The sequence below is a fragment of the Panthera leo genome, chromosome B1 (assembly GCF_018350215.1).
Source record: "Panthera leo isolate Ple1 chromosome B1, P.leo_Ple1_pat1.1, whole genome shotgun sequence".
Lineage (NCBI taxonomy): Eukaryota > Metazoa > Chordata > Mammalia > Carnivora > Felidae > Panthera > Panthera leo.
The window spans coordinates 453,329-740,894 of record NC_056682.1 but is presented as its reverse complement, the minus strand read 5'-3'; the positions used below and the strand labels follow the sequence as shown (position 1 = coordinate 740,894).

Sequence of the window (287,566 nt, the reverse complement as noted above, 5' to 3'; positions counted from 1 at the left end):
TTTTTTTTTTGCTACTGAGTTGTAGTAACTCCTTATACATTTTTTCTTTTTTTTTTTTTGCTACTGCGTTGTAGTAACTCCTTATACATTTTCTTTCTTTTTTTTTTTTTTGCTACTGCGTTGTAGTAACTCCTTATACATTTTCTTTCTTTTTTTTTTTTTTGCTACTGAGTTGTAGTAACTCCTTATACATTTTTTCTTTTTTTTTTTTGCTACTGCGTTGTAGTAACTCCTTATACATTTTCTTTCTTTTTTTTTTTTGCTACTGAGTTGTAGTAACTCCTTATACATTTTCTTTTTTTTTTTTTGCTGAGTTGTAGTAACTCCTTATACATTTTCTTTCTTTTTTTTTTTTTGCTACTGCGTTGTAGTAACTCCTTATACATTTTCTTTCTTTTTTTTTTTTTGCTACTGAGTTGTAGTAACTCCTTACACATTTTTTCTTTTTTTTTTTTTTGCTACTGCGTTGTAGTAACTCCTTATACATTTTCTTTCTTTTTTTTTTTTTTTGCTACTGCGTTGTAGTAACTCCTTATACATTTTCTTTCTTTTTTTTTTTTTGCTACTGAGTTGTAGTAACTCCTTATACATTTTTTCTTTTTTTTTTTTTGCTACTGCGTTGTAGTAACTCCTTATACATTTTCTTTCTTTTTTTTTTTTTTTGCTACTGCGTTGTAGTAACTCCTTATACATTTTCTTTCTTTTTTTTTTTTTTTGCTACTGAGTTGTAGTAACTCCTTATACATTTTCTTTCTCTTTTTTTTGCTGAGTTGTAGTAACTCCTTATACATTTTCTTTCTTTTTTTTTTTTGCTACTGCGTTGTAGTAACTCCTTATACATTTTCTTTCTTTTTTTTTTTTTGCTACTGCGTTGTAGTAACTCCTTATACATTTTCTTTCTTTTTTTTTTTTTGCTGAGTTGTAGTAACTCCTTATACATTTTCTTTCTTTTTTTTTTTGCTACTGCGTTGTAGTAACTCCTTATACATTTTCTTTCTTTTTTTTTTTTTGCTACTGAGTTGTAGTAACTCCTTATACATTTTCTTTCTTTTTTTTTTGCTACTGAGTTGTAGTAAGTCCTTATACATTTTCGAAGTTACCTCTTTACCAGATCCTCTGTGCAAGTTCTGTTGACGGTCTCCTCTGCTGTGGGGAGGAATTTTAATTCCGTGTGGTCTCACTTGTTTGTTTTTCTCTGTTGTGTGCTTTTGCTGTCCTCTCCAAAAAGTAACTGCCAGGACCCATGTCAAGGAGGCTTTTCCCTATTTTCTTCTGGTGGTTTTGTAGTTTAACATCTTACATTTAGTTCAAGTCAAATCAACTTTTTTGTGAATGGTGTGAGATAGGGAATCCGTTTTACTACCCAGTTTTCCCCGCACCCTTTATTGAAGAGACGGTCATGTGCCCACTGTTCATTTCTGACTCCTTCGTTGTAAATTAAGTGACCATACGTGTGCGGGGTTATTCCTGGGCTCCCTGTCCTGCCCACTGAGCGAGGTGTCTCTTTTGTGCCAGTACCACATGGTTCATATAACCCCACCTTTGCCGTAAAGTGTGATGCCTGCACTTTGTCCTTTCTCAAGACTGATTCTGCACGAACCTTGGGACTGTTTTCCACCTCGATGAAAAATGCCACTGGACTGTTCAGAAGGATCGCATTGCGTCTAGGGATGACTCTGGGAAGTGTGGACACAATAACAACCTTAACTCTTCCAGTTGACTAGCACGAGAGATCTTTCCACCGACTTGTGTCTGCTTCGGTTTCTTTCATCAGTGTCTTGCCGATCTGCTACCGCCTTGGCTAAATTTCTTCCGAAGCATTTGTTACTTTTGATACTATTGTAAATGAGATTGGGTTTTTTTTCCCAATTTTTTTAAAAGCAGGATTCATGCCCAGTGCAGAACCCAATGCGTGACTTGAGACAGACCCAAACTGAGATCTAGAGTCAGACATTTAGCCGACTGAGCCCCCCAGATGCCCCTGAGGTTGTTTATATTTCCTTCTCTGATACTTTGTTCTTAGTATACAGAAATGCAATTGATATTTGCATGTTGATTTTGTATCCTGCCACTTTACTAAATTGGTTTAACAGTTTTTTGTGTGTAAACTTTATTCCAAATATAAGCTCATCTGCAAATAGGGATAATGTTTTAAATCTCTTCCTCTGTGATTTGCATGCTGTTTATTCCTTTCCTCGCCCGACAGCTGTGGCCAGGACGTCCGGTACCGTGGTGAATAGTGGTGGTGAGGCCCCCGTCTTGTTCCTGACCTGAAAGGAGCAGATTTCCACCTCTCACTGAGCGTGATGTTGGTGGGGCCTTTATTATGCTGAGGTGGTTTTCTTGTATACTCAATTTATTGTGTCTTTATCAGGAAAAGATGTTGGATTTTGTCACATGCTTTTTCTGCACCTATTGAGATGATCACATGACTTTTACGTCTCGTCGTATTCCTGTGGGGCATCGATCCCGTGTACTGCTTTGTGGGTGTGGAGCCATTGTTGCATCCCAGAGACGGATCCCTCTTGCCCATGGTGTATGATCCTTTTAACGTGCTGCTGAGTCAGTCTGCTAGTATTGTATTGAGGGTTTTTGCATCTGTGTTCGTCAGGAACGCCGGCCCGTAGCTTTCTTACAGTGTCCTTATGTGGCTTTCGTGTCTGAGAAATGCTGGCCTCGTACAATGAGTTTGGAAGCGTTCCCTTCTCTTCCGTTGTTTGGAAGAGGTTGGGGAGGACCGGCCCTCAGGGGCCAGCCTGTAGATTGGGTCTGGGAGGCCGGTGCGGCGCTGGGGTGGGCCAGGAGCCGAGGTCTGGGGAGTTCAAAGCCTGGGTTCATGGTCGTTGGCCTGTTGCCGGACCCAGCGGGCCTGGGTTCGGGGGAGCCCAGAAGGAGCCTGGGGCTGCGGGACCCAGCCAGTGCCGGGAGCCTGCGTTTGCTGGAGTCCACGGGTGCCTGGTGCCACAGGAGCCCCCGTGGGCCAAAGGAGCCAGTGGCATCGTGGTGGGGGGGAGGCCTGGGTTCACGGAAGCCCACTGGGCCACAGGAGTCAGCCTGGCGCTGGGTCCCCGCTGAGATCGAGCACCCACTCCCGTAATCGTAAAACTCAGTACCCGCACAGTGGCTGGCGTGGGAGAAGGTCCCCGCGGGTCCACAGGAATGCACGGAGTCTGTTCCCAGGGAGCCCCTGCTTAAGCCAAAGCTGCAGGTGGGCTTGCCGAGAGGGCCTGAGAGACCCCTAAGTGCTTGAGAGAGAGAGAGAGCGGGCCCCTCTGTCAACACAGCTGTGCTTGGCGATAAACCAGGGCTTAATCTAAAAAGGACCGGTCATGTCTACGTAATGAAATTTGACTGCTAAGGAAATAAGCAGTGAGCAGCAAGAAGGCAAACGTCACGGATTTCTGTCCTGTGTGTTCTTAGATTGTGGTCTGGTGGTCAGACACGCGCATTTAGAGCACATCCAGCCTGCAAGCCTGCAAGCATCCTGCCTCTGAGTTGTCCACAGGTGGAGAATTTCTTCTAAAGCACTAATGTTGGATGGGGGGGGGGGGGGGAGGGCGATGCTTGAATCTCATGAAAAACAGTTTCCCCAAAAGGAAGCAGGTCTTGGACTTAGAGAACTCATGTCCTTACGGGAATCACTTAAAACAAATCACTACCAGGCACCTGGGTGGCTCAGTGGGTTAAGCATCCAACTCTTGATTTGGACTCAGGTCATGATTTCACGGTTCATGGGCTCGAGCCCCACCACACTGGGCTCTGTGCTGACAGCTCAGAGCCTGCTTGGGGGTCTCTCTCTCTCTCTCTCTCCCTCTCTTCCCCTCCGCTGCTCGTGCTCTGTCTCTCTGGTTTATTCCGCAAGGGGGTGAGTTAGATTCTACCCACGGGACTCACAGATGGAAGAGACCGTCAGAGGGGAAGGACGTTACGCAAGTGACAGTGTCAGGGCCACTGCTGGGGTCGGCAGTCCGGGGCTGCTGGTGACCCCCTGGTCCAGCAGCAGATTGCATGACGAGGTGGAACAGCCTGGTGCCTTTGGGAGCGATCTGAGGGAGGCTGAGGGGTATTTCCTGGAGCAAAGGAGCCAGAATCTACTGCTGGAGGCGCAGCATGCCCGGGAGCTGGTCCCAGAACACTCAGTCACGTGTCTGTTCCAGAGCCCAGCTAGGGCATTGTCCATTTGTTTGTTTATTTAATAAACACACATAAGGCCCCTACCTGGTGGCAGGCCCTGGAGACAGAGGCGAGCCTGACCCGCACCACCTGCAGGCTGACGGCGGAGGGCAGACAAGAGTCAGAACTTACAGCACACACCATGGTGCATGCACAGCTCCCTTGAGAAGGACATGTGGCGAAGGCACATGGAGTAGGTGGGGAAGAGTAAGAGGCACTCACGGGGCAGCCTCTGGAGGGGGATCAGTCTTCGGGAGAGCAAGGAGCCCCCTGGTGTCAGGGCAGAACTGCTGGGAAGTCGAGTCTGTTCAGCAGGGCTGGGCAGTGCTAAGGCTGGCAGCTGGAAGAGGGACATCGTGGGGCGGGAGGACTAAATATTCAAGCGACAGGAAAGCAACTGCGTAGAGCAGCCAGAAAATCACGCAGAAATGTGTCTGATAGCAAAGTCATAGAAGCCCCAACCACACAGGACTGTTTTGGTCTCACCAAGAAGTTGATGAGTAGGTGACCTCTTATGCTGGTTTAGCTCCTCAGCAATGCCACTGGGGGACCCAAACCCTTCATGGATTTCTCTTCCTCTATCTTTAGTATGTTGGCTCTTGCTTAATGCTTCATGGTCACAGGGTGGTTGCTGTACTTCCTGCCATCACATCTGCATCCCAGACAAGAAAAATGAGGAAGAACGGTTGATCCAGGCACACCCACCCTCTTTTATCAGGAACACCTACATCCAACTGGTCTTTTGGTTCTGTTAGGGAAAAATCTGTTATATGACAGCGACAGGACTGATAAGGGAATTGCAGTCCCTGCCTAAAGACTTCCCTTCTGGGTTCCTGTTCCCACCCTGCTTGCCTCAGGCGCTAAATTACTCCTAATGAGAAATGCGGAAGTAACAGACTATAAATTGTCCCCTCTGTAGATGCTCTGGGCTCAGATCTCTGGAGAATGATCTCTTCTGGGCCCACCCATGTAAATAAACCTCCTTCCTTCCAAGATCTCCAAGTGCCGCTTGGTTCTTCTGCCGGGTGATCCAGACCAGTTTCTGTAACAGTTCCACTGGCCATACCTGGGTCACATGGCCACCCTTAGAGGCAAAAGGGATCAGAATGTGCCACACTACAATATGTCACTTTGATATAGGAATTATAAGCTAAAGACAATGACAAAAAAGCAGACACAGGAAGAGCTCTCTGTCCTCTCCCTGTCTCCCTAAGAGCAGAGCATACATTTCCTTTGTCCAAGTGTCCCCCTCTTCGATACCAGAAAGAGGAAAACAGCCCTAATCACTGGAGGTGGTACCAAGATGAGTCACATAAAGAAACTCTCCTAAACTCTCCTTAACTACCATTAGTTTCCCGCATGTTTTTGTTAGCCATCTTCCCATAATTTATCAGCCTGAGAAGTCCAAGCCTCCTTTCCATTGTCTGGTCACTTCTCCACAATGTATTGGCCTTTGTTAAGATGGTACTTAAGTCCCTGAGTCTAACTCATTCTTTGAGGTTTCCCCTTCTTTGCTGTGGAGCCCCCAGGCATATAAAAATATTAACATTAACAAAAATTGTATGCCTCTTCTGCTGTTAATCTGTCTTTTGTTGGTTTAATTTGCAGGCCCCAGGTACATTACTAAGAGGGTAGAGGAAAAGCTTTTCTTCCCCCTGCAGCTGCAAGGGAAGCTGGGAACATTGAGAACAGGTCACTGTGACTTTCTTAAACCAGTTACTATCTACTAGTTAGGTCTGGGCGCAGTGCTGCTCCCATTTCTAACAAAAGGGGGGGGTGTTGTTTCAAGAAAGAGAGGCAGTAGAGGTGCTTGGGCAGCTCAGTCCATTGGGCGGCTGACTTCAGTTCAGGTCGTGATCTCACAGCTCATGAGTTCGAGCCCCTCGGCAGGCTGTGTGCTGACAGCTCAGAGCATGGATCCCGCTTTGGATTCGGTGTCTCCCTCTCTCTGCCCCTTCCCTGCTCGTGCTCGGTCTCTCTCTGTCTCGCAATAATAAATAAACGTTAAGAAAAAAAATTTTTTTTTTAAAGAGGGGAAGTAGGGTATCAGGAAGGCACTGAGGACCATTTGCCGGCTATGACGTCATGCCAGGAAAATCCTATGCAGCCTCGCCGTTTTATAGAAATCTAGGAAGAACAGAAACCTAGCTCACAATTCACAAACGTTAAGCCTGCTCGTCTCTCAACTACACTTGGCTCGGCATGCAGGGCCCTTGCCCGGGCAGAGGTTTGCGGGCCAGGCTGCGCGTCCGCGTCGGGACCCACAGACTCGCGCGGCTCCGAGAACCCCGCCCTCAGGCAGCGGCTCCTTGCTGTTTCACCTGCAAGGATCCGGGAGTTCCCTGCTTCACTCCACTGGCCCCAAATTGTGCGAGAGCCACCCACCAGACGGATAAGCGGCGTCCCCTCCGGAAGGACGAATCTGTAACTGACCAGACCCTCACATCCAGACGCTGAGCCGATCACAATAAGCTGAGGCGGTAACGAGGCCTCTCGGGGAGCGAGCGTGCGCTTACAGGTGTGCATGCGACTTGCATCAAGCTTGTTAGGATCGGTGCTGCCCACTATGATTACCATTAAGTTCTCCGTTGCTACCGACTTAGTTGCCGGAGCCTGGATTCCCGGGTTCCTCTCCAGCCGCCCGGGTGCCCGTGCGCACGCCGGCCCCTCTCCAGACTCCCGGGTGCCCGTGTGCATGCCGCCCCCTCTCCAGCCGTGGTCCTGCCGGTGCGCACGCCGCCCCCTCTCCAGCCTCCTGCGTGCCAGGGCGCACGCCGCCCCCCTCTCCTGCCGTGGTCATGCCGGTGCGCACGCCGCCCCCTCTCCAGCCTCCCGGGTGCCCGTGCGCACATCGCCCCCTCTCCAGCCGTGGTCCTGCCCGTGCGCACCCCGCCCCCTCTCCAGCTGTGGTTGTGCCGGTGCCCACGCCGCCCCCTCTCCAGCCTCCCGGGTGCCTGTGCTCACACCGCCCCCTCTGCAGCCTCCCGGGTGCCCGTGCGCACGCCGTCCCCTCTCCAGCTGTCACCTCCTCTCCTTGAAGGTGAGTGCGTTGAGGAAGACCTCGCCCACACACCGTGAAACCCGAAGACGGGAAAGTGGGGAAGAACGTCTCGGTGTGATGGTGGGCACTCCGCCTGCCTCCCTCCCTCTGCTCGGCGCCAACTCTGACAGGCGAGACAGGGCGGCTCAGGGCCCGGGTCCCAGGCCGGCACACCGTTCAGGCAGTCACATGTCTGTGCTGCATCAGGGAAACCTGAAGCAGCGGAGGGGCGTGCTTCCCAAACTGGGGCAGCTCCGTGGGAGCCCGCCCTGCATCTCCGACCCCTGCTGCCTTCTTCCCTCCCACTGCCGTCTGGCTCCCCGCGACCCTGAACAGAGCAGGTGTCCCCAGAACTGTTTCCTCCTTGCATCTTGAGCTGAGATGTGATTTTTTTCCTGCTCGTTTGGGACTGTCAGAGTGGGATGTCACCTCGAGTGCTTGCAGGGGAGAGAGCCTGAGACAGACGCACAGACACCCACTCTTGTAGAAATGCTCCTTTTTAGACAGGTTGCTCTGGCAATCCACATGTCAACTTCTGGGAGTTTCTGAAGCCTTAGGCCGTGCTGAGCCCAAACCCCAAACGCACTTGGAAGCAGTGAGAAGCAGGTGGCTGTGGGACAAAGCCCCAAAGGCTGCTTTCTTCCTTCTCCCCACTTCCTTCCCCAGAGGAACCCCAAAACCACATGTGGCCCTGGGGCCAGGGTGGTTCCTGAGGGCCCTGGTGGGACCCATTCTGTCACCCGATTCCTCCTGGGTGCAGGCCACAGAGCTGGTGAAACCTGAGAGAAAGAGCCTTTGTCCATTGCTTCCCCCGCTCTGTGGCTGGTTAGTGGGACGGCGCATGCGGAGGGCTCTAAAGGCACGGGCTCTTTCCTCTCTTTCCTCGCGGGGGAGAACTGCTCATTGCACCTGTGGCCTGCCGGCGGCCAGCTAGGAGCTCGCTGTGTCCAGCCCCGTGTCCGTCCCCATGCTGATTTCACTGCTGGGAGCACAGGTTCCTCCTCAAGCCCTGCGTCCTCCCTCCTGCACACAGTGAGCACCTGTGGCCTGCCTGGCACCTTGCTGGGCACTGTCAGTGAGTCAAAAACAAATGTGCTTCAGAAGCTGCCAGCCCAGCACGCCTCCACTCGGTATACGTGGCGTGTACGTAATTAATATCACAGAGAGTAGAAGACGAGCTGTCTCACTCACCTGGGCAGCCCCCACAGGACACCATAGACCGGGGCTTCTCACGGTTCTGGAGGCCGGACGTGCAAGATGGAGGTGCTGGCAGGTCCAAGGTTGCGAGGTGGTGCGAGGCCTCCTCCTGCTTGGTAGACGGTCTTCTCCCTGTGTCCTCGCTGTGAGGAGCGGCCATCCCAGTGGGTGTTAGGCGAGCATCTTTCATGTGCTAATTGGCTCTTTGTGTGTCTTCTTTGCAGAGATGTCTGTTCAAGTTCTTTGCCCATTTTTGATCAGGTTGGTTGTTTTTTTTGTTGAGTTTTAGGAGTTCCCTATAGATTCTGAGTATTAATCCCTTATAAGATACACATTTGCAAATATTTTCTCCCATTCTATGGGTTGCCTTCTTCCTCTGTTGATAGTGTCTTTTGATACACAAAATTGTTCAATGTGCATGAAGTCTGTTTTTTGTTGTTGTTCCCTGTAACTTTGGTGCCCTATCCAAGAATAAATGTCAAATCTGGTGTCATGAAGTTTTTGCCCTATGTTCCCTTCTAAGAGTTTTATAGTTTTGGATCTTACAGTTAGGTCGTAGATCTGTTTGGAGTTAATTTTTGTCTATGGTGTCAGGTGAGGGGCTAACCTCATTCTTTTGCATGTGGACATCCAGCATCCCCCACGCCATTTGTTGACAAGACTGTCCTTTCCCCTTTGAATGTCCCCAACACCCGTGTCAAAAGTCAGTTGACTGTATATGTGAGGGTTTATTTCTGGGCGCTCTCTCCTGTTCCGTTGACTTAGAGGTCAGTTTCACACTGTTTCAGTCACTGTAGTTTTGTAGTAGGTTTTGAAATCAGGGGCTCTCATACAACCAGCTCTTTTATTTTCAGGATTGTTTGGCCACTTGGGTTCCTTGATTTCCTGTATGGGTTTTAGGATGCATTGTTCTATTTCTGCAAAAAAGTATCATTGGGATTTTGATAAAATTTTATTTTTTATTTTTATTTTCTTTAATGTTTATTTTTGAACGAGAGAGACACACACACACAGGGTGTGAGTGGGATAGGGGCAGAGAGAGAAACAGACACAAAATCCCAAGCAGGCTCCAGGGTCAGAGCTGTCAGCACAGAACCTGATGTGGGGCTTGAACTCATGAACTGAGAGATCGTGACCTGAGCCTGAGGTCAGACGATTGACCGACTGAGCTACCCAAGTGCCCCTTGACAAAATTTTAGATAACATTGTTCTTAGGGTTGTAAAATGTCCTATAAATGTACTTTTCTTTTGGCAGATGTTAGCACTCTGATCGTGGGATTCATCCATGTTGATATGTGTGTCCTACTTTGCTCACTCGGATGCGATACAAAGTTACACGAATGCATCCTCCTTCTCCCACTGATGGATGTGCCAGTTTTCATTTCTCAGACAACACTGCATGAGCATTTTTAACCATGTCTCCTGGTGCCGGAGTGAGTTTTTCTAAAGTATAAACCCCAGTGCAATTGCGAGGTCATAGGGTGTGCACATCGTCACCTTTACGAGACAGTATCAGTCGGCACCTGTTCACAGTCCCACCAGCAAGTCCAATATCCACATTGATCTCCATCGCCTGCTGTGTGTCTCAGGATTTCTTATCTCAACACTGTTAACATTTTCAGTGGGCTAATTTCTTGGGGGGCGTCGCGGGCCTCCCCCCACTAGATGCCAGTTGCACCTCCCACTCATGACAGTCAAAACTGACTCCAGACATCGCTGAATGTCCCCTGAGGGGCAATGCCACCCCACTTGAGAACAACCAAAGATCTTAACTTTTGTCAACTTGTGTTGATGATGTCACTCACCTCCCTTTTCCTCTCTCCAGGCGCCAGTGAGATGGAGTGCCGCCGTGGCCTTTGGCCACCATGTTTCCTCTTCTGTGAATTTCCTGTTCACAACTTTTGCCCATTTTTGTACTGGGTTTTTCGGTTTATTCTTACCAATTTATATATCTTTAAGTATTCTGGATGCTTGTTTTTTTGCTACTCATTCTAATGGTCTTTCTGTAGCAAAACAATGTTCGTAAATTTATCCTTACAAAGATGGGAAATATAAAACATATTGAGTTGATAAAGCATCGTCTAGTTTTAAACAGAGGAGCTTTAAGAATCTTTGGTCAATTTCATTGCTCAGTTTCTTTTAGTCTTAAGTAGGAAGAGACGGTTTTTTTCAGAATTTCTTTCTGGTTTGGCATTTACTTTTCACTCGAGTTGTGCTGCTAATTAGGAATCAATTTGGCCAAAATCAGTCATAGCTTGAGAAAAATTATCTCACGGATGTTTTTCTCTGAAAACACTAGCTAGTGAAAGTTATTAATTAACTCAAAGTGTTACACATTTTTCTGTAAGGATTTTGGTGGGGTTTTTTAACTGAATTTCTTTTATTCCTTTCAACAGAGATTTACTGAGGATGGGGATCTGTTCCAGGGAGGACGCCATAGACGTGATCAAGTTGAACAAAAAACAGTCTCCACTTGAACAGTTAATAACTCGTTGGAATTAACGAGTTAATTGGGGCCGGGACAAAAAACTATAACATCAGGCTTGAACAGCTTGTTAAAGAAACACCACCCCCCTTGCAGCCAGACTCCAGTGTTTACGCAATGAACCATTTCTCTCGCAAGGATGGAGTTGTGTCTATGCCTCTCGGAAGTCCCTGCTCCATGGAGGGAATCACGGTGTGTGTCCTCCGGATGCAGAGATGCGTCCTCTCATTGTAAAGCTGTGGGAAGTATCCAGAAGCAGGGAGCCGCCGCCCCGGCCCTTAAAGAAGAGGTGGGTGTCCCGGGAAGAGGGAGGGTGGGCGTTGGGGGGCTCCCCACAGATTGTGGGTGTTTGCTCACAGAAGCAGTCGCGGCACTGACCCGGGGGGAAGGCCCATGTGGAAGCCACACTGGGAATCACCGCCTGGGCCCGTCCCCCCTGAAGTGGCCCGGCAGCCTGTCCCCGAGGGCCCCATAAACTCAGCCGGCACGGCACGTATGAAAATAGCAAGTCTCGTGTGGTTTTTAGGAGAACTGCAAAGAAATGTGTTTCTCTTAATCACCCACAAATTAAAACCCAAGGCGCCAATTTGTTATCTGATGAAGACAGAGCTACAGCTGCTGGGTGTTGGAGGGTCCCTTTAGAGGAAGCCTGATCTGCACATGCTCTGTCTGTCTCTCCGTGTGTCTATCTCTCTGTCTCTGTCTCTCTCTATCTCTGCATCTGCGTCTCTCTCTCTGTCTCTGTCTTTCCATGTGTGTGTCTGTCTCTCCGTGTGTCTTTCTGTGCTGTATCTCTCCTACCCTCCTTTCCTCCCTCCCTCAGGGTCCTGGGTGCTGGCATGGAGTTTACTCTGCCCTGGACATTGGGAGTAGCTGAGTGAGGTGTCTCTCCAGTGAATTCCAGGGGCAGGATCAGGTGTCCGAGGTGCCACACAGGGGGGCCAGATCGGCAGGCACCGAGCCTGGAAGGGCCAGACGCAGCCCCCAGTGCAAGACCCCCCCCCACCCCCACCCCGGGCGGCCGGACCCCAGCCCCCGCTCCCCAGCCGCACACGGTCTCGCAGCTGATTCAGAAACAGGATAAGCAAGGAGCGAACACTGAAGGGAATCTGGCGAGGTTTTACAGGGGAAGGGGCTGTGAAACTAGTATTTTGGTTTTGTTTTCCTTTTCAAGGAAAGCTACCCAGTGGGATCTGGGTTTGGTCTTGACTCCTATGAGAGACGCAGGTGAACGCCTCCTCCCCTCACCCCTTCCCGCGTCCGCAGTGAATCTGCCACCAGCATAATGGTGGGGGGACGTGCTGGGCTCTGCCCACGCAGGCTGGTCACAGTGAATGTGCGGCTTCGGGACCAGAGGCCTCTGGGCACCATGAGTCCCCCGGGGGCCCGGGCAGCCAGCATCTGTGGCCGGAGCAGTGGACGAACAAATGTGGTCGGTCCACACGGCCGTCAGGAAGGCAGTCCTGACAGGCTGCGGCCCGGACGAACGGGCCGCGGGCGGTGCCTGGAGGGTCCGATCCGCGGAGGACGGGGTGGGCAGGTGGGTGCAGGGGTGGGAGGTGTCCAGTGTGGACAGAGCTTCAGTTAGGGCTGACGGAAGGTTCTGGAGGTGATGGTGGTGAAGGTCGCACAACATCATGAATGTGCTTCATGCCGCCGTACCGCGCCCTCAGAAATGGCTCAATGTTAGTAGTTTAGCAGAACGCATGTGGGAGGCCGTTGCAGGACTAGGACCAGGAGCATAAATCCGGCCTCGTTGGCTTCCCGCCCAGTGTCCCTGACTGGAAGCCACGTCTCCCAGAGACCAGCCTGGAAGCTGAAAAGTCCGGGTGCTTCCCCGAAGTTCCTGCCTGACTCGTCCCCAGGGACCCAGAGCAGTGGGGACAAGGTAGGTGCCCTCGTAGCCTGTGTCACACCCGGAGGGGATAGTCTGCAGGGCAGATGGGCAGATGGGACCAGAGAGCCATGTCCCCTACTCATCTGCAGAGACCCACACTCCAGGGAGGCGACTGAGCCCAGGTCCGGATGGCCGGGTGCCGAACCGAGCAGGAGGTCCCCACACAGACAGTGGGGGCCCGTCGCCTGCCCCCCCCGAGTGTGCCCATGACCCGTGTAGCCCTGCCTGTCACCTGCCCCCCTCAGGACCCGTGTAGCCCTGAGTGTTGCTGAGAAGACCTCAGCCCCCAGCTGGGGATCCGTGAGCATTGGGCCAGGACGTGGGGCCCTGGCTATGGCAGCTCACGGGAAGGGAAGGGGCCTTGCCAGGATCCCACCAGGGACCTCAGCCTGCACCATGGGGCCCTGGAGCCGTTGTCCGCCCTACCCTGCCTGCTGCCCCCAGAACAGAGGATCTCGGCTCCCGGTCAGGGGGTCGCCCCAAAGGGCCGTTCCAGGCCGGCAACTGCCTGGCAGTGAGCTTGGCCTCCTTCAGGGCCTACCTCCCCGCCTCACCTGCTGGCTTTTGGGAGGTGATGTGGGGTTAGAGGACCCGAGTCTGGGGAGGGCAGGACGCTGCCTGGAACCTGTGCTCTCCAGGTGCCCACACCCTCCGCTGCTCTGTCTCCTGGGCTCTTTGCTCAACCCTGCACGGAGGGGGGGCCCCCCGACTCTCTTCCCCCTGGGACCCCAGGGCGCTCTGCCAAGGACAGAGCTGAGGAGGGAGTGTCAGGTCAGGGAACGGCCAGTGAGATGGCCTCCAGGGGCTTTTCCAGAGCTCATTAGAGACGTTTGAGAAAGACAGGCGACTCTGCACCGCATCCTGCCCTCCTCCCGCAGCCCTGGGCACCTGCTTGTTCTCTGCAGGGCCTGGCCTGGCCTGTGGGGGCGGGGGGAGGCGTCACTGCCTCTGCCCACCTTCTGGGAGGCCCTGGGGGCGACCAGAGCCACAGCTCCCCCGGCCACACGCTGTCTCGTAGCCGTGGCCACACGAAGGGACACCTGATGACGTGCTCTGCAGAGGGCAGGGGCCTGGCTGCCCCGGGCCTCGCCGTCTGGTTCCCACTGCCCCGGGCCAAGGCAGATGTGGTGGGGCAGGGCATGGTTTGCCGTGAAAGTCTTCCTGTTCGCTAGCAGTTTGGTTTTAAGCAAGTTAGTGAACTTTTCTAAAACTGACTTTCTCTGTGTGAAGAAAGCGGGGGCTCCTATACCCTGCCTCAGAAGGGTGTGATGGAAATAAATGAAATCACTCAGTGCGAAGGCCAGGCCCGTGGAAGGGAGGAGGGGAGCAGGAACGACCACTTATCCTCACATGCTGTGGACGAGGCCCTCACGTTGTTCTAGATGAGTCTCCTTCGTCCGAGGCTCAGAGAGGTCGAGTGAATTGCCTAAGGGCACGCAGCAAGGAGAGAGCAAATGTGGATGCAGGCCTGGGCCTGTGTTGTCTGTTCTGGTCTGCCTGGTACCACGACCTTGACTGGCCCCTGGTGTCCAACAATGCGTGTGTCCCTGTCCAGCGGGAGCCCCGTAACATACGAGTGTGGTCCCCCAAGGAGACCAGGTGTCTCCAGGCTGAGTGCTTAGGAACTAGTGAGCTGAATTCCTCTTACCTCCTCTGGACTGGATCTGAGGCCTCGTTTTGGCCTGTCCCGGAGGATCATGTATCGCCCTCGGGAAGGACCACAGGAGCCGAACGGCGCTACTTCTGCTCCGGACGATCTCCCAGCAAGACCGGGACCGCCGTGTGAACGAAGGTTTGTCTTTGCCTCAGATGTTGGCTCCTCGGCTCGGAGGCCGGGAGTCTGGGATGACGGTGCCGGCGGGCTCCGCTCCTGGTAAGGACCCCGTCCTGGCTTGGGAACGGCACCTTCCCTCCGAGTCCTCATGTGGCGGGCAGAGAAGCGTCTCCCCTGGTCTTGCGAGGGCCCTGCTCCCATCGCAGCCCGACCCTCACGCCCTCACCTGACCCCAGTCACCCTGAAGGCCCTCCCAACAGCACCCCCTTGGGGTTAGGGCTCCATCGTGTGTCTGGGGGGCCCACACGTCGGTCCCTAACGGCTGGCCAATGTAGAAAGTGGGACGGAACAGAACACCTTCCAGGACTTAAAGCTGAGTCCGACGCCACCCCTCGAGGTGGGCCCGGCCTGGAGGGTCCCCAGGCAGGGCAGCCGACCCCTCAGGGCCACGACTCGGCTGTGCCCACCGAGTGTCATGTCTGACCCCGTGACGCTGCTCAGAGCGGCACCTTCTCAGCCCCCAACAGGTCGTCCAGTGACAGTTTCGTCCTTGCGTCTGAGCAGAAGTTCTGTGTACTTCCTCGCGCACACGCCATCCAGTGGCGTTCAGAAGCGCCCCGCGCCCTGCCCGCGCACGCAGCGGGGGACCCGGAGTCGCCCGGAAGGAGGGCACGAGGTCTCCGGAGAAGTGACTGAGGTCCTTCTCTAAACTGTGCTGAAGTCCTGGACGCCTGGCTCTCAGAAGATGGGCTTTTCTAAAACGTCACAGTTTCTCACCAGAAGCAGACGGAATTACAGGCAGTTCGTGCGGCGAACTTGAGCCGCGCGTCTGCTCAGATTCCCTGGGACGACGTCAAACCCAGACCAGCCTGCTTTCCCCGGGAAATCTCTCCGGGAAGGCCGAGGTGGGTGGGGGGGGGCTGTGGAGGTGGTTTTGCACGCCTCCAAGATCTGTGTGCAGGGGCGGGGGGTGGCGTGGAAGTCTTGTTGGCACTAAACCTGCACCCCTGATGGGCCGAGCACAGACGTTCCTAAACAACGTGACTGACGGCTATGGCGTGGAAAAGTCTGCGTCAGTTTTCTTGTTCAAGGGCATTTTTGGCCCCAGGCGACATCCCTGTGGCCTGACTGGAAACACAGGGAGACATAGCCTGTCCCGGGGTGAAGAGAAGACATAAGTCAGTGAGTCTGGAAACTGGAGGAAGGGGCCTAAGGCGATGCACGGCTCAGAGGCGGGTTTTACGCACATCTGTCCCCCGAGTGTCCCCTGGGCTAAGGGAGACGTGTGAGCGCCATGATCTGTTCTGCAGCGCGTGTTGGCTCATTCACTCAAAGTCCGCACCTCGAAGGCTCCCCTGGAACCACCGCGTTGTGCAAACACTGCCTGACGATTTGAAAACGCTTGTTGCCCCCAGAGAAAGCCCGTGGCTCCGAGACTTTAGCATCGGCCGCGCTGTCTGCTCACAGCCCCTGGCAGCCTCTCCTCTACCTGTGGGTCTGCGGACGCCCACCGGGAGTGGGCCCCCTGTGGTCCTCCGGGCCCCGGCGGCGCACCTGCGTAACATTTTCAAGTTTCCGGTGGTCGGTTCCTCATCCCTTCCCAGGCCGAGTGACGCTCCAGGGCGCACATGCAACCTGAGAGGAGGGACGCGGGCCCGCCGCCACTTGGGGCCTTTAGGAGTGATGCTGCTGGAGCGTTCACGCTCTGCTGTGTGGACCCCGCTGTCGCTTCTCCCGCCGCGCCTACACCGGGACGGACGCGCACACCTGTGGGTCACGGGGCCATTTTATGTTTAACTATTTGGGGAACTGCTAGACTACTCCCCCAAGCGGCGGCACCATCCTATTATTTTTTTAAATTTCGTATTATAAATTTAAAAACCCTTTTTTTTAACATTTATTTATTTTTGAGAGAGAGAGTGCGAGCAGGGGAGGGGCAGAGAGGGAGGGAGACACGGAATCGGAAGCAGGCTCCGGGCTCTGAGTTGTCTGCACAGAGCCCGACGCGGGGCTCGGACTCACAGACTGGGAGATCGTGACCTGAGCTGAAGTCAGACGCTCAACCCACTGAGCACCCCTCCACCCCCGCCCTGCACCCCGTGGCAGCACGATCCTACGTTCTCGTCAGCAATGTGTGCCCCTTGTTTTTCCGTCTCAAGGGCGCCAACCTCCGGGTGTGTCTGACACTCCATGAGGTCTGAGTCCTTGGTTACAGCCGTCCTAGCACCTTGGAGGGACATCTCAGTGTGATTCTGCTTCGCATTTACCTGGTGGCTGCTGAACTTGAACATCTTTTCGTGTCTTATTGTCCATTTGTATGTCTTCTTTGAGGACATGTTTATTCAAATCCTTTGCTAATTTATGACAGCGTTTTGTGGGTTTTTTTTGCCTTTTTATTATCAGGTTAAAAGAGTTCTTTATATACTTTGGACACCAGTTCTACCTTAGATCTTGCAAATGATTTGCAGTATTTTCACCCACTTGCAAATATTTTCTCCCATTCTTCTTGGGTTGTCTTACTTTGTTGACACCACTTGCAACAAAAAGTTTTAATTTCAGTGTGGTCTAATTTATCTATTTTTTCTTTTGTCGCTGGGCTTTTGATGTTGACTCCAAGAAACCATCACTGACCAAAGGTCATGAAGACTTACACCTGTTTTCTCCTAAGAATTTTACGCTTAGGTCCATGGTTCACATTTAGTTAGTTTTGTGCGTAGTGTAAGGAACAGGCCCCAACGCGGTTGTTCCTTACGGGAATATCGCACTGTCCCAGCACCACTGGTGTGAAAGACTGCCCTTTGCCCTTGGACTTGTCCTGGGACCCTTGTCAAAAATCACCTCACCAGACAGAAGAGTCAGGCTGCGGAAGTTTCCTCGTACTGTAGTCTGGCGAGCATTTTTGTAATGGTGGAAGGGTGATGGGTTTTGTCGGGATTATTTTCTGCATCCATTGAGATGCCCGTGTGGGTTTTGTCCTTTATTCTATTCATCACACGGTGGATTCCATTGATTGCTGTTAAGCCAAATGTACACGGCTGGGTAAATCCTGTTTATGCATGTTGTATCGTCTGCCTCCGTGCGGCTTTCCTCTGTGCTGGTGAGCAGATGGAGATTCCGTGTCTGTGTTCCTAGGGGACATCAGGCTGCACTTTTCTCCTCCCCAGGGGTCCGTGCCTGGCTTTGGTGTCAGGGTGGTGAAGAGCTGGGAAGCATCCACACCTCTGACTCGTTGGTAGAGTTTGGGAGGTGTTGACGCCAATACCTCTTAGATGTTCTCGGGAAGTCACAGAGCAGCTCTGTGGCCTAGATGCTCATAGAAAGTTTGCATTATTAATATTTCTACTTGTTTTATATCTTTTCAGAGTTCCTCTTTCCTCTTGAGTCTGTTTCAGTGTTTGTGTTTTCCTAGGGTTTATCCACTTCAGTGAACTTTGCTGATAGCGCTCAATTCTAATCTTCTATTATATTTATGAGGTCATTATTTTTATAAGACATCCCCCCTTGTTCCCGATTTGCTAATTTAATCGTTTTCTTTTTTCCTTAGACTCGTGAGAGGATTGTCATTTTATCTATTTTTTCAAAGAAATATTTTGGTTTTGTTGGTTTCTCTATTCTCTGATTCATTTTTCTGCTTTAATCTGAATTATTTCCTTCCTTCTGCTGGATTTGGGCGTGCTCTTCTTTTTCTAGTTTCTCAGGGTGAGAAGTTATTGATTTGAGGTCTTTTTTAAATATAGGCATTTGTAGCTATGATTTTCCCTCTGAGTGCTGCTTTAACCACATACCGTAAATGTTAGCATGCTCGCTAATCTCAAGGGTTTCTAATTTCCCTTGGGATATACTCTTTGATCCAGGATGTGTTGTTTAATGTACATATTTGTGAATTTCACAAATTTCCTTCCATTATTTATTTCATATTTAGTTCCACTGTATGCAGACTGCATACTCTGTATCGTTTCCAGCCTTCTAAATGTACTGGAGTGTGTTTCATGGCACCTGACACAGCACCAGAGTACGTCTCGGTGTACTTGCCCACGTCTTCTGTTGGGTGGAGCATTCCCTGGACATCGGTTAGGTCTAGTGGGTTTGAAGTAGGGTTCCCTTGTGCTTGCTTCGGCAGCACATATACTAAAATTGAAGTAGGGTTCCCTGATGATCTCTGGCCTGCCCGTCCCATTAATTATTGACATTGGGTATTGAAGTCTGTAACAGCTGTTGTTAAATTGTCTATTTCCCCTTCAATTCTGTCAGTTTCATGCACTTGGGGTCCCACTCTTCAGTGCATAGAAATTTAAAATTGTTATGTCTTCTTTATGAATTGACCCTTTTATTATTATAAAATGGCCCATTTTGTCTCTAGTAACATTTCATGATTTATTTATTTATTTATTTACTTACTTACTTATGTATTTATTTTTGTATTAGAACAAAGTAATTTTTCTTTTCTTGAGGTATAATTGACACAAAATATCAGTTAACAACATGGTGATTTAATATTTGTGTACGTCACAAAATAATTATTAGCACAGTGAGTCTACCTCTTGTCTCCGCCACACAAAATGATTACAATATTATAGACTACATTCCCCATGCTATACATTACATCCCCATGACTTATTTATTTTATATTAGAATTTTGTATGACTTGATCTCTCTCACTCATTTAACTGCCCCCAACCACTCTCTGACAACCACCAATCTGTTTTGTCCCTAATAGTATGGGTTTGGTTTTGTTTCTTTGTTTCGTTCTGTAGATCACACCTGTAAGTGAACCCATGCGATCTTTGTCTTTCTCTGTCTGACTTATTCTACTTAGCAAAATAGGCTCATGCATGTTGTTGCACACAGCAGATTTCATTATTTTTTAGGACTAATATTCCATTGAATACTAAACCACATCTTTTTTATCCATTCATCTACCAAGGGAAACAGTTTACTTCTAAATCTTTACTATCGTAAATAAAGTGGCAATAAACATAAGGGTGCATATATTTTTTCCAAATTAGCGTTTTCATTTTCTTTGGATAGATAACCAGTAAAGGAATTGCTGAATCATATGATAGTTCTATTTTTAATTTTTTGAGGAACTTTCCTACTATTTTCCATAGTGGCTGTACCAATATATATTCCCACTAACAGTATGCAAAGTGTTCCTTTTTTTCCATGTCCTAGCCAATACTTGTTATTTCTTGTCTTTTTGATAATAGACATTCTGACAGGTGTAGGGTGATACCTCACTGCAATTTTGATTTGTGTTTCCCTAGTGCAAATGACTAGTGATGTTGAGCATCTTTTCATTTGCATGTTGACCATCTGTATATATTCTTATGAAAAATGTCTATTTAGATTCTTTGCCCATATTTTTAAAATTTTTAGTTCAAGTTTATTGTTTTATTTTATTATGTATTTTTAAATTTGCATCCCAGTTAGCACATGGTGCAACAATGATTTCAGGAGGAGATTCCTTAATGCCCCTTACCCATTTAGCCCATCCCCCCTCCCATAATCCCTCCAGTAACCCTCTGTTTGTTCTCCATATTTAAGAGTCTTACGTTTTGTCCCCATCCCTGTTTTTATATGATTTTTGCTTCTCTTCCCTTATGTTTTTCTGTTCTGTGTCTTAAATTCCTCATATGAGTGAAGTCATATGATATTTGTCTTTCTCTGACTGACTAATTTCACTTAGCATAATACTCTCTAGTTTCATCCACATAGTTGCAAATGGCAAGATTTCTTTCTTTTTGTTTGCTGAGCAACACTCCATTGTATATATATGCCACATCTTCTTTATCCATTCATCCATCGATGGACATTTGGGCTCTTTCATACTTTGGCTGTTGTTGATAGTACTGCTATAAACATTAGGGTGAACGTGCTCTTTCAAAACAGCACTGCTGTGTCCCTTGGATGAATACCTAGTAGTGCAATTACTGGGTCATAGGGTAGTTCTATTTTTAATTTTTTGAGGAACTTCCATACTGTTTTCCAGAGTGGCTGCACCAGTTGGCATTCCCACCAGAGGTGCAAAAGAGATCCTCTCTCTCCACCTCCTCGTCCATATCTGTTGTGCCTGAGTTGTTAATGTGAGCCATTCTGACAGGTGTGAGGTGATATCTCATTGTGGTTTTGATTTTTATTTCCCTGATGATGAGTGATGTTGAGCATTTTTTCATGTGTCGGTTGGCCATCTGGATGTCTTCTTTGGAGAAGTGTCTATTCATGTCTTTTGCCCATTTCTTCACTGGATTATTTGGCTTTTGGGTGTTGAGTTTGATAAGTCCTTTATAGATTTTGGATACTAACCCTTTATGTGATATGTCATTTGCAAATATCTTCTCCCATTCCATCAGTTGCCTTTTAGTTTTGCTGATTGTTTCCTTCACTGAGCAGAAATTTTTATTTTGATGAGGTTCCAATAGTTCATTTTTGCTTTTATTTCTCTTGACTCCAGAGATGTATTGAGTAAGAAGTTGCTGCAGCCAAGGTCAAAGAGGTTGTTGCCTGCTTTCTCCTCTAGGGTTTTGATGGCTTCCTGTCTTATGTTTAGGTCTTTCATCCATTTTGAGTTTATTTTTGTGTATCGTGTAAGGAAGTGGTCCAGGTTCATTTTTCTGCATGCCTCTATCTAGATTTCCCAGCACCATTTGCTGAAGAGACTGTCTTTATTCCATTGGATATTCTTTCCTGCTTTGTCAAAAATTAGTTGGCCATATGTTTGTGGGTCCATTTCTGGGTTCTCTATTCTGATCCACTGACCTGAGTGTCTGTTTTTGTGCCAGTACCATACTGTCTTGATGATACAGCCTTGTAATACATCTTGAAGTCCAGGATTGTGATGTCTCCAGCTTCAGTTTTCTTTTTCAGGATTGCTTTGGCTATTCGGGGTCTTTTCTGGTTCCATACAAATTTTAAGATTGTTCTAGCTCTGTGAAGAATGCTGGTGTTATTTTGATAGGGATTGCATTGAATATGTAGATTGCTTTGGGTAGTATTGACACTTAACAAGATTTGTTCTTCCTATCCAGGAGAATGGAATATTTTTCCATTTTTTTGTGTCTTCTTCAGTTTCTTTCATAAGCTTTCTATAGTTTTCAGTGTATAGATTTTAAACCTCTTTGGTGTATGGGTTTATTCCTAGATACTTTATGGTTCTTGTTGTAATTGCAAATGGGATTGATTCCTTGATTTCTGTTTCTGTTGCTTCATTATTGGTCTATAGGAATATAACCGATTTCTGTGCATTGATTTTATATCCTGTGACTTTGCTGAATTCATGGGTCAGTTCTAGAAGTTTTTGGGTGGAATCTTTTGGATTTTCCATATAGTATCATGTCATCTGCAAAGAGTGAAAGTTTGACTTCCTCCTTGCTAATTTGGATGCCTTTCATTCCTTTGTGTTGTCTGATTGCTGAGGCTAAGACTTCCAATATTATGTTGAATAACAGTGGTGAGAGTGGACATCCCTGTTGTGTTCCTGACCTTAGGGGGAAAGCGCTCAGTTTTTCCCCATTGAGGATGATATAAGCGGTGGGTCTTTTCATATATGACTTTTATGATCTCAAGGTATGATCCTTCTATCCCTACTTTCTTGAGGGTTTTTATCAAGAAAGGATGCTTTGTCAAATGCTTTCTCTACATCTCTTGAGAGGATCATATGGTTCTTGTCCTTTCTTTTATTGATGTGATGAATCACATTGATTGTTTTGCAGATCTTGAACCAGCCCTGCATCCCAGGTATAAATCCCACTTGGTCATGGTGAATGTACTGTTGGATCCAGTTGGTTAGTATCTTGTTGAGGATTTTTGCATCCATGTTCATCATGGAAATTGGTCTACAGTTCTCCTTTTTAGTGGGGTCTCTGTCTGGTTTTGGAATCGAGGTAATGCTGGCTTCATAGAAAGAGTTTGGAAGTGTTCCTTCTGTTTCTGTTTTTTGGAACACCTTCAAGAGAATAGGTGTTAACTCTTCCTTAAATGTTTGGTAGAATTCCCCTGGAAAGCCATCTGGCCCTGGACTCTTGTTTTTTTTGGCAGATTTTTGATTACTAATTTGATTTCCTTACTGGTTATGGGTTTGTTCAAATGTTCTATTTCTTCCTGTTTCTGTTTTGGTAATGTATATGTTTCTAGGAATTTGTCCATTTCTTCCAGATTGCCCATTTTATTGGCATATAATTGCTCATAACATTCTCTTATTATTGTTTGTATTTGTGCTGGGTTGATTTTGATCTCTCCTCTTTTGTTCTTAATTTTATGTGTTTAGGTCCTTTCCTTTTTCTTTTTGATCAAAATGGCCAGGGGTTTATCAATTTTGTTACTTCTTTCAAAGAACCAGCTTCTGGTTTCATTGATATGTTCTACTGTTTTTTGGATTCAATATCATTGATTTCTGTTATAATCTTTATTATTTCCTATTTTCTGCTGGTTTTTTTAATTGATTTGCTGTTCTTTTCCAGCTCTTTAAGGTGTAAGGTTAGGTTGTGTATCTGAGTCCTTTCTTCCTTCTTTAGGGAGGCCTAGATTGCTATATACTTCCCTCTAATGACCACCTTTGCTGCATCCCAGAGCTTTTCATTGGCTTCCATGCACTTTTTAATTTCTTCTTTAACTTCTTGGTTAGCCCATTCATTCTTTAGTAGGATGGTATTAAGTCTCCAAGTATTATTTTTCCAAATTTTTTCTTGTGGTTGATTTCAAGTTTCATTGTGTTGTGATCTGAAAATATGCACGGTATGATCTCAATCTTTTTGTACTTGTTGAGGGCTGATTAGTGTCGTAGTATATGATCTATTCTGGAGAATGTTCCATGTGCACTGGAGAAGAATGTGTATTATGCTGCTTTAGGATGAAATGTTCTGAATATATCTGTTAAGTCCATCCGGTCCAGTGTGTGATTCAAAGCCATTGTTTCCTTGTTGATTTTCTGTTTAGATGATCTGTGCATTGTTGTAAGTGGAGTCTTGAAGTCCTCTACTATCAAGATATTATCAATGAGTTTCTTCATGTTTGTGATTAATTGATTTATATATTTGGGAAATACACATTTAGAGCATGAATATTTGCAATTGTTAGATCTTCTTGGTGGATACACCCCTTAATTATGTTATAATGCCCTTCTTCATCTCTGGTTACAATCTTTATTTTAAAATCTAGACTGTCTGGTATAAGTATGGTTACTCCAGCTTTCTTTTGTTGACCATTAGCATGATAGATGGTTCTCCATCCCCTTCCTTTCAGTCTGAAGGTGTCTTTAGGTCTAAAATGGGTCTCTTGTAAACAGAGTATAGACGGGTCTTGTTTTCTTATGCATTGTTACCCTATGTCTTTTGATTAGAGCATTTAGTCCATTGACATTCAGAGTGAATAATGAAAGATATGAATTTATTGCCATTATGTTGCCTGTACAGTTGGAGTTTCTGGTAGTCTTCTCTGGTCCTTTCTAGCCTTTTTTGCTTTTGATCTTTTTGGGGGTTTTTGTTGTTTTTTTTTGTCTTTTCTCCCCTCAGAGAGACCCCTTAAAATTTCTTGCAAAGCTGGTTTAGTGGTCACAAACTCCTTTAATTTTTGTTTGTCTGGGAAACTTTTTATTTCTCTTTCTATTTTGAATGACAGCCTTGCTGGATAAAGAATTCTTGGCTGCATATTTTTCTGATTCAGCCCATTGGATATATCCTGCCACTCCTTTCTGGCCTGCCCAGTTTCTGTGGATAGGTCTGCCGTGAACCTGGTCTGTCTTCCCTTGTAGATTAAGGACTTTTTTTCCCTTACTGATTTTATAATTCTTTCCTTGTCTGTGTATTTTGTGAATTTTGCCATGATATGCCTTGTTGATGTTCAGTTTTTGTTGAATCTAATGGGAGTTCTCTGTGTTTCCTGGATTTTGATGTCTGTGTCTTTCCCCAGCATAGGAAAATTTTTCTCTAGGATTTGTTTACATAAACGTTCTACCCATTTTTCTCTCTCTTCATCTTCTGGGACCCCTATGATTCTGATTTTGTTACTTTTTAATTAGTCACTGAGTTCTCGAATTCTTAAATCATGCTGTTTTGCCTTAGTCTCCCTTTTTTTTTCTACTTCATTATACTCCATAAGTTTGTCCTCTATATCACTGATTCACTGCTCTGTTTCATCCATCCTTGCCACCATGGCATCCATTTGAGATTGCAGCTCAGTTATGGTATTTTTTATTTCATCCCGTCTAGCTTTTACTTCTTTTATCGCCACAGAAAGGGATTCTAATCTATACTTTCAACCCCATCTACTATTCTTATTATCATGATTTTAAATTCTGGTTCAGACATCTTGCTTGTATCTGTGTTGGTTAAGCCCCTGGCTGTCATTTCTTCTTGTTCTTTCTTTTGGGGTGAATTCTTTCATTTAGTCATTTTGAAGAGAGAAAAGGAATTAATAAAGTAAAAACAATAAAAATTTAAGAAAAAGAAAAAAAAGAAAAAAGAAAAAGGACATTTGAAAATTTTAAAAAATGAATACAATAAAATAGAATAAAATGAAATGATGAAAGTGGAATAGAATTTTAAAAATTTATGAAAAGGTAAAAAAAATAGAAAAATTAAAGAAAAATCTTTTTAATAAAAGTGGAAAATAAAAATATTTTTTTCTCTTTCTGTATTCAAGAAAAACAAAAGAAAAAGAAAAAAATTGAATAGACAGACCAGTGAACAGAATGAAGTATGATTGAAATTATATCCAGTTTCTCCTAAAAATTGAACTATCAAGCACTTTATAGTCCATAAACTAAGCAAGCAGAGATACTTGTGGTGTTCCTGAAGAGTAAGGTTGGCCCAGTTGGGCGGGGTTTATTTAGCGTAACATCTCCGTTCTCCACTAGATGGTGCTGCTTAGCTTACTGGGGTGGACCGTTCTGCCAAGTGTAGGTATGTACGTGCATGCACGTGAGGGTTGAAAATGACGTCACCCAACTACCCAGTCTCTAGTATCAGAACTCTGTGCTCTCCCCCACCAGCAATCAAGCACTCCTCCTTTGTCTCCAGCTTCTGTCCACTCACTGCTTCTACACTGTCCCTGACCAAGCCATCAGGCTGCCAGGCAGCACCTCCCTCCTGAGTTTTATCTCAGATGTGGCTGTGTTTCCCAACCCCTCACTTCTGAAGGACTGTGTCTTTGACCCGTTCTGACCCTCTGGGGGAGGGTCTGGCTGAGCAATGGCTGGGTGCCGGCCTGCCCCCAGGAACATTCGCGAGTCTGTGCCACTGCTGACGCCGACACTAGCCGGGTGCCGGCCTGCCCCAGAAGAAGTTCACACGATTGTGTAGCAGCAGCATTTCAGGGATTGCAGGAAATCACAACATTCATCTGGAGCCAGTCTTTCCCTTAACGTCCTTGTTCCAGCACCAGCAAATGTGTTGTTCTCCAGGGTCTGCTGGGACCTTTGCCTGTGGGATGGCCACACAGCCTCTACCAACAGTCCTCCCAGCAGGGGAACTGCCTCTCCCCATGTGGCCTGAGGATCCCTGGACCTCACTCTACTCCTGGGGATTTGCCTTTGCCACCAGAGCACTGCCAGGTATCGAGATGCAGAGTTTCAGACTCTGCTCTCCTCCTGTGTGTAGAGTCTTACTGGAATTTAAACCCTCTCCTTTCTCCTTTCTCCCTTTTTAGTTCAGTCTCCATGGCTGTTTCCACTCTCCCCTTTCTCTCTGGCTGTTTTTCGGGAGTGGCGGGTGCTTTTCCTGTACCCTCCCCCCATTTCTCTGTCCTCTCTCCACAGAAACACCTGCCTACCCTCTGCAACCTCTCTCTCCCCCAGTTCACCTCTCTGTGCCGTGTACCTGCCGAGTTCTGTGGTTCAGGTTGTGCAGAGTGTTGTGTTAATCTTCCACTCAGTTTTTGAGGTGTGCAGGATGGTTTACTGTTGATCTGGCTGCATTTCAGGGACAAGAGATGCAAAAAAACTTCCATGCTGTTCCGCCATCTTGGCCCCTCAACTTTTTCTGTTTTAAAGTCTATTTTCTCCTGATGTTAGTATGGTGTCCTCATCTCTCTCGTGGCTGTGGTTCACATGGCCATCTTTTCCCGCTCCACACTGGCCTCCTGTGGACAGCGTGTGTGTGTGGACGTGCGTATGTAGACCCAGTGTGTGCGGTGTAGATCCGTGTCTATGTGTATACGCTTCCCTTTACCCAGTCTGACCACCTCTGAGTCCTGAGGAGCCATTCCAGTGATTCACAGACAGTGTCACGGTTGGTGTAGTTGGATCCACGTTTGCCATTACGCTCTGTTCTCCCTGCGTCCCGCTCCTCTGTCCATCCTGCACCACCTTCCATGCTCAGTGGCTCTTTCCCGGCACGAACGTTTCCATTCCTTTCAGACTTTTTTACCGTACTATTGAGTTGTTTTCTTAGTGGTTGTCCTGGGGCCTACAAGATACATGTTAACACCAGGATCTACTTCAGATGTGTACTGAGTACCCATGAGATACAGAAATGTCACCCTGCACAGCAGCTCTCGTGACTGCATTTTCATGCTGTCACTGTTGGCTTCACCAGTCTGTGTCTCAAATACAGTGACACATTGTCATAATTATCATTTTATATAATCTTAACCTCTTAAAGAAGCTGAGGGAAGAGAGAGCGGGTATGTATTTACAAAGTTTGCTAAATTCAAGTTCTCATTCGCCATCTGACCCTTCGCCCCTTCCTGTGGGCGGGGGCACCTCTGTCACCCCGTTTCTCCACTGCCTGCCTCCTCGGTGCTGTTTTCAAATGTATTACATTTCTCTATGATACAACCAAATAATACAATTGTACACATATTGTCTTATGCAATTATTCTTAAATCAGTTAAGAGAAGAAAGGGGGAGAAACAAGCCTGTACCATCTTTTTTAAAAAATTTTTAACATTTACTTATTTTTGAGAGAGAGACGGAGTGCAGGCGGGAAAGGGGCAGAGAGGGAGACACAGAATCCAAAGCAGGCTCCAGCCTCTGAGTTGTCACCATGGAGCCTGACGTGGGGCTCGAACTCACGAACTGTGAGATCATGGCCTGAGCCGAAGTTGGACACTTTAACCGACTGAGTCACCCAGGTGCCCCAAGCTGGTAACATCTTTTCTAATTATAGATGCAGTAGCCTCTGTTTTACCACATGACTTTGAATTACTATCTGGAGCCTCTTCCTTCCAGCCCGAAGAGCCTCCTAGTGTATCTTGTAAAGCGATTCTGCCAGCGACAGGATCTGTTTATCTTCATTCGCGGCATTTCTGAAGGACCGTTTTGCTGGATGTGAGATCCCTGACTGACGGCTTTACCTTCAGCACGTGGGGTGTGTCCTTCCATGGCCTTCTGGTCTCCTTTGTCCGCTAACCCAGCTCTTAGCCCTGTTGGGGTGTGTCGGCGGCCTTGGGAGGGGAACGGGACGGCTTCCGAGTCCAGATCAAGTGCAGCCTGGTGCTTGGGGCTGCTTCCTGCCAAACAGAGACAGAGGAAACACGGACACAGTCTGAGGAAGACGAGGAGGTGACGAACCCTCTAGCGTGTCCCAGCCCGTGGCAGGGTTACCCCAGCCTCGCAGGCTCAGAGGAGGCTGAGGGCTGGCGTTGGTGCCCAGGGAATTTTGGCCGCTTGACTTCGGCCAGAAGGCAGAAGTCCTGCAGTGGTGGTGCTGTCCCCAGAGGCAGGTGCCTTCATTAAAGGCCCCGCAGGAAGTGGGGACCCGCCAGCACTGGGGAAGGTCCCTGAACGGGAGAGCCCGGAGTGTCTCCTGACAGGCCTTTTAGCCTCAGTTCCTAAAATAGATGCTCGTCCTACCCTTCCTCAGGCCTAGGCCTCATCCTCCCAAATACGAAAATCAAGCGCTACCCAGATCTGTGCCGCCAGACGCTGTTGGATGTAGAGAAACCGTCGTTAATCATCATGTCCTTAGTGTAGCTACACTTGGCTAGTTATTTCCTTCATTGGTACCCTTACGTGTGACATTTAGGACGTATGAATGTACCCACGCAGAGAAAAAATTACCAGAAACACGACGTGCACGTCGTGGACTTCCTTCCTGTGCACGTTCCTGGACGTGATGTAGAACTAATACCAGCAGAGCCTCTCGCAGGTCCCTGGTAACTCCTGACCGTTTACATCTTTGAGAAAACAACATTCTACAGTCATCTGGACCATCTGAACTTGGTCATTAAAGAGGATAATTTTCTTAGTTTCTCTGTATTGCATGGGACTGCAGCATCCTCGTGGAAGAGGAAGACTAAGGATTGACAGAAAACAGGAGTTGGAAATCTGTAACAAGATGAAACGTAATTTTCTGTCTCATGCAAGCTGTTACCACACAGATAACAATGGGCGCCTGTCTGTCGTTTCTCTTAATTCACACCCGAGTCGACCCCAAAGCAGCAGATGATATGTTCTCTTGCTGTGTGGACCGCAACACTGACACAGCATTCCCAGGACACGCGCGTCTGGCTGGCTGCGTTACCATGGAAATCATGGGGACCACTTTTTGAGCACAGCCTTTTGCAGGAATGGCATCATCCTACCCAATGCTTGTAGAGGTTAAGAGCCGCCCCGGATGCTGTTGGAGTACTTGGTCCTGTCATCATCCTCACTTTGTGGTGGAGGAAATGAAGTTTAGCAGGACTGACCTTAGGGTCCCTTCTGCCCAAGTGGTCAGCACCTGTCTGTGGATCAGTAAATGTGGAGTTAAAGCCGAGACAGTTCATATTCCCTAACCAGCTATTTCTGGGAGTCCCAGGCAGATCTAACATCGACACAGTAGGATGATGACGGACAAAGGTAGCAGTGAATTGACTTACAGAGCTGACCTCGGCTGTTTCAGGTCAAAATCGACATTGTCTTCCTTTTACTGAAATTATTCTGTGTAATGAGTAACTTTCTTAGGAAAGACCCAGGAGCCCAACACTCAGCGATGCAGGGACTTACGGACAGCTAAAATCTGCCGTCCTTCTGCCCAAAGTGGTGTGAATGCAGGTGCGGCTGTAGTCCTTCTGACTAGAAGAAAGCCCACAGCTCAGACCTGCCCTTTGTCCATCTCCCGATACGTGTGATCCACAGACGCCTGTCTCATGCAGGCGAGGCACTCTACCGGCTGCGTGGGCTTCCTCCACCCGACTTCCACCCAACCTGAAGGATGCCCTTTTCAGATTAACCAATCTCAACGTCTAAACACCCCTTCCTACTTTTTATTTAGTCCCATATGAAGTCCAAAAGGAAAATAAATTCCAGCCCTTACCGGAAAGCACTTGGAATATGGAAGGGGACACACGCGGCCATCAGTGCTGTCGGCAGGTTACCGCCAGCAACGTGACAAATCTGGTAAGACGCTGCCTGAGTAGCCTTGCATCATTTCCACTAATGCAAAGGGGGCTTTGGCAAAACTGGAGCCACGTGACCAAGCACGCGAATGTTAACACGATCCCAGACCGGAGGAAGTTAAGTGTCTGCGGGCATACGAAGCCTGACCAGATGGCCCCCTTTGGCTTTAAAACAAGGGGGTGAGTGCTGCTCTTTATTTCTGAAAGGTGTGGTCCCAAATCTCAAAGCAACTGAGTTTCAAAAGGATCTGACCGTTCTGCACACCCATCCCCCAGCCAGCTGAGAAGCCACGTGCAGGACGCAGGTGAAGACAGGCCCACTGCACTGTGGCGGCAAAAGGGCAGGTGGAGACGGCGGAAGGCGAGGCATGGGGTCGCCCCAGAGAAACGTACGACCGTCCACATGTTCTCAACAGCAAGCAGCCTGTGGTTTGCAGGTGATTCGGGGACAGAAAGGCGCCGGTGTTCAGACGCCGACTGAGCGGCCTAGAAAGGTGTGCACCGACTTTGGCTCAGCTGCCCCTGTTGCCTTCCTGCCTTCTGTCTGTGCTGTGATGACACTGTTCCTTCTGGACACACTGCTGGAGAGAGCCGGGCCTGTCCTCTCCCCCAGGGACACACCTCTGACAGCCACCACTGCCCCCACTCGCCTGCACTGCTTCAAGAACTTGATGAATATTTAAGGAATAAATGACCAGTCGGGGCGCCTGAGTGGCTCAGTCGGTTAAGTGTCTGACTTCGGCTCAGGTCATGATCTCTCGGTTTGTGAGCTCGAGCCCTGCTTAGGGCTCTGTGCTGACAGCTCGAAGCGTGGAGCCTCCTTCGGGTTCTGTGTCTCCCTCTCTCTCTGCCCCTCCCCCACTTGCTCTCTCTTGCTCTCTCTCTCTCTCAAAAATAAACATTTTTTCAAAATTTAAAGAATAAATGACCCATAAACCAACTCAGCATAGATTTAAAAATTTTCTAGCCAATTTGGGACTTAGATCACATGTCAGAGAACAAAGGCAGAGAGAAACGAAGGAGGGCCTTGCTGATCTCCTCAGTCAGATCAGCTTTGACCAGGATTTCATCACTCACTTCACTCTCCCGTTCCTTAGATCGAGTCTTGTGAATTTTTCATTTCTCCTTAAAAACACGTGGTTGTGTCTGCATATGTGAAATTCAACCAAGCAGACTTAAATTTTCTCACACAAGATGACCAATGCAATTAAAATACACTTGGGCGCGGTATTTCGGCCGTGTGTGCGCCCACGCTTTTGGGCCACACACTCCATTTACGGTCATGTCGTTTTAAGTAAGTGTTGGCAATTACACGAAAATAAGTCTTTTTACTTAGGAGAGTGATCGTTAGTGGAAGATGTAACAGATCTGCAAAGATTTTAGTCGTCCTGGGAAGCAGGCCCCGAATGGCTGAGCCGCGTCTTCCAAATGCTGTCATTTTGCCTTCTGTCGGCGCTCACCCTCCATCTTCAAAGTCAGCATTAAATTGTGCCACTTGTGTGTCATCAGTTCTGTTCTCAGTCGCCTTTGAGTCTCTCTGCTTAGAATAGGAAGCTCGTACTTGACGTTGACTGGAAAGACCCAGTCTGGCTTCTCTGATCGACCAACACTGATCTCGATGCCTCTGCTCCTGCCTCTACTGATGGTAAGAAACGGAGTTCAGAGAGAAAATAATGATAAAACATAAGCTTTTCTTCCCTGTTTTTTAAGAGTGAATTTCTGTGTGCTGCAGAGAAATCACCCATTTCGTACATCTGTTGGGATTGGTGATGGAAATGGATCGGGAAAGTTTCATTCCTGTGAATTCAGTCATTTGGTGGAAGTTCATGGGTGTAGACTGGCCTGACCTCGGATCATGGCTGCAGTGAGCTAGAATCCTTCACACCCTGGATAGCAAGCATCACCCAGGCTGCTTTGAGGAGCTTGGAGGGAAGCTCAAGCTTGGAGGGCTCTCGAGTGCCCACCTGTCCTCCAGGACGCAGACCCTGGGGTCCTGTGGGCTGTGTGTTGTGTACAAAGATGCCTGGGGGCCTTATACACGACAGAGACTGAGCCCCCACGGTTCTGGAGGCTGGAAGACCAGCATCAGGGCACGCCGGCAGGTCCGGTGTCTGGTGAGGACAGCGTCCTCATTCGTCTTCCTGGGAGTCTTATTGCTGCCTCCCCATGCAGTGTGGGTGGGGGATGGCCAACGCTCAGGACCTCATCTCCCCCCAACATCACTCAGGGAGTTACTTTGTGGGGACACAGACATTGGGTCCATAGCAGCCTTGAACAAGTCAGTGCACTCTACTTTCCATAACTGTGACATGGGGACGGGACCAGAGGGTCTCTAGGAGAGTCCCTTCTGTGTCATTCCTGCCAGGACTCTGTTTCTTCAGGGATAGCAGATGCCAGGAATCCCACCAGGTCTATTGCTTCCAGAAGTGACAGGACATCATCAGTTAAAACGTAAGGACATTAATAAAACCCGCTGTGTGTAGACATCTTCATGACAAGACCGTTGTCTAACACGTGTGCCGGTCTGCACCCCTGTCACCTGTGGTCACCTTTGGAAAAGCCCTAAGGCCCTGTGACCACAATTTTCCATGTTTTGCCGATGGGAACATTGAGCAGCCGATTTGAACATCCGTGTTTCCTTCCTTTGGATGGACTGACGGAGCACGTGGTGGAATGTGAAACCTAGAAGCAGAGCCCCCAGTGCCCCGGTCTCTCTTCTGGGTCTCAGGCCCCGAGCTCCGACCTCCCCTGTAGGGAGGTGCTGATGTGGGCCTCACCTGCGGTGACTTTCCTGTGGGGCTGTCTGTGGTGAGAAGACGGTGTCCTGGGAATAACATGTCTGGGGAGAGCCCACGTTCCCCCCAGGGGGTGTTTGGCACCCGAGATGTGAACGGTAATTACCCGCCCTGGTCCTGGCGGCAGAACCCACCGCGGCTGCATGTCAGGTGCGGTTCGTTCCATGGGTCTTGTCTCCAAGACGGACTGGTCTCTAGCGCTCACATGCCTGAGTCCTAGAAGAAAAAATTCACGTGAAATAAACAGCCATTAACACATGGTTTCACTAGGCCCACAGAAAACAAATTGTTTGTCTCCCAAGCTAATGTGGGTCTGCGGATGTCACTCTGTCAGACCTCCGTCTTCTCAAAAGTCACTTTGGGACACCTTCTTTATGTCTCCGATCTGAGATTTTTCTCATGTCTTTTTGAACCAAACAAAATGTCTTTTGGAACAGTGGTAGCAATGTCTACGATCTTGCAATTAGGCAAATGCTCGCTGAAATGTCTCCAAATCAGAAGAGAGGGCGCCAGTGGCTCTTCCAATTAGGGCACCCAAAAGGATGTAAAAACTAATGTCTGGAACCTGAATGTGGACACAATGACACTGACTGTTCCAAGGTGAAGTAGCCCATTAACCTCCTTTACAAACATTCATTTGAAGACGAAATAGATGAAATTGGCCTCACGGAAGCCAGCGCCCACAGTCTGAGTTCCGGACCACAAGCAGGAACAGCCAAATGTGTTCGTAACTGCAGGCCCTTTATTTAGGAAGTGACAGCCACACTTAGCACTTATTCTGTTGCCCAGAAAAGAGATGTTACAGTATTTTGGTAACGGGGTAATTTTTGGAGAAAAGTTTTATATTATTTTTAAAGCATTTTTCAAACAGATGCTAGTTCTAGAAAAAACACAAATCAAGTAGAAATGAGACAGTTTCTGTTTTGTTGACAAGGCAGTGACCTATTAATTTGCCGTCTGTAGACAAACGTGATGCCAATCACTTATTACAGTCCATTAGAAACCAAGTCATTAGTTACACTGAACAAGCACAGGGCACCTGGTGGCTCAGTCGGTCGAGCATCAGCTCTTGATCTTGGCTTAGGTCATGATCTCCAAGTTCGTGGGATCGAGTCCCAGATGGGGCTCTGTGCTGACCGTACAGAGCATGCTTGGGATTCTCTCTCTCCAACTTCCTCCCTGCCCCTCCCTTACTTACTACACGCACTCTCTCTTTCTCTTTCAAAATAAATAAGCAAACATTTAAAAAATTTAAACTGATCAAGCACAGATGAGTGTCACTAAGATTATCTCCTTGATGTGCTCACATTCACTTGCTAATAGTTTATGTGTCCTGGAGAACTTGCAGCTCTACAGCCAAGGGGCTCATAAAATAGAGCTCGAAAGGCACCCCTCCTCCCCCATGACCTCCGGCCACTACTGTCACTGACAAGTGTTACATAAAATGAGGGCACTGTGCTGGTTTCTTTGCTCCATCCAAGGGGCTGCAATGAACCTTCACGAGCCTGTGAAGAAAGCCACGTTGTCCCCACTGACAGTTAAGTCTCAGTGACCCTGACGGCAAGGTGCTAGTGAGTCATGGAAGAGAGGGGCAAGTCAGGTCTTCTGATGCATGCGGGGCTCCTGCCAACCCCATCAGCCACTGAAATCTGCCCATCGGGGGTCTCTCATCAAGTCCCTCCGCTGAGACTTTCCTAGACCGTTAGTTTCCACATCTTTAGGGACAGATGAAGACCATCCTCCACACAAGCTATTCAGACACCTTCTTCATGTGCCTTTATGCTGTTGTATTTTCCCCCAGAAAGTCAGACACCTTCTTCATGTGCCTTTATGCTATAGGATTTTTCCCCAGAAAGTTGAATGAGGTTAGTATTTTACTGATTTTAAAAAGAATTGGCTTTCCTTGCGTACCGTTTGACTTAAACAAGAAACAGAAGTAAGCTCTGACTGTTACAAACAAAAAAGGGACTTAGTGAAAAGATACAGGGAGCCTGAACCAGAACCACAGCCCAGGGAGGCCAACAGAGTTACTGGGAAGTACCCCACGGCCCCCCTGTGAGACCAGGACACAGGGCGACCACTCTCTGGTCCCCAGAGGGGCGGCAGATTCAGAGTCCCAGCAGGGCTAGGTCACTTGCAGCTCTGTGCACCACCCCCATCATTGGACTGCAGTGTGGGAATTGCCCGATGGAGGTAGAAGGATGGGGGGTTGCACGTGCAGAAATTCCCAAAGAATCAATTCAAAAAACCCCCCAAAACAAAAACTCCTGCAACTAATAAATGATTGCAGTAAGACTGCAGGATGCAAAGTTTATGTACAAAAGTTAATTGCTTTCTTACATACCAGCCACAAGCCAGTAGGATTTGAAAGTAAAAACACAGTGCCATTCATTCATATTTTCACTCTCCAAATTAAATATTTAGGTATGAATTTAATGAAATGTGTGCCAGATCTATGTGAGGAAAACTATAAAATTCTGATGAAATCAAAGAAAAATACGTGGAGAGGCAATTCATGTACGTGGTTGGAAGGACTCCATATTGTAAAATGTCGCTTCTTCACAACTAGATCTGCAGAGTCAATGCAATCCCAGTCAAATCCTGTTATTTTGTGGGTATCAATGAACTAATTTTAAACCTTGCATGGACAGGCAAAGGAGCCAGAATAGCCAACACAGTGTCGAGGAGGAAAACGTACTTAAGTAAGTGACACTGCCAGACTGGAGTACTTCCCAGAGCAGTAGAGTAACCACGACCACGTGGCATCAACAGAAGAGCAGACAAGCGTATTAGTGGAGCAGAATAAGGGTCCAGGAACAGACCTACGCAAATACAGTCCACTGATCTTTGACAAAGAAGCAAATGCAGTCCGATAAAGGATGGCCATTTCAGCAAACAGTGCTGGAAGAAGTGGACATTCACGTGCACGCCAATCACTCTGGACAAGAACCTCACACCCTTTACGAACGTTAGCTCAGATCCGAGACCTAAGTGGAAAATGCAAAACCACAAAACTCCCAGAAGAGAACATAGGAGAACCAAGCTGCCTTTGGGTTTGACAGTCCTTTCTTAGATATGACACTGAAAGCATGATCCATGAAAGGAAAATGGACAAGTTCATTAAGATGAAAACCTGTGCTCTGTGAGAGCTAGTGTTAAGAGAATGAAAAGACAAGCTACAGACTGGGATAAAATCTTTGCAAAACACCTCTCTGATAAAGGACTTGTATCCAAAATATACAAAGAACTCTCAAAACTCAACAATAAGAAATCAAACAGCCAAATTAAAACTGGACAAAAGATCTGAACGGACACCTCACCATAGAAACTAGACAGCAGATAAGCATATGAAAAGATGTCCCACTCGTATGTCACTAAGAAATTGCAGACTGAAAGCATGAGCTACCACCGTGCACCTATTAGAACGGCTAAAATACAAAACGTTGACAACATTGAATGTTGATGAGGATGTAGAGTAACAGGATATACACAACAGAACACTACTTGGCATCGAGAAAGAATGAAATCCTGCCGTTTGCAGCAACGTGGACGGAACAGGAGGGTGTCATGCTGAGTGAAATAAGTCAGTCAGAGAAGGACAGACACCATATGTTTTCACTCATATGTGGATCTTGAGAAACTTAGCAGAAGACCACGGGGGAAGGGTAAAAAATAGTTACCAACAGAGAGGGAGGGAGGCAAACCCTCAGAGACTCTTAAATGCAGAGAACACACTGAGGGTTGATGAGGGGTAGGGGAGACGGGAAAGTGGGTGATGGGCACTGAGGAGGGCACCTGCGGGGACGAGCACTGGGTGTTGTATGAAAGTGATGAGCCACGGGAATCTACCCCAAAAACCAAGAGCACACTTCACACCCTGTATGTTCGCCAATTTGACAGTAAATCGTATTAAAAGTAAATAAAAAAGAAACGTGCCATCAAGTCATGAAAGGACACGGAGGAAGCTTGCATGCGTATAAACTAAGTGAATCTGAAAAGGCTGCACATGGTATAATGCCACCTTCTGGAAAAGGAGAAACTCTGGAAACCGGTTGACCAGAGTTTGGAGGAAGGGGGGTGAGTAGGTGGAGCACCAGGGACTTTTCGGGCAGTGTCACTACTCTGCATGACGCCATAATCATGGCTATGTGTCATTATACATTTCCCCAAAGCCACAGAATGCACAGCACCAAGAAGGAAGCCTGGACTACTGTCAATAACAATGCATTAGTGCTGGTTCACCCACTGTAACAAGTCCCCACACTAATAAAATGTGTACGTAATAGGGAAACTGAGAAGGGAGAGGTATGTGGGAACTTTCTGACCAAGTTTTCTGAAAACCTAAAACTGCTCAAAAAAAAGTACTGTTTCTAAATGCAATAAACAAAACTGCATACATAGAATATGATCCAAATGGTATGTTTAAACATGGAAAAATATGCTACAGTGTTCATTATGGTTGCTGATAAATGGTGTTTATGGGTTGTTTTGATTTTCTTCTTTATGTTTTATGCATTTCTTATTTTTAGGCAATGAGAATATGATTCTTTAGTAATTAAAGAACAATAAAAGTAGCTCATTTTGTTTAAATAGGATACATGTAACTAAAATCTAAATTTAAGAAAAGGGGGAAAGATAAATAAGTAGGATCCACAGTCCCACAAGTGTAACTATACCTTGGGGACAGTGGCGAAGAATGTTTGAAATTGTTACTGTCCCAGAAAATCCAGGGACAGTGCTTCCTGTTATTACACGGACCACTCACATCCATCGTTAAGGAACTGACACTAACGTGAGGACAAATGTTGGACAAACCTGTGTGTCTCTAGCTAGTTCGAGGCGGTCAAAGGTATCCAGGTCGTTGAGAAAAGGATCTGCAGCAAATTCTGACTCCACTAAACCCCTAGCTCATGACCTTGAATAAATCCCTTCTCCTCTTGGAGCCTCAAGTAAAACGAGGGGTTTGGATTGGCTGAGTGGTTTTCAAACTGTTTTCTGGCCATACGACCCTATGTTTAAATGAAGTTTAATTACACAGAAAACCAACCTGGAAAACAGATAATAGAGGTGTGGTGTTCCTGGCACCTTGCAGCCCCTAATAGGGCACACGTAGAACAAAATCGAGTACGCTTCTGTCCTACAAAGTCTAAATCTACTTTAAGCTGTAACATGACACACGGAAGAACGTCTCTGCCCTAGGTCAGTCCGTTGGCTTTGGCACCTGGCCAACCACATACGGTTTTGAAAAGTTAAACTCTCTTCATACTCACTAGGTATTAAGAGTCACAGCTGGAACAGGAGATAAAATGATAACTAGGATCAAAGCAGAGGGACTGGGTCCTAACCAACCACTGCTGCGGTGTTCTGATATTGGACAAAGGGCTTCGGCACTCTCTCTGTGATGAGGACGTGATACCCCAGCTGCTAACCCACAAGTCAGATGACGGGGGGAGGGAGCAGAATCTGTGAATGGTACTGGGTACATTCAGCAATGATGCTGGGTACATCAGAGGGAAGTGAAGAAGTCCTTCAAGTGTGGTGTCAGGTCTGATGTGGCCATCATAACATCTGGATAGATGTACTGGCTTTATTTATAACCCGAAACGCACCATGCAAGACACTTCACCCATGAGTTTAAACTGAAGCCTTACGGATCGTGGAAGAGAAACATCATGGAAAGCTGCTTCCTGCAAAGGATTCTATCTGAGATCAAGACTGTCTGGCACAAAAGCCAAAAATAAAATATTTACCGTTCCTGAAAGGTAATGTCCTTTATGACATATTTGTGAAAGTCCCTCCACTGAAAGGGAGACAGCTCTGATTTCTTTCCTTTCCGCGGAAACGACCGACTAAGGAGGCGCCTCGGTGGCTCAGTCGGGTAAGCGTCCAACTTTGGCTCGGGTCATGATCTGGCAGTTTGTGAGTTCGAGCCCCACATCGGGCTCTGTGCTGTCAGCGCAGAGCCTGCTTTGGGTCCTCTGTCCCCCTCTCTTTCTGCCCCTCCCCTGCTTCTGCTCTCTCTCAAAAAAAAAAAATAAGTAAATAAAAACACTGAACAATAAAGAAATGCCCGACTAGGACTTGTGCTCATGGGAAGGTGCAGTAGCTGTACTTCTCTCCGTTCTTCCCACAAGTGCCAGGAAACCCCACACTGTGTGTCAGGGAAACAAGTGAAGACTCTGAAAGACCGGCTAGGGCTATGACAAGGGTCTTCCTGTTGTCTCGGGGACCTCGGCCTTGGAACTGAGGAAGCCAGAAGCCTGGACACACCAAGAATTCGGCAACAGGAGCCCCGGCAGAGCTGCTCTCTTGACCCAAGGACCAGGGAGGGGGAGCCCAGAAAGACAGAGCTTGAGGCAGAAGCTGCCAGTCACCTACGGAAAGGGCCGCGGCCACAACCCTGCCCCCCGCCCAGCCAAAGACGGGGAAGGACACCTGCAGGTGACAGAATCCACGGACCTCCAAGACTGACAGAGAAACAGAGAAGACCCAAGTGACGGATACCAGGATGGAAGGGGGGTTCCATCCTGCACACATCCAGACGACAGGTAGCAGGAGAACACTGTGAGCACCTCTAGACACAGACATTCGACAGCTTCGAGAAACGGACCAATTCTTCAAAACACAGAATACCACACCTCAGCCAGTATGATAGAAGCATTTGAGTAGCCCTATCCGCTATTAAGGTAAATTGAAATCATAATTTAAAATCTCCCCCAAAAGAAGTCTCCAGGCTCAGATGGTTTCACTGGAGAATTCTACAAAATGTTTATAGAAGAATTAACACCAATCCCACGCAACGTTTCAGAAAATAGAAGAGGGAATTCTTCCTAATTCATTATATGAAGATAGTATTATCCTGGTGCAAAAATCAGACAAACAGTGCATAAAAAGAAAACTACACACCTACAGCCATGGATATAGGTGAAAATGTTTAAAATTGTTGCTAGTTTAGTTTATTTAAATTCCATTTAGTTACCATACAGTGTAATATTAGTTTCAGATATACAGTGTGCAACTCAACACTTCCATACAACGTGCCCATCACAACAGGAGCATCCTTCACCCCCATCGCCTCCCCCCCCAACCTCCCCTCTGGTGACCCTCAGTGTGTTCTGTATAGTTGAGAGTCTGTTTCTTGGTTTGTCTCTCCTTTTGCCCTTTGTTTTGTTTTGTTTTGTTTTGTTTTGTTTTGTTTCTTAACTTCCACGTATGAGTGAAATCATATGGTATTTGTCTTTCTCTGACTGACTTCACTTAGCATAATTCTCTCTAGCTCCATCCACATTGTTGCAAATATCAAGATTTCATTCTTTTTATGGCTGAGTAATATTCCATTGCATATATCTACACACATCGTCTTTATCCATTCATCAGTCTATGGACATTTGGGCTCTTTCCATAATTTGGCTATTGTTGATAACACGGCTATAAACACAGGGGTGCATATATCCTTTTGAATTAGTGTTTTGTATTCATTGGGTAAATACCTAGTAGTGCAATTGCTAGGTCATAGAGTTCTACTTTTTTTTTAAGTTTATTTATTTTTGAAAGAGAGAGGATGCACAAGAGGGGGGGGGGGGGCAGAGAGGAGAGACAGAATCCCAAGCAGGCTCTGTGCCATCAGCGCAAAGCCCGTTGCAGGGCTGAAACTCACAAACTGTGAGATCATGACCTGGGCCAAGATTAAGAGTCGGATGCTTAACCAACTACACCACCCAGGTGCCCCTAGGGTAGTTCCATTCTTAACTTTTTGAGGAACTTCCATATTGTTCTCCAGAGTAGCTATATCAGTTTGCATTCCCACCAGCAGGGGGTTCTCCTATCTCTACATCCTCGCCTTGATTTTAGTCATTCTGACAAGTGTGAGATGGTATCTCATTGTGGTTTTGATTTGCATTTCCCTGATGACGGATGTTGAGCATCTTTTCATGTGTCTGTTAGCCATCTGGATGTCTTCTTTGGGAAAATGACTATTCATGTCTAATGCCCATTTTTAACTGGATTATTTGTTTTTGGGGTGTTGAATTTGATAAGTTCTTTAGATTTTGGATACTAACCCTTTATCAGAGATGTCATTTGCAAATATTGTCTCCCATTCCATAGGCTGCCTTTTAGTTTTGTTAATTGTTTCCTTTGCTGTGCAGAAGCTTTTTATCTTGATGAGGTCCCAGTGTTCATTTTTGCTTTTGTTTCCTTTGTCTCAGGAGACATATCTGGTAAGAAGTTGCTACCACTGATGTTAAAGAGGTTACTGCCTGCTTTTTCCTGCAGGATTTTGATGGCTTCCTGTCTGACATTAAGGTCTTTCATCCATTTTGAGTTTATTTTTGTGTATGGTGTAAGAAAGTGGTCCAGGTTCATTCTTCTGCACGTCGCTGTCCAGTTTTCCCAGCACCACTTGCTGAAGAGACTGTCTTTATTCCATGGGATATTCTTTCCTGCTTTGTCAAAGATTAGTTGGCCATACATTTGTGGGTCCATTTCTGGGTTCTCTATTCTGTTCCATTGATCTGAGTGTCTGTTCTTGTGCCAGTCCCATACCGTCTTGATGATGACGGCTTTGTAGTATAGCTTGAAGTCTGGGATTGTGATGCTTCCTGCTTTGGTTTTCTTTTTCAAGATTGCTTTGGCTATTCGGGGACTTTTCTGGTTCCATACAAATTTTAGGATTGTTTGTTCTAGCTCTGTGAAGAATGCTGTTAGAATTTTGATAGGGATTACATTAATTCTGTAGATTGCTTTGGTTAGTGTAGGCATCTTAAAAATATTTGTTCTTTCAATCCATGATCATGGGATGTCTTCCCATTTCTTTGTGTCATTTTTTAAATTTCTTTAATTGTTTTTTAAATTTTTTTTATTTTTTAGTGAGAGAGCGAGAGAGCATGCACATATGGGGGAGGGGCAAAGGGAGAGAGAGGGAGGGAGGGAGAAGGGGGGGAGAGAGAGAGAGAGAGAGAGAGAGAGAGAGAGAGAGAGAGACAATCTTAAGCAGGCCCCATGCTCACCATGGAGCTCGAGCCCACGAACCTGGGATCATGACCCAAGCCAAAATCAAGAGTTGGATGCTCAACCAACTGAGCCACCCAGATGCCCCCTTTCATCATTGTTTTATGGTTTTCAGAGTATAGGTCTTTCACCTCTTTGGTTGGGTTTATTCCTAGATATTTTGTTATTTATGGTACAATTGTAAATGGGGTTGTTTTCTTCATTTCTCTTTCTGCTGTTTCATTATTGGTATATAGAAATGCAATAGATTTCTATATGTTGATTTTAAATCTTGTGACTTTGCTGAATTCATTTATCAGGAATAAATTGTGTATGTTTGTATGCATGTATGTATATTTGTATGTATTTTTTAGAGAGGGAGAGCAGAGAGAGGTGGAGGGAGAGAGGATCCCTAGCAGGCTCCATGCTATCAGTGCGGAGCCCAACACGGGGCTCAAACTCATGAACCCTGAGATCATGACTTGAGCCAAAATCAGGAGTCAGAGGCCTAACTGACTAAGCCACCCAGGTGCCCCAGACTTCATCAGAATTTTTAAACTTTTGCTACGTGAACGGTCTTGCTAAGAAGATGGGAAAACAAGCTACAACGTGGAAGAAAATATTCCCAAATCATGTTTCCAACAGAAGACTGGTGTCCAGAATATAGACAGGAAGCTGGCAGTTCAACAGGACAAATGAGTAGAACGGAAGAGAACTTCAGCAGAGGATCTACACATGTGCCCCCTTGTTAGCCGCGAGGGAACACAAGTTACAACCACAGTGAGAGATTCCGTGTCGGAATAGCTAAGATAAACACCAGTGACAACCCCAGGGGCTGGGAGGATCAGGAGTCATCCTTCCACAGCTGGCGGGAACGTGAGGGGCGCAGACTCTGGAGAAACCAAACGTGCGGCTCCCCTGCACTCGAGCACCTGCCTGCCTTCGCATTCTTCCCAGAAAAACGACGACTCCTGTGCTCACACAAACCCGCATGCGAATACTTACAGCGGCTTTATGCACAGATCCCATCCTGGGAACTGCGCTGGAATCCTGAAGAAGGTAAAGGGCCAAACACACACAAACATTCCTCGGAATCCCGCTCGCGGGACGGGGATTGAACACGATCCAGGCCACAGCCCAGATGAGTCTCCGGGCAATCGTGCTGAGTGAGTCACATTAGTCCCCAGAGGTTACAGAAAATGTGATTCTATTTATATAACATTCTTGAAATGATGAAACTGCGGAAGGGGAAGCCAGATGAGTCATCGTCAGGGCTGAGAAGGGTGTGGGGATACGAGGGCCACATGGAGGACACTTTGGTGGCAGACGTTCTGTGTCTGGGCCGTGGGCGTGTTCACGACCTCGTCAAGGCTGGACCACGCTCAATGAAGCACACACTGGACCATCTGTGTTACTTCTTTTTTTATTATTCTTAAATTTAAAAAATCTTTATTTGAGAGAGAGAGTGTGTGCACACGCACACACGAGTGAGGGAGGGGCAGAAAGAGAGGGAGAGAGAGAATCCCAAGCAGGGTCCGGGCTGTCAGCATGGAGCCCAACGTGGGGCTCAAACTCATGAACCATGAGATCACTGCCTGAGCCAAAATCAAGAGTCGGATACTTAACCAACTGAGCCACCCAGGCGCCCCTGTATTATTTCTAACCACTGCATGTGAATCTACAATCACCTCCAAAATTAAAACTTTAATTAAGACGCTAAATGGCCAGATCTCTATTTATGAAAACGTGTCTCACCTAATTCTGAAAGCAAGTAGGTCTACTGGAAACATCACCTACACTTCCTCTCTAGAATGTTATGTATATTTCTTTACTCTGAAGACCTTAAGGTGCTTTAGGGGTCATCACTGGGAACATCAGTTCTGATGCCATTTTTAAAATAATAAGTAATAATGACAATAATCCTGAGCTTTGTGCTGCGTCGGAACTCACATAAACGAGGCAGCCATATCCCCGGTGCCACGGAAGCTAGAAGATGCAGCAATCCATCTCTCCGTGGGCTCGTGTTTGTCACGGTGAACTGTAATGGATGGATGCATCTTTAAAACCCACACGCCATCCTCACCTGGAATGTGCCAGAAGGCAAAGCCATCTCAGAGGAGAGACACTGTCCCCAAGTGCACAAAGGGCCGTCACAGAAAAGAGCCGCCTTCTTGCTGCAAATGGGGGGCGGGGGGGGGAGAGGCAGGGGGGCGTGGTTCACAGGAATGGAGATGTTTTCTTCTCCAAACAAGAAAGCTTGGCACAGCTAGAGCAGCAGCGGGGGACATGAGCTCACAGCGAGCAAGGCCAGGGCGATGGCGCTCTCACAGCCCCGCTGTCCCCGCTCCCCGGCCTACGCCTGTGCTTCTGGAAACCTCAGCAGCCAGGGCACTACTGTCCGTGACCACGCTGAGAGCCCCAAGGGCAAGATCCGTGTCTGTCTGTGGGTCCGCCTCAGGCTCCTACACTGGGTGTGTAACTGGGCAAATGTTATTTCTGCCCCCGAGAGTCCTATGCAACACCCAAGTCATGGCCTCATGAGCACAGCTCCCCCCACCTGCTGGCCGGCTCCTCTCCCCTTTTTCCCGAAAGAGACAGGCATTGTCCACGGGAGCATCTCTGAGCTGGTCTCGGGGGTCTGTCCCCCACCCTTAGTTCTCCACCACCCTCCCCAAGCGGCGCTCAGAGACACGCGCCTTCCATCCAGCAAACACTGTCTTGCTGTTAGGGTGCACCCATGACGCCGTGTGGCAGTCAGGATGGCGAGGTCCGAGGGGCTGCTACACCAGGCCCCCAGTGCAGAGAGGTGGACAGTGTCCCGTGTGGCCCTGCAAGGAGACAGCGGGTGCGACCCCAGTGTTCTGCGTGTGCGGGTTCTGTTTGTCACGGGCGGATAACGCCCCACGTTCCTCATAGGATCAGGGGACGCGTCCAACGAGCTGACGCAGGTAAGGGTGTTTGGGACGAGACCCAGAGGGCAGGTGGGTTGTTGCGGTGCAGCCGGAGGACTCCACACGCACAGACCCTCGCCCGTGGGCTCTCGAGGTGACACAGTACAGAGGTAGCCACAGGCCACGCCGGAGGCCTCGTGCCGTGGTCGGAGAAAGCACCTGGCAGGACGGGGCACTGGGCGGCGATGCAGACAAGGGCCGAGCAGGGGCTGGACGTGTCGCTGCCGTCTTTCCGCTGTGCCAGGGCGGCGATCTCGTTACGAACGCTGGTGTCCATTGCCTTTCCGAGGAGAGGCTTCCAGAAGGCTCGTGTGACCGTGCTGGTAGACGATCGATTCAGGGCTGGACTTCATCCAGCTCTCCGTTCGCACCCCATCAGGCTTTGGTCAGAGCCCCCGTCAGGCACCTTGAGGGGAAACCAGCCAAACTCAGAGCCGGGCTGTTCAGACTGTGGGTCTTGCCTGGCGTTTCTGAAATACTAGACCGAACAGATGATACGAAAGCACAAGCACAGCTTGTGGTAGTTACGCCGGGTCTTGACGTGGGATGGTTTTCGTGGCGCGCTTCGCGACCAAGAGGGTTCGAAGCCACTGCTCCAGGCTCTGAGTGTTTATTTAGAGCGGTGTCTCTGCGGCTGGTGTTGGGAAACTGCCCGCCCGAGGGCCCATCCAGAGCTCCCGACGCCCTTGGAGCTGCGACAGGGATCAGGGTCACAGGGCTCCCCACCACTGAGGTCTCGAGCGGGTTCCCCGTCAGGGTCCCCGACCTTCCCAGTCCTCCTGTCCCTGCTCTCCTGGGTCCCGGGGGACAGCCCTCCTTCCATCCACAGGTGATGGAGAGGCTGTGGGGCTTTGAGTAGAAACCTCGTGCCTCATGATGCAGCCTGGGGGGTGGGGGGCGAGGACAAAGTGCTTGTGGGGTGAAGTGGTCTGGATGCTCAACAAAAACCTGTCCTGTCGGTCTCTGCAGCTACAGCTTAAGTAAATGCCACCGCTTGTTCACCTGTGCATGGAGGGCTCCATCTAAGCCCTCCCCCTTCCTGCCCTCCCACGCCGCCTCCTGCCGAGCCCTGCCTCTGTCTCTTTGTCTCTGTGTGTCTTGCTGTGACCCCCTCAGAGCCCGGGGCAGGGCAGGGGACCTTCACCTCCGTAAGTGTCCCTGTGAGCCTGCCACGCGGCCCCTCCCGATGCCTCTGTGAACCTGCAGGGAGGGGGCCTCAGAGCACGTTCTCTCCTGCCTCATTCCCTCTGGGGGCACTGGGGGTGCCGTGTCTCCTTCCCTCAGAGCCAAGGTCGCAGAGGAGGCTCGCCAACTCGCAAGCCCCCCAGACAGCCTGGCCCTGTCCTCCCACAGGGCGCACTCTGCTGCTTTTTCTTCTTTACTGCATTTGCTCACTCAGTCGTTCAACAGACGCTCACCAGTCCACGCTGTGACACGCGTCCCGCTCTGGAGGACGCCACACGCTGGGGGAGTGGGCGCTCCTACGTGGACTCCGGTGGGATGTGGTGGTTGGGGAGGTGGGCGCAGACTCAGTCCCACAGGAGTGACTCCGGAAGACCCCAACCCCAGGCAGATGCTGGCAACCGTCAGGATGCGGTCTCCTCAATTCCCAGCCTCTTGAGCAGGGCTCACGGTGACACCGATGGTCCCCAAGCCCCCTCACTTTGCTAGGAATATGTGGCCCCTCTGGTTTTCCTGGACCCTCTCGGGGTCCCTGGCTGGGTCAGAAAGTTAAACGACAAACTCCCAGATCTCCCAGATCAACGGGAGAGAAGCGCCCAAATCTTATTCAGTTTGGACGTGTGCACGAGGACGGTCGGGGGGGGACGCGGCCCCGTAGGAGAGGCCTTCAGACAAACACACACTAAATCCGGGAACAAGTTATGAGCGGGGTTGGGGCTCAGCCTGGTCAGTGGTCGGTGGTCAGCCAGGAGGATGAGGGCCAGGTCAGCAAGGTGAGGCTCAGAGGTTTCTGGCCCCCATTTCCCCGTCTCCCTCCCCCTGGTCCAAGCTGGCACTTCCCTGGGGGTCATGACTGGTTTCCAGGCGGTGAGAGGCACTTCCCGCCTCTGTTTCCTCAAACTCCTCTAGCTTCCGACACTCGGTGTCCCAGGCGCCACGTCCTGAGCCCCTCAACCTCTCTGCCCCCTTCGCCACGTTCCACTTCCCCGTGTCCACTGACAAACGGCCAGCACAGGTGCCCCGTGGGGGTTTGCTGCCCTGGAAGGAGGAGGGCCCACGGGAGAGGAGGGAAGGCAGGCGGGGAGAGCTGGTTCGGGGGCGGGCACGACGGTACAGATACATTTTGAAACATGAAAACAGAGAAAGAAGCATTTCTGGCCGCAAACAAGAGGTGCGTGGGTGATAGGAGAGGTGGTGCTGGCGGACGAGGCTGCCCGTAACCCGCCGGGGCCTTTCTGCAGCAGGTGGGTGGAGACCACCGGCCGTCTGCGGAGAGGAGGCAGGCCCACCAGCGGGGGGTGTCCTCCCCAGAAGCCCCGCGAAGGACGTGGGCTGCGCCAGGTCAGAGGTGCGTGGGCTGTGCTGTTGGGAGGGGCCGCGGGTGCTCGGCGGGGGGACACTCCCTCCGTCCGTCGCTCTCCTTTGTGGTCCCGCGGGGGACAGGTGCAGTGAGGGCGACGTTGGCAGGACACTGACTTGCTGCCAGATGCGACCGACCCGGCCCCACGACCTCCAGCAATTCCCCAGGTGCGACCCCCGCCAACGTGAAAACTTCCACGAGGTAGAAAGCAACGTGGCCCCACGCGTTACTCGTTTCTTAAGTAGAAGTTTGGGAAGTAACGACCACGATCCCGCATGGGCACTGGCCGCCGCCTCCGATTCCGGGGCGATGCCGAGCTGTTTCACACGTGCAAACCCAACCACGTGCTGCCACTTAAAGCACGACTGTGCGTGTCACGCTCCTTCAGGTAAGACTTCTGAAAGCCCGAGGGGGAGCCCCAGGTTTATGATGAAAGATGGCTTCCTTATTGTCAGTGTCTGCTCCCCGCTATTTTAGCGGCTTCCCTCGGTTTGCTCCGCGAGGCTGAAGAACATGTGGCGTTTCGTGGTGTTTTCACGTGGACACCTCGCCTGCTGCTCTCCTGGGAGGGAGCGGAGAGGCCGTCTGCAGGGCGGGGTGTGGGCGAGCGGCGTGGACGCCCGTCTGCGAGCTGGTGGCCTGCACGCGCCCTTGACGGCTGGGCCCCAGATGCCTCCCCCGCCCCGTTAGGACTGCTGCATTCTCCCTGTTTGCCCCACACTTGCCAACGGAAACCTGGGGCGCCCCTCCACAAAGCCGAGCCCTGGGGCCAGCTGGCGGCCCCCCTTCTCCTTGGAGTCACCCCAGGTGGTGGCCGCACCGCCTTCCTGGCGTCGTCCTCCCTCTGCTCGGAGCACATCCTGCGGCGTCGGAGGAAGGGCTTGTGTGACCCTGTCCCTCATCCCCAGACCCGCTGTCCAGATGCACGTTGTCCTCTGGCTCCCCGAGTTCCCACGTGCTGTGAGTGAAGACGACGTGGCACCTGTCGCCTGGGTCCCCACATTCGCGGGGCTGTGTGCCTCTGAGCTTGTGGCCGGCCGTTCTGCAACTTGGGTGTGGTTTCTGTGAGGTCCCCTCTGACTTCTGGGTTCTCTCCGTATTTCCCCCATGGCGGGTGCTGGACTGTCTGGGTGGATTCTGTTTCTTTTGTCTTTTCTCTCAAATTCTTCACGTATGTGTTTTTATGTCCAGGACATGTGAGCACTTCTTACGTCCAACGCTTGTGCTGAGTCGTTGACTCCTGCTGGACCTTAACTCCCAGAGGTCTGCGAATGCAGTTTCGGTCTCTCCATTTGGTGAGACAGCTGCCGTTTCTGAGAACATTCTGGGTTTCTTTCTGCCCTCCGTGGACTCTGCCTCCTCCAGGTGTCTGGGTTCTGACTCGTGTTTGGACCTGTCCGGACCTCTGTCCTTTGTCCTTTGTCCTTTCACACGGACTTTCCCGGCTCCTGCCAGGGCCCCTGCAAGCCTCAGCGGGCTCCCCAGTGGGGCCAGGCTGGTGGGGAGGCCACTTAGGACCAGGGTCTGTCCCCATTGGTCTCCCCATGTGACAGCGTCCCTCGGCCGAGGACCAGCCCCCTGTATGCTGTCCCAAGTGTGTCACACGCATCCCCTTGGTTCAGGAGGTGGTATTGCCCGTGCAACCCCGACACTTTCCATCCTTAGTTCCTTTTCAATGACGGCTTTCACTGTTGTTCCTTATTCGCGGTTTCCCAAATTCACCTGGTTTACGGAAGTCCCGTGTTTCCTGCCAGAAGCTTTCTTCACCTTTGTCCCGTTCTTGGCTCACCGTGGACACTTAAGACCAAGGCAGCGAGAGCCATTTGCAGGGCCTGGGGACTCACTTGCCAGCGGCCCTTCCCACGGAGTGATCCAGGTGACCCGATGCCCTTGTTGGAGACAATGTGTTTGGGATCTTCCCTCCGGGCCGGTTCTTCTCTGGCCCCACCTCAGGGGGGTCTCAGCACTCAGCAGGTGCCGCCCCTCACCCCACCCGCGGCCCCTGGGGTCTCTAGGTTTCGGCCAGGGGCCCGGACTGACCTGGCTGCAGGGGCCAGGGGGCATCTCTGCACCCTTGTCAGGAAGCTCTCGTCTTCGTGCTGCCCCTTAACCTGTTTGTGCCCGCCCTTCCTGACCCAGCTCGCTCCACCCTCCACCCTGTCCCTCGGGCAGGATAATCTGTCCTTCCCCCAAATCAGAGACTCAGCACCTAAAACGTGGGAGCAAAAAAGACTTGAGAGACAGTTTGGTCCCGTGGCCTTTAATGCAGACCCCACCCCAAAACTTGCCAGCGACCTCATGTTGGTGCGATGTGAGTCCCGTCCCGAGACGGAGGACAGATGTGAAGAACGAAAAGGTGAGGGAGACGGGCCGTGCTGGCTGGGTCTGGAGGGGGAGGGACCCCTGCCAAGATGTGTGTCTCGGGAAGACAGGCGGAGAGGGCAGGGGAAGCAGGAGAGCGTGATGGCTAGTTTTTATTGGTGCCGTAAATATAATTTCCTCCTCAGATCTTGGGAGCGGATTCGGAAGAGCTTTACTTGGCCCTTCGTCTACGGGCCCTTCTCTTGTTACTGTTACTGTGTCCTCAGGGCTTACTCCTGTGCGCTCACAGACAGCCCGTAAACTCCCACTGGTTGCGTCTCAGGGCCTGGCGGGTGTAGCCCCTGCTCCTCTGACCCCCTCCGGACAGGGCCGACTGCTGTGGTGACCGCCACGCTCCGTTCCCCGATGGCCTCTCACGCTGGCTCACACCGAGCAATCCCATCCCGTGACAGGTGAGGGGAGGCGCACGATAAAACGCACTCGGCTACTCGGGTCAAAATACTGGGGACGCGGCAGAGACGCCTCACTTAGTATCTGGAACATTCTCTCCCCTCCGATGGAGATACAGCACAGAGAGGGCATGGGTAACGGTCATTTACAGCAAGATGTAAAAATTGCCAAGACCGTCTTGTGTGTTTTCTCTCTCCCCTTTCGTGATTTAAATAAACCAAGCTGTGGGAACGCAGCAGGCCAGGCTGTGGCACACTGATGGCTCCCCCAGGGACAGCTCATCGGTCCCGTTGTTCTGTGCATGGAGGTGGCCAAGGGTCTTGTCCAGCACGAGGGGTCCAGGACTCACGGAACACTCAGCTCTTGGACAGGGGTCGGTTCCTAGCAGTTGTGGGACTGGAGTCCCTGGCTCGTCACCAGCTGTCCCCCAGGGCCACTCTGCTCCTTGAGGACACCTGTGTCCCGTGTCACATGCCCCCCACTGCTACAGCCAGTAACGTATGCATCGTCCTCCTCATGCCCTTGGCCTCTGACCTCCCTTCTGCCCCCACCTGGGGACCCTCTGCTCTCAGGCTCTGTGAGACCAAGCCCACCTGGACCATCTCCCTGCCACCATGTAACCACGGAGCACCACAGGGGGCACAGGGGACATCCTGACTCCCTCTTGTCACCGAAGCCATTACCATCCCTGAGCAGAGGAACAAGAGGGGAAGTGTGACTGCCCACAGCACGGGAGCTGCCATGCTCTCCCAGGACGGGCAGGGACCAGGCCCTGACCTTGCCTCCTGCCTTGCTGAACCCTGGAAATGCCGCCCTCGGGTCGGCCCCCTTGCAGTAACCATAATGAGGGAAGGACACGAGGGAAGGACAGGAGGGGGCAGGAGTGAGCAGCGCCCCCACCGCGGGTTTTATGCTGCCGTGAACACCAGCATCTCTGTCCTCCATCACTTCGGGGTGTCAGTGGCTCGTGTGAAGTGCCTGGTTGTTTCAATTGCATACCGTGCTGCCTCACCAAATTGTCCTATCGCTTGAGGCACTTTTTCAGCTGGTTCTTCCAGACTCTCCAGATTAGGAAAAGAAAATCGTCCTAGTTTTGTTATTGCCATTTTTGGTGGTAAAACGCACAAAACATAAAAGGTACGTACGATTAGTGGCATTTCATACATTCACTACACCGTGCACACATCACCCCATCTACTTCCAGGACTCTCGTGGCCCCGAGAGGAAGCCCTGAACCCATGAATCAGTGTCTCCCCGTCCCCAGCCCCTGGTAACCAGCAGTCTGCTTTCTGTCTCTGTGGCTCTGCCTGCTCTGCACGCTCCATAAAGTGGAATATTACGTGTCTTCCATGTCTGGTTTCTCTCCCCTCTCATCATATGTGTAAGGTTCCTCTGTGTGGAAGTCGTACCTTGTTCCTTCTGGGGTGAAACAATATTGCGCTGAATGTTGTACTGCCTTCTGTGTGTCCTGTCATCAGCTGATGGACATTTAGGTTGTCTCCACCCTCTGACTATCGCAAACGGTGCGGTCGTGAATGTCCGTGTGCAAGTTTCTCTGAACGCCAGTTCTCAGTTCTCTGGGGAATGCACTCCAAAGTGGAACTTGGGGCCACCTGGCAGTGGTACATTCACTCACTGAGGGGTCATCCAAACTTTCCCACGGCAGGAGCTCACGTTTCCACTGGCAGTGGACGAGCATCCCTGGTTTGCCACGGCCTCGCCAACGCTTGTTACTTGCCTTTCTCAGAGAGCGAAGCCACCATACTGGGTTTGGGGCAGAATCTGGAGTGGTCTGGATCCGCGCGTCCCTGATGCCGAGTGATGCTGAGCAAATGTTCACATAATTGTTGGCCACCTGAGTGTCCTCTTTGGAGAGATGTCTGTTCAGATTGTTTACTTGGGTTGTTTGTCCTTTTGCTGTTGAGTAGTAAGAACTTTCTTTTTTTTTTTTTATTTTTTTTTTATTTTTGGGACAGAGAGAGACAGAGCATGAACGGGGGAGGGGCAGAGAGAGAGGGAGACACAGAATCGGAAACAGGCTCCAGGCTCCGAGCCATCAGCCCAGAGCCTGACGCGGGGCTCGAACTCACGGACCGTGAGATCGTGACCTGGCTGAAGTCAGACGCTTAACCGACTGCGCCACCCAGGCGCCCCAAGTAGTAAGAACTTTCATGTCTTCCAGATCCTAGACATAGTCTGTCAGATACGTAGTTTGCAAACATTTTCTCTGATTCTGTAGGTTGTCTGTCCTTTCACCACTCTGGTTCTGTCCTTTAATGCGTTGAGTGTTTTATTTCAGTGAGGTCTAATTCATCTACTGTTTGTTGTTGTTTGTGTTTGGATGTCACATCTAAGACCTTTACCAAATCCAAGGTCATGAAGATTTAGTCCTGTGTTTTCTTCTAAGAGTTTTATGGCTTTAGCTCTTTAGTTTTTGACTCATTTTTAAAATTTGATTTATTTAGAGAGAGTAAGCACAAGTGGGGGAGGGACAGAGAGAGGGAGAGAGAGGAGACAGAATCCCAAGCAGGCTCCACGCTGTCAGCAAAGAACCTTATGCAAGACTCTATCCCCAGAATTGTGAGATCATGACCTGAGCCAAAGTCAAGGGTTGGATGCTTAACCGACTGAGCCCCCCGGTGCCCCGAGAAAACTTCTGTTTATAAAGAGAATTTCCATTCATATAGGTTGTCACCTGCCTTACCCTGGACTCTGGACAACCCTTCTCGATGGGGAGACTCTGGCTGAAATCTGCCTGACAAACCCAGCTGAACACCCTTGTTCTCCTGCTGTTCTTGGTCACCTTCCCATAGCTGCCTCGGTTTCCTTTCTTTTGGCCCAAGGTGGTGCGTAAGCCCACGCTGTGATGACTGCTCTGGGTTACTCATCATGTGCGTGTGAACATGCGTGTTAACAGACTTCTTTTTTTCTTGCCACTCTGTCTCTTGCCAGCCTGACTTAAGGGTCCTCAGAAGGCAAGTTGAGTAGAGGGAAAAGACCTTTTTTCTGTGACTGAGATCTACGCACCGCATAGCGGTGCACGAGTCCCGTGGCGCATGCCATGTGCAAGCTGCCCAGCTCCCGGCGTCGGGGTGCGTGCAGGTCGGTGCCAGGGATCCTGCTCATGCCAGCATCGCTGTGTGATTGCCGCATTGCTCCCCACACAGGGGGGGGGGGGTTGGTCTTTGAAAACCCTAGTGAAACAAATCTGTCTTATTTGCAAAGTACTATATCTTATGTGAAGGAAAGTAGCTTTAAAAATGAAATCCCTGGGCACCTGGGTGGCTCCGTCAGTTAAGCGGCCAACTTCAGCTCAGGTCATGATCTCACAGTTGGTGGGTTCGAGCTCCACGTCGGGCTCTGTGCTGACAGCTCGGAGCCTGGAGCCTGCTTCAGAGTCTGTGTCTCCCTCTCTCTCTGCCCCTCCCCTGCTCCCTCTGTCTCTCTCTTTCTCTCTCTCTCTCTCAAAAATAAATAAACATTTAAAAAATGAAATAAGATAAAAATTGAGTCCCAAAGTATCGAGACTAAGGAGAGTATCTGCACTTCTCAGGGTCCCAGACTTGAGCGCACGTGCACAGCTATCACCTAGAGACTCTGGAGTTGCCGTAGGAAATCTTAGATGTTTTTCTGTCCCTGTTCACGGACTTATTCCAGGCCTTTAGCATAGCATGTAATATAAGACGGGCACTTAATACCAGCTGAACAGTCTGCCAGTCCAGGTAGGGTAAAATGATAGGGACCAAAGGGACAGATTTTTGAGATGAGTGAGATCCACGGGGCGTCGGACATTGTGATGCCCGTGTGCTGTGAGAAGAAGCAGATTGCGGGAGAGGAGGGAGAAAACCCTGTGTTCAAGAGGAAGTGTGCAGTGCTCCCGTCAACCTCCCTCCCTTCCTGAGTGAGGAAGGGATCTTCTCAGAAGGTCCTCTGTGCCCCAAATCGCCTACAGAACAAGTCACAGTCCAGTGAAATTAGAGAAAAGGAGAACCGGGTAGAAGATAGGATTGAAAATAGGTGTGTGTGGCCTTCCCAGAGGAGATGGCAAGGTCATTCGTCAGGGGCGGGGCTCAAGGAGAGAGGGGGGCATTCGTGGAGTGTGTCGGGTGTGGGGGAGGCGGGTGGAAGAAATGGTAGAATGGAAGAATCGTCTGCAGTGGGCAGCGTGAGTTAGCAACAGAGAGAACCACCGCTGGGTACGGTCCTCCCACGCAATGGTGGCCGCGGCACTGGAAGATGCCGGCGGGCCGGGGCCTGGCAGAAAGAGAGGGGTCACAGGAGTGTGGGGGTGCAGGAGCCCACGGGCAATCAGTGGGGCACGGACTTTGAAGGAAAACCTGACACGGGACCTTGTACGTGGCACCTCACTCGTGGAGGTGGGAGCCCAGGATGTGACTCCACTGGGGACGGCTTGCACACTCACAGCGCTCACACACTCACAGCACCCAGGGCATCCAAACATGGCATAGGGACGGCTTGCACACTCACAGCGCCTGGCCGTCCACACGTCCTGTGGGAGAGCGGAAGACTGAGGTCGGGAGGAGCAGCTGGGGCTCTGTTCCGTGTTTTCCCGACCTCAGATGTGCTTCCTCTCAGGAAAAGATCCTGAGACCTCACTGGACCAGGCCTTAAACCCAAATTCTGTTCCCCTTAATCCTCATCAACTTTAATTTGTGTAGTTGCGACCTAGTGATAAATTTATTTTTAATAAAGTTGTAAAGTTGAAAAAAAATGTGTCGTTAGGTTTTGGTGGGGAGTTTCCAGACAACGGTTTTTTTCTCTCATCCTTGAGGCTTCCTGTCCCCTCCCAGCCACCACCAGAGCCATCTAAGCTGCCAGCAGTTCCCCACAGTGGCTTTCTGGGGACACTCCAGCTTACAGCCAGCCGTGGCACTGAGCAGGACCGCTCTTGCTGCCCCGGGCAGCCTGTGGTACCAGTGAGGCAGCGGGACGCACCTGCCACCAGCAAGGTGACAGACACCTGCCTCCATGTCCTGGGATGGCCTCATGTGTGACCCCTCCCTCTGAGTGCAGAAGGTCCACTAACTGGTGTGGAAACAGCCGGGACGCACCGCGGGAGGACCGGCAGGGGCTGCTGACTCAGAGCCTGCTGTCCCAGGGCCGTCAGCCGGCTCACCTGCCTCTGGAAGAAGGTCACGGGCAGGCACAGGAGCGGGGCCTCCGCCGGGGGGAGGGGGAGGAAGGTCCGTGTCCTGACGGAGGCTGTGGGCGCCGTGAAGTCGGGCCTGGGCAGGCCTGGAGCGTCGTCCTCAGAACTGGTTTGGGGAACGTGTTTGGCTTTCTGTGGTTGGTCCTAAGAGGGAAGCGGGGACAAAATCGGGGAAGCTGTCAGTTACTGATCAAGTTCTGGCTGTGGGGACAGCTGTCCCAGCATGATTGTTGGGCTTCCTGGATGGGTTGCTAGAGACAGAGGTCTGACTTCCTAGAGACACGTCTGGCTTCAGCAGGCTGGGCCCGCAGGGCTGGTGACCTCTGAGGACAGGGCTGGGCGCCCAGGGCTGGTGATCTCTGAGGACAAGCTGGGCCCCCAGGGCTGGTGACCTCGGAGGACAGGCTGGGTCCCCAGGGCTGGTGACCTCTGAGGACGGGCTGGGACCCCAGGGCTGGTGACCTCTGAGGATAGGGCTGGGCCCCCAGGGCTAGTGACCTCTGAGGACAGGCTGGGCCCCCAGGGCTGGTGACCTCTGAGGACAGGCTGGGCCCCCAGGGCTGGTGACCTCTGAGGACAGGCTGGGCCCCCAGGGCTGGTGACCTCTGAGGACAGAGCTGGGCCCCCAGGGCTGGTGACCTCTGAGGACAGGCTGGGCCCCCAGGGCTGGTGACCTCTGAGGATAGGGCTGGGCCCCCAGGGCTGGTGACCTTGAAAGATGGGGTAGGCCTCTGGGCTGTGACCTCTGAGGACAGGACTGGGCGCCCAGGGCTGGTGACCTCTGAGGACAAGCTGGGCCCCCAGGGCTGGTGACCTCTGAGGACAGGCTGGGTCCCCAGGGCTGGTGACCTCTGAGGACGGGCTGGGCCCCCAGGGCTGGTGACCTCAGAGGACAGGGCTGGGCCCCCAGGGCTGGTGTCCTCTGAGGACAGAGCTGGGCCCCCAGGGCTGGTGACCTCCGAGGACAGGGCTGGACCCCCAGGGCTGGTGACCTTGAAAGATGGGGTAGGCCTCTGGGCTGTGACCTCTGAGGACAGGACTGGGCACCCAGGGCTGGTGACCTCTGAGGACAAGCTGGGCCCCCAGGGCTGGTGACCTCTGAGGACAGGCTGGGTCCCCAGGGCTGGTGACCTCTGAGGACGGGCTGGGCCCCCAGGGCTGGTGACCTCAGAGGACAGGGCTGGGCCCCCAGGGCTGGTGTCCTCTGAGGACAGAGCTGGGCCCCCAGGGCTGGTGACCTCTGAGGACAGGCTGGGCCCCCAGGGCTGGTGACCTCAGAGGATAGGGCTGGTCCCCCAGGGCTGGTGACCTCTGAGGATGGGCTGGGCCCCCAAGGCTAGTGACCTCTGAGGACAGGCTGGGCCCCCAGGGCTGGTGACCTCTGAGGACAGGCTGGGTCCGCAGGGCTGGTGACCTCTGAGGACAGGCTGGGCCCCCAGGGCTGGTGACCTCCGAGGACAGGGCTGGGCCCCCAGGGCTGATGACCTTGAAAGATGGGCTAGGCCTCTGGGCTGTGACCTCTGAAGACAGGGCTGGGCCCCCAGGGCTGGTGACCTCTGAGGACAGGGCTGGGCCCCCAGGGCTGATGACCTTGAAAGATGGGCTAGGCCTCTGGGCTGTGACCTCTGAAGACAGGACTGGGCCCCCAGGGCTGGTGACCTCTGAGGACAGGCTGGGCCCCCAGGGCTGGTGACCTCAGAGGATAGGGCTGGTCCCCCAGGGCTGGTGACCTCTGAGGATGGGCTGGGCCCCCAAGGCTAGTGACCTCTGAGGACAGGCTGGGCCCCCAGGGCTGGTGACCTCAGAGGACAGGCTGGGCCCCCAGGGCTGGTGACCTCTGAGGACAGGCTGGGCCCTCAGGGCTGGTGACCTCTGAGGATGGGCTGGGTCCCCTGAGCTGGTCACCTTGGAGGATGGGCTGGACCCCCAGGGCTGGTGACCTCTGAGGACAGGGCTGGGTGACCTCTAAGAATGGTCTGGGCCCTCAGGGCTCATGACCTCAGAGGATGGGCTTGGCCCCCAGCTGATGATGTCATCCAAAACTGGGTTCTCCTCTTGGTGGATATCCAGCCAAAGAGAATAGGAAAAGGAGGGTTTTACTTGCAACCAGTAAAGGGGAACCCGGGGATCTTTCCAGAAGCAGCATCCCCCCAACAACAGACCTGGGGAAGCTATAAGCCAAGGGGCACACATACCCACAGAGAGGCTTGCTCAATGGGGAGTTCAGCGCCGAACTGGGGCAGAAGTCATTCTAAGGTGACTGCGTCCAGGTCAAAGTCAAGAGCCGCTGCTGGTGGGGGATCTGACTACTCAGAGGGGGTTAGATCTAGATCCTGCAGAGATCAGCAAGCTATGTGAGAGGCCAGTTGGCCCTTCTGAATACGGTTAGGTGTCTCCTGGCCTCATGGTGGCTGTTTGTTCTTAGACTTTCACAAGATGTCCAGGGGCCTGAAATGACTTTTGTTGTGTTAGGAAAGCTGTGTCTATCTTTTTCCGGGGATCCCCCCAACTCTTTCTGCCTACGGTGACGGTGGGGGATGGACTGGCCCCCCAGGGCTAACTGGGGCGGGGGGGATTCTCCCCAGCCCCCAAGGGCTGCGCAGTTCTACATCCTGTTCTCTTCCATGGTTCCCCGCCAGCCCCATGAGGTAAACTTTGTGGCCAGGGGGCCTCGAATCTGCAAAAGGACGTGCATGTGACCATGACGGTGCTGGAGGGAAAATGAAAATCAGGCCTGTTTGGAGTTCGCCGCATCCCAAACACTGCCTTTATGAATGAGAAATTCACCCACAGGTTTATAAAGTAACCCCAATCGCCTTACAGACCAAACAGCCCTCTTTCCTGTGCTCTGCAGGGAGGGCATTCCAGGAGTTTTTGCTGAGCGGTGGTGGAGGTGGGGGGGGGGGGGTCCAAGCAAACCTTAATCTCCAGAGCTTTGCACTTCAGTGCTGTCTGAGGGTCCACATTCTGTGTCCTTCTAGAGAGGTGTCTTGTTTATGGGTAAGCCAAAGCATTTCTGAATGAAAAATAGTAATGTTTTCACACCAAATTAGCCATTCAAATGGTAATTTGAAAACCTCCCCAAAATTTGACCATGGATTTTTTTTTACTCACTCTGAGGCTACAAGTGTGTTTTCTGAAGGCTCAGAACTCGCTGTGTGATGGGGTCACTCGACTCAATGTGACAGATAACGAGGGAGACACACAGGCGGGCAGGTGCCCCCAAGGAGGTGGGTGGCAGCTGGCAGGAGTGAGGAGGGGAGGGCAGGGCCATCAGGGACCTCAGACCAGCTCGCCCATCAGAGGGTTTCAGTCCGGAAGGGTGAGATCCTGTCTCCATTGAAGGAAATGTAATTATTACCAAAGTCTTTGATGCCTGGATTCCCCAGACAAATAACCGTAGGGGGGATGCGGGGGGGGGGGGGGGGGAGGTTAGAGAGAGGAAGTCATTTTGTGTTCAGATGGAAATCCTGCCTGGGAACAAGATCCAGGGCCGGGGTCCCCTCTGGCTGGACAGAGTCCTTGTCCTAGACCCTCCGGGACACAAGCCTCTCAGACGCGAAGCCTGTTTCCAAGCTCTGAGAAATAGCTCGTTTAGAGACAAGAACAGAGATTTAGGGAAGGCAATCAGGCCCAGTAGTCTTTCTAGAACAAGAACACAGCAAAGATGAATGTATTAAGGGCTAACAGTCCACCGCTGTCTGGTGCCCCGGCGAAAGCTGTGTTTATTTTCAAATGGGGACTTCCGTGCCACACCCAGATGTTTCTCTTTTACCGCAATAGGTAGGTAAACTGGGCCTCTGAGAGGTCAAATATTGTTTTTCACTTCCTTTCCTCATGTGAAAATCAAGAACTCTTGCTAACATGTCTATGTTGTAAAGCCCTGGTTGTACTTTGAGACACGGATCTTCTGCCAACCGCGGTCAGTAAACGGTCGTGACAAAAATGCCTTCTGGTTTTCCTCCTTCTTGGGCCATGGCTCCTGTCACAGAAGAAGAATAATAATAAATTATGTTTTTTATTTACTTTTTTCTAATTTTTTTTAATGTCGATTTTTGAGAGAGAGAGAGAGAGAGAGAGAGAGAGAGAGCACATGAATAGGGGAGGGGCAGAAAGAGAGGGAGACCCAGAATCCAAAGCAGGCTTCAGGCTCCGAGCTGTCAGCACAGAGCCCAACACAGGGCTTGAACCCACGAGCCGTGAGATCATGACCTGAGCTGAAGTTGGACACTTAACCATCTGAGCCACCCAGGTGCCGCATTAGTTTTTTTTATTTTTATTTTTTTAAATTTATTTATTTTGAGAGAGAGAGAGAGAGTGGGGGAGGGCAGAGAGGGGGGAGGGGCTGAGAGAGAGACATCGGGAGGGAGAATCCCAAGCGAACTCCAAGCTGACACAGCACAGAGCCCGATGTAGGGCTCAAACCCATAAACCGTGAGATCATGACCTGCGCGGAAATGGAGAGTTGGACACTTAACCAACTTTCACCGTAATTCCTGCCTATTTTAAAATCTGTGGGCACCCAGCGGGCACCCATTTGAAATCGTGGTTTTCGCTGCACTCATCATGTGGAATTACGGGCTCATCTATCTAGCGGGGTCAGCGCTAGGGACGTGTCTGCTCTGAAGATGCCCCTATAACTGGCCTGCCTTCCCTTCAGGTGGACCTTGATGTGGTTTAACCTCAGGACTGAATTAACTACAAAATCCACCGGGCAAATACATGCAGAACCAAGAGACAGGGAGACAGACAGGGAGGGAGAGACAGGGAGGGAAAGACATAGGGAGTGACAGGGAGGGAGAGACAGAGGAAGAGACAGGGAGAGACAGGGAGAGAGAAACAGAGGAAGAGACAGGGAGGGAGAGACACAGGGAGAAAGAGGGAGAGACAGGGAAGGAGAGACAGGGAGAGAGACAGGGAGGAAGAGATAGAGGGAGAGACAAGGAGGGAGAGACAGGGAGAGACGGAGAGGGGAGGCAGGGAGGGAGGGCTGCTGAGGTAGGGTCAGTCACCCACTAGTAAGATGCTCCTGAGTAAGGAGCCCCCTCCTGGAAGGGGTCTGCATGGCCTTGGCCAAGGGGCCCACGTGCCGCCCGATGTGGGCAGAAGGTAATCGACAGGAGCTCCTGGCTCTGGAAGAAGGAAGGACACACAAGGGCCCGGCTCAAGTCCGCCTGTTGGGGGTGGGAAGGGGGCTGGAAACCCCTGGACCCAGGGGGCCCTGAGGTGGGGGTCTGTGCAGGTACAGGGGCCATGGGGGAGGGATCGGAGCAGGTAGGGCCTGGGGGGGGGTGGCATTATGGTTTAAAACCGCAGCGCCCTGTTGGTCGTGCATTTCAAGTGCTGAGTCGCTGGGCATGATTGCTGAGCTATTGCAGATTGGATAATTGCAAAAGTCTCGTTACTCTGTGCTTTTCACTATTTACCAATTGTGAACGTGTGTTATTCTTGTAAGCAGAAAAGATACATATTTTTTTAAAAGTATTGAATATTTGCACATGAGTATAGCAAATATATTGCTGTTAAATTGAATGAGAAGGAACAGGCAAATTGTGTAAGAAGACTTTTAAAAATACAGTTTAGGGGCACCTGGTGGCTCAGTCCATTTAGCGACTGACTCCTGGTTTCCGTTCAGGTCAGGATCTCATGGTTTGTTGGATCGAGCCCCACGTCGGGCTCTGTGCTGACAGGCAGAGCCTGCTTGAGAGTCTCTCTCTCTCTCTCTCTCTCTCTCTCTCTGCCCCTCCCCCCATAAATAAATGAACAAATAGTACAGTTATAAAAAGAAGAACAAACCAAAGAAGAGAAGGCAAAGAGGGGAAGGAAAAGGAGAGTGTGGCATCATGACATGGTCCAGGCTCGGGGTGGGGGGGGGTGTGGGCCGTGAGTGTCCCCCACCGCGAACACCTCCCTTCCTGGGACTGTGGGCCCAGGGCTTTCTGAGCTGACCTCCCCCCGCCACCCGGTCAGTGCTTCACTCCTCTGGGTTTGGAGTTTGCACAGGGGGGAGGGGGGGAGTCAGCAGTCCTCTGTCGAAGGCTGTAATTACTGTCCTGGTGTTTTTCTTCTTTAAAAAAATTTTTTTTTACATTTAACATCTTTAAAAAGTGACAGATCCGATGGTGAGTTGGGATTTACTCAAGGGTCAACGAAAGCTAATTATTCCCTCAAGTTCTTTGCTGGAGACCATCGGGCCTACCTGGTTCTCCTGCATAGGGCCTTGTGAGCACAGTGTAGACGGGCGGGTTTCCTGCACTTCCAGTGTGTGTGTGTGTGTGTGTGTGTGTGTGCGCGCGCACATGCACCCGTGCATGTATGTGATGTGTGTGCGTGTGTGAGTCGAAATGGGCAGCCGGCCCTGTGTGCTGACACCCTGCCAGTGAGCCGGGCACCCAGTTGCCCCAAGACCGGACACTCCCCCAGCCCTGCCCCCAGGGGAGTCCTTACGGAAAGTTAACTGAAGGAGTTCAGGACACAGCACCCCAAAGTTGACGCTTGAGTCTATTGATTACTTTGAGCAGAGGACGATGGAGAACCAGCAGGTGCCTGGAGGGGCTTTCTGTGAATGCTCCCCATCTGCCTGCACACAGACCCCCCCCGGCCCCCCTCTGCCCCCCCCCCCACCCCCAAGGAAGCTCTTGGTACCAATCCCTGGAGTCTGCCCACTGGGAGGATGGATGCTTGTCACAGGCCCCACCCCACACTGTTACACATGGCCACACCTCCCAAATGCCCCTCCCACGGCCCACATCCCCTGCAGTCATTACTCTGCCCGGGAGAAGGGGCAGGGGCCTCAGAACAGCAGTGTTCCCCGTTCAGGAACTCACACACATGATCTCCTGTTGTGTTTGTTTCTTGGGTCCAGCTCTGGAACCCAGGAGGGCAGAGGGGGGGACCCTGGAACCCAGGAGGGCACGGGTGGGGGGGGCTTCCTCCTCTACAACCCCCCGAGACCCTGAGACCCCCAGGGAACTGGCCAGCCGCAACTCTAACCCCTTCCCCCTAGGCAGCCTGGCCAGCATCTGTGTACTGGCTCAGGAGCAGGCGTTACTGCCCTGGTAGCGACAGTGGCCGCTTTCTGTCCTCCAAGTGTCATCCCCCCAGCCCTCCCACCCCCTGCAGCCTTCCTGCTGGAGCAACCCCAGGGCCCCTGATGCAGAAGCAGCCTTCCCGGGGTTCCAGTGGCCCAGTGGCAGGGGTCCGCGGGGACGGAGATCCGTGGGGACAGGGGTCGGGGGACGGGGTCCGCGGGGACGGAGATCCGTGGGGACAGGGGTCGGGGGACGGGGTCCGTGGGGACAGGGGTCCGTGGGGACGGGGATCCGTGGAGACGGGGTCAGGGGACGGGGGTCCATGGGGACAGGGATCCGCGGGGACAGGGGTCCGTGGGGACAGGGGTCTGTGGGGAGGGGGGTCCGCGGGGACAGGGGGCATGCATGGGGTCCAGGGCGCGGGGTCCACGGGGACAGGTCTGTGGGGACAGGGGTCCGTAGGGACGGGAGTCCGCGGGGACGGGGGTCGGGGGTCCACGGGGGACGGCCCTTGGCCGAGGCCGTCCCAGCTCCATCTCTGGGTCATCCTCCTCTGGGCTTGGCTGCGGGCCTTCAGGGAGACTGTCTGCAGGTTCTCTGCACTAACTGCGCCCCAGGCATGACTTGAAGGTCCCCGAGGTGCCACATGATATCACACCTGTCACTGCTCAGGCCTTACTTACCTGTGAGGGCGGGCCAGGCACAGAGAGGTGACGTGACTCAACGTCACAGAGGAGCAGCTGGGGAAGCCGTCCCTGGGTCGGCCGCTTGGGCTGGCCTCTGCTCTCCTGTCCCTGATAACAGGTTCTTTAAAAATGCATGTTTAGGGAGCCCTGTGGGGGCTCTGTCAGTTAAACATCCGACTCTTGGTTTCAGCTCAGGTCACGATCTCACAGTTCATGAGCTCAAGCCCTGCTAGGGTCTGTGCTGACTGCTTAGAGCCTGCCTGGGTTTCTCTCTCAGTCTCTCTCCTTTCTCCACACCCCTCCTCAAAACAAATAAACATTGAAAAATGCATATTTATGAGTTTCTGTTTCCATATTTCAAAAACGTAGAGATATAACTATTTAAATATAGAAAGCCTTTTAAAATGACTGTAATTTAAAAAGGAATAAATACCGCCCTTGTTAACTAAGACACAGGAGTGACTCAGACGAGACATCAGATACAAACTGCTTTAAAAATGAAGGATGGGTGGAGGGTGAGGGTGCTTCGTGGCCTTCTTGCCACTGTCTTGGATGATTGCACTCTTACCACCCCCTCGGGAGAAGCGGGGACTAAAAGGTGCTGGCCTTGGGTCTGGTGACGGCGGAGGGGCACTGGGTGGTTGGCTGACCCTCCAAGGTGGCCCTCAGTCAGGGACCAGCCTGCAGGGAGGGGCTCGGAGGCAGGGTGGGGCTCACTGTTTCTGTGCCTTCACACTTAGTTTCAGGGTGTGAGGGGTGAATGCTGTTCTAATAAAGGCTGTGTCCCCACCCTTGGCACCTCTGTTTAAGAAAGGTTATTCTGACATGAGGGCTAACGGCGGAAAGGGGCTCCATCTGGCGACCAGTGGGTGGGGCCCAGTGGGTGGGGTGTGCACCCCAGAGCAGGTGGGGCGTGGAGGGACACCACTACGCGGAAGCATCAGGGGCTGGGGGTTCTTCCAGACGGGTTTCATGCTGAAGGCGGGCCAGGCGATCGGACTCACCTGGGGGGCGGTGAGGAGCCGAGTCAGACACAGAGCTGGGGGCTCCCTGAGACTGGGCGACACAGGCCCCACAGGGCCGGCACTGTGGTCGGACAGTGAGGGTCAGGGCGAGCCTCCCTGGAGTTTGGTCAAGGGTAGCATTTCTGTCGCCTCACACAGGGCTTGTTAAGTGACCGAGTTCTGACTCAGGTCACAGAAGCAGGTGTTTTGCCATTTGTGTTGACCCAGAGCCCGCACCTGAGACCCAGAAACTGTGTTCCTGGGGGCTTTACAAGCGAGTGGGAGGTAGAGGAATCATGCTCAGGCTACAGATGGAAATCCAAGGCTCAGAGAGGGTAAGTAACTCTCCCAAAGCCTCACAGCAAATGCACGTCGCATCTCGATGCGTCAGCAAGCCTTCCAGATTCCTCTTTCCTCCTCGGTTTCTTTCCTGTGAGGCGTTCCCATTCCTACCCCACAGCGAGTTGTAGTGCAAAGGATGAAATGGCAAAATTTGCCAAGGGATTTTTTAATCTGAAAAACAGAACAGTACCAGAACAGAAAACACATTTCACATGAATATGTACATGACTATTCATAATATATATGGTATACATTCGGTTTAATTGCAGGAATGTGAGTCTTTATGTATCATTATGTATGTGTTTGGATGCAGTCGCTGAGGTTATTGTAGGGTTTTTTTATGTGAAAAATAGGAAATAAATTAGAACAAATCAATTATTTGAGTTTGTTGTAAATTCCCTGTCTGTTGCAATGTGTGAACTGTTTATAGTTCACAAAGTAGATTTCTTTTTTTATTTTTTAAATTAAAAAAAAATTTTTTTTAATGTTTTATTTATTTTTGAGACAGAGAGAGAAAGAGCATGAACGGGGGAGGGGCAGAGAGAGAGGGAGACACAGAATCGGAAGCAGGCTCCAGGCTCCGAGCCATCAGCCCAGAGCCCGACGCGGGGCTCGAACTCACGGACCGCGAGATCGTGACCTGAGCCGAAGTCGGACGCCCAACCGACTGAGCCACCCAGGCACCCCATTTTTTAAATTTTTTAAATGCTTATTTATATTTGAGAGAGAGAGAGAGCACAAGCAGAGGAGGGGCAGAGAGAGGGGAGACACAGAATCCGAAGGGCTCCAGGCTCTGAGCTGTCAGCACAGAGCCTGATGTGGGGCTTGAACTAACGAACTGTGAGATCATGACCTGAGCCGAGGTCAGACGCTTAACCGACTGAGCTACCCAGGCCCCCCTCACAAAGTAGATTTCTTAAAAAATCAAAAGAGCAAATACTTTTTGAACACTTTGCATAATTCATAGCAGATAAATAACACACGAGGCCCACACATGGTGTGTGACATATACAAATCTATGGTAACAACTTCTATAACTATATAAACCAAAGTGGAGTTTCCTCACTCTGCCCCCAGGCTTACTCCCCACGCATGACCAGCATGCATTTTGGTGAAACTCTCTCAGGTCTTGTTTTTTCTAAGTAGAGCTAGATTTCTAATCCAGGTCAATGGGCTTCAAATGCTGTGTTCCTTCCATTAAATGAGATAATGTGTATAAAATACAACCGCACGCCTCGTGTGCAGTAAGCACTCAGTAAATAGTAGCTGCAGTTTCCAGCATTATTTCTATGTGTGCTGCTGAGCTGAGAGAATGAGTGGATCGATTCGTGAATATTTATTTGGCCCACAGTTTGTTCTTGGCACTATGCTAGGAATGCACACGTGTGAGGGGTACCTGAGAAGCTCCGGAGAAGGTGTGATGGGTATAGAACGTTGTGTGGCTCTGTACCCACAGTGAAGGATCTGGAGCTCAGGCCGTTGGACACTGCCTCTGTGGCTCCCAGGCCGTGTGAGGAGTGAGTCCCAGACAGGAAACGCAGCTCACCTCCCTGGGAACTGTGGTCTCCAAGTCGGGAGGCGGGGGGAGGCATGCACGCTCTCCTGAGGCAGTTGCTTTAGTTTTCAAGTAATTTTGCTAGAAAGTTCTATGTGGTACCATAGGCCGTACTTTCATTTGAAATTAATTCTGCCAGGGTAAAATCTCACTAAGTTGAGCCTTCAGGCAGAAATGGCAGACTCGACCTTTAATAAGTAAAAAGTGTTTCTCCACTAGTGAATTTTCAGGGGCTCTAGGAGCCAGCAAGGGCAATTCAGGCTAAAGTAGCTTCCTCCGAAGGGCGGTGGGGCTCATGGAAGGTTTTTTAACCATGTCTTTCTGGACACAGAAACAAATTGTTATGTGTAAGGTTGTCTTTGTGACACCGAATCGTGTGCAGTGCACCACGTGTGAACTTTAATTGCACCAGTTAATTTTATAAAAATCCTAAATGAGTGACTAAGTGATGGCAGGTCAGAGGCCTAGAGCACGTGGCGAGTGCTTCTCAGATTCCCAGAGGCCAGGGGCACCTGGGGGGCTCAGTCCGTTAGGCGTCAGACTCTCGGTTTGGCTCAGGTCATGATCTCTTGGTTTTGTGGGTTTGAGCCCCACATTGGGCTCTGTGCTGACAATGTGGAGCCTGCTTGGGGATTCTCTCTCTCTCTCTCTCTCTCTCTACTCCTCCCTTGCTCACACTGTCTCCGTCTCTCTCAAAAATAGATAAATAAAACTTTTTAAAAAGTATATAAAAAAAAGAATTCCAGAACCCTGAAGCCCCAAACAGGCTTCTCTCTGTTCCCGCCTGCATCAGGCTCATGCTGGGGCTGCTGCGTTTCACCTCCTCCGGTCCTAGATGTCCTTCCCTGCCGTGCTCTCCTAGAAATGACACGAATGCTGTTTAAAATAAACTGGAATTTAGCATTTTTTATTTAGCAAGTCTGGCCTTCTTTTCCAGACTGTCCTGGATTCGCAGGGGGTTACGGCTTAACTTAGAGTGAAGATTTTCAAAGCAAAGAAATGTGGCTCTAGCGCCGAAAGGAAGCCCCTGGTCTGAGCACAGTCCCCTCTTGCATGAATATAAGGATCTGGGTTATTTGTTGAAGTGTTCTGACTTGGTTTTCCACGTTTTGTTTGTAGCGTCCTTGAAAGGACTGTGTTTGGATCCTGGCTTTGTTTTGTAACCTCTGCTTTGTGGTGTTTGACTTTTATCAGTGTTTGTGCTTGGAGTGTGTTTATTTTGACAGGACCCCATGGGACCTGGGGTATAGACTGACAGTGTGTTCACAGTTCATACCGTAAGCATTGCCACATTGTCTATGCATATTGCATTCTTCAGCCTTTCCAGTCCAAAGGCCGAGCTGGTTGGACCTGGTTTGAAGAAGCGTGTGTGTGTGTGTGTGTGTGTGTGTGTGTGTGTGTAAAATTTTAACATTCTTATTTGGTCAAGGAAGCAAGAGTTCCTAAATTTAATACCTACTGGTTAATCTGTAGTGGTCTGTTGTGTTACATGATTGAAATATTTGCGTGTGGTGGGTCTAGAGATCTTTCGGGGTGGGTGTGGGTAGGTGCGAGTCTGTGTGTGACTATTTACCTCATGATCCTCGAGACTTATGGAGTATGTGAGGATTTGTGGGTTACCAGATGGTCTTGCTTTCCAGGTAGCTGGCTGCTATTTAAAATTTGGCTTATGCTGCTCAGCAACTGGGTCCCTTCAACACTAACCCTAACCCTTACCCCAACCCTAACATTAAAACTAACTCTTACCCCATCCCTACCCCTAACCCTAACATTAAACCTCACCTCAACCCAAACACTAACCCTTACACAACCCTGACCCTTACCCCAACACTGACCCTAATGTTAACCATGACCCTGACCCTAATCCTAACCCTAAACCCTAATTCTTATCCCAACCCTGACCCTGACCCCAAACCCAACCATAACCCTGGCCCTGACCCTTACCCCAACCCTGACCCCAACCCTTACCCCAAACCTGACCCTGACCCTAACCCCAACCCTAATCCTAACCCTTACCCCGACCCTGACCCTAACCCTGACCCTGACCCTAACCACTAACCATCACCGTAACCCTGATCCTGACCCTAGCCACTAACCCTGACCCTACCCTAACCACTAACCCCACAGGGGCCAGCATGCCTGTCTCCAGTGGGTCTGTTCTCAGGGCTCCTGCAGACCTTCCCCAAAGACAGATTCAGACCCTCTTTTCATTTAAAAGAATGCTGCGAATCACTTCTGAAAGAGCCAAAAGATGCCCTTGATTATATTATTATTTTTAGAGTAGTAAAGTTACAAAGCTTAAGATCGTGTTTACGGTTCTGGATTCCTTTTATGAAATATATTTGTAAATTATTCAAGGAATATATGAATGTATATTTAGTGTGAAAACACAAGCAATATAGAAGTATATAGAGTAAAAAGTTTCTCTATACAAGTTACTTTGCTGGGTAGGAGGGTATGCATATTAATATTTTATTTATTTATTTATTTATTTATTTATTTATTTATTTAATTTATTTTTTACTTAGGCTCCACACCCAGTGTGGAGCCCAACACAGTGCTTGAACTCATGACCTTGAGATCAAGACCTGAGCTGAGACCAAGAGGCAGTGCTTAACCAACTGAGCCACCTAGGTGCCCCATTAAACTTTTGAGAGCTATTAGCAAATAGATCAAACTTGCCTTCTAAAATTTTGTACTGTCACTGCTGCCAGCAGCCCATGAGGGTTTCCCTACACTGTTCCCAACACTACATATGTCTTTATAAATGTTTGTTACACCCACTTTGATGGGTGGGTATCTTTTTAATTAAGTTTTTAATTTTAATTCCAGTATAATTAACATAGTGTTGTTAGTTTCAGGCTTATAATATTGAAATTGAATAACTGTGTACATTACTCAGTGCTCATCACGACAGGTGCATCCTTTGTCCGCATCACCTGTCTCCCCATCCCCACCCACCTGCTCTCTGGTGACCAGCAGTGTGTTCTCTGGAGTTAAGAATCTGTTTCTTGGTTTGTCTCTTTTCTTTGTTTTGTTTCTTAAATTCCACATATGAGTGAGATCATAAGGTAACTGTCTTTCTCTGATGACTTATTTAGCATCATACTCTCTAGCTCGTTGACAGCTGGACATCTCAATTTGCACTTCTGTGATTGCAATGGAGTTGAGTATATTTTATTGTTTGACTCTTTGCAGAGACAGGAAATAAAAGTCATTTTGTACTTTGAGATGTGTGAAGTGTCTCTCCGATTTCTGACTTTATGGGAGGGGCAAGGACTCCTCAGCTTCAGATGGGTCCTCTGACTCTCCAGGTTGGGGTCCAGGCGGGGGGTTCTGTCACACTCCTTATGACTGTGACTGTGACCTATCTTAGCTTAGAAAAAGTGTTACTTTTTAGACTGTCAAGATGCCTGTAAAAGTACCTTCAGGTGGTTGTCTGTAACCTGCACCCTGTCTGGCACATCCACACCTCTTGTTTGTCAATAGTCAGGAAACCCTGAAAATCATTTACACATTCTTTTGCCCCAGAACTGCAGCACTGACTAGTCAGGCTTCGTGAACGCGAGGGGCCAGTGTTGACGCAGGTCGGCTGAGGCCCAGAGCGCCGCTCCAAGGCCTGTGCGGGTTCCAAAGTGGCTAGGGGCTGTTTGACTCTGACCAGGCTACTAGACGTCTAGCTGACTCTGCTGCCTTTTTCCGGACCTCTCCCACCACGGATCCCTCTAAAGCCGCCCCCTCCTGTACCCTCCCGCGCCTGCACACAGCGGTCTGCTTCAGTTGGCTCTCAGACCCGGCTAGCCTGGCCGCGCGCACCTGCGGCCGCGCGCACCTGCCGGAGCCGGAATGGGGTGGGTGCGGGGGCAGGCAGGTCACTTGAGCCGCCGGGTGGGCCTGCGCGCGTGCCGAATCCTGGGCGCGGCCGCGCACCGGGGCACCTGTGACCCCGGGGCTCCTAAGTCGACAGCAGTCGCCCGGGGGCCGAGTCCTCCCGCAGGGGTCACTGCCGCGCGCGCGCCGCCTTTCCTTTTGGGGGCGGAAGCCCGGCGGGCAGAGGGCAGTGGGCATGCGCACTGCGCCCGCCCCGCGTCCGGCGGCCGTTGCCTTGGTGACCGCGGGCCGGCCGCCGGGGCCCCGCCCCCGCGCCGCCGCCCGGCGGACCTGGCCGCGCCCCACGGCCGGGGTGAGGGGTCTGACTGGGTTGGGGTTCCGGGGACTAGGGGGTGGGCTCGGGGTGAAGGGGAGGCCCGGAGTGGGGGGTCCTAGGGTAAGGGGGGTCAACTCGGGGTGAGGGGTCGGCCCGGGGTGGGAGACGGGGTAGGGGTGAGGAGTGCGGGCTGTGAGGGGGGCCGAGATCAGGGGTGCGGGGAGGGGTGAGGAGGCCAGCCTGGGGTGGGGGACGGTCTGGCCAGGGGTGAGGGGGCCGGGGTGAAGGGGTCCCGGGTTGAGGGAGGACCCGGGTTGAGAAGGGACCGTGAGGGCTGGGGGGAGCCGGGATGAAACAGGGTGGTGAGGGGTCCCCGAAGTAAGAATGTCAACCCGGGGTGGGGGTGGGGGGTCGGACGAGGGTGGGAGTTAAGCGGGAGCGGCCCCAGATGAGTGGGGGCCAGGAGGAATGACCCCGGGATGAAGCTGGTCGTTTTGGGGGCGCCCGAGGTGAAGACCTCCGGGGGACGTAGGCTGCGAGGGGCGGGGTCTTGCGGAGGGGGCGGGGAGGGGGCGGGACCCTCGCTGGACTGAGGGGGAGCTAGGTCCTGGGGGTCTGAGCCCGGCCCCCGGGGGCGGGGCCCTCGGCCGGGGTGGGGGCGGTGACCTCCGGTTGGGGGGCTTTAAGGAGGGGTTGGAGGCCGGCGGGGGTAGGCGGGTAGCGGCCTGGTCAGGGGTGGGGGCGCCTGGTTGGGTGCGGGGAGCCCGGTGCCCAGTGGACCTGGGCCTGGCCCGGGGTGGGGGCGGGGGCTCAGGCGGCCCGGGGAGGGACGGGTCCCCGCGGGGTGGGCCGGGCCCCGCCGCCCGGCCCCGCCCTGCCCCACTCGCCGCGTCCCGGTCGTGCAGGAGCCGCAGCCCGAACGTCCGCGCGCTGCGGGCCGGCCGACGAGGGGCGCGCGTCGACGCACGCACCGCGGAGCCGCCTCGGAGCATGTGGAAGCTGAGCCGGAGCCGGGTGCTGCTGGACGAGCCCCCCGAAGACGAGGACGGCCTGCAAGGGGGGCCGCCGCCCGCCGCCGCCTCCGCGGCCTCCGCGCAGGTAGGGGAGGAGGCGGGGCGGGGGGGGGGCGGCGGTGCGCGCGGGAGGCCGGAGCCGTGCGGAGCGAGAGCCGTGCGGCCCGTTCGGATCTGGGGCTCGTCCGGGGGCCCCGGTGCTGTGGTGCTCGCCGCCCGCCCACCCCCACCCCAGGGCAACACCCGGGCGGGAGGGCGCGGGGCGCGCACACCCCGGAGCACCCCGGTCCCGGCGCGCTGGCCTTCCTGCAGAGTGGAGGCTGCAGTCGCCGCGCTGGGCGGTGGGGGGCGGTGGGGGCCTGCCCCGGGGTCGCGGCGAAGTGGGTATTTCCTTCTCTTCAACCTTTGCCTGCCTGGAGGAAGAGGGCAGGTGTCCTTCATGCAGAAGATCGAAAGCCGCTGGCCTTACGAGTTCGGAGATATGCTTGGAATGTTTAGAATTTTTTAATTAAAAGGATCCCAGGTGGGGCCTGTGTGTGTGACACATGTGTTCCCCTCCCCCCCCTTTCCAGTGCATAGTTCTCTTCCTTGTCTCATGAAATTTAGGTCAGAAATTCAGCTTTTTTTTTTTTGTTTTAATGACGTAGTCCTAAAATTTGTTGTTGTTGTTGTTGTTAAATGTTTGGAAACTCCTGCTGCTGTTAAAGCTGTTGTGGAAGTTCACGACATTCTGTATCTGTCTTCTGAGGACCTGGGAACGTTCTCGGGACTGTGTCTTCCTGGCCTGCGACCTGAAGGGGCTCGTGCCGGCGGCTGCTGGTGTCAGATGCCCGCCCCCGCCCGGAGAGGGTCTCATGCAGCACCTGGCTCGCTTCCTAGTTAGCTGCTCTCGCATCATTTACTTTCTGGTCATGGAGCACCCGCCCTCCGTCTGACTTTTTTCATTTCAAACTTTTACGGTTGCTCTAAGCAGCAACCCTCCTGAACATAATGATGAGAATTTACATGTTGCTTTAAGTGGCAGCAGAATTAGTTTATACTGGAAATAATTATTGCTGTATCGTTCTTTCTGGAGGAACTCAAAAACTTTAAGCTGACCATGCTATGTTCTCTGCTCCCATTTCTCTTAATGAATCGTAAAACCCCTTTTCTTTCTTCTTGCAGAATTGTCACCTTAGCTAACAGTGTATTTTTTTTTCTATTTCAGTAAACTTTATTCTTTAGGTACCCAGCAAAATTGAGTGGAAAAGACAGAGCTGGCATATACTCCCTGTCTCCACACACGCTCAGCCCTCCCCCACTCTCCGGTCCCTTTTGTTACAGTCAGTATCCAGCGCTGACGCCTGCGTGATCTGGTGATCTCGGAGTCCATGCTGTGCATTGGAGTTCACTCTGGCTGGGGTGCGTCCGATGGGTTTTGACGAATGTAACATGAAATACATCCGCCATTAGAGTACCGTGCACACTACCCTGAAAACCTCCCTGGTCTACTTATTCATCCCTCCCTTACAACCGCTGATCTTTTCTGTTGTGTCCGTGGCTTTGTCTTTTCCAGAACGTCATACAGTTAGAATCCTCCAGGGCGGAGCCTTTTCACACTGGCTTCTCTTATGTAGCCAAATGTGTTCAAGGCTCGTCCATGTCTGTTCGTGGCTTGGGAGCACATTTCTTTTTAGCCCTAGGTGATTTTCGTTGTGTGCTTGTATCGTTTATCTCTACCTACTGAAGGGTGCGCTGGTCACTTCCAACTTTGGGCGGTTATGAATAAAGATGCTTTGCTATAAATGCCTTGGTGCATGTTTTTGTGTGGATATAAAGTTTTACTTGGTTAAATACTGAAGAGTGGGATTGCTGTGTCGTAGGGTAAGACGTCCAGTTTTGTAAGAAACCACCAAACTGTCCTCCAGAGTGGCTGTGACACCCTGCATCACCTACAGCGGGAGAGGGACAGCTTCCGTCGCTCCGCGTCCTCGTTCGCCAGCACTTGGTGTGCTCAGTGCTCTGGGTTTGGGCTGTCTTCACAGGTGTGGGTGGCGTCTCCTTGTCTGAATTTGCGTTTCCCTGATGACACGGGGTGTGGTGCGTCTTGTCACGTGCCTTTGTCCACCGTACATCTTTGGTGAGGTGTCCGGTCTTCTGCCCCATTTCTTCACTGGGTTACTTGTTTCTTCCCGTTGGTGTTGAAGAGTTCTTTGTGTATTTTGGATAATGGTCCTTTATCAGAGATGTCTTTCTCCAGTATTTTCTCCTAGTCTGTGGTTTGTCGTCCTCTCTGGCCGATGTCTTTCACAGAGCAGAAATGTTTTATTTTATTTCATTGTGTTTAGAAGTTTTTGGTTTTAACGTAGTCCAGGTTGTCAGTTATTTTTCTCATGGATTGTGTCTTTCATGTAGCATCTCAGAAGTCACGGCCACACCCAGAGTCACCTGGGTCTTGTCCCGTGTCCTCTTCTAGGGGTGAGAGGTGACTGGGCTGTTGCGTTACTTTATCAAGTGTATGTGTGGTTTGATGTGTGGAAACTCTGCTCTAGAAAACAGAGCCGTGTTTACTCGTGATGGGTTAGTCCCACTCCACAGTTAGTTCCTGCAGGAGGGTTTGTCCCAAAGCCAGCTCTTCTTAGAATGAAATGTGAAAATTGAAGGCCAGTCTACTGTAGAACTTCTGCCTCCAAACATGGGAATTCCCAGGCAGGAGGGACTGGGGGATCGTGGCGGGGGGGGAGGAGGGGGGCCCGTTGGTGGCCTGGGGTCGGTGGCACGGGCCGGGGATTGTGGACGGGGCGTCTCCCGAGCAGGAAGCTGGTGCAAGCTCTTCCCGGCTGCTGGGTGGCAGAGTGCCGGCTAGGAGTGCTGGCCTCACTCTAGAAGGTGTTAGCATTCCTCTCTGGAAAATCAGGTCATGCGGCTATAATCCGCGTTTTGTGTAAAAAGAAAACAATAGCTTAATGTTAAGTTTTAATAAGTTTGAGATTTGAGGCCTTCAAAATCAGTCCTTGGAGTCGAGTAAAGCCTGTTAGTTTTTACACCGTAGAAAAAAACTTTGAGCAGCTCTTTGCGCCTTGGCCTTTGTTGTCCTGAACACAGGCTGTTTTGCATTAGAATACAGTTAAGGTTTATAAAGCGAGTTCTTCAGTGCAGTCACTTAATAAGGAGAGACGAGTTTCTTTTTTTAATAATGTATTTTTTTTAACTTACATCCAAGTTAGCATATTGTGCAATAATGATTTCAGGAGTAGAATCCAGTGAGTGTCCCCTGCATATAGCACCCAGTGCTCATCCTGGCAAGAAGGAGAGACAAGCTTTGATGAGTCTAATGTTTATTTTTAAAAGCCTGCTATGCATATAGGGAGAGATTTCTGCACATTCCACGTTGGCTCTTCTTCCCACCTTCCCACAGGAAGTATCGTCACTTTTTTTTGTATGGCTATCCACGAGAAATATTTATGCACACACACAAACACATTTCCTACCGTAAACATCTTTCTGCATCTTCAATTGTTCCCTCAGTAATGTGTGTCTCAGGGAGCACTTCCTGTTTAGGTGCAGTGGCTGAAAACAATCTCATTTTTAAGGCTGCATTTTTTTCTTAGAGAGTGCATCAGCGGGGCAGAGGGGAAGAGAGAGAGAGAGAGGGAGGGAGGGAGGGAGGGAGGGAGGGAGGGAGAATCAATCCTAAGCAGGCTCCATGCCCAGAGTCGGGGCTTGACATGGGGCTCGATCTCAGGACCCTGGGATCATGACCTGAGCTGAAATCGAGAGTCGGACGCTTGACTGACCAAGCCACCCAGGCGCTCCTTATTGGACCTCTCCTGACGGACATGGAGGCTGAGCCTTTTCCGAAATCCCTGCCTGTCAGTTTTATGCAGTAGCAGAGGAGGGGCTCGGAGCGATACTACACTGTGGGAGTTTAGACCATTCTTGGGTTGCTTTGAGCTGGGCTGCAAAGCGATTTAGCTAGCTTTAAGTTAATGCCTTTATTTTATTTTAAAGGTTTTACTTTTAAAAAGTGTTTATTTTGGAGAGCAAGAGAGCAAGCGACCAAGCAGGGGAGGGGCAGAGAGAGAGGGGGACGGAGGATCTGAAGCAGGCTCCAGGCTCTGTGCTGACAGCAGAGATCCCGATGTAGGACTCAAACTCACGAACTGTGAGATCATGACCTGGGCCGAAGTCAGATGCTTAACCACCTAGACCGCCCAGTCGCCCCTGGCTATGTTGACTCTTAAGAAAGCAGTCCTCTGTAGATGACCTTTAGGAGGTGATTTCTAGTCCCTTTCTGTTACAACACGCAGCATGAGTCATTTCACGTGTCTGAGGTTACATTTCTAAAAGTGGGGCTACTGAGTCCGGGGGCATATACTTCTGTGATTTGATGGCTGTCTCTAAACTGCTCTCCCAAAGAGGCCGCACGGATGCATGTCGGCCGTGCGTGACCCAGCCTGTCACGAGAGGCGTGTCAGTACGGTATAGTGCAGTGTTTGCAAAGTTTTAGACCTGATGGGTGAAAAGTGGTATCTTTTTTTTTAAGTTTATTTATTTTGAAAGAGAGAAAGCGAGAGAGCGAGAGCGTGAGCAGGGGAGGAACAGAGAGTGGGGGAGAAAGGGAGAATCGCAAGCAGGCCGTGCACTGTCAGCGTGGACTCATGAACTGTGAGGTCGTGACGTGAACCGAGGATCCGACACTTAACTGACTGAGCCACCCGGGAGCCTGGAAAAGTGGTGTCTTAATTGGGTTTTAATATTTTTCTCATGGATAATATTAAAAAGCTTTTCATATGTTTACAAGCCTGAATAAGAGAGAACTTACTTAGCTTGTGAGAACTTCCTCACCAGTCCTGCCACCACATCATCAGATATGTTAAGCTATAGTCAGAGTAATTGCATTTCCGTGGAAATGTAGCCTGTTATTTCAGATTTGGACCCTGGTTTCTGACGTACTTTGCTTGAGTCTTCCTCTGCCGTTTGTTCGCCAGGTGACCTTGTACGAGCTACCTAACCTAGCCAAGCTCCAGTTTTGTTTTTCAACTGAAAAATTGGGACAAGGGTGCAGTAACACCAGCATTTGTCATCTGTCGTGTTAAGGCCTTGACAGGGGTAGTGCGAACGTTTGCCAGATGGAGAGGCCAGTCACAGCAGGAAGGTGATCTGGAAAGGCCATATAGCTGGTGGGTGGTGACAGAGATTCTCCATGCGGGGACTCCTGGCTGGCCGAGTCGGTTAAGCATCCTACTCCTGATTTCAGCTCAGGTCATGATCTCACAGTTCATGGGTTCTGGGATCGAGCCTCATGTCGGGCTCTGTGCTGACAGTGCAGAGCCTGCTTGAGATTCTCTCTCTCCCTCTCTCCCTGCCCCTGCCCTGCTTTCTCTCTCTCTGAAAATAAATAAATATTAAGAAAAAAAAAAAAAAAGACTCTTCTTGACTAAGCCTCAGTCAGGCTCATCTGAGCCCTGTCTCCAGGTCTGAGAACATTTGTTAGCACTCAGATGGGCTTGTGCACGTCAATTCAGCTGGTGGGGCGCAGCTTGACAGGGTGGGAAGGTGTGATTCTACATGCCAGGACAGCTGGCTTTGTGCTCACGATGGAGGCTTGTTGCATTTTACTTATTGTCTCCTAGAGCCCTCTAGAATCTAGACAGCACCTCCTCAGAGAAAGGACTTCATGTCTGCTGCTGTGTCCCTAATGCCAACAAGAGTGCCGGGCACCTAGCTGGTGTCGTCAGTCAGTACTTGTGAAATGAACGGTGTGGGCACAGGGTTTTCAAGGGACACCGCCACTGACAAATGCTGCTCAGAGAATGAAGTCGGGAGGGAATCCGAGAATAGGATGTGTGCTCACTGGACGTGGAAGGAGAAATAGGAGTCGCCCAGCCTCAGAAAATCTGATTCATTTTTATTTTTTTAATTTTTTTTAATGTTTATTTATCTTAGAGAGAGACAGAGCAAGAGCAGGGGAGGGGCAGAGACAGAGGGAGACACAGAATCCAAAAGACAGGCTCCGAGTTGTCAGCACAGAGCCTGATGTGGGGCTCGAACCCACGAACCATGAGATCATGACCTGAGCTCAAGTCGGCTGCTTAACAGACTGAGCCACCCAGGCGCCCCTGATTCATTTTTAGATACAGATTCATTTTGGGGGAAGCAGGTACTTCTTCGTAGGGTTGACATATTGGACACTCATATGAGCTAACTTTTGTCAAGTACAAGTAACTGAGAATTATGTGTGGGAAGGGGAAGAAAAGGCAGAGTTAGAAAAGAAGGAAGAGAAGAAAGATTGTAGGTAAAGCAGTCCCTCTCCCTGGATTCATTTGGTTAGCTCATTTTTTTAAATTTTTTTGAAGTTTATTTATTTTTGAGGTAGAGAGTGTGCACACAAGAGTGGGGGAAGGGCAGAGAAAGAGGGAGAGAGAGAATCCCAAGAGGTCTCTGCTCTGTGAGTGCAGAGCTCCATGTGGGACTCGAACCCAGAACCCACGAACTGTGAGATCATGACCTGAGCGGAAATCCAGAGGTGGGCGCTCAACTTACTGAAACACCCAGGTGCCCCTGAGTTAACCCATCTTAAAAAAAGAGTTGAGGATTCTTTCACTTTGGTGCTGCCTTAACAGAAATATAATGCAAAACTTTTCTAGTAACCATGTTAAAAAAGTTTTAAAAAAAGGTGAAATCAATTTCGGTGTAATTTTCAAAATTTGGTGTGTCTAAAATATTGATTGTATCAATATGTAAACAATATAAAAATTTGTGAATGAGATTTTTCTTTCCCATACTAAGTCTTTGAAATCTGATACGCATTTTATACTTACCAGCATGTTCAATTTGGATGCTAACTTTTCATCAGAAATACTTGATAAATATTTAGATACTATAAAATTCTAAGTTGAAAAAGTAAACCATTTATCCAGGTTGTTCCAAACACACTGAAAAGTTTTCCAATAGCTGAGTTGAGTATCTGTTTTTAAGCTGACATTTAGGGGCATCTGTGTCACTCAATTGATAAAACATCCTACTCTTGATTTCAGTTCAGTTTATGGGATCGAGCCCCACACAATGCAGAGCCTGCTTGGGATTCTCTCTCTCTCTCTCTCTCTCTCTCTCTCTCTCACTCTCCCCCCCTCATTCCCCCTCTCACTCTGCCCCTCCCCTGTGTTCATGCTTTCTCTCTCTCTCAAAATAAACAAACATGACAAAAAACAGACCTTTGGATACTTACAAATGCAGTTCCTCAGCTGTGCTAGCCTGTGTCCGTCCTCCGCACCCTCACTGTGTTTAGCTGGGGTTTTGAAGGCACAGTGCAGCTCCAGAACTCTCCCAGATTCAGGTGGGCTCATCCGAGAGGGTCTGTGGGTTCTTGTGCGTGCCTGGCCTGCCCGGCACGGGATGAGGCCCACGGCCCTGTCCTTCGGCACAGTGAGCGAGGTGAGGACAGAGCCGTGCATGCTCGGTGTCTGTCTCTCCCCGGCCCCAGCACACTGCTGCATAATGTTCACCCGGAGATGCTAAGGTTAAGAATTTAGATGAAAATTGTTACTCCAGGAGTTTAATATCCTGATTGATAAGTTTACTTTCACTGGTTTTTACTAGAGCCTAAGGCAGCATGACTCGGAATATCCTGGAAAAATCGCCACTCCTTGTCACGTTTGCGTCGGACGGTGCGGGTTTCCGTGACAGACCGGAAGTCACTGAACAGAGTCCCGCTTACGTCTCCTGCTCTGAGGGCATCTCGCCTCACTGAGCCCTTCCTTGGTAGGTGACCCCACAAGGCCAGTGGTGAGGTATTTATCCTGCCTTTATTGGGTCATCTGGTGGGAAGCATGGCCTTCTTTGCCTTATGTGTGGGGTTGGGGTTTGGGGCTTGGGTGTACGAATAGGGGCTCATCAGCCCCGGTTATAGGATTAAAAGCCAAAGACCAAATGAAACTCAGGAGGGCCTTCACCTGTTATTTGAAAACCAATCAAGATCCAGACCAGGGACAGCGACGAGCGTTTCGTAGACTGTTGTTTCCCTGTCTGGTCATGCATCCCACACCGAGGGAGTTCTTCTTGGTCTGAGAGCTGTGGATGGTCAGATAACAGAGTTTCTTCTCCCAGAAGTCTAGTCTGAGGAAAGACTGGCTCTTCTCACTTCTGTGTATCTCGGAAATGGAGGAGGGACCCCAGCAGGCAGGGTAGGAGGGGAGCAGGCAGCACCTGTCCCGTGGGGCCCTGATGTGGGCTTTTCACCTTGCGCGACGGTAACAGGTGTCTGTTAAGGGAAGAAAACTAACGGAGCAGACGGGAGTGCGTCATTCTGTGCAGAATTCTTTTTTTTTTTTTTTTTTTAATTTTTTTTTTTCAACATTTATTTATTTTTGGGACAGAGAGAGACAGAGCATGAACGGGGGAGGGGCAGAGAGAGAGGGAGACACAGAATCGGAAACAGGCTCCAGGCTCTAAGCCATCAGCCCAGAGCCTGACGCGGGCCTCGAACTCACGGACCGTGAGATCGTGACCTGAGCTGAAGTCAGACACTCAACCGACTGAGCCACCCAGGCGCCCCGCCCTCAGGTTCATTTTTACTGAATGACGCTTTAAGTCTTTTTTTTTTAATTTTTTTTCAACGTTTTTTTTTTTTTTTTTTTTTTTTTTTTTTTTTTTTGGGACAGAGAGAGACAGAGCATGAACGGGGGAGGGGCAGAGAGAGAGGGAGACACAGAATCGGAAACAGGCTCCAGGCTCCGAGCTCTCAGCACAGAGCCTGACGCGGGGCTCAAACTCACGGACCGTGAGATCGTGACCTGGCTGAAGTCGGACGCCCAACCGACTGCGCCACCCAGGCGCCCCTCTGTGCAGAATTCTTATCGTCCGAACTGAGTGGCTGATATGAATTGGTTCTACTGTTTGAAAGATACTTTGAATCCTCTTGTGGGTGCTTGCTGTGATGTGTAGTAAGTGGGGTTCCTTCCTCAGTAGGGGTGGTTTCTAAAGTAACTGACCCTGTCTCGGTTCCCACCGTGTGCCGGACACTGCGGTGAGCACTTAACATGTGTCACTGCAGATCCTCACAGTGGCCCTGAGAAGTGGGCACACGCAGCCCTTGTTATTTGCAGACTCCCCTCCTCACCGAACTGTATTCGGGACCCCAGCGCCAGTCCTGGCTGTCACGGTCGTGTCCTGCGCACACGCAGAGGCTGACCGGGCGCTGCTCTGCCTTCTTGGTCCAGCTCTCGCACTGCTAACAGGTGTCCTTTCTGCAGTCTTTTTGGTGCCTCGTTTTAGTGTTTTTTTTTATTGGTGAGTTTGCTTGGCCCTAAAGTGCCGTCTGATGTTCCTGAGGGCAAGAGGGCCGTGATGTGCCTTACAGAGAAAACACATGTGAAGTAAGCTTTTGCCCAGGCGTGGGTTACCGTGTGTGGGCTGTTAGCTCAGTGGTAATGAGTCAAGATATGTTAAATAAGAGGTCTTTATACAGAAACACATAAAACAAGGTTATGTAGTGATTGATCGATGGCGATGTGGCCAGAGGCTCACAGAAACCTGGCCCTGCATTTCCCCCAAGAACAGGGATTTAGTAGCTGCTAACTCAGTGTTCAGGACCACTTTTACCGCAGCCCTACCTCAAATGATGACAATCCACAACATTTTACGTTTGAGGAAACTCGTGTGGAGTTATGTAGTCACTAACAGGAATTTGAGTGCTGATTCCTCTGTGTGTGTGTGTGTATATAGATATTTGTGTCCATGTATATGTATACGCATATGCATATATATACATGTATATATATATTTTTTGAGTAGGTTCCATGCTCAACATGGGGCTTGAACTCATGACCCTGAGATTCAGAGTTGCTTGCTGTACAGACTGAGCCTGCCAGGCACCCCAAGTTTATATTTTTTTGCTACACTGTTTCTCTTACCTTATTAGGATATCATAAACTCGTGATATCCTTTTTCGTTTTGCAAATATTGATATATTTTTTCCCTTCCCCTCTCCCAAATATTGGTATTTTATATAAAGAAAAATTTTAGGACTTCAGAGATCAGTGCCTAGGAACGGGTGAAATTGTGTTCTGGCTCAAATTCCAACGTGGCAAACCTCATAGTACAGTTTTGCTTTTTGCTGTCCTGATGTTTTGTAATAACGAGTGTACTGATAGAAGTGTTGTGTGGGGGTAAGCAGCCCTCTCTGGTGGAACGTGCTGGAACAGGGTGGGAAGAGAACTGTCGTAGACACCCACACTCTTCTGCATCCGCCCCTCTCCTCGCTTCGTTACTCACTGCGTTGTTTGAGTGGGAGGGTAGGAGTTCCTCTGGCCTGAGGGAACTGACCGAGGCCCCCCAGTGCCCGTTAGTTGGCACGGGAGGTGTGTACGAGGGAGGGAGGGGGGGAGGGCTGCGAAGCCTCGTGCAGGAGTTTAGACAAACAGTCACGACACTTTACAAAGAATACATGTCTCCGCAGGAGGGAGTGCGGGCGGGCGGGGTGCGGATGAAACAGGAAGGATCCCAGCGCAGCTGTTCAGAAGTGAAATCAGAGCCCGAATTTCAGATTGAAGGGGAGTGAGCTGGTCAGTGAGCCTGTGCCTTGGGAGGTGAGGGTCAAGGGCTGAAGGGCAGCTGGAGGGAGCAGGACAGAGCTGTCACCTGTGGCTTTGGGGGCGGTAGGGGGCACGTCTGACCTGAGACTGGAGAGTCTGGCAGGTGACGCGACGAGGGGCAGAGGCCCAGTGCTCATCTTCGGCCCCACTCTGGGAAGTCCGCGGCAGCGGCTCCGTTCAGAAGTCCGAGTTCCGTCGGTCCGTAAGTTGGAGCCAGGGAAAAGGGAGGGGGTAGCGAGGTGTGTTGACAAAGTCCCCGTCCAAGAGTGGGCAGGCAGATCTGGGTCCCAGGTGTCTCTAGAATTTTGTGACCTGAAGCAAATAGTCATTCTGTGTCCCGAACCCTCCCTTACTGTAAAGGGCACATAGGAAATGGTTTAAGCTTGTCCGTGGGCAAGATGGTCTGGGTCACTTCTCAGCTTTGCCCTTGCGGCAGACGGACAGCCATTGAACATGTAAACGAATGAGTGTGGGCGTTCCAGTGAAACTTTATGTATAAAAACCTGGGTTGGTCTGCGGGCCATTGTTTGCTAACCTCTATTTATATTTTATTGATGTGCAGTCGATATAAAATATTACACTAGTGTCTTGTGTACCATACACTGATTCAACATTTCTGTGCCTTGGGAAGTGACCCCCACTGTGAATCGAGCTCCCAGCTGTCACCGTGCGGAGTTGTTACAGTGTTACTGGCTGTATCCCCTGTGCTGTCCTCTTAATTAATCTGTAACTGGAAGTCTGTACCTTTTATGCCTTCCCCTGTTTTGCTCATGCCCCCCCACTCCCCCCCCACCGCCCCCCCGCAACCACCAGATAGTTCTTTGTATCTAGGAGTCTATTTTTGTTTTGTTTGTTCTTTTTTTTTTTTTTTTTTTTAGATTCCACATAGAGGTAAAACCATATGGCATTTGTTCTCTATCTGACTTACCTCACTCAGTGTAATATGCTATAGTTCATCCATGTTGTTGGAACTGGTGAGATTTCATTCTTTTTTTTAAAAATAGCTGAATAATATTCCTGTGTATGTGTGTGTACATGCACGGTGTCTCCTTTATGTGTTCATCAACCAGTGGACACTTGGGCTGCTTCTGTAGCTTGACTATTGTGAGTAATGATGCAGTGAGGATACAGGTGCACGTGTCTTACTCTATTTACACTTAAGTAAGCTTATTCGCTCTTAGTCATTATTAGGGATAGAACTCAGGAACAAGCACAGGGAAGAGGTGCGCGGGCAGGGTGTGTGTATGTTGCAGGGGCGGTGGGGGGCGGGGGTCCAGAGCTACCTTGCCCCCTGTGGACAGGCCGGCCTCCTAGCACAGGAATGTGGTCACCACCCTGGAGTCTCCCAGAGCCCTGTCATTTAGGAGATTTTATGGAAGTTCTGTTGCTGGGGCCTGATCAATTAAATCACTGGCCAGTTTCCAGGGCTCTCCTACCCAGAGGTCAGGGGAAGGGAAGGGGGGGCTGCAAGTGCTGCAGGGGTTGGCTTTTCTGGTGGCCAGCCCCGCACCGGGGCTCCCTGGCCCCCTCTCCGGTCCTGCATCGGCATACAAAACGCTATAAAATTCCCAGGAAGCTTTGTGCCAGGAAACTGGGACAGAGACCAAATATTTTTTAGTCTACCACACCCAATATTTGATGTGTTATAAATACGCATGGATTTCAAATTAGACATTTTATCAAGATAGGTAAATGATTTCTTTAAGAACTTTGAAAGTGATAAAATCTCTGTATTTCTTTTTGTTTTTTCCTTCTTGCTTTTATGCTTAGAAAGGCATTTCCTTCCTTGAAATCAGGTTTCTTCCAGTTCCTTTATGGCTTCATTTAAAAGGAGTAAGTCTTTCACCTCTGCGGACTTCATTTTCCTGTCTGTTGTATAAATAAGGATTGAACTCCCCCCCCCCCCCCAAATAGATTACCGGTTGTTTTAAATCCATTAAAAATTTGTTCTTTCACCCTCTTTTCATGCCACTTACTCTCTACTGAAACTGATGAGGTCTTTTGGGGGTGAAGTGGGGTCTGTGGGGTCCGGAGCCAACGGCCAAGAAAGAATTCTCAAAGATGTTTTTGGTGCAGAAAGTGATTTTATGGAAGCCCAGGGGCAGGACCTGTGGGCAGGAAGAGCCGCCCTGGGACCCTGAGGAGAGACTGGTTATATACCCTGGGGCTGGGAGAGGTGAGGTCCAGGGGAGGTTTCCAGTGAGACTTTTCCCGGATACTGGAGGCCTGGCCGTAGTCAGGCTAAGGTTTTTCCCTCCAGCAAAGCATTAGCATTAGGACAGGAGGGAGTCCTGGAGGAACTCTGCTCTGCCTCCAGTGTCTGTCAGTGGGCTGCAGGTCATGAGGACATTTCCTTCTACCTGCCACTTCCTTCTGCCTTTGTTCCCACGTCACATTGAGTGAGAGTTCCTGTTTCTGCACATCTTTGTCAGCACTTGGTGCTGTGAGAGTGTTTTGCGTTTTGGCCATTGTGACGGCTGTATAATGGTGTCTCGCTGTCATTTCAGTTCCTTGATGACGTATGATATTGATCTTTTCCTGCGTTCACTCGCCATCTGTATATCTTTAGTTAATGCTTAGTTTTTTTACTGAAATCAACGTACCACGTATACCCCCTGCTTTGGATGAGCATAGACGGCTTCCCTAAGACCGGATGCCAGCTACAGCCACGTTCCACGTTACCGTGTTTGCTCACGGAAGTGGAGAACAGGGGCTCCTGCGTGGCTCAGTGGGTTAAGCATCTGCCTCGATTTCAGCTCAGGTCATGATCTCACGTTTCTTGGGATCAGGCCCCATGTCGGGCTCCGTGCTGAGCGTGGAGCCTGCTTGGAATTCATCCTCTCTCTGTCTCTGTCTCTGTCTCTGTCTCTGTGTCTCCGTCTGCCCCTCTCCCCTGCTCATGCTTTCTCTTTCAAATAAATAAACAAAAAAAAAGTGGAAAACAGACCTGTTTTTGTATGACAAATAGGAATTCACCCCTTCGGTTTTAGTCTGTTTATTTTCTTTGATGAGATGTTTGTGTAAGTCTTTTGGACCCATTTTTAAATTCGGTTTTCATTTTCTTACTGTTGAGTTGTAAGAATTCTTTATATATTTTGGACAATGGTCCAAATCAGGTTTGTCTTTTGCAAATATTTGGGGGTATGGGTTTTCCTCTCATCCTCTTGAATTTTTATCTTTGTTCTTGTCTTCCACACCCCTGAGGGCTGTGCCCTAGCGCGGCACCGACAGGAGCTCACTGTGTCTGGGGGGCCTTGGGGGAAAGTAGCTCACTTGGATCCGAGCCTTCAGAGGCCTGGATGACTTGGGACCTACAGCAGATCCCGTCCTCCGCCCCATGAGGAGAGCACCCTGCCAGACAAGTGGAGTAATGCAAGAAGAGAGGCGACTTCTAGGCATTTGCCATTCCAGTGATGATTTTATAACCCTCATTTATTCAAGTCTTCTTTTGAATATAGTTTACGAAGGCAACACGTAACTTTTTTTTCTGAATATTGCTAATGTTTTTGTCCTTGTGAATGGTTTTTTTTCTATTGTCTTTAACTGTAATAAAGCAATTTTTTTTATATTTAGCCATTTCCTTAGGTCTAATGGCTCATTTGATGCTTTGCCATTTTCTTGTTCTCTAGCCTAAATAATAATAAATATAATTTCCTTTCCAGTAGTTTTAACTCGTTTCTGTTTTATGCCTTGTATTGATTAGAACTTACAGAACGTTACTGAGTAATTGTGCTGGAGAGCTGCTGTGTGTTCTTGCTGACTGTGGTGGGCTTTGCCGGCTTGTTTGTTTTGATGGGACTTTAAACATGCTAATATACACAACATTTTATACTGGTTGTATTCAGAGAGACTTCATAGTATTACAGACACAATTTTGTTGTTTGTTGTTTGTTGTTTTGCTGTCCCAGAGATCGATAGATGAGCATTTAAAAGTCCTAGCTCAGAAAGATACTGGAAGTCAGTGTGAAGAAGGGAAGGGACTGTGATTAGTCAGAGGCCTTGCTGCCTGTCCCAGGCAATGTGGACTCAGGAGGCCCTACTAACGTCCTGCTCCGTGAGGCCCTGAAACCTGACCGAATCCCCGGTATTTATGAGCTTCACTCAGAGTTAGTAGCTAAAGCATAATAAATTCTGAATTGTAAAACTCTTCCTTTTATAGCTTTTTCTTTTTGGGTAAATTCCATCAAAGTTCAGTTCCTTCATCTTACCAAACGAGAAACTTAATTTTAAGGTAGCTCTTCAGGGGCTTCTGGGTTGTGCACTCGGGAAGCGTCTGACTCTTGATCTCGACTCATGTCATGAGCTCACAGTCTGAGGGTTCAGGCCCCACGCTGAGCTCTGCATTGATGGTGTAGAGCCTGCTTGGGATTTGGTCTCCTCTCTGCCCCTCACCCGCTTGTGCTCTCTTTCTCTCTCTCCAAATAAATAAACTTAAAAAAATTTTTTTTAAGGTAGCTCTTCCTCCTCAGGAACAAATACTATCCTGCCCATTGGTGTGAACCCTGGAGGGAGAGGGGATCAGGCTATGAGGGCGCATTACATTGGCTCACGTAGCATGTGTTCCCAGGTGCTGGTGGGGCCTCCTCTAGTAGAACTGGGAAGAGAAAACTTACATTTCTCATTGTGTTTGGGGGCAGCCAGACTCCCTATGCCCGAGTTACCCGGGAAAGAATTGAACTTGGAACGGAGTTGACCGGGGAGGGAGGAGGAGAGGGCTTGAGGTTCTGTTTCGCTGATGTGGCCTGTCAGTCATGGGCTGGCTTGGTTCTTGGTGCTGCCGCACGTACAGGTGACATGTTATCCTGGAGTCAACAGGTTTCTCAGAGGCATCCTGATCTCTGGACCGGGACGGAGAAGTTTGATCTAGAGCAACGCTGAGGACAGCACCCTCCAGTTCCTCTAGCGTGCTGGTTGTATGTGATTTACAGAAGCATTGAGGGTGGAGGTCTCCTATGGCTCCTGTGTGGTGGAGAGAAGCATGGAGGCCCACCTCTCCTGCTGTCTTCACTTTCTTGATTGTGTCCTTTGAGGCACAGTTTTTAAAAATTAGCATGAGCTCCAGTTTATCTCTTGTTTTCCTTTGTTGTTCATGGTCTTGATATCTTCGCTCAGAATCCTTTTGCAAATCCAACCTCAAAGATTTAACCCCTGTGTTTTCTTTTAAGAGTTTTATAGTTTTAGTTCCTACATTTAGATCTTTGATCCATTTTGAATTAATATTTGTATATGGTGTGAGGTAAGGGTCCAATTTCATTTTTTTGCTTGTGGCTATGTATTATTCACAGCATCATTTGTTGAAAAAGACTATTCTTTTCTTATTTCATGGTCTTAGCTCCCTTCAAAAAAACCAGTCGACCTTAGATGTATGGGTTCGTTTCTGGATTCTCTTCCATTCATCTATTTATTTATTCATGTGCCAGTGCCGCACTGTCTTGATTACCATTGCTTTGTAGTGAGTTCTTTTTAAAAATGTTTTTTTTATTTGAATGTCATTGACACATAATGTTATGTTAGTTTCAGGTGTATGACATTGTAGTTCAACTTCTTTATATATTCTGCACTCACCACAAGTGTATCTGCTCTCTGTCACCGTATAGCACTGTTACACCACCACTGACTGTATTCCCTCTGGTGTGTCTTTCATCCCCAGGACTTCCTCATCCTATACCTGGAAGCCTGTACCTCCCACTCCTCTTCATCCACTTTGCCTGTCACACTGTCCCTTTCCCTCTGGCACCTGTCAGTTTGTTCTTTGTGTGGGTGCTTTGTGGTAAGTTTTTTTGTGAGTGCTTCTACTTTTTTTTTTTTTTAAACATTGTTTTGACCATTTGGAATCTCTTGTGATTCCATATAAGTTTTAGAATAGCCTTATCATTTTCTACAAAGAAGTCAGGTAGGATTGTGATAAAGGATTGGATTGAACCTATAGCTCAGTTTGGGGACATTGCTATCTTGACAATGTTATGTCTTGTGATCCATGAACATGGTATGATTTTCCATTTATTCAAATATTTTAAAACTTTATTTTAGTAATATTTTGTAGTTTTCAGGAAATAAATTTTCATCTTTTATAAAATTTATTTCTAAGTATTCCTTTTGATGTGTTTTTAAATGGGATGATTTTCTTAATTTCTTTTTTTGATCATTGCTGGTGTATAGGAACACAACTGAGTTTTGTATATTGATCATGTGTTCTCTCAACTTGTTGAATTCTTTTATTAGTTGTAATAGGTTTTTGGTGGATTCCTTATGATTTTCTACGTAAAAGATGATGTTATTGCAAAGAGAGCTAGTTGTACCTCTTCCTTTCCAACCTGGATGCTTTTTATTTTATTTTTTCCTGTTGCCATGTTGGCTCCTTCAACACAGTCTTAAATCGGAGCGGCACGATTGGCATCCTTGTTCGTTCTTGAGCTCAGGGGAAAAGCTTTTAATATTTAACTGTTTAGTATGATATTACCTGTGGGTTTTTCTTAGGTGCCTATTGTCAAATTGAGGAAGTCCTTTTTAAAAAAGAAAAAAAACAAACACTTAAAATTTATTGCTGCCATACTTAGAGACTACGGTGAGTTTTATTGTAATTATGTATGCAAATTGTACTTAAACTTGAATGGACTGCTTCCAGTTTATGTGTTTAACATTAGATAGTAGGTCAGAATAACAGACTTTGTGCTAATAATACATTAAAATGGGTCTTAAAAACACTTAAAAATAATTTATTCTTAGACAATTTTTAAAATTTATTTTTCTGAGAGAGAAAATGAGAGTGTGTGTGAGTAGAGGAGGGGCAAAGAGAGAGAATCCCAAGCAGGCTCCACACTGTCAGCACAGAGCCCAGTACGGGTCTCAATCCCAGGAACTGCGAGATCGTGACCTGAGCTGAGATCAAGAGCTGCCCAGTCTTAAAATAATTTCTGATTAGAAAAGTTACATGTGTTTTAGGTAGGGCATTTATATAAAATATATACACACATATATAAGGAAAAAAGTAGAAATAGTCTATAGCCCTCTACCAGGGGAGAGCTGTTACTAGTTTGTTGAATATTTTTATCATGAAAGGGTGTTTATTTTGTCCAATGTTTTTTCTTCTCTATTGAGATGATTATGTAATTTTTGTTATTTATTTTCATGAAATGATTTTATTATATTATTGATTTTCAAATGTTGAACCAACCTTGCATTCCTGGGATAATTCCCACTGAGCTATGGTGCACAATGCTTTTTAATTTTTGCTGGATTTAGTTTGCTAGTATTCTGTTGATGATTTTTTTCTTTATACTTGTACGAGATATTGGTCTATTTCCTTTTCTTATGATGTATTTGTATGGTTTTGGTATAAGGGTAATATTTCTGTTAGAAAATGAGTTAGAATGGGAATGCAAGCTGGTGCAGCCACTCTGGAAAACAGTATGGAGGTTCCTCAAAAAACTAAAAATAGAACTACCCTATGACCCAGCAATTGCACTACTAGGCATTTATCCAAGGAATACAGGTGTGCTGTTTCGAAGGGACACATGCACCCCCATGTTTATAGCAGCACTATCAACAATAGCCAAAGTATGGAAAGAGCCTGAACGCCCATCGATGGATGAATGGATAAGGAAGATGTGGTAGATACATACAATGAGTATTACTTGGCAATCAAAAAGAATGAAATCTTGCCATTTGCAACTATGTGGATGGAACTGGAGGGTATTATGCTAAGTGAAATTAGTCAGAGAAAGACAAAAATCATATGACTTTACTCATATGAGGACTTTAAGAGACAAAACAGATGAACATAAGGGAAGGGAAACAAAAATAATATAAAAACAGGGAGGGGGACAAAACAGAAGAGACTCCTAAATATGGAGAACAAACTGAGGGTTACTGGAGGGGTTGTGGGAGGGGGAATGGGCCAAATGGGGAAGGGGCACTAAGGAATCTACTCCTGAAATCATTGTTGCACTAAATGCTAACTAATTTGGATGTAAATTTAAAAAAAATAAAAAATAAAAAAAAAAAAGAAAATGAGTTAGGAAGTGTTTCTTCCTCTTACATACTTTGGAAGAATTTGTGAATAAATGATATTTATTCTTTTAAGTGTTTGGTAGGATTCGGTGGTGAAGACATCTGAGCCTGTGCCTTTCTTTTAGGATAGCTTCTGGATTGTTGATTCAGTCTGTCCGATTGTTTCAGGTCTATTCAGATTTTTTGTTTTCTCGAGTCCATTTTGGTAGTGTGTCTATGTAGGAAGTTGATTTGTGCTATGTAATTTGTTGACGTACAGTTGTTCAGAGTTCTTTATTCTCGTTTTTTAAGGTTTTTTTTAAAAAAATACTCATTTTGAGAGAGTGCACAAGAGACTGTGAATGGGGGAGGGGCGGAGACAGAGAGGGAGAGAGAGAATCCTAAGCAGGCTCTGCGCTGTCAGCACAGAGCTTGACTCAGGGCTTGAACTCACAAACCCTGAGATCATGACCTGAGCTAAAATCAAGCCTCAACTTAACTGACTGAGCCCACCCAAGCATCCCTATTATCCTTATTTTTGTAAAGTCAATAATAATGTCTCCTCTTTCATTACTGATTCTAGTAATTTGAGTCTCCTCTCTTTTTCCTTTGGTCAGTCTAAAGATTTGTCAATTTTGTTGATCTTTTGAAAGAGCCAGCTTTTGTTTTTGTTAACTGTTATTTTCTTCTCTCTGATTGGTTTCTGCTTTCATCTTTTTTATTTCTTTCCTTCTGCTTTGTGTTAGGTTATTTGTTTTTCCAGTGTTAAGGTGGAAGTTTAGATTATTGATTTGAAATTCTTGTTCTTTATATAGACATTTAAAGGTAAACATTTTCCTGTAAGCACTGCTTAACCGAATCCCATGAGTTTGGGTAGGTTGTGTCTTGTCTGTAATTTATTTCGAACTATTTTTGGTTTCCCTTTTCAGTCCCTGTTTGACTTGGTGGTTGTTTAGGAATGTGTTGTTTAATTTCCAGTATTTGTGAGTTTTCTTGCTGTTGATTTCTGAACTCATACCACTGTTGTCAGAGAACCTACTCAGAAGGAGTTCATCCTGTTAACAAATATAAGGAGGTTTGTTCTGGGTCTGGTGTACATTCCCTCCTGTACCTTGCTCTTTTGCGCACTTCAGAGTGTGCTCTGTTGTTGGAGTGTTTTTGTTGCTCCTGTGGCTTATTGTATGTGTAGGGGTGTTCGTGTTTGATAGTGGCACACCTTTCATTGTTGGCTTGTCTCATTCTCCCTTTATTTCTGTCTGGTTTTGCTTCCTTTTTATTTTACTTTTTTTTTTTTTAATTTTTTTTAATGTTTATTTATTTTTGAGACAGAGAGGGACAGAGCATGAACGGGGGAGGGGCAGAGAGAGAGGGAGACACAGAATCCGGAACAGGCTCCAGGCTCTGAGCTGTCAGCACAGAGCCCGACGCGGGGCTCGAACTCACGGACCGCGAGATCATGACCTGAGCCGAAGTTGGCCGCTTAACCGACTGAGCCACCCAGGCGCCCCATTCTTTTTATTTTACTTTTAAAAATATGTTTTATTTTATTTTTGAGAGAGAGACAGAGTACAAGCAGGGGAGGGGCAGAGAGAGAGGGAGACACAGAATCCGGAGCAGGCTCCAGGCTCCGAGCTGTCAGCACAGAGCCCGACGCGAGGCTCAAACCCACAAACTGAGATCATGACCTGAACTAAAGTCAGATGCTTAACTGACTGAGCCACCCAGGCGCCCCTATTTTTTTAAACTTTAAGTTTATTTATTTATTTTGACACACACACACACACACACACACACACACACACAAAGCAAGAATCCCAAGCAGGCTCTGCACTGTCAGCATACAGCCCGACACTAGGTTTGAACTCCTAAACCATGAGATCATGACCTGAACCGAAATACAGTCAGACGCCCAACTGACTGAGCTACCCAGGCGCCCCCGTTTTTCCTTTTGCATTTTGTTGTTAGTATGAGTCTGTATGTCTTTAATTGTCATATCCATTTGTCATTGTGAAATTTCTCTTTATCTTTAGCAACTTTTGAAGTTTTAATGTTTATCTTATTCACTGATGGAACTGCTCCAGCTTTGTGTGTGTGTGTGTGTGTGTGTGTGTGTGTGTGTGTGTGTGGTTGCTTGTTTCTATGATCTCTCTTCCTTTTACTTTCAGTCTCCTGTATCTTTGAATTTAGGGTATGTTTCCTGTAGGCACCCTTTAGTAGGATCAGATTTTATAATTCAGTATGGCAGTCTCTGCCTTTGACTGATTATTTAATCCACTTACATGTAATAGTATCGCTGTGGTGGGGTTTACATCTGACATTTTGCTTTTTGTTTTCTGTGTCCCAGGTTTTTTTGCTTCTCTATTTCTCTTCTGTTCCCTTTTGTGTTGTGTGTATTTTCTCATGTAACATTTTAGTTTATCACTTACTGCCTGTAGTAATTAGTCCAGTACACTTTTCTTCCCACCCACTTCCTTTATGCCATTACTGGCAAATACATTACACATGCATTATATTTATAGGTGTTGTGGGCCCAACATTGTATTATATACATATTGTATTATATACTTTAAGTTAATTATAAGAAGGCAAAAAAGGAGACCGTATACTGTGTTTTATATGAAATGACCTCATCTCCTTACCATGTTCTTTGTGTTCCCTGCGGATCTGCTCACTGTTACTTGCTTTTAGCCCAAGGGGCTTCCTGTAGTGCTTCTTGTAAGGCAACACATTCTTTCAAACTTGTTTATCTAGGGAAGTCTTGATTTCATCTTTCTTTCTGAAAGATAGCTTTAATGGGTAAGGCTTTTTGTTTGACAGCAGTTGTTTGCTGGTGCTTTGGATGTGATACTCCACGGCCTCCTCGCCTGCACTGTTGTCTTGGGAGACTCAGCTTTCAGTCTTCCTAGGGCTTCCTTGGTAAGTGACTAATCATTTTCTCTTGTAGTTTTCAAGATTCTCTCCTTGTCTTTGTGTGGTGTAGTAAAAAATGTATGTGGTCCTTGCTCCTGATACCTAGCGCGGAAGCTCTAAAATCCTTGAGATTTCCTGAATGTGAAGAGCGTTTGTTTTGCTAACACAATGACTGAAGATGAGGATTCGTCACCAGAAGGACCAGGCCTGTGACGAGAGGCTTGAGATTTCCAGAAGGGAGAAGACTGAACGTTGAAATGTAGCTTCTGGCCAGTGATTTAGTCAGTCATGCTGCAGCATGAAACTCCAATAAAAACTTTGCACACGAGACTTAGTGGAGCTTTGTGGCTGGTGAGCACACAGAGGTGCAGGGGGTGGGGGGTGAAGAGCGGGCCGGCCCTGGAGGAGGGCGCCGAGGCCCTGCACGGCCTCCCCTGTGTGTCTCTTCATTCGGCCGTTGCCCGGCTGACACCTGTAGTCTTCGGTCTGGAGGTTTCCTTAGTTCTGTGAAGTTTTCTTTCAGTTCTGGTACCGGAACGGATCATGGGAGCCCTGCATTTCTCTCTCTTCCATCCGAAGTGGGGGTGTCCCGGGACGCCTGCAGTCCGGCTGCGGGCAGGTCAGTCCTGCAGGACAGAGACCACTCCTGGTGCTTCATGTCGGGACGGTGTCCCGTGAACCGGCGGCGGGTGGGTTTTGGTGTGTGTGTGTGTTTGCGGGTGTGTGTTCACCCCATTTGTACTTCGTTAAGCTTTCCGGACATACTGGTTTTCGGTTTTCAGTGAAGCCAGGTAACGTTCTGTCGACTGTCCCTTCTCCTGGCGCTTTTGGTTGGGCGTGTGCCGCTGCCTCGTTTTTCTTCATTCTCGTTGTCCCTGGTTGTTGGCTTCGTAATCGATCTGTGCTGATCCTTCTTTGGGTTGGGGGGGGGGTCTTTAGTCTCCAAATTAAGACCTGCTGAAACCTGCCAGTAAGTTTTTATTTCATTTATTGTACTTCCTGGTCTTCATGGTCACGTCTGTGTCTTTACTGATGTCTTTACTGCGTCTTTACTTTTATCTATCTATGTATCTGTTCTTTTATTACTCAGAGATCTGTATTGATTAAGGGATTTTCTTTATATTGAACCATTTGTTTAAAAAAAAAAGAGTGGCATTCCATACAATTAACCTCCACACTCAAAACGTGGTTTCTGAGAGAAATGCCAATTGTCATGTCAGTCCCTGAAATTGATTTTAAAAGTGAAGAATTCAGCTTTCTAATTGTAATTGGTATCCCTTCCAAGTGAGATCCAACAGCCTGGTTTAACAAAAACCCCACGTAAACAAAATCTAGATAGAAGAGGGGGGGAATGAAATATGATCATTATCTTGGGGGTGCACACACAGGTCAGAAAACACGTGATGATAAATGACTCCTGTTTGATTGTTTTCATTACTTTTAAGAAGAGAGCATGGAAATAAAACCTTTATTTTCAGTTATTACCCCCCAAGAAATAAGACCAGGTTAGGTCCAGTTTTAGCTCTTGACACAAGGTGAACTAGGAGGCAGATTTACATCCGTCAGGTACAACTAATGGACCAACTTTTTCAAGTTCAGACTGCCTTGAAATCTTGCAGCCTACGGGATATCGCTCTGTTCTAGCCTACGGGGTATCTAGAAAGCCAGCAATGGCTGATGCTGAGCAGAGCTTGTGAATTGTTTTTAATAGGAGGTCAGCCCCTTTGGATAGAGAGTCTTTTGCTTCCAGAGCTGCAAATGCTGCCGCTGGCTCACAGCCAGCTCTCCGAGTCCCGCTCCCCCCCACCCCTGCCGCCGGCCGGTTACTGAAGCCGACGAGTGCCGACCACAGGTGCGCGTGGATTCCCACGGAGCAGTAATGTGTCCGGTGCCTGCTGGACGGGAGGGCACCTGTGCCCAGGAGGCCGCGCCAGGCCGCTCTGTGCCACAGACAGGCGTGCGTGCTGTTCGGTGTGAGATCGCCGAAGCCCTCCACGTGCTCTGATTAACACGTTTGTTTCCATCAGCATTCAAGACTCCATGCAGTTACGGTTTGTGTAGACTGAACGTTAACTCGTCATTTAGGAAGGTTAATTTTCATTTCCACGAAATACTTTGTTAGGCGGCTGGGTGTGGGAAGTTCAAATGCCCTCTTCGCCGCTCCAGATTCTCCTTGCTCTAAATAAGTAGTCACCACTGTCAGTTTACCGTTTGGTTTTCAAACAGATATTGTGAAGGACATAAGGTAGAAATTTCTAGGGATGGGAAATGATTAAAAATGCCACTTAAAATCAGTTCTGAGTGGGTTTATTATTATTAACTTTGGGTTGCAGAATGTGCCCAAGCAAAGAACACAAGCTCACTTGTCCGAGTGACTGTCTCGCCGCCGTCCTCGCTGGTTTTTGGCACATTGATTGGTCTGAAATGTAAATGCTAGCGTGTGAAGACGTGGGTTGACTGAGGGTGTGTGCCGGCCACACTTACAGGATTGACAGGTCGCGTGCGGCTTACCCACCTCTTCCTGACAGTCTGTGGGTATTAAGTGCAGATGGTTTTACGGTGCTGGACTGAGTGTGCTGGTCCCGAGTCTCCGCAGTGCCCCCGACTTCCCTTCTCTGAGCATCTTGTAGACTTGATCCTCGCACTCACTCGGTAAACAAATTGATTAGGGACACTGCCTTCTGTCACTGTTTCCTGGCCTCAGGACTCTTAATTAGCACGTCACTGCTGCGTCCCAAGGTTAAAGAGACAAAGAAGACTAAAGAGAGAAAGGAACACGTTACCCCAAATGCAGCCAAATGCAGCGTCTCAGCTTTTCAGAGAAACCTGAGGAGCCCCTGTGGGCGCTGCCCCATCAGCCGAGCCATCCCCTCCTGGCAGGGATCACAACTGGGTCACAACCCGGGGCGGAATAGGAGAGCTATTTAAATGACAGCAGCTCAGCCGGCACCGAGAGCCTTTGTTCTTCCACCCGCATGGATACAGTGAACTTGCGGAGCTGACCTGAGGTGGCGAGGCCGAGACCCAGGTCTCCCAGGCGGCTCCCAGGTCACCATCTCTGGACACCATGTGTCCAGAGACTGGCTTTTCCTTTGTTGTGCCCATTTTTCTACTTGGCTGTTTTTCGTTTTATAAAATTCATGTTGAAGGCTGGATTTTTTAAAGTTTTTATCTTAATCCGGTGTAGTTAACACGCAGTGTAATGTTAGTTTCAGGTGTGCAATACAGTGACCTTGCACGTCCACACCACACCCGGTGCCCTCACCACAAGTGTACCCTTTGTCCTCAACACCTGCTTCCCTCCCCCCACCCCCTCCCCTCTGGTGACCACCCATGTGTTCTCTGCAGTCGAGAGTCTCTTTTTTGGTTTGTCTCTCTCTTTCTCCTTTGCTGGTTTGTTTCCCAGATTCCACATCTGAGTGAAATCGTAAGTTGTCTTTCTCTCACTGATTTCTTTCACTTAGGCATTATCCTCTTCAGCTCCATCCACATCGTTGTTAATTCTTCTTAATGGCTGAGTGACATTCCGGTGTGTGTGTGTGCACGTGTGTCATCAGGCGATGGCCACTTGGGCTGCTTCCATAGTTTTTCTGTTGTAGATAATGCTGCTGTAAACAGCCAGGTGCGCGTATCCCTTTGAATTAGCACTTTTGCATTCTTTGGGCAAGAACCTAGTGCAGTTGCTGAATATCAGGTGGTTCTATTTTTAACTTTTTGAGGACCCTCAATATTGTGGCTGCACCAGGATGCATTCCTACCAACAGTGCGAGAGGGTTCTTTTCTCTCCACATCCTCGCTAACACTGGTTTCCTGTGTTGCTAATTTATTAGCCATTCTGACAGGTGTGAGGTGATCTCTCACTGTAGTTTTGATTTGCGTTTCCCTGATGATGAGTGACGTCAAGCATCTTTTCGTGTGTCTGTTGGCTTTCTGTACCTCGTCTTTGGAAAATTCTCTGTTCATGTCTTCTTATAGTTTAATTGCTTTTCTGGATATCAAGTTTGAGAAGTTCTTTTTTTGTATTTACTTATTTATTTATTTATTGAGAGCAAGTGCGTGAGCAAGCTGAGGAGGGGCAGAGACAGAGAGAGGGAGAGAGAAATCCCAGGCAGGCTCTGCACTGTCAGCACAGGGCCTGATGCAGGGCTCAAACTCACTAACAGTGAGATAATGACCTGAGCCGACATCAAGACCTGGACACTTAACCGACTGAGCCACCCAGGCACCCTTGATAAATTTTTTATGCAGGTTGGGTACTAACTCCTTTTTGGCTACATCATTTGCAAAGCTGCCTTTAGTTTTGTTGTTTCCTTCACTGTGCAAAAGCTTTTTATTTTGATAGAGTCCCAGTAGTTTACTTTTGCTTTTGTTTCCCTTGCCTACAGAGACGTGTCTCATAAAGTTACTGTGGCCATTGTCAAAGAGGTAGCTGCCTGTGTTCTTGTCTAGGATTTTGATAGTTTCCTGCCTCATATTTAGGACTTTCATTCATTTTGAATTTATTTTTGTGTATGGTGTTAAGAAAGTGGTCCAGTTTTTCATTCTTCTGCATGCCACCCTCCAGTTTTCCTAGCACCATTTGTTGAAGAGACGGTCTTTTTTTCCATCAGAAATTCTTTCCTGCTTTGTCGAAGATGAGTTGGCCATATAGTTGTGGGTCCATTTCTGGGTTTTCTATTCTGTTGTATTGATGTACTTCCTATTTCTGTGCCAGTACCATACTGTTTCTATCGCTATAGCTTTGTAATATAACTTGAAGTTGAATGGTGATGCCTCCAGCTTTACTTTTCTTTTTCAAGATTTCTTCGGCTATTTGCGGTCTTTTGTGGTTCCAGACACATTTTAGGATTGTTTGTTCTAGCTCTGTGAAGAATGCTGTTGGTATTTTGATAGGGATTGCATTAATTCTGTAGATTGTTCTGGGTAGTATTGACATTTTAACAATATTTGTCCTTCCTATCCATGAGCATGGGATGTCCTTGTATTTCTTTGTGTCTTATTCAGTTTCTTTTATCAGTGTTTTATAGTTTCCAGAGTACAGATCTTTTACCTCTTTGGTTAGGTTTATTTCTGGGTATCTTACTATCTTTGGTGCATTTGTAAGTGGAATTATTTTCCTAATTTATGTTTTTGCTGCCTTATTATTGGTACATAGAAATGCAACAGATTTCTTTATGTTGATTTTGTATCCTGCCACTTTACTGAATTTATTTTATCAGTTGTAGCCATTTTTTGGTGGAGTCTTTCGGATTTTCTCCATAGAGTATCCTGTCATCTGCAAATAGTGAAAGTTTACTTCTTCCTTGTCAATCTGGATGCCCGTTATTTTTCTCTGTTGTCTGAGTGCCAGGCTGGGAGAGGTCACTGGATGTTATCATTATATATGCCAACCGTTCCTAGTGTTTTTCTTGTTTTTTATTTTTCCAATTAAAAAAGACCTATAAAGTTACAAGTGAAAGAAGCAGTTCCCAACTCGTTCCCTCTCCACCATAATTTTTGCTCTTCAGAATTTATCACTTTTAATGTTTTAAGCTATCCCTCAAGACACTGGATTCCCCGCTTCCGAGTGCAGTGCTCACTCTGCAGTATATGGGCTAGGAGTTCTGTAGAGAGTGCATGCTGTGTGTGTGAACGGTGCCCTCCCTGTTGGGGCGATTTAGAGCGGAGCACTTGCAGGACGAGCTCCTCCGCATGAGAGACGCTTTCCACGGTCGGAGAGTGGCTCTTATTTCTTGTTGTGGTTTTTTGCTTTCACATGTCACCTGTGGCACAAAATTCTAGACGCAGTTATTGTCCCTTAGGACGTCTCCCTCCGGCCTCCACTGCTGCCCAGAGGCGTGCTGACAACATGGGCTCTTGCCACCCTCCTGGAACCGGTCTTTCTCAGCAGGTGTAAACGTGCGTGCTGTCCTTTGTCCCCACGTGTGTGCGTGTGGGCTTGAGAAGAGGTTTTGTTCTGTGCCGGGGGCACTGCTGCGGCTGGCGTTCCCCACCATCGTCTCGTGTTTCCTCGTGAAACTCGCATCTGGACGCAACAGCGTTTACATTTGTTCTGTCCTAAACCTTTCTCTCTTGCACGTGGTTCTTCTCCCATTTGACTTCGTATCTCTTCAGTAATGTCTGGTCTCCCTTTCGTGTCCTCATCTGCATTTTGATTTGCCCTGCCTGCCCACCGGCCCCAACCCCTGCCCTGTCTTCCCTGCTTTCCTGGTGAGCTGTGTTTACCTACGGACCAGGAGGACAGGCCACGTGGAGGGCTCTGCCTGTCTTTCACTTCCTGGGCCGCCTGAGTGTCGCTGTGTGGGGGGCACCGTGTGCCCTCTTTCCTGCCCCTTCCCACAGGTGGGAGGGGCTGAGAGGGGTTGCTGCGATGGGAGCCTGTGCCAGTCTGCTTATCTGGCAGGAGTTCAGATGTGATACAAGGTGAATTACTTCCTCTTCTGTGCAGCTAGGATGGGGTCAGGTCATAATCCCCGGAGAGAACTGAGAAAACAGTGACTCAGTTACTTGCTGCCTTTGTGGCTCAGAGGAGGAACACCGACTTACCAGGTCTTAGGACGGCAGCTCAAGACATATACGTTTTTGGTGGATTATATGTTCACTAGTGCTATGGGCTGTGTCTGTGTCCCCCTCGATTTCATTCGGTGAAACCTAACCCCCACGGTGACAGTTCAGAAGGGGGGCTTTGTGAGGAGAGGAGGTCGTGAGGGTGCAGCCTCCGTGATGGGGTTAGGGTCCTTACAGAGGAGACCCCACGGCGCTCTTGGCCCTTCCTCCTCCACACGGGGACACAGGGAAGACACTGTCTGTGCACCAGGAGGAGGTGGACCCTCACCCGACCCCAGATCTGCCCGTCCGGCCTCCAGCACTGGGAGGATTAAGTGTTGGGTGAGCCGCTCCGTCTGTGGTCTGTTACAACTGCCCAAACTAAGACACTCAAAGGGTGAACAAGGAGTCTCTTTTTAATTTGCCAGCCAACCAGTTCTTTCCTTGCTGTGCTGTTGGCATAGAAGATACACGTCTCAAAGACAGGCGTAAACACATAAAAACTTTAATACCCCATGCAGGGATGGCTCCATCAGGACATGTACGTGAACACGTACAGGTAACTGTATAAAGACTAGACATGGCTGCACCTGCACGCACAGGGGCACCACCCGGTAGGGAGTGGGGACTGTTGGCATTCTGCCTTTGTGATTCGTGTGCACATGCTGCTGGCAGTGTCGTGGTCGCGCCCGTGGGCCCTTCTAGCTGGGTGCAGACGCACCCTGCTGTCTCACTGAGCCCTCTGCTGACGGGCATGCGGTTTGGACCCCCTTTGGGACTACAGAGTGTGTTTTCTTGTTCGCTGGCCTTGTCCACACAAAGATGCGCTTTCCTCTGAATCCCAGGCTTCCGTCTTCGCTTCCACCCACGTGAACGGTTCCGAGCTGGCGTGGATGCTCGGGGTCTGTGAAAGAAGAGACGTGCACACACGTCTCATGGTCCTGAGTTCCTGTGTGTGTCCCGTCCGTGGGCACGGCCACGGGACTGTGCACCTCAGAGTGAGTGGCCGCGTGCGGCTCCTGCGCCCTGTGGTTACAAGTGCCTTTGACCCGCAGGCCCCCAGGGAGCACCTGTGCAGGACACGGTCGCTTACTGTGCTGGTCTCGGGACTGTGTGTGCCACTCACGCTTCACCCCAGCCTGACCGAGGGCCGTCAGCGGGCGCCCCTGGTGTCTCAGAAGACCGGCTCTCCAGCAGGGCGGCCGGTGGCCCCTTGTTTCGGGCGGAGGGCCGGCCCATCTCACTCTTACCCACCTCAAGGACCCCGGTTAGCCACACGCCCTCAGTGGAGGGAGGGATGCTTGTCACCATTGCCTTTGCGTCTGCGTGTACCCAAGACGTCTCTGTCATCCGGTCCTCCAGGTGGGACAGTGGGGACAAGCAGGGCTTGGGAACCGGGCTGCCCCTGTCGGCTTCACACTGGCCCAGTGCCTCCCTCTGCCAGGAAGGCCAGGTCTCTGCCTCCCTGGCGAGGCCTCCGAGCTTCTCTCCAGGCCAGCGGAGTCAGACCACGTTGCTCTAAGGTATTTTCAGCGTGCGCTTCCTGTGGGCTGCTGAGTATCCCGGTCAGAATTGTCCCTGTGGCCCAACAGCTCTACAGAGCCGGGGATATGGATTCACAGTTTGACCTAGAGGCCTGAACTGGGTGGTGAAAGCATTTTCTCCAGGATTACCAGTGTGTCAGTAACCTCTGGGTGTGTAAACGTAAGATTATTGTGAGTTCTCAAGTTTAGAATGGTTTAGAAAAAGTCTTTGAAAATGACACCATAATTGGAACCCTTGGCCTGGCTGTGGCTCTCCATGTTCCTTGAGACACGGCAGCCCGTGCCCATTCCCGCGTGGGCCGCTCGTAGCTTGGGAGCGAGGCTGTAGAGCAGGTGTCGTCTCCACGGCTTTCAGGCAGAGTGAGGACACGCTGGCTGATGCTGATGCCAAGGAGAGGCTCTGGGGAGGTTCCCGTGGCCCTGCCGCCAACACACACGACACGCCGTCACCTCCCTTCCCTGGGTGCAGAGTGCGACCCGGGAGCCCCGCATGCGATCCACCGTGGCTGGGAACGTGGTTCTCCGGTTCTTCTGCGTAGACACCAGGAGATGCGTTTAGCGTGCGAGCGATTCTGGGCATCAGAGCACTTGTGGGTTCATATACGTAAGTCTCTCGCACCAGGTCACACACCGCACACCTGGTGACTTACACACTGACCTTGAACTCTCACCATATAATTACTGACAACAGTGATCTCCTAATAAAATATTGGCATGCCTGACCCAACGATTTTTAACTTTCTCCCCTAAAAATCCCCTGTGAACTCAAATACCTTGAAAAAGTACACACATTTAATTGCTTTTTTTAAAGTATTGACATTACGCAGGACATGGACGGAACCGGTGCCCACAGGTTACGTGGCATGTGTGGGACTTAACCAGTGTGCTGTGTCGTATTCTTCTTTGGGGTCCCTGCATTAGTTCCTGTTTTTCAGAGGTATTTTGGTATAATATTCCCTTTGTCCTCTCCAATGAAATGGTGTGGCTCATCCGTCACCATTCAGGGTTCTGTTGTTTTTTTTTTAGGTTTATTTATTTTGAGAGAGTGTTTGCACATGCGAGCAGGGGAGGGACAGAGAGACAGAGAGAGAGAAAATCCCAAGCAGGCTCTGCACTGTCAGCACAGACCCTGACTCGGGGCTTCATGCCATGAACTGTGAGATGATGACCTGAGCTGAGATCAAGAGTCAGACACTTAGCTGACTGAGCCCCCCAGACGCCCCCATCACCATTCAGTGTTGGTGTAGTTTTTCCTGTTGTGGTAAAATCTGTGTATTGGTACATTTTGGACCAAGAGTTGCAGCAGGCCCCTGGAGACAGTAGCTGCTGCTTTCTAGTACCGTGAACAGGTGCTTCTGGGGTTGCTCATGATGCCAGGAATTAAAGAGTTTGCCCTTGCTACCTTGGGGTAACTAAAGCACTTCAGCCTAGCATTTTATTGCCTGAGGAGCAACCGAAGACAATGCAGATGACTCTCTATTTGGTTTTCAAGTAATTTGGGGACATCTTGTTGGAGATAATGAAGTGTGAGACTGAAGTTTGAAGGATGGCGTGGATAAGGGTCTGTATCCTGATCCAAGGAGGTGAAGTTTGCAGGTTCCCTTGTTTTATTTCTCATTTTATGGACGTGTCGCTGCAGACAGCCCCGCTGAGCACCAGACGTGCAGCACGGCGGCTGGAATTCTGGGCACAGCGACATCGTGTCACCTACATGAGAAGGAAAGATGTTTTTTCTTTTCATAGAACTTTCAGGATGTACGGACGGTTTCCAGTGTATCACAGACTCGGCCGTGTCCCCATGTCGTACGTTGCACCTCAGTACTTCCTTATCTTCTAGCTGGGAGTTTGTACCACTTGATCCCTTCCTCCAATTCCGCACCCCCTCACTGTGCCTCCAGTATCCACAAATCTGTTCGCTTTTTTCTTGAGTTTGTTTTTAAGACGCCATTAACAAGTGAGATCCCAGTATTTGTGTTTCTCTGATTTTTCGGTTGGTACAATCCCTTCGAGGTCCATCCATGTTGTCACAAACAGCGGGACTTCCTTCTCGTTTTATGGCTGAATGCTATTCCCTTGTGTGTGTACTACGTTTCCTTCATGCGCCAGTGGAAACTCAGGCTATTTCCTTATCTTGGCTCTTGTGAATAATGCTCATGCTGCTCTGAAAACGGGGTGCGGGTGCCCCTTCAGTGTCGGTTTTGCCTCCTTGGAGTGAAATGCTGGATCACATGGTACTTCCATTTTCAGTCGTTTGAGAAACCTCTGCACAGTTTTCCACAGTGGCTGCACCCAGGTACCTTCCCACCAGTGGTTTCTCCCCATCCTCGCCAGCACCTGCAGTTTCTAGTTTTTGAGTCCCGACATTGTGACAGAAGTGCCCCGTATCTCCCTGGTGACGGGTGACGTGGAGCACCTTAGTGTATACGTGGCCTTGGAAAAGTTCCTATTCAGACCTTTTCCCCATTTTAAAATAGGATTATTGTTTTGTTGTTATTAAGGTAGAGTTCTTTATATATTTCGGATATTACCACCTTATCAGCTACATGGTTTGCACATTTTTTCCTTATTCTGCAGGCTGGGGTGTTTTTTTGTTTGTTTTTTTTTTTCATTTTGCTGGTCATTTGTTCTGTGCAGACTCTGGTTTGGTCCCAGTTGTGTAGTCTTGCTTTCATTGCTTCTGCCTTCCTTAGGTGTCACACTCAAAAGGCATCACCACGACCCACGTCAAGGGGCTTTGTCCTGTTCTCTTCTAGGACTTCTGTGATTTTCCAGTCTCTTTTTCTTTCCTTCAAAACATTTTTAAATGTTTATTTTTGAGAGAGAGAGAGACACACACACAGCGTGAGCAGGGGAGGGGCACAGAGAGAGGGAGACACAGAATCTGGAGCAGGCTCCAGGCTCTGAGTTGTCAGCACAGAGCCTGACACAGGGCTCGAACCCATGAACTGTGATCATGAGCTGAGCTGAAGTTGGATGCTTAACCAGCTGGGCCACCCAGGTGCCCCGTATGGTTTTCCAGTCTTCAATTTAAGTCTTTAATGCATTTCTAGCTAATTTTTGTGAGTGCTACAAGACAGTGGGCCAGTTTTCCCGAAAACTTTTACTGAGGAAACTTGTCTTTTCTACACTGAATGTTAATGGCTGTCATTAGGTACCAGGTGACTGTGTATAAGGGTTTATTTCTGGGCTGTTGGTTCTGTTCCCTGTGTGTCCTTGTGTCTTTGCCAGTGCCATGGGGTTTTATTATGCCAGCTTCGTAATCCAGGAGCGTGGAGCTTCCCACTTTTTCTTTCTTAGTGGTTTGGCTATCTGGGGTCTTTTGTGGTTCTGTACACATTTTTAGGATTGTTTGTCAAAAAAAAATACCATTGGAATCATTCAGGGATCACACTGAGTGTGTAGTCAGCTTTGGGAAGTATGGAGATTTGGGCAGTATCGCTGGAGTCCGTGAACAGAGGATACTCTCTCTCTATTTCTGTCCTCTTCACTTTTCTTTCGCCAGTGTCTTGTAGTTTTCAGTGTAGAGCTCTTTCACCGGTTGATTAAATTTATTGTTAAGTAGTTTATTGTTTCTGATGCTGTTGTAAAGGGGAGCATTTTATTTCCTTTTTAGAAAATTCACTGTTAACATAAAGAAAGGTTACTGAATTCTGAATGTTAATTTGCACGCTGCAGATGCACTGAAGTCGTGGATTAGACCTGACAGTGGTTTGCTGGAGTCTGTGGGGTTTTCTGTATATAAAATCATGTATTCTGCAAACAGAGACAGTTTCACATAATCCTTTCCAGTTCTGACGCCCCTTCCTCCTTTTCCTTGTCCAGTTGCCCTAGCTAGGACATCCGTTGCTAGGTTGAACAGGGGTGAGCATCCTTGTTTCGTTTTTCATCTGAGAGAAGCTTTCAGCCTTTCACCATTGAGTGCGATGTTAGCTGTGGGCTTGTCATTTATTACCTTTACTCAGTTGTTCTGTTCCTTCTATACCGAATTTGTTGAGTTTTTAATCATGAGTGGGTGTTGCATTTTGTTAAATACTTTTTTTGCATCTACTGAGGTAAGAGTGTTTCCTTTGATTCTTTCATTTATGAAGGGGACTGTGTTTATCAACTTGCATATTTGAACCATTCTCACATCCCAGGGATAAATCTCACTTGACCACGGCGAGGGATTCTTACAACGTGCTGTGAAGTTGGGTCTGCTAGTATTTTATTGAGAATTTTTGCATCTATATTCATCAGGGGTACTGGCCCATATTTTTTTTTTTTTTTTTTTTTTTTTTTTTTTTTGCTTGAAGTGTCCTTTTCTGGCTTTGCTGTTAGGATAATGCGGGCCTTCCTTGTAAATGAGTTTGGGAGTGTTCCCTCCTCTTTTAGTTTCTGGAACAGTTTGAGAAGGATTAGTGTTAATTCTTTTAAAGTGTTCGGTAGAGTCACCAGTGAAGCCCACTGGTCCAGGGCTTTCCTTCCTTGGGAGACTTTTGATTACGGATTCAGTCTCCTTCGTAATAATGGTTTGTGCAGATTTTCTATTTCTTCCTACTTCAGTCTTGGTAGGTTGTATGTTTCTAAGAATTTATCCATTTTTTCGAGGTCATTTAGTTTGCTGGTGTATGTTGTTCATAGCTTCTTACCATCCTGTGGTCATGAGCTATCGGCTGTCATGTCTTCTGTCTTTTACATAAAATTTTGTTCACGTGGCTCCTGTTTTCCTTGGTGAGTCTAGCTAAAGATTTGTCGGTTTTATGTTCTGTCTTTCGCTTATTTCTCCTCTAAGCTTTACCGTTTCCTTCATTCCGCCAGCTTTGGGCTCAGTTTGTTCTTCTTTTTCTAGCACCTCGAGACACAGTGTTGGCTGGTTTCTTGCAGTCTTTCTTGTTTCTGTACGAGCTTCCTCTTAGCACAGCTTTTGCTACATGCCCCGGGTTTCTGTATGTTGTTTTCCATTTCTGTTTGTCTCAAGATTTTTGTTTCAGTTGCTCCTTTGATCCATTGGCTGTTCAGAAGAATGGTTTTCAATTTCCAGGTGTTCCTGAGTTTCTCGCTTTCCTCCTTTAATGTTGTCTAGTTTTCTACCACTGTGGTCAGAGCTCAGTCTGTGGCACGGGCGTCAGGCCCACAGAGCCGAGTGCCCAGCCGGCCGCGGCTGCACACGGTTCCACCCGCCCCACCGAACTCACCGCCGGCTCCTCTGCTTTGTGGGCCTGCTGCCATCTATCATCTGTCCGTGTAGTTCCATGTGACTTCTGCCTCTTCCAGTGTCACCTGTCCGCAGAGACCCCCATCCTCACTGCCTGAACCCAGGTCTTCAACAGATCTGTGAACTAACGAGGATTTGATGTCCCACAGAATGAGCCCACGAACTCTGACCTTCCTGGGAAAAGAAGCTTTTGGCTTCTGGGGAGGGTGAGGAACGGCCGGGGCACACGGTAGAAAGACTGAAAAGTTACAAATGGAGATTTATTAACGTGCAGAAGTTGATACAGAGTCGACAGGGAAGCTGAGAACAAAGAGGACCCCGGGGCCGGACAGCACTGCTGTCCGTCCCCCCCCCCCCACCCCCCCCCGCCTGGTGACCGCAGCACGGGAGGACGTAGCCGTCTCCCCAGCTCATCTGCACGCTCTGAAAAGGCCTCCTCATCGAGAACAGTTCTCCCATGGGGCGGCCCTGACCAGCTCGCACCCAGGATTGGGCTGGACCCTCTCGGGGCTGCTGGGCCGTCGGGTCACCCAGCAGGTTCGTTAACGAGCCATTTTCTCTGTTCTCAGATACTGTCGGAAGCCGTGGCCATCATGCAGCCTCTTGGTCCAGTGTCCACAGTCACTTTATGTTACATATTTAACATGTCAAAGTATCCGAAAGCTCGGTCTGCCCCCTAGGAGTCCCCCTCTGTTCCCCTCCACTCCCTCACAAACAAGAGAAATCCAGGCCCAGCTCGGTGAGTTCATGCACAAGGCACCTGCTCAGGGGACCTGCCTTTTCCTCCATTCCGTATTAACACAGACCTTTGAGTCTGAGGTGCCAGGCATTGACTGAGACACATCTGGACTGGGACAGACTCAGTAAAGTGACCTCCTCTCCAACCCCCCCCCCCCCCCCAGCCTGGTACGGCTGTCCCAACATAGGACTGTTGGCCAGCCTGTTCCGGAGCGTGGGGGAGTGACCCTGGCGGCCTGGACATGCTGGTGGCGGGTGCCGTGTGTGTGACCTCTGTGGTCACTTACAGCCAGGGGGAACTGCCCGTGTGCAGACACGGCGGAGGAAGGCAGGCCATGCTGGTTTCTTTTCTAACTTCAAGCTCCATCGTTACTATTTACTACCTCAGATTTTATCTTTTTCTAACCTCTTACTAGGTTCAGGGAGCAAGTTTCCGAGGCTGGAAGGAAGTGACTTCTCTGTTTAATAAAGACGATGAACAGCAACTGCTTGAAAGATGTAAATCCCCCAAGTCCAAAGGGTAAGTCTCCGTGGGTTCAAGTGCTATGGTCTCCAGGGAGGCAGGTGCCGCAGGTGACGTTACCTCAAAACTGTGGTCCGTCCCTCCGTCTCGCAGGCAGATAGGAGGGTTTCCTTCCCCAGGGAGTAGACAGAAGTGGGTTGTACTAGTTTTGACATTCAGGAGACAAAACGAGTAAAATGTTTTTCTGGGAGAAGGTCACAAGGGTGGCTAGAAGGACCTTTTGAGAGGTTATGGAAAAGTGGAAGAAGGCGTTTTCTCAGACGAGCTCTTGAACTCAGAATTGTAAGTGGAACGCGTTAGCCTTCCAGGGCCTGTAGCCGTGCTGGAGATATTCTGGCTTTAAAAAATCAAGGGAAAAAAGTTAAAAATGCAAAGGACTGGTGAACTGTAAAAGATTTTGGAAAATTGAATATATTTAAACTGACACATTGACGTTTACTGTAACTGAAATTCTAAAAAGTGTATTTAAACACGAAAATACCAAATTCAGCGACAGCTGAGTGGTATTGCCAATGGCATGTCTGACTGGAGGGGAGTTTCTGGAAGCCGGACCGCAGACCAGGTGCTCAGTTGAGGCCCAAGGACGCCTGGGTGGCACCGTGGCCGTGACCTCTCCGCACGCTCCCATGGCTGGACTGTGTGCACGGGCCCCTCGGTCCAGTCCGGCTGTGGGACCAGCCCCCAACGCACACATCCTGGTGCTCTGCGCCGCCCCCCCACCCCCCACCCCCCCACCCCCCCCCCGCCGCAGCGTCCTGTCTTCACGGGGCATGGTTTCCACGAGTTCCCTACTCAGCGCTTCAGCCAAGCCTGCTAAGTGTGATAAGCCTGCTGAAGACCGATTTGATAAGAGGAATGTCCATCCCTGTGTTTCTGAATTTGACCCCTCGTTTCTTGCACTCAAAACACTCGAGTGTCTCCCTGGGAGCCGGCTCTCTGCCTGTGTGCCGCCTGGCACGTCTTCTTAAAATACGGCCTTTGGTTTCTCTGACGTGTAGGGACTAAGTTTTCTTTTCTTTCAAGTTTGACACTGTAGGTTTGTGTTCACCTTCTAAATGACTTAAAGTTTTCACCAAAGAATGTTCTGTGCATACAGCAGACCCTCCTTGAGGCCCTGAGGGCCGCGGCCACCGACACTTGCCCTCTTGTCTCCCGCAGAGCTAACTTACGGCTGAGGGAAGAGCTGAAGACAGAGAAGAAATCGGGATTTTGGGACAATTTGGGTTTAAAACAGAACATACAGTCAAAGAAGCCAGATGAGATCGAAGGCTGGGAGCCTCCCCGACTTGCTCTGGAGGACGTGAGCGCTGGGCCAGGCGACCCCGCGAGCGGCCGCCCGTCCGGGCCGGGCTGGGAGGAGGGCGCTGGCGGCTGCAGCAAATACACCAGCCTGGCCAGCTCGGGGAACAGCTCGCGCTGGAGCCTCCGGTCGGCCGGGAAGCTGGTTGGCATCCGACGGCAGAGCCGAGGCCACCTGACCGACGACTGGGAGGAGCTGGAGTGACCTGCGGGCACGCCGCCCCCCGGAGGGGCCCGCGCAGCCCCTCTGGTGGCGTGCGGGCTCTCGGTCTGGTGATTCCCGGTGTGTCTGTTTGCGTCGGGGCGTCCGGGCCTTTCGTGTGGACGGCAGGGGCTCTCCTCTGCGTGCCCACATTTGGACTGTCCCCCTCTGCGGGCTTGGCGGGGGCCCCCAGAGGGGGTGTGTGCGTCCGAGGCGGCCCCACGACAGCCCCCACAGCTTGGCGTCCGGCCGCGGAGCCGCCTCGCGCGGTCTTCATCATGTCCCCCGCCCCCCGCATGTGGCATCCGTGCGCCTCTGTGACTCTCGAGACCGTAGCAGCCGCGCCGTCCTCCCGTCAGCAGGAGTCTGTCATCCGGGCGCCAGACCAGTCTTCCCGAGGTCACGTTCAGTTGCATTTAACCCGGTTAACCCAGCAAGTTGAACTTCCTCTCATTTTAGATACCGGGAAAGCAGAGGCTACGTTTGGTCAAGCGTGAAATGCCACCACGTGCACACGTCTTGGTCTTGTGCCCTGGGAGGAGGGGTCGCGTGTGCGTGCTGGGTGGTGGCTGTGGTCTCGACCCGCGTGCGCCCTGGCTGGTGACCAAGCGTGCCTCTCACTGGTCCTGAACTTCATGGCTTGATCTTCACATTCTCTGATTGCAGGTTAAGGAACCATAACGTGTGGATCCGTTTAGCCACTGAGTTTAGACACTCTTGTGTCTGGCAAATCCGGACTTGCTGATGGAGTTTAAACTGTATAAAACACTGCAAGTGCCTCTCTGTGATGTCCAGGTGTTGGGTGTTCGAAGGGAGGCCACACAGGTCTCCACGGCAGGTGGCACTCCAGTCTGTCTTAGGTAACGTGGTTTGAAAGAAAAGGCATAGGGGTTGTTTGGGTTAAAAACAAAAACCTCCAGTTACACTGTGCATACCTCTCGTGAAAAACACTGTCCTCCTCCGTGCTGCTCGTTTAACCTTCCTGGGGGTCACCGCGCGGGCCTGACGGCAGGACTCCCAAGGGGGAACAGTGTCCGTCTGTCCTCTATCCGTGTAGCTGTCTTTCTCCCGTCTTGTGCTAACTGAACAAGGAGCTTACCTGACCAAGTCTGGAAAGGGGGGCACGTTTTAGCGGTGTTTAGTCCAGTTTGTGTCAGAACCTCGAAATGCCGGGGGTTTCGCGTTACAGGGAAAGCTTGTTTCCTCAGGTAAATGGGTCAGTAGCTAGGCCGCCACCCCGCGTCCCCTCCAGCTATGCCCACGGTGGCGGGTTTATGCAAGGATTCTGCAGCGGGAGCCAGAGGCCCGGGGAAATAAACACTGTGTCCGAGGCTCTGCGAAGCTGCCTCGTTTGGGGGGGGGGGGGGGGGGGTCCCGGCCGGCAGGTGTGAGTCGCACCCTGTGGGCCGCTGCAGAGTCATGTGGGGATGCTAAGTGCCTGTCACTCACCGCTGTGGAAGTCTGTGACGTGGGGTTGGCAACCTCCTCCTTCATAATACTGTTTCTCAAATCTGAAGACAAAGCCAGATGGGAAGTGGAGCGTGCACTGTAAAGCATTTTTCCTGTCTGCAAAGATTAATGTAAAAATAAACTCTTCTGCTGCCTCTGACGACATGAAAATAAGTATGTTTGTGGTTTTTAATATATTTATTGACGTGCTTTGGGAGAAAAGTATTTTTCCTTGCTAAGAATTTACCAAAGCAACTTTGTGGTTCACAGGTTAAAGAGAATGTGGTTTTGATGTGGGGTTTTGTTTGCAGCCTGTGAACACGCACCTTCACTGTGTAAAGAGCAAGTGTTCTGTGCTGCTCCTACTGTTGCTGGTTTTTTTAAAGGAAAGTGAGTGGCTTCAAAGAAAGTTAGAATCCATTCTTAATGCTGAGGTTTTTTAAAAAAGAAAATCAACTTCCTCTTTCATTATTAGTTTGCATGACTATTGGCGTCTACTCCAAGGTAAATGCTCCGGTGACTTTAACCACTATAAAGCTAATGGCACTTTTCTGGATACCTTAAACCTCATTTTAAAATGCAAACAGTACGTGTAGACTTTTTCATAAATAAATGCCAGTTTCAACCTAAGTTTCCAAGATGTATCTTTTGCCTATCTGCCTTTTTCCGCCCTCGGTCTGTCAGGAGCCAGGTCGCAGCACCTGTGCGTGGGGGAGGGGTGTGCGTGCTCTGGGGCTTAAAGATAAAAGCGTCGTAATAAGCAGTCTTTCCCTTCATGTAGCTAAGCATCAGGAACACATCCGCAACAGTTTTACTTAATCACCTGTTTTTCAGAGAGAGTGGGGTGCGGGGTGGGGGGCCAGAGAAAGGGAGACACAGAATCTGAAGCAGGTTCCAGACTGAGCTGTCAGCACAGAGCCTGATATGGGGCTCAAACCCACGAACCGTGAGATCATGCCCTGAGTGGGACACCCAGCTGACTGAGCCACCCAGGTGCCCCAGCACCTTTATCTTTTAAAAAGATGACCATCCCTTAGACATAAGTCTTTGAGAAGGTGGCCCGTGTCAGAGGAGACAGGTACGTACCTCAAGAGCTGGGGAAGCACGTGGACAGACATCCGTGGGTCTCAGGGAGCAGGCACTTTGGGGGAGGCACGGGGGTGGGGGGGGGGGGGGGGCACTGATTTCCTTCCCTATCCATGGGTGTCCTGAGTGGCGGTTGCGGCCTCTGGAGTTTCCCTTCCTTGTCTCAGTGGAGAGCCAGTCCGTGTCCCATCACCCTGGTCGTCCACACCCTGCCTCACCCGTGGGGCCACGTCCCAGCTGCCCCCCAAACCTGCCTGCAGTGCGGGGGTCCCCGTGCATCCTGGGAGCTTCCTCTGCCCGCTCTCTTCTCCTGCTTACTCCTGGTTTCCTGGTTTTTCTGCTTATTCCTCAGTGGGTCTTTCTTTGCCTGTATAAAAGACCAGCAGGTGGCGCACTATTCAGTAAGCCACGAAGATTAATTGGCTAAGACCGCTTTTCTAATGATGGGATACTTTTCCATCAATGTTCACCACCGTCCCTCGGGTGAGGAGCTGAACCCCGGGGTGGGTTCTGTTGCAAAAGCAGTGCAAACCTCTGATGAGGCGGCGTCAGACATTCCCTGAGCGATCCAGTGGGCTCCTAGGGGCCGGGGAGCTGTCCCCGTCCACGCGTGGGTTGGCTGGCCGCGGAGGACTCGTCTGCTGTCAGGCTGGCCGTGGGCAGGTCCTTGCTGGTTCTAGACGTCGGTTCCCTGGAGCTGGGCTCCCACAGGATCCATTCACGGGCCCAGCCTGGGCCACACTGAGGCATTGTATCCTCAGTACAAGGGGTTCACGGGGGCTCCCACCTGGCCACGGCTCAGGTCCCAGGAGGGCTGGTCACAAGATGCTGGGCTCCCGGCCCAGCTAATTTATAAATTAGGCACAGTGATGGTCATAACAACACGCTGTGGGAGGAGTCACGGGAGTGTCGTCTTTCTCAAAACACCCCCACTGTGCCGTGCTGACTCTGCTTTCTGTGACGACCAGACAGGGCAGTCGCAGTGAGGGCAGTGACGCGGCCTCAGGCCACGAATGGCCATCTGGTTGGCAGAACACAGGAGTGAAACGGTCATTTCTTTGCTCCTGGGAGTGTGGCTGCAGAGGCTATGACCTTGGGGTGACCGCCGGGCCGGCTTGGACACTGACTTCCATCGAGGGCCCTTGTAGTAACTGCCGTCAGGTGCCTGTGCAATCGGAGCCCCTCGGCGGGCGTCGGGAGCGCCTGGGCATCCCGGTGTCCCTCTACAGGGCACTTGGCAGGCCCTCCTAAACCCTCAGAGCTGCCCTATCTCGTCGCCTCGTGCTGGCAGCTCCATTGTGCTTTGGTCGCACCAAGCTGGCCCTGGGAGCACAGGCTCTGGTTCCAGCACTGTGGTGGGGTCAGCAGCAGCAAGGCCTTCCTCCGGCACGTTGTGTCCAGATCAGGTCTGCACCGTGTGCGGGTGGAACAAAGTCACAGTGGGCACAAGTGGCTGTGACCAGCCAGCTGCCCAGGCCCAGGGGTCGAAGCAGTGAGGTTGCGTGCGCTTGTATCTAGAGGTGAAAATATAGGCTCGTCAGGTGCGTCATCTGCCAGTAAGACTTTCAGTTCAAACCCTTTCTCTTCCGAGTATTCTTGGACTTTCTCAATAAAGCATTGGTGGCACCTTTCTGTAAGTAAGACGGCGGTCACCCACACAGCCCGGTTACGTCCTTGGTTTTGAAGGCCTGCCCTACACCATCCGCCCCGCTGTGAACGCAGTTCCGTGCACATCTCCTTCCGGGGGAGCCGGGCTCCACCACCGCCGAGGACCTGCTGGGACGGAATCCGTTCTCCTCAACGGGCACCTTTGGCTCTGCTGCAAGCCTCCCCCACCTCCGGGTCTGCATCCTGGCCTCTCACCCACGGTCTCTGATTGAACCAGCACCACGTTCCTCCTCCACGGATCGAAGGCCATTCATGCGGCCATCTCGGGGACTTCCACTCTGGGCTCTTCCCTTTTCATGTAAAAAGGAAGCACTTTCTGTGACAGGCCATCTGACAGCCCGGCCAGCTACCAAGTCACTTTTCAACATTTAGAGAGCGATTCATTTAAGCATTTAGATGTAAACTACAGACATCATGACATTTCAATCCTAAATGCTGTCAGTATACACATCTAAAAATGATATTCCCCTGAACCACCACTGTATCACAGGCACAACAAAATTATTCAAGTAGAGTTTTCCATGTGGCTGAAAAATGTCTTTTTAGCTTCTTTTTCCTCAAAACCAGGATATGGTGTATGAATCGTATCTGGCTTGGTAAAAACTCATAAATGTTAGACATGGTAAGTTAGGGTTAAGTTTCCCCAAGCAGTGGAGGCAGGTCTTCCATGCTGGAGGCTGTGTCCCTTTCCACCATCCTGGGTGGGCGCCATCATCAGGACGTACCCATGCAGGGGTCGGACACTCAGAGTCGTTCTCTGCTGTCGGCCAGGCTGCCTCCCACCTGTAGTCTGGTGGTGGGTCTCCAGAGGTTCCGATCATGTCGCCAGGCCCTTATAACCTCCGTCTGTTGGCCCGGATTCTCAGGTCCACCTCGGTAGCAGCCGTGCTGCGCAAGAAGGATGTCCATTTGGATGGATAAACGTATGCAATTAGAAATGGTCTTAACGTGGTTTCCCAGAATTGCAGAGGAGATATTTTCATTTGGTGATAAAGGCTGTGTATAATTTCAGCTTTCCAAACAACTCATTATTACTGATCTCTTTGGGATTACTTCTATTGACTGTGATTTCCTTACTAAGTCAAGATCAGTGTTAGAGTTTTAGGAAAATATTTATAGGATTTTAAAAAGTGCAAAGTTTATTTTCAAGAAAGCTGAACAAGTCTGGAAGTGGAAGGGGAATACCATTCACTCCAATGGAGTTTGGAGAAGTGGGTTCCCCCCACCCCCCAATCACTAGAATTTCAGAATTCTCCTCCCTGGAGACTTCAGAACTGGTCAGTAGGGTAAATGGAGAGACACCAAGAATTTCTGTTCTGAAAGAAATCTCCAAGCTCAACACATGAAAGCACATGAAGCCAACTTTCCCAGGAACCAGAGGAGAAACCATCCCTGTGGAGGCACTCAACTCGATGCTCCAGGAGGGCACCACGTCCTCCTGTCTCCCTCACTTTATGTTTGGGAGCTTATGTGTCTTCAAAAGTAACATAAAAATATTGGGAAAATGTATCCAAATATGAATAATTACCTCAAGTAGAATTATGGGTAGCATTTAAAATTTTCTGTGGATTGGCTTTTTAAGAAAGCTTTTTACAGTGGACATATACTTTTTGAAATACCTGTTACCTGTTTTTTTTATTGCAAAAGTAAAATGGAAAATATCAAACATACTTTTCTGTAAGTAATGGGTTGGCAAACTACTGCCTACTAGCTAAATTTGGCCCACCACCTGTTTTTGCATGGCCCACAGGAATTATTTTTACATTTTTAAATGGTGAAAACACTTAAAAGAATCCTATATCACAACACATGGAAAGTCTATGAAATGCATGTTTCTGTGTCCACAAAGTCTGGCACGTGGCACAGTCACTCGTGGGGAGGCTGCCTGCATCGCGGTGTCGCAGCCAAGCCCTTGGGGGTAAGGCAGCATGTAGCCCACAAAGCCCAGAATGTCTACACAAGTCTGCTAAGCCTGGGTATAAAGTCCTGTGTGTACCCACCCATTCGACCAGTGATGACCCCATTTTGTTTTATCAAGGTGCCCCTGACTGACCAAAGACATTAAAGTCAATCACAGACATCCTATAATTTTATCATCTTCATGTTGTTTAAATAAAGAAAACAGTTGAGAATTCATCAAGAAGATCGATAATCACACCTGCAGCAAACAGTGATAGAATTGAAGGAGGACATTGGAAACTCCAGGGTACAGTGCAAAAAACATCAATCCCTCCACTTTCAGTAAGGGATAAAATCCACTGAGTGGTAAATCAATTTACCATACACGTTAACAGAGAGAAGGGAAAAACATGATCATTTCAACCAATGGAGAAAAGCCACTTGGTAAAAAAAAAAAAAAAAAAAAAAAAATACTCAACTAAGATAGAATTCTGCCTGATCTTACAAAGGGACATTAAAAAAGCCCACAACTAACATCCTCCTTATTGACAAAAGACCAAGAGCTTTTCCTCTAAGATCCAGAGTGAGACAAGGACCCTCTCTCACCACTCCTTCTCCACATAGCACTGAAAGTCTTTGCCACGGCACTTAGACAAGAAATAAAAGGCATCCTAATTGGAGGAAGACGCAAAATTATGTTTATAGATAACATGATCTTATTTGTAGAAAACCCTAAAGATTCTTCCAAGACAAAAAAAAAAAAATGAAGAAAACCAAAAACCACCAAAAAGTGTAATAAACAAGCTCAGGAAAGTTGAAGGATAAAAAATCAGTATCAAAACAACAGATGCATCTATTTATACACACTAACAATGAGAAATCACAAAAGGCAATTAAGAATATTTCATTTATAAAAGGAACAAAGAATAAAATACTTAAGAATAAACGCAATGGCAGAGGCTAAGTATTGTACACCGAAAACTACAAAACGTGGCTTAAAGAAATTAGAGGAGACACAGATACATAGACCCCCCTGTGCTTGTGGGTGTGAGACTTCATATTAAGATGGTAGCACCACCAGATTGATCTATAGATTAAATGCAATCTCATCAAAATCCCATGGCATTTTTTTGCAGAAACAAAAAAGATGGTAAAATTTACATGGAATCTCAAGGGATCCCAAGTAGCCAAAACAATCCTGAAAAAGAACAAAGTTGGAGGACACACACATCCTGATTTCAAAACGCACTATGAAAGGGCACCTGGGTGGCTCGGTTGAGTGTCCAACTCTTGATTTCAGCTCAGGTTATGATTCCAGGATCTTGGGTTGTGGGATTGGACCTCATGTCAGGCTCTGGGCTGAGCACGGAGCCTGCTTGGGATTCTTCCCTCCCTCTTGGGAGGGAGAGAGTAGGAGAGAGAGGGGCTCCCTCTGCCCCTCCCCTACTTGTATGCACTCTCTCTCTGTAAAATGCTACAGTAATGAAAATAGTTTGGTCCTGGCATAAGAACACATTTAGACCAATAGAGACCAATGAGTAGAACAGAGAGCCTGGGAAGAAACCCTCACACCATGATTTTAGACAAGGGTGCCAACACCATACAGGGACAGAAAGGGCAGTGTTTTCAACAAATGGTGCTCGGAAAACCGGATGTCCACACATGAAAGAATGAAGTCAGGCTCTTACCTTCCACCATACCTTTCACCAAATGCCTAAACACAAAAGCTAAATAAAACTAAAAGCCCTGGGCAAAAGCAGGGAGAGAGTTTCATGACCTTGGATTTGTCAGTGATCTCTACAGAGATGAAAAGGTCAGCCAACAACAGGAGAAAGAGAGAAATGGGCTCCATTAAATTGCCAAGTGTAAGCATCAAAGACATAACCATGAGAAGACAACCCGCACAGTGGGGCAGGATCTTCAAGTCACAGACCTGTAAGGAGTATCTAGAATATAGGTAGAACTCCTCCAACTAGACAACAAAAATACAACTTCACTAAAACGTGGGCAGAGGACTTGAATAGCCCTCTCTCCAAACACGACACACACATGCCAGCGGACACATGGAAAGGTGCTCAACATCACTCTTCATCAGGGACATGCGAATCCAAACCACCAAGACACCTCATGCCCGTTAGGGTGGTTACTGTACAGGAACGAACACCAACCTCAGAAGGTGACAAGTGTGGGAAGAATATGGAGAAGCCGGACCGCTTTGGCATTGTTGGCAGGGTATGAAATGGTACAGTGTCTGGGGAACACAGTACAGCACTTCCTCAAAACAGGATTAACACAATTAGCAACTGATCCAGCAGTTCTGTTTCTGGGTATTTATCCAAAGGAGTCAAAATAGAATCTTAAACTTTTTTTTAATATTACATATTTTTGAGAGAGACAGAGGATGAGCGGGGGAGGGGCAGAGAAAGAGGAAGACACAAAATCTGAAGCAGGAACCAGGCTCTGAGCTGTCGGCACAGAGCCTGACGTGGGGCTTGAACCCACAAACCATGAGATCATGACCTGAACAGAAGTCGGACGCTCAACTGAGCCACCCAGGGCGCCCTTTTTTTTTTTTAATTTACACCCAAATTAGATAGCATATAGTGCAACAATGATTTCAGGAGTAGATTCCTTAGTGCCCCTTACCCATTTAGTCCAGCCCCGCTCCCACAATCCCTCCAGTAACCCTCAGTTTGTTTTCCATATTTAGGAGTCTCTTCTGTTTTGTCCCCCTCCCTGTTTTTATATTATTTTTGTTTCCCTTCCCGTATGTTCATCTGTTTTGTCTCTTAAAGTCCTCATATGAGTGAAGTCATATGATTTTTGTCTTTCTCTAATTTCACTTAGCATAATACCCTCCAGTTCCATCCACATAGTTGCAAATGGCAAGATTTCATTCTTTTTAATTGCCAAGTAATACTCCATTGTATATATATATACCACACATCTCTTTATCCATTCATCCATCAATGGATGCTTGGGCTCTTTCCATACTTTGGCTGTTGTTGATAGTGCTGCTATAAACGTTGGGGTGAATGTGTCCCTTCGAAACAGCACATCTGTATCCCTTGGATAAATACCTAGTAGTGCAACTGCTGGGTCGTAGGGTAGTTCTATTTTTAGTTTTTTGAGGAAACTCCATACTGTTTTCCAGAGTGGCTGCACCAGCTTGCATTCCCACCAACAATGCAAAAGAGATCCTCTCTCTCCGCATCCTCGCCCATATCTGTTGTGCCTGAGTTGTTAATGTTAGTCATTCTGACAGGTGTCAGATGGTATCTCCTTGTGGTTTTGATTTGTATTTCCCTGATGACGAGTCATGTTGAGCATTTTTTCATGTGTCGGTTGGCCATCTGGATGTCTTCTTTGGAGAAGTGTCTATTCATGTATTTTGCCCATTTCTTCCTTGGATTATTTGTTCTCTGGATGCTGAGTTTGATAAGTTCTTTGTAGATTTTGGATACTAACCCTTTATCTGATATGTCATTTGCAAATATCTTTTCCCATTCTGTCGGTTGCCTTTTAGTTTTGCTGATTGTTTCTTTCGCTGTGCAGAAGCTTTTTATTTTGATGAGGTCCCAGTAGTTCATTTTTGCTTTTGTTTCCCTTGCCTCTGGAGACGTGTTGAGTAAGGAGTTGCTGTGGCCAAGATCAAAGAGGTTTTTGCCTGCTGTCTCCTTGAGGATTTTGATGGCTCCCTGTCTGACATTGAGGTCTTTCATCCATTTTGAGTTTATTTTTGTGTATGGTGTAAGGAAGTGGTCCAGGTTCATTCTTCTGCATGTCACTGTCCAGTGTTCCCAGCACCACTTGCTGAAGATACCATCTTTATTCCATTGGATATTCTTTCCTGCTTTGTCAAAGGTTAGTTGGCCATACGCTTGTGGGTCCATTTCTGGGTTCTCTATTCTGTTCCATTGATCTGAGTGTCTGTTCTTGTGCCAGTCCCATACTGTCTTGATGATGACGGCTTTGTAGTATAGCTTGAAGTCTGGGATTGTGATGCCTCCTGCTTTGGTTTTCTTTTTCAAGATTGCTTTGGCTATTTGGGGACTTTTCTGGTTCCATACAAATTTCAGGATTATTTGTTCTAGCTCTGTGAAAAATGCTGGTGTTACTTTGATGGGATTGCACTGAATATGTAGATTGCTTTGGGTAGTATCGACCCTTTAACGGTATTTGTTCTTCCTATCCAGGAGCATGGAATCTTTTTCCATTTTTTTGTGCCTTCAATTTCTTTCATAAGCTTTCTATAGTTTTCAGCGTATGGATTTTTCACCTCTTTGGTTGGATTTATTCCTAGGTATTTTATGGTTTTTTGTGCAACTGTAAATGGGATTCCTTGATTTCTCTGTCACTCCATTGTTGGCATATAGGAATGCAACTGATTTCTGTGCATTGATTTTATATCCTGCAACTTTGCTGAATTCATGAATCAATTCTAGCAGTTTTTTGGTGGAATCTTTTGGGTTTTCCATATACAGTATCATGTCATCTGCAAAGAGTGAAAGTTTGACCTCCTCATGGCCAATTTGGATGCCCAGGTGCCCCATTCTTGAGGACATATTTACACACCCATGTTCACAGCAGTCAAAAAGTGTAAGCCACCAAGTGTCTGTCCACAGATGAACAAAACGACAGGATATTATTTAGCTTTAAAGAGTCAGGAAACTCTCACACCTACTACAACACAGATGGACCTTGAGGACATTATTTTAAGTGAAAAAGGCAGTCACAAAGGGACAGATGCTGTGTGAACCCAGGTATTGTATGTATCCAGGGTAGGTCATCCACGGAGACAGTAGATGGCAGTGCCAGGGGCTTGGGACCAGAAGTCAGCGTTTAATGGGGACAGAGTTTCAGTCTGGGAAGGTGGAAAGTTCTGGAAGGGGACAGTGGTGGTGGCTGTTCAATCTGAATGTACTTAATGCCCATGGACACTTACCAGTGGTTAAGATTATGAATTTTGTGTGTACTTTACCATAATTAAAGTTTTAAAAATGACACTGGAATTTTTTGCATAAAGAGTAGAAAGGTGGTTGTATTTACCCGCGCAAATTCCTCAAAATGACTACCAAATAAAAGTGATTTTTTTCTTATTCCAAAAAAACAAAACACAACATGACGTGGCAGGTCGTATCCCAAACAGAAGAGCAGTGTTGGTCGGAGGAGTCCAGGTGCCTGGAGAGCTGCCTCCTGGCTCCTCTCTGGCCGAGGGCCACAAGCCAGTTCTTGGCTGCAGCACTTGCTGCAGGCCTGACCCTGGGTGAGAGGACAGGACAGCGAGGGACACACGGCGGGGTCACCCACCTCTTCCAACGCGGGTGGTCTGTGGGACAACACCTGCTGCCACGCCACCCTCGGGGCTCCAGAGACATCCACTCAGGTCAGTCACGGGGACACTGGTGTCTACATGCCAGGAACCTGTGCAGGACAACAGACGGGCAAGGCTGCACTGAGAACCGGGTGGAAACGGACACTGTCAGCCCGGAGGGTGCTGGCAGGCGGGCGCCCAGGGCGGGTAGGTCCTGGCGGCCTTCCTCGTGTCTGTGCACACCCTCTGGTGGGTCACTGCGCAGTGTCTGATGGCATGCAAGGTGGGGAGGAGGGAGGAGGAGGGGTGGAGCATGATTTGCACACACAGTTCATGAAGGAAGTGATGTGATGTTTCATAAACCATGAGCGCTTTTGGGTTTTTGTTTTTTTACAAATTTTTAAAATTTATTCATTTTTTGAGAGAGTGCATGAGTGAGGAGGGGCAGAAAGAGGAAGACACAGAATCCGAAGGGCTCCAGGCTCTGAGCTGTCAGCACAGAACCGACGTGGGGCTTGAACTCACGAACTGTAAGATGATGACCTGAGCCGAAGTCAGATGCTCAACCGACTGAGCCACCCAGGCGCCCCGACCTTCTGCCTCTTCAAACTGGTTTTCAGAGGGCAGCACCCATCACTGGCAGTGACTGTGGAGAAAGCATTCTGGCCGTTGCTGAAGCGCAGGCTCCTCGGGAGAGGAGCTCCAAGCACACACGCAGAACCGGGCAGCCTTATCCTCTGACAGGGAGCAGGTTTTCCGACAGGGAAGCTTCTCAGGAACCACGACTCACATGGAGTTCTACCCAATGTTTAAAGGAGAATTAACATGAGTCCTCCACACACCCTTCCACCAAAGGGTAGCTGGACCACTTCCAGGGCAAGGTCATTCTCGGAAGCCGTCTTCACCCTGGTGCCCAAACCAGGCAGCACGACAACGTGCAGACTGAGGCCTCTTACAAAAAACCCTGCACCTGACGCCGGAAGACCCAAACCCACAACCATGTACGCAGGGCCTCAGGTCACAGTGCAAGGGTGGTGCAACCTGCAGAGATCAAGGGATGTGGGCGCCTGGCGGGCTCAGCTGGTGCCCCACGCTGAGGGTAGGGATTAAAGATAAAATCTTAAATTAGCCAATGTGATACCCAAATAGGATGAAGGATGAAACCACATGATCTCAACAGATGCAGAAAAAACACTTGACAGAGTCCAATACTCATAATTTAAAAACTCCCCAAAAAGTAGAACTGGAAGCCTCACCCTCAACCTGATAGAGGCGTCTGCAGAAAGCACACAGCTGACCTCGCAGCCACCCTCACGAGAGAGACGACAGATATCTACACCCTGCTGTTAACCTGGCAGTTCCAGTCCGTATTCCCCGCTGCCGAGGATGGGGACGCGTGTCGCCGCTCGTAAGGAATCTACACAACTGCTCTGGGCCGAGTCAGGGGTTCAGCAAGGTCAGAGGACACAAGCGAACACATGTTTTACACAGGTGTCTGCACAGCAGGACAATGGCAGCATTCATGCACGGCACACGTCAGACGCAGTCAGATCCTCGAATACGGTCTCACAGCAGACCTACTTCTCAGGACCAAGGCCTCAACAGTCAACAGTGCCACCTGCTGAACTGTGACAGGGACCACCTCAGTCCTCTGTGTCCACACCAGGTGAGAAACATCTTTCTGTGCCTTGAGACGGGCAAAGTGGGGCTGCGTCTGGATGGGCTTCCTGGGCTGGCAGTGCCCACAGGGCTCACCTCATGCACACCCCGTCTCGGGACCAAAGGCACATGAGACTGACTGCAGGGTCTCCAGCTGTCCATGACCTCATGTCTCACCGTCCCATGCTCTGGAAGACTCTCCACAGACCGGAATTCCCAAGTACCTGCATTCCAGGGTGTGGATTTACGACCACTCTGCGTCTCGCCCCATCCTGGAGGATGGATCTGTGCCTCCACGTGGCTGTTGCTGCCTTAGTCCGCGGCCTCAACTCCGTGTCTTCCTGGACACGGCTGAGATTGCCACTAGCTCGGGCCGGGCTCATGTACGCACCTGGGCCTCGCGCATCCCAGGTCTGGGTCTGACTGTGTCCCCTGTGCAGAGACAGGCTGTGCTCCTGTCCCTGCGACACCATCACCATTGTTTGGGGAAAAGAGCCCAAACTTCAATATCCTCTTTAGAAGAAATTAATACAAAAGGCAACAGGCAAAAGGTACACGTTAGGTAACTGACCAAAAGCAGAAGCGAATGGCCGACAAAGAAAAGGAAATGTCGCCACGCCTCGTCCTTCCCTTAGGAAAAGCGCCGAGGGAACAGGACATGGGGGTGGCCGTCCTTAGGGACTCAACACCGTTGTCTCCGGTTGTGACAACTTCTGTTCACAGGACAGTCTGAAAACATCCTTCGACACGTTTGTCTTGAGGAGGTACCAGCTGCACAGCCTGTGGGCCCTGACAACAAAGACCGGTCTGGATGGTGCTGAGCAACCAATGAAAACCATGCTTTCAAAATGCTGTTGAGAAAACGGTTGCTCATAAAGTGAAAACGGTAAACGGAGGCTTACGCTCCATGAGAAGCTCTCACACAAGACACAGACATCCTGGGCTCCACGGCCATTCCGCGGGAAGCGACTGTGCACCGCGTACAAGCTGTGCCCCCAGCATCAGGGCAATACAGGACAGGACACCGAAGGTGCAGAATCTTTACTTACAAGCACGCAAAACTGCAAACCATTCCAATACACTTGGCAGGAACAAACACTAAAGGACAAAGTAGAAATGATTCCGCAGGGGGGTGGGCGGGTGGTCCCTGACACTACCGAAAGATCGGAATCCACGATGTGTTTCTCTCCAACAGCGGGTGGGGGTGGCAACATCCTTTCTGGCAAGAGACAGCAGGCCCCTCCAGGGGCAGGATTATGGGGGATTTTTATATTCTTTTTTAACACCTTTATTTTCAAAATTATCTAAAATAGACGTGCATTATTTTAAAAATAAGGCAATCTTTTTTAAAAGTTTAAATAAATGATATCAAAATCACTCACACTTTTCCAGAAAGATGCAAAACAGAAGCTCCATCGGTAGACAGACAAGATTTATTACTCTGTCTGTAAAAGGAGCTCCAGTACAGGGCAGTCGAGGCCGAGGGCTGTCCCTCCTCCTCCTTGCCGTGGCGCATGCTCCGTGGCCGGCTGCTGCCCGTGGTTCACCAGGAGCACCCCACCACCGCCTCTGCCGGCCACGAAGCTGTGCAGAGTTCACAGCCCGACCACCGAACACAGAGACACCACACGTCTCCCGAGGTTCAATGCGCAGAGGGTTCACTTGGACACAGCCAGTGCAGTTAACACACACGAAGAAAAATAAATACTCTGCACCCGGTATCTACAAGGCTCACTTACTCTGTCCCCTGCCTCTCATGACTACGAAATCAGGAAACTATCATTGGACAGTTAGGAAGAACAGCATTAGCTGTTAGTGTCAGCTCAGCACACAGTGTGGTGCTAAAAATCCAGAATCTGACTGAACCGTACTTATAAATCTGCAAAGTTGCCAATTTTAGTAGACTTGAACGAAAAGGACTTTCTAGAGGAGAGAGTAGAAATGCTTTTGCTTGGGTGCCCTGACCCCCTTTGAAACTGAAACCAGCCCCACAGCCCTGGCCACACGGGGGAGCGTTCTCCACGTCGTCCTCGTCCTCATGTCCCTATCCTCACCGCTGGCTGCTGCCTGGTGTGGGTGCCACCCGGTGTTGATGCCCCTCCCGCAGCGACGGCACCTTCAGAACCGGAACAGGTCGATGAAGTGCTGTGGAGACACAGGCATGAAGCAGCTGTCGGGGTCGGCGGCCGTGCAGGGGTGCCCCGAGTCCTGCGGGGGGAGGGAGAGGCGTCAGCACCCAGCAGCTGCCCCGTCACAACACGTGGGAAGTACACGGGCCACGGCAGTTTGTCAGAAGAGATAGGGGCCGGGGGTTTCTGCCTCCCTGGCCTGGCGCCACACGCTGTGTTCCCCCACAGCCGCTCTGCTCCCACCCTGCCCCGTGGGGTCAGGCCCACGCCCATCAGCTCGCAGGCGGCGTGCAGCTGGGGACCAGGGTCACACCTAACAGGACAGAGGACTAAGGACACAGGCTTTCTGTGGACTGAGAGCCCAGGCCGATGGGAGCCCTCGGCCACGCCAGGGCAGCACCTGCGCGGGAGGTCTAAGGACTAGTCTACGATTTCCTCTCCGGCTGAGCCTGCCGCTCGAGCGCTGGCCTGCAGGGTCTTCCCTGAACCCTGGTGGGGCCGGAGCGGGCAGGAGCCCACCGCTGGCCGCAGGCCCCACGCATGCTGGGAGCCCAGGCCAGCCGGTCGGTGGGGAGCATGCATGGGACGCGACACAGGCCTGGTCTAGCACGGAGGTACCTTGAACAACAAAGCAAGGCGGCAGTCCTTCGAGATCGTGGAGAAAGAACCGGGAGGAGTGCGGGCAGGGGCGGGAGAGAAAGGAAAACCAGCATTAGAGCGAGCGAGAGAGTGGGCTGCACTGAACACTGGCTCTGATAACAGGTGTTTGAGTGTTAACGGGAACCATCGGGTGATTAGACCAGGCCACACACGTATCGTTAAAGCGAGCGTGGGTGGCAGCACCGAGGACCCCCTGACTTGAAGATGGTCCTGTGGCAGCGACAAAGATGCCCGTTTCCACATCCACCTCCACTGACCACTCGGTGCCCAAGCTCTTCGGGACTGTTCACTAGAACACGCAAAGCAGAGCTGGTGTTTCCACGTACGTTTTGTACTGAAAGGTTTACAACAGGTTTAGGAAAGCCCTTTGTTCCTTCCCTCACAGCTGAGCGCCTGCTGCTGAATCAAGTGAACTAGATCCCACAGGTGCCAGGAGCCTCGTGGCCACCCGCCCACCACCACACAGTGGAAGGAGGAAGGAGACCACCACCCGCCCGGCACGTGTGGGCCTGGCTGCAGGGACCCGGGGCTGGATACCAGCGTATGGTCACTGCATCGTGGAGGCAGAGTGCACGAGGCGGCCCGGGAACCTCCTGCACACAGGCCAGCCGGCTGTAATCACTCCCACCCCCACCCAGAGCCCCAGACCTGCAGTGTCATCAACACTGGCCTCTACTCGATCTGATCTCTGGTGGCAGACACCCCAAGACAGGTGACATGGTCCCAGGCAGTACCTGGACTCTGTCTGGCTCCCAACAGCCCCCCCCCGCAACCTGACACCACTCTCCCTGGAGCTCCGGGGGGGGGGGGGGGGGGTCCAGACACTCAGCTGCAGAACAGGCAGGAGGAAGGAGCAGGGCCCCCAGTGTAGGCACTGAGCAAGGGGCCCTGAGACCAGATCGCATGCAGGGACCCGCTCCAACGGCATCAGGGGACACACCGTGGTGGGTTGGCATCAGTGCTGGGACTGCAGACAGAGGTCAGTCTGGTCCTGTCAGGTGAGCCCCCAACACCTCTCTGTCCACAAGGACCTGCCGTGTGTGACACGCGGCCCCCATCACACTATTGTCTGTGCCCTTCGACTGGTGACCCAGGCCCCTCTGCCCCCACCTGGAGCCCCACTCATCCTCTGACAGACATGAGACTGAGGGAGGGACGGGCCTGCTCACAGACGCTCTGCTCTTGAACTGTGTTCTAGAGAACATGTTCTACAGGACAGCCACTGCAAGACCCATGACGTGTTCTGTCTTTTCCGTTCTGAGAAGGAAGTCCTGCTAAAGTGTGAGCCAGCGAGTCAGAAACACGATCGCACGTAACTGGAGCAAGGAGGCATCAGGAAGGATCCGTGACGCTGCCCACCTTTCACAGAGTAAATAAACCTCCATTAAAATAATACAGCAAACAACATCATTACATTCACTGCCACGGATAACCTGAAAACCCAGAAGTGCCACTACTGTAAATATAACGTGAAATGAGAAAAATCTCAAGCAGTCCTCTCTTTTCCGACAACCTAGGGCTTGCCATATGGTCCACCTAACAAATCACAGGTAGAAGTGAACAGATAGGGCTGGATCGGCCAGGTAGAAGCGGATGGCGGGAGAGCGCGAGAGGGCCATGCCGCACACGGGACGCGCACCGGGTCACCCTCAGCAGGGTCTGCTCCGCCCTCCCGTGGAAGTCTCACAACATAAACACACAGTCCCAGATGCAGAGTATCAGCAGGTGAGGAAGACGAGGGGCTGCCCAGGGCAGGTGTGCACGTGCTCACCTCCGCCTGGAGGGCCCAGGAGAGCCCCGGGTCTGCGTGGCGGGAGGTGACAGGGTGCCGGGCGCCCAGCACACTGGGTACTCGGGTTCAAGTGTGAGTCAGGAAACTCTGGTCCAGTTTCCCTCAGGTAAGTCGGGAAACCCCCTGTGTGTCTGGAAGGCTATGCCCTCCCTGCTGTGGGGGCTGGGCCTGGAGGGGGAGCCTGTGGAGGCACCTCCAAGGGGTCCCGGGACAGCTCCGAACGGGATCCACACAGGTGTACAAAGGACAGTTCACCCCTGCCCTCCAGTTGTGGGCCGGTAGGGCATCCAGAACCGCAGGCAGGAGATGCGGCAGGAACCCGGCACCGGCCCAGGACCAGGTGCCATGGGCCCCACCAACCCGGGGACACATCCTGCCAGCGAGTGCCCAGCAAAGGCAGAAACGCGTTCTGATTCAGACTCCAAGTTGTACGTTTTACTTCCGTGACTCGGTCCCCCTGCCGGGACGCTGAGGAAACTCCCATCTTCTTACTGTTGGGCCTACAGTGGACAGCCGTGTCCAGGATGCAGCCGCCCAGCCGCCTCACCTTCCAGAAGAGGATGCTGCAGTGCCGGCAGAAGTGCAGGGTGTCCCCGTACTGCTCCCGGGTTGGGTAGTGCTTCTCCAGCACAAAGTACATGAGCTTCCACTCCACGTGGCCCTTCTCCGAAACGATCAGGTGTCTACAAAACTGGACACACACAACTCTGTTCAGCACGTGGCTTTCACAGACGGTATCAGGTGCAGCTTGATTTCACAAGGCAGCAGAGTCCACGACACAGTTACCTGAAATCCAACTCACCTGGATCAAATCAGATGGGACCAGGACAGGGCAGCATCCCCACCCAGGAGACCTGTGCCCTCCTGGGGCTCTGCCACCGTCACAGAGACGGCGCCCAAGGCAAGTCCCACCTGCCGCCTCCATCCTGGAGAACCTTCTCTCTCCTTCCCTGGCTTGTCCCCCTGCTCCCTCCAAAGAATCCAACACCCCTCATCTATGCTGACCATAGAACCCCAGTCTTTCCTCGCAGCTGAAATTCATCCTGACTTCTCTGATTCTCCGACAGCAAATCCACCTTGACCATTTTCTCTGGGGTCACAGAGGCCTCCAACTAAACCCAATGGCCCTTTGCTTAGCTGACGGCCCAGGACCTCCAGCGCCAGGCCTGGTGGGTCCCTTACACCCTGGACTCCGTCTGGTCCCCAGGGCAGGTGGCCCGCTCACTTCCCTGTGCCACTCCAGCCCCAGCTCCTCCTCCAGGAGCTGTGCCGCCCTCCTGGCCTCGGACGCATCCTCACGCTCTCCTGAACGTTCTTCCAGAGGACCAACGATCTCCCAGAAACTGCACTCTGCTCCCAGTGCTCTCGTGGATCCTCTCAGCCCGCTGGGGAAACCCCGGGACACGGCGTGGCTGCAGCACCCTCACGCACACCACAACCTGCCCTTTCTCAAGGACACCCGCCACCCTGTCCTCCGAGAGCACACATCCAAGGCTCTGTCTACTGCCCTCATCTGTCCCCACAGCAGCCACACCCGCCTCTGACAGGTGGCCTGGTTCCTGACCGTCCCACCTGCCCCTCACGTGCGTGAGACTCCAGCTCCGGTCCCGGAGGCACGACAGCAAACCGGAACGGCCAGCAGGTCGCCGGTTCTCAGAACTGGGTCTGAAGGCACGGGCTGCGGGGAGGGGAGCGCAGAGAGCCGTGTACAGCTGCCGGGCACAGGCTCGGGTTCAGGGGGCACAGCACCTACAGGGCATGCGGCGCGGCGGAGGCCGGCGGGCAAGGAACAGATGCCCTGGTGCCGACCGGGGACCCGAAAGCCCTGCCTCGCTCTGCCATCTGTGCTGGGTCACATCTGCCGTCACGGACCCTCCCCAACGTGGAAAATGAACTTCACAAGCTCCCGAGGAGAAATCACGGGGTCCTGCACAAGCTCTGAGGGGCCCCCACACTCACCTGCTTCTCCGCAAAGTGGTACTGACACAGCCGCTTCCACAGCTGCCGGTCCTCACTGAGCGCAGACAGGGTCGGGGTCACTTGGCCCAGTGTCACGATGTCCCAGCCATCGGAGAATCTGTACAGGATGTTGTTGAGCATGTGCAGTGGGAGGTCGCTGAGCGTGAGGCCGTCGTTCACCTGCTGGAAGGGACACGGACGGCGGTTCACTGCGCGCAGCACGAGAGGGCGCCAGGCCACAAGGAAGCCCAGCAGCCGAGCCTGAGCAGAAGCTCCGACCAACGCAGCCCAAATGCCACCGTCCCTCCCTCCTGGCAGTGGAGTCCTGTGCTGCCCCAGGCCCCGGGGGTCACACCCTCCCCCTGCGCAAGATTCACGTCTTCCACGTGACATGGACGTGGCCGGCGGCCAGGGGGTCCTGAGCAGGGAGGGGGGCGGCGGGGAGCCACTGGCTGATCGCAGAGGCCCCGGCAGCTCTGGGTATCCAGTTTCTAATGTAGAAGCTATGCCCCTCCCCGCTCCCTCCCGAGGGTGCAGCTCCAGGGGATGGGGTGGAGCCTGTGCACATCCCATGGGGGGAGTGGAGGGGAGGTGGGGGAGGGGACCCGGATGGAGAGAGAGGCGACAGAGGGAGGGAGGCAGGCACCCTGTCAGCACCCCCACCTCCCGGCAAGAACCCCTCGCTAGCACACGGGGAGCGCAGTGAGGGTTAAACAAGGGCGCAGAGTCCTGTGGGCTCGGGGACGCGTGCACACCCGTGCACACTCCTGACGTGGCTGAGTGGCTGAGAGGCTGAGAGACTGTCCTCGTCCCTGGCGGTCAGCCCCAGGGACGGCCGGCTCCCTCTGGTTTCTGTTCTCTTGGGCAGTCCAGTTCCCTAGGCACAGTCGGTGCCTGTGGGGGGAGCACTCCTCGAGCTTGGTCCCCGAATCCCCCGGCAGGTGCGGAGAGGGGCCAGGCCGCGCGCTCTCGGTCCACGTCGTCGCTGTGTCACTGCCCAGCAGCAGCCCCGATACAGGTGCATCGTGGCACTTTGCGGGGGCTGTGAGGAGGCTTCCCATGCCTCCGGGCGTGGTGACAGCTCAGGGCACATCTCTGAGGATGTTTCCCCTCGTCGGACCCCTAGCCACCAGCCTGGGAGACGTCACCGGGCAGTGCTGCACAGGCGTGTCCCGTGTTCCTGCCATCGCACTGACAAACGTGTCCCCGCCTCCGCTGGACAGCACGGCGCCCGCAGACACGAGCTGTCAGTGCTGCTGGCACACGGCAGAGGGCGCACGCGCGGGCCCACACACACGCTCCGTGGGCACTACAGCAGGAACGTGACGGCTCCTTCTGCTCCTGTGCTCCTCCTTCCTCCTCCCCAGAGGAACCTGCGCATCACACCGGAGCTCATGAACACCCGCTGCCCTCACAAGGCGCAGGAAACGCCCTGATTGGCGAGGCCGGACGGTCCAGTGTGACTGAACCAGACGGCACCACAGAAAACACCAGCGTGGTTCATCACGACTTCTGACGGCGCAAACGTGAGGCGGCACAAAGCCCCGGCTGGACCGTCAGTTGGAAGCCGAAGCTGTGGTGCCTTCCACTCAGCTGCCCCCCCCCCCCCCACTGCTGAGCCATTTCCTGTTGAGCTCAGCAAGCAGGTCCCCAGGCGGGCAGGAACGCTGCTCCTCCCCTCCTGCTCTGGCCCTCCTGGCACATCACAGGCACCCGCTCCCACTCCTGTGGAAGCACACCCACCTTCGCTGCAGGCCCTCGAGCTGCCCTGGCTCCCACAGGACCCAGTGAGGACCCGCCTCCGCCCTCGACTTTCTCCCCTCACAGCAGGGCCCCCTGTCGTTGCCCTGGGGGAGTTTCTGCCACCTTTCAGCAGCAGCAGCAGCAGCAGCAACAGCAAGGGGTCTGCTCCCCGCAGGCAGGACCCCAGACTCAGGCACCATGACTCTCACACCCACGAGCTGGACTGACGTGCGGTCACGCACTGTCCCCTGCAGTCTCGCCCAGGCTGCCTGGGCTCCCAGCACACAATGACCGCCTGATGCAGATGCCCACAACCTGGCCACACAGTTCTGGGAGGCCAGGAGCCTGCATTTAAGGGTCACCATGCGGACTTCTTTCCTGGAACTTGGAAGAGGAGGCCACCGCTGCCACCAGGGACACGGGACGCGGTGTCCGAGGCCGGCGGGGCTCAGCTCCAGGCGGTGCTCTTGGACCCACACCGTCCATGCCCCGGGCGCATGCTCGGCTGCCCTGCTCCACTGGCGTCTACACAAGCGTCCTCTGAATAATTGAAGGTGGAGCTCAAGGCTCACTGGCCTGTGGCCTCAGCCTGGCGCCCTGAGGAGCTCCTGCCTCCGAGTTCCTGTAACCTTCCCACCCGTGAGCCTCCCCGCACTGCCTGCTGTGAGGGTACAAAGCCCAGGTCACGCGGGCAGAGAGGGAGTCCATGGCGCAATATCAGATATCAGGACCGGCGTGGACATGACCGTGTCACTTGACACACCCGTCTTTCCGTTTCCTCCCTGGTGTGAGTGACTGCAGGGACCATGCCCCAGGAAAGCCAGCTCTGAGCGCAGAGCGGGGCCCAGGTCAGGAGACAGTCCCCGCCACTGCCCTCCCTTGGGGCCTCCTCCAAGCTGCCGTGAACGACAGGAGGACCCACCAGGAGGCGGGTGCCTTCTCGGTCCTGCTAGCAGCCAAGGCCTCTGCCTGCCTTCCCCTCGTGATGCAACGTGCGCCAGCCCAACCGTGTGCTTGTCTGCCCTCCCGTGGGGGCTGCTGTCACCGCACACTTCTCTCTCCACACTCCCTCCATGGGGGTCCTGCCCTCAGACTCCTGCTGGCCGCCCTCCCCCAGCTCCCTAGTTCAGGCGGTACCTCCAGGCTGTCTGGCCACGCACGCGAGAGACAAGTGGGACACAGGTGTGAGGTCTGGCCACTTGTGCAAGGCTTCCACACGGCGTGCGTGTCCCTCTCACAGGCGGACTTTCCAGTCACAGCTCTCAGCCGCGGGGGGGACACCACATCCGCTGCACAGATGATGCTTCTGTCAAGTCTGTTGAGTGCTTACCAACACTGAACGTAAGAGAATCTGTTGTAACTTCAAGCCATAGTTAGGGAACCTCTACTCTTTCCGTAAATCCCATATTCAGATGGCAAATAAGTGGCCCGTAGTTAAGGTTTTCCAGATCACTTCTGAAAGCAGCTGCCTTCGTGTGGAGCCTCAGGCGCACTGACGGGAGGGGACCTCACCCCATCAGAAGGGCAATCTGGAGAATCCATCACCTGCTGGGCACCGCAGGCCATTCTGTCCACTCTTTCCCTTACAGAATCCTGGACGTGAATAGAATACCACCTGCAACACTGACTTAGTCAGCTGGGCGAACACTTTCAGTTCCTGGAATAAGCCCTTTCCGGACAAGTGACGGGATCTGCACCCTCTTCTGCCCAAGCGCGTTCTTGCAGAGCTCCAAGCAGATGCATGTGACAACAGGGACAGCAGGCTCGTGGGGCAAACGCGGACCCTGGAGAAGCAGCACTGTGTGCACAGGAGTCGCTGGCAGTACAAGGCAGGTGGACTCACGGGGTGTTATTCTAGCCCCAAACCCCTAACTTCCTTTAGAGGCAAGTTAACGCACGGCCTCACGATCCATCCTCAGTGATGGCCACCCCCACGGTCTTCTCAAAGGCAATGGAAGCCATCACGGGGCCATCTGGCCCGTATCATCTTCAAGCAGTAATTACAAACACACAAAGAAAAAACCCCTCCAAAAGCTGTACCAGCCGCTCGGGCCCTGTGGTCACCAGGAAGCATCCTGTGACGCGGACTCCCCGCACGCGGCTGTCGGGCCCACGAGCCCCTACCTTAGTCATCTGAAGGTTCTGCAGCTGCTGCTGCCAGGCAAGAACGGTCTCCAGACGGCACACCCAGATGTTGCTGTTCCCCACCAGCACGGACTTCCCGACCCCGCGGACAAGGATGCACAGGGTGGAGCTCAGGTCCTGGAGAAGATCCTTGATGAGGCGGGGGTTCTGGTGGTCGTCGAGCACTGGGTAGGACAAAACACAAGACTGTGGATCTGTACAAGTCAACCCCTCGTCCACCGACAGCATTCACAGACGCGCCACAGAGTGGAGCACTGCTCTGCCCCAACACGGGCGAACCCACAGGGTGGTGTCCCATAATGGGGAGGGAGGGGGGGCATCGCGAAGGGACAGACCGCATGTAGAGCCCGTTCTGAGACAAGGCGGGGTGGGCACCAGGGAGGGGTCAGAGTCCACGGGGATGTTCCGGAGGCAGATGGAGGGGTGGTCACACAACCATGGGAATGTGCTTGAAAATGATTATGGTGGTGAATTTAGGTCATGTATATTCAACCAAAACAAAACACGATGACCTAATTTCACCACAACCCCAAACTGGCATCACTTTTGAGATACCAGAAACATGATAAAATTTAGAAAAACATGAAAATATTGCCTAATAGTAGAATTATGGTTGAGTCTATAATTTCGCCTTTAAAATTGGCAGCCTCTATTTCCTTTATACTCATCATAAAGAGAATTGATATTTAAAAATGCCTTACACATAAAATCCTAAATTTACACGGGAGCATAAACTCATGGTGTGAAATTTAAACTCCATTTATTATTAGCCAGTAATTACTCAAGACAAGCGTTAAATTAAAAATAAAGCTCCAGGCTTGTTTGATGCCTAAACGTTTACAACCTTGGTCATGGAAACATAAAGCAAGCACGACATGTACCTGGTTACTTGTGACAAAGTGAACTCTCTCTCTAGAAATTGGGGATTCCCTGTGACCAGGTGAACTCTCTCTCTAGAAATCGGGGATCGCCCCTGACAAGGTGAACTCTCTCTCTCTAGAAATCAGGGATTGCCCCTGACAAGGAGAACTCTCTCTCTCTAGAACTCAAGGATTCCCCCTGACAAGGTGAACTCTCTTTCTAGAAATTGGGGATTCCCCCTGACAAAGTGAACTCTCTCTCTCTAGAACTTGGGGATCCCCCCTAACAAGGTGAACTCTCTAGAAATTGGGGATTCCCTGTGACAAGGTGAACTCTCTCTCTAGAAATCGGGGATCGCCCCTGACAAGGTGAACTCTCTCTCTCTAGAACTTGGGGATTCCCCCTGACAAGGTGAACACTCTCTCTCTACAACTCGGGGATTTCCCCCTGACAAGGTGAACACTCTCTCTCTAGGACTTGGGGATTTCCCCCTGACAAGGTGAACACTCTAGAACTCAGAGATTCCCCCTGACAAGGTGAACTCTCTCTCTAGAAATTGGGGATTCCCCGTGACAAGGTGAACTCTCTCTCTCTAGAAATTGGGGATTCCCCTTGACAAGGTGAACTCTCTAAAACTCGGGGATCCCTCCTGACAAGGTGAACATTCTCTCTAGAAATTGGAGATCCTTCCTGACAAGGTCAACTCTCTAGAACTCGGGGACTCCCCCTGACAAGGTGAACTCTCTCTCTCTAGTTATTGGGGATTCCCTGTGATAAGGTGAACTCTCTCTCTAAAACTCGGGCATCCCCATGACTAGATGACCTCTCTCTCTAGAACTCGGGGATTCCTGTGACAAGGTGACCTCTCTCTCTAGAAATCGGGGATCCCCCTGACAAGGTGAACTCTCTCTCTAGAACTCGGGGATTCCCCGTGACAAGGTGACCTCTCTCTCTAGAACTCGGGGATTCCCCCTGACAAGGTGACCTCTCTCTCTAGAAATCGGGATCCCCCTGACAAGGTGAACTCTCTCTCTCTCTAGAAATTGGGGATTCCCCTTGACAAGGTGAACTCTCTAAAACTCGGGGATCCCTCCTGACAAGGTGAACACTCTCTCTAGAAATCGGAGATCCCTCCTGACAAGGTCAACTCTCTAGAACTCGGGGACTCCCCCTGACAAGGTGAACTCTCTCTCTAGTAATTGGGGATTCCCTGTGACAAGGTGAACTCTCTAAAACTCGGGGATCCCCGTGACTAGATGACCTCTCTCTCTAGAACTCGGGGATTCCCTGTGACAAGGTGACCTCTCTCTCTAGAAATCGGGGATCCCCCTGACAAGGTGAACTCTCTCTCTAGAACTCAGGGATTCCCTGTGACAAGGTGAACTCTCTCTCTAAAACTCGGGGATCCCCGTGACTAGATGACCTCTCTCTCTAGAACTCGGGGATTCCCTGTGACAAGGTGAACTCTCTCTCTAGAAATCGGGGATCCCCCTGACAAGGTGAACTCTCTCTCTAGAACTCAGGGATTCCCTGTGACAAGGTGAACTCTCTCTCTAAAACTCGGGGATCCCCGTGACTAGATGACCTCTCTCTCTAGAACTCGGGGATTCCCTGTGACAAGGTGAACTCTCTCTCTAGAAATTGGGGATCGCCCCTGGCAAGGTGAACTCTCTCTCTAGAAATTGGGGATTCCCCTTGACAAGGTGAACTCTCTAAAACTCGGGGATCCCCGTGACTAGATGACCTCTCTCTCTAGAACTCGGGGATTCCCTGTGACAAGGTGACCTCTCTCTCTAGAAATCGGGGATCCCCCTGACAAGGTGAACTCTCTCTCTAGAACTCAGGGATTCCCTGTGACAAGGTGAACTCTCTCTCTAAAACTCGGGGATCCCCGTGACTAGATGACCTCTCTCTCTAAAACTCGGGGATCCCCGTGACTAGATGACCTCTCTCTCTAGAATTTAGGGATTCCCCATGACTAGATGACCTGTCTCTAGAACTCGGGGATTCCCAATGACAAGGTGACTTCTCTCTCTAGAACTCGGGGATTCCCTGTGACAAGGTGAACTCTACCTCTAGAAATCGGAGATCCCCCCCGACAAGGTGAACTCTCTAGAAATCAGGGATCCCCCTGACAAGGTGACCTCTCTCTCTAGAACTCGGGGATGCCCCGTGACAAGAGGAATTCTCTTTCTAGAACTCGGGGTAACTATCTTCCGTCTTAGGCTCCTTTGTGTGCACAGCAACCTTCAGGAAAGGAAACCACAGGAACAGAAGGGTGGAACCACAGAGCCGAGTGTAGAGTCGGGTCTAGGAACTACCGCGTCATTGGACAGTGCGGTTCCTGACCACACTGGCGAGTAATAAAGAGGAAGCCCGTGCCGTCTCCTTCTCTAGGTTATTAAGCGCATCGGTCAGCGGCTCACCCTTCTGGACGATTTTGTCCAAAATGCTGAAGTAATTCTTCTGGGCGACGCCGCTCAGCGAGGTCAGCTGGGATTTCGCGATGAGCTGCAGGAGCTGCAACGGGAAAGGATGCGCACCAGCTGATGGGGAGGCAGGAGCCGCGCTGGCCCCTGGCCTGTCACCGTCCTCAGAGCAGCGATTTCCGAGGGTGGACGCGGACTCGAGGGGCGGATCCAAGGCGATTTTCACCTCAGGCCAGTCTCCTGAATGCGTCCTCACGGTGTGCCGGGCCGCACCTTTGGCCGCCACCAGCCCTCTCCCCTTTACGCGCTCTCTCCCTTTCATTCTTCCTCATCTGCCCGCTCCTGTCCCTCCGTCCATACCCGCGTCTCTCTGGCCCCTGGCCCGCCCACTGCCACCTCCCATGACAGCCCCTTCCGATTCCGGCACCGCCACGGGGGTCTGCCTGCACAGTCTCACTCCCACCGGCGGGGGCGCCACAGGCTCTCCACGCCCCCCTCCGACTCTGTTCTGAGAGACGCGCGCTCCCTCCTGCAGGGCCTGTCCGGCAGGGCCCCCGCTCCTGCCGGCCCACAAACGGGATTCTCTGGGGGCCACAGCCAGGCCTCCCCGTCGCCGGCACGAGTGTCTGCTGGTGGCCCCCACACCTGCCCCCGACCCGCGGTCGGAACATGTCTGTTCCCGGCTTCCTGCACCGTCTCTGCCCAATCTCGGCTGCTTTCCGCAAGCGTGACGCCGCCTCCGAGTGCGTGAACACCCGCCTCCTGTCTCCCGGAACGTGGATTTTCCACCCTCCCTCCCGTTCACCGTGCCGGTGTCCAGAGGGAGAAAAGGCATCCAGGGAGGCCGCGAAAGAGCAAACCAGGCGTTACAAGGATGACGACCACGTGATCATCTTCGGGGGCAAATCATCCTCCCATCTCTAACATGCTTACACATGTGTGCTCCGCTGCCATGATCACAGACACACACACACACACGTCAGGGCGGGGCCTACAGGTCCTAGCCGATCAAACCAGACGTGTCTGAGACGATCCAGCCCCTCGGCTCCTGCTCCTGATCTGATCACTGCTGAGCATCTTCCTAGTTTGAAAGTCCTCACAGCCAGCACCGTGGGGCTGAACAACACCCGCTTGCTCCTGAGTTTAGAACCACATTAGAATTCGGGCCAACTGGGAGGAAGGGATGGGCTCTGTTCCAGGAAGTGCTGCACCAGTGACAGGTCTCCAGCCACCGCGGCCTCCCAGACCTCGCGCCACGGCCCTGCAGACAACCTGCCCGTGTGGCATCGCTAATAAACACAGGTTCCCGCTGCCACAACACGGGGCCTCGGAGACACAGACCAGCCATGCAGACACACGTCTCTTCTGCTCCCCAGAGCACAGAGGGAGGAGGAGGGGAGCACCCCAGCCCAGCAGTCTGTCCATGTCCCTAAATGCCACTGTGAGGTTTCCAAGTCAGCCAGACTCCCGGGGTGCGTGATGAAGGGCTCCAGGGGCAGTTTGATGGGGTGCGGCCACAGACGCGAAGGAGGCTCGCAAAGGGAGTGCCGCCCACTCTTCACTTTTACACAGAGAAATAACAGTTATTTTTATCTCTACACAGTATCAACTGAGACAACTCCTGTAAGTGAAGTGTCTCCGGGGTCCTCAGCAACCTCAGAGCAGAGAACACGCTGAGGCCAAGCTGGAGGCCTCCTGCCCTCATGAGCGCTCCTTCCCTGTGGGGACCAGGGTCCATGGGGCTGCGTCTTCCCAAGCACCCCCCCCCCCCACCACCACCACGGTTTTCCACTGTCGTGTAAAATATCCACATGAGACAGACCGGGCCATCACTCACAGGGGCTGGAGGATGGACGGACACCTGCCAAAGACCAGCACATGGGCCTGTGCAAACCCAAGGAAAACCAGAGCAGCCATGGTAACGGGTGACAAGTGACACTTCAGGCTGGAATGGTAATTAGGGGTGTCCGGGGGGCTCGGTCAGTTAAGCGTCCGACCCTTAGTTTTGGCTCAGGTCACGATCTCACGGTGAGTTCGAGCCCCTCATCACGCTCTGCACTGGCAGGGTGAAGCCTTCTTGGGATTCTCTCTCTCTGCACGTCTCCCGCTCATGTTCTGCCTCTCAAAATAAAACTTAAAATGGTAATTAAGATAAAAGGGCAAAAGACACAATTTACAAAGAAAATATGATGAAACAGCCTTTATTTAGTTAGATATACAAAGAAAATCTGTTGCAAATTTAATGAAAGTTTGGTGGGTTTTTTTTTTTTTAATGTTTATTATTTTTGAGAGAGAGACAGAGAGACAGACAGCAAGCAGGGGAGGGGGCAGAGAGAGAGGGAGACACAGAATCAGAAGCAGGCTCCAGGCTCTGAGCTGTCAGCACAGACCACAACCCACAGACCACAAGATCATGACCTGAGCTGAAGTCGGCCGTACAACCGACTGAGCCACCCAGGCGCCCCAATGAAAGTTTGTTACGGAGATTTGTATGTATCTCTTCAAATTTGAAAATTCAAAATGAAAAAGATTTGGAAGGATTAACATAACCACCAAATCTTGTTTAAATACAAGCCGAGAAAAATTACATCCTTCAAATAGAGAATGTGGATTTTTCTCATGGGTCAAGAGAACCCTTACAAAAATCAATTACGAAAATGGCCACAAAGGAAAATGCAACACATTTCAAAGCCACAGAGCACTTAGGGGTCCAACTCTGTCAGAATGTAACAAAACTAAAACTGAATTCAGCTAAATAAAGCGCCAGGGTGCACTCCTGATTAACCATGGCTCCGAGAGAAAGCTCAAGGCTCCACACATACAGGTATTTCTGAATGATCACAAGAGCACAGGGAGGTGCAGAAAGAGCAACAAAAAGGGCCAGTAAGTTTCCTGTTTAAACGAAGTCTATTACAGACTTTTACGTGGGACACTCTTCACGGGCACAGCTAGGCCACTGCTCCACCAGCACGTTCACAATCACTGGAAAGAGAGTGATGACCACAGACGCTGTCTGTGGGGCCTGACGTCACTGGCCTCTTACCACACCCTGGGGCGGGGGGGCATGACTGGGACCGTCCACAGAGATCAGGAAAGTGACATCACAGGGAGCAGAGCCAGGACCTGTGCACAGGCATCTTTCCAACCCAGGCCGTTGCCCCCAACTGCCAGGTTCAAACAGCCCTCAGTGACTTAGAATTTCATGATCTGATTTTTAGAAGTCTTCTCACTTTCACAGCATTTAACAATATAGGAGCATGGCCGAAACTCTGTGAGAGCAGAGAGTTCTCACCAGATGTCACAGGCAGGAGCAGAACCGTCACCCTAACCCTGGATGCGACAGAGCAGTCTGTGCAGAATCCCAGGGAGGGCGTCTGGCAGACGCGGCCAAGGCCTGGGACCCCGTCCCTCTGCTCAAGGGCCAATGGGCATCACAGTTGACACAGGCTGCATTAAAACCAAGCCTCCCATTTGGGAACCGGCTTGAGCAGATGGTTTGTGAGTCAGGATTTCTACTGCTTGCATTATCCCTTTTCTCCACTTTCCTTGGACTAATATCCCATGGACTCTCATCTTACTCACAGATTTCTCGAACCGGCAGAAAGACAGACTGCTATTTCATCTATGTTATTATACTGTTACACAATTTATAATCTTCCTCATTAAAGGGAGCCTTGGCGGCTCTGATTCTCACACAGGTCATCTCACTGACAGGATCAGCGTGTGGACAGTTGAAGATTAAAGCCGAGGCCGCAGCCCATAGACCCAGGAGAACGACACTGCGGATTTCTAGGTGACGTGCATTCACTGGGAGGACTGTCTAAAGAACCAAGGCCTACGTTCCCAGTGCACTCCCATGACCATCAGTTTATGCTACATCGCTTTAAAATGTCAGAGCTACAAGGTCGAATTTAATTTTACTGAGAACAAAATGTCAAGCTAGTTGACGAGCGCTTCCTTCGACTGAAAGCGGGTGTCTCACAGGTGAAAGCAGGTGTCTCACAGAATACCGATATAAAACAGGAGTTTCTCAAAGTTATATGCTTTCTGATACTGTTTTAGCAATATACAATTTTAAACAAAAGACACAAACAATAAAACTACTTGCCAACAGTAAGAGAAGGATAAACAGGAAGGGTGTTGGGGACACAGCAGTGAGCAAAGCAGACCAAGTCCCCAAGCTCCTGGGGCTCCAGATGGGGACCTGGGCGGTGATGACTGAGGCTCAGAGGCTCTGAAGCAATGACCAGACGGGCACACACAGGCTGCCCACGCAGGAGCCAGACGCTGACCGGAGGGCAGGGACCAGCCACACTGAACTGGCCGGAAATGTGGCTTCACCACCAGAGAGCACAAGTGTTTACTGCACAGTGTGAATGGAATCTGCTTTACAAGAGTCTCTGAAATGCTGGTTTGGCGGGTTTCCAAATGTGTGCTTAATTTTCTTAAGTAGAATTCTCAAAATCCCACTAAATCTAAGTCTTTATCTTAAAGAAGGTAAGCTCATAAAACTGACCAGAAATGCATCTACCTATACATGATTTACAAATGGGATAAATGGAAACTGAGCTGGATTATGGACCAGGTATTAAGAACCGTTCACTCATCAGGGGTCAAATGTAAGCTGCATCTTGACTTGTCCTTATTTCTTCATCAATAAGGAAACTTCTCAGGCCATATTATGAAATAATAGCTGTGGACAGTCACTTAATGAGAGAAAAATTACTAGTAAGTGAAAACATTTCAGTTTGCATTGATTTTCTGGGAGTGAAGAAATTTAATAGCTCAATAAATTATGGTAAGGCTCTTTAGTAACAGGCCAGGACAATTTTCACAAACTATTAAAACAAGAAGAAGGTGTTTGTGGATTAGAGCCAGGATGTCAGAGCAGTCTGCCATCACCGATAACCAACCGGCCTGACACTGGCATACGGCAGCACCCTCATGACGAGAGAGCAGACAGTGGTGACGAAGGACCATGGTTTCTCAAGTATGCAAACAGCTGGGCGGTGCGGGAGGCGTGAGTGCTGGTGCACACGGGCGTCAGCCCAGAGTAGGAAGTGCTGTCCTGCTCCCCAGCTGCGTGGACAGTAAAGTCAAGACCTGCCCTGGTGCAGGAGGAGGGGGCCAACCCCGTCCCGCACTTGGAGCCCTACGATACGCAGCCCATACCCGCTCACAGGTCTCCCTGGGGGCCCCACCAGCACGCGGGTGCAGAAGGGATGCTCAGCTCAGCCTCTGTTCCACGTCAGCCACAGGCGTTGGACACACACAGCACCTAAAGTTAATTTTTCTTCTCCTTCATAAAGTTGAGTGAATGAAGCTCAGATAAACAACACTTACTCCTCAAAATCAGACTGAAATTTTGAAAAATTATTAAAGTAATCTAGATATGAAAACATTTCAATTTTTTTAAATTTTTTTTAATGTTTATTTATTATCGAGAGACAGAGAGAGACAGAGCATGAGCATGGGAGGGGCACAGAGAGGAGGAGACATGGAATCTGAAGCAGGCTCCAGGCTCTGAGCTGTTAGCACAGAGCCCGACGCCGGGCTCGAACTCACAGACCACGAACGAGATCATGACCTGAGCCGAAGTCGGACGCTTAACCGACTGAACCACCCAGGCACCCCTACATTTCAAATATTTCTTCACAGATAATCCCAAGAATGGCTTACCCCCGTTACCTACAGGACTGGAGAGGACAACTGAGTCTGAATTTGTTTTTTAGAGGATACTGAATTTTCATTCCTGCCAAGGTGAGAATGAAGGCTATACCCCCACTCCAACTGCTTACTTTCACTTTGGCAACAGAAACAGTCCATAATTGAACACAAAACTAACTTTTATTCAGAAGACGTGTAATAATTATTCATTAGTCTCAATTTAAATTTGCTAATTTGAGGGAAACAAAGGGATCTCATAGAATATCAAGAAGTACCAACTCTGAATTTCTTTTACAAATTTTCAAGGAAACCATCACTGAATGCCACTGGAAACCTAAGGAAACAATGAAGCATTTCACATCTGGTTTATTTTAACCACACTGAGGAGGACTGACTGCTCAGCATCAATTAAGGGAGATCACCCGACTGACAACTCCAAGACAATCCTCTTAGCTGCTGATGTAGGAAGCATTGCTACAAACATTTAAAGCAGCACAGAAACATCAAGCAGTGGCTCCTGCGGGCAAAGCTGACTGCATCAGTGCAGGTCATGAAGCCCCACGAACCCCTCTCTGGGGCACACACACCCCATGAACGCCTTGGGGCACATGCACTCCTTGAGCCCCTCTCTGGGGCGCACACACGCACCCCGCGAGCCCCTCCCTGGGGCGCACGCACCCGCTGGGCAACAAGGAAAGCGCCTCCCGGCCAAGCGTGTGGAAGCCCTGCATCTCCACGGAGAAGGTGGCAGCTAGCAGAATGGAGCTGGTGGGGTTGGTGGGAGCAGGGGAGGCGGGGGGAAGGGGGGGGGGGGTCCTGGGGTGAAAACCCAGACCTCAACTGGGAGAGGGCAGGAGAGCTGGCGTGGGCAGAAAAGGTGCCGGAGGGCCAGTTCTGTGCCTTTGCTTTTACTGGAAGGTGGGCATAAGCGAGGGGTCTTTGGAGGGGGATGTGAAGGGCAGGGGGGCAGGTGAGAAGGCAAGGATTCTCGCTGGGCAATGATGGAGCCGGGAGGCCCTGCGGGCAGGAGGAGCCACTGAGGCTGGGAGCACTGCCCCTGGGGGCCTCCCCCACCACCTCCCCAGGTCACCAGGTGCCTATGACACTGCCCCCGGGGGCAACAAGGACACGCCCAGTACTGCCAACTGCATGAAACCACGGCAGTTGGCAGTGGACAGTACGTTTTAATTTTATACGTATGCATTTTTTTTATGTGTTAGGGAGAAAATTCAGTTTCACAGGTTTACTGTTTAGGATGAGGCTAAAGTAGGTATTTTCATTTTCAGAAAGATGACGGACGTGTGAAGAAAGGTTCTTGAGCAGATAAGAGTGCAGCATACAGAGAAAAAAGTTCATGAGGGGTTTGAGCAACGGAAATGCAGGCATCTGACCGCAGTCCACGGACCCTCCCCCGTCACGGCACCTGGCCCAGTTCTGGAAATGTCTGAGCCTGACCACACAGAGCCCTTTTCTCCCCCACCACCCCCCGTCTCTGCCTGGCTGCCAATTTCCAGTACCCCAGCACAAGTGAACTCTCTGGTCGGGGGCGGCGGAGGGGGTGGGTGTTAAGAATGGCTAGGACGAAACAACACAGCAGGATCCGAACTTTGGGAGACCACCATGAGGGGACACCTGGGTGGCCCAGTCGGTTAAGCGTCCGACTTCAGCTCAGGTCATGATCTCGCAGTTCGTGGGTTCGAGCCCCGCATCTATCTGGCTCTGTGCTGACAGCTCAGAGCCTGGAGTCTGCTTCAGATTCTGTGTCTCCCTCTCTCTGCCCTTCTTCCACTCATACTCTCTCAAAAATAAATAAATATTAAAAAAAAAAAAAAAAAAAGGGAGAGAGAGAGAGAGAGAGACAAAGAGTACCATGGGGAAATACCTACAGGAAAACAGACCCTTGTGCAGACGTATGGTTTTCCTGGACCCTGGATTCTTGCCACCGTGACAGGGCTGGGTCACATGCCAGCACCTCACCTGGAGAAGAGGTGAGCAGCAGCCATGCTCCCATGGCCAGTGTGTACACCTGGGTGACAACTCAGAACACACTCTGGCCCTGGTGCTGGAAACTCCCGGCCTTGGGGCCCCATGTGCTGGTCACTCTCGATGCCCTGGCCATCTGTGACCACGGCCAAACCAAGCAGGTACCATTACCTCAGGTGTCAAGTTATTTAATCCCCAACATTCTTGCCCTTGCACTCGCGCTTTTAATTTCCTAAGAGCTGTTACTAGGGAAATATTTCCAATGTGTCACAGCCCTATTTAAAAACCCAAAATTAACAGCATCACAAACCATCGCTTACACTTTGCCTACAACATTACAGGTGATACGTGCTCTTTTTGAGCCAAGACAGAAACTCCTTCTACGAGTAACAATCCACACTCAAGGCCTCTGTGGAGATCTACTCTGATGAACCCCTTTCTCCTACCAGCTTGCTGCCTGTTGTCACACTTACGACAAACACCAAGTACAAAACGCATGTGACATCATCAGGTCAGAGTCTCACGAAAGACCTGCTCTTCCCTCTGTCCCTCTGACTGCAATGACCCCAACAGACCAGACTGCCCGGTGCGTGTGGCCCGTGAACCCACAGTGCAGGGCGGCCCAGAAGAAAGCACGTGGGACACGGGGCACCCAAAACCCCCGTTATTTCTGTTTTCTCCTCAATGCCTCCCCGTGCTCTCTGCTGCCATCTGCACCACTGCCAGACGTGCTTAGACACCTGTACACCCGTCACCTCAAAAACCAGGCAATAAAGTGTCATCAAAATGGCTTTTGAAACAGAAGACTTACCTTGACCACGTAATTGAACCTCCGAATATCCTGAATTGCACTGGAGAAGTCTAAGCGATTAAAAGCCTCTCCCAAAGTACAATAGCCGTGCCTCTGGAAACAGACACAGAACAGCTGAAATCCATAATTAGTCAATTAGTCAAAATCAACTCAGTTAATGTGAATGAGTCAGTGCAAATTTTTTTTGAACTTCGGCAAAGGGCATTCGTTTTTACGATTTATTCCATATTCGGATGAACGTGGAGCGAAACAGGAATGCTCAGTGGAAGCCATTTATACTCAAGACGTGACACGCTGCCATTTTATACCACTGTTGACACAAATATTACATATCTTGTTGATTTCTCCTGTTGGAACACGTGGGGGGCTGAAGTCACAATGCAATGTGTATCATGAAGCACCTACATCTGCCGGGCTGTCGTGAAGACCGGAGGGTTACAGAGGCCCGGGTTGAGGCGCCCAATCCCCCCGCAGCTCCAGAAGGCGTTCGGCCACACAGGACAGAGGACAAGGCCCAGGGCTGAGGGCACTACGTGTAATTTCCAAGTGGGGGCAGGGGATACGGGGCACCGAAACCCAGGAGCTGATCATCAGACCCACACGGCCCAGAGTACAAGGAAACAGGTGAAATACGGAATCGTTTTCAGTACTGAAAGCAGTGCCATGTAGCTCAGCTGTCTGCCCTTCACGACGCACCTGACACTCTACAGTCTGTACAGACCCGAACCGTGGGTTTCAGGAGTCAGTTCCACTCGATCTTCCGTGTCTCAAGTACCGAGAGTATAGATTTTTTCAATTCACAGTTGTGGGGTTAGATGAGCTGCTGATAACCCTAGAAACACGAGGTGGCACCCTCTCCCTCTCATCCTAACGAGGCAGGAAGGGGCTGGCAGAGCAGGATCTGATGGAAGATGCCCCGCAAAGGAGGATTTGGTTTTGCGCCCGAACCCCAAGCCCAGTCCTACTGTGTGCAGAACCCCAAGCCCAGTCCTACTGTGTGCAGAACCCCAAGCCCACTCCTACTGTGTGCAGAACCCCAAGCCCAGTCCTACTGTGTGCAGAACCCCAAGCCCAGTCCTACTGTGTGCAGAACCCCAAGCCTACTCCTACTGTGTGCAGAACCCCAAGCCCACTCCTACTGTGTGCAGAACCCCAAGCCCACTCCTACTGTGTGCAGAACCCCAAGCACAGTCCTACTGTGTGCAGAACCCCAAGCACAGTCCTACTGTGTGCAGAACCCCAAGCACAGTCCTATTATGTTCACACACAATACTTGTTATTAAGGAACACAATACTCGTTGTTAAGGAGTATCTGCTACAGGCACAATATTTTCCTGGGAGTTGTGCAGGAAGCAAAGAGTAATTATAGATTATAATCTGAAATCAATCACTGCTGATACTTCCACGTTAATTCCTTTGTCTTCTCAATCAACACAGCTCTAAATGCCTATATGGCCTCAGACGCCTTTCCAGGTAGCCACCATGTCACAACAGCCTCTTCTATTCTGAGGAATTAAATCTGATTCACAGACTGCAGAACACAGTTTGGACCACGTGAGCCCACCCACCCGTGTGGGGGCCCAGAACCACACGCGGAGCCACAAACAGGCTGTGGGGCAGCCACAGCTGGCGCTAAATGTACAGATGCACGCCGCCGTGCAGGGAGAGGGGTTGGCTGTGAGTCACGACCCCACACCCTCCTGAGATGGCCTGTGTCCCTGCCACACCTCTGCAGACTCATGACAAACTCCCCCTGTTGTTTACGGATCCCAAACGGATGTGTGTTCTGTAGTCAGTGCGGTAATACGGAGCAAACGAAAAATTAAACAGCCTTTCAGAAGCTCACGCTACTCAGATTCTGCCATAGGCTCTTCTGATGGTGTCTCACTCAGAGTGGGTGTGAGCTGAGCACTGTCTCAGACCACATGTGACAGTATGAACCAGCACCCGATAGGGCCAATGGATCTTCTGTTTCAGAAGCCAACCTGGAAGCCTATCGGGAGCCGGGCTAGTTTCAGAACATCCACTAATAACACCTCTGGAACATTTAACTTAAATATATACTAAACATCTGCTCCCTAAATTATTCTCCCACCAGCGGCAGGATAAGGCAAATGCGGATTCTGAGAACGCAAAAGGAAGGAGGCTTCCCTGGATACTAAACAGACAAAACGGAAGCACAGTTGAAGTCAACTGTTTATGGCTCAAGGAAAAGCTGCAGCCAACTAGAGCACAGGAGGGACGTGGCTCACCCTGCTCCCGAAGCTCAGACTTGACCACAATGTCCTGCTCGTACTCGACGGGGCGGTGCGCACCAAGGCTCCCACCAGCCACGGCACACGACAACAAGGATACACATCCCACCAGTACCACAGGTTCTCATCAACAGTTTCTGGGGAGTCACGGGGAAAAACGTCAAACTGTCTGAAGGTCCACACTTGTTCCGAAACAGCCCTTCTGCTGATTCAGATCTGTACTGGCACTAACCACACACCGCATGTGCACAGGTACATACGTGTGTGCACGCACACGCGAATCACCGCTTCAAAGATCCTATGTTTTCACCTACTAGAATGTGAACTGTAGATTCATACTGGAAAAGAAATTGTTTATTTAATAGGACATTATGTATTCAACAGAAACAATACCAAATATACTCTTACTTAAAACAGAATACTTACTTCTCTCGTGCTTTCTTTATGGACATAGATCCATTTCTCACGATAAAAACCTAGAATAAAAATTAACTTTGTTTTTAAAACCTGGCAAATCATTCAAAGTGAAGATTTTTAAGGAACTTCCAACAATTGCACATGCTAACAAAATTATGTGACTCATCACATAGATAAGAGATGCTTTCACCTGGTTAAACGTAAACAGAACTACTTTGTTTCCTAACATCAGTGTAAGAGATGCTGAAACACCTTTACATGAAAAATTATTTAAGACAGCACCACGTCTTAGTAACTTAGAAGAAAATAGCATCTTAACAACGGCAGTAATACCAAAACTTAAGACTATAAAAATGTGATTGTTAATTCTTATGTCTCCTAATAAAAATTCTTCTTTTATTGCCTTTTTCATATACCTCAAATCCCAGAGCTTCAAGGACCATGATGATGCTGGTATCTATAAGACCCTATCTTGGTCAGTAGCCTGATTACCCCCAAACTGTTCTCATGCCTCCCTCTGTGCTGCAGAGCAGAGCGGCGTCTGTCAGCCTGTCACGTAGGTGAGGTACTGCCACCAGGCTCCCAGATCCATCCCCCCCGCCCCCAGCCTACACACTTCTGGGTGTTCCTGATCCACCTCTGCCTGGGGTCTCCTGGACACAAGCCCACACTCAAGACATCCTGCGGTCTGGCCTCCTTGTGTGGGAGCGAGCTGGTGCACTGAACCACGAACATGCTCAGGCATTCAGACGTATGAGCTGTTCTGTGGGCTTTGTTAGCTTTTGTTGTTGCAAAGCTTACTAAAGAAATGGTTAAGCTGTGAACAGTCTGATGACTAAGTGGGCAACACTGGATATAGTGGTCATTTGCATATCACCTCTTATTTCTTAAGACAGCACTGTCAAAACGATGTAGTATATCAGTAATAGTAAACATGTAAAAAGTCATAAAATTATTAATAAAAGTGATCTTACATTGAGTATTTGTATCGTTTCTAAAATGATCCTTTTTCCTCTTTTTGGATGTGTATTCCTGCTCTTCATTACTGAATATTTCTTCATCGTCACTATTTAAGATACTGAAATAAAGACACATTTTATTAGACACTTTTACAGGGATTATCTTCATTTGACTTTTCTTTTATTAAAAAAAAAGATAATATTGGCTTGCAATTCAGGAGACCAAAATAAAGATTGTGTTAAATTCTGAAAGCAACCAGTAACTTTCAAAAGCAGCATATCACAGGTTTGAAATTACAAGGCTAATGCCTCGTGTATTTTTTGATTTGAGAAATCTGAGACTTCTCCTGGTTCTTTTGAAAATGTGCTACCAGGAAGGACCAAATATGTTTCAGACTCCCTCTGGCTCAACCAAGGTGGTTTCAGACTTCAGAGCACTTTACTACAACACAGAGATCATAAACGCTCTGGAGAAATGGTAACGGGGGAACATGATGGCCAGCACTGACGTGATTTGCCATTTCCCTGCTCTGGTGTTGAGGACACACACTCAACATGTCTGTTGGCCTCCCACATGTTCCAAGACTTCCCCAGAACCACTACCGCACAGGAGCATTTTCTTAGCATCAACCAAATAACGCTGTTAGGGCACCTAACTGAAGCCAGGGGAATGAAAATGTTCCTTTCTCCACTTCAAATACATCTAATTAAGAGCTTCCCAATTTTTCTTTTCTTTTTGGCTAAAACACGGAAACAAAATTTAAAGAGGTAACCTAACAACCTGAACACACTTTCTTTCAAAAGATAATTTATAGTTATAAAAATAACATAAAATAGCTTAAAACGCCTCAAGAGTAAAGACGCACACAATTTTTATTTTCAACACACTGGCGTTGGGTTGATTTGGTCTGCAATCAGGGAAAGGCTGGCTGGCGGAGGTCCCGGCCCAATGCCCAAGCTGAGGACTAATACCACTGCTTCCCCAGCTCGCTCAACAAGAAGGCTGCATGAGGCTCCTTTCACTAACCAGCTGCATGTGCCAAGGGAATCCATTCATCACAGTCAAAACAGACTTAAACCTCACTGCGGATAGTTGTAAATCATCAAGATGAGCACAAGTGTGTTTACAAAAACATGTAAAAGCTTTCCATTCAGCGCGGGCGTTAAATAACACCAACTCGTCGAAGCTGGTTGGTCCTTGTGTCGCATCTTTGATCTTACACTGGCTGGTTGTCATTGATTCAGATCCTGAACACAGAAGCTTTCAAAGCTGTGCAGCTTGGCTTTTCTAACTACAATCTCGACCGCACCAAGGAAAAGCATACAGCTGCTCTTCTCCACAAAGTATGCCCCAGGAACGACAGAGGCAGCACAGGGGGAGCAGAGGAGGCAGGCCTGGGTGGCACCCCAGACTCTGCCCTGGAGGGTGGCCCCCAGATCCTCCTACACCTGTAGGGAGGAATGGTCCCCTTTCATTCGTGGGACACATGGGCAGGACTGGTTGCATGAGCCATGTCCTTCCAGCAGGTGGACCACAGGTGGTGTGGACTGGGGCCCCTGGGCTCCCCACACTGGAGTACACAGAACACGGAGTCAACCTGCTTGGCTGTGTGGGCAGTGAAGGAGCCCAGCAGACCTCGGTCAGGCCCCCGGGATCTGCACCAGACACGGCACCACCCCGCCACGTCTCACACCTAGTAGGACAGCTACTATAAACCAACCCAGAAAGTAACAAGTGTTGACAAGGACACAGAGAAACCAGAGCCTGCTGTGCTGGTGGGAATGAAAAAGGGCAGCCTCTTTAGAAAACACATATTCGCAGCGATTCCTCGAGAAAGTAAGCACAGATTCACGGGACGGCCCAGCAGTCCCACTGCACAGCGTGTGCCTGAACGATGTGAGTCTCCAGGACATGTCTGCACGCCCACACTCACGGCGGCTGGAAGATGAAAGCACCTCACGCCTGTGCACAGGCAGATGGACAAGCCAAACGAAACATGGTCCACACACACAGTGCAGCATTATTCGGCTTAAAGCAGAAGGAAATCCTGGCACACCCTAGATGGTGGGTGAGCCCTGAGGACGTCAGAGGAGGTGAAGGAGGCTGGTCATAAAAGGACAAACCCCGAGTGATTCCGAGTCTCTGAGGGACACAGGGCCATGGAACGCGCAGAGTCAGAAAGCAGAGTGCACCTGCTGGGCTGGGGAGGGGGTGGGGATTCACTTACTAGGAACCCAGCCTCTATCCTTGAGGGTGAGCAGGGAGGGAGTAGGGACAGCTGCAAAGCCACAGGAACACGAGGCCACCACACATCGACCCTCTCTTCACCTACTGCTCAGCCCCCTCACCCACCTCCGATTAAACGGTGTAAACCCCAGTGGGACATGATCTCAGGAGCAAGCAGGCCAGGACGATACCCAGTCCCACTGTGACTGGCGTCCTCACGGAGGAGCTCCGGCCAGCCACCTGGCACGTCCCCGTGTGCACACCGCTGCCGGCGGCCCCTGCTGCTCCCATCGCCTGGACAAGTCATTCGTCCAACCCAGCAGCCCATCTGGAACTGTATCTGCGTCACCAGCTCCCTGCCCCTTCTGATTCGCCCAGTCTTCCCCCCACCAGCACGCTACAGACCTACAGCGATTGACCACGCGCACCGCCCCCTCCCCCCCCACCCAGTGTGCCGCACATCTCCAGTGTGCACCCATTTGCCTCCCGCCAAGGGTGCTGCAGATCTCCGGTGTTCACCCCATCTTCCCTGATCATGCTACAGATCTCCTGTGCGCACCCCGTCTTCCTCCCAGCACACGACAGATCTCTGGTGTGCACCCAGTCTTCCCCCCAGAGCACCACAAATCTCCCGTGAGCACCCGGTCTTCCCTCCAGTGCACCACAGATCTCCGGTGTGTGCCCTGTTTTCCCTTGAGTACAATACAGACTTACAGAATTCAAGGTGACGTGTACCTTTTCTCATTCCTAGGACTTTCCTTAGGAACTGTAGCACCTGCTCTGATCCCACTGCCTGAAATGAGAACCTTATATAAACCAGGTGTGTCCACTATTGCACTGGGTTGATTAGAGGCCCTCCAGAACATGTCCAAGTGCTGACCCCGGCCTCTGCGGTTGTGACCCTAACTGTCCTCATGAAGGTTCTGTGCCCCTTGCTCCAGCTCTTCTTCCTCTAGTGAGAACATTCGTTTGCTTGATGTTGTTCAAGAGACCCCTTAACCTAACCTCATTTTTGAAAACCACCTGGGTGTTTTCCATTCCCGTCTTCCATGTCGCGGTGTTCTTCTGCAACCGCTCCCCTGGTGTGGAGTCCCTCCGTTCCTGTACTCTTCAGCTCTGACTGGTTCTTGTTTTATATTTTTGGCCTCTGCTGAAGGTCTCACCGAGTTCATCCACCCTTCTCTCCAGCTGAGTGAGCACATTTACGGCTGTTACCTTCAACTCTTCATCAGACACACTGCTTACCACTGTTTCATTTAGTCCTTTCACCAAGGTTTTGTCTTGTTCCTTCTTTTGGAACATATTCCTCACTCTCCCCCTTTTGCTTGACTTTGTGTTTTCCTGAATTAGGCTCATTGTCCTAAACTTGAGGGAAAGGTTCTGTGTATGATCACCCCCTGGGTAGACTAGGTGTCTGGTGATGCTGGCTGACTGGACGGAGCTCTGGCCGGTGTGAGCTAGGGTCACGGGGCCCTCTAAGCAGGGGCTCCCTGGCAGCATGGCCAGAAATGGCAGTGGGCTGTGACAGCCCTGAGGCTCCCCGTGCAGCAGGGACTCTGGCAGGATGGCTGAAGTGGGCGTCAACCAGGGTGCCCCAGGCTGTGTACAGCCGGCAGGGTACCCCGGCAGAGCGGCCAGGGTCGGGGGAGTGCAGATGGAGGGCCCTGGGGACTGCAAGAGCAGAAGTGGGCACTGGCTGGGGTGGTCCCTGGGCTCTCCACACAGAGGGCATCGTGACAAGACAGGTGAAGGTGCTGTGGGTGCAGGCTGGTGCTTGGTGCAGGGGGTGCCCCAGTAGGGGGTCTGGAGCCAAAGCGAGCATCAGCTGGGGGGCCCTGGAGCAGCCCAGCCAGCATCAGAAGCCAAAGTGATGCGGGTCTGGAGCCTCCTGGCGCACACTGTGCAGGAGGAGGGCTGCTGGTGTGGGCTAGTGGCCAGTGAGGACTTCTGGACCCAACCCCCACCCACACTCTCCAGGTCGGGGGAACATAAACCATAGGACTCACAGCTCCTCAGACCCAGAGAGTTCCAGCAGCTCGCCACTGTTGGGTGAAATTTTAAGGATGGCTCTTTTATAAACTAGCTCATCTTTTAAACTGCACCTTTTTTCTGAGCTCAAAACAGACAAATGTGCTACAGGTCCCTCAGCACTGTCCCTGCCCACTACGGCCCACAGCCTGGGGGTGGGGTCCCTTCCCTGTACAGTCTCTATCTTCCGTGGTGCAGAAGTTGTTCAGTCAGCCCTCAGCTCTTCCTCAGCAGGAATTGCTGGGTTAAGAGCGGTGGGTGTCTCCCTATGTCGCCATCGTGGCCCAGGACCAATCCCGATCACAACCTAATTTGGAAAAAGGATCCCTGGTGATGTATTCAGGTGAAGGACCCCGAGATAAAGATCATCCTGGATTAACCACGTGGGCCCTAAATCCAATGGCTGGTGCCCTCATAAGAAGAGGAGAGGCCACAGGGAGACAGACAGGGACAAGGCTGTGTGACAGTGGAGACAGCAGCTGGAGTGATGTGGCCACAAGCCAAGAGATGTCAAGATTGCTGCCAAATGCTACAACCTGGAGAGCCCCGCCCCCCCCCCCCAAAGCCTGTAGACACCTGCACTTTGGACTTCTGGCTTCCAAAACCATTAAAATCTCTGTTGTCTTGTCTTAGGCTGCTGATTTCACGGTTATGGCAGCCACAGAAAATGAGGGCAGTTACCAATCTTTTAAAATTAGTTCAGGTTGATATTAACCTTGAAAACACATATGTGCTATCAATTCTACTATTAAATACAGAAGACACTGGGAGAGAAAAACTCTGCAGACACTGCCTCATGAGAAACATTTTATAAACCAAAGCAAACATCACATACAAAATGTGGCCATTTTTACCCAAGCAAAACACAGTGAAGCCCTCGTGCACAGTCACTAATACATGGTCCCCAAGTGGGCCTCCTTTGGCATCTCTTTCAGAATCCCAGCAGGAACTGGACGGCATGTCAGCTCCTGTCCCCGATGTACCACACTCTGCTCTAACAGCTGCTAATTACTGTTTTCCCTTACACATCGATTCATCAGAGGTTGCCTATTAAACTCAGCTTTTTATCCACACATTTTCCAAAACAGATCAAGGGTTATAGTATCTTCTCCTGCTAGCCAAACACCCACATTTACTCATCTATCTATTTAAAGTCACTTTATTACATCAGATTATTAGTCTGTCTTACAAAAAGAGATTTTAAAAGAAAAAGTTCAATTTATTTAAGAAATGATGAAAAGCTGGGGCGCCTGGGTGGCTCAGTCGGTTAAGCCTCTGACTCTTGATTTCAGCTCAGGTCATGATCTCACGGTTTGTGAGTTCAAGCCCCACGTCAGGCTCTGCGCTGACAGCTCAAAGCCTGCTTGGGATTCACACTTTCTCCCTCTCTCTGCCCCTCCTCTGCTCAGGCGCTCTCTTTCTCTCAAAATAAATAAATAAACATTTAAAAAAACAAAAAGAAATGATGAAAAACTGTTTTCAGTTTTTAGCAACAATATTGCTAAATCTCGCACCCAACACCCTCAAGGACTGTTGAGGAAGGCGTGTTCCGTGGAGCACACTGGGCAAGCGGGAGCCTTTCAGCCTCACGGTTCGCCCAGCAAGGACAAGCCCCAGCCTGCACACACCACGTGCTCTTGCGAAGGAAACACGGTCTCTCAGAAGTTCAGAGTGGAGCTCCCTGAGCAGGGTGCTCAGGCAGTCCAGCTCCCGCGGCTGCAATGTGGGTGGGGCAGTGCCCTCTGGCCCTGACACCTGCACACAGCGCTGACCATCACCTCCTGCCTGCTGTCCACCTGACAGACAGACTCACCAACACTGGTGGTGATATCCATACAGCTACGAACCCGATCAATTCCTCTCCACTTAAGTTCAGAACGTGTGTCCTTAACACATGATGCAGAGATGACAGCAATTCTGTGCCAAGGGAGCACATCCCTGGAACAGGTTCAGGAGACAAACTCAGTGAGCCACACACCTATTATCTAGGTAAACCGACTCTCAGGGTCAAGGCCACAGTGAAATTTATGAACGTGCACCAACACAGGAAATAGTGGGCCCAGAAGCTTAGTGAGGAATCCACTACAGAATCCAGTACAGAGTGGATTGTTAGAGACCAACAGGACCAGAGAGGCAGAGGCAAACAGCTGTTGAGCAAATTAGATGTATTTATGTGTAGAACTACAGCACAGCGTGTATGGTTATCTCAGTGTAGACAGAGAACCACCACGAAAAGTGTGGCAGAGGGGACAGGGAGCGGGGACAGAGGTCAGTAGCTAACTGCAGTTATCAGTTACCGTAGGAGCCAACAGTCAGCATTCAGAACAGAAGGAACCAAGGGTACAATATAAAGGTGTTACTGTAAAGGTGAAAATGAGGGGGAAAAACCTTCCCCAATACTGAAAGAGTAAAGGCGACACTAGATGACAGGCTCTTTATTGTGTGTGTAGGGAAGACTGTACACAGGCACCGAGATACACACACAGTTACATCGGAAACACTGAGAACTTAAACCAGACAGCAGGAAGTGTGCAGGGCGCAGCCATCAGAAGGACGAGAGCTCTGGATCGGCCCACAGAACAAAATCAAATGCAAATACTGAATACGAGAAACACATCTATGAAAAGATGGTGAAAAACAGAATTTATGGGTCCCAAGAAAAACAACTGTCAAGGGAAATTATAGCATTAAATACAGATATTGATAAAAAAAAAAAAACTTAATGAGAGTAAATAATTGGAACGTACAATTCAAAAAGCTAGGAAAAGAATTACTAAAGATAAAAGCAAATACCAGTAAGTAGAAACAATGGTGGCACTAAAAAATAAATCCAAAGCTAGTTCTCTAGAGAAGACAATCAGCAAGATATACCACAAGATAGCTTATCAGAAAAATAAGAGTACAAATACTTAAATTACAGAATGAGAAGAAAATTACAAATGCAAACAGAAAATTTTAAAACCTGTGAAGGACTATTTTATAAAACACTGTAAATTAGTTACAAGAAATAAAACTGATATATTTTTTTATTGGTGTCTTACTAAACTTATATTTTTAAAAAACTATCAGATTTTTTTCCCTTAGAAGTAGGGCAGGTAATTATATGGGGCGCCTGGGTGGCTCAGTAGGTTAAGCGTCCGACTTCGCCTCAGGTCACGATCTCGCGGTATGTGAGCTCGAGCCCCGCATCGGGCTCTGTGCTGACTGCTCAGAGCCTGGAGCCTGTTTCAGATTCTGTGTCTCCCTCTCTCTCTGACCCTCCCCCGTTCATGCTCTGTCTGTCTCAAAAATAAATAAACGTTAAAAAAAAAATTAAAAAAAAAAAAAGAAGTAGGGCAGGTAATTATAAAGTCTACTTAAGCAGCAGCAGCAAGGAAGAAAAAGAAGACAATTGTGAACAAGAATAGTAACAAGGGAGAGCATCTCATCCTGATACTAAAACCCATCATAAAACCTCATGAAAACTGCCTCTGGTCTAGTTCAAGATGGCAACACAGGAGGACTCTGAACTCAATGCCTCCCTTGGATATATCGAATCTGTGACACAGAGAACAATTTCCCCGGGGGGGGGGGGGGGGGGGGGGGGGGGGGAAAGCTGAGTAACTCTCAACACATGGAATGAACAAGAAAAAACCTATATGGAAGCAGGTGGGGGAGGCTGAGATACGTCACTGTAAACCCCACCCCCAGCACAGGGACACACAATGAGGAGGGAACTCACAACCCTAAGCCTGTCCTGAGGAGCAAAGGATTTGAAACTGACACTGGGAACCCCAATTTTTACAGCCTGCACCTGAGAGACAAGCCCTCAAAATGTCTAGCTTTGAATGCCAACAGGGCTCAATCCATGGACACAAGGTTGTAGCTAACAGAGGAATGGCTCTCAAAGAGCTCCAACGTGCAGACTCTCCCACCCTGGGGCCCAGCACAGGCGCAGCTGGCTAGAAAGTGCCCAGACTTTCTGTGAACGAGGCTCATGTGCTTTTTTATAAGGCACTGCCCTGGGGGGGGCAGGGACATAACACACATCTCGAGGCCTACTGATCCACTCTCCAGAGACAGAAGCTGGCAGGCGACATCTCTGTGCTCTCCTGCCTCACGTTAGGTCTGGAAAGGAGCCTGTACACTCATCAGACATGCTATTTGCTGTGCTCCCGCCCCAGAGGCACCCCTAGATCTTCTGGCTCTGGGTAGCCAGCATGGCTCAAGCTGGGGGCTCACAGGACCAGATATACTTGCCTACTCTACAAACTGCTGCCCAAGGGGCTGGCCTCCCATCGATCAGAATCAATGTGCTGGTTGAGATCCTCCCCTTTGGGACAATGACTGGTCTTGACACACTCAACTACTGGGAGCCATTAAGAATAAAGCAGGCTGGCTGCCTGCACAATCACAAAGATGTGAGAGGTGATCAAGACTGAGGGCAGGGTTGACCGAGAAGCTGCAACTCCTACATAAGACCAACCCTTCCAGCCTGGGAGAGGTGGCGGTTTCCTCTAATGCATAAAACTCACACAGAGAGTCCAGCAAAATGAAGAAACAGAGTTATATGTTTGAAACCAAAGAACAAGATAAAACCTAAGGAAATCTTAGTACCACAAAGATAAGTAACTTACCTGATACAAGAGTTCAAAATAATGGTCATAAAGATTCTCCCTGAGCTTGGAGGAAAAATGAAGAAAGAATCTCAAGAAAGAAACAGAAATATACAAAAGTACTTAGAAATCCAGAGCTAAAGAACACAATAACTGAATGGAAAAATACAGCAGACTAAAGGAAAGCAGAAGAAAGAATGAGTGAACTCTGAAGACAGGGCAATAGAACTCCCCCAATCAGAGAAGCAAAAAAGGTAAAAGAATGAAAAAGAATTAAGAGAGCTTAAGGGAAGTGGACCAACATTCTCATTACAGGGAGAACAGAGAGAAAAAGGGCAAAAAAGTTAAGGAAACAATGGCTAGGGGTACCAGGCAGCTCAGTTGGTTAAATGTCCAACTCGATCTCAGCTCAGGTCTTGATCTCAGGGTCATGAGTTCAAGCCCCACATTGGGATCCGTGCTAGGCGTGGAGCCTACTTAAAAAAAAAAGAAAAAGAAACAATGGCTGAAAACCTCCTTACTCTGGGAACAGAAACAGACATCCAGACCCAGGAAGCCCAGAGAGTTCCAGTAAGATGAATTCAAAGAGATCCATACTAAGACACATTGTAATTCAACTGTCAAAACTTAAGGACAGGGCAAGAATTTTAAAAACAGCAAGAGAAAAACAACTGGTTGTATATAAGAAAACCCTGTAAGACTCCCACAGACTTTTCAGTGGAAACTTCGCAGGCTGGAAGGAGGGGCATGATGTATTCAAAGTGCTGGAAGAAAAAAACGCCAACTGAGATTACCGTACCCTGCACAGCTGTCTTGTAGAACTGAGGCCAGATGGTTTCCTAGGCAAGCAGGACTTACAGGAGCTCATCACACTAGATGAGCCTTACAAGAAGTGCCTGAGGGACTTCTTCAAAATAGGGGGAGGGGGAGAGGGGGAGAGGGAGAGGGAGACACAAAGGAATGATTCCAAACTCCGTTTTAGAGGTTAGCAGTGCTTTCATACCAAATTGGACATGAACAGCATGAGAGAAGAAACTTACAGGTTCATATCCCTGATGAATATAGATGCAAAACCCGTAATCAAATATTAGCAAAGCAAATCAACATAACATTAGAAGCATTATACACTATGATCAAATGGGTTTATTCCAGGGATTCAAAGACGGTTCAACATCTGCACATCAATGTGATATACTACATTAACAAAAGGAAGAATAAAAATCATATTATCAACATAACAGATGCACAAAAATCATTTGACAAAATTCGACAAACATTTAGGACAAAAACTCTCAGAAGGGTACAGATGAACCTACCTCAACATAATAAAGGCCATATATGACAAGCCCACAGCTAACATCATACTCAATGAAGAGCTGAAAGCTTCTCCTCTAAGACCAGGAGCAAGACAAGGATAGCCACCACTTCTGCCACTTTTAGTCAACATTAGACTGGAAGTCCTTTCTAATTTTGCAAGAAAAGAAATAGAAAGCATTCAAATTGTAAAGAAAGAAGTAAAACCATCATTATTTCCTGGTAACATGATCTTATACATAGAAAACCCTGAAGACTCCATCAAAATACCATTAGAATAAATGAGGTCAGAAAAATGTAGGATACAAATATATAAAAATCTATGTTTTCTAACACTAATAAGGAACTCTCAAGAAGATAAATTTAAAAATTCAGTAAACAGCTTCATTTACAATTAATTGTGCCAAAAAGAATAAAATACCTAGACATAAATTTAACCTAGGAGATTAAAGACTTGTACACAGAAAACCACAAGACATTGATGAAATAAGCTGGAGATGACATATAAATGGAAAGATATTCCATGTTCATGGACAGGTACAATTAATATTGTTAAAATGTCCATACCTGAAAGCAATCTACAGAATTAATATAATCCCTATAGAAATTCCAATGACATTTCTCAAAGAAATAAACAATCCTAACATTTATATATAACCACAAAAGACCCCAAATATCCAAACCAATCTTAAGAAGTACAAAGCTGGAAGCATCATGCTCCCTGATTTCATACTATGTTATAAAACTATACTAATCAGAACAAAATAGTATAAGTAAATAAAGATGGTCATGGGTCAATGGAACAGAACAGAGTGTAGAAAAAACCCACACATACATGGTCAATAAATTTAAGACAAAGGAGCCAAGAATATCCAATGGGGAAAGGACAGTCCCTTCAGTAAATGGTGCTGGGAAAACTGGACAGCAACATGCAAGGAGGAGGAAGCTGGACCACTTTCTCACCCCATTCACAAAAATTAACCCAAAACGGATTGAAGAATCAAATATAAGACCTGAAACTATAAAACTTCTAGAAGAAAACAACAGGCAGTAAACTCCTTGACAGTCATCTTGGAAATGATTTTTTTGGGTTTGACACCAAAAAGCAAAAGTAAACCAGTGGGTCATATCAAAACAAAAAGCTTCTGCAGAGAAAACCATCAACAAAATAAAAAGACAACCTTCCAAATGGGAGAAAATATTTGCAAATCATGTATCTGATAAGAGGTTAATATAAAAAAGCGTCTTTAAAAACTCATTCAGTAAAAGAAAAGAAAAAAGAAAAAAAGAGAAAAGAAAGAAAGAAAAAGAAAAAAAGGCCAAACAATCCAATTTAAAAAGGAGCAGAGAATGGGGATGGACATTCTTCCAAAGAAGACACACAGATGCCAACAGACATATTACAAGGTGCTCAGTACAGCAGTAATCGGGGAAATTCCGCTCAAAACCACAATCAGAGACCACCGCACATCTGTCAGATCGTCTAGTATCAAAAAGGCAAATAGCAAGTGTTGGCGAGGACCTGGAGAAAAGAGAGCCTTCATGCACTGTTGGTGGAGGTGCGAACTGGCGCAGCCACTGTGGAAAACAGTGTGGACACTTCTCAAAATATTAAAAATAGATAACCCTATGATCCAGCAGTTCCACTTCTGGTTTTGTTTCCAAGAAAACACCAATTTGAAGAGACGTGTGCACCCGTATATTCAGTGCAGCATTACTTACAACAGCCAAGACATGGAAGCAGCCCGAGTGTCCACTGACTGAAGATGATGTGTGCACGTGTACACATATACACGTACATACGTGCACATATGCACGTACACACTGGAATATCATTCAGCCATAAAAAAGAAATCCGGCCATTTGTGACAACAAAAAAATAAAAAATAAAGTCCTGCTCCAACGAAACCAAACTCAGGTATTGTGGAGCCTGAAGCTTATAAAAATTTAGGAATCTTAAGAAAAAGAAAATATTTATGTTAAATTTTAAAAACATAATCATAAAATACACATTCTGAAAAGGTCACAAATACTACAAAACAAACACAAAAACAAAACACATTCCAACTACATCCGCTAGATTAAATGATAAAAACCAAACTCCAGCTGGCGTTCACCAAAGGGGAACCTTCTTACTGTCAGAAGCAGGAAAACGTAGGCCTGATCCTACTGAGGGCTCACACAAGGTCACAAGGACCTGTCTTTCAGCTCCGCTGCCAGCGGGGACAGCTCTGCTCCCCAACTCCACGGGGTCGCCAACTCCTAGCAGCTCGGCTCCCATCATCACAATGCTGAGTCTAGCAAGTGGGGGTTGGGACTTCACCAAGAGCTCAAACAGTCCAGAACCCACACCTTCTGGCTGTACCTGGCTGAAGCCAGTCACTATGCCAGGACACAGTATGTGCTGGCTGCTCAGCCGTGCTCACCTAATCCACAATATACAAACATCTGTTGTGTTTCCATATATTAATAACAAGATACCAAAAGGAAAAATTAAGACAGCAATCCCAATTATAATTGCACCGAAAAGAATATCTAAGAACAAATTTAATCGAGGAGGTCAAAGACACGTATGCTGAAAACTAAAGGACACTAAAAAAAAAAAAAAAAAAAAAAAAAAAAACTGAAGACGACACAAATAAATGGAAAGACATGCTGTGTTCACAGACTGAAAGAACTAATATTGTTAGCATGCCCACACTACCCAAAACAATCTACAGATTCAACGCAATCCCTATCGAAAGTCCAAAGGCACATTTCACAGAAGCAGAACAAATAACCTTAACATATATGCAACCATAAAAGATTGTGAATAGCCAAAGCTATCCTGAGAAAGAAAAACAAAGCTGGGGGCATCATGTACCCTGATTTCAAACTATATCACAAAGCTGCAATACTCAATACAGCGTTGGCATAAAAGGCATGCAAATGAACAGAACAGAACAGAGTATGCAGAAATGGATCCTCATATATGTGGTCAATTAATTCAGAATGATGGAGTCAAGAGTGGGGAAAGAAGAGGCTCCTTAGTAAATGGTGTTGGGGAAGTGGATGCCTTCATGCAAAAGAAGGGTACTGGATCACTACCTTACCCCAAGATTAAGTCACAATGGACTAAAGACTTGAACGTAAGACCCGAAACCATAAAACTCCTGGAAGAAAACATAGGGGTGAGCTTCTGGATATTCACTGGTCTGGGTGACAATTTTTAATCTGACACCAAAAGCACGGGCAACAAAAGCAAAAATAAACAAGTGGAACACATCAAACTAAAAAGCTGTACATACGGGTGCCCAGGAGGCTCAGTCAGTTGAGCGTCTGACTCTTGATTTTGGCTCAAGTCATGATCTCTCAGTCATGGGATCGAGTGTGCAACCTGCTTAAGATTCTTTCCCTGGGGCGCCTGGTGGCTCAGTTGGTTAAGTATGACTTCAAGCACCAGAGGATCTCCTGAATTCTCTATCCATCTTCGTGATCAGAGACCCATTTGGCATTCTCGTAGGGGAACCAAAAATATGGCCTCTTTCCTTTCTCCTTGGCAGGGGACCCACAACTGAACTGGTATTTTCAGTAGAGTTGACAATACTTTCTGTGGAGCCCCAAATTTACGATGCCCGCCACTGCTATGTCCACTGAGAAGCAAATGACCAAAATAAACCTTAAATTATTGAAACTGAGATTTGAAACAACGTTCAATGAGATGTCAATAAAAATAATGCAATGAAAAGGTTTAATAAACTAAACACAAAGGGAGAAGATGCTAGAAATGTCACTGTTAAGGCAGAGCTAAGCCCCACATAGCTGCCCCCCACCCGCCACCCCCCCCCCACCACCACCACCCTTCAGCCTCACAGGAGCGCTGCCTTCTCTCAGAGGCCTCCTCAAAGCCTGCAGCTACTAAGCACGGTGCAATCTGATGGGAAAGGCTACCAATTCTCAAAGACACAGTATCCGGACCCTCCTCTGCGATACCTTCCTTTGCAAAAATCCTACAAGATCTGTCACCAAATGTCACACTGAGTAGCAACAACACCCTGGTGGGGGGACCGAGCCAGATGAGGACTTAGTATGGTTCTCCCCAAGCCAAAGGCTCACGGTGTATCTGGGGGCTGCTCCCTTTTCTCCTCATCCAGTCTGTTGCCTACTATCTCGTTGACCATGTTCCCCACCATCCGACTGCATGGACACTGCCCTGGGCACATGCGCATCCTCCCTCCACTAGAATCCCAAACTGGGTATCCCGTCGTCACTGTGTGGCCCAGCCCACCCACCCTCTCTTGTGCATCTACAGGGGCGTGAAGAAACCTCCCCAGGAGGGTGCAAGACGAAGTACCCACGTATCAATCAGTGCTCTGCCGTACAAGACTCTGTACGCTCCACACATCTTTTAAGGGAAGAATGAGGCATGCAAAATAGAGGTGAATGTTCACTCCATCATCAACCTCCACAGTATCACGAATGTTGCTTGAAAAAGCAGCTTAGTCAGGATTCAAAGTATGAACGGGTCAGCCCTACCTGAATTAACCCTGTTGAACCAAGTAATTTCTTACCTACATGCTCAACTTTTAATCCTAAAATGAGGCAAAAAGAGAGCGAGGGGATATTTAAAGGTCTTGTATCCTCATGCCCATTATAAAACATTTTACAAAGCTGGTTAGAATCTTGAGTGTGTAAATTATTTTTACTAGCTTTAGAAAGCCCATCTTCAACCAAAGAATTGGGAATGCTGTTTCTCACAGACATTCATAGGAAGAGGTAATTTTCCTCAGCAATGTGAAATGGTGGTTACATATGGTTTTATTTTCTGCAAATTTTAGTTCAAAGTTAAATTGCTTTTTCTTCCGGGGTAAGAAAAATATCAGACACTGGCTATATAGTTCTGGGTCATCTGTGGCCTCTCCCCACAGGTTAGGATATGCATTTTTGTGGAAATGGGCAAAAGGAGGAGAACAAAGAAAAAAAGAGTAGGAAAAAGGGCAACCAGAAGGTGTAAAGGACAGACAGTTAACTCATTCCGCCTTCACTTCACCCAACGAATAAAGCCGTCTCCTCAATAAGCACAGCTGGATAGGTTTCGATGGCGCAGAGAAGCATCGGTCAGCAAAGCTTACTATTTCAAAGGATTTTTAAATGAAGTTTGAATGGGAGTGGGTGAGGGGAGAGTTTACAGGGAAGAGGGTGAGGGAGACAGGTGGAAACGGAGTTTATCACGTAAAGAAACATAGCTTGAGTGGATTTTCGCTAACTTTGTGTGTATACAGAAAAATGTATGGGAATGTGTGGGGAAAAATACACAAGGAAGAAAAGACAAACTCATGCAAATTCCTTAGAGTAGAAGTGGCAGTAACATCGTATTTCACACCTGACAGCTTTTTCAGTCTGACATTTCCCAGACTCTTTACCCATCCTAAAATGGTGACTTCTGGAGTCTCCACGTTTAACAGTAGGTCATGAGGAGTCCATGCAAACATCAACCATTTCCACATGTATTCAACCAACCTTGAATTTAAATAATTTGCTACGAAAACTGGAAGACAAAAAAATAACTTAAAATTCACAGCTGTGTGACATTATCTAATACTGATAGCATGCATAATTACCAATCTTATATAAAATTTACATTCATCAAGATTAAATAAAATTCAGAATGGAACAGAAATGCCACAATATATACATGTTACCTTTACTATAATTATAATCTGAAATATATCCTATAATTTGAATATAGTCAAATACTGCAAACCAGTCTCTAATCTAAAGCACTACATATCTGTCAGAAAATCAGACAGGCTGAAGTGAAAAATAAACTATTGGGACTACATCAAAATAAAAAGCTTCTCTACGGCAAAGGAAACAATCAGCAAAACTAAAAGACAACATACAGAATAGGAAAAGATATTTGCAAATGACATATCCGATAAAGGGTTAGTATCCAAAATACATAAAGAACTTATACAACTCAATACCCCAAAAAACAATTAAAAAATGGGCAGAAAACGTTTCTCCAAAGAAAGCATACAAATGACCCACAGACACATGAAAAGATGCTCAACATCGCTCATCATCAGAAAAATGCAAATCAAAACCACAATGAGATATCACCTCACACACCTGTCAGAACAGTTAAAATCAACAACACCAGAAAGAACAAGCGCTGGTTAAGGATGCAGAGAAAGGGGAACCCTCGTGCACTGCTGGTGGGAATGAAAACTGGTGCAGCCACTCTGGAAAACGGTATGGAGGTTCCTCAAAAAGTTAAAGAGAGAACTACCCTACAACCCAGCAATTGCATTACTGGGTATTTACCCAAAAAATGTAAAAGCACTAACTCACAGGGATACATACACCCTTTGTTTGTTGTAGCATTAGTTACAAGAGCCAAGATATGGAAGCAGCCCAAGTGTCCACTGACCAATGAATGGATGAAGGAGAAGTGGTGTATACACAACGGAATATCACTCAGCCATAAAAAGAATGAAATCTTGCCATTTTCAATGACGTGGATGGAGCCAGAGCACATTATGCTGAGCAAAATAAGTCAAAGACAAATACCAAATGACTTCATTCACATGTGGAATTTAAGAAACAAAGATGAGCAAGGGGAAAAAAAAGTGGCAAAGCTAAGAAACAGACTCTTAACTATAAAGAACAAACTCATGGTCACCAGAGGGGGAGATAGGTGGGCAATGGGTGAAATAGGGGATAGGGATTAATGAGTACACGTCTCATGATGAAAAAAATAATAAAATGATTTCTTAAAAATGAAAATCAGATGTCCTCCCTGTTAAAAATACAGAGTTGGTAATCATGCAAATGCAAAATTAAAACATACAGTGAAACTGAGGTGGCTGGGTGACTCAGTTGGTTAAGTGCCCGAATTCAGCTCAGGTCATGATCTTGCGGTTTGTGGGTTCGAGCCCGGCATCGGGCTCTGTGCTGACATCTCAGAGCCTGGAGCCTGCTTTGGATTGTGTCTCCCTCTCTCCCTGCCCCTCCCCCACTCACGCTCTGTCTCTCTCTCTCTCTCAAAAACAAACATTAAAAACAATTTTTAAAAAATATATACCGGGGGGCGCCTGGGTGGCGCAGTCGGTTAAGCGTCCGACTTCAGCCAGGTCACGATCTCGCGGACCGTGAGTTCGAGCCCCGCGTCGGGCTCTGGGCTGATGGCTCGGAGCCTGGAGCCTGTTTCCGATTCTGTGTCTCCCTCTCTCTGTGCCCCTCCCCCGTTCATGCTCTGTCTCTCTCTGTCCCAAAAATAAATTAAAAAAAAAAAATATATATATATATATATATATATACCGGAAAATCAATTACTAGATCCATAACACCTTGAAGAAAGAAGCCCTGAGATCTTCCTAATCCTTCGGATGTTCAAATTGCATTTGTGGTAGAGACTGCCGGTCACCATCCCCGCTTCTGTGTTCACACCATCTCTGAGGTTTATCTGAACACACAGCTGTGCATCAGAGAGACCACGCCCCCTAGTTCCCATGCATCTCATGCTCCAGCCAAGATGTGAGCAAATGTGACACACGCGTCCTGCTCCTCTCCTGCCCTGCTGACTGGACCATAGGTGCTGTGGGCGATACGCCCTCTTCGACTGTGCAGAAGGGCCAGCAGAGCACCAGCACAGAATGTCTTTCCATCCCTGAGCAGAGTCACTACACCAACTCAGGATTTCCAGGGAGAGAAACAGACTTCCTGTCTTGTGCAAGCCACTGTCATCGGGAGTCTCGGATACATGCTGCCAAGACCGTATCTTCATTTCCTGAGCTCCTCAGCTATGACGTGGGGTCGATAGTAATCCTGTTTCCTCAGATTACTGTAAAGGTTACCTGTTTTACATAGAAGAGAGCAGCATCTGTCGGTGGGCACTACACAGTCTACTGTGTGTCTGGGCAAACTCAGCCAGAGTACAAGTTATGGAGCTTTTCTGGGACTTCAAAAATAGAAACCATAAATGTTAGACAGGCAGATGGCGTGGTTCTGGTATAACTTACATGCTGTGACTCAGGTTGCGCTGGTTATTCTCTCTCTCAAGTTCCCGACTCCAGGATTCACATCTCTTCCATCCATCTTCTGTTTTAATCCAGCTCCATCCAGGAGATCTCCAGTCCTGACCCAAAAATGGCATAGTTCCCCTGCAAAAGAATTTATGTTAAGAATTTATGTAATTAGCAAGTTTCCTTTCATTCAGAACGTTTTAATGTTTATTTTTGAGAAAGAGAACATGTGCGCACACACGTGCACACAAGTGGGGGAGGGGCAGAGAGCGAGAGAGACAGAATCAGAGGCAGGATCCAGGCTCTGAGCTGTCAATGCAGGGTTCGAACCCACGAACTGTGAGATCATGACCTGAAGCTGAAGTCAGATGCTCAACCAACTGAGTCACCCAGGTGCCCCTCATTTTTAAAAAATGTTTATTTTGAAAGAGCAGAGGGGAGGGACAGAGAGAGAGAGAGAGAGAGAGAGAGAGAGAATCCCAAGCAGGCTTTGTGCTGTGTAACACAGGGCTTGATGTCACAAATCAAAGATCATGACTTGAGTTGATATGAAGAGTCAGGATGCTTGACCAACTTGAGCCACCCAGGCGCCCTGAGAACATTCATGATTCTAAAGAATAAAGCTCTTAATATTTAAATGTCTGCATGTGCCTTAAATGCTGGCTAGACACAGGGGAGCAAAGAGGACACAGTACCTCAGTGGCACCAAAATGATAAGAAGGGCTACGTATTGGTGGACGCACTAGCCCAACATTGCATCTGTCAGGAAAGGTTTACCTGAGGGGCCATCTCAGCTGGGACCTGGAGAACAAGTAGGGGTCAAGGAGTGAGGAAGAACGGGAGCATTACAGCAAACAGAAAAACCCTCTGCACCAGAAATTAGAAGCAACGTAACACGAGACATATTTGTGTTCAGCGCTGTATGTGCGTCAACCTGGTTGCGGCTCACAGTAGGACAGCAAGCATAGGGAGCTGTGAGAAGGGAGACTGGAGCAGTGCCCAAGTCAGAGGACTGGACTTTCCTGCAAGGGCAGCGAGGGGCCAAGAAAGGAACTTCCGCAGGTACACGATTCGATTAGACCCAAGTGTTACAAAAGCCTCAGGGTCCCACTGTGAGGACGGAGGTCGGGGGACACGTGGCGGGAAGAAGAGTTAGGACTGGCAGCTATGGAATACAAGCCTTTACGAGGTGCAAGAGGAGGGCTGCAGAAGACACAGATGCTAGAAGCACTTAGGAGGCAGGGTCACCAGCAATCAAGGCCTTGTTTGTCTTGCTCTCTGACACTAAGGGGACCAGCTACCACACGCTCAGCTATGCCCGGGAGAGGCCCGTGGGGCACGGAGCAACCCCAGGCTGGCTGCACGTGTCAGGGGAAGTCAGAGAGACAGATGTGAGTTTGTTGAACCTGCCTCTGAGATAAGGAATAAAGAAAGAAGAGACATTAATTTCAGTTTTGGACAGGCCTGTCAGATCTACTGAGTCCGTGGCGACAGGACAGCACTATACTAGAATCCGCGTATAAGGACCCAAGTATAAAAATCATGACCTTCAGGGCACCTCGGTGGCTCAGTCGGTTAAGTGTCCGACTCCTGGTTTCGGCTCAGGTCATGATTCCACAGTTCATAAGTTTGAGCCCCACATTGGGCTCTATGCCGACAGCATGGAGCCTGCTTGGGGGTTCTCTTTCTGCCCCTCCCCTGCTGGCTCTCTCAAAATAAATAACTTTATAACTTGGTGACAAAAAGAGCTCAAATACTAGCTCTTCCATTGCCCAGACTTGCCTTCCCGTGGCTCAGTGCTTCTCAACCCTCACTGTGCGTTAACCTGTCTAACAGTCTTAGAAGCTTTTAGAAAATACAAGTGCTTGGCTTCATTCCAGACAATTAAATACAAGTATTTGTGTGTGACAGGTACGTGCATTTTTTTTTAACAATGCCAGGCATGCAAGGGAGCTCAACAAACATTGAATGGATGCATATACAGATCCATCGCTCAGAAGAGAGAATAAGGCTGGAGAACACAATAGGAAAACCGTCAGCATTCAGGTAGTCACCAAAGCCATAGGAATGATACCTATGGAATGATACCTACGGATGTTTCCCCCACAGAGAGTAACAGTGGGAAAAAAACAGAGGCAAGGGAAAAACTCTAAGGGACAATGACATTTAAGAGACAAGCAGATAAAGATGAGCCAAGAAAGGAAATTGAAAAGGAAGAGCCTAAGAGGTAGGCGGTAGGGAGCAGGAAGACAAGAGAAGAATGTATTTCAAATGATTGGCAGAAAGGAAAACATTATTAACAAGCTAGTATGGTAAAAATTCAAAAGTGTATGTTGAATTTAGCTACAAAAACATAACTGATAGCTCAACCAAAGATAGTTTCAATAGAACAATGTATTATGTTAATCTCAAGTCCAAAGTAGACTTGGAGCATTTCTCTAATGTACAGTGTTTCTAACACAGAGTACCTGAGTGATAAAAGTTTTTCAAATATAATCTCCCAACTATATTATAACGAACAAAAAATAGGCTACTAGATAGACTTCGACACTGGCTTAGAAGAGACAAAAAAAGGAAAGTCCAAGTCTTCAGCAACATTGCTGGGTCAATTCTACATGCTCATTTCCCTAAATGGCGTATGAGATGTTCTTGTATACCGAGAGGATCTCAAAACCCCACTCAACTTGAGCTTCCAGCAAGAACACATCTTTTATAGTCCCACATTCATTCACTTAAATTCTTACTTTAGAAAGTACTTAAATATCCCTGTTTAAATACCAGCACTATTTTGGTAAGCATCATCTTGCAGACTTGTTTCAAGCTACCAACTACCCTAAAATGCAAAAGCTACCACCCATGTCTAGTCAATTCAGTTAACTAGAATCGTCTCCAATAGTATACAATGATTTTCTAAATTTTCATGAAGCTTCAGATATAGTCCAGAGAACACTCCTAACCCAAGAAGGCAAGATGCTCTGAAACAGTTTAGTCTCATAAAACACACACGAGGGAACAATGTGTAACGAGGACCATCTCTGAGATCTCTCGTTATCACAGATTTGGAAAAATCCGTGTTTAAAAAAACTAGCAACCATGCAGAATACTGCTAAACAGACCAAATATAGGGGTGCCTGGGTGGCTCAGTCGGCTCAGGTCATGATCTCACAGTTTGTGAGTTCAAGCCCCACATCAGGCTCTGTGCACAGAGCCTGCTTCAGATCCTCTGTCCCCCACCCCCTCTCTGCCCTTACCCCACTCTTTCTTTCAAAAGTAAACATTTAAAAAAATAAATAAATGGGGCACCTGGGTCCTGCTTCAGATTCCAGGTCCTGCTTCAGATCCTGTGTCTCCCTCTCTCTTGCCCCTTCCCCACTCACATGCACACGCTCTCTCTCTCTTAAAAACAAATAAACATTAAAAAATAAAAAGAAACGTGAGAAAACACAAATAATGTATGGAAATATATTTTAAAAACATAAAAAAAATGTGTATGTATGTACTGAGTGAGAGAATAACTAAAAGAAATTCAAAGTAAAAATCCAGCCATCTAGGACCTCTGAAGAAAAACTAGGACGTGATCTTGGCCTTAAAGCCCATGGTTAGATCTTAAGTGGAGAGACTAGGGAAAAATACCAATCCCAGAAATGGTGGGCAAAAAGAAACAAAGATGGGAATACAAGTGACACCTTTCAGAATAGTGAACAGAACAGGTCGGCTAGGAGAGAAATCTTTGGGAAGCCTGGTAGGTAGGGTGGAAAGGTGTTCAGAAGCCTTGAACATCAAAGGTGTTCAGACTTTATTCTCCAAATAAAAGTTTTTGGGCAATGTGGTGATGTGAGCAGTGCTGTTCTGAGAATGATCTGCCTGGGTCTGTGGAGAAGACGGAACGGGAGGGTGGAGGCGGAAAGCACAAGTAATCAAGCAAGAGAAAGCTCTGCCGACACCTCCACTAACACACTTTCTTAAAAGATGATGACGCACGTTGTACTTGTCTAGTTAGGCACTAGGCCCACTCACCACTTAATACACGTCTATTCAGGCCTCAAAAGCAACTTCTATCACGTTTAACCAAAGTTTTCACTGTGAAGAGTCAGCTTAGTATTCCGAGTAAGATAATCAACTCTTTTGCAACTACCTCTGCGAGCAATGAATGGTTAGCCTGAATATTTCACACGTAGGTGTTTGTACTTACAGGGATTAGAAGGAATGAAATGCAGCTACATAAAAAACGGTACATTTCTGGGGCGCCTGGGTGGCTCAGTCGGTTGAGCGGCAGACTTCGGCTCACATCATGATCTCGTGGTTCGTGAGTTCAAGCCCTACATCGGGCTCACTGCTGACAGTGTGGAGCCTGCTTCAGATTCCCTGTCCCTCTCTCTGCCCCTCCTCCACGGGTGCCCTCTCAAAAATAAAACATTTTTAAAAAATAGTACATTTCCAAGGTTTTTATTTTCAACACCGAGGAAAAGATTTGTTCCGCTGTAGACATGAGGATTCCAGAGATTTGACATATTATCTTCTTTGGGTCACAATGAAGCTTCATTTTAAGGTGTCATCCTATACAGTTCATGAACTAAAGCATACTCTGGAAGAAGACTTATTAGAAACAACAAAAAGCCATCAGGGAAAAAGCAAGAAGCAAAATGGACAAGAAGCAATGTGAAAGGTCTGTTACCAAATTTTCAAAAATACTCCCAACTTGAGCCATCTAAATTTGCAAATCAGAACTACTACTAAACTTCTGGAATGATGAACCCATCACTTTTGACGGAAATATATTTATCTGTCTTGCTAAAGACCTGAATTGCTACACCTTAATAAATTTTAACTAAAATCACATTTGTTTTAAAAATTTCAAACACAAAAATAAAAGCAAAACTTACTCCTGAAAATTATTAAGCACGTAAGAGCAGCTACTCAGAGGCGGCTACTGTGTCGTGAAGTAGCTGGTACAATTTGCAATTTTATGCACAGGTCATGCTAACAGATGTCAGAGAGCATAGGGGCTGAACTCTCAAAAATCTTCACTTCATCTCTATTGCACACAGCAGGGCGTGGGGGTGGAAACTCCCAACATGGGAGGCAGGTCAAACCCAGAAAGGTCTTCCTCCAAGCATTTTCCTTTTCTTAACTAATGATACAATAGCAATGTGTATTAGATCTTAGTATGAGTTAGGCATTCCTATGATCAACTTACCTGTATTACCTCAGCCCTCACACTGCTATCACACTTCTATCTCACACTTCTATCTAAAAGCTAGAAAATGTTGCCATCCCCCTTTCTACAGGCTTAATTCTCCATTTTACAGATGAAGAAACTGAGGCACAACATCTGGCGGAGCTGGGAGTTACATTCCTACAGTTTCATTCCATGGTCTATGCTCTATGCCTGCATGTTTATAAAAAAATTTTTTTTAATGTTTATTTTTGAGAGAGAGAAAGAGAGTGCGTGCACGTGCGCGAGCGGGGGAGGGGCAGAGAGAGAGAGGAAGACACAGACTCCAAAGCAGGCTCCAGGCTCTGAGCCGTCAGCACAGAGCCCAACGCAGGGCTCGAACTCACAAACCATGAGATCATGACCTGAGCCGAAGCCGGACGCTCAACCGACTGAGCCACCAGGCACCCCATATGCCTGCACGTTTGTGACAGCAATTCATGAGCACCCTGTGAAAACAAAGGTCATAAAACTGTGGTTTGTTGTTGGTTTTTTTTTTTACTGTTACCTTATATAGATCATATCTAGCGCTGTATGCAAAAGTAATGAGTGATCTAAATATAAAAACACTCAGGAAAACATACCAGCCTTGTAAAAGGCTACATGTACCTCACTGTTTGTCTTAAGTTAGGTGAAAAGGAACCACAGGAACGGGTACTCACAGCCCTTATTAAGTTCATCCCCCAGACAGTGAAAGCTGTCCTGTGCAGAGCTCAAGGCAATGCTACACATACTATACTCAGGTAAGAAAATCACAGACAATAGCAAAGCAGTTCCACAGTCAAGGAAAATAGCTGGCAAGCGAGTTTCTTTTCCCCTTATTTCTTATGTCTTAACATAAATTTTGAGTAAACTTCCATTGTTCCGCATCAAGAAAGACTGGTCATCAATTTCACAAGCACTTGATCTCTTTCACTACTTTCTTATCCTTACAAGATTTCCAAATAATTTAGAGCCAAACATGAACACGGCTTATAAGCATGGAAGAACTTGATGCCGAAAGAACATCAAGAGATGGTGAGCGGTGGATTGAGAATCAGAAATGGGATTTACTGTAACAAGGCCTGAGTGAGGATCACAGAGGCTTCCAAGAAACAGAGACCAGGAAATAAAGAGGGAAACTAAAAAGGAAGAGGAGTATGAATTCTTAGGTAAGAATGCGAAAATGTGTATTCTGATTAGGGATGGAGGTTACAGATTTGGAAAATGGAAGGAATGAGGGTTTCCAGAGAAAAGAACAGATTCTTAAGAACATCCTACTAAAGAATGAATGGGCGAACCAAGAAGTTAAAGAGGAAATTAAAAAGTATATGGAAGTCAATGAAACTGATAACACCACAACCCAAAACCTCTGGGACACAGCAAAGGTGGTCATAAGAGGAAAGTATATAGTAATCCAGGCCTTCCTAAAGAAGGAAGAAAGATCTCAGATACACAAACTAACCTTATGCCTTAAGGAGCTAGAAAAAGAATAGCAAATAAAACCCAAAACCAGCAGAAGACAGGAAATAATAAAGATTAGAGCAGAAATTAATGCTATCGAAGCCAAAAAAAGAAAAAAAGAAAAACCAAAACAAAACAGTAGAACAGATCAATGAAACCAGAAGCTGGTTCTTTAAAAGAATTAACAAAATTGATAAACCACTAGCCACTTTGATCAAGAAGAAAAAAGAAAAGACCCAAATAAATAAAATCAAGAATGAAAGAGGAGAGATCACAACCAACACAGCAGAAATAAAAACAATAATAAGAGAATATTATGAGCAATTATATGCCAATAAAATGGGCAATCTGGAAGAAACAGACAAATTCCCAGAAACATATACACTACCAAAACTGAAACAGGAAGAAATAGAAAATTTGAACAGACCCATAACCAGTAAGGAAATCAAATTAGTAATCAAAAATCTGCCAAAAAACAAGAGTCCAGGGCCAGATGGCTTTCCAGGGGAATTCTACCAAACATTTAAGGAAGAGTTAACATCTATTCTCTTGAAGGTGTTCCAAAAAATAGAAATGGAAGGAAAACTTCCAAACTCTTTCTATGAAGCCAGCATTACCTTGATTCCAAACCAGACAGAGACCCCACTAAAAAGGAGGACAATAGACCAATTTCCCTGATGAACATGGATGCAAAAATCCTCAACAAGATATTAGCCAACCAGATCCAATAATACACTAAAAAAAATATTTCACCACGACCAAGTGGGATTTCTACCTGGGATGCAGGGCTGGTTCAATATCTGCAAAACAACGCAATTCATCACATCAATAAAAGACAAGAACCATATGATCCTCTCAATAGATGCAAAGAAAGCATTTGACAAAATACAGCATCCTTTCTTGATAAAAACCCTCAAGAAAGTAGGGATAGAAGGAGCATACCTTGAGATCACAAAAGCCATACATGAACAACCCAACACTAATATCATCCTCAGTGGGGAAAAACAGAGCTTTCCCCCTAAGGTTCCCCCCCTAAGAAACAAGACAGGGATGTCTACTCTCGCCACTGTTATTCAACATAGTATTGGAAGTCTTCGCCTCTGCAATCAGACAACACAAAGAAATAAAAGGCATCCAAATCAGCCAGAAGGAAGTCAAACTTGCACTCTTCACAGATGACATGGTACTCTATGTGGAAAACCCAAAAGGTTCCACCAAAAACCTGCCAGAATTGATTCACGAATTCAGCAAAGTTGCAGGATATAAAATCAACACACAGAAATCAGTTACATTCCTATACACCAACAATGAAGTGACAGAAAGAGAAATCAAGGAATGGATCCCATTTACAGTTGCACAAAAAACCATAAAATACCTAGGAATAAATCCAACCAAAGAGGTGAAAAATCCGTACGCTGAAAACTATAGAAAGCTTATGAAAGAAATTAAAGAGGACACAAAAAAATGGAAAAAGATTCCATGCTCCTGGATAGGAAGAACAAATATTGTTAAAAGGTCGATACTATCCAAGGCAATCTACATATTCAATGCAATCCCTATCAAAATAATAACAGCATTCTTCATAGAGCTAGAACAAATAATCCTAAAATTTGTATGGAACCAGAAAAGTCCCCAAATAGCCAAAGCAATCTTGAAAAAGAAAACCAAAGCAGGAGGCATCACAATCCCAGACTTCAAGCTATACTACTAAGCTGTCACCATCAAGACAGTATGGGACTGGCACAACAACAGACACTCAGATAAATGGAACAGAATAGAGAACCCAGAAATGGACCCACAAACGTATGGCCAACTAATCTTTGACAAAGCAGGAAAGAATATCCCATGGAATACAGACAGTCTCTTCAGCAAGTGGTGCTGGGAACACTGGACAGCGACATGCAGAAGAACGAACCTGGACCACTTCCTTACATCATACACAAAAATAAACTCAAAATGGATGAAAGACCTCAATGTCAGACAGGAAGCCATCAAGATCCTCAAGGAGAAAGCAGGCAAAAACCTCTTTGATCTTGGCCACAGCAACTTCTTACTCAACACGTCTCCAGAGGCAAGGGAAACAAAAGCAAAAATGAACTACTGGGACCTCATCAAAATAGCTTCTGCACAGCAAAGGAAACAATCAGCAAAACTAAAAGGCAACTGACAGAATGGGAAGAGATTCTGCAAATGACATATCAGATAAAGGGTTAGTATCCAAAATCTACAAAGAACTTATCAAACTCAGCATCCAGAGAACAATCCAGGGAAGAAATGGGCAAAATACATGAATAGACACTTCTCCAAAGAAGACATCCAGATGGCCAACCGACACATGAAAAATGCTCAACATCACTCATCATCAGGGAAATACAAATCAAAACCACAAGGAGATACCAGCTGACACCTGTCAGAATGGCTAACATTAACAACTCAGGCAACAACACATGTTGGCGAGGATGTGGAAAGAGGATCTCTTTTGCATTGTTGGTGGGAATGCAAGCTGGTGCAGCCACTCTGGAAAACAGTATGGAGCTTCCTCAAAAAACTAAAAATAGAGGGGCGCCTGGGTGGCTCAGTCGGTTAAGCGTCCGACTTCGGCTCAGGTCATGATCTCACAGTCCGTGAGTTCAAGCCCCGCGTCGGGCTCTGTGCCGACAGCTCAGAGCCTGGAGCCTGCTTCGGATTCTGTGTCTCCCTCTCTCTCTGACCCTCCCCCGTTCATGCTCTGTCTCAAAAATAAATAAATATTTAAAAAAAATTTTTTTTAAAAACTAAAGATAGAACTACCCTACGACCCAGCAATTGCACTACTAGGCATTTATCCAAGGGATCCAGGTTTCAAAGGGACACATGCACCCCCCATGTTTATAGCAGCACTATCAACAATAGCCAAAGTATGGAAAGAGCCCAGATGTCCACTGATGGATGAATGGATAAAGAAAATGTGGTAGATATATACAATGGAGTGTTGCTCAGCAAACAGAAAGAAATCTTGTCATTTGCAACTACGTCGATGGAACTGGAAGGTATTATGCTAAGTGAAATTAGTCAGAGAAACACAAAAATCATATGACTTCACTCATATGGACTTTAAGAGACAAAACAGATGAACACAAGGGAAAGGAAAAAAAACAGGGAGGGGGAGAAAACAGAAGAGACTCATAAATATGGAGAACAAATTGAGGGCTGCTGGAAGGGTCGTGGGAGGGGGGATGGGCTAAATGGGTAAGGGGCACTACGGAATCTACTCCTGAAATCATTGTTGCACTATATGCTAACTCATTTAGATGTAGTTTTTAAAAAATAAAAAAATAAAACAAGTTAAAAAAAAAAAAAGGAAAGAACGGATTCTTCAGATGCGTGAGTTTTCAGAGTGAGTCTGAATAGGCCCACAGAGAGCAGTGGAATACAGCAGGAAGGGTCCAAACGGAGTTCACAGTGAAGAGGAGGACGCAAAGCCCAGGCGTCAGCTGAGAGCGCAGGGAGTCAGGCACTGAGAGGATGCCAGCGCCACGGACGAGGACAGGGGACCGAGGACCGCGCAGCAGGTGAGGCGCGGTGTAGACGAGGGCAGGGGACCCAAGACCGCGCAGCAGGTGCGGTGCGGATAAGGAGCGCAGGGAGCAGGGGGTATCTCTGGGAGTAGAGGCTCGGGGCACGGGGCCACCGGCTCCAAGACACGAAGGAACCCCGGGAACAGCTGAGAAGGCGGGGACGCGGCAGGGGACGCGCAGACCCCGAGGGAGGCGCCCCCAGCGGGGGAGCGCTGGGCGCGGCGGAATCGCGGGCGTGCGGGGTGGGCGGCGGGCAAGGGAGGCCGCGCCGCGCAACGGAGGACCGCCTCTGTTCCCCACCCGGCGCGCCGAGGGTCCCCAACCCTACCTGGCGCGGGGCGGGCTGGGGGGAGGGGGATCGCCGTCCCCACCTGGAGCGCAGACGCCCTCGGTCCCCACCTGACGGCCGAGCGGAGGTTTATTGCCGGAAGTCGTCCACCGCCTACTGGGGAGCGCTGACAAGAAGCCCCGCCCCGGGCCGCGCTGATTGGCAGGTGCGGCTCCGCGTGGCCGTGTTGCTACCCGGCTCCCCGAGGCCAAGCCGCGCGCGTGCGCAGTGGGCATCGCCGCCGCCTTTCTGCGCGTGCTCAGTGGGTGCAGCTGGTCTGCAGACCCCCGCGGGCGTGGCGCGGCGTCCCCGCGTGGGAGGGCGCTCGTGCTTCCTGTGCGCGCTCCTGAGGGTGCAGCGCAGAGGGGCTGGCAGAACCTGCTCGCGGAGGGTACCCGGGACCTACCCGCCGTCTGCTCCAGTTTCCAACCGCTGCTCTCCCGGAAACGCCTCAATGTCAGAAATGCACTTTACATTTGCCCCCAGCCTCTGGCGCGCCAGTTACCTTTTGTACTTAAGTTTAAGGCTCAAGCATTTTCCGTTTATAGACGATTTACGGTATTGAGATCTTTCAGGAAGGGTGGAGACGCCCCGTAGGGCCTTCTTGCACCTGTGGGCTTTTCCAATCACTAACCAAGAACGTTGGTGTCGGTGGAAGGGGAGGAAAGAGGAAGGCCGGCGAGTCAGGTGGCTGAGCTGGGTCCCAGCCAGACTTCGGAGGCTTGCAGGCGGGAATGGCTAGTGATGAGCTGTGGCAATAAATAAGGCTTCACCACCCTGTGCCTCATTTTCCCAGAAATAAAACAAGAATTAAATGACTTAATAGAAAACACTTGAAACCATGCCTGGCATACAGTGAGCAATAAATAGGTACTTGATTTTAGTATTTGCCTTTATAAAATGTTTTTATATTTGGAACACATTGCAGCAAGCATATACTAGGTATTCAGATCTTGGAAAAATACTTTTGTAAATTATTTGATGTGCTTGTTACAGTAGCATTCTTTGACTATGCAGTTTTAAAATAATGTAAAAGTGATTATGGCCCTGGGCGCCTGGGTGGCTCAGTCAGTTAAGCTTTGGACTCTTGGTTTCTACTCAGTTCCTGAGTTCCAGACCCGCATCAGGCTCTGGACCGATAGTGTGGAGCCTGCTTGGGATTCATTCTCTCTCTCTCTCTCTCTCTCTCTCTCTCTCTCTCTCTCTCTCTCTCTCTCTCCCTCCCTCCCTCCCTCTCTCTCTCTCTCCCCCCCCCCTCTCCCCCCCCCCCACCTTCTCTCTCTCTCAATAAACAAACTTTAAGAAGTGAGTATGGACCAAAGACCGCAATATTGCCCATATGTCCATGGTTCAGAACTGTCACCCTCCTTCCCATTTCCCTCTCCTGACCCCTCCCTCACTCCCTCCCTTTCACAGCTGCAAGTTATTCCATTACCTGGGTATAGCATAGTTTAAATCTTCTACATGGATGGGCATTAGGTTTTCCAATATTTTGCCATTAGAAATAATACCCAATTAATAACTGTATGGTTTTTCTGTTTATTTTAAAACTTGTAGAGGCATATTTGCAAGTAAATTACTGTAATTAGGATTGTTGCATCAGGGATAACTGGATATAAAATTTTGGTAGATATTGCCAGGCCAAAACCCATTACCACCATGGAGGCCATAAGAACAGTATTAAGTTTAGCCTAATTTGCTAACACCCACAAAACTCCTTGTGAAGGAATCCCACTGGTGGGCTGACAGGAGGCAAAGTAACTGGAATCCACAGCGTACAAGGTGGAGTCCCCACACAGTAACAGCAGGAGAGGCCACAGAGAAGTTCAGATTCATTCATTCTGGTCCACAGATATCTCTGACAGCACACTTTGCTCCCATCATTTACTCTATGCTCACAGAAGATAAGCATGTGCACTGCCCTCTGGAAAGTCCACCAGTGGAGAAGAAAACAGGAGAAGGGCAAGGAATATTGCTTCTATGAAGTTGAGGTGTGGCTGGGGATCGTGGAAGAGTCACCCAGGGGGTGGAAGCTCAGCGTGGGGAAATCGTACCCTGAGAAGAGGTGCCTACTTCCCCAAGACTGCACAGGCATTCAATTTATCCAACAAGTTTATCTATTTGGGTGAGGGAAAACATCAAATTTCTCTTCTTTAAAATAACCCAATTCTGATAACATGGAAGGATTTGGGAACATTTAAGCTCATTGCTGTTCCTCCCCAAAGTTGGGGTCTCTCCTAGCAGAGAGCTGGGGCAGCCACTGGTCACGGGCAGTGCTGGGTGCCTCCATACCTCACTGGGCAGTGGGGTGATGGGCCAACACACTGACGCCCCTGCTTCTGGAAGTACACTACACAGCCATCTCCCTGACCTCCCCAAATGCTGCTCAGAACAGGCTGAGCATCCCTGATCTTCTTGGCACAAGCTTGACTTAGTCCCCGCAAGGCTCAGGGAATGGTCTTCTTGTTCTACCCTCTTGGGAACACTCATTTTGTGGAGTCTTCATGCAACATATAGAGACTAATTCAGCTTTCTACAGTATACCGAGGGAAGGTACACCAAACCAAATCACCAAAACAAAACCCGCTAACGTTGATAGAGAACCGGTAGGGTAAAATATAAATTAGTGTCTCCACTGTGTGGTCACGCAGGCTACATGCTAGGTGCCGTGAGAGATGCTGCGAATACAAATGAAATCAGTTGTCAAGAGCTCACAACTTAATGCAGATATAGGGGTGGCAAATACACAGAAAATGGAGGATGAGGGCTACAAGGAGGTACAAAATGACAAGGACACCCAGGGGCAAGAACAACCCCCTCTGACAGAGATGCATCCAGGAAGGCACTGGAAGGTCACACGGACTGTGAACTTCAGAAGCCAATGGGCAGCAGCAGTGAGGCGGGAGACAGGGTCAGGCAATCTTTTTGTTTGCGTATTTGTTTCAAATTTCCTCTTGGTGTTGAGTCTCCCTATACTTCAGATAGGGGTTAGAGTAGAATTTTAGGGTTGTAAACTACATTGGTGGCCAGGAATGCATGGGACAGGTGAGACATCAGAACGGGGAGGCTCATGTGAAGAAAACAGAGCCACTCACGGGGGTCTCCTCCACCGACTTCTGAAACTCTACTTGACCAACAAAACGTATCTCCAGCAGGATTCATCCTGATAGTAGCCAGCTTGCAGCCCCACAACACAGTGTTCAGCTCTGAAAACTTTTCTGTTCAGCCCAGCACGAAGCCACAGCCGGGCTGACCCCACTGCCAACTGAGCATCATAGCAGAACTGGAACACATACTTTGGAGTTCAACAGACTTGGGACAATCGTGTGGACGCCTAGATATGCAATTTGGGGCAAGCAACTTAACCTCCGGAGCCTTGGTTTCTCACCTGGAAATGAAGGTACTGGTATCTACCTCTCAGGCTATTAGGAATGTTAAATGTATTAATATTCGTCTCCATTCATCCAGCAAACTTTACTTCCCTCTACCTTTCCTGCACGTGTTAGGCAGTGCACCAATCTACATGTAAAAGGTCAGGCTACCAAGACCGCATATTTATCCATATACTTACATTAATACATATGGCCCAGCACATCCTACTCCTAGACATTTATCAAAGATAAAACAGGTTCACAAGAAGCACATGCAGTGTTAGCACCATAGTCACAGCCGTAGTCAGTGGAATGTCCTAGAGATCTATCCACAGGAGAGTGTATTAACTGTGGTGTATTCAAACAATGGAATACTACACCCCAATATAAAAAACAATGTAATACTGATAGATGCAACAAAACAGGTGATTAGCAAGAATATTATCTTAGTGATAAGAATACAGACACAAAAAAGTATATACTGTATGCTTTACAGGATTCATTCACATGAAATTCTAGAATAGGCAGAAGTAACCTGTGAGGATAGAAATCCCATCAGCAGTGACTTTGGGACTAAGGGAAGTGACAGAGGCAGCTTTCTGGGACTATGGAAATGTTTGGTGTCGTTTGGGGCAAGAATATGAATATGTTAAATCTGATTTCCCATTTCACTCTGGTATACCTCAACAGACCAGTATGTATTTTTTTACTTTGGGAAGAACATTTCTAACCTATTCCTAGTCAAATCTTACCCAACATATTGAATAAAAAAAAAAAAATCAAACCAACAACTGCATTGAGTGCTTACTCCATACCCAGAATCTTATTAAGAGTTGTGGGAAATGCAGAAAATGTGGAGACCTTCCGTGACCTCTGGGAGCTTATGTCCTGTGATTTGTGAGGCAGGAAGTATATTTGAGAACGATTAAAGAGCAATACCAAGATGTCAAACCCAAGGAGGGGTCAAAGCATTTGCACAAATAGGGAAAAATGTTGATAGGGGGTCATATGTACAAAGAAATCCTGGTAACTGAGGAGAGTCCAAAGAGGATACTAAAATTCACTTTGGTAGGTGAGAGATGAAAAACAATTTCATAGCTGAGTATGGAATCCAACAGGGCAATGTTTTTTGTAATGTCTCTTGGAGACACTCACTTTCCTCTAATGGTAAATCCTGGAGAGCAGTTACTCCAACCTAGAAATAAGAATGCAGATCTCTAAGTACCTCCCAGTTCTGGGAACTTGAAACTTTATCCACAGCTTGAAGGGCACATCTGCACGGGGTCCCACATGGTTCTTGGCTTGTTTACGTGACCCTGTTCCAAGAGACTTGGATCAGCTCCCACGTCTTTTTGTAGCAACAACACTGATAATGACGCTATTAGTGGTTAAAATTTACTTAGCACTCACTACACACCCGGCTCTGTGCCAAATGCTCTGCTTGACGTAGACTCAAAATAACCTGCAAGGTCAATCCTATTACTATCATTTCTTGGAGAGGAGACTCCTGAAGCTTCCAGAAAGCTAAGCACGTGGTCAGGACCCTACAGGGAGGCTGAAGTGGATCCAGGGTTGGATTCTGGCTCGTCTAATCTAGTAACTGCTTTTCCACCATCCCTGGGAAGGACCTTCCCAAGCAGGCCCCGGGTACATATTATCCTTACCATTCACTAGACAACCATAGTATCTTGTAACTTCCTTCAGTTACTTAAGTCCCAAGCCAGCCCTGCCTCAGACTTAAAAAACAACCAAAAAAACCTCAGTTATTCATCAAGACCATAAGCTCTCTGAAGACAAGGACTCAAGTCTCCCATGCTTGTTGGAAGCCTGCAAATCTCACCATCTGCAGAAAGGGGAGACAGAAGAGTAACAGACTGGCTACCAGTCACAGCTGGAATTCTTCAATCTAAACAAGGCCACCATTGCTGAAACACTAGAGCAGTCCAGCCTTCAGAGTCACTCCAAACGTTGTAGTGATGTTCCCTGGTCATCTTTATTTCCACAGCAGCCTGTGCTGGTTTTGGCTCCATATTGCTCTACGTGAGATCCAAACAATGAAAAAAATGAACAACACATTGCTAAAATGGAGAGACACCTTGGCCAGGGAGCCGAGTCCCTCCTGACAGACAAGGCCCATGTCTTTAGGACTCACATGCAGCTGGTGTAGCTGCTGCAGCCTGCGCACTGGAATCAAGCATCCCACTGCAAAAATGGCTTCTTTCCCCGACACAACAGATGGGTCTCTGTGTCTGTTGTCAGCTGAGCCTGAAATTCCTAGATCCTTCTTCCTATGTCCAAATGCTAGACCACCGTGAGTTGATCTTGGTGGCTGAGGTGCCTGCACCCTTATAACATCATCATCTTTGGGCTGGATCCCCAACTGCTACAGATTTCCAGTCTCCTTAGGTCACCTTGTTCTCTTGCCTGTTATTACTCTGTCCCTCTGCCTAATAAGGGGAAGGGATGACTGACCATATCCTCCCGGAATGGCACAGCCCCAGAGTAATGGACAAGCAAAGTGTATTAAGGGGAGCCTTCCCTAAGGAGAGAGACAGGAGCAGAGCAACACTGGTGGCCCAGCAGGAAGCTATGGGAAATGGGAGTTCACCTGTCAATAGAGAGGAGCTGAGCACTGCTGACTATTTGTACAGAGGGTTGGTGAGGGAACCGTGCAACTGGTTAGACACTGAAAGGGGTGGGGGTCAGGGAAGCCAAGAAAAAAAATCAACCACATGGGATAATGTGAGTGAACTCCTCGGCCCTACGGGAAGAGGAGCTCCAAGGACTATCACAAAAGAATCGGGTGAAGTTGTCACTATGAACATCACAGGCTATGAAGATCATAGAGTTCTGAAAAATCATGACCCTTGTAGCCGAACGGGAGAGGTCCTCTGGTGTGCGGGCAAACCAGCTTTTCAGAGAATCGGGGATAGAAGCTCTGGTTGGTAGTGTTTGCTGATTTTTACGGGGTGAACACTCCCACTATGACAAATTTCAAGCTACCAGTGTGAGGTCATTGAATAATGAGGGAAGAGAGGCACTTGGTCAAGTCTGACAAGCAATGTCAGCCAGCTCCAGCACACCTCTCACCTCTGGGTCTATGCCTGTTGAAAACTGGTAGCTGTTGCTATTTCCCATTTCTTAATGAGACCTCATTCCAGCACATTCTGATAAGAGTGTTTATAAGTGCCAGATTATCCAGTCATTGAGACTTTTCCAAGTTTCTGGTGAGGGTCACTAGTTGTACCCTCAAATTTCCAAGAAATTTTGTCAGAAGTTTACTGGTCTTTTGATTGAATTGAAAACAACAACGTTAGGGAAGCAGTATTTTTAATGCACCTGGGCTTTACTAAGTCATTATGATAATGTGTTACATAATTTTGAAAAATTAATTCTAGTGTGGTTACAAGCAATAACATGAAGTGATTGATGGCTACATCAATCGTTCTACCAATAATGTCTGGGAGAAAATGAAGTTAAAGCAAATCCAACTAATGTAGAAAAAGAAAGTGGAATTGAATGGGGGAAAGGTCATCCCAAGTGATTCCCGTCTTTCAGGAGAAAGTGTCTAGGACACACGGAAAAGAGAAGAGAATGCAGAAATTTAGCTTCTGTGTTCTGATAGAGACCTCAGCTTCATCTGAAGTGAGGATGGAAAGACAGGAAGGAGAAAAGATCCATGTCAATAGTGGCTCTGTGTCCTTAGGACCAAGTTGGTGAAAGCCAACGGCGGCCTGGACAGTCGGTCTGTAGAAGGTACAGAATTGATTTCTGTATACACCAGGACACATGCTCAAAGACAACCAAGTTCAGTACACCCTGGCTAATTGTAAACAAGGGAGGCACCTCCCGGTGTGGTGACAGCCTTACGTTTTACCTCTGCTCCATGTGCTGACCCAGAGAGCAGAAGTGCCAAACCACCCCCAAGGATAGGTGAAGTAAAACACAGCAAAACATACCAACATTTTTCCTCAATTTCCCTACAAATGCTCTTTACTTTTACTTCAACATAAAACCTGGGGTGATACAAGTGGTACAAGCCACTGGTGGGTGTAGAACCACTGAAAGCCTAATAGGTTAGGACTATGTTAAGTACAACATGCAACTGCTCATAACCCCATTCTTGAAAACATTCTTCCTAGGAGAAATTCTCTACTATGTCTGGATGGACTAAAGTAAAGAAAGGCAAATGCCGAAACCAGGAACACATTCAGGCAGGGAACCCAGTCCCAATTGTGTATTTTATATAGATCATGAAAAAAGTTTGAGACATATCCAAACTAAAGAGAAGAACTTGGAAAGTTGACTTATACAAAATTAGAGACGCTAACTAGCTCAGTTAAGCAAGTACAAAGGGAATGTGATGATTAACTGCATCTCTGAAGAGTGTTTATACCCCACCCCATTGATGGGAGATTTGCATGGAGTAATAGAGGGGACAATCTCATATTACTATGAGTTTAGGGAATCCACAGGAGAGTTTTTTTAAAAGCCGGGTGGCTCAGTCAGTTAAGAATCAGACTTCAGGTCATGATCTCACCGTTCATGGGTTCAAGCCCCACATCGGGCTCTGTGCTGACAGCTCAGAGCCTGGAGCCTGTTTCAGATTCTGTGTCTCCTTCTCTCTGACCCTCCCCCATTCATGCTCTGTCTCTGTCTCAAAAATAAATAAACATTAAAAAAAATTTTTTTAAATAAAATAAAATCTTCTAAAGGCCACCTTAAAAGAAGATAAAGGACAATTAAAATGTCAATGTTTCAACCTGAATCTAAAAGAATTATCTGTGAACTTGCCTGTGAGGATTTTAAAAGGCAGAGAAATTTTAGGACCAAAATCATGTGTTGTCTTCAACCGAATTCCAGATGGGTATTTTCTAGTCCCACCCAAGTCTGGGGGTTGGGAGCATTTTTCTTCTAAATTACTGTTACCCACCAGATTGTAAAATGCTTTGCCCTCTCTTATTGGAGAGGATACTTCCACATGTCCTAGGCCATGGTAATTGGAGGTCACAGGTGTGGTCATTTGGTTGGACCTTGGTGAGACTTAAGCATAGGCAGGGTCTTTCTGCTCTATGATCCATGAGTAACACGTAGACAGTTACTCATGGAAATTCCAAAGGATCAGTATGGCCACTCTGCTAAAGTGACTCAATAAAGTTGCTCAAATGATATGTCAAAGTCTAAAGACCTTCATTTTTGTGTGTTGATTACATGGACTCATGTTGAGTGGCTGCTGCAAAAGAAATTGAACATTTAAACTTTGTTCTGCCTTTCAGTTCTGCATATTTTGAAGGCAACGTGGATATTCTATCCTAGTAGTGCCAAGTCACGTACAAGGAAGTGAGTAAATGCAGGTCAGGAAGATTACTATTTCAAGATACTATCTCTCCCTACCAGGAGAAAAATTGCACAGATAGAAAATATTCTGTTAGCATGATCAGCCAGACAGCCTCAGTGTTTCCATGGAAAATGGCATGTGTTTTAAAGAAAAATCTTGAGAGGAAAAAAATTTATTTTGTACAGATGTCTCTTCTTTGACCGAAGGACAATTATCCAAACATATGTCTACACCAATCAAACTCTAAAAGAAGGAAACACAGATTTACAGCAATTTCTGCTTTTACAAGTGAAATGCCCTCTTGTTTTACTTTTTATGATCCTGGGATGGAAAGAAAATTGCCCTGTAGACAGTGTCCACACCATGTCTTACAAAAACTGCAGCTTAGTGGAAAAGTCTGGAGAATAGGTACTTCGCAGCTGGAGGGCACTGTACCCTGTGAGTGTCCTACATTTACAAATAATGGCTCCCTCCCCTTATCACATCTTAGTTCAAATGTCACCTCCTCATTAGACCTACCCTTAGTATTTCAGTTACAAGCACAACCTCCCCTTACTCAGAACCACCCCCACTGCCCTATTTTTTCACCGTTTAATATACTGTGTGTTCTACTTCCTAATTGCCCCTAAGATAAAAGCTTTACCGGGGCAGAAATGTTGGTCTCTTTTGTTCATGGATGCATCCCAAGCTCTTAGGACAGTGGCTGGTAAGGAGTAGACACCTAAGAGATTCTTGCTGAATGAATGAATGAGTGAATAAATGAATGGAACACATTTCTCATATAAACAATGTTAAATATACAGGTTTTCATTCCAGGCCAAAAGATTCTATTGATCTGACAATATAACTGAAAGAACACATCAGGAGTGTGGATAAAAGAAGATATTTACAGATGCTGTTCCTTATTTACTTGATAAAGTTAGACATCCCTATAGTCTGAATGTCTGTGTCCCCTCAAATTCCTGTGTTGAAGTCCTAATGCTCAATGTAATGGGACTTCCAAAGGTGAGGCCTTTGGAATGTGCTTAAGCCATGAGGGTGGGGCTCTCAGGAACTGACTTAGCATCTTATAAAATAGGCTCCAGAGAGCTCCCTTCTACCATGTGAGGATAGAGAGAGAAGGTGCTGGCCATGGACCAGGAAGAGGGCACCAGATGACCATGCTGGCACTTTGATCTTGGACTGCCCAGCCTCTGGAACTAGAAGAAGTAAATTTCCGTTGTTGATAAGCCACCTAGTCTGTGGCATTTTGTTATAGTAGCCTCAATGGACTAAGACAGTGTTCTCCTGACTTCTTTTATAGAACTGTAGAATGTTAATTTCCAAAAGCTATCCTGAGGAAGAGGAACAAAGCTGGAGGCATCATGCTTCCTGATTTCAAACTATATTACAAAGCTACAGTAATCCTAACAGTAGGATAGGGGTGCCTGGGTGGCACAGTCAGTTGAGCATCCAACTCCTGATCTTGGCTCAGGTCATGATCTCACAGTTCATCAGTTCAAGCCCCACATTGGGCTCTGTGCTGACAGTGTGAAGTCTTCTTGGAATTCTGTCTCTCCCTCTCTCTTCCCCTCCTCGTGTTCTCTCTCTCTTGCTGTCTCCCCCTCTTAAAAAAATAAACTTAAAAAAAATAAATAGTAGGATATTGGCATAAACACAGACATGTAGGTCAGTGGAACAGAAAACCTAGAAATAAAAGCCACATATACAAGGTTGATTAGTTTAAGACAAAGAAGCCAAGAGTACAAAATGGAGAAAGGACAGTCTCTTTAACAAATGGTACTGAAAACTGGACCATTCTCTTACACCACACACAAAAATTAACTTAGTGGATTAAAGAGGTGAACGTTGGACCTGAAACCATAAAACCCCTAGATGAAACCATAGGCAGAAAGCCAAATTCAACAAACGGAAGTACATCAAACTAAAGAACTTCTGCACAGCAAAGGAAAACATCAATAAAATCAAAAGTGATTTACCAAACAGGAAAAAATGTTCATAAATCATCTAATTGATAAGGGGTTAGGAACCAAAATATATAAAGAACTCCCACAACTCAAAAAAAAAAAAAGTCTGAGTTAAAAAATATGGGTGAAGGATCTGAATAGACATTTTTCCAAAGAAGACATACAGATAGCCAACAGACACTTGAAAAGATGCTCAACATCACTTATCAGGGAAATGCAAATCAAAACCACAGATACAACCTCGCACCTTTGGAATGGCTATTACCAAAAAGACAAGAAGTAACAACAGTTGACGAGGATGTGGAGAAAGAGGAACCGTCTTGCACTGCTGGTGGGAATGTACACTGGTACGGCCACCATGGAAAACAGTATGGAGGCTCCTCAGAAAATTAACAATAGAACTACCCTGCGATCCAGCAACTCCACTCCTGAGCACCGATCCAAAGGATGCAAAAACACTAACGCAAGAAGGTAATATGCACCTCCACATTCATCGCTACATTATTTAAATAGCCAAGACACAAGAGCAAGCTCAATGTATGTTGACAAATGGATAAAGGGGATACGAAGCATGTGCAGACATAACGGAATCTCATTCAGCAAGAGGAACGAGATCTTGCTATTTGCTAAAATGCGAATGGACCTTAAGGGCGTTATGCTAAGTGAAGTAAGTCAGACAAAGACACATACATGGAATCTAGAAAACAAAATATACTTACAGAAACAGAACAGATTGGTGGTTGCCAGATGCACGTGGGTGAGGTGCGGGGGGGTCAAGAACTGCAAACTTCGTTATAAGTCTTGGGGTGTCATGTGCAGCACAGGGCCTCTAGGCAATCACACCATGCTCCACGTGTGAAAGTTGCTGACAGAGTAGATCTTAAAAGTACTCGTCACAGGAAAAAAGAATTTGTGTCTATGTGGTGATGGACAGAACTACACTACGGTGCTGATTGCTTCACTATAGGCGCAAACACCGAATCACCGTGCGGCACACCTGAAACACACGTTGTCAGGTAAGTCTCAAAAAATAAGTAAAATACACTTAATCCCATCAAAGTAAGGCATTAATTTGCTACCACGGTAGCATGAAGCTTTCCCTGGATTCACCTGAAACTCCAGGTGAGCAAAGGATGGGGAAGGAGAAGCATGAACACTAAGAGGTGATGGAGAAGACGACTGGAGGGGGACAGGAGGCAAAGCAGAAAGACATGCCTTGTGGGCTCATGAAAGAGGTAGTGCATCTGAAAAGATTAATGTCTCAGCTTGCTCTTGGGAAGTGGACATAACATACAGTGTTAAGTTCTGTGGAGAAGCTGAAAGCCAAACTCTACAAAACAGGCAAGAATTCCTTTCCAAAACTGTTGCTTAGAAAGGAAGCACGTTTTTCTGTTCTATTCCTGTTTAATTATCACATTTTAAAATTATCACTATTATTATACTGAAACAATACAATAGATGGATTATAGACTTAATATTTATTGAAACAACAAATGGATGAAAACAGGGGGAAAAAAGCTTATGAGCATCAAGAAACATTTCAGGCCACTCATAATTCCACCATTCAAACAACTACTATTTTTTTTAATGTTTGTTTATTTTGAGAGAGAGAGAGAGAGAAAGAGAGAGGGAGAGAGAGAATCCCAAACAGACTCAGCACTGTCAGCACAGAGCCCAACGCAGGGCTCAATCCCACGAACTGTGAGATCATGACCTGAACCAAAAATCAAGAGTTGGACACTCAGGGCTCAGTCAGTAAAGCCTCTGGCTCTTGATTTCGGCTCATGACATCATCTTACAATTTGTGAGTTCAACTCCCACATCTGGCTCTGTGCTGGCATGGGCAGAGCCTACTTAGAATTCTCTTTCTCTCTCTGCCCCACTTGCACTTCTCTCTTTCAAAATAAACAGAGAGAGAGAGAGAGAGAGAGAGAGACTCAACCAACTGAGCCACCCAAGCGCCCCACCACTTTTGTTTGTAAACAAAGCCCTATCTTTAAGCCTCAGATAATTCTGAAGGAAATAGTCACCTTTGGAAGTAGGAAGCCATGACTCCCAAAGCCCCAGGCAGGCGGCACGAAAGCCACTGTGTTCCCATGCTATGGGGATCCTCTGCATCAGTGTTTCTCTAGATGCGGCCCTTAGACTGCCTACATTGTTCATCGGCTGTGCTTATTTAAAATGCAGATTCCCACAGGGCACCTGGGTGGCTCAATCAGTTGAGTGTCTGACTCTTGATTTCAGCTCAGCCATGATCTCAAGGTCATGGGATCAATCCTGTGATATTCTCTCTCTCTCTCTCTCTCTCTCTCTCTCTCTGTGCCCCTCTCCCCTGCTTGAGTACTCTAAAATAACAAAATAAAATAAAATAAAATGCAGATTCCAAGGCACCACTGTGGCTACTCAATTTCTGAGGCTGAGGTGTGGGCACTTGGTTATGAGCAAGCCACTTAGGAAATTCTAATACACAGTATGGTTTTGGTTGCTGGTGTGGATAGATGGTTCCCACATATGCTAGGCTGTATCCATGATGATTACCCGGAACTCAGTAAAGCTGCTAATCCCATCCCCATAAAATTATCTTTACTTTGTGCTCAAACCTGCCTTCTACGGTGAGAAGTCTTCCCAGTTGATTCTGGGTAGCCAGATTTGGAAACCCCCGCCTAGATCTGTTATTTCCTTAAGCCTCCAAACTCTGAGCGACTGGGCTTTCAATCAGTACATAAAACAACTGAAAGCAGTTGATGGGTTTGAATCAGAAAAATCTGGGCAAAGCTCATGCTTCCCCGCATTCCCAAAGGGACGGTGCAGCTTGAAGAGCGGTGCTGGTGCCATCTGACCTGGAGGCTCTCTGAAGCCTGGACAAGTTGTATTCACTTATCTGACCATCTGCAGGGACACAGCAGAGTCTGGTGTAGGCCACTGAGCCATGAACATTCATGGAGCAGAGGAGGTGAAGGAGAAACCAAGTTTGCTGACTCAGATGGTCACCACATCCTGGAACGAGGCCCAGTGTGGGTACCAAACTGTGCACACAAGAAAAATACCACCAGGGGCACCTGGGTGGCTCAGTCAGTTAAGTGTCCGACTTCGGCTCAGGTCATGATCTCACAGCTCGTGGGTTCGACCCCCGTGTGGGGCTCTGGGCTGACAGCTCAGAGCCTGGAGCCGGCTTCACATTCTGTGTCTCCCTCTCTCTCTGCCCCTCTCCTGCTCGCACTCGGTCTCTCTCAAAACTAAACAAACATTAAAAATTTTTTTTAAACCAGAACAACACCCAAATGCCACCGGCTCTGCTCTGTAGACACTGCCGTGTGCATGCACAGCGTTTGCCGCATACCAGCAGTGCTGGTTTCTGAGAGCAAACAGGAAGACTTTTCCAGCAAATGGGGTCACATATACAATGAATCCAGCTTCTGAGAGAAAACTATGAAATGATCCCTGTGCTCTGGACCCCTTGTCAATCTCCAGAGTCCTTCCCACCGCAGTAGTAGGAAAATGGCAGAAGCTTTTCAGAGAGCATTTTGGTTAAGAGAAGTGCAAAAATAAGAAAAAAATCAAATTCAATGGCAGGGCTATGCCAGGAGCGTGGCAAACAAGAATTCTCGGTGGTCTGCCACCTTCTAGAGGTCCTAATTACCATAGCCCATGGCTTTGACTTTTGTGCTCTATTCTCCCAAGAAGAGGACAGAGAGGGAGAGAGCACAGCGAAACTTCTTGGATTTACGCCGTCCGGGTTAAGATACAGGACACCACATGTGTATCTGGGCAACTACAAGCCATGTTGATTTTGCCAGGGGGAATGGGGAGAGATCAATGTTACATGTTTGATCTCTACCTTTTCAAGTGTGTCAATCAGGATCCCAATAGGAAACCGACAGAACGTTCAAATTACAGTAATTTAAAGAGGTTTTTTTTTTTTAATGTTTATTTATTTTTGAGACAGGGAGAGACAGCATGAATGGGGGAGGGTCAGAGAGAGAGGGAGACACAGAATCTGAAACAGGCTCCAGGCTCTGAGCTGTCAGCACAGAGCCCGACGCGGGGCTCGAACTCACGGACGGCGAGATCATGACCTGAGCCAAAGTCGGATACTCACCTGACTGAGCCACCCAGGTGCCCCTTAAAGAGGTCTTAATAAGGGGACTATACACACAGGTGTGGGCAGGCTTTTGGAAACCCAGGGGGCAGTGTGGTCCCCTGGGCCGGGAACAGTGAGGGCAGAGGTGAGACAGCCTGAATAACACATTCGTCAGCTGTAAGACAAAGACCTGCCGATCCAGGACAACAGGTTTATGAACATTATGGAAGGACAGTGGGTCTCCTTATCGATGATGTGCGGACACACAGGGGGCTTGCTTACTGTTTCCATGGTAATCCTACCGGAGCCCTCCCAATGCGACCATAGGTGTGGGAGGCAGGGAATGTTCTGTGGCTTTACAACCAGGTCCTGGCTTTCCAGTGAGTCCGTGACCTTCATAAGACCTTCTGGGTTTTGTTTTCTCCCCACCCAGGGTTAGACCAAGTGTGGCGAGAGGGGCTGCAGGGAGCCTGGGGTGAAACGCTGGCGGGTCAGGCTCTGGCTCTCCCGCCTCCACCGAGGAGGCCTTGTTAGGAAGAAGGAAAAGGTGTGGCCTGTCTCAGAATGGCTCCTCTTCCCCTCCTCAAACGGTCTTCACTGTGAGGACCTGCCTGAGAGGGAGAGGCATAGCCCCGGGCCCTCGCCCCAGGCCTGCATCCCCACCGAGCCTCCAGCAGTTTGTCAGAACACGCAGGTCCCCACCACTGTTGGTTCCCACGAAGCCTCCTGTCCCTGAAATGTGAGTCTGACCTACCTGTGTCTCCACCGTTGGGGCCTTGATTCATCCCGTGACCTCAATGCCCTGATGCAGAAGAGCAGGAATGAGGACATTCAGGCTCCTTACCTGCCAGGACGGAAGCCAGACAGGCAGCTCCTCGCTAGGTCAGGTGCGTCTTAGCCCCTGTGGCCCCAGGACTCTATATATTTGCCCCCAGGCCTGCGCAGTTCACGCCTGTTGTGGCCTTGGTGGCCCCACCCCTGCACAGCTGTTGGGCCTGAGCTAAAGAGGTTAGTGGGAACGATGGGCTTTCGGAGGCAAACCTCCCTCACCTGTGCCCGAGGGATGGCAGCCCACTCAAGGCAAGCCCCAAGGAGACCCTACCCCACAGCACACCTCTGCTTCTGTGATGCAAGACAAACTAGCAGGTGGTTTAAGCAGACGATGTTTGACTCAGGGTTTTCTTTCAGGGCGCTGACAGGTTCACCAGCAGAAGATGGTTTTCTTTTCAATCGTGGCAGAAACTATTACTGAGGAGAAAACCTTGGGCCAGCGTGGGCTGACGTTGACGCCTGGTGGGTGTCAGCTGAGACCAAGGTCTCCCCTGGGCGGATTCCTGCCATTTTCCTTACCACAGTGAGCTGTGCTTCTCGCTGGGCCTCTGTGAGCTCCCCAGGGGCCAGAACCACACTGTCCATCCCTGCAGGCCCGACGCCTGGTCAGCAACAGGTGCTTAACAATGAGCTCTGACTGAGCGAGTGCCGGCCTACAGGCTTCTCCCCCTCTTCCAGGGTGAGCTCCGTGCTAGGTGGGGGTCGTTTTCCAGGGCTGCTGGAGGACCAGGGCGGAGGCCCGAAAGACGGCAGCTCCTGGCTGTTCCACTTACCCAGACACAAACCACGATGTAAACATCACTGCTCTTTGTTCTTTCTGGGATTCTCAGATCAGTTGGGACTAAACGAAGCTTAATGGAGCAGTGAGTCTGATGTCAAATTTGGTTAAACTCAAACGTGCTCACGCTCCTCACACACTGACACTTGCACGTGCCACACTTGTGCTCACACACCATGCACACAGTTGCACGCTCACACACACACAATCTTAAGGCCAGCCCAGGTCCTTCGTGCAGACGCCGGCAAAGTGCAGCGTGCCCTGAATTGCCCCTCGGAGTCGCTGCTTTAGGCAAGTTGCTTCACCGGGGCCTCTGATTCCTCATCCCTAAAATCAAGCATTCAGGGCTTTCCTGTAAGTGTGTTTGCACTAGACTAAGAGCTCCAGGAGGAGGATGGGAGCCTGGGAGGCCAGGAGCTGCCCTGATGCTGCTTTGCAGACAGAGAAAGAGGCCGTGATGGGGACTGAGTCTGGACGCTGGGAGACCAAAGGAAGCAGATTCTCCTTGAGGGGTGCCACAGGGAACCCCTGTCAACACCTTAGTTTTCGGCCCCTGACCTGCAGAGCCATGAGGTAATGGAGCCATGCTGTCGAAAGCCACTCAGCATGTGGTAGTTTCCTGCAGCAGAACACGAGACGAACATGGGTGTGCAGAGGGGCTTGTTGGTCCCGAAAGGATTAGAGCTATCGTAGCTGCATTTTTAAAACTATTGCTTCACGTAAAAATCAATGCCGTGAGTGAACATTCAGGACGAAAAATCCACCGAATGGTGGTATTGGTTTCTTATTGCGGCTGAAACAAAATTATCATAAACTAACGGCTTGAAACAACACACATTTGTTGTTGGATCGTTCTGGAGCTCAGAGGCTGAAAGGGGCCTCGCTGAGCTGTGTTTCTTTGAGGAGAATTTAATCTCTTGCCTTTTCCAGCTTCTGGAGCTGCTTGTGTTCCTCCGCTCCCGGAAGCTTTTCCCCACAGGCCCAGCAGTGACTGGTCATGCCTCTCTCACCTTCTGCTCGGAGGACCCTGTGGTTCTTCCAGGCCCACCTGGATAACCCAGGCTAACCCTCCACCTCCGGTCAGCTGACTAGCAGCCAGAATGTCTTGAATTTCTTTTGCAGTATGACCCAACATATCCCTGTTTCCAGGGATTAGGATTTGGACATCTTTGGGGCCCATATCCTGCCGACCACAGCTGGGTTGCTGCCCTTCATGAGAACAGTGGTCCCGCACAGGTGGACATGTCCTGGGCCATTTCTAGCATGATGATTTTTTTTATTTATTTTATTTTTTTGTTTATTTATTTTGAGAGAGAGAGAGAGCAAGAGAGGGGCAGACAGACAGGGAGAGAGAGAATCCCAAGTAGGCTCCACACTGTCATCGCAGAGCCCAATACAGGGCTCAAATTCACAAGCCGTGAGATCGTGACCTGAGCCGAAACCAAGAGTTGGACACTTAAAGAGTTGGACTGAGCCACCCAGGCACCCCTCAAGTGTAATGATTTCTGCCGTGAAGGACCTGACACCTCCCCTGCAGATTCGCTGGCCGGACTTTGCTGGGCCCCCACCCTGCCCCACCTGCGCTGTCCGCTCCACATCTGCAAGCATATCTGTCTCCTGTTGGTGCCACACGGCTCTCAAATAAGGCCCGGGGCTGCAGCACAAGAACACTGTAGAAGCTCACCCCCGGAGCGGGCTGGCCGCAGACACTTCGCTTTCTGTGGTTGTCTTACCTGTAACCTTTTGTTTCTGAGTGCCGCCCCGTGGTCACAGTCCACGTCTCCCAGGTGGACCACAACCTCTGTGGGGAAGTACAACTCTGCTTTGTTCCCAATGGGCTCCTGTTCTCTAAGCCCGAGGGACTGAAACCACAGGTCACCGGTGCACGAAGGCTTGACTGAGCGGAGATTTACGGCAGACGATGGGCAGCAGGAGGCCCGACTGTGGGGTGAGCCTGCCTCCAGTTCGATGTCTAACCGCTGCCCTGTTGAATTGCGGGATCACCCTACAGCTTCTAACTTCCCGTCAGCAGACATCACCTGTGACGTGGTGGTGACGAGGGCAGTCGTTCAGGCTGCCGAGGTTCAAGTCACAGCTGTTGTTGCCCAGGTCCCAAAACACCTGTGCCTCGGTTTCCTCTTCTGTAAAACAGGGGTAATGGTGCAGCCCCCCGCAGCAATCTTGTGGGCTGCAGTCCCTTGTCTTCAGACTTAGAGCAGAGTCTGGTGCGTGCTGAGCTCCTGGACGTCACGCTTCTCCTTCCTGTCACCACCGTCCTCGGGCAATACCCATGCTGATGCCACCCACAAATGTCACCAGAGGATCTCAGTCAGGAAGTGCAACTTTCCAGGGGAGGGAGGGAAGCCGATTTTGGAAAAGCATGTCAGTGTGGTTTGCATGTCATTTAGTTAGTCCTCTGAAGAAGAAAATACACACATACGGTGAGTAGAGATTGAGCAACAAGTTATCCTGAGCAGGTGGACCAGGCCTCTTCTGTCCAGACAACACCGGGTGCCGACCCGGTGCAAGACCAGGTGTGATGTCCCCACTCCTTAAACCTCCCTTTTGCTCACTGGAGACCAGTAGATCTCACCTTAGGGATTCCTGACCCTAATCTGAGGTCCATTTCAGTAATAACAAATAGTCAGGAGCAAACAATCTGTTACTTGGAGAGAAATATTAGTAAGTCCGCTGACCTCAGAACAAATTAATTAAATCATCAGCCTCTGGGAGGACATGGGAGCGGTGGCGTGGGGCTCCCCACACCTGGGGCAGATCACAGGGACCTCTGGGATAGGAGCAAGGAACTCCGAACGCTTTCTCCATTCTCCAGGAAAGGCGTGGGGAGAGATGATCCTGGCAAGAACAAAACATTGAGGGTCGAGCAGGATACAAGACACTGAAAGTGAGGCTAATTAGCACGTCAGAGAGCAAGTCGACTGTAGAAGCAGAGGACAGTGATTGCAGACTGCATATGTATCATGCGGGCTCCAATTGGAGGCTCCCCTGTGGAAGCAGAGAGAAGCTCTGAGAAGCTCAGAGAAACGATCTGCAGATAACACGGAAAGACATTTAATCGTATGTCTTCCTATTTGAAAAGGTTAGCCTTCCTGTATGAAAAGGTTAGCCTGCTGCGTTGCCATGTAGTCATTAATCTGCCAGGGGAAAGAGAAAACAGCCTTGCCCACTGTTTCTTCTTCTCATTTAAAAATATTTTTAGGGGGTGCCTGCGTGGCTTAGTGGGCTGAGCGTCCAACTCTGGATTTCAGTTCAGGTCATGATCTCCTGGTTATGGGATCGAGTCCTGCATCGGCTCTGTACTGAGCGTGGACTGGGATTCTCTCTCTCTCTCTGTCTGTCTCTCTCTCTCTCTCTCTCTCCCTCCCTCCTTCCCTCCCTCCCTCTGTCTCTCTCTGCTCCCCCTCTCAAAAACAAATATGGTTTTTCTCTGATTGCTTGTTTTCTAACTGGAAAACTTACTGTTTATGCGGTGGCTTATTTCCCTGCTGCTAGACAGTATTACAGGAGGGTGGGAGAGACGCTGATCCTTGCCTCACGGAGCTGAAGAATGAATCTCGCGGACAGCAGAGAGGGAGCAAAGTGATAGAGTTCATTGAGAGAAAGTACAAAGTTCTCAAGAGTGTGTGATCCCTACTGGGTAGCTGCTGAGGGATTTTGTCCCTGACTTTTTACTGGGACCTTATCAGAAAGTTTGTGAGTCTCCATGCATGGCGCCTGGCCCAGGTGGGTCTGGAATACGTTTATCCTTTTTTTCCCCCCCAAAACCCCACCACTTCTTCAGCCTCCCACTTGCAGCTGCCATCTGTCTCCCTGAGAGTCCCTTATCTCTCCCTGCCTAATGTTAACCCTTTGCCCACTCATTAATTGTTTAAATATCCTGGTGTGATAGCAAGGAAAAGCAGACCACCGGGGGTTTCTCAGTATAACTGTACAGACAGCTAAATTTTGCAGTCGGGTGAATTTGAGGCTTTCTCATACCTGGAAGTTCGTGGTGACAGGGGCAGGGAGGGAAGATGCTGATGGAGCATGAACCACCCAGGGTTTCCAACACCCCAGGGCTACCTGCCCCTCCCCAACTGAGCTTCCTGTCCACACGCAGGGCCAAGAGCAAGAGCAAGAAAGAAAACGGGGCAGATTTCTTGGGGACACACCAGAGGTGGGGTTTGGGGAAAACCCACACATCGCTCCTCCTGCGTCGCCCCACCGCCCTCTGACCTGCTCACAGAAGGCTCAGCTTTACCCCAGAGCCAGGCTGTGTCCCTGTGGTGGGGGTGCAGGTGGGTACCCAGGCCAATGGGAGAAGGGAGGGGCACACCCATCTCCAATGGTGGGAAGTAAAACGGAACGTGAATCTTTGTGCTATTTCTGTTGTCTGAGATCCAGCCTTTCGGCTGAGAGAGTCAGCCCGAAGGCAAGTGGAGAGTGGGGGAAAGAGGCTGCCACTCACTGGGTGTGATGTAGGGGAGCAAAGGACAATGCACTTGAAGACAGTGCCAACGCCAGCAGGGAATGTGGTCTTTCTGCAGTAGAGATCCTACAAACATATTAAACAGTGAGGCACGAAAAACACGGGGCAAACGGGGAGTCTCCATGACCCGTGACAATTAGGAAGAACACCACGCGGCCGTTAGTGCTGCTCTTGTCTGACTGGGGTTCCAAGCCACTGCAGCAAAGTAAAAGATAAAAACAGAGCTGTAGGGAATGAAAAATGCAGAGCACAACTATCACTTTCATGCAGATGATGTGATTGTCTACATATAAAATCCAAGAGAATCTATGAACAAACTACTGAGGTTATTAAACATTCAGCAAGATTTGCAGAGAACAAGGGGCACCTGGGTGGCTCAGTCGGTTGAGCGCCGACTTCGGCTCAGGTCATGATCTCGCGGTCCGTGAGTTCGAGCCCCGCGTCGGGCTCTGTGCTGACAGCTCAGAGCCTGGAGCCTGTTTCAGATTCTGTGTCTCCCTCTCTCTGCCCCTCCCCCACTCATGCTCTGTCTCTCTCTGTCTCAGAAATAAATAAACATTAAAAAAAAAAAAAAGATTTGCAGAGAGCAAGATCAATGCAAAAATTCATAGCATTTCTTTACAACTGCAATACAATAGCCAGATGGGAAATTGGACTGAAAACTGTGTCATTCATTCATAGTTACAGCAAAATCTAACAAAAAGGGGCAAGACCCTTATGGAGAAAACTATCACATATTATTGAAAGATATAAAGGAAAAATTAAATAAAAGGTGAGAAATGCAGATTGCATGGATGGGAAGATTCAACATTTTAAGAGAATTCTCCAAAATCTTTAAATTCAATGAAAATTCAATCAAAATCCCAGTGAAACATAAGGGGAACATAAACTGGTTCTAAAGCATATATGGAAAAATATGTGTGAAGAAATAGCTTCAGAAATGTTTGGAATGATAGCGTGCCCAGAATTTGCTTCAGAAGGATCTGGGGTGGGGGTGGGAACTGAGAGGTAGGCTTGAACTAATCATCGTTGAACCCAGGGAATAGGCCCATGGGGTGTTCACTGTCCTATAGAGTCTACTTTGGTGTGTTTAAAACATTCTATAATATAAGGTTTTTAAAAAGTTTATGAAATAAAAATAGCTAAAGCTTTTTCTTGCAAAAAGCCAAGTTAACTTAGGAGAAAGCAAATATGTGACAAAGGTCCAGTAATATAGAATGTGACATCAGCACAGCAGTAGAGAAGTGGACCCACGGAAACGGACGAGCCCAGAAACACACTTCCACATTTTGGGAATGTGGTGATATGATGGAGGTGGCCTAACAAGTCAGTGAGGGAACCAGGGGACTTTCAGGATAGAGGCAGAGACATTGGATTTCATATGGGGAAAATCCATTAAACAAGACTCCTGTTCATGATAAGATGAATAAAAGCCTGAATATGATCAACCAGTAACTAGTGGGATGAAAGACAGGCAATCTAGGACTTTCTAAATCATTAACGTTGTGTGAAAAGAGGGCAGAATCATAAATACAGCATGCAGCCATTTATGGAAAGTAACACTTTCAAAAAACAATTTTTTATAATGGATACATGTGAGCACTAACATTTTTTTAAAAAAAGAATAAAAATATGCGAAGAAAACATACCAAACCAATTACCACTGGGTGAATAAGGATGAGACTATATTTTGTTGTTGTTTGTTTATTTTTTAAGTAAGCTCTACCCCCAACATGGGGCTCGAACTCACAACTCTGAGATCAAGAGTCACATGCTCTAGCCACTGAGCCAGCCAGGTGCCCCCTATTATTTTCTTTTAAAAAGACTAGAAACACATCTGACAAGTTAAATCTGGGTTCTGGGAACATGACTGGGTTTTGTAAAAATTCTGTGTACTTTTCCTGTATCTTAAAATTTTTTTCAAAATTGCAAAAAGGCAAAGAAATAAGAAGTCATTCAAAGGAACAACAGAATCACTAAACAAAATCAGGGTCAAGATAAGCTCTCTGAGGAAAAACAAACACTGAAGGAAGAGGTACGGGTGTGTAGGGGGAAGGCAGGGCAAGGCAACAAAGACCCAGCTCAGGAACAAGTGGACAAGAATCATGGTCACGTCAGCCACAGCAGAAGCTTCCAGAAGTAGGATAAACTGACAGGAAGCACAGTCCTTGGTGCTGGGAGAGATCAGAGACCATCACGCTGGATGGCGTGCAGAATGGTGAGTGGCTGCAGAGATGGCGGCCGGGGACCATGGAGAAACTGCACGTCCCTGGTGGCTCTCTTAAAGACAAGGACAGGAAACAAGGGGGGAAAAGTGAAGACATGAGAGCATGAAGCTATCTTTAAAAAATGAAAAATCTTTATATGTCGATCTTACGTTCCAGTAAAAAAAGTGATACAGAATGACGTCATAAAACATCTTGATTAAGTCACTGAACTTCAAGGATGGGGAAGGATGTCTGGTGTCTAAAAAGAAAATTTTCCACAGGGGCAGGAAGAGGGTCTCTGAAGAGCTTTCTTTTCCAGCGTGCTCCAGTGGTTGACTTTTGACTCTGGTGACACATGTATTCTTACTCCGTAACACGGGACTTTGTTTAGCTGCAGTTGGATTGGGGTGAATTTTAGTCTTCTAGGTGATTCTTTTTTTTTTTTTTTTAGTTTATTTATTTTAGAAATAGAGACAGAGATAGAGTATGAGTGGGGGAGGAGCAGAGAGAGAGAGGGAGAGAGAATCCCAAGCAGGCTCCACACTGTCAGCATGGAGACCAACGCGGGGCTCAGACCCACAAACTGTGAGATCATGACCTGAGCCGAAGTCAGACGCTTAACCGACTGAGCCACCCAGGCGCCCCAAGTCTCCTCGGTAATTCTTTAGGCAAGAATCTGTATTTCTGTTATTAAATAACAGAACTCAAACAGGTGGGTCTGATGATCTCACTGGCCTTACTAAAGGATTTGTGATTCGAGCAGCACCCCATCCAAGGAGCTGGGCCAGGGAACGGTGTTACAGAAGTGGGGTGGGGGCAAGAGAGGAAAGGATGGTTGCAGACAGGGCTGTTTAGGGTGGGGGAGGGAGCGAAAGCAAGGGGTGTTCTCATGCAGATGACCTCATCTTTCTTTGGGGCTGAGACAGAAAGAAACAGTCCCGGCTGACGGCTGACCAGTTGAGGCCACAGCTCTGGGGAGGTCGACACTGGAGCTGCACTGGGTGTTAAGAAGCCCTGATTGGGGAACTCCGTCTAAGTCACACCACCGTGGGCCTGCGGTCTCCTTCAGCACTGTCTGGATGTGGTCTATGTTGCTGGCTCTTCCACTCTCTGCAAACAGAATGGCCTTGAATAGCCTCACCGTGTATGTGTATCGTATTTGGTCTTGTTTAGACTGAAACATACCGGAAAAGCTTTCTGACCTTGTGTCTTTCACACGCAGTTCGTTTTCCTGTCAGATAGCCTCCTTATTATTATGTTCTTCATGGACATCTGTTTTGCTTTGGATGACTTTTACTGTTTGGGTGTGTGCCTTTGTTTGAGAAGGAGTATGATAAAACCAAATGTATTTTTTACTAGGGATCATGGCTGATCATAGTCTTTCTTTCCCTCTTCCCTTTTCCTCCTCCTCCTCCCTGCCCCTCCTGTTACAGCAGAAAAAAATGTGTTTTGATTCACTTTCTCTGGTTTCTTCATAAACTGTGCTCGAAGTGTACAAGTTATTGTCAGTCCAGCAGGTTTGACTAAGGGGCCAGATTCAGGAAGGCAGAAACCTGAACCACAGTCTGGGCTTTGGGCTCAAGGATGGAGGGGCATCTATTTCCCTGCAGATGTTTGAAACCAGGGGCTGAGCGAGGGTCTGCAGCAGGTGCACAGGGTGGGGAGAACATTTCTACAGAAGCCAGAGCCAAGGGAGGCTCCTGGGGATGCGGGCCAGAGGGACAGGGTCTCTCTCAGCTTCCTGGGGTCTCACTCCTAGAAGGCAGGTTGCTCAGGAGTCGTGGTTAGGAAGCACGGGTGATTCACTCAAAAGGAGCCGACTGAAGGTGGCTGACTCAGCCAGCCAGGCAAATTTGCTTCCTTCATCCATCCTCAGTCTGTACCCTGTCCACTGGGTTACAATTGGCAGGAAAGCTCTGGAAAGACCTCCAGAGGTGGTTCCATCTGGTGGTTCATTCACTGTCCAGACTGGACCAGGTAGCTTAACTGATTTTCCAACACTTCACAGCCAATTAGAGAACACCAAAACTCACTTGTAGTTTTTATTGGATTCTTCTTTCACTATTCTTTATTGAAAAGATCAAGTATCTATTATTTATGTTTTCCCCCTTTAATTTCTTTAAATGCTTAAAAATATTTTGTTTTCATGCATTTATATTTACATTTATATTCTATATATTATATACTATTATACTATGTACTAGATACTATATAGTAATACTATATATAATAGCCGCATATCATAGTTATAATATATGTAACTATACTACATACCATATTTATACTATACATATTTTGTATACGTACAATGTATGATATTAGCACATAATGTATACAGTATAATATATATTATACATAGCATGTATTATATAGTATATTTAGTATCTTACAATGGCATTTATTACATATCATGTCATTTATTATTAGTAATACAGTGATAACAGTATAATCATATATAATCATATTATAAATGATATAATTATGTATTATATGTAAGTATATAATACATAGATATATAATATAGGATCATATAATATGTAATATATATGTGTTTGTGTATATCTCCATCCAAAAGCAATGTACAGAATTATATATAATATATAATGATACATAGTAATATACGACCATATAATATGTAACATATATGTGTGTATATCTCCATCCAAAAGCAATGTACGGAATTATATACAATATATAATGATGTATAATAATGTAGGATCATATATAATATGTAATATATAAGTGTGGGTGTATATCTCCATCCAAAAGCAATGTCACTGGGCTCATTCGATGGCCCTCATTGCTGAGCTCATCTGGAGGACACTTTCTTGCAAATCCCTGAGGAGACTCTTCTGCAGCCTCCTGCGTCCCAGGGTCACAATATCTTCTTCGGGACAAGCCTCGGTTTGTGTTTTCTCATTTATGGCATTTCTTTCTCCTACACACAATGTTGCAGCAAAGCTACTTTTTCTCTCTGAAACTCCCAGTTATTTTTTCCATGGACAGTATTAATCCCCATGGATCCCGGGAGTGGTGCTATTTGTAGGAACCCTCTGCAGCACAGCTCATGGGGAATGAACTGGCCACACACAACTGTGGGTGACAAGCAAGTGTTACTTTTCTGCAGACATTCAGAATGATGCTTCGTAGGCTGAGAAAACATCTTATGTAAATAGACTGTGAGGCTGGGATTGAAAAGCAGGAAGCAGCTGGCAGCGGAAACTGCCTTTGGGCCCTCATCTGTTTAAACACACAGGAAAGGTCTCGTGAGCCGTAAAGTCAACACAAAGGTGCATTTGGGCGATATATAAAAGAGACTTAAAGCAAACCCTGCTTAATCCTTTCAAATGGAGATTCCCCCCCAGCCAGAACACAACACGCCAGTTAGATGAACATCCTGACCAACGAAGTGTCTCAGCGCTGCCCCGTGAGGGAGGTGTGTTTATTTAAGGAGACCTCTCAGGGGGACGCCAGCTGCATTTCCCACCCAGCGCACAGGCAGGCAAGATGCAGGCAGCACGCTAGGAAGGGGGCTGGTGCCAGTGAGTGCTGCAACAGTTACGCAGATGGTAATGGGGAAAGGTAACAACGGACTCTCCCAGCTCGTATCGTGGAAGGAAACCCGCTGGATCTCTCGCTATAATCAACACACACCGCTTGGCACGGCTGCTGATGCGGGTGGTGTTAGGGGTGAAGTACCGGCCTCACTGGCAAGCGCCGGAGTCCGAAGTTCACGTGCCCTGTTGAGTACAGGCTCGGTGTCAAACAGCCCATCCTGCGTGACCTAAACTCATTAGCAACTCCCCACGCCCCGCTCCGCAGGCCGACCACCGCCACGCCACCCGGATTCTGTAAACGCAACCATTGCAGGTGCTTCGTGTACGCACAGTCTTGCGGTGTTCATCCACCTGTGACTGCTCTTTTCACTGAGCATCGTGTCCTCCAGTGTCACCCATACTGTCACACACTGAGGAATTTCCTTCTTTCTCGATCGGACATAACTTCCCCTTGCCCCTTGGCACTACTCAGCCTCGATTTTTCCTCTGTCGTGTTGACCCAGGACGCATCGTTTGCTGTAAGTGGCGACCAAGTGATATTCTGGAATGTGGCAAGAGCAAGGCAAGAGGAAGTGAGGTCTTGAATTAGAGAAGCGGCCTGGGGCCCCAGGAGAAAGCATGGATCTGACGCAAGGAAATCCAGAGGAAGCGGCTTTGTTCTCGCCAGCAATCACCAGGGCAGAGCTCCTGGCAGGGCTGATAAAGTCTAGTGGCTGCAATCGCCTTTGAGATCCCAGCTTGGCAATTTGCTCAAAATTGTTGAACATGCCACGCAGTTAATTTTCCTATTTATGTAACTTTGTCAACATGTCAACAGAAACATTCTGGAAAGCCATTTAAAGTGAGCATATGGGTCATGATGTGTCACTTATGAACTTCATCAGTGGAAGAGGCCTACCTTCGTTTACTGACATGCTGTTTGATTAAGTTTAACCATATTGAGTTATTATCACAATTAGACATCCAAAGTCACCAAAAACCACTTTCCTGAATTCAGTAGCAGATGTGCAAAGTCACTGAAGAACATTTAATCTTATAATGCTCTCAGCAAATCAGCAAAGAAAATGCCAGAGAGACTTGCACGTAAATTGCTCTTTGGAACTGAAAAATATACTGTATTCTCTGCCATAGGCCCCAGTTTCTCCTCATGGTTTTAGCAGGATATCCCATTGTTCTAGGGGTTACAGGCAGAAGCTGGTTCAAGAGCCACCAACCTGCTGTGTGAGCTGAGCAGGTCACGAACCTCACTGTGCCATGATCCCTCACCTATGAGATGGTGGTAGGAATAGTCACAATAACACTGTTGTAAGGAGGAAGTTAGTGAATACACGTAAAATGTTCAGAATGGCACTGGGGGCACAGTGGTAATACAGGAGTTGGCTGTTACTCATGGTCATTGTGCGTACCTTCTCTGTCAATATTTTTGTGTGATTGAAAATGTTTTTGTGGTTGTTGTCTTCATAGTCTTATCAGAACATGCCAAAGGCTAACGCTGCAGATGTGGAAGCTTTCACACAAAAAATTGGTAGTGATGCACGGTACAATATTTTAGAGTATGAGTCAAGGCAGGCTAGGCTATGCAATGGTGACACACTGGGAAATCTCAGTCACTGGAGAGAGAGATCACTATTTCTCGGTCTTGCCATGTGTACATCTTGTCTGAACTGGGGGGCTCTGCTCTGTGTGCTCACAGGAGGTGCTGGGATTCCAGATTCTTTCTAGCAGAGACAGGACCAGAGGGACAGGGCACATCTCTCCTGACTTTGATGTTTTCACTTGTAAGTGACGCACGTGATTTCTGTTTCCATTTCATCGGTTAAAGGAAGTCCCACAGACAGATATAGGGCAGGGAAGGGAGGAGAGCTGGAAACATTTGGGGAGCAGCCCATTCCAAGCTGAGGTGTGGATCTCCCCTACCACATGCAGAAACAAATGGACAACATGGCTCAGCAACAGGGTTAAGGGGCTCCCCATCCCAGCGTGTCTTTTGCAGAACTGTAAAGATTGCATCCTTTCCCCTCTCTTGGAGCCTTTCAATATGTGCTCAATATTTTCAAATTCTCAAATCTTTCCCTGTTACTTTCCTCATTAGTAGGCTACTATCAACTGCTGGAAACACAAAGAGAAGGGGTATTTCTTTGATGGTGATGGGTGCCGGGGGGAGTGTGATGTCTGGGAGAATGCAGAAGAAAGAGAATCAGAGGTTTTCCTTCTTTCCATCCTGGGAATTAGCAGTTTTTAGCCCAGAAGAGCTGTGGTAGGGGTGTATGTTGCTATACACACAGAATGGCCATTTGTACAGGGTCTGTTACACACTTTTCCCATTTTTTTCAGTTCTGAGAAGGTACATAAAGCATATAAGTTAATAAAGTATTCTTTGAGTTTCTTGTTCCATTCAGTGGTGTATAGTAAATTATGATTACTGTAATTAAGGCATTGAAGAATGGGTTAGGATGGCCTGTATTTTAGTTGTATATTGTATACCATTTAGAGTCTGATATATAAAGTAAAATCCCAACTCTGCCAATAGTAGACCTTGGCCATCTCAATTTCCTCATTTGAAAAATGTGGAGGAAATACTGGTTTTTATCAATTCAAAGCCACAGTGAAAAGCCACAGCCATATCATAGTTTCTTTCTGTGATACAAAATAACGCTGAGTATTTTCTAAAGATGGTCTTAGGTTCAGTGAAATCCAGAAATAACTGTTTTGGAAGGCCATTGGGACGGATCAAGATGATATGAATGTCAAATATTTTGTAAAGTTGAAGTACTACAAAAATGCTAGCTATTATCTTACAACAGGATTTTCTCAAAATGTCTTTTTTCTCAAATATGTAAAAAATACTAAAAAACAGTTTGAGAAAATCAAAATGATTTTGGTCAGAGCAACTCATCTATATGATAGCAATTCTAATGTGCCCCAGAGATTTTGTGGGCCGCACTGGCATATCAGGAGGAGGAAATGAGGTGCTGAGGCCAGTGGTATTAAAGAAGGTCTCCTGTATCCACTCTGGGTACAGTTTCAGCAGCTAATGGAACCACTGAACGTCTTGCACTCCACTCACTCACACTCTAAGCCTTGAAGCGTCCCATGCTCTTGTGTTCTGAAGCCAAAGCGTATCCCACATTCACACACCCCTCCCGGTTTATATCTTTGCGGGTTGGCCCCGTTTAAAATTCAGAAAGTGGGGTGAGTGTGGCTTTCTATCTATAATGACATTCTAGATAGTGAGGTTCAGAATGCAGACAGAGATGGTACACCCATGGGCCTCAGAGAATCTGAGAGTTAGAAGGAAACTGCATGATCATAGTGTTTTCTCCGGGTGAAGAAACTAAAACTCAGGAAACATAGTAATTTCAAATATTCTCTGGTTCTGTATCACTGAGACCGAGAGCCAGCCACTCGTTTCACTTTCAGTCAGCCTATTTTACTAACGTGCTTAACATGCACCAAGCAACACCTTTTTTCTTTTCCGCTTATTGCATGGTAAGTATTTCCCAAGGCTGAAAGAATCAATGGGCAGGAAGTGACTCAAATCCTGGGAAAAGAGAACCCGATTTCTGAAGAAAAATATACTTGTTCAGTGGCAAGTAATGTCCCTGAGTTCTAGGTATAGACAGAATTGCACAGCAAGTGGGAGCCCTGTGTGTTGCTTGTGACTTGAACTTTGGTATCGCTAGATTCTGTTTGAAGCCATGTAAAGCTATACTGGCTCTGAGACAGGCCTTCCCCCAACTCTTGGTTCTTGAACAATCTAGACATTTGTATTCTTTCTCTTTTATCTTCCTACTCTCTTTCAAATCATCCCCTCTTGAGCCGGCTCTTCAGTCCCAGGCCAAATTTGAACTCTTCCTTCTTGACTATCAGCTTGGGTTGAAACTTCCCTCTCTCTGAATCCTATCGTGCTAACAGTAGATGCCGTTCACTCGGTGTTTCCTCCTTCCTGATAATGCAGTTAGTGATGTTTGTCAGCCGGCAGACAGGCTTTGTGCGGGCTCAAACTGATGCTAATACATTTCTGTGAGTCAGGACCTGGCTAGTCTTGACTATACCTCTCATGACTCAGCGGGTGATTACAAAGCACACAATTACATCTAAAACTGGATGTCATTGGGGCGCTTGGGTGGCTCAGTAGGTTAAGCATCCGACTTCGGCTCACATCATCATCTCACAGTTCATGAGTTTGAGCCCCGCATCGGGCTCTGTGCTGACAGCACGGATCCTGCTTGGGATTCTCTCTCTCAATCTCTCTCTCTCTCTCTCTCTCTCTCCTCTCACTGCCCTTCCCCTACTCACACTGTCTCTGTCTCTCTCAAAATAAATAAATAAGCTTAAATTTTTTAAAAATAAAATAAAGTCTGTTTTAAAAAAATGCACCAAGGGGTACCTGGGTGGCTCAAGTCAGTTGAACATCTGACTTCAACTCAGGTCATGATCTTGTGGTTCGAGCCCACGTCGGGCTCTGTGCTGACAGCTCAGAGCCTGGAGCCTGCTTCAGATTCTGTGTCTCCCTCTTTCTCTGCCCCTCCCCTGCTAGTGTTCTGTCTCTAACTCTCTGAAAAATAAACAAATATTAAAAAATATTTAAAAAAATAAAAAATTGTATCAATGGACAATTTCCTCTGCAATTGTCTCTACAACTAGCAGATTGAGCCCTACCCATTGGGCAAGTACTAATTGAACACACTGAAGGTTGGAGAGACTGAGACACAAGCTCAGCATAAACTCAACCCTGGTGCAGTGCCCCACAATCAGGAAGGAACTCAAAACCTAGAGCTTCTTCCTGAGGGTTGAAGGGTTCCCACATTGGGAACCCCAACTTTTAGGTCCTGCACCTGAGAGAGAAGCCTCCAAAATGTCTAGCTTTGAAGCCTGATGGGACTTATATCCATGATAGCCATAAGGCTATAAAGAACTGAGAAATGGCTCTTAAAAGGCTCGTGTGCTTAGACCCACCCAGTGCAGAGGCAGCCAACTGTGCCCAGACTTATGTGAAGCATGCTCATTTGCTTATATTAAAGTGTAAGCCTAAGGGGCAGGCATCTCATTTAATACACGGATATAGGAACCTACTGGGATACTCTCTGGGGACAGATATTGGTGATCACCATCTTCGTGCTGTCTAGCCTCCAGCTGGTGGGCACAATCTTTTCCCCTCCCAGTGGGTACCATTTGTATGTTCCTGCTCTGCCTTGATCCAGCTGGCAGGTGCCATTTTTGTGCCCCTGTCTGCTGCATTCCAGAGTGCTAGCATCTCCTGGAAGGGAGCTTTTCCTCATATCTGGTGCCCTGGGTTTGTGGCTGCCACTCAGGGCATTCCCCTTGACTGCCCACTTCTGAAGACCAGGGGACCTTGCATTCTGTGGTCCCATGGGAATGTAAAAATCAGATACAACTTCTTGCAGGCTACCACCCCAAACCACTAAAGAGATAGCAAACAGAAACACATGATGTCTTTCTGTGAAAGAGTGCTTATTTGCTTGACCTGGAACTTCAGGCTGAGGCACAAGCTTCAGGTTCAGCACACACCTGTGCAGGTGCACCCAGGGAAGGTAGGCTGGTGGGTGCCATGTTTGCATTCTCTGTCTACCTCATGACAGCTCACTGGTGTCTCCCAAAAAGGAGCCAATACACTCATCTGGAACTCTGCCACCCAGGGACACCTCCAGATTGCCTGATTCCAGTGCTCCATGGGGCTCATTCTTTTAGTCCCACAGGACTGTATATATCTGCATACTTTAAAAGCTTTGGTCTGAGGGTCTGGCTTCCAATCAACCTGCATTAAGGTGCTGAATGAGATCCTCCCCTTTGGAACACTAATAAGTCTTGGCATACCCTTATGTACTCAGAGCTGATAAAAATAAAATAGGCAGCTTAGACAATCATGAAGGTTTGAGAGAAAACCAAGAACTAGGATAGGTTGAATGCGAACGTTTATTTCCCACACAAGGCCACTCCTCACAACTGGGAGAGGTGGCTGTTTCATCTAATGCAGAGAAACCAACAGAGTCCATCAAAATGAATAAACAAAAGGATATGTTCCAAATGTAAGAACAAGATAAAAGCTCAGAAAAAAAACTTAATAAAATAGAAATAAGTAATTTACCTGATAAAGAGTTTAAAGTAATGGTCATAAAAATAAACAGGAGAAAAATAGACGAACATGGTAAGAACTGTAGCAAAGAGATACTAATATAAGAAAGTACCAAATAGAGGCCACAGAGCTGAAGAATATAATAACTGAACTGGAGGATATGATCAATGGCGTTCAACAGCAAACTGGATGAAGCAGAATAGACCAGCACACTTTGAAGACAAGGCAGTGGACTCATCCACTCACAGGAGCAAAGAGAAAAAAGAGAATGGAAAACCAACGTACAAAACTTACGGGATTTGTGAGACCATCTCAGGTGGGCCAACGTTCGCATTACAGAGTCCCAGAAGAAGAAGAGAGAGAAAGGAGCAACACAGTCACTTGAACAAATAATGGCTGAAAACGCCCTTAACCTGAAGAAGGAAACAGACGTCCAGTTCCAAGAAGCCCAGAAAACAAGTAACAAAATGGCAATAAGAACATAACTATCAGTAATTACGTCAAATGTACATGGATGACATCCTCCAATCAAAAGGCATAGAGTGTTTGAATGGATAAAAAAAACAAGACCCAACTATATGCCGCCTACAAGAGACTCACATCACAGAAACAGGGGGAGATCAGGGAGAGCACATGTAGTTTTTTTATTGCTCAAGGTAATTATGCTGGTACTGATAGTATTTCCTTGTTATTCTGAGGCTGTTGTGTATATAAAGTATGATAAAGCACGAGTGATTGTGGGATATTTTCATTCTGTCAACTCCATGAGCTTCAGAACTGGCATTCTTTTTATTTTTATATTTTATTTTAGAGAAAGAGTGTGTGAGTCAGGGGGAGAGAGAGAGAGAGAGAGAGAGAGAGAGAATCCCAAGCAGGCTCCACACTCAGGGCAGAGCCCAACTCCAGGCTTGATTCCATGACCTGAGGATCATGACCCGAGCCAAAATCAAGAGTCAGACGCTAAACTGACTAAACCACACAGGCGCCCAGAGAACTGGGATTCTTTGAGCAGAAGAAGGGGGATATGAATGTGGTACACAAGACATTATGTAAAAACCCTGTGTTCCTGAATTGGATTGGGAAGTAGCAGTGTGAACTCATGACTAACCAGAGCAGTGGGCACCCCTAGTGCACATGTCTGTGACCTGAAATACCAAGGTGACCTGCATTATTGGATAGGAAGGAAGCAAGGAAGCAACCAAACTCTACTTGGACTTAAAAGGGTTAAAAGAATTCATGACCAAAATTTAAGAGGCTCCCACTGGCCAAACATGGAATCATTGGAGATTTCAAAAGAATATTGGGGCACCTGGGTGGCTCAGTTGGTTGAGCATCCAACTTCAGCTCAGGCTGTGATCTCACAGTTCATGGGATCAACCCCTGCGTCTGGCTCTTTGCTGACAGCGCGGAGCCTGCTTTGGATTCTGTCTCCCTCTCCCTCTCTGCCCCTCTCCTGCTCACTCTCTCTCAAAAATAAACATTAAAAAAGTGTTTTTAAATAAAAAAAGAAAAATAATAGCAAATTGCAATTGATTGAAACCCATGCATTATATTTTTTTATTTAACTTTTTTTACTTTTTAAACTTTACCTCCAAATTAGTTAGCATATAGTGAAGCAATGATTTCAGTAGATTCCTTAATGCCCCTTACCCATTTAACCCATTCCCCCCTCCCACAACCCCTCCAGCAACCCTCAGTTTGTTCTCCATATTTATGAGTCTCTTTTATTTTGTCCCCCTCCCTGTTTTTATATTATTTTTGTTTCCCTTCCCTTATGTTCATCTGTTTTGTCTCTTCAAGTCCTCATATGGGTGAAGTCATATGATTTTTGTCTTTCTCTGACTAATTTCACTTAGCATAATACCCTCCAGTTCCATCCACGTAGTTGCAAATGGTAAGATTTCATTCTTTTTGATTGCCAAGTAATACTCCATTGTATATATATATATATACACCACATTTTCTTTATCCATTCATCCTTTGATGGACATTTGGGCTCTTTCCATACTTTGGCTATTGTTGATAGTGCTGCTATGAACATGGGGGTGCATGTGTCCCTTTGAAACAGCACACCCATATCCCTTGGATAAATGCCTAGTAGTGCAATTGCTGGGTCGTAGTGTAGTTCTATTTTTAGTTTTTTGAGAAACCTCCATACTGTTTTCCAGAGTGGCCGCACCAGCTTGCATTCCCACCAGCAGTGCAAAAGAGATCATCTTTCTCCACATCCTCGCCAACATGTGTTGTCGCCTGAGTTGTTAATGTTAGCCATTCTGACCGGTGTCAGCTGGTATCTCCTTGTGGTTTTGATTTGTATTTCCCTGATGATGAGCAATATTGAGCATTTTGTCATGTGTTGGCTGGCCATCTGGATGTCTTCTTTGGAGAAGTGTCTATTCATGTCTTTTGCCCATTTCTTCCCTGGATTATTTGTTCTTTGGGTGTTGAGTTTGATAACATCTTTGTAGATTTTGGATACTAACCCTTTATCTGATATGTCATTTGCAAATCTCTTCCCATTCTGTCAGTTGCCTTTTAGTTTTGCTGATTGTTTCCTTCGCTGTGCAGAAGCTTTTTATTTTGATGAGGTTCCAGTAGTTCATTTTTGCCTTTGTTTCCCTTGCCTCTGGAGACGTGTTGAGTAAGAAATTGCTGCGGGAAAGGTCAAAGCAGGTTTTTGCCTGCTTTCTCCTCGAGGATTTTGATGGATTCCTGTCTGACATTGAGGTCTTTCATCCATTTTGAGTTTATTCTTGTGTATGGTGTAAGAAAGTGGTCCAGGTTCATTCTTCTGCATGTCGCTGTCCAGTTTTCCCAGCACCACTTGCTGAAGAGACTGTCTTTATTATTCTTTCCTGCTTTGTCAAATTTAGTTGCCAATACGTTTGTGGGTCCATTTCTGGGTTCTCTATTCTATTCCATTGATCTGAGTGTCTGTTCTTGTGCCACCATGCATTATATTTAAAACCATAACTTCATGATAATGAAAATGGTCATTGGTCACCTTCAGAGAATGATAGCAAATCAATTTTTATCTTGAAAACTGATAAAGGGACATAATCATTTATTTTCCCTTTTCTATATGTACTATACCACTGAGTAATCAAATAGATGAAAGTATCTGTTTTTAAAGGTGTGCCAACTAATAAGTAATATAAATGAGTTGAGCATTTTAATGAACTAATGGATCTATAAATTGAGACTCAACAGCTGGCAACATCTCCCAAAGAGACAAAGGCACTTTCCTTGCCGCCTGGTAAAAGAAGACGGTCTTGCAGGACAGATGGTGCCTGAGTCTGAGGGAGCCACTGGACTCAGCTGCCAGTCTGAGCTGCACCAGAATCCACCATCTGCAAACCTGGGCTGTAGGAAACCCTGCAGAAGTGGCCTAGGTTCTCCGTTCTCCCAACTCCCATGGAGGCAAGTGAGAAAGAGAAAGGAACAGAGGTGGGCCCTGTGGGGACGAAGCTTTAGAGTAAGACCAGCCATGGGCTGAGGACCGGGAGGAGGCAGAGCACAGGGCTCTAGGGCAGTGAGACTTCTCCGTGTGACTGCAGCGATGAACACATGTCATCCTACCTCTGTCCAAACCCATAGAACATCCAATGCCAGGAGAAACCTGTGGGCCCTGCGTGATGGCAGCGTGTCCATGTGGGCTCATCACTTGGAAGAAAAGTGACCTCTGTCAGGAGTATTGATGATGGGAGGCGGGGCCTACACAGGAGATCTCTGCACCTTTCCTTCAGTTTTGCTGTAAACCCTACACTACCCTAAAGAAAAAGTAAACATTTAAAAAAGGAGTAGGTAGAATGAAAGTGTACTGCCTGGGCCTGTACTGTTGGGTAACGAATCTTTCACAAGCACAAGGGAGCCCTTCCTTGAGGGGTCAGGACCCTGGTTGGCACCAGGGGACAAGGGGTGGAGAACAAGACAGGGCGCAAGGATGGGCCTCTATTGTCATTCCAAAGGTGCTATCCTTGTAGTAAATCACTGAGCTAAACATGTGTGTTGTACTCTTTTTGGTATCTGTGATCTATTAAAAATAAAAGAGTTACAAGTGGTTGAATTCCAGAGAAGGTGAACCCTCTAATGGACTCAGTAACTGGCAGATGAAAGGTGCAAGGTTTGGGACCAGTGTCAGGTCTACAAGCAAGAAGTTGGGTTAATTCAGATCCACCCATCCTTCATCTGTTAGGATGTGAAATACATTTGTCTTCAGGTTTTGTCTCACTTCTAAAAGCTACTGCGTCATCCTCCATGAGTTAGGACTTGGCTGGAGCACAGATCTGGTGGGGGTCCACAGGAAGAGGCAGGCAGTGGGAGGTGGGGTGTGGGGGCCACGGGGGGGCTGCAGACCCTGGGCAAAGCCAGGCTGAGAGTGACACGTGGAGGAACTTCAAGGGGGCCAGGGGGTGCCAGCAGGAGGCCTTTTCGCCTAACCCTGTTGCTCCTGGCCACCTGTACAGGCGACCTCTTCCAAGCAGACATATATGAGACCCCGGTGTCCCCACACTGGGCTCCCCTTCACAGGATCTTTGAGACTAGAACGCTCTCAAGAACTCTACTTTCCAGTGGCTTATGGTGTCGTATATTATGCTTGTCAAACGTACAGTGACTTTTCCTTTGCATTTTGATCAGAACCTTTCCAAATATGTTCATCCTTTTACAGTTACTGAGTGGCCTTGAAGACTTCTCTATATTCAACAGGCGGCCCCGGCCTTTGCCTGATAGGAGTACTGATTTGTAAATTTGCAAATTCAGGCTGCCTATAAATGTTCCGGTGCCTTCTAAAGGTTGCCTTGAAAAGCGAACACAGTTTCCACAATTGTTCTTCGCAAGGCCCCATCACATGGCCAAAGCACACTTGCCCACTTGGAGGTCTTTGCTGCCGTGAAAGACCCGCCCAGCCTACAAATGCCCTGAGGTAGGGTGCCTGCCCCTGGCTGGGACCAATTCAGCCTTCACCACCGTAAAAATACAAAGTGACTCCCTTGCTTTCCATGTGTTCTCACTGGTTTTCAGTTGATTTGCTGTTCTCCAAATTGGAAAGTCCATGGACACTTTCCTTTCAATCATGTAACTGGAATGGAGGTCCCCTCTTCTCCCCTGTCCTGCGCCCCCACACTGACCCACATGGTGACTGAAGCTTCAATAGCTTGGCATGAAGAAAGCAAGATATTATATGGCCCTTGAGAATCACACAGGGGGGCAAGGGTTTTGGCAACAACCGTGAATAATTCTGCAGGTTTCTCCTGACTCTTTTTTTATTAATTTGCTGACTTTCCTAATTTACACAGTGACTCGTGTTTCATATGGAGTTCTTCCTGGGACAAAATTATGCTGACAATGAACACACTGTGCAGGAGAGGTGATCTGGACTTGAAAACAGTGTTTCTTCTGAAAGCCTACCTGTGTTTCAGCAGAAATAGAAAAGCTACTGAACCAAACAACAGACAAGGGTCACGGTCTCTGCTTTGACCTCAGGCAAGGGGCTCAATGGGAAGGGAGGGAGAGCAGGACCTGAGTTTTTTGAGTAGCAATTCTAAAAAGCCACCTGTGCTTTATTTCCTAGATTTGAAACACTTTATCAAAAGTTTGACCAATTTGTTCGATTGCTGGAGAGGCTTTTTAGGAAATCACTTTCTAAGCTTTGTAGGAGCACATAGAAGCCAATGGTAATGTCTTAACCACCTTTTGGAAATACACATTTACTCTCTTTTCTGTGGGAGACTGAAAATACATTTCCAGGTATTTAAAATTTTTTTAATTTTTTTTTTTTTTCAGAGAGAGAGAGAGAGAAACAGAATGTGAGCAAGGGAGGGGCAGAGAGAGAGGGAGACACAGAATCCAAAGCAGGGTCCAGGCTCCTAGCTGTCAGCACAGAGCCTGATGCAGGGCTCAGACCCACAAACCATGAGATTATGACCTGAGCCAAAGTCGGCACTTAACTGACTGAGCCACCCAGGCACCCCTTCCTGGCTGTCTAAAGACATGATGGGTATAAGTCTACTTGGTCCACTAAATAAGATGCTCAAAAGTATAGGAGACATGAGGATTTCAGAAAACTAGTCAAATTAGGCATCCCAGGTGACATTCTGACCAAATCTATCTTAAAAGCAATCGTGAAAACTGCAATTTTGAACAAAGATTCTCTCTGATGTGGTGTGGACCCCAGAAACACACAGGGCACCAATTTCCAAGCCAGGCTACACAGACTAATTACTCAGAAGCAGATTGGACTGCAGGCCTCAACTCTGCCCAGGACAGCAATGGCTCTACAGGGGGTGAGCTACTGATGGAACAGGTGGTGGTGGTGGTGGCTGCGGTGAGGCCCTGGGTGGTGGTGGTGAGGCCCTGGAGGTGGAGCCCCATAGGCTTGTTGTTGAGAGGAGGTCCCTGTGCAGCCAGTCCCTCCCCTCGGAGGGCCTGCCTTTGGGGATCACAAGTGCACTAGGACCGCGGTGTGGGAAGCGTTCATAGTCCAGGCAGTGCATCTGCAGCCCAGGGTCCCGTGTCTTCTCACACACGGGATCCCCTGCGTCACATCACAGCCCCACCGTACAGGTGTGTTCACTGACGTGGTTTGTCTCTGGTGCTTTGTTTCCTTCTCACTTTTTTTCTTTTCCCCCTTCCCATATGTTCATCTATTTTCTATAAGTTTGATCATGTGATTTTTTTTGGATACTGGCTATTGACCACTTTTATTACATACTACTTGGAAGAATATCAGCCCTTCCAAGAACATCTATGCTTGTATTTCCATTAAATATATATGTATCTGTTTTTTAAAAATAAAAATGGTATCATTCTATACAAAGTTTTTGATTAAAAAATTTAACGATACTGGAAATCTTCCATACAATTCATTAAAATCGACCTCAAGTTTCACTGTATTCCATTTTATGGCAGTACGTTCGTTTATTTGACCAAAGTCTTTTTCATGAGTATTTCTATCATTTCCAACAGGTGTGAGGGGTTATTTTTCTATGACTTCAGTTATATTATTTATTGAAAAGTTAATTTTTTATTTCAATACATTTATTACCATTTAAATTTTATCTTTTCATATGCTCACTGATCATTTAATTATTTTCAGTGAAATTACTTTTGTCCTTTGTCCATCCTGATTTGCCTTTCCTTTTGTTTGTTGATTTAGAAAAAGCCCTTTGCATATTAATGTAATTGGTCATTTTTCTGTCATATTTCTTGAAAACACTTTTTGTCAGTTTTACATTATATTCTAGCTTTGTTGATGATATTTTAAAAAATAATGTAGAAATTTAAAATTTTTATGTGCTCAAATCTGTCATATTTTTCTTTATAGTTTTCATAGTTTGGATTGTTTATAATTTTTCTGCTTCAAGATTATAACATCAATTCTCTCATGTTTTCTTAATGTACTTTTACTATTTCACTTGTTTAAATCATTTGTCAAACTGGAATTTATTTTGGTATAAAGAGTGAAATGGAACTCAGCACAAACTACTGAACAGTCCGCTTCTTCCCAGTGATCTGAAGTGATGTTTTATGATACCAAGTCTCATATGTACTTGGATGTCTGCCTGGCAGCGAAAGTACTTTAGTGGTATGTCATTTCTACAATAACAGGGAAAATTTTCCTGGGGATTTTCCTTGCTTAGAGGACTCAGCAGTCCCTCCCGCCTCCTGCCAGCCAGCCTTCCTCTCCTCAGTTTCCTGGGGACCATAAAGCAGCCACCCGTGTGAGGCTGAGGTGGCTCCTAAGGGACTCTGCATGCATGACCCTTTCTCAGGGCACTACAGAGCCCGCCTTACCTCACGCCTCTCCAGGTTTCAATGTTTAGGGGGAAGGGCAGAGGGCCTCCCAGGTGGGGGCACATGGCGGGTGATGAGGCACATTTATGCACCTAGAGCGGTCAGCTGTGAGGGGATGCTCCCTAAGCCTTCTCCACCCAGTCACATCTAAGAGCAACAAAGGGACACCTCAGGCCCCCACATACAGCCACCTTGTCCTCCTCTCCTTTCTTAGCATCTCCCCGTGACGTCTGTCCCAAGGATGCTGTCACACCCCTTCCTGGCCACAGAGGTCACCTCCTCCAGGGACATCACCTCTGGGCACGCCCAAAGCTGCCATGGCGGCCTTCTTCAGCTGGGCACTGCCCTATCCTTGAGGCTGGCATTTTTGGCTCCTCGTGTGGTGCTGCCTTACCCAGGGTGGGTGGACGCCCTGCGGGATGCATCCTCCAGTCAACGCATCACCCGGTTGTCCTAATCCATTTTGGAAATGAACGGGAAGAAGGCAGGCCCTCTCAACGCCCCTTCCCGAAGACAATTTCTTCACTCCAAAGACCAACTTTGGTTTCTTCTGCAAGAAGACTGCACAAACCCAAAAACGTCTTAAATTCTCAGAGCACACCTTCCGGTTCCAGCTGGACTTCCCTTTCGGCACTGCCTGCGCAAATACGTTATGAAAGGAACAACCTCACAGACAATATAACAAATACACTTGGACACAACTGACTCCTCCAAAATAGTACCAAAAGTTTAATGATATAAATTTGGCACCACGATTATTGGCAACATTCAAAGTGAATGCTTCATTTTCAGAGTGACTAAAAGGCTTTCCTTCAATGCAACGGTAGGAATGAGCTAAAACAAATGATAGTTACCACAGAATATGTACCGAAATTGAAACTGTTATGAAGATCAAATGTAACGTGACATGGTTCAAAAATTGTGGAGTTCTTGAAAATGCAACATACACAAGGTTTTAATAAAATTATATTTAAGTGATTAATAAATTGTTAAATTAAGAAATTATTAAAACATTGTTTTGATTGTATTTAAAATATTTGAAGTTTCTCATGGCTAGACTCTAATGTAGCCAGAACCGTAATTCAGATTTCCTCAGTTCTGCCCAGTGTTTTGTCCTGGCACTAGATTGTCTCCCATTCACCTAGTAATAATAATAACTGGAATTATTTCATGAGAGATTAGGGTGTAGGAGTCTAGTAAATTAACGAGAACATCTCTAATAAATTTGAAATAATGATTTTGTTCTTAGGACGCTATACTGAGAAAATGTTTAATACACAATTTCTGCAGAACGCCAGCCCCACGAAATGCATTGGGGGAAAATGGCCTTCCAGGTCAAGGACACTTGATGATGCCTACTGCTATGTTCACATGTGTTACAGCACACATGAACACATTAGATGTTTCCAGAAATCCTGCAATAATGTTATTTAACGCTAGTTTATCCAAATTTGATTCACCGTAGAAGATTTTGCCTTAATACCTGTTACGATCCTATGAATCAATAGTTCACAAAAATCCTTATTTATAAACTCTGCTTTAAATTAAACTTTTAGCGGCACCTGGGTGGTTCAGTCAGGTAAGCATCTGACTCTTGGTTTTGGCTCAGGTCATGATCTCACAGTTTCATCAGTTCAAGCCCTGGGTCAGGCTCTGTGCTAACAGCATGGAGCCTACTTGGGATTCTCATTTTCTTTCTCTCTCTCTATCTCTCTCTCTCTCTCTCTCTCTCTCTCCTTCTCTCACTGCCCCTCCCCTGCTCACACTGTCTCTGTCTCTCTCAAAATAAATAAATAAGCTTAAAAATTTTTTAACAAAATAAAATGAAGTCTGTTTTAAAAAAATGCACTGAGGGGCTCCTGGGGGGCTCAGTCAGTTGAGCATCTGACTTCAACTCAGGTCATGATCTTGTGGTTTGAGCCCACGTTGGGCTCTGTGCTGACAGCTCAGAGCCTGGAGCCTGCTTCAGATTCTGTGTCTCCCTCTTTCTCTGCCCCTCCCCTACTAGTGTTGTGTAACTATCTGAAAAATAAACAAACATTAAAAAAAATTTTTTTAATTAAAAATGCACCAAAGAGGCCAGAAATCTACAGAGCCAACACAAAGTGATGCTCACGTAAGACCCAGGTATAATTGAGATATGAAACATGATTGTTCTAGAGAAGCTGAGCTTCCAGAAGACACTTCTTCTTGAGCACCTATTATATGCTTACCTGCTGCTCAGTCATATGCATTAGCTGCTATAACTACTAAGTAATCTGACAACAAAGTCACTGCTCTCAGGGTAGCATCAGTCTTATGGCAGTAAAGCTAACAAATTAATGTCAACAGAATGATGATATAAATAGGAGCATCTCCCAGAACAGGTACCATGGAACACCTATTCTGGTGGTTATGCACAGCTGTTATTTGTGAAAGGGTCTGTGTAAGTTTGGGAAATGCCAGCTTGGCAAACATTAATGGGCACCTTTACTGAAAGATTTCTCCGAGTCCATGTGCATTTTAAATGTCTAAGAGGGTGACATAGTGAGCAATGTTTACCATCATGTTTGACCACAGGAAGAGTTCCTTGGGGAGACACTAGGGCAGATGCTTGTGTCCAGAATCAGCGCTAAGTTGGTGGTAGAGATTAATCAATTATTTGCATTCTAGCCAGGCTCCAGAGTGTAGGAGGCCTGGAGGAACGGACTGTGTCACTGAGAGGGTGTAGGTGGAGAAGGGAGCGAGCACAAGGCGGTAGGGTCTTCTACTGCCAGCTGCAAAGCAAGGCCAAGAAATCCCGGCACAGATGCTAACGCTGTATGAGGCTGGAAGACAGTGGGGTGAGTAGACAGAAAAAAGAGACTGAGAGATTTTCAAAGGAACCAATCAATCTCACTGATGGATTTCCAGCATCAGTGGCAGCGTCTATGGCAGCATCTGGCACAAAGTAGGAATCTGAGTGAGTGGGTGTAGGATTGAACTGAGCTCTGGAATAGTGGGGACCAACTCTGTAGACATGAGGAATATGGCCAGGGTCTCCTGGGATCCGGATGGCTGGAAAGAAGAAATGGTGGTCCATGTGGAAGAGGACATCATGAATACTTCCATTTCTTCTAAGGTAACATTTCCCTTCTATCAAGATCCACAATCATCTTACAAGAAGTTAGCTATTTCTGTGTCTTTCTGCCTTGAATAGGTTACCTTTCATTGAGTCCCAACCATGAAGTAGCACTGGCAGCCACATTACACATGCTTGAGATAACACTCTTGAGGTTTACACTGTCTGATGGATCAGGACATTGAGTTTCAGGTGTTGTTAAGTCATCTTCCTGACCCTTAGTTAAGAGATAGAACTAGGATTTGGTGGTTGTTTTTTTGTTTTTTGTTTGTTTGGGTTTTTTTTTTGTTTGTTTGTTTGTTTGTTTGTTTAGGATTTGAATTCATACAAATTAGATTCCAAAGCCTGTGGTCTTAACTGTGGTGTCATCTTAGCCAATGAGCCCTTTGGGGAAGGTTAAGGGCAGGGTCTGGCACCACGAAGAACTCTGTTGGATTTTCCTACGAACCCTATGACATGGCTGGCACCGTGCCCTATGAGATCTGAATGCAGCCAGCGGTTACTGAAGAAATGAAGAAACCAAGCACATACATGGAACTATGTGCTCACAGGGTTTCCTTGAGGCTTTGGCACCAGTGGGTCTAGAGCACAGGGTAAGAACTGGGAATTACTAGGAAATATTTCTGAATAATTATGAAAGCCCAATCTCAGAGTTTAGGTTTGATTCTTATTGCAATTAAGCTAACAAATAATGTCAACAGAATGATATAAATATGAAAGAGGGAGTCATGAAAGAAAATGAAAAAGGGTGTGTCCAAGGTGGATCAGCTTGGGAAAGCTATGAAATAGGACTAGAACTCAGAAAATATTCCCTGAAAGAAACGGTACATTAATGAATGGAGGTAGAACTTTTGGAGAGAAATGAACCTGTATATAAGAGTAACCACGTGAAGGTAATGCTCACTTCGGCAGCACATATTCTAAAATTGGAACGATACAGAGAAGATTAGCATGGCCCCTGCAAAAGGATGACACGCAAATTCATGAAGCTTCTACATTTTTTTGCTCTTCACAGATGACATGATGTTCTATATGGAAAACCCAAAAGATTCCACCAAAAAACTGCTAGAACTGATCCATGAATTTGGCAAAGTTGCAGGATATAAAATCAATGCACAGAAATCGGTTGCATTGCTATTCACCAACAATGAAGCAACAGAAAGAGAAATCAAGGAATGGATCCCATTTGCAGTTGCACCAAAAACCATAAAATACCTAGGAATAAATCTAGCCAAAGAGGTGAAAAATGTATATGCTGAAAACTACAAAAAGCTTATGAAAGAAATTAAAGAAGACACAAAAAAATGGAAAAAGATTCCATGCTCCTGGATAGGAAGAACAAATATTGTTAAAAGGTCGATACTGGGGCACCTGGGTTGCTCAGTCGGTTGAGCATCTAACTTTGGCTCAGGTCATGATCTCGCAGTTTGTGAGTTCAAGCCCTGCGTTGAGCTCTGTGCTGACAGCTCGGAGCCTGGAGCCTGCTTTGGATTCTGTGTCTCCTCCTCTCTCTATCCCTTCCCCGCTCATGCCCTGTCTCTCTCTGTCTCTCAAAAATGAATAAATGTTAAAAAAAATTTAAAAAATTAAAAAAAAAAGGTCGATACTATCCAAAGCAATCTACATATTCAATGCAATCCCTATCAAAATAATAACAGCATTCTTCACAGAGCTAGAACAAATAATCCTAAAATTTGTATGGAACCAGAAAAGCCCCCGAATAGCCAAAGCAATCTTGAAAAAGAAAACCAAAGCAGGAGGCATCACAATCCCAGACTTCAAGCTATACTACAAAGCTGTCATCAAGACAGTATGGGACTGGCACAAGAACAGACACTCAGATCAATGGAACAGAATAGAGAACCCAGAAATGGACCCACAAGCGTATGGCCAACTAACCTTTGACAAAGCAGGAAAGAATATCCAATGGAATAAAGATGGTATCTTCAGCAAGTGGTGCTGGGAACACTGGACAGCGACATGCAGAAGAATGAACCTGGACCACTTCCTTACACCATACACAAAAATAAACTCAAAATGGATGAAAGACCTCAATGTCAGACAGGAAGCCATCAAAATCCTCAAGGAGAAAGCAGGCAAAAACCTCTTTGATCTTGGCCTCAGCAACTCCTTACTCAACACATCTCCAGAGGCAAGGGAAACAAAGGCAAAAATGAACTACTGGAACCTCATCAAAATAAAAAGCTTCTGCACAGCAAAGGAAACAATCAGCAAAACTAAAACGCAACTGACAGAATGGGAGAAGATATTTGCAAATGGCATATCAGATAAAGGGTTAGTATCCAAAATCTACAAAGATGTTATCAAACTCAACACCCAAAGAACAAATAATCCAGGGAAGAAATGGGCAAAAGATATGAATAGACACTTCTCCAAAGAAGACATCCAGATGGCCAACCGACACATGAAAAAAATGCTCAACATCACTCATCATCAGGGAAATACAAATCAAAACCACAAGGAGATACCAGCTGACACCGGTCAGAATGGCTAACATTAACAACTCAGGCAACAACACATGTTGACGAGGATGCGGAGAAAGAGGATCTCTTTTGCATTGTTGGTGGGAATGCAAGCTGGTGCGGCCACTCTGGAAAACAGTATGGAGGTTCCTCAAAAAGCTAAAAATAGAACTACCCTACAACCCAGCAATTGCACTACTAGGCATTTATCCAAGGGATACAGGTGTGCTCTTTCGAAGGGACACATGCACCCCCATGTTTATAGCAGCACTATCAACAATAGCCAAAGTATGGAAAGGGCCCATACTTTGTCCATTGATGGATGAATGGATAAAGAAGATGTGGTATACACACACACACACACACACACACACACACACACACACAATGCAGCATTACTTGGCAATCAAAAAGAAGGAAATTTTGCCATTTGCAACTACATGGATGGAACTAGAGGGTATTATGCTAAGCAAAATTAGAGAAAGACAAAAATCATATGACTTCACTCATACGAGGACTTTAAGACACAGCATAGATGAACACAAGGGAAGGGAAACAAAAATAATATAAAAACATGGAGGAGGACAAAACATAAGAGACTCATAAATATGAAAAACAAACAGAGGGTTGCTGGAGGGGGTGTGGGAGGGGGGAATGGGCTAAATGGGTAAGGGGCATTAAGGAATCTACTCCTGAATCATTATTGCCCTATATGCTAACTAACTTGCATATAAATTTTTAAAATTAAATTTAAAAAAAAGTAACCATTTGAGGGTACATTGCTTAAATGGGGTCTTCAGAATCCATGAAGTCCTTTGATACCTGCTCTGGGATCTCTACCTGCTTGAGAAACACATTTCTAGTGGAAAGATGAGGATTATCCCACATCTCTTAACTCATGCTCATGATGAGTTGTTTTTTTTTTTTTTTTTAACATTTATTTATTATTGAGAGACAGACACAGACCATGAGCAGGGGAGGGGGCAAGAGGTGGAGAGACACAGAATCTGAAGCAGGCTCCAGGCTCTGAGCAGTCAGCACAGAGCCCGACGCCGGGCTCGAACTCACATACCACGAGATCATGACCTGAGCCGAAGCTGGACGCTCAACCGACTGAGCTACCCAGGCACCCACCGCATGATGAGTTATTTTATTTTTTTTCTTGCGTCTGGTCAGAGTACTTTACTCAACTGCTACATAACATGATGAGTTATTTTTAAGTTGAATGTCAGGAAGAAAATACCTCTCCTCTGTAGTGTTATTTCACAATTAAAAGGCGTTTTCTTGAACTAGATGTTGGTCTCTCAGTAAGAACTGCTCGGGGCCCTGGAATCTTTGAGGACTCTGACTTCTCAATTTGATGGCACTGGTCTAAGTGGCTGTCATAGCAATTCAGGCACCGGGGAGATAGAGCTGGAGAAACTACAGTCAAAACAGCTCCTGAAGGAAGATGTCAAAAAACACGTTGCTTTGCACTGAGTAGCCCGTGGGCCTGAGCACATCTAGCTCTCACTGGGAACCGCCCTCACCAGAAACGCGCCCTCACAGGGAACTGCCCTCGCCAGGAACACGCCCTTGCCAAAAAACGCGTGCTCGCCAGGAACAGCCCTCAGGAGAAACACGCCTCCACTGGGAACCGCCCTCGCCAGAAACACGCCCTCTCAGGGAGCCCCCCCTCACCGGGAACCGCCCTTCCCAGGAACAGGAACCGCCCACACCGGGAACCTGCCCTCCCAGAAACACGCCCTCGCCAGGAACCGCCCTCGCCAGAAACACCCTACACCGGGAACTGCCCTCGCCAGAAACATGCCCTCACAGGGAACCGCCCTCTAGGAACCGCCCTCTCCAGGAACCGCCCTTATGAGAAACACGCCATCACAGGGAACACACCCTCGCCAGGAACACCCTTCACCGGGAACAGCCCGCACCAGAAACACGCCCTCACAGGGAACCGCCTTTATCGGGAACCGCCCTTGCCAGGAACCACCCTCACCGGGAACCGCCCTCACCGGGAACCGCCCTCGCCAGGAACCGCCCTCGCCAGAAACACGCCCTCGCCAGAAACACGCCCTCACAGGGAACCGCCTTTATCGGGAACCGCCCTTGCCAGGAGCCACCCTCACTGGGAACCGCCCTCACCGGGAACCGCCCTCGCCAGAAACACGCCCTCGCCAGAAACACGCCCTCACAGGGAACCGCCTTTATCGGGAACCCCCCTTGCCAGGAACCACCCTCACTGGGAACCGCCCTCGCCAGAAACACGCCCTCACAGGGAACCGCCCTCGCCAGAAACACGCCCTCACAGGGAACCGCCCTCATCAGGAACACGCCCTCTTTGGGAACAGCCCCCACCAGAAACGCGCCCTCACAGGGAACCGCCGTTATCGGGAACCGTCCTTGCCAGGAACCACCCTCACTGGGAACCGCCCTCACCGGGAACCGCCCTCGCCAGAAACGCCCTCACAGGGACCCGCCCTCGCCAGAAACGCCCTCACAGGGAACCGCCCTCGCCAGGAACCGCCCTCTCCAGAAACACGCCCTCACAGGGAACCGCCCTCATCAGGAACACGCCCTCTTTGGGAACAGCCCCCACCAGAAACGCGCCCTCACAGGGAACCGCCTTTATCGGGAACCGTCCTTGCCAGGAACCACCCTCACTGGGAATCGCCCTCACCGGGAACCGCCCTCGCCAGAAACGCCCTCACAGGGAACCGCCCTCGCCAGAAACGCCCTCACAGGGAACCGCCCTCGCCAGAAACGCCCTCACAGGGAACCGCCCTCGCCAGGAACCGCCCTCGCCAGAAACACGCCCTCACAGGGAACCGCCCTCATCAGGAACACGCCCTCTTTGGGAACAGCCCCCACCAGAAACGCGCCCTCACAGGGAACCGCCTTTATCGGGAACCGCCCTTGCCAGGAACCACCCTCACTGGGAACCGCCCTCACCGGGAACCGCCCTCACCGGGAACCGCCCTCGCCAGGAACCGCCCTCGCCAGAAACACGCCCTCGCCAGAAACACGCCCTCGCCAGAAACATGCCCTCACCGGGAACCGCCCTCGCCAGGAACCGCCCTCGCCAGAAACGCCCTCACAGGGAACCGCCCTCGCCAGAAACACGCCCTCACAGGGAACTGCCCTCATCAGGAACACGCCCTCTTTGGGAACAGCCCCCACCAGAAACGCGCCCTCACCAGGAACCGCCTTTATCGGGAACCGCCCTTGCCAGGAACCACCCTCACTGGGAACCGCCCTCACCGGGAACCGCCCTCGCCAGGAACCGCCCTCGCCAGAAACACGCCCTCACAGGGAACCGCCCTCATCAGGAACACGCCCTCTTTGGGAACAGCCCCCACCAGAAACGCGCCCTCACCAGGAACCGCCTTTATCGGGAACCGCCCTTGCCAGGAACCACCCTCACTGGGAACCGCCCTCACCGGGAACCGCCCTCACCAGGAACCGCCCTCGCCAGAAACGCCCTCACAGGGAACCGCCCTCGCCAGGAACCGCCCTCGCCAGAAACACCCTCACAGGGAACCGCCCTCTCCAGGAACACGCCCTCTTTGAGAACAGCCCCCACCAGAAACGCGCCCTTATCGGGAACCGCCCTTGCCAGGAACCACCCTCACTGGGAACCCGCCCTCACTGGGTACCGCCCAGCCCTCTGCTCTGCTGGGACTATTTTGCCAGAAGAGAGGTATGGGTTGTCTCTCTCCACTGCTCCATTGTCTTCTGAACCCACAACAGAAACAAAGCCCTTAACTTGTCTATGACATATACAGTTCAAGAGGGAAAGGCTTACACGGAAACAGAAAAGACTGAGCTTTGACATCATTCTCCTCCTTTTAAGCCTCACAATGTATCTCTAGTGGATTGAAGTTGTTCACCTTCTTTGACATTAGCTAAGGATGTGGTGAGACCCTGCTGTAAAACGAATGTACTCTCATTCAAAAGCAAAGGTATATGATGATTTTGGTGGGTCTCACCCTGTATCGCAATTCAATAGTTGGTCAACACAAGAGGGACGCAAGGAGAAAAATTATACTTGTAACTCCAGCATTAGGAAGGAAACTTCTGAATAGAACACCCCTGCTCTACAGATGTGTGTGTCTACTCTTTTTATAGGCAGTTTTAAGAAGAATGCATTCCACTACATGGTCTTATAAACCATCCAAGACTATTTATTCCTTCATTTAAGACAGGTGCATTTTCCCATTTGGGGTGTGACAAACTGTGGTGTTCACTCATTATATTTTCCCTCTGGTCTCTCTTTCCCTTGTTTTTGAAGACTCTCCAAAAGATGAAACGACCTGATATGTAAAAGGTCTCCTCTCTGAGAAGACTAGCTGTGAGAAACACATATCCATTTCCAATGACGTCAAAATGGCTCATAAAGATGGAGTGATGAATGGGAGCAGCAAGGAAGGGGCTGATAGAAAGCAGTGTTAGTGTGTCCACTCAGAGAAACACACGCATTTTTTACTGATGGCCATTTTTGTACAGCCTCATTCGTGGTAGTGATTCATCACATACCCAAACCAGTCTGCAATCACTCATCACTGGCCATCTTCCCTGAAAAGTGATTATCTGGAGATTTAAAACCCAGTGTTCTGTGCCAAATGGGCTGAAAAACCTTTAGATGAGGATCCTGATTTGGAGACTCTTCTGAAGCAGTGGTTTGTGGCAGTGGTGCCCAGAGGCTGGGCCTTGAGGCCACCCTCACTCTGGGGCCAGTGGGCACTCCCACTCCTGGGAGGGCTGGCCGTGATAGTCCATTCATGTGTGGCATCTTTAACCTAAGGCAACCCCCACCCTTATTCCTTAATAGTCTTTCCAAGTATCAGTCAGCAGACGCCTCTGCTGTGCACTCAGCTTGGGCTGTCAGCAAATAATAAACAGTGTAGATCTAAACATAGAAGGAACAGGGTTTCTTCTCCATGGAGATCCAGATCTATGCGTGTGTCTGTCACCTGCTTCTTCAAGAGCTGCTACCGCACCCTGCTGGCTCCTCACGCTATCTGTGCCTGGGACAGCCGGGTCTCTCTGGCTGTCAAAGTCCTCATGCTGCACTGATAAGATTTTTTACTTAAATATTTAAAAAGTAGAAGTCAGAGAATGCAGGACATAAATGACCATCTGAGAAACAGCATTTTCTCTCCTGTGTGCCCTTCTGCTTTTCCCTTTGGTCCTAGAACATTCAGGAATTTAGGAGGATCCAGGAAGGCTCAGAGTCACAGGCAACAGGGACACCCTGCTGCTCTTCATCACGTCATGAACAAGAGATGAGTCAGACTGTGGGCTATTCTAGGTCTGCACATCTTGGATTGTAGGTGGTTCTAAATCTGTCCCAGGTTCTCATCCCAGCCTTGGAATTCCACCCTTCAGAAGCGGGACAGGGGCTGCACCTCTGTAAACAGAGGTGGTCCCATCCTTTATTTTTTAAAAAAAATTTAATGTTTATTTATTTTTGAGAGAGAGAGAGAGACAGAGCACAAGTCGGGGAGGGACAGAGGGAGAGAGGGAGACACACAATCCAAAGCAGGCTCCAGGCTCTGAGCTGTCAGCACTGAGCCTGACAAGGGGCTTGAACCCATGAACTGTGAGATCACAACCTGAGAAGTTGGATGTTCAACCAACTGAGCCACCAAGGCACCCCAAGATGGCCCCATCCTTGACAGTGAGTCTGTGCTTAGTGAATCCGAGACTCTGAGAGACTAAAATTTTATGAGATTTTCACAGTTAAAGATGCTGAGAAGTGCCTTGCTCAGTGACTACGCAGTTGGAAACAAGAAATTACATCCTTTAGAATGACAATATTTGTCCAAATAAAGCACCACACCTTCAATGGAATAAAGACACAGAAATACTTTTAGAATAATGGTTTATCCATGGAGAAATTCCTTGAATGAGACAAAGTATCCAACACAATTACCTACCAGAGATTTCTTACAAAGAAGAGGTATAGGAGGGGTAAATATGGTAGAACAGCATGGAAGGTTTTTTTTTGCATCTCATGTCCATGAAATACAAGCAGATCAATAGTAAACTATCCTGCACACCTAGAAAACTGATTTGAAGATTAACACAACAATCTGCCCAACAGTTCTGAACCACAGAACTTGCCAGGTATGCAGCATGGAGAAGTAAAGTGAGGGAGAGAGAAGCTATGGAGGGCAGGGAGCTGTTTTTGCTTGCAGAGAGAGGATGGAGACTGGGATGGGGGAGAGTATGGGAAAAGCACCCCCTCCCCCAAAAGGAGCTGGAGAGAAGGTGTGAAAGAGGAAACAGCCACAGGGACTGAACAAAAAAAGGAGAAAGGAGAAGGTTTCAATTCCATTAAGACTCTATAAACAGGGGGAGTGAAGAGTCTGAAACATCACAGCTCAATACCTGGCGATGCTCTGGTGGGAAGGGTGAATCCCCAAGAGCAGAGTGAGGTCTGAGGGTCCTTGGGTCACACAGGGAGAGGCGGTTCCCCTGATGGAAGTACATTTGGTAGAGGCTGTGTAGTCACCCCACAGGCAAAGGTCCCAGCAGACCCTGGAGAACAGCCACATTCGCTGGTGCTGGAACAAGGATGTTAAGGGGGAAGCCTGGCGCCAAGTGTGTGTTGATAGTCCATAATCCCTGAAATGCTGCTGCTACACGATCACGTGAACTTTTTCTGGGGCTGGCTGGCACCCATCCACAAGCTGTCACCATCAGCAGCAGCACGGCCCTACAAATGTTCCCCAGTATGGCTGGCACCTGGCCATTGCTTGGTGAGACCCTCACACAGAGGGGCAGAATGGGTCAAAGCTGTAGTCCCTCTGAAATAAGGGGTCGGGAAAAACAGCTCCATCTGAGATAAAACTAAGGAGGGAGATTGCCACCTGGCAATCTGATGGCTTTGTCACACACAGTGTAAAAGCAGGAAGTGGACGGAAGCCAGAGACAAAGGATGGGTGCACAATTGGTGATCTGGGAAAACAGAGTTCCAGTACTAGAAACTGGGTAGTTGGGTGACGCCATTTTCACCACTCCTGGGCATGCGATACACACCTACAAGTGCCACAACAATCACCCCAGTAAGCTAAGCAGCACCATCTAGTGGAGAACAGAGTCAATGCACTAAGCCCCGCCCAAGTGGGCCAACCTTGCTCTTCAGGAACACAAGTCTTTCTGCCTCTTTAGTTTATGGACTATAAAGTGCTTCATAGTTTGACTTCTAGGAGAAAACAATGTAATTTTATCCTATTTCAGTCTGTCACTGGTCCATCTATTCACTTTTTTCTCTTTTTTGTTTCTTTTTCTTGAATACAAAAAAAGAAAAAAATTTATTTTTATTATCAATTTTTATTAAAAATATTTTTCTGTAATTTTTTTCTACTGTATTTTTTACTTTTTTGTAAATTTTTCAAATTCTATTTTACTTCCATTATTTCATTTTATTCTATTTTATTGCATTCATTTTATCAAAATTTCAAATGTTTACCTTTTGTTCTTGTTTTTTTTATTCTTCCCTTTTTTCTCTAATCTGTCAAGCTCCTTTCAACAACCAGACCAAAACACACCTAGGATCTAGGATCTTTTATTTGATTTTGTGTGTGTGTGTGTGTGTGGTGTTTTTTAACTTTTTACTTTTACCTTTTTTTTTTTTACCTTATTAATTCCTTTTCTTCCTTCAAAATAATGAAACAAAGGAATTCACCCCAAAAGAAAGAGCAGGAAGAAACAACAGCCAGGACTTAATCAACACAGATATAAGCAAGATGTCTGAACCAGAATTCAGAATACAATAATAAGAATACTAACTGGGGTTGAAACTAGATTAGAATCCCTTTCTGCAGAGATAAAAGAAGTAAAAGCCAGTCAGGATGAAATAAAAAATGCTATAACTGATTGCAATCTTGAATGGATGCCATGGTGGCAGGAAGGATGAGACTGAGCAGCAAATAAGTGATATAGAGGACAAACTTAGAGAGAATAATGAAGCAGAAAAAAAGAGGGAGACTAAAAGAGCACGATTTAAGAATTAGAGGAATCAGTGATTCATTACAAAGGAACATCAAAACCATAGGGGTCCCAGAAAATGAAGAGAGAGAAAAAGGGGTAGAAGGGTTGTGTGAGCAAACATAGTGGAAAACTTTCCTAACCTAGGGAAAGACACAGACATCAAAATCCAAGAAACACAAAGGACTCCCATCAGATTCAACAAAAACTGAACATCAACCAGACATATCACCGTCAAATTCACAAAATACACAGGCAAGGAAAGAATCATGAAAGCAGCAAGGGAAAAAAAGTCCTTAACCTAGAGGGGAAGATAGATCAGGTTTGCAGCAGGCCTATCCACAGAAACCTGGCATGCCAGAAAAGAGTGGCAGGATATATTCACTGTGCTAAATCAGAAAAATATGCAGCCAAGAATTCTTTATCCAGCAAGGCTGTGATTCTAAATAGAAGGAAAAAGAAAACGTTTCCCAGACAAACAAAAATTAAAGGAGTTTGTGACCACTACACCAGACCTGCAAGAAATTTTAAGGGGTACTCTCCGAGGGGAGAAAAGTCAGGAAAAAAAAAAAAGACCAAAAACAACAAAGACTAGAAAGGCCCAGAGAACACCACCAGAAACTCCAACTCTACAGGCAACATAATGGCAAAAAATTCATATCTTTCAGTACTCACTCCCAACGTCAATGGACTAAACACTCCAATCAAAAGACATAGGGTAACAGAATGCATAAGAAAACAAGATCCATCTATATGCTGTTTACAAGATACCCACTTTAGACCTAAAGACATCTTCAGATTGAAAGTAAGGGGATGGGGAATCATCTACCATGTTAATGGTCAACAAAAGAAAGCCAGAGTAGCCACACTTATATCAGACAATCCAGACTTTAAATAAACACTGTAACAAGAGACAAAGAATGGTATTATATAATAAATAAGGAGTCTATCCACCAAGAAGGTCTAACAATTGTAAACATTTATGCTCCAAATGTTCAAGCACCCAAATATATAAATCAATTAATAACAAACATAAAGAATCTCATTGATAATAATATCATAATAGTAGGGGACTTCAACACCCCACTCACAGCAATAGACAGAACACCTAAACAGAAAATCAACAAGGAAACAATATCTTTGAATGTCACATTGGACCAGATGTACTTAACAGATATATTCAGAACATTTCATCTAAAGCAGCAGAATACACATTCTTCTCCAGTGCATTTGGAACATTCTCCAGAATAGATCACATACTAGGACACAAATCAGCCCTCAACAAGTACAAAAAGATTGAGATAATTGCTTATAATATTTTCATATTTTCAGACCACAAAGATACGAAACTCAAAATCAACCACAAAAAAAAAAAAAAAAATTGGAAAGAAAACAAATAGTTGGAGACTAAAGACCATCTACTAAAGAATGAATGGGTTAACCAAGAACTTAAAGAGGAAATTAAAAAGTACATGGAAAACAATGAAAATGATAACACCACAACCCAAACCATCTGGGACACAGCAAAGCTGGTCACAAGAGAGATGTATATCCAGGCCTTTCTAAAGAAGGGAGAAAGGTCTCAGATACACAACCTAACCTTACACCTTAAATAGCTGGAAAAAGAATAGCAGATAAAACCCCAAACCAACAGAAGACAGGAAATAATAATGATTAGAGCAGAAATCAATGCTATCGAAACAAACAAAACAAAACAAAACAAAACAAAACAACAGATCAATGAAAACAAGAAGCTGGTTCTTTGAAAGAATTAACAAAATTGATTAACCCCTAGCCAGTTTGATCAAAAAGAAAAAGGAAAGGACCCAAATAAATAAAATCAAGAATGAGAGAGGAGAGATCACAACCAACACAACAGAAATACAAACAATAAAAAGAGAATGTTATGAGCAATAATACACCAATAAAATGGGCAATCTGGAAGAAACGGACAAATTCCCAGAAATATATGAACTACTGAAACTAAAGCCAGAAGAAAGAAAATTTGAACAGACCCATAACCAGTACAGAAATCGAATTAGTAATCAAAAATCTCCCAAAAACAAGAGTCCAGGGCCAGATGGCTTTCGGGGAATTCTACCAAACATTTAAGGAAGAGTTAACACCTATTCTCATAAAGCTTTTCCAAAAAATAGAAATGGAAGGAAAACTTCCAAATTCTTTCTATGAAGCCAGCATTACCTTGATTCCAAAACCAAACAGAGACCCCACTAAAAAGGAGAACTACAGACCAATTTCTCTGATGAACATGGATGTAAAAATCCTCAACAAGATACTAGCCAACCAGATCCAACAATACACTAAAAAAAAGTATTCACCATGACCAAGTGGGATTTATACCTGGGATGCAGGGCTGGTTTGATATCCGCAAAACAATTAATGCGATTCATCACATCAATAAAAGAAAGGACAAGAACCATATGATCCTCTAAATAGATGCAGAGAAAACATTTGACAAAATACATCATCCTTTCTTCATAAAAACCATCAAGAAAGTATCTTGATACTTGATACAGGTATCCCTTCAATCAAGGGATAGAAAGATCATACTTCAAGGTCATAAAAGCCATATATGAAAGACTCACCAATAATATCACCCTCAATGGGGAAAAACAGAGAGCTTTCCTCCTAAGGTCAGGAACACGACAGAGATGTCCACTCTCTCCACTGTTATTCAAAATAGTATTGGAAGACTTAGCCTCAGCAATCAGACAACACATAGGAATAAAAGGCATCCAAATCGGCCAGGAGGAGGTGAAACTTTCACTCTTCGCAGATGACATGATACTCTATATGGAAAACCCAAAAGATTCCAACAAAAAACTGCTAGAATTGATCCATGAATTCAGCAAAGTTGCAGGACATAAAATCAATGTACAGAAGTCAGTTGCATTCCTATTCACCAACAATGAAGCAACAGAAAGAGAAATCAAGGAATGGACCCCAATTACAGTTGCACCAAAAACCATAAAATACTTAGGAATAAATCTAACTAAAGAGGTGAAAAATCTATTCACTGAAAAGTATAGAAAGCTTATGAAAGAAATTGAAGAAGACACAAAAATATGGAAAAAGATTCCATGTTCCTGGATAGGAAGAACAAATATTGTTAAAATGTCAATACCACCCAAAGCAATCTACATATTCAATGCAATACCTATCAAAATAATAACAGCATTCTTCACAGAGCTAGAACAAATAATTCTAAAATTTGTATGGATCCAGAAAAGACCCTGAATAGCCAAAGCAATCCAAAAGCAGGAGGCATCACAATCCTGGACTTCAGGCTGTATTACAAAGCTGTAATCATCAAGACAGTATGGGACTGGCACAAAAACAGACACTGAGATCAGTGGAACAGAATAGAGAACCCAGAAATGGACCCACAAATGTATGGCCATTGATCTTTGACAAAGCAGGAAAGAATATACAATGGAATAAAAACAGTCTCTTCAGCAAGTGGTGCTGGGAAAACTGGACAGCAACACGCAGAAGAATGGACCTGGACAACTTTCTTACACCACACACAAAAATAAACTCAAAATGGATGAAAGACCTAAACGTAAGACAGGGAGCCATCAAAATCCTCAAGGAGAAAGCAGGCAAAAACCTCTTTGACCTTGGCCACAGCAACTTCTTACTCAACACGTCTCCAGAGGCAAGGGAAACAAAAGCAAAAATGAACTACTGGGACCTCATCAAAATAAAAAGCTTCTGCACAGCAAAGGAAACAATCAGCAAAACTAAAAGGCAACCAACAGAATGGGAAAAGATATTTGCAAATGACATATCAGATAAAGGGTTAGTATCCAAAATCTATAAAGAACTTATCAAACTCAACACCCAGAGAACAAATAATCCAGGGAAGAAATAGGCAAAAGACATGAATAGACACTTCTCCAAAGAAGACATCCAGATGGCCAACCGACACGTGACAAAATGCTCAATATTGCGCATCATCAGGGAAATACAAATCAAAACCACAAGGAGATACCAGCTGACACCTGTCAGAATGGCTAACATTAACAACTCAAGCAACAACAGATGTTGGCAAGGATGTGGAGAAAAAGGATCTCTTTTGCACTGCTGGTGGGAATGCAAACTAGTGCGGCCACTCTGGAAAACAGTATGGAGGTTCCTCAAAAAATTAAAAATAGAACTACCCTATGACCCAGCAATTGTATCACTAGGTATTTATCCAAGGGATACAGGTATGCTATTTTGAAGGGGCACATGCACCCCAATGTTTATAGCAGCACTATCAACAATAGCCAAAGTATGGAAAGGGCCCAAATGTCCATAGATGGATGAGTGGATAAAGAAGATGTGGTAGAGGAGGAGCCAAGATGGCAGAACAGCATGGAAGTTTTTTTGTGTGTCTTGCATCCATGAAATACAGCCACACCAACACTAAACCATCATACACACCCAGAAAACTGATTGGAGGATTAACACAACAATCTGCACAACCTGAACCACAGAATTCAGCAGGTACGTGGAGAGGTGAACTTGGGGAGCGAGAAGGTGCAGGAAGGGATGTGCTTTTGCGAGCAGAGAGAGGACGGAGACTGGGGGTTGGGGGAGGGGGAGAATATGGGAAAAGCACCCCTTCCCAAAAGAAGCTGGAGAGAAAGTGGAAAATTGGAAACAGCTTCAGGGACTGAACTAAAAAGGGAGAAAGGAGAGGGTTTAAATTCCATTAAGACTGTAAACAAGGGGAGCGCAGAGGCTGCAACTCCACAGCTCCATACCTGGCGGTGCTTTGGTGGGAAGGGCAAATCCCCAGGAACAGAGTGGGGTCCAGGAGGTTCTCGGGACCCACACGGAAAAGCAGTTCCACTGCTGGAAACACATTTGGTAGAGACTATTGAAGCCACCTGGTCCCAGCAGACCCCAGAAAACGGCCACATTCGCTGGTGCTGGAACGTCATTAAGGGTGAAGCCTGGTGCCAGATGTGTGTTGTGATTTTCCATAATCCCTAAAGAGCTGCTGCTACACTATCTCGCGAACTTTTTCTGGGGTGGGCTGGCACCTGGCCATAGTGTCGGGGCACTGGCAGCAGCAGGGTCCAGCAAGCATTCCTGGGTGCAGCCAACATTTGGCCATTGCTCATTTGGCCATTGCTCGGTGAGACCCTCCCGCAGAGGGGCAGAAGGGGTCAAAGCCACAGTCCTTCGGAAGTAAGGGGCCAGGGAAAACAGCTGGATCTGGGACAAAACTCGGGAGAGAGGTACTGCCCGCAGCCTGGTCACGGAGACTGAAAAAGCTGGGAGTGGACGAGAGCTGAAGACAGAGGACAGGTGCACGATTGCTGACCCGGGAGAACAGACTGGGTAGCTGGGTGGCGCCATTTTCACCACTCCCACGCATGCACCCACAAGCACAGCAACAACCCACCCCAGTAGGCTAGGAGCACCACCTAGTGGAGAGTGGAGCTGTTACACTGGGCCCCGCCCAACTGGGCCAACTTCGCTCTTCAAGAACAGGAGTCTCACTGCAGGCTTAGTTTATGGACTATAAAGTGCCACATAGACTGACTTCTAGAGAAAACGAAGTAATTTCAGTCCTACTTCAATCTGTTAGCAGATCCATCTATTCAATTTTCTTTTTCTTTTTCTCTTTTACACTTCTTTTTCTTGAATACAGAAAGAGAAAAAATTTTTTTATTTTCAAATTTTATTAAATATATTTTTATTTAATTTTTATTACTATACTTTTTGCTTTTATGTAACTTTTTTCAAATTCTATTTTACTTGCATCATTTTATTTTAGTCTACTACAGTGTATTCACTGTTTGAAATTTTCAAACGATTTCCTTTTTTTCTTTTTTCTCTTTCTTCTCTTTTTCATTTCTTTTCTTTTTCTTGAATATAGAAAAAAAATCATCATTTTTAATTTTTATTTAAAATGTTTTTATTTAATTTTCTACTATGTTCTTTACTTTTGTGTATATTTTTTCAAATTCTATTTTACTTCTTCCATCACTTCATTTTAGTCTACTTCAGTGTATTCATCTTTTCAAATTCTCAAACGATTTCCTTTTTTTATTCCCCCCCCCTTTTTTTCTCTAATCTGTCAAACCACTTTCAACACCCAGACCAAAACACACCTAGGATCTAGCATCATTTATTCGATTTCTGTGTGTGTGTGTGTATGTGTGTTTAATTTTTTAATTTTAATATTTTTTAATTTTAATTTTTTTAATTTTACTTTTTCTACCTCATTAATTCCTTTTCTCCCTTCAAAAATGACAAAATGAAGGAATTCACCCCAAAAGAAAGAGCACGAAGAAACGATGGCCAGGGATTTAACCAACACAGATACAAGCAAGATGTCTGAAACAGAATTTAGAATCACGATAATAAGAATACTAGCTGGAGTCGAAAATAGATTAGAATCCCTTTCTGCAGGGATAAAATAAGTAAAAAATAGCCAGAATGAAATTAAAAATGCTATAACTTAGCTGCAATCATGGATGGATGCAGCAGTGGCAAGGATGGATGAGGAAGAACAGAGAATCAGCGATATAGAGGACAAACTTATAGAGAATAATTAAGCAGAAAAAAGAAGGAGATTAAGGCAAAAGAGGACGATTTAAGAATTAGAGAAATCAAGGGCACCTGGGTGAATCAGTCGGTTGAGCGTCCCACTTTGGCTCAAGTCATGATCTCACAGTTCGTGAGTTCAAGCCCCACGTTGGGCTCTGTGCTGACAGCTCAGAGCCTGGAGCCTGCTTCCGATTCTGTGTCTCCCTCTCTCTGCCCCTTCCACGCTCATGCTCTGTCTCTCAAAGATGAATAAACGTCAAAAAAAATTAAGAATTAGAGAAATCAGTGGCTCATTAAAAGGAACAACATCAGAATCATAGGGGTCCCAGAAGAGGAAGAGAGAGAAATAGGAGAAGGGTTATGTGAGAAAATCGTAGTGGAAAACGTTCCTAACGTGGGGAAAGACAGACATCAAAATCCAGGAAGCACAGAGGACCTCCATTAGATTCACCAAAACTGACCATCAACAAGGCATATCATAGTCAAATTCACAAAATACTCAGGCAAGGAGAGAATCATGAGAGCAACAAGGGAAAAAAAAAAAGTCTTTACCCTACAAGGGAAGACAGATCAGGTTTGCAGCAGAACTATCCACAGAAATTTGGCAGGCCAGAAAGGAGTGGCAGGATATATTCGGTGTGCTGAATCAGAAAAATATGCAGCCAAGAATTCTATCCAGCAAAATAGAAGTAGAGATAAAAAGTTTCCCACACAAACAAAAATTAAAGGAGTTTGTGACCACTAAACCAGCCCTGTAAGAAATTTTAAGGGGGACTCTCTGAGGGGAGAAAAGATGAAAAAAAAAAAAAAAAAAAAAAAATATATATATATATATATATATATATATATATATATATATATATATTAAAAGCAACAAAGATTAGAAAGGACCAGAGAACCCAACCAGAAACACCAACTCTACAAGCATCATAATGGCAATAAATTCATATCTTTCAGTACTCACTCTAAATGTCAATGGACTCAATGCTCCAATCAAAAGACATAGGGTAACAGAATGCATAAGAAAACAAGACCCATCTATATGCTGTTTACAAGAGACCCACTTTAGACTTAAGACACCTTCAGATTGAAAATAAGGGGATGGAGAACCATCTATCATGCTAATGGTCAACAAAAGAAAGCCAGAGTAGCCATACTTATATCAGACAATCTAGACTTTAAAATAAAGACTGTATCAAGAGATGCAGAAGGGCATTATATCATAATCAAGGGGTCTATCCACCAGGAAGACCTAACAATTGTAAACATTTATGTGCCAAATGTGAAGGCACCCAAATATGTAAATCAATTAATCACAAACAAAAAGAAACTCATCGATAGTAATACCACAATTGTAGGAGTCTTCAACACCCCACTCACAGCAATGGACACATCATCTAATCAAAAAATCAACAAGGAAACAATGGCTTTGAATGACACACTGGACCAGATGGCCTTAACAGATATATTCAGAACATTTCATCGAAAGCAGCAGAATACACATTCTTCTCCAGTGCACATGGAACGTTCTCCAGAATAGACCAAATACTGGGACACAAATCAGCCCTCAGCAAGTACAAAAAGATTGAGATTATACTGTGCATATTTTCAGACCACAACGCTATGAAACTCGAAATCAACCTCAAGAAAAAATTTGGAAAGGTAACAAACACTTGGAGACTGAAGAACATCCTACTAAAGAATGAATGGGTGAACCAAGAAGTTAAAGAGGAAATTAAAAAGTATGTGGAAGTCAATGAAAATGATTACACCATAACCCAAAACCTCTAGGGATGCAGCAAAGGCGGTCATAAGAAGAAAGTATAGAGCAATCCAGGCCTTCCTAAAGAAGGAAGAAAGATCTCAGATACACAACCCAAACTTACGCCTTAAGGAGCTGGAAAAAGAATAGCAAATAAAACCCAAAACTAGCAGAAGACAGGAAATAATAAAGATTAGAGCAGAAATTAATGCTATTGAAGCAAAACAAAAAACAAAAAACAAAAAACAAAAAACAGTAGATCATATCAATTAAACCAGAAGCTGGTTCTTTGAAAGAATTAACAAAATTGATAAACCACTAGCCAATCTGATCAAGAAGAAAAAGGAAAGGACCCAAATAAATAAAATCAAGAATGAAAAAGGAGAGATCACAACCAACACAACACAAATAAAAACAATAATAAGAGAATATTATGAGCAATTATATGCCAACAAAATGGGCAATCTGGAAGAAACAGACAAATTCCCAGAAACATATACACTACCAAAACTGAAACAGGAGGAAATAGAAAATTTGAACAGACCCATAACCAGTAAGGAAATCAAATTAGTAATCAAAAATCTGCCAAAAAACAAGAGTCCAGGGCTGGATGGCTTTCCAAGGGAATTCTACCAAACATTTAAGGAAGAGCTAACACCTATTCTCTTGAAGGTGTTCCAAAAAATAGAAATGGAAGGAACACTTCCAAACTCTTTCTATGAAGCCAGCATTACCTTGATTCCAAAACCAGACAGAGACCCCACTAAAAAGGAGGACTATAGACCAATTTCCCTGATGAACATGGATGCAAAAATCCTCAACAAGATATTAGCCAACCGGATCCACCAATACATTAAAAAAATATTTCACCATGACCAAGTGGGATTTATACCTGGGATACACGGCTGGTTCAATATCTGCAAAAACAATTAACGCAATTCATCACATCAATAAAATAAAGGACAAGAACCATATGATTGATCCTCTCAATAGATGCAGAGAAAGCATTTGACAAAATACAGCATCCTTTCTTGATAAAAACCCTCAAAAATGTAGGGATAGAAGGAGCATACCTCGAGATCATAAAAGCCATATATGAATGACCCAACACTAATATCATCCTTACTGGGGAAAAACTGACCCAAGACTAATATCATCCTCAATGGGGGAAAAACTGACAGCTTTCACCCTAAGGTCAGGAACAAGACAGGGATGTCTACTCTCGCCACTATTATTCAACATAGTATTGGAAGTCTTAGCCTCTGCAATCAGACAACACAAAGTAATAAGAGGCATCCAAATCAGTCAGTAGGAGGTGAAACTTTCACTCTTCGCAGATGACATGATACTCTATATGGAAAACCCAAAAGATTCCAACAAAAAACTGCTAGAATTGATTCACAAATTAGCAAAGTCGCAGGATATAAAATCAACGAACAGAAATCAGTTGCATTCCTATACACCAACAATGAAGTGACAGAAAGAGAAATCAAGGAATGGATTCCATTTACAGTTGCACCAAAAACCATAAAATACCTAGGAATAAATCTAACCAAGAAGTGAAAAATCCATACACTGAAAACTACAGAAAGCTTATGAAAGAAACTGAAGAAGACAAAAAAAAAAAAAAATATGGAAAAAGATCCCATGCTCCTGGATAGGAAGAACAAATACTGTTAAAATGTCAATATTACCCAAAGCAATCTACATATTCAATGGAATCCCTATCACAATAACACATTCTAGCATTCTTCACAGAGGTAGAACAAATAATCCTAAAATTTGTATGGATCCAGAAAAGACCCTGAATAGCCAAAGCAACCTTGAAAAAGAAAACCAAAGCAGGAGGCATCACAATCCCAGACTTCAAGCTGTATTACAAAGCTGTAATCATCCAGACAGTATGGTACTGGCACAAAAACAGACACTGAGATCAATGGAACAGAATAGAGAACCCGGAAAGGAACCCACAAACATATGGCCAACTAACCTTTGACAAAGCAGGAAAGAATATCCAATGGAATAAAGACAGTCTCTTCAGCAAGTGGTGCTGGGAAAACTGGACAGCAACATGCAGATGAGCCTGGACCACTTCCTTACACCATACACAAAAACTCAAAATGGATGAAAGACCTCAATGTCAGATAGGAAGCCATCAAAATCCTCAAGGAGAAAGCAGGCAAAAACCTCTTTGATATTGGCCACAGCAACTCCTTACTCAACACGTCTCCAGAGGCAAGGGAAACAAAAGCAAAAATGAACTACTGGGACCTCATCAAAATAAAAAGCTTTTGCACAGCGAAGGAAACAATCAGCAAAACTAAAAGGCAACCGACAGAATGGGAGAAGATATTTGCAAACGACATATCAGATAAAGGATTAGTATCCAAAATCTACAAAGATCTTATCAAACTCAACACCTAAAGAACAAATAATCCAGGGAAGAAATGGGCAAAAGACATGAATAGACACTTCTCCAAAGAAGACATCCAGATGGCCAACCGACACATGAAAAAAATGCTCAACATCACTCATCATCAGGGAAATACAAATCAAAACCACAAGGAGATACCAGCTGACACCTGTCAGAATGGCTAACATTAACAACTCAGGCAACAACACATGTTGGCGAGGATGTGGAGAAAGAAGATCTCTTTTGCACTGCTGGTGGGAATGCAAACTGGTGTGGCCACTCTGGAAAACAGTATGGAGGTTCCTCAAAAGATTAAAAATAGAACTACCCTATGACCCAGCAATTACATTACTAGGCATTTATCCAAGGGATATGGGTGTGCTGTTTCAAAGGGACACATGCACCCCCATGTTCATAGCAGCACTATCAACAATAGCCAAAGTATGGAAAGAGCCCAAATGTCCATAGATGGATGAATGGATAAAGAAGATGTGGTGTCTATATATACAATGGAGTATTACTCAGCATTCAAAAAGAATGAAATCTTACCATTTGCAACTACGTGGATGGAACTGGAGGGTATTATGCTAAGTGAAATTAGTCACAGAAAGACAAAAATCATATGACTTCACTCATGAGGACTTTAAGACACAGATGAACATAACAGAAGGGAAGCAAAAATTTTAACTAATTAATTTTAATTTAAAAAATTAAAAATAAAATTTAAAAAACGATGTGATATACATATTTATATATACATGTATGTATATATATCTATAAGGAAGTATTACTCGGCAATCAAAAAGAATGAAATCTTGCCATTTTCAAATACATGGATGGAACTAGAGAGTATTATGCTAAGTGAAATTAGTCAGAGAAAGACAAATATCATATGACTTCACTCATATGAGGACTTTAAGACACAGAACAGATGAACATAACGGAAGGGAAGCAAAAATATATAAAAACAGGGAGGCGGACAAAACATAAGAGACTCTTAAATACAGAGAACAAACAGACGGTTGCTGGAGGGGCTGTGGGAAGGGGGGATGGGCTACATGGGTAAGGTAAGGGGCACTAGGGAATCTACTCCTGAAATCATTGTTGCACTATATGCTAACTAACTTGCATGTAAATTAAAAAAAGAAAAAAAGACAAAGACAAAGAAGAAAATGAATAAAAAGTAAAAACTCCACAGTGGCATTGATGACATTAGAGCTATTTTGTGTCATTTCACCTAAGATCCCGTCAATTAACTGATTATTTCTGTGAGGACACCTGCATAATTGCTAAAAACGTGCTAAAAATGAACCTGATTCAATTGCATGTTTCTTGTGGTTCAGGGCATGGATTGTTCTAGTAGATCTTCCTCCAGCTCTGCTACCACCACACCCTCACTCTCCTGCTGGGGCTTGTGACTGAAGCCGGTGCCGTCCTGCCCCCCCACCCCCACCCCGACCCGTGCTGGGTCCCTCTTGTCACCTATGCCTACCACTTAGGGCCTGGGCTGCCTCCACGTCGTTTCCACAGGAGTAGCTTCCAGTGCCTCAGCACCCTCCCAGTGTCTTCCACCCCCGGCCTCTGATGGAGACTCTCACCAGCACCTGGTGACAGCATGCATCTCTCTTTTCTGAGAAGGCCCTCCCACTCCTGTTTGCATGTCCTGTCTGCAGATGACCTTCACGACCACCCAGCCACTTACTCATCCTGACAGGAACATGTGTGACACACGCTCTCTCCACCAGGCCAGGGGTGAGAGCCTGCCTGGTGCCGGCATGAGGATGTGTGGGTTTCTCTCTTCCCCTGCGTGACTTTGGCAAGCACTTAGCCTCCTTGAGGCCCTGTTTCCACGCCTGTAAAATAAAAGAGACGATGCCTGCCTCACCTGTTTCTCAGAAGAGTTTAAGAACTGACACCTGAGAGGTGACAGGTGTGAAGACACGTGAGAAGTAAAACCCAGCCAACACATGGGTCATGTTACTAACACTCTCATTATCAACCCCTTCTTATGACTGTGATAATGTCCCATACCCTTTGAGGTTTATCACAACCATGTGATAATGAAGGTGACGAGCACATTTGCCAGTTGATAGACAGCTTTATCTTCAGGCTTCAATAATTCCATTTTGAACAGCAAACATGGCCCGTGATCAGTCATAAAGCTGCGGAGAATAGGTTTCATGCTTTGAAAGCATCTCAACCGTCAGCATTTACAGGTGCTCAGCATGAGCTACTCAAGGAGGAAACACGTTGTCTTTCTATCTTTGAAAAGAGGACAGCCTGTGTGCTTTCCCTGTACATAAGGACAAGCCCATAGAGGGCGTGGAGAAGGATCTGAAAGATAAGGTAGAGAAATGAGGACAGAAGATACAAGATGGATTTCATATAAAGGCTGCCACACATACTATCATCTCCTAGTCTGTACTAGGTCTGCCGCCACAACAAAGTAGCACACACAGCGGCTTACACCAGACAGTCAGGAAACCGGAGACCTGGGTGTGAGCCTGCCGGTTCCTCCTGAGGCCACTCACTGCCCTGCAGACACCGTGTGTCCCGTGTCCTCACACGGTCGTCCCTCTGCGTGTCTGTGTCCTCCCTCCTCCCCCTGTGAGGACAGCAGCCCTGTTGCATTAGGGCCGCCCTGATGGTCCCCTAATGGTCCAAACACAGTCACCCTCTGAGGTTTGGGGGGCTAAGGGTTCAGCATATGAATCTGGGGGGATACAATTCAGTCCGTGACACTGTCCAAATACCTCAGCCTCTTAAAACCAGTGTGGCCCTGGGGACCTCTATCAGCAGACATGTTGTGATAAGGCTGAACTTTGGTGCTGGCGTGTTGACACGTGTTCTGTGAGGTTTACAACCTGCGGTCCTCAGACTCAGACGGAGGGCTGTGTGTCCATCACCCTGGGGGTGACGCAGTGGCTTGGCACCTGGGGCGTCCATTGTCTTGCAGATGCCTGAGTTTCCTAGTGCACCTGTGTCCCGCACATGTGCACGCCTGCGTGTGTGTATGTGTGTGCGCGCACGTGTGTTGGAGTGCAAGAGCTGGTGCCTGTGGAGAGGACTCAGAAGCAGAAACGAAGAGGGAAGCAGGAGGGATTAATATCTGAATTTATTCGTCATTTCCATGGGTACATCCTGATCACAGAGACTTGCGGTTCGGGGCTGTGGCCCTTGCACACCCATCCACAGAGGAGCCTCGGGAGACTCATGGGAGTGAGGACTCAGGAGGTGGAGACGTGGGCAGTCAGGACTGTGAAACAGACAAGACGCCAACAACACAAACGTAATTCGTAAATGTGCAGAAAAACTTACTTTCATTTTCAAATCTTAGTTATGTTAAAGAACATTATGCTTTTCAGGGCAACTGTATGGCTCAGTCAGTTAAGCGTCTGACTCTTGGTTTCAGCTCAGGTTATGATCTCAGTTCATGGGTTCCAGTCCTGCGTTGGGATCTGTGCTGATAGATTGGAGCCTACTTGAGATTCTCTCTCTCTCTCTGCCCCTCCCCTGATCATTCATTCTCTCTCTCTCTCTCTCTCTCTCTCAAAAACAGAAAATTCGGGGCGCCTGCATGGCTTAGTCGGTTAAGCATCCAACTTCGGCTCAGGTCGTGATCTCGCGGTTCGTGGATTCCAGCTCTGCATCGGGCTCTGTGCTGACAGCTCAGAGCCTGGAGCCTGCTTCAGATTCTGTGTCTCCCTCTCTTCTGCCCCTCCCCACACAAGAGAGCTTGTGTGCTCTCTCTCTCTTAAAAATAGACATTTTTTTAAATTAAAAACAAAATTAAATGCCAGCACGTGTCTTGTCTTCTTACATCTGATTCTAATGTTGGAGCGTCCTTACTTCACACCCTGAAAGGCAGAGAAATGAGCCTCCAGTGTTCCCCTCATGGTGGGACCAAGAACGTTGTCTGGGTGGCAGCTGTCTGTGAGAAGAGGTGCTGCAGCCCGCTTGTCTGTACTCTGCCTCAGACAGAGGCTAGTGGGGCCTTGTGGCCTCTACGTACCCTCCACTAGAAAAAAATACATCTGCACAGGCCGCAAGTTCCTTTGAGGTCGAATCTTCATTTCTCTCGAGAGTTCGCTTTTCCAAGCCACCCTTTGGCACGGAGTGCAATGGCCACGGTTCTTGTGCAGTCTGTGAGGCCAGGGAAGCATCTGGCTAAGGAAATCAGACATCGGCCACCAAGTCTCCGAGCAGAGGGACACTGCCATCAGGCAGCCCGTCTCCTCTGTCCCATAGGGCAGGGAATTTAGGTTAGACTTGATCCACGTGCGCCAAAGCGGATCGACATTTTCCTGCAAACCACTATTCAGTTTAGGCTCCCAGCAACGCCTGGGACACAGCTCTGTGCCAGCGAGGCATGGGGCGCACTGGGGTAGGAAGGCACGGCCCCTGCCATCTCAAGTTCCTGCCGACTGCAGAAGTACAGGCCCCTCTGAGAAAGTAGGACAGAACGAGTCAGGATTTGATAATAACTGCAGTGGACACTTCGGCCAGCCATTTGAACAAGGAGCAAAACAGGGACCACAGACACCCCTTCGCACAGGCTAGAAATACTGATAAGAGGATTCACACCAGTTACTAAACCCCGAGCTTACTGAGAACTTCTACCTTCATCAAGGACATCCTTCCATATCCCCGTGGCTTTATTTTTTTCTTTCTCTTGGATCAACCCATGAATCTGCAGACATGCTGATCTCTGCCCAAAACCAAAACAGGAATCAAACAAAAACCCGACTTTACTCTCCCTCCAGATGCCACTCACTTTTCCGTTCTCCCTTACTTCAAACTCTCCAGCCTCTTAAAATCGAGTGTGGCACTGTGGACCTCTTGCAGCAGACACATTGCAATAAGGCTGAGCTTTGGTGCCGGCATGGTGATGCACGTGTCTTGTGAGGTCTACAACCTGGGGTCCTCAGATTCTCCAGGAGAATTGCACATTCCATTCCCCCTCTCGTTCTCTCTGGAACATAGCCAAGCAGGCTTCCAACCCCAGAGCCCGCCTGAAACTGCTCTTGACAGAGTCTCCGTCAACTCCCCATTGGCAAAACCCAACGGCAACCTCAGTCCTCATCCTCCTCTCCACAGTATTTGGACACTTGGGCTGATGGGAGTTAAGAGCAGTGTTCTTGCTTACACACACACACACACACACACACACACACACACACACACATTCTGTTTATCAACACATGATGTTTGTTATAAGAAGGGAACATTTTATTCAACACTCCAGTTCTTTATTACATTCTTTGCAGAAAGCTTCCTTTTGCTGTGGTTAAAACCATGGCACTCTATTTCTTGAACCTGAAGGAGCTTCTCAAGATGAGCTGAAGCCAAAATACTCAGAGCTTAACATGCTGTGTCTGCTTGTGGAAACTACTTCTCCAGATATTTGTGGAGTCTTGCATAGCAACATTTCAGAGGCAAACCATCAGCAGATGAGAACACATATGAGCTACTTCTTCAATTTGCCAGAAAAATTAACCAAAAATTACCTCTCTTTCTCCCCTAGGGATGTTGGAAGCTAAAATTCATGAAGATGGCAAACGAGCGCATGAAAAGATGCTCCACATTATAGTTATCAGAGAAAGACACATAAAACAACAAGGAGATACCACTGTCCAGTGAGAACGGCCAGAACCCACAACACTGACCACACCAAGTGCTGACAACCTGGACGAACACGGACTCGCACTCACTGCTGGCAGGAATGCAAAATGGCACGGCCACCTTGGAAGGCAGTTTGGTGGGTTCTTACAAAACTAAACATGTTCTGGGGCGCCTGGGTGGCTCAGTCGGTTGGGCGTCCGACTTCGGCTCAGGTCATGATCTCTCAGTTCATGAGTTCGAGCCCCGCGTCGGGCTCTGGGCTGACGGCTCAGAGCCTGGAGCCTGCTTCCGATTCTGTGTCTCCCTCTCTCTCTCTGACCCTCCCCCGTTCATGCTCTGTCTCTCTCTGTCTCAAAAATAAATAAACGTTAAAAAAAATTAAAAAAAAAACAAAACTAAACATGCTCTTATCTTGCAATCCAGCAATTACGCTCTTTGCTATTTGCTCAAAGGAGTCGAAAACATATCCACACAAAAACCTGCAGTGGGTGTTTGCAGCAGCTTAATTCATAACTGCCAAATTTTGGAAGCAGCCAAGAAAGACATCCTTCAGTAGGTGATACATAAATAAATGGACTCACCCAGACAATGGATATAACTGAGCACTAAAGAGGAAATGAGCTGAGGCCATGAAAACATGGAGGAAACTTGGACACAGGTCACCAAGTGAAAGAAGCAACAGACTGCGTAAAGCACGGTGACACGCAGAGGACCCTGTGGTGGAAAAGCAATACACAGAATTCAACAGAAATGATACCAGCAGCAAATTCCAGTCAGCAGGGCCTTGAGGGGCTCAGACCAACTCTCGGCAGGACCAGCTGGGCAGGAAACCACCCCCCGCCCTCCCACCGAGGACCCCGAGGCCCAGGTGCCAGACGTGAAAACCCGGCCCTTAGTCTGGGGTGCCTGGCACCCATGTGCAGGTTGCTTACACGGAGCCCTCTCCTCAACACCGATCCCATGAGAAGGGGCTCAGGGCAGCAGCCTGCTGGACCCACCCCGCCTGTGCCCACAACTCCATCGGGACCACACGTCCCCCATGCCCACACCAGTCCCCTCTCCCTCAGGTGTGGTCCCATGGCCAAGGCTGTAACTGGTTTAACTGAAACACTGATTTCCGTCTTTCTCTTCCAGATGAGTGCTTTCAAATAATGTCACATTGAGGCCCTGAACTCACTGGAGCCACGCCTGCCACGGATGCAGGAGCGGGGCTGGGTGAGTCACGCTCCTTTTTCCTGCCTTCCCACCTTGGTCAGAGTCCCACAGTCACCCCAGTGGCCCCAAAGCCTTTTCTCAGGACCCCTGTAGCTGAGGACGCAGTATCTGCCAGGCACGGAGCAGGCACAAGGGTCCTTATAAAGGGAAGGCAGGAGGATCAGAGTCCAAGAGAGAGGCTGAGGGGGGACGCAGGGTCCAGAAAAAAGCAACAATATTGCATGGAAGGGAGCCACAGCCAAGGAACACAGGCACCTCCAGAAGCTGGACAAAGGCGGGGAAACATTCTCACCCAGAGCTTCCTGGGAACTGGCCCTCTCAGTTTAGGCTTCTGATCTCCAGAACTATAATAAAATCTGTGTTGTGTTAAGCCAGCGAAGTTTTGGTGGTTTTTTTTTTTATTTTTTTTTTACAGCAGCAATAGAAGCCTAATTCATCACTCATTTCCTCATGAACCGTTTTCTGGTTTCTGCACCTGCTTCATGGTACGTGGTGATCAGCGTGGCACATTCTGCTCTGCAGGAAGACAGAGTAACATTGGCCACGTCACAGGCCACGAAAATCACTTCCTTTTTAAAAGAATTTTTTTAATGTTTGTTTATTTTTGAGAGAGAGAGAGAGAGAGAGAGAGAGAGAGACAAAGAGACGGGGGGGGGGGGGCAGAGAGAGGGAGACACAGAATCTGGAAGCAGGCTCCAGATTCTGAGCTGTCTGCACAGAGCCTGATTGCGGCCTGAACTCACAAGCTGTGAGATCATGACCTGAGCTGAAGTCGGACACTCAACCGACTGAGCCACCCAGGAGCCCCAGGAAAATCACTTCCTAATCCTGAGAGCTCACTGCCTGCCACAACCTTTGGGGATCAGACTTCTGGGTACCAGACAGTCACACGGAGTTTGAATTTTAGTGAAAGATTATATTGCACAACAGGGCAATGCACTCTTGTCCCTTTCGCGCACAGGAATACATTCCATGTGGAGTTTTTGCAGAGATGGACATGTATTGATGTTTCCTATAACCAGCCCAGTCCCATGTTTCATCAGGGAGTTAGTTAAAAGCCCATTAGAGGGAGACTGGGGAGATGGTGGCAGTGTGGTGTCATTTTTACCTCCCCCAGTTCTCCCAGAAACAGACACAGTAGACTTGACAGGAAAACTGATGGCCTACTGAGGACAGCTACCACTAAACAGAGGACCACATGCTCCCACCAACCCCAGTGGCAGGGCAGGTGAACCGCCTGCAGCTGAAGGCATCCATGAGGGATTTGGGAAAGGGAACAGAGCTCCTGGTGGCCTCCTGGACCGAAGCCACTGGAGTAGACACGGGAAAGTGGAAGGGACCACGGACACAGAGCCTTCTATTTGTGGCTTCGCACACAGGAAGGGGCCAGGGCCCCATAGCTCTGGGGCATCCAGACCCCATAAACTAGCAAGACAGACAAGGCCCCTGCAGCCCCAAGTTCCCTCACCGGGGAGAAGCTGGGGGAACTGAACTCACGGCCAACTGCACGTGGGGGGCGCAGTGGGGTCAGAGAGAGGCAACACCCACGTGCAGGAGGGGAGGGGGCCCTCCGGGGGTGCCGGACCACGAAAGAACAGCACCAGCGGCTGTGCGCACGCCACACTCTCCTGCAGGTGCAGGCACATCCTTCCTGCCTTTTCGTACTTCTAATATAAGCCACAGCAAAGGATCATGGGAAAATCTATGTAACCATTGTCAGATCCCTGCCAACGAGGAAAGCGTGCCAGGAAGATACAGACCCTCACTTGAGCAGACCCTCCCCGGCACAAACACCCCAAGGACCCTCCCTCCACCCCACCTCCCCCCACGAATGCCCACTCGGACCCTCACTCGTGTGCGCGTTTGCACATCGGAGGCACCTGTGCAGGTGGCAGCCTCCACCTTCCAGCTGTGTCCGCACGTGCAGGGGGTAGTGGGTGGGTAGCTCTGCCGCCTCCTGTGTAAGGGCACTAACTCCATCAGGACCTGTCTCCTCGGCGGGAGTCAGGATTTCAACAGAAGAACTTGAGGACACAAGCCGTTAGTCTGTCACAGGGCCCCGGTCACCAGGGCCCTCCTGGCTCCAAGGACCACAGGCCCAGCTGAATCCACTCTCTCGGGAGACCCCAGACGAGAGACAAAGGACGCTCCAGCCACCCACGTTTGTCCGTCATCATTTGGCAAGAAACAAGCCACGAGTCTGAGTTGCATCAAACCTCCAGGTCTAAGGCAGGACGCGGTGAAACGTGGAATGACCCCCACAGGAGAGCTGTCAGTGGTGTGTGCCTTGTGGGCACCTAAAAGCATCTGGGCAATATGTAAAGCCAGAGAACGTGGAGAGGGAGGGATGACGTTCTGACTGGGAGACGTATCATTGCTGGGGCCCTCCAATCCAAACCAAAAAAGTATAATTTCGAGCCACTGGAGGAAGAACGCTGAATTCTGCTCCTCTGTTGTGCAAAAATGCCACTCCAAACTTAATGGCTTAAACTAGCATGCTTCGTTTGCTCCCATTTTGGATCCAGGCACAGCAGGACGGCTGATTTTGAGGCACTCTGGGGTGGGGGGGGGGACTGACCTGCCCTGATGGCCCCTCCACCCAGGTGTGAGGCCCTCCCACGTTGGAGGCCTGTGGGCGCTTCCTCTCTCCTTTCCCAAAAGGTCTCTCCCATGTCCTTAAGGCCACAGTGACGTCTGGCGTTGGACAAAAGGGAGTCAGTCCTGAAGGCTGACCCCCCCCCCCAGGAGCTCCGCCCCCCATCCTACTGGCTAAACAGGACTCAGCTGCCTAAGAGATGACTACAGCCGGTGCTTTATTTTGCTAAGCAATTACTATTAACTTTTGCTTGCTGGGAGTTCTGCAGTTACGTTTGCAAAGGGTTCCCATCCTTTAGAGACCCTCAGGGTAGATGAAAGGATATGCAGAGGCCCTGGGGGAGAGGGAGGCAGGGTAAGGACAGACGCAGGCTCACCAAGCTGTGGAACTGTTGAAGCTGGCTGATGCACATCTTTCTCTATTTTTGCATGTGCTGGTAAATTTCCATAATACAAAGAAAAAACACAACAAGTACACACCAAGCCCCAGACTCATTTAAATGAGGGCAGGAATGCACTGGGTGCTCCAGGGCTCCCGTGTGCTGGAGCAAATGCAATAGTGGCCGAACCTGGCCACAGCTCTAGCACCTGCTGTGCGCGCAGCACTGTACCCGGTGCCCAAACTCTCATCGGTGAGAGTCTCCCTGATTCAGCACAGCAAGGATGTCAGTTTTATCTGTTGCAACTTGAAGCAGCAGGTGTGTGTGTGGGGGGGGGGGGGGGGAGGGAAGCCATGGGGGAGGAGTCAGTCCCCGACCTCCTGCAGGGCACGGTGACCATGGTGAACAATACCGCACGTAATACTGGAACTTGGTAGGAGAGCAGGCCTCAGGTGCTCTCAGAACGCATGCGGTTGACCGTGAGGACAGGAGCCATGAATTCGTTTGGGCCGCGGGAATCATTCCGCTGTGTGCGGCCCTCAGAACATCGTGTTTCGGGGCGCCTGGGTGGCTCAGTCGGTTAAGCGTCCGACTTCAGCTCAGGTCACGATCTCGCGGTCCGTGAGTTCGAGGCCCGCGGGCTCTGGGCTGATGGCTCAGAGTCTGGAGCCTGCTTCCGATTCTGTGTCTCCCTCTCCCTCTGCCCCTCCCCCGTTCATGCTATGTCTCTCTCTGTCTCAAAAATAAATAAAACGTTAAAAAAAAAAATTAAAAAAAAAGAACATCGTGTTATACACCGTACACATTCACGACGGTATTTTTCAATGCGCTTTAAATTCCTCTGCTCAGGAGCCCCCTCCCCCCGGGGGGGGGGGGGCGGGATGCAGTCCTACCTTTGCATCTGCTGAGAGGTGGGGCCCTGCCTAGTCCCTCTGCCCTCCTGGTGCCTGGGGGCTCCAAGGAGGGAGGTGTGGGGCTGGGATCCGACTTCCTCTTCTCCAGCTTGCTCAGGCTCCTCCTCCCTGCCCCGCCCCCTCTCCCTCCCTCTCCCCTTCCTCACCTTCCCCTCTTCCCCCTCCCCTCCCCCTCTTCCTTTCCTCCTCCCCCACCCCTCCTTCTCTCCCCCCTCCCCCCTCCCCTCCCCACCCCCTCCCCTCCCCCTCCCCACCCCCTCCACTCTCCTTCCTCCCCTCCCCCTCTCCCTTCTCCTCTCCCTCCTCCTACCGCTACCCCTCCTAACCCTCCTCCCCCTTCCTATCCTTCCCCCTCCTGCCTCCTCCTACTCCTTCCCCTCCCCCTCCTACCCCCTCTTTCCCCTAACCCTCCTCCTCCTCCTCCTCCTCCTGAGCTGCTCGCAGAGCTGCTTCCCATACACCACGAGTAGAGGCGCACTTACCTCTCCTCAGGGCTGAATCCCTGGGGGGGGTCTCCCAGACGAGGCACACTGTCCTCACACCCTGGGCCTGATGCCTCTGCACGCCTGGGAGAGCACTGGCAGCTGGGTGGGCCTCCTGCAAACTTCCTTTGCCTCCCTCCTTCGTCCCTCCCAGAGCACTTCCCGGTGGCTGATCCATCCCTGCGCCACCCTTCGGGGGAGCCTCTGCCAGGGCCTCGGGGCTGCTCCGCCCGGTCTGCCTCCTGCCCACCCTCTGCACAGACAGGTGAGGTGAATTAGGTAGGTCTGTCCGAGCTCCTGGCAACCCCTCTGCTCCTCCAGCGCCCCCTTAGTCACGTGGCTCCAGCCTCCCTGGGCTCCTCTTTGAACTAAGCGCCCTTCCCCCCCCCACCCCAGGACCCTGACTCTCACTTTTGCAGGTCTTACATTTCTCCAATGTCCCTGCAGATGGGACACAGCCGCTCCCGACTCACAGACTCCACACCCGTGTTGTCTGCTCCTCCTCTGCCCGCTAGCCGCAGGCCCTCCTGGCTCCTGTGCGCCCCCCTCCTCCTCCTAACGGGGCCCAGGACAGTGCCCTCCTAGCGGGCATGGGGGTCCTGCTGTGTCCCCAGAGAAACTTTCTATGAACTCCCCCCACAGGACAGTTTCTCCTTTTTTTTTTTTTTTTTTTTTAAAGTGAGAGGCAGGGTGCAAAGCCTTCCTAAGCCAAGGACAGATTTCACTTCAGCGGATTTTTCTTTTTTCAACTTTTTGTTTTGCTGTTATTTATTTTTGAGACAGAGGGAGAGAGACAGAGTGCAAACCGGATGGGGCAGACACACACACACACACACACACACACACAAACACAGAGCTGTCAGCACAGAGTCCAACACTGCACTCCAACTTAGCCAAGCTGTGAGATCCTGACTTGAGCCAAAGTTGGACGCTTAACCGGCTGAGCCACCCAAGCGCCCCTCAGTGGATTTTCCTTGTGTGCAGGCTGTTAGAAAGTGTATCTGGGGGCACCAGGCAGCCTTTCCTGAGCCTCTGAGTCTGTTTACAAACAGCATGAGAAAGGTGAGGTGTGGCGCTGTGGGACAGGAGTGTGCTGAGACCTGTGCAAGGGGAGCTGAGAAGCAAGCGCCCCAAATGCCCATGGGCCACTTGCAGACACCCCCTGGCCCCAAATTCATTGTCCTTCTAAAAAGCATGCTGTCCCTCCTTCTCCTGTTACTGGCTGTCAAGAGACAAGATCTGTCCTGAGCCCTTGCAACATTGGACCCCAAGAGAGTCTCACTGGGGAATCTGATGTTCATGGACAAGTCAGGTCTCTGTTCACCAGCCCCAACTGCTGGAAGAAACATTCCTTCTATGGAAAAATCAAACCCAAACTCCTGCAGTTATTTCAAGTTAATTAAAAAAAAAATCACCAGTGGGGCGCCTGGGTGGCCCAGTGGGTTGAGCGTCCAACTTTGGCTTAAGTCACGATCTCAAGAACCGATCTCACGGTTCCCACCTCAGACTCTGCACTGACAGCACAGGGCCCGCTGGGGATTCTCTGGCTCCCTCTCTCTCTGCCCCTCCCCTGTTCACGTGCAGGCAGGAGCGCTCGCTCTCTCGCTCTCTCTCTCTCTCTCTCTCTCCCCCTCTCTCAAAAATAAGTAACTATAAAAAACAATCATCAGTCTAAGTGTGCGCTGTTTGCTTTAAATAAAAGCTTGCTGCCTCTTCTAGAAAAAGGTGGCATAGCTGTAAATGTCACCACGGAGCAGCCCCTGGCTGCAGGGAGGGTGGGGGTGGGGGGGGGTGTTGCATATCTCTAGTTGCTCAGTTCAGACTGGGACTGGATGCCTCCGGAAGGAAATTTTGTTCTCTTGACCTTGAGTGCTGGACAGTCAGGAGTCCCTTCTGACTGAAAATCCTTTAAAATGTTCACTGGCCTGGAAAGAACAATTTTTTTCAGGCTTAATCAGCCAAGATACATTATTCAAAAATGTAATTTGCTGTGTAAACAAACAGCAGATCAGCTTGCTTTGTTGGCTTGATCCCCATCTGGGCTGACAGTCTTTCCCAAACTGCCTTCCTGCCATGAGGCCTTATTATCCAAGGGCCCAGAAAGATTTACATGTTGGGGAAAGCCTGGAGTCTGCATGAAAAGTGAATTTAATCCTTATTTAACCAAGTTCATTTGCCTCTTGGGATGCCTGGCTGGTCACAGGAAGCACCTGGCTTTGAAAAGAACTGAGCGTAGACATTTTTCCACAACTGAATTATTTCAAACCCTCAACTGGTATGCAGGCTTCCCCATGCTAATCCTGTCTGAGAGTCTGCCCCGCCTGTTTGGATTACATGGTTCCTAGGGAGGGCACCAGGGATGTGTCTGCAGAGGAGCTGGGGGGCCCCACTGCTACATCCTCTGCACCTCCCCGCCCCTGCGTGGGCTCTCTGTCTGCTCTGGCTTATTTCCTCCTTCCTCTCAGCCGGCAGGGTCCTGCCCTCGTCCTGGTCACAGGCCTGGCCACCAGAGGGATATTAGTGAGTGGTGAGCATGAGAACGCATGCTTTGGGAAAGGCCATGCGCTTCCCTGTTTCTGTACGCTGGCCTCACCACAGTGCATGTGGCTTTCCAGAGGGCCAGAGAATGTGTCTGATCAAGGGACCCCCACACTGTGTTCAGGATCCAGTCCCTGAGCTCCATGGGGCAGAGGCCAGGGGAATTGCAGGATCACAGAAGGAATGTGGGCTTAGGCGGAAACTAGACCTGGGTTTGAATCATGGCTTTGTCGTTCGGTACTTTGGGGACAACATACTCTACCTTTCTGAACTGGAGTTCCTGCACCAGTACATGGGGGTGATGCTGGCTTCCACATACTGATGCAGAGGGGAAGGTGCACGGAGTGCCCTCAGCATCCCACGGGGCCACGACAGGTGCTCGCCACACCCAGGTCCTCCCACTCCTCTGTGATCTGCACCTGACACCCTACCCCCTGGAGGGGCAAGGGGGGACGGCTCCCTTTCCTACTGAGAGTGCACCAGCTCCTTCCTTCCTGCCTCCAGACCTCCAATGTGAAGGAATCACCATGGTCCCTATGCACAGCTGGGGTGTCGGGCTCACAGCAAGGAGTGAGGAACCCCAACAGAACTCACTTTCCCACCCCCGTGGTGCTGCAAAACAAGACAGGGACAGATCTGACTTCCTGCCAAAGTCTCGCTACAACATCTCCTCCTGCCCAGGGACTGGGGAGTCAGCGGCAGTCACGCCCACAGGACAGGGGCCTGGGCACTTGGGTGATGCCTGCACATGTTCTGGTTGTCACGGAGGAGAGGGATGCCAGCTCCTGGCTTATCCGGTGGGTGACAGAGAGATGCGGCTTGACCTAGTACCCCCCAGACAGAGGACTGTCTACCCAAAGTGGCAAAAATGTGGAGCCTGACACACTGTCCTGGGTCAGCACTGTCCAGTAGGAATAAACGCAATTTTAAATTTTCTGGTAACTACAGTAAAAAAAAAAAAAGCGGAAAGAAACAGGTAAATTGATTTTATAACGTATCTCATTGAAGCCATAGATCCAAAATATTATTCTTTCAACATCTACTCAATCTAGTTATCAGCAAGGTATTTTACACTGTTTTTTGTTTGCTTGTGTGTTTGTTTACCAAGTCTTTGGATTGTAGTGTGTATTCTACACTGACGCCACTTCCCGATTCAGCCCACCTGCGTTTCCGGGGCTTGGTGGCCGCCACCATTTGCAGACCGTCCCTAGACAGGTTCCTCTGTGTGTCCCCTTTTCGGAGCAATAAGAGAACATTGACTGGACTCTGAATTCAGTCTTCATCATTTATCGGCTGGTGTTATTCCCACCTGGCTCAAAGATTTTCTGAGATTTTACACTTTATTTGTCTCCCCAAAGCCCCTGGGCCAAAGCGACAGATGTCTTAGTCCACTTGGGCCACTAAAACAAAGTACCATGGCCAGACGGCTGGCTGAGACAACACGCTTTCTCACAGTCCCAGAGGCTGGACATCCAAGACCAAAGTGCTGCCTGACCCTGTGTTTGGTGGGGCTCCTCCTGCTTTGTAGACTCCTCTCCTCTGTGTCCTCATAAGGCAGAGAGCAGAGCGAGGGGCAAACTCTCCCCATCTCTTCCTAGGAGGTTGCTGATCCCATCTGTGGGCTCCCCCCCTTGTGACCCCATCACCTCCCAGAGGCCCTCCTCCCAGTACCATCACCTCGGAGTGAATTCGGGGGACACAGACGTGCGGACCACAGCACTCACCAGATGTGTTTGGGTCCCCCACTTCCCTCGTGGTGCTTGGAGGAGGGTCCTTGGGGGAGAAGACCCACAAGAGCACAGCAAGGACGTTTACTGAGCCCCTATCCACATCTGTCTCCCACATTATTTCAGTTCCCTGACAGCCCCTTTTCAGCAGGAAACTGAATTCAGAGATGTTTGCCAGCCTGCCAAAGGTCATGGGGGGGGGGGGGGGGGGGCGGGCGGCAGGGGTCTGCTGAGTCCCAGGCTCCAGGATGTGCTGGTGCCTCCGGCTGCCTCCTTCAGAAGGAAGCCACCCAAGGTGAGCACCAGGCATGGGGGTCCCTGAGGCAGACCTCAGGTTCACTGCACCCCCAAAACAACTCAAATCAGAGACACAACGGAGGCAGCGGGTGGTTGATCTGCTGCCTGTGGGGACATTTTAAAATATCTCCCTTCCAGGCCCTTACTGGTTTCTGAAATTTCCACCAACTGAACAGCCCACAGGGGGTGCCTGCGGGGCACTGCCTTTGTCAGCGGCCCCAGAATCTCCATGTGGCAGAGGTTTCCAGTTCCCGGCTCAGGGCAGATGTGGTCAGACCGTGTCCTGTGGGTGTTTGGATGCCGTGGATGCCGTGAGCAGTGCTGGGCGTTCTCCAGGCGGCCCATCTAGAGCTGGAGGATCCCTCACCACCTGTCTCCCCGCATGCTGGCCGACAGGCGGGATGCACGGTGCCGGTACCACATGACCTGGGACACTGGGACTCCTGCTTGTTTGCTGCCAGAGAAGAACTCACCCGTCCTGATCACACAGCAGGCTGGCTGGCAGTTGTGCGAGAATTTAAGCAGGACCTGGGCTCTTGGTGGCTCAGTCCCCCCATCGCTGCCTTTGCTAGGGGCAGGAGTACACCCCGCGGCTAAGGGGGGCTGTTTGAAGCTGGGAGGACTCTGCAGTCACAGGCGCTAGGCCCCTGGAGGCTGGGACGGGAGGGGAGGACGAGCCTTGGTCAGAACTCATGTAGGCCCTCAATTTTCTTTTTCACATATACAATGAGTTCGGTGGATATTGCATCAGTGCCTTTTATATAATCACATGCTAGACACAATCATAAGTGATGAGCTGTGAAAATAAACAAGACCTCTGAGTTGTACACTTGGAAATGGTTTGGGTGTCAAGATAGAGACATGGTGGGACCTGGGAGGCTCGGTCAGTTAAGCGTCTGGCTGTTGGGTCCAGCTCAGGTCATGATCTCACGGTTCGTGAGTTCAAGCCCCACATCTGTGCAGACAGCGTGGAGGCTGCTTGGGATTCTCTCTCTCTCTCTCTCTCTCTCTCTGTCCCTCCTCCGCTTACCCTCTCTCTCTCAAAATAAATAAATAAACTTAAACAAAGGTTTCTTTGAAAAAATAAAGGAGACACGGTGGCAGAGTGTGACAGAGCCTCCAGGGGGTTGGGTGCAGAGAAGGGAGAAGATGTTTCTGGTGACATGTTTGGCCCATTTGACCTGTGCAAGCTTGAGCGCACAAGGGCTGCCTGGAGGGTTCTACCCACACGGGTGACTCCTGCTGTCCTGCTTCTCCCTGACACGGACACACGGCAATGAGACTTCCTTTGCCCTTGAGTGGAGCGACATGGCTGACTGGGGCAGAGACTGTAACACTTTACGTGGGACTTCTCTGTGTGTTCTTGCCGCACCGGTTTGAACACCGACTCTCGGCTCGCGGGACCCTCTCCCGTGGGCACAGATGTGAAGGATCCGACGTGCTCCAGTTGGGCTCCGCGGGAGGCCGGTGGAGGTGCCGATGCCGTGGCGGAAATGTGGGGAAGGTTCCAGAACCTAGGCCGGTGTGCTCAGTGCGTTTGCCCTTCCAGAAAATGTCCCCACAGGCAGCAGGCTCCTGGAGGGCTGAGGTGGGCCTGCAGGTCATGATCTCACGGCTGGTGAGCGCCAGCCCCACGGGGGGCACTGTGCTGATCCGGGCCGCTTAACGGAGTCACCTGGGCGCCCCAAACCAGTTGCGGGTCTTACATAAGAACTGCGAGCACATTATTTGGCCCCTAATAAACAAGCTGAAGTTCAGATTGAAACACATTTCAAAAGTATATCATATTCTCAGAGCTGCTCCTCCCCGACCTCAGTGCCAGGTCTCAGCTGAGAGAGTGAGCCGAGCCAGGGTCCTGTCCAGCGCACGACCGAACCCGACCACGGATTCTGTCGCTGCCACCGCTGCCCTTCACTGACACGCTTCTGGATCTGGACGAAACATTGAATTGTCTCCTTCCCTTCTCCATCACGTGCACAGCTTTTATACTATCGGTGGCAGTTCAGGTCTTCTGAAAACAGTGTGGCAGTATGTGTGAGGTCCACAGCACAGTACAAGCAGCATCTGATAACAGTTTTTATTGTAGAATGTTTTCAGATACTTGAAGAAATCAAATCTTTAATTGAGAAAAAAAAAAATATATATATATATATATATATTATACTTTCTAAATTGGTCCAGTGGGTTAAACACAGACACACACATGGAAGAGGGAGAGAGAGAGAGAGGGGAGCCTGCTTCTGATTCTCTCTCCCTCCCTCTCTGCCCCTCCCCTAGCTCTCTCTCAGGGAGGGGGGTGGGGGAAGATCCACAACTGGTTAAACAAAGCATTTTTTATAATGCGTCAGAACATGTGCTGCAGCCCGGACACAAGGAAGCATCTCATTGGTCCCTGTTCTCGAGGTGTGGTTTCCACAGAAGGTGTGCTGCTCGCACAGGCAGGGGACACAATGGTGCACAATGAACTGTTCATGCCAGAGCCCCAATTCCATGGCAGCCTAGTAGGCATTTCTTGACCCTCAAGCATCTTTATTTTTTTATTAAAAAATTTTTTTTAATGTTTATTTATTTTTGAGAGAGAGAGAGATGGAACACGAGCAGGAGAATCAGAAGCAGGCTCCAGGCTCCAAGCTGTCAGCACTGAGCCCGACACGGGGCTGGAACTTAACAAGCCTTCGAGCTGTGAGATCATGACCTGAGCCGAAGTTGGCCACTTAACCAACTGAGCCATGTAGGCACCCCTCATCTTTATTTTTTAAGTGATACCATTTAGAAGGCTGTCAAGATTCAAGATCCTCATATAAGGCAATATATTTAACTTCCTCTCCTTCCCACAATGACAGGAGAATGACCAAAAATGAGGAAATCTTTTTTGATAGTAGAAAGGAGAATCATAGACTTGTCAGGAAATTTTAGAGATTTCTGAGTAATATGGTGAGGACAAGCCAGGCTGTAGGATCCAGCACGTGAGAGGTCTGCCCTTACTCCTGCAGGATCAGGGCCTATGGAATATTTGAGGACGATGGACACAGAATATAAAGAAATAGTGGTGATCAGAACAACCCACACTACTGAGAGTTCATGTGGAAATAGTTGTTTCCTATACGATTATAAAACCTAATTTAATGTGAATAATACACATTCTTCTGAAAGAAACATTTCATAATGTTAAAAGAATTTGAATAATAATTTGACACAAAAATGCAAGATTATTTCAACAAACCCGAGAGGTAGGGGGAGATCAAGGACACATTAAAACGCAAAAACAAGGGGCACCTGGGGGGCTTAGTCCGTTGGGCGTCCAACCTCAGGTCATGATCTCACAGTTGGTGGATTCAAGCCCCACATCGAGCTCTGTGCTGACGGCTCAGAGCATGGAGCCTGCTTCAGATTCTGTGTGTGTGTCTCTCTCTCTGCCCCTCCCCTGCTCGTTCTCTCTCTCTCTTTCGCTCTCTCTCTCTCTCATAGAAATAAACATTAAAAAAATTTTTTAATAAAAAAACCACAAAAACAAAAAAAAAAAATGCCAGAGAACTTGATGCTGAATATATTACCAAAATATAAAAATCAACGCAAAAGCACCAAACTCCCAACAGATGAAACAGCTCATTTCTAGAATTCTGTGCTTTGGATTGTAAACTGGGGCTAACTCACAGAGGATGGATCTTCTTCAAATAGTACCCACCAAGCCTTCCTGTCCTTCAGCACAACCATCATAAAATGTGCCCATGAGCTCACAAGTTCAACCGCATCCTGAGTGCATACAAGGGTCCAGCATTTCGACAGGTGTTGGAAGTTCCCGATGGCTCCTTCAATCTCCTGGGAAGGCTGGGCTGCATACCAGTGTTTGTGGGATGGTCTGATGCCGTGAGAACAAAGGCCTGCAGTCGCCCAGGGCAGGGCAGGGCATGGATGTCTCTGCTTGACCGGAACCCCGGGAGACTCATTCATTACACTAAGGTTTATTTGGCACCAACAGTGTTCCTGGCATCGGTCTGTGGCATGGGGTAAAAGCACAGGTTTGGGAGAGGGAATGTCCAGGTTTTGTTTCTAATGCTTATGAGCCAAATCATTTTGAGCTGGTCTCTCAGTAGGTCTGTGTCCATTTCTGTAGATACAGAAGAGGACACCAGCCTCAGGGCTGAGGGGGGATTAAATGCATTAATGCGCTTCAGTGACTGAAATAGAATCTGCCATCAACCAATCCACGGAGGGTCTGAGTAGAACAAAAGGGCAGAGGAAGGGCGAATCTGACTGTGTGAGCTGGGACAGCATCGCCTCCCCTCAGACATCCGCTCCCCAGCTCACAGACCTTTGGACTTGGACCGAACAACACCAGCAGCTTTGCTGGGCCTCCAGCTCGCGGACGGCAGATTCTCAGCCTTCATAATCACATGGGCCAGTCCCTCGTGATGAATCTTCCCACATATCCAGACGGTTCTCTGCAGAAGCCTGGCTAACGGAGCACTGCTGTGGTAACCCACGCCAGGCAGGCTCCAGCCAGCATCCGGAGGTGTCACTGCCCAGCGTCCCCCTGTGACGTCCCTCCCACACCACAGGCCAATAACCAGCGGCACCTGCCCCTCCTTCCCTCCCCCTGAGGCTGAGCACCATCGGTCACAGCAGAAGCCAGCCCCAGCAGAAGCCAGCCCCGTCCTTCCCCTCATGCTGGTTTTCTCTCCTGTCTTCCTCCCCACCCCTCAGGATGTGGCCCGGGGTCACATCTCACATGGTCTTCACGCAAGCCTTCGTCTCTCTCAGAGTCGGCTTTGGCCCAGGAAGAGCCCTGCACAGGCTGAGGTCAGGAGCCAGACTGTGTACAAGGAAGCGTGCGGTGTGTCAGTGCTAAGGAGCCAAAGAAAGCAGAGAAGAGATGTCCTGGGTTGGAGATGCTGTGGTGGCTCCTCGGTGGTCCGCACACCTGGAGACCCTTGGTGCGTCTCTCGGGGGAGAGTTCTCCAGGCAGCGGGGAGGCATGGGGAGGCGTCCCAAGTGCATTCTCTGTGTTTGAAGAATGGCACGGTGAGAAGACAGCCACAGGTTGGATCACAGAGGCTGTAGGGGTGCACATTCTGGAGGGCCGGTTTGGTGCCCTGGAGACTGTGGCTTTAACTCCAACGCTGAAGCCACCAGGGATTTGGGTAAAAGGGAGACATAGTGGGACCCAGCTTGTCAGGGACAACCATGTCAGTGCTGGATCTGCATGCCAGAGGATGGAGGGTGAGGTCACCAAGTGGTTAAGAGGGCATTCTGGGAATCCGGGGAGAGCAGGCGGTGCTGCCCAAGAGCCTCAAGGGCAGCAACGGCCAGCAGAATGCCAGAGGTCCCCCACCAACAGCCTCTGGAGCAGGTGGCCGGTGTCCAGCCGCATGCAGTGCCTCAGGGGTGGGCAGGGAGCACCTGGGGCCGGACTGCAGCCAGGCCCGCATCCAGCCTTGTGGACGAGGAGGAAGGACACGGGACAAAGGAGTCACAGGTAAAGTCAAAGGTGGACACAGCAGCTTAGAAACCCGCGCTTTGTCTGAGAGAAGGTCCCAGAAGGGGAGGAAGAGCAGGAGGAGCTCCTGGGGAGTTGCGGCTGGGGGTGGAGGTCGGTGGTCAAGGGAAGAGGAGGCCAGGCTTGGGCAGGAGGGTGACAGTGGACGGGGATGGCTCTGGCTGTCCCTACTGCTGGTCGTCTGCACCACACCCAGCCAGGCCTCAGGAACTGAACAGACACAAACCTTTTCCCCCCAAGGACCGTCTGTTTGCTGGGTATTGTTTGAACACACACAACAGTCTCTCTGCTCCCTCCATACGGATGCTTCACGGCACGAACTGGGAAGGGACACGGAGACACCAGCTGGCACAGGTGACCCAATGACCCAGTAGGCGCGCTGAGGGAGGCGGCTTCAGAACTGGGGGTTCTGAGTGTTTGTTCCCCAAAACCCCATCGCCTGCCTGGCAGTCTGGAGAGGGTACAGGGCCGAGTCTCCACAGCCTGAACACTCGGCCACTTGGCGAGGTGTGCCGGGAACACTGGCAAGCACGGTGACCTCTCGTGAAGCTGGGGATCCTGTGTGCAGTTTCGGAGTTCTGAGGAGGCAGCCTTGGAAATCCCGCATGTAAATCGTAATTAACTGTGTCAAAGTGCCTTTGCAACAAATGCAATATATAGAAAATTCAATAAATAGCAGCACCCTAACATTTTAAAATTAACTTTTCCATTGTATTGGCATTGGTCCAGAGGGCAGCCACTACATATGTTACAGGACGATAGTTGAAGATGAAATGTGAAGCCAAGAGTTTCATTCACTTATGCAAGTCTCGGGGCACAGCTAGTGTGTGTGTGTGTGTGTGTGTGTGTGAAAACATGTAGGATTGCATGTCGAGAGCTCCAGTCACTACTGTGAGGGGTAAGTTACCCAGAAAGACTCAAGAGTTCCTCAAAGTTCCTAAAGTGCTTAATTATTTTCAAGTAACTATGTGTGAAAAACAGAGCTGTCTCTTGCCTTTTGTATAACCTGATTTTACTGCATTAGGTTTTTAGAATGCATTAAGTGCATTTTTTTTTTTTTTTTTTAGGGAAGATGCTTAAGATGGCTTTTTACAGCAAACTCTGTCCAAGGTTGTAAACAACAAGACTTGTGAGGATATCCACTTGTCAGCCTGGTGTTTGCTCTGTGGCAGATGCCATGTGGTCACTGACCATATTAGCTCATACAACGCACACTTCTTGGTGCCTGGGTCTTCTTGTCTGGTAATGGATCTAAGTGATATTTTATTTCATTTTCTTCTTTAATGTTTCTTTATTTTTGAGACACAGAGAGAGAACACAAATGGGGGGAGGGGCAGACAGGGAGGTAGAGAGAGGATCCCAAGCAACAGTCACGCCCAGTGGAGCCCCATGTGAGACTCCATCTGACGGTTGTGAGATCATGACCTGAGCCTAATGGAGGCTTAACTGACTGAACCACCAGGCGCCCCTCTAGGTGATATTTGCACGAACACAATCCATCTTTCATTTCATGCCCACTCCACGAACTGGTCCCCAGTGCCCCTCTCCAGACCTTGACCGCCACTTGCCACTCTTGGTCTCCACATACTGCTTCCAGTCCCTTCAGCCCCTTTCTCGGTCGCCCTGCAGCCCACTCCCAGCCCCCTCCAGGACCCCCGCCTTGAGAAAGGTGCAGAGATTTCCCATACACCCCCTGCCTCACTCATGCACAGCCTCCCCTGTTATCAACCAGATGGTACATCTGTTGGGTCCATGAACAGTGACACATCATTATCACCCACAGTTCACGGTTTACAGTAGAATTCACTCTTGGCATTGTATACTGTATGAGTTTTGACAAATTTAGACTGACGTGTACAGAGTAGACATTTTTTATTTTATTAAAATCCGTGTAATCAATTTTTTTCTTACATGGCTTGGTTTTTGCTGTTGTAAATAAAAATATCACCAAACCCAAGGTCATGTAGCTTTTCTTCTGTGGTTTCCTCCAGAATTTTCAGTTTTGCATTTTAAATTTAAGTCTATTGACAACTTTGAATACATTTTTGTGTAGTTTGTAAGGCTGGTATAAAATGTTCACTTTTTCCCATATGGGTCTTTTGGGGGGGCTCCCCTTGTTCCTGTTTGCTCTGTGATGAGGGAGCTTGGGGCAAGTTGAGGGCAAAATACATGCTGGGGCACACACACACACACACACACACACGGAATACGTGGTATTCCAAGGACGCTCCTGCCTACCCAAGAACAAAGGAAAAGGGTTTAGGTGCTTGCCATAATGATGTGGGAAACTAAGGCAAATGAAAAATTAAATTCCCTAACTGCCTACAGCCCATTGACAAGTCCTTGGAACCAGCAGAGTGACCTCCCTCTAGGGGCTCAGCTGCCTCCATGACGACACTTTGCTGGGGGCAAAAGAGAACCTTAGCTTAACATGATCCCAACCTCGAGGCTCCTGTAAGTCTATTTTCTTTATCTCAAGTCCCCCAAGATATATGCTGGCAATCATACTCCAAGCGTATGGCCCCCCCCCCCATATACATCTGAAGGGTCTCATGACTGGGGTTTTATTAAACGGTAACAAATGGCATTTCCCTAGCAACAGCTAGCCCCTCAAGGCCCTGGAAACCTTGCTTCCAATATACCTTAGAGACTTACTCTATCCCTGCCCCCCTCCCAACCTGAGGGTATAGAATGAGTTACTCCTCACGACCCCAAACAGCTCTTCCTGCCCATGGGTCCTGTCCCCATGCTTTAACAAAATCGCCTTTTTGCACCAAAGACATCTTCAGGAATTCTTTCTTGGCCATTGGCTCTGGACCACCCCACCATCACCCCAAAACTTCATCGTCTGCATCTAGTTCCTCGCCAAGATCACACACTTCATTGTTTATACTTATGTAAGTCTTGGAATGTGGGTGTGTGAGTTCTTTAGCTTTGTTCCTCAGTCCTATGTTGTGTATTCTAGCACATCCCTTTGCTCACATTTTGATTGGGACTTAGCTGAATCTGTACATCAAATTAGGAAGAATCGTCATTTTAAGAATATTGAGTCTGTGGATCATGAAAAACTAACATCTCCGCATTTCCGTTTTATTTGCGACCTTTCAGCAGGGTTATGATGTTTCTGAATGCAGATTTTTACATATGTCGTTAGGTTCATGCCAAAGGAACTTCAATTTGAAGGTTGCCAAATGGCTATTAAAAATGGCATTTTTAAATGTTCAAATTCCAACTGTTAATTATTAGTGGGTGGGAAAGCAGTTGGCCTTAATAAGCTGACTTTATGCTTTGATTCCTGGTCTGTGAGTGCATTGCAGTCAAAGCCAGGAGCGGCGGGTGCATTTCATTAACATCCACACCCACGAAGACCAGGAGGGGTGCCAGGCAGCACTAAACGGGAAGCTCTGAGCCCCTGCGCTGCTCCCTGCGGCCAGCAGGGGGCGCGTGCACTTTGCGCCAGCCGGGGGACCCTGGAGAGCGACCACCGGGGACACGCGCACTGACCGCTATGGGCTGGGGAGGGGCTGCGCCCCGCCTCCTGGAGGCTCCTCTCGGGCAGGGAACGCAGAGCCTCGCTCCAGGGTGTCCCCGCGTGGGCCACTCTCTGCCTTCGCAGTGCCGCTTTAGGGGGACTCGGCGCCGGCGCTCAAAGGACAGCCACCGCGGGAGTCTGCGAGGCCAAAGTGGAACTTCCGGGGTAGTCTGAGCAGGTCAGATGGACCCCAGCCTCCACCCAGAGGCAACTTTGCCTGAACACGCATTCCTTGCTAGTACACTTTTTCTTTTTAATCCCCTCCTTTGGCCTTTAAAAACCTTTTCCTGTTTCGCTCAGAGAAGCCCCCTCTCCTTGCCTGATGCGATGTGCCCCCACCCACAAACCATTTAACAAAGCCAATTAGATCTTCAAATTGACAGGGTTGGATGCAGTTTTTTTTAGCACACCAAGGGGAAATGGGGCCCCTATGTACATGCTTCCACTGGCTTTTAATGTTTTATTTCCTTATAACTCTATAAAGTACCTGAAAAAAACAGATGTACTAACATATTTGAAATTCCAAAATTTTATTTACACCCCAAACGGAAGTATTCCAGTACCTTACCTTTTTTTCCAAATTCAGAAAGTGTATTTCTAAGTTCTTTTAAAGTTTCATGTACATCTAACAGGCTTCCAAAGACACTTTCTCTCATTTGTTTTAAGCAAGGGGACAGGCCTTCTAATAGCACACAACTTCATATATTGCCAGTTTCTCCTTTGTTCAAAATAATGTATCACACTGATAATTTGCATTTTAAAAACGGTTTTGATTTCAGCTGTGTGCACTTCCTCTTTTGACATTATGTATATTAGTACTTGGTAAAATGTTAATTTGTGAGGAAATTGTTCCGGTAGCATTCAGACTTGGTGCCCCGTGTCTATCTGTGTGTCTACAGGTAGTCTTCTGAAAAGAAATGAGAATATCCCATGTGCTTGCTGAATTAGAAAAAAATGGATTTATACTTTGTACCCTATTTTAAAAGGTTATTCTATTTATATTTATAGAAACGGAAGTTTTAAATACTTGAGATCGTGAGCTGAACACAGATTGGCACAATGATTTTGGGAAGGGGACATAATAACTTCTCCCTTTATCTAGGTTGCCAAAATTGACCATTATCGTATCTCTGGCCAAAAGCAGTTTTATATCAGTATCATGTTGCCAATTAATAATTACCTAACCTAGTCCATTTCCATTTTTTTAAAGCAAAATGATGTAATACAGGCTCAGTGCAAGGTAAAAGGTGAACAACTAGGAAAACCTCCTGCATGTCGTTACTCTCTACATTGTAGAAGTGTGTTTCTCTTCTAAAGAGTAAACCAGGTCTCTGTAAAATGTTATTTACTCCTATCTCATATTTTATTTAACATGATGGCTGATATTCTGTGTTTAACTTTCCCTCATGTAAAATATTTTAGGTAAGTAATTTAACTTTACATTGCTCAAGACAAAAACACATGACAACCTATGTCCTAACACGGCTTTGCATTTCTTTCTTACCTTGCAAGAAACTGTATAGCTGAAGCAAAAAACAAAAAAAAAAACCCAAAAAACAAAAAAAAAAAAAAAAAAGGAGGGGGGGTAAAAAGTTTAATGCTAATTTCTGTTGCACCTGCATTCATTTTTTTAATGTTTATTTACTTTTGAGAGAGAGAAACTGAAAATGAGTTGGGGAGGGGTAGAGAGAGAGGAAGACACAGAATCTGAAATAGGCTCCAGATTCTGAGCTGTCAGCACAGAGCTGGACATGGGGCTCAAACTCGGGAACAGCAAGATCATGACCTAGGCTGAAGACAGACACTTAACCAACTGAGCCACCCAGGCGCCCCACTGTATTCACTTTCCTAATCTAGACTCTGGGAAACTGCGTTGTACAGAATGCGAGAGGAGTTACACTGAGCAGACACACTACAAACATCCCCCAGTTAGGGTGGGATGTGTAGACTCTTCCTCAGGTACTGGTGACTGCCTGAGAACAGAGGCAGGGAGAAAAGAAATAGTTAGTTGATGTGGAAAACAAAAGCAAAAGGAAATACAGATAACATCATTTACAGTCATGTTGGGTATGAAACTTCCACTAGGGTTTGTAACTGTCTTTTTTGTTTGTTTGTTTTTTAAGAAAGAGAGCGTGAGCAGGGGACAGGGGCAGAGGGAGAGAGAATCTTAAGCAGGCTCCATGCTCAGCCAGCACCCCGAGGCAGGGATCAATCCCATGACCCTGGCATCACGACCTGAGCCAAAATCAAGAGCCAGGCATTCAAACAACTGAGCCACCCAGGCGCCCAGTTTCTAACTGTCTTAATGATTTACAAGAAAAACACCATGTTAACAATAGACCTCCAGGAACCTATAGGCTCAATTTCCTGGAGCCTTAAGGTCACCCTCCCCTCTACAGGATGGAAAACCTTCTAGTAGTCAGTCTTCATAATCTCAGTGCAGTGCTTTCTGCCCACAGGTTCTGTTCCCATGCTTTAACAAAACCACTTTTTTTTTGCACCAAAAACATCTCAAGAATTCCTTCTTGGCCGTCAGCTTGGAAAGAATTCATTTCAACATCGGTGCCTACCTGCTGCTGCCTGTGCAGAATTTTCTAAGTACGTGTCAGAACTGGGATGCCATCCCAAGTCATCCTCTAGTGCCTGGGAAACACTGAAAGGATACCCAGGGACCTCCTGGTGGTCCATCAACAGCCCCAGACAAAGAACACAAACCCAGAAGTCCAGACATGAGGGTGGCTGGCAGGAAGTGCAGAAAGGCAGTCAGCACGGAGACAGGGCTGTGGCCTGATGTTTGGTATAGGCAGGGCTTTGGAGACAGGCAGAAATGGATCCTAAGTCCAGCTTCCCTGGAAAACACATGCACAAACCAAAATAAGAATTGTCTCTGAATGACAGATTGTTTTCAGACGAATTTTCATGCCCTATCCTAGTCTGTGAATTTCTATTTTCAGCATTTTGGAAAAATGAACACATATAAATAGTAATCTGGTATTTTTAGAAGAGAGAAGAAAAATGAATATTGCTCCTAGGATATGAATTGGATTATATAAGAAATAAGGATGACAATCTATTCTAGGACCTTATGCTAAACATATAATGTGCCATTTGGAAACCACATCATAAGGAAATAAAACCCATGAGTACTTTTTTTACATTAAGTTTGATAGTTTCCATGCATCACTTGACCTAGTGATGACAAAAACCATGAGCTCTATGAGAGTGAGTTCTTGCTGCCCCTAAGTAACTGTTTCTAATGAATGATGCTAAATAAGGTATAAGTATTATCTAATAAGGTTTCCACGACACATGACACATTATGTGTAACATAAAAACTTTGTCCTGACTGTTGGCCTATTGGTCTATCATATCTCACACATAGTACACACTTCATAGATATCACTTCTTGAAAAGAAGCCTCATAAATTTCATATTTGTATTTCCATTCTAAAAATACTGAAACAAGCTCACTGCAGTCGTACCATATGAAAAACACATCTGAAGAAAAAAATGGATATTGTATGTGTGGTACCATAGCAAAAACTGAATACCAAAATAGGATATTCACTCACTCCCTTTCACTTACTCCGTCTTTCCAGGTCCATTAGACAACCTACATCCTGTATTTCAGCTTCTTTTTCCAGTGGGCCACGGGAACAGTGAAAACAGCAGCCAGGGCATTTTGACCCATCAGAGCCACGGGGGAAGGGGGGAGGATCTAAGTCAAGCCAGGAACCACTTTCTGTGGTTACTGTGGACCCCCGCGAACTTCACCTATGCTCTGCCTGACTCTGGAAATATTCTAAGTGGCCATGAGGACCCAAGAGCCACTAGTGTCTGCCTGGAAAGGTGGGAGACGGTGTCTATGCTACTGAATTCCTATCCAGAACTTCCTAGGTTACTTCAGGAGCACGGGAAATGCCACTGCCCCAAATGGGACTCTCAAGGGAAGCTTTCTAGGCCTGCCTGGAAAGGCTGCTGCTGGACTAGAAGCCGCTGAGAAGGTGATGCGCACACTGAAAAACGACAATAAATTTTATAAGTCCTGGGGGGCGGGGAGGGGCCGGGAACAACTTGTACCATCCCTGAACATTTGTACAAAAAGGACACAGGAAACTTGAAAATACAGTTGGAAACCTTAGCTCACGGCCAGCTCAGTCAAAAGATGACAAGAACGACGGGAAGCTGTTAGACTAGTTCTGTTAATGTAACAAATGATCAATATCCTCAAGGAGTGCACATGAATTGGTGTAAAATTACTTAGGACCCAACAATATTTTCAAAATGTAACGAAGGCTGGGAAAGCACGGAGACCTCTAGCATGACCCTCACACAATACGGTTAAAAGGGAATGCATTTGGGATGTGCCCCCTGCTACCCACCCCCCCACCCCACCCCTCCGCCAGCCCTCCGCTGCTCCCGCTGGGTCGAGCCCGGGCACTCCCGTCCACTAGGACCGTTTCCCGCAGTGCACAGGACCCCCCACGTGGCATCCTCTAGGCTGCTCATTTTACTCACTCTCCCTTCGCGGTCGCCCGGCGTCTCCCTCCCGGTCTTTCTTCCCTCAAGTCGCCGCCCACTAGGCACTCGGCGACGGAACGGATGCCGTCTACGTCCTAGCAGCTCACTTTCCAGTGGGATATCGGGAATGTAGGCACACTCTGGCAGGTACGGCCGGGGGAACAGGTTTGGGGACAGAACAGCACGAGGTGTCACACAACGGGGTCGTCCCCTTCCCCAGCCCGGGGCCCAGGGGCCTCGCCCACAAGGTGACCGCGAATGGAAGGCCTGGCCACGGCAGGGCCTCACTGCCGGAGGATGAAAATGGCTCGGATGTGAGTCTTGTGCGAGGAATGGAGTCGGCCGAATGTCATGGCCAGGGACGGGAGGCGGCAGCCCCGGCGCTAGCGGGATGTGTGTGGGGGGAACATGAAGACTAAGATTTCATGTACTGAGTGAGGACACGGCGTGGGCGGGGACTAGGGAGGGAGAGCAGAGACCACGAGGGGATGTCTGCGGAGGGGCCGGGCCGGTGTAGGACGTGACCAGCGTGGGGCGGACCCTAAGGAAGGTGAGCGGAAACGGGGCCTGTGCAGGACGCAGACACCGTGAGGCGGCACTCAGGCAGGGGATGTGGGGACCGGCGTCAGCGGAAGGGCGGGGCCGGTGCGGGGCGTAGCCGGCGTAGGGCTGGGCCTAGGGACGGCAAGAAGAAACCAGAAGGGTACGTAAGCGGAGAGGCGGTGCCGGTGCCGGACGTCTCACAGATGGGGCGGGGCAAAGGGAGGCAAAGCGGGAAGGTACGTCAGCGGAGGGGCCGGGCCTAGGGAGGTTGATCATAGGGCTCAGACAGGACTTCAGGGAGGGGGGGGGGGTGCCAGAAGCGTTAGGAGGGGCGGGACCTGTGAAGGACGTGGCCAGCGTATGGCGGGACCTGGGGAGAGAGTAGAGAACAGGGTCGGGGCGTAAGCGGAGGGGCGGGGCTAATATATGACGCGGCGACCGTTGGGCGGGGCCAATGGACGGTCAGCGGGAACGGAACCATAGCCATGGGGCGGGCCCGGTCTAGGACGCTGCCGGCATAGGCGGGGCCTGGGGACGTTATAGTGTAACCTGAAGGACACGTAAGCGGAGGGGCGGGGCTACGGAGGATGAGCGGGAAAGGGGCGTTGACCGAAGGGCGTGGTCGGTACAGGGCGTAGCCAGTGTAGGGCGGGGTCTAGGGACGGTCAGCAGAGAACAGAATGGGAGATAAGCTGAGGGGCGGGGCTGTTGCAGGACGTGACCAGCGTGGGGCGGGGCTAAGGGAGGGTGAGACAGTGGGAACGTCTGCATAGGGGCAGGGCCTAGGGTGTTTAGCGGGGGCGGGGCGGGGTCGGTGCCGGTTAGGGATTGGTCAGCTTGAGGCGGGGCCTGGGCGGATTTGGGGGGGAGGGGAAAGGAAGTCAGCGGAGGGGCGTGTCCGGCGTGAGACGTGCCTGGCGTAAGGCGGGGTATAGGGAGGGTGAGTGGAGGACCCAACAAGGCGTCAGAGGAGGGGCGGGCGCTAGGAAGAAGAGCGGGGGCGGGGCCGGTGCAGGACGTGGCCAGCGTAAGGCGGGGTCTGGGGGGGGGGTGAGCGGGGAGGGTACGTCACCGGATGGGCGTGGCCGGCGTAAGATGTGGCCAGCGTGGTTCGGGGCCTAGAGAAGGTGAGCGAAGAGCGGGAACGGTACGTCAGTGGAGGGGCGGTGCTTGTGCAGGACGTTTCCAGCGTGGGGCGTGGCCTAGAGAAGTTGAGCCAAGGTCCGGCGGGTTCCTGACGTGGCTAGCGTGGGGCGGGGCCTGATCGGGGCGTGGCCCCGTGCCGCCCCGCCTTTCCGGGTCCTCCCCTCCTTCCGTCCCACGCGCCGGCAGCCTGGCCGCTCTGGTCGGTTTGTGGGTTTTTGGTGTCCGAGGGATCCTACTGCTGCTTCTCTACCTACAGAGACTGTTTCGGGCAGTTCCAGGTGAGACTCAGAGCCCTGAGGCCTCTTGCACTGAACGCGCCGATGTGTCCTCGTTAGGGTGACAGGTGTGTGTATAGCCCGTTGACTGGACACGCCGGGCTGGGGGTGCGGGCCTCGCGGGACCTCGGAGGCCGCCCTTGGCGCGGGTAGTGGGCCGACCAGGGCAGGCGGGGTCTGTGCTGTTGGCGGAGAGCCGGCGGGATCGGCGCGACGTGGCCCTGAGCAGGGGTTGCTCAGCGGGAGGCTGAGTGTCCGGGACTTGGGGAGAAGCGTGGGTGCCACCGAGAATCGCTTTGGGTCGTTAAGTCGTCGGTGTTGCAGCTTCACGTTTTCCTGGGGCGACTCCCAGAGCTATCTGAAGATGGTTTTTTTATTTTGAGAAGTATGAGATATTCTTTCATTTCTTTTCTTTTTGTTGTATTTAGAGAGAGTGCAAGTGGGGGAGGGGCAGAGGGAGGGACAGAATCCAAAGCAGGCTGCAACCCGGCACCTAGCCAATACAGCGCTGAATCTCAGACCCTGGGATGATGACCTGAGTCAAAATCAACTCCGATGCTCAACCATCTGAGCCACCCAGGCGCCCAGAGAAGTATGGGGTATTTTAATCACTGTTTTTGTTTTCTGTTTCTTAATGCTTTATGTCAAGTTGGGATAATGAATGAGGCCTGTAAAATGGATTCCATTTAGGGAATGTGTGGATTTTGATTTTAATTGATGAAAATTTAATTTTCAGTATCTGAGGACATTTGAGAGGGATGTTTCTTGTTTCCTATTGTTAACCTTAAAAACAAAACTGCCAGGGGGCGCCTGGGTGGCTCAGTCGGTGGGCATGGGACTCTGGATTTCTCATCCCTTGATGGCAGGGTCATGGGATCGAACCCCAAGTCGGGCTCCGCGCTGAGTGTGGAGAATGCTTGGATTGTCTCTCTCCCTGCGCCCCTCTTCCCTCCCCTGCGCGAGAGCGCTTGCTCGCTCGCTTTTTCTCCCTCTCTTAAAAAAAAAAAAAAAAAAAGAACTGCCTGTTATTTTAGCAGCAACTGATGGGGTTATTGGGGAATGAATAAAAGAGAATTGCAATCCGGGACAAACAAAGCTTTAGAAAAACTGTAGGGAAGCATGGGAACCAAGGGGAGGCTTGCTTTTTTAAGGAGAAAAGGGGTAATTTGGGAAGGTTGCTGTGAACTAAAAGTCCATTGGAGTAAACAGAGTTTGAAGTGTGGTGGTTTCTCACTGGCTGAACTGTTGTTCTGGGGGATAAGGAAAATGTCTCTTCCTCCTTCTGGACTTGTTGAGTAGTATCCACGTGCAAGGCCAAGTCCCCAAAGGGTCCAGTCCCTCTTCCTGTTGGGCCTGCAATTGACTGGGTGTTCTAGGGTGTGAAAGTTTTCCCTGCCACATCTGCCCACTCCATTTTAGGGAGGTTTCCTATTACTAGGTTTCACACCATAAGCATTAAAAATCAGTAAGGAAATTAGATTTTCAAATTTAAATAGCTTCATTTATATCTTTTTAAAAGATTTATTTATTTTGAGAGATCATGAGAGGGGAGGGGCAGAGAGAGAGGGAGACAGAGAATTCCAGGCAGGCTCTGCACTGTCAGCAAAGAGCCCAGTGTGGGGCTCAAACTCATGAACCATGAGATCATGACCTAAGCCAAAATCGGGAGTTGGACGCTCAACCCATTGAGCCCCTCCAGGTGCCCCAATGTACACGTCATAAACTTTAACATGGAAGTGTAAGTTAACATCTCTTTTTTATATTTCCTTTGGAAAATCTGATCCTGGTTGGAACTTGGCACTACCTGACTCTAAATACTCTGCTGCATAACTTCTCAAAGATTATTTACAAGAGAAGACATTCTTCTGGATTTCTCGAAACTTTTTTTTAATAGTTTCTTTTTTTAATGTTTATTTATTTTTGAGAGAGAGCGAGCAAGCAGGGGAGGGACAAAGAGACAGACAGATAGAGGATCTGAAGCGATCTACATGCATACACAGAGAGCTGAATGCGGGGCTTAAACTCATGAAACATGAGATCATGACCTGACCCTAAGTCAGATGCTTAACCAACTGAGCCACCCAGGTGCCCTCTTTCTCAAAAGTTTTAAGTTGATTTAATATTAGTATTTGAACTCAAATCAGTTCAGAAATTGGAAGATATATTTCTGTTAGGCAACAGAACAGTAACCACCCTGGAGGTCCTATAAAGAAGGGGACCCAGTGCTCCTCCAAGTCTCCGAATCTCCATTCCCCTGAGCTCAGCTTACTCCACTCAGACCTGCTGGGAAGTGGACTCCATTAAGGAGCCAGGACTTTACATCATTGGTGGTTAAGTGACCTTGACAGTTGGACTCTCCGTTTGGTTTTTCTTTTTCCCTCTCTGCTTACCTACGAGTCCAGTGATAGAATTCTGTCTCTGACCTATCCAGCCTTCACACCACCTTCTCTGTTAAATCTTCAGTGTTTAGGTGTGTACATAATATGCACTTGGGAGTCTTCACATTAGATGGAGTGAGTTTTCTTGGGTCTATGTGGGGTACATATCCCTATGAGTAACTGAGCCCAAAAGGTGGGTATCTTGAGTAAACCAAACTCTGTACACAATGTCTTCAAGTCTCTGTTTTCCTGGGTCCTTTTTTCAGGAGAAAATTCAACCCTACATAAGTACTGTTTATTATAATGGAAACTATTATTAAGCCACTTTTCATTGAGGTTACAAGTTATTTCACGTAACTGTGAATTTTGACTTGTGCATTGGCTTTTTCATGTGTGAATCTGCATGTTATCAAAACTCTCTGAAGAAAGAGCTCTGAACACATGGCTACAGAGCATACACACACAAACCACTGGTAGCGTTTGCTGAAATGTAGTAGCTGGTCAGGCCTGGGGATTATTGATGCTTTAATGGCATGGAGAACAATGATGAGTGATGTCAGCTGACTCAACACATGACAAATCACATTGGTGATCTGTAAAGACTCAAAAGGATGATTGAACCTGATAGGTTGAAGATAGCATCTCCTCTCTCACCTGAATGACCATTGTCCTGTGACTGAATGTTAACACTCGACTGCATAACTGAGACAAAAATCAGGATGTCAGAACTTCAAATGACCCACCACTCCTATATTGAAACCTTGAGCCACTCTGCCTCTTCCTGACACTGGGACATAGCAGCTGTCTCTCAGTCATATTGAGCTTCCATCAAGGAAGCTTGCCTTTTCCATTAGAAGCCCTGTAGATATCAAAGATGCATAAAACATTGCAACATAAGAACTAGGATATCCTGGGAAATCGTTGGGAATTATATATCAACAGGGCAGAGCCTAGGGATTTGATATTCTCTTATTGTTTTTCAGATTGAACGCTGCTCATGTTCTGTCTGATAAACACTAATTATCTTGGACTGCTGAGTTAAAGGGTAGAAGGAACCACGGGCTCCTGGGTGGCTCAGTTGATTCTGCAAACGGCTTTGGCTCAGGTCATGATCTCACGGTTCATGGGTTTGAGCCCTACGTCGGGCTCTGTGCCAACAGCTCAGAGCCTGGAGTCTGCTTTCAATTCTGTGCCTCCCTCTCACTCTGCCCCTTCCCCTCTCACACTCTCTCTAAATAAATAAATAAAACATAATAATAATTTTAAAAACGATAGAAGGAACCAGCATTAGGAAGCCAACTATCTCAGACCCAATATAAGTTTCTCTATCTTATTACTTTAAGATCAGTGTCTGCTTTCTCCTCTCTGCCTCAGATATCATTGTATTGGGATAAATATAAGGAGCTCTGTCTCAGTAATTGTATCATAATCCTTCTATCCATTTTCCTTTCAAAACAAGTTTCCATATTGTCTTTTGTTTGCCTAAAAATTACACAAACTGGTTTTAATACTTTTTGCCAGTCATGAAAACAGCACAAAAGATATTTAATAAATGCTGAAACCTAGCTAGCTTATTAGCTGTCACCGGAGGGCTGTTACTGTCACTTTCTATCCCAGTGCCTAGACCCACTTGCACATTCACAGTCCTGTTTGGCTTGTCCCACCTTAGAACATTTGTACTTGTCTGTTCTTCTCTGTATGGCTCTTCCCCAGATCTCGTCATGAATGCCTGCCACTATCATTTCTCTACTTTCTCAGAACCGCATTCTCTGAACACATGTTTTCACAACAAATTTTCTTTTCTAACAACAAATATTTTCAGGATTTATTCAAGTAGGTCATATTTACAACTGTGCCTAGGGGCCCTTGGGTGGCTCAGTTGGTTAAGCATCCGACTTCAGCTCAGGTCATGATCTCACAGTTCACGGGTTCAAGCACTATGTCTGGCTCCGTGCTGACAGCTCAGAGCCTGGAGCCTGCTTCAGATTCTGTGTATGTGTCTCTGCCCCTCTGCTCTCCCTGCCTCTCTCACTCTCTCCCTCTTTCTTTCACAAATAAATACACGTTAAATAAAAAAAGAAGAACTGCCTAAAATTCAAAAAGGGGAATCTCTTATATCTGTTTTTGGATTTTTTTCTTATAGAGATCTTTGTAAGTTGTTATTCCTGTATAATTTATCAACATTCTGGGTCTTGAATCCATATGTCTGTGACCCCACTGCCCCTGCCATTCTGCAGAATGGATGTCGTGTTAGCAGGCATGAAAACTACAGTAATCTTAGTATATGTGCTGCCGAAGCGAGCACGAAAACTACAGTAAGCTTATTGTCCATTTCCATCAGAGCTCTTGGGTGACCAGATGCATTGTCAATGAGCAGTGATATTTTGAAAAGGATTTTTTTTCTGAGCAGTAGGTCTCAACAGTGGGGTTAAATACTCAGCAAACCACGTTGTAAAGAGATGCGCTATCATCCAGCCTTTGTTGTCTGTTGATGGAGCTCAGCCAGGGTCGATTTAGTATAATTCTTAAGAGTCCCAGGATTTTCAGGATGGTACATGGGTGTTGGCTTCAACTTAGTCACCAGCCGCATTAGCTCCTAATGAGAGTCAGTCTGTACTTCGCAGCTTTGAAGCCAGCCGCTGACTTCTCTCTGGCTATGAAAGTCCTGGATGGCATCTTCCAACAGAAGGCTTCCAGTAGATTTTCCAACTTAAAAGCTGTTGGTCGGTGCAGCCACCAGCATGAATTGTCTCAGCCAGATCCTCTGGATAACTGGCTGCAGCTTCTGTATCAACACTCGCTGCCTCACCTTGCAGTTTTATGTTATGGAGACGACTTCTTTTCCTTACTCCCACCAACCATCCTCTGCTCGCATCAGATGTTTTTCTGAAGTTTCTTCACCTCCCTCATCCTTCAGAGAATTAATTGAAGAGAGTCAGGGCCTTGCTCTGGATTAGGCTTTGGCTTCAGGGAATGATGACCTTCTATACAGACCACACAAACCTTCTCCATATCTACAATAGGTCTGTTTCAGTTCACTTTCTTTTTTTTAATGTGTATTTATTTTTGAGATAGAGACAGAGCACGAGCAGAGGAGGGGCAGAGAGAGAGAGACACACACACACAAAATCCTAAGCAGGTTCCAGACTCTGAGCCGTCAGCACAGATCCCGACACGGGGCCGGATCCCATGAACCATGAGATCGTGACCTGAGCCGAAGTCGGACGCTTAACCGACTGAGCCACCCAGGCTCCCCTCACTTCACATTCTTATCACTCATGTGTTCACTGGAGTTGCACTTTTAATTTCCTTCAAGGACTCTTCCTTTGCATTCACAGCTTGGCTGACTTTTTGGCACAAGACACCTAGCTTTCAGCCTGTCTCTGCTTTCAGCGTGCCTTTCTCACGCAGCTCATTCATTTCTAGCTCTTGATTTAACGTGACAGACCTTGAACACTTAGGAGGCCGGTGTAGGGCTGTCTCATGGAAAAGAGGCCCCAGGAGAGGAGGAGGGGGACAGCTGGTAGGTGGAGCAGTCAGAATACACACAACACTTACTGATTAAGGTAGCCCACACCTATGGGCACAGCTCGTGGCACCCCAAAACAATTGCAATAGTAACATCAAAGATCACTGAGCACAGACCACAGTAACAAATATGATAATGAAAATGTTTTAAATATTGTGAGAATTCCCAAACTGTGACACAGAGATAATGTGAGCAATTGCCCTTGGAAAAATGGCACCGAGCAACATGGCGTTGCCACACACCTTTGTGAAAAGCAGTATCTGTAAAGCACAATACAACAAAGTGTGCCTGCCTGTAGTTAAGACCTAGAGGAGAAGAGGTTCTCTATTCTTCTGGGCCCAGGCCACCACCTTCAGCAGCCCCCTCCTCTTCATCTCCAGGCAAGCAAATGAAATCCTAGAGCAGACCCTTCCTCTTCTCCAAGTCAGATTTAGTTGACATGCTACCGACTGCCATGCTCTACACGCACAAAATATGATAGGTTCCATGAATAAATTATACCTTCAATGTTCATTTTCCCATACATAGGATGTGTTTCAACTATTTTTGAATAATACGAAAAAGTATATACGTCTTAGGATCTGTCTTCATATATAAAAGAATAAATTACTTGTGAAGAAAAATCAGGCAATGTATTTTCATTTCAGGCACTGGCATTTGGTTCCCAAAAGAACAGTTTGTCCTTTTTTTCTTCTTAATGTGTTTGTATCAAATATAAAAGTGAACCTATAGTAACTCTCAAAAGGGAGCATAATTTTTACAGCGGGAATTTAAGGTAATCAGGTTCTCGTTTCCCTGGTTCTCGGACACGTTCCTGTCTTGCCAGCCTCGTCACACTGCACCATCCTTGAGGCAATGAGGGCTTCTGCTCATCAGAAAGGAGTGTCTGCGGTAGGAGACTGTGGACCAGGCTTGTGCCACACAGAGAGTGGAGCTCTATTAGAGAGTAAAAAGGATACGTGGTCAGATCCTGCGTTGTTTAAGGGCTCATTTAGAAGAGATCATTTAAAGAAATTTTTAAAAAACAAGAAAACTTTGTGTACAGAATCTCAAAGGATATATCTTTTAGGAAAACTTGTAGTAGAAAATACAGATGTTTTAGTCAGTTTCCTAAAAACTTATTTGAGCAAAGCCTTAGGACTCCCCATGGAGGTAGGCAGGAGCACTATTAGAGACTTTCCCCCCTCCCCTGGTAACAGAACTTGTGTAAAATTGCTGAGAGAAGCCAAACCATTTGTGTCCCAGGGGCTGAGAGCAAACTACAGTCGGGTGAGTTGGGTGGACTGGACGGGGAGGCAGGCTAGTGGATTTCTGAAGATGATGGCAGGTCTAAAGGTCCTACTTGTAAGGCCAGTGAGAAAGCAGGGAAGAAGTTAAAGCTGGAGAGTGTTAGGAATGAAATGTGTGCTTGTAAGTGATATTAGCCCCACCCAGCAGCCTCTGGAGAGGGGAGTGGTTGCTGGAGGTTGAGCTCTAGAAACACTCTTGAACACTGGAGACCAACCTGCAGGCTGGTGAGAGCTTCCATCTGCTGGAGGGTAATCCTGCCCACCTCCATGGGGACTGATGGATCCTGCCCTGGGGACCCTTCTGGACCTCACCCGTGTACCTCTTCATCTGACTGTTCATCCTTGTAATAAACCAGTAAAACTGAGTCAAGTGTTCTCCTAAATTCTAGGAGTCATTCTAGAAAATTGCCAAGCCTAATTTGAGGGATTGTGGGAACCCTTGAATCCACAATGCTCTCGGCAGAAAATGTGGGCGGTCTGGGCACTACATTTATGGTTGGCATCTGAAGTAGAGGAAGTCTCATGGGGCTAAGACTTTGAACTTGTGGGATCTGATGCTGACTCCAGGAAGATGGTGTCAGAATGAACTGAATCCTTGGACACCCAGGCAATGTCAGAGAATTAGTTGCTGGTGTGAAGAACACTATACGAATTTTTAGATTTTGAGAAATCTATGACTGTTGTCTGTTACAGGGTGTTGGTCAGTAAGTGGGTGGAAGAAATGGACGTATAAGGAAGGTAAGAAGGCAGAACTAACAAAATATGCTTTTTTTTGTCTCAGATGTTATTGAGCACGAGCCATGTAACCAGGCATTGGGATAGGTCATGCGTATGCAGTTAGAATAAAACAGCTTTTTTTATTTTTGGGGGGTGGATGCATGCAGAAAGGATTACATGGGGATTGAAGTGGGCACTAAAAGGAATGGAATTAGGGGCTGATAGACTTCAAGTGGTGTCAGAGGATTGTAGGTTCCCAGGTGTGAGGAGAACCTGGGCATGGGGAATGATTCTGTGGACAAGCTGGAATGAGAGAGGCTGTGATTGCTGGAGGGATCTCAGATTCTTCATCTGACAGGGGGAATTCCTGGTAAGTCCTGGCAGGGGGCTGTACCTGTGACCATGTTTAGAAATTGAATTTGGGAAACAACATAATTGAAATACTGGCTGTATCATTCCTTACCATGTAACTTTCTCATATTACTAATGTTCTCTGAAACTGTTCCTGTCATTTGTTAATGTCATTCTGGGCTGCAATAATAAAATATGTGGGGACTTGTGCAACCCACATTTATTTTTCACAGTTCTCGAGACTGGGAACTCCCAAGACCAAGGTGTCAGCAGATTCAGACAGACCAGTTCCTGGCTTGCAGAAGCCTGTCTTTTCATTGTGTCCCAACTTGGTAGAGAGAGAGAGCAAGTGAGCTGTGGTCCGTTCCTCTAAGAATGACTTCAATCCCTTCATGGGGGACCTCCTTTCATGACCTCATCTAAACCTAATTACCTCTAAAACGCCACACGTCCAGATACCATCATGGGAATTAGGGCTTTGACATAGGGATTTGGGTGGGAGAGGAGGGGACACAGGAATTCAGTCCATAGGAGTGACTATGCTGAAATCGGCAGAGTCTTTGTGAGGATTAATTAAGTGAATGTTTTTAAGTTTCCAAGCAGAGAGTCCTATTATTAAACTTTGAATTTGTCTTCCTTATTTTTTGGACTCCAGGTGTAAGGAGGTGAGTTACGTCTACTTTTGTGTGTGATACAAAATCATTTTTCCATGAAATACATTTAAGTAGAAACAAAATTTTGGTAAGAATTCAGTTTACCAATATGTTTAAATATACAATTTATGAAATGCTGGGGTCTCATTTGTGGTGATGACTAATATACAACAATATTCCAGTTACAACTTTACTAAAATGTCAGATTGAACAAATATATTCCCTTATAAAACAAAACCTCTGCATTGTACGTTTTCTAAGTCAGGCACTTTTAGGTTTGGGGTTCAGGGAGGGAATTAAATATCCCTATGAAAAAGTTGGCAGTTAACTTAGAAATAATGATTTTCATTGCCTTGTCTGAAAATAAAAAAGAATATTCCTATCTTATTGACGAGCAGCAGTAGCCAAAGCCTTGTCACTTCTGACCCAAGCAGAAGTGAGAGCTCCCGCAATTGTCTCAGGGCATGTGGCGTGTTCTTGTAGGGGGAGCTGGGGGGTTGCATGCAGGCGCATCAGGGATTCATGACCAAGGGGTCTGGGAATTGTGGGTAAGACTGGAGTCTCTTGGCTTCTCTCTCCTTGCCCAGCTTTTCCTGCATATGGTTTGCACTCTCTGTGAGTGGAAATCCGGAGGAAGAGACGTGGTGGCCGAACTCTTGATGATGCAACTGCAGGTGGGTGGATACGCGATCCTTCTCTTGAATGATGCCTCTGTTGCCTGTGGCTGGAAAGGCTTCTCTTGACCCAAGTCTTCGAAGTGCATCCAGGCAGTTTTCAAGGGTCTGGGTTCTAGTTCATTGTTGCCAGGACGCGCAGATACTTTTTGTTGGTCAGGGATGGATCAGAAAGAAGTCTCCTTTCCAGCATTTACACCACTGCATCTCATGCTCCTTAAGGATGTCCTTGCAGAAAAGAAATATGCAGAGTTTTCCTTCCTCATGCAGTGCATGGGCTTGGTTGGTGGGTGATTTACCTGTGGGCCATGGTAGTGGCTGCAGTGACCTCGGCACATGGTGACAGGTGATAGAGATGAGCAAGACGAGCAGTTTACACTCCACTGAGGAGGCGGGCCTTTGAGCAGGTCAGCTCTGCAGTTTTCCAGAGAGTACAAGAAACTTTTGTGTGAGAGAAGAAATCAGCCATCATTTCTTTTCCCCTCAGTTTTAAGCTTACTAAAGGTTTGGTAACATACACTTGACTAATCTGGAAACTTCCAAAGATGACTAAATCCTCTTTACTACCCTTATCCCTTTTTACCCATTTTCCCTCGTTATAATTAAACTTTTTAAAATTGGAAATCTGAAAACAGTGCCTAGGGAGTATTTTTCAAAAAATTAACTCTGTATTTGGCAGAATGTGGATAAAACTAGAGTCAAATTTAGAATCCTGTTGCAATTTTAGAAGGATTAGAGAGGCTACAAGTAATCGAGAGGATTCTATTGCCTTTCAACAGAAAAACGGGATTAACATACAGAGGATTGATGCAGTGATCATTGTTAAGAATGGAGAGCTCACTGCAGGAGAGATCACTGTGGGGCCATCCTTCGGACGAGCCATCTCAGGAGCCCCTAACCGGACCGCAGGACCTGTCTGCCCTGATACCTTATAAAGAACAAGTGAGTTTTTAAGATGAGAGGTGTGACTTGTTGACCCCAAATTCTGCATGAGAGTTGTTCATCCTGCAGAATGCTGGGCATTGCTTCATAGGTGTCTACCTTTAATGTTAATATACCTACACTTGTATGTATGAAGTGTTTGCTGTAAAAGAAGCATCTGCACATTAGCTCACTGAAACTCTCAGTACCACTACGTATGTATATATGTGTGTGTGTATATATGTATATGTATATATGTATATATACATATATATATATATATATACATATATATGTATATATACATATTTTTTTCTTTTTTTAGTAATTTCTACAGCAAGCCTGGCGCCCAAACTCATGACCCTGAGGCCAAGAGTCACATGCTCTTCCAACTGAGCCAGCCAAGTGCTTCTCAATAGTACTTACTATTTAACCTATGTTATAATTGCCACCCAGGATGTCAAAATTACCAGCTTATTGGAAAATTGCCAGGTTATTTCATATTGAGATTCCTTTATGATGAAGTAATTGTGTGTGTATTTCTGTTTGAATGTGTCTGAAGGGCAGAAGGCAGATCGGCACAGTAGGAACATTTGATTTGAACCACAAATGGAGTTTAAGTTTTCTATTCATACAGCTCCCCCATCTGCTATCACTATCATGTTGACAGCTGCCCCCTAGGGATTGTTCAGCCTGGCCCTACTGAAACAATATCTGATATTTTAGGAATCTGTGACCTACAAAGATGTAGCTGTAGACTTCACCCAGGAAGAGTGGGCCCTGATGGACACATCCCAGAGAACGCTGTACAGAGATGTGACGCTGGAAAACATTAGTCATCTGGTCTCTGTGGGTGAGTCTGTCACCATCTATTCCTTCATTCATCCATCCTTCCATACATCCATCCATCTTTTTGTTTATTAACCTTGTATCCAGGAGAGCTTCCACATATTCTAATACAGCTGTCTGCCCTAACTCATATCTTTTGTAGCATTTCTGAATACTAGATGGAATTTGTAACTTTCTCTACTTTCATCCTGTGTGTTACATGATAATTTGAATACAGTCTTCTTGGCCACAAGTGTGTATCTACTGCACTTTCTCCAAGACCCAGAACATTGCTGGGAATACAATGAATATTTTTTGAATGAATAAATAAATATCCTGAATATTTTCTGTCCTGGGCAGTATGATGAAGCGTGAGCACAGTAGAAAATATAACATCTTGTATCACTTTCCACATAAAACTCCACAGAATATTCTGGTGGAGCTTATGTGTATTGTATTCCTTTGAAAATAGTGTTAATCCCCTTGTGAGAACATTTAATTTCTTCTGGATGCAAACACTAAGCCTTCTGCTCTCTCTCAGCTTGGGCAGGCGCATCAGCAATCAGAGATCTTACTGTCCTTGGGTGCAGTGTCAGGCTGAGAACATTTATCAATGTTTTTAGTGTTCAAGGTGTTATTCTCTGGGCTGTTCTTCCACGCTCATGTTCTTCCTTGGTTGCCTGTACAGTAGAACATCAGGCGCTGTTCTTGGCACAGAACTGAAAATTCACATACCATTCTCCATTGATATAGGGTGTCATTTCTTCAGATCAGATGTGATCTCCCAGTGGGAGCAAAGAGGGGAGCTGTGGAGGGAAGAAAGAGGACCTCCCCAAGGCTGGAGTCCAGGTGAGCTGCAGACATGCGCTCAGTGTGAGAAGGCTAGTGAGTAAGCAGGGTCTTATTGATGTCAGTGCAGATTTCCTTGAGTGAACGACAGCTTCAGAAACTGTGAGTGGCCAATGAGACAACATTCCTCAGACTGTGTCATTATTTCTTCCATATCAGTTTCTCTTCATGTACCTGTACTTACATTTCACCTCAGGCAAGCAAATGTTCCTGTCCTCGTTGGAGGTAAAATTTCACATTGTGGTCTTTGTCATGATTTCTTTTAGGATTTCCACTCTTGATATTCTCTGCAACAGCCCATCCTTATTTTATTTTTCTTTAACTTAAACATTGAGTTTTGTTCTAATTGATATTATTCTAAAATGTATGTCTGTTCACCAGTATTTTCCTCAATTTCACATCATTTGGTCACGTGTGCTTACCTGGTCTCGTGAGCTTTTCAACACTTTAATTTCCTACTCAAGGTATTTCTTAGGTTTATTTCTTTTTTTCCTCAATTGTTTTAGGCATGAAAAACAGCCATAACAAGCAAGAAATAATACCTATGCAAGATATCTGCATGAACGACCCACCTAACTGCTGGACAGTAGTAAGTGTCATGAGGAGGAACCTTGCCTATCCACGTTCAAGGCCTGGGAGGAGCCTAAATTATCAATTTAGAAGGATCATATAACAATTGTTACAGTTTGATATAAGTACCTTCTCAGAGAATGTGATTGAAAATTTAAATATGGGGAAGAAATTATCCTGGACTTAAGATAAAATTATTCTGATAAGCGGATAATTATATAACTATGGTTTATTGGCATGACACGTAATGATATCTTCATAAACTCTCAGCCCTCCAATAAAGATGCTACAAAGGGTAAAAATGTGCATGCTGGAGATGAATGCCCCATGTATATGTAAGTGATCTGGGGAAGGTTTTAGTTGGAGATTATCACTGAGTGGTCAGCCTGGAATTCATAGGTAGAGAACTGGGTGCATGCATTTTTGGGAGAAGTCCTATAACAGTCTTTCATCTCTTTCCCGACAGCAGAAATGTCACACGGGAGAAGACCTCTCCGTATATAGTGGGTTTGATGAAGTTTTTACTCACACGTACACATTGACTCAACATGTCTTAACTCACACTGTACGGAAACCCTATAAATGTAATGAATGTGGAAAACACTTCACCCGAAATGCCAACCTTCGTACTCATAAAATAACCCACACAGGAGAGAATCCATTTGCTTGTAATCAGTGTGGGAGGCGCTTCAGGTATTTTTCATCTTTAACTAGACATAAGCGAATTCATACTGGAGAGAAGCCTTACGAATGTCGTCTATGTGGCAAAGCTTTTGTTCGAAGTTCCATTAAACGGCATGAGAGAACTCACACTGGAGAGAAACCATTTAAATGTCATCTATGTGGAAAAGGCTTCGTTACTAGGTCTAATCTTCGAGAACATGAGAGAACTCACACCGGAGAAAAACCATATACATGTCATCAGTGTGGAAAAGCCTTTGTTACAAGCTCTAATCTTCGAGAACATGAGAGAACTCACAGTGGAGAGAAACCATATAAGTGTCATCTATGTGGAAAAGCCTTTGTTCAAAGCTCTTGTCTTAGAGACCATGAGAGAATTCATACTGGAGAGAAACCGTATAAATGTCCTATATGTGGAAGAGCCTTTGTTACAAGCTCTTGTCTTCGAAAACATGAGAGAACTCACACTGGAGAGAGACCGTATGCATGTCATCTATGTGGAAAAGCTTTTATTCAAAGCTCTAATCTTAGAGACCATGAGAGAACTCACACTGGAGAGAAACCATATACTTGTCATCTATGTGGAAAAGCCTTTGTTACAAGCTCTAATCTTCGAGAACATGAGAGAACTCACAGTGGAGAGAAACCATACAAATGTCATCTATGTGGAAAAGCCTTTGTTCAAAGTTCTTATCTTAGAGACCATGAGAGAACTCACACCGGAGAGAAACCATATAAATGTCATCTATGTGGAAAAGCCTTTGTTACAAGCTCTTGTCTTAGAAAACATGAGAGAACTCACACTGGTGAGAAACCATATACATGTCATCTATGCGGAAAATCCTTTGTTCAAAGTTCTAATCTTCGAGAACATGAGAGAACTCACACTGGTGAGAAACCATACAAATGTCATCTATGTGGAAAAGCCTTTGTTACAAGCTCTAATCTTAGAAAGCATGAGAAAACTCACACTGGAGAGAAACCATATACATGTCACCTATGTGGAAAAGCCTTTGTTCAAAGCTCTTATCTTAGAGAACATGAGAGGATTCACACTGGAGAGAAACCATATACATGTCATCTATGTGGAAAAGCCTTTGTTCAAAGCTCTTGTCTTAGAAAACATGAGAGAGCTCACACTGGAGAGGAACAGTATATATGTCATCTATGTGGAAAAGCCTTTGTTACAAGCTCTGATCTTAGAGACCATGAAGGAACTCACACTGGAGAGGAACAATATATATGTCATCTATGTGGAAAAGCCTTTGTTACAAACTCTGATCTTAGAGACCATGAGGACACTCACACTGGAGAGGAACAATATATATGCCATCTATGTGGAAAAGCCTTTGTTACAAATTCTGATCTTAGAGACCATGAGGGGACTCACACTGGAGAGGAACAATATATATGTCATCTATGTGGAAAAGCCTTTGTTACAAATTCTGATCTTAGAGACCATGAGGGGACTCATACTGGAGAGGAACAATATATTTGTCATCTATGTGGAAAAGCCTTTGTTACAAGCTCCGATCTTAGAGACCATGAGGGAACTCACTTTAATTATAGTGAATGAACATGGAAGTGCCTTTAGCCACAGCCCTAATATAATATCAACCACAAGACTCATGTGGGGGAAGTTCTATGGTCATATTCATTATGGAAATGCCTTCATTTTTAATTTATCCTTACGTAACATGAGTGAACTGCATGTGGAGGAACCCTGTATTTATAATCAAGGAGGAAGAGACATTAGCTGGTCTCTGGTCATAGGGTGGACAAGAAACTCCAGTATGAATAATAATCTAATCTCCCTTCAATGGGAAATTACGCAGGAAAATCTTTACAGAAGGAGATCACTCCAGGACAATAACAGAAAAATTAATGCTGAAGAAGTTATTCATTATTATATGCATGGAAAACCTTTACTAGTAGAAAAACTGTTGTAGGCATGTGAAGTTTCACACTCTATATAATAGTGAATGAATGAAAGTCTTCAGTGATTTTAATTCCGTAGTCAACAT

At 48.0% G+C, this 287,566-nt stretch overlaps 4 protein-coding genes, 1 long non-coding RNA gene and 1 other non-coding gene across 25 annotated transcripts in view; 4 read left to right on the top strand and 2 right to left on the bottom strand.

Moving 5' to 3' along the window:
* Window positions 1-54,670: 54,670 nt before the first annotated feature.
* On the bottom strand, window positions 54,671-61,701 carry LOC122216822. Its single transcript, XR_006201136.1, has 5 exons — window positions 61,544-61,701; window positions 58,211-59,078; window positions 58,016-58,112; window positions 57,292-57,544; window positions 54,671-55,240 (listed from the first exon to the last, which is right to left on the bottom strand). It is a non-coding gene; the product is annotated as an uncharacterized LOC122216822 (long non-coding RNA).
* Window positions 61,702-69,861: 8,160 nt separating this feature from the next.
* Window positions 69,862-110,472, top strand: LOC122217305 (testis development related protein). 2 transcript variants are annotated; one of them, XM_042934138.1, is made up of 4 exons: window positions 69,862-69,897; window positions 70,767-70,959; window positions 106,786-106,889; window positions 108,051-110,472. In XM_042934138.1, exons 2-4 carry the CDS (start codon window positions 70,852-70,854, stop codon window positions 108,394-108,396), a joined length of 558 nt encoding a protein of 185 aa, XP_042790072.1. In that variant the 5' UTR covers window positions 69,862-69,897; window positions 70,767-70,851; the 3' UTR covers window positions 108,397-110,472. The 2 variants fall into 2 exon arrangements, with proteins under 2 accessions (XP_042790072.1, XP_042790073.1); XM_042934139.1 differs by lacking the exon at window positions 69,862-69,897 and adding an exon at window positions 70,266-70,370.
* A 9,857-nt stretch (window positions 110,473-120,329) lies between these two features.
* On the bottom strand, window positions 120,330-176,100 carry FBXO25 (F-box protein 25). Of its 9 annotated transcripts, none has more exons than XM_042934133.1 (11): window positions 176,035-176,100; window positions 165,446-165,586; window positions 147,294-147,397; window positions 146,329-146,378; window positions 143,648-143,761; window positions 135,184-135,277; window positions 131,876-132,060; window positions 128,009-128,191; window positions 126,597-126,740; window positions 124,216-124,242; window positions 120,330-123,676 (listed from the first exon to the last, which is right to left on the bottom strand). In XM_042934133.1, exons 2-11 carry the CDS (start codon window positions 165,577-165,579, stop codon window positions 123,587-123,589), a joined length of 1,125 nt encoding a protein of 374 aa, XP_042790067.1. In that variant the 5' UTR covers window positions 165,580-165,586; window positions 176,035-176,100; the 3' UTR covers window positions 120,330-123,586. The 9 variants fall into 9 exon arrangements, with proteins under 9 accessions (XP_042790067.1, XP_042790062.1, XP_042790070.1 ...); XM_042934128.1 differs by lacking the exon at window positions 124,216-124,242 and adding an exon at window positions 171,029-171,112 and having other exon boundaries at window positions 175,992-176,094; XM_042934136.1 differs by lacking the exon at window positions 124,216-124,242 and adding an exon at window positions 171,029-171,112 and having other exon boundaries at window positions 120,330-123,613; window positions 175,992-176,094.
* Window positions 176,101-219,499: 43,399 nt separating this feature from the next.
* On the top strand, window positions 219,500-225,648 carry LOC122217235 (basic proline-rich protein-like). Its single transcript, XM_042934056.1, has 3 exons — window positions 219,500-219,601; window positions 223,617-224,151; window positions 224,195-225,648. Exons 1-3 carry the CDS (start codon window positions 219,500-219,502, stop codon window positions 225,646-225,648), a joined length of 2,091 nt encoding a protein of 696 aa, XP_042789990.1.
* LOC122218742 lies at window positions 220,498-220,604 on the top strand. Its single transcript, XR_006202075.1, has one exon. It is a non-coding gene; the product is annotated as a U6 spliceosomal RNA (small nuclear RNA).
* Window positions 225,649-270,118: 44,470 nt separating the features above from the next.
* The window catches only part of LOC122217299 (zinc finger protein 596-like), a 17,907-nt gene continuing 459 nt past the window's right edge, over window positions 270,119-287,566 (top strand). The window contains exons 1-8 of one of the 11 annotated variants that reach the window (XM_042934111.1): window positions 271,736-272,105; window positions 279,992-280,385; window positions 281,607-281,693; window positions 282,473-282,635; window positions 283,341-283,467; window positions 284,196-284,291; window positions 284,798-284,880; window positions 285,328-287,566. The exon at window positions 285,328-287,566 is cut by the window's right edge and continues 459 nt beyond it. In XM_042934111.1, coding sequence (XP_042790045.1) covers window positions 282,522-282,635; window positions 283,341-283,467; window positions 284,196-284,291; window positions 284,798-284,880; window positions 285,328-287,118 — 2,211 coding nt within the window. In that variant the 5' untranslated portion in view covers window positions 271,736-272,105; window positions 279,992-280,385; window positions 281,607-281,693; window positions 282,473-282,521 and the 3' untranslated portion in view covers window positions 287,119-287,566. Of the gene's footprint in view, window positions 270,286-270,865; window positions 270,918-271,735; window positions 272,106-277,772; window positions 280,386-281,606; window positions 281,694-282,472; window positions 282,636-283,340; window positions 283,468-284,195; window positions 284,292-284,797; window positions 284,881-285,327 lie in introns of those variants that run through there. The other 10 variants (XM_042934115.1, XM_042934113.1, XM_042934112.1 and 7 more) reach the window with 10 other exon arrangements.

Excerpts from the sequence above, each read along its gene's own strand:
- LOC122217305 (XM_042934138.1), top strand. The coding sequence starts at position 70,852 with ATGTGGAAGCTGAGCCGGAGCCGGGTGCTGCTGGACGAGCCCCCCGAA. Across the intron at positions 70,960-106,785 it reads CCTCCGCGGCCTCCGCGCAG|GTTCAGGGAGCAAGTTTCCG; the intron begins GTAGGGGAGGAG and ends ACCTCTTACTAG. Across the intron at positions 106,890-108,050 it reads AAATCCCCCAAGTCCAAAGG|AGCTAACTTACGGCTGAGGG; the intron begins GTAAGTCTCCGT and ends TGTCTCCCGCAG.
- FBXO25 (XM_042934128.1), bottom strand. The coding sequence starts at position 171,105 with ATGAATTGCTGTCACAAACGTGCAGGCATATGGGGTGCCTGGTGGCTC. Across the intron at positions 132,061-135,183 it reads GGACAAAATCGTCCAGAAGG|TGCTCGACGACCACCAGAAC; the intron begins GTGAGCCGCTGA and ends TGTCCTACCCAG. Across the intron at positions 128,192-131,875 it reads AGAACCTTCAGATGACTAAG|CAGGTGAACGACGGCCTCAC; the intron begins GTAGGGGCTCGT and ends TGTCCCTTCCAG.
- LOC122217235 (XM_042934056.1), top strand. The coding sequence starts at position 219,500 with ATGAGGAATATGGCCAGGGTCTCCTGGGATCCGGATGGCTGGAAAGAA. Across the intron at positions 219,602-223,616 it reads ATACTTCCATTTCTTCTAAG|AAACGCGCCCTCACAGGGAA; the intron begins GTAACATTTCCC and ends CGCCCTCACCAG. Across the intron at positions 224,152-224,194 it reads CACGCCCTCGCCAGAAACAC|GAGCCACCCTCACTGGGAAC; the intron begins GCCCTCACAGGG and ends CGCCCTTGCCAG.